Below are 282,005 nucleotides of genomic sequence, written 5' to 3'. Positions count from 1 at the left end.
TCAGCTCATGCTTCATCTTGACTTGGTCAGAGCAGCCAGCGGTTCTTGCATACATTTCTGGATGTAGGAACCGCTTGCTTGCTGATTTCACTGTGCGGAGTCACTGAAGCCACCATTACATGTGAGCCGGCAGGTACATCTGTCATTCAGGTTTGGAGCGCGATGTTGTTGTTAGTTTTGTTTCTGTTTTCAGTAGAGCAGTTTTTAGTGTATTGAGTTCCTAAACTGTGCTGCATAGGAAATGAAAAAAAGTATTGCTTCATTCTAAAGACCCCTAATTAGTAGATGTTTACCCAGTAATTATATGTTAAGGATGAATAAGACCAGGTAATAACCACCGGTAAGAGGTAAGTATACAATTAGGGGACCATAACAAGAAGACTTACCAGAAAAACCAGGAAAAGAAACAACATGCCTCCGAAATAAATTAGAAAATAAAATGCACAAACATTTGGAAAGAAGTTGGAAACTAACTGTAAAAAAAGAGAAGCACTCAGAAAGACTACAGCTCTTGTAAATCAGTGGAGTTTTCCCAATTTTGGGGTTTTACTGTGTTACCCGTGAAAAACAGCATTTTATGACTCACTGAGTCAGAAAAACAAAAAGGCCTTTGGAAAGAGATTCATATCATAATAATAGGAGAGTTATTAAGGAAAAACAATATTTCCCTGTTTTCACTTTTCTCCCCCAGTGAGCTGAGTGACTTGGACTTCACATCAAATCTCAATCAGTCGGCCTTTTGCTACAGTCTGCTAGACAGAGATAGATATGGCTTCATTTCACCGTCCTGGGGGGAAATTAGGAACACAATCAGCTGCATCACTTGCTTCCATCTATCTATCTATCTATCTATCTATCTATCTATCTATCTATCTATGCCAGTTGGATCTGTAACATGAACATGTAAGCAGGGGAGAGAGAGAAAAAATGTTGTGGTGTGAGATGGGATCAGTATCTGCAGTCTGAGCAGACAGATCCAATATTGCCTGGTGCTGCAAGTCATTGAAAGTGCAAAGATGGCACATTATGATGATATAATTACATGTACTAATCAATACATCCAAGGCTCTGGTGAGCTAAGGGACTTTCTGTTCTTTCCCCCATTTTATATTCTGCACAGCTTTTTGTCAGATTTTGTCATCTGTGTCCACTGCAAAGTGTTTGCTTCTGTTCCATGTCAGCTTATTATCTCTTCTCGGTTGGTAGTCAAATTATCCGGTCTGCAGGTTCTTCCGTGTGTAAACTTGTAAGTTTAAGCAGCTGTAAAAACTGACATGGGTCAAAATTAGATGCTAGCAGAACAATCGAATGAATCTGAGCTAGGCAACAAACTGTGACTGCGTCTCAAAGCCCTGCAGCCAAACTCTTGGAATCATCAGACCGTAATCAATCTAACCACGAAGAATGCTGCTCGGTTCTGTTTGAGTTGAATCTCACTCTCGCATTCTTTCAGAATTTCTTCCCACTAACGTTCGTCCCAAGATGATGCTAGAGACCAAAAACGCAGCGGAGCTCGAGTAATTAAAATAACATCCAACGAATGGAACATATAACACATGAAATCTAAACCTCCAACGATCCTTCAGAAGGTTTCCTCGTCGTTTTTTTCTCCCTCTCTCTCCTTCTGTCTCTCTCCCTGTGCTAGCATAACGAGCGAGTCGAGGTGTCAAAGTCAACACACCAGATTGGGTCCGGATCGTTTCCCACTTGTGCTGCGGCTGCAGTCTTTGCGAGGCAGACGCAACAGCTTATTACCACCTCTGAATCGGACATGGAAATGTGATTACGGCCCTGGCATCTTCTCCGGCTGCGGCGGAGCCTTGCTCAGCAGGAAGTGTGTAGCAACTCTCTCCCCCCCGCCCCACCGTGACAGTATCTATTTCAACATCCCCTGCGTGGATTCCATCTGAACCCGACCCCGTGACCCGTCCTCTTGTCCCAGAGCCGGACTCCTGCCCTCGCGCCGCTGTCCGTCCTCCCGGGTACACGCTGACCTGTGAACTCTCGCCTCGCCTCCGAGGCCTGGGCTACCGACTTCAGAGGGAGAAAGAACACAAGGCAGAAAGTTGCCCCTTCAACACCAGTCAGGGCCCCCGGGGCTGAATGGTTTGCGGAATAAAGCTGACACCATCCCCATTCAAAAAGTGTCATCTGCTGTGTTCAAAGTTATTACCTCTGGATCGTGGCAGGAGGTGCACATTTTTCTTTCCACGGCTTTTAAAGAAAAAGACAAGAAAGATGCTTACATACCAAACCTCTTAATTAATTAGGAGCCGGTCACCTGGGTCAACATGTGTTTATTCTCAGGAAGGAGCATTAAGGGGATTAAGCCTAATCAGAGGGGATTATATGCAGCCATTACCCAGCTGGATGGTCCTTTCCTGCCGTGGGGTGGGGGGTTTCTCACTTTGTGCGCCTCCAGAGGAGGAAGTTTGGGGATCTGGCTAACGACTCCTCATGCTGGCATTTTCTTTGTAAACACAAACACACTGGACCCCTCGCTTACCTTTGACCCAAACTCCAACCAAGAGCGGACAGTCTTTCAAACAAAGGGTGTTTCGGATCAACAGATGGGGCCATCAAAGGGAAAATGATCTACGGATCAAGAGGGTGGAAGTTTGTGTGGGGTTGAATGTCTTGGCTCTCGTTAGACACGATAACAGCCAATTTGTTTTGTTTTGTTTTGTTTTGTTTTCAAAAAATAAGAAATAGACGGTTTTGCAAGAACGCTTGTCAAATGGGGGCTGTTTAGTTCTTAGAAGGAAATTAACAGGCTGCACCCGTCGTCACACCTGGGACAGTCTTAGGAAAGTGCAACACCTTTGTGATTTAATTAGATGCTGTTTTAATTACGAAATGCAATTCCACACTGACGACTTTTGATTGCTATTACTTTGCAAGTTCCAACTTGTCGGAATTCAGTTTGGACCAACAAACCCGAGTGTAATTTTCATTACCAGCATCATAAACTGTGTCATAATTAAATTAGAAAAGAGATCAGATCAAATCTCTGATAGTAATTACTGTGATATGAATGATTTGCCAGAGAAACCTCAGACCTCATCAATCATGAGTTGATGATAATTTCCAGTGAGTCGCTTGGTCCTGGCTAAACTGTTGAATTTCCGACACTTTCCATCAGGACATTTGGATCTCCCAACAATGATTCTACCGAGAGGTGAGTTAATACTTTGCCCCCTGCTCTGAAAATCCAATATATCCACACACAAGTTGCTGCAAAATGACCCTGGGGAGAGACGGCGGCTCTCAGAGACGTAGCCGTCGTAATGAAGAGGATGAGACGGGAGTTATTGGAGGACCGTACCCAGCTGACTGTGCAGGTGTGACTCGCCGGCGGCCAGATTTGTTGGAAATGAAATGATTCTGTGCAAAAGCCCAGGACGGTTGCATCTTCCATTCCGCTCGCAGCGCACGTGGACCCGAGCAGACGCCGACAGAGAGTCCGGAAAATCCAGCCTCCCCGCGGAGCAGACGGCAATAGCTGCCGAAATGAAAGGCACGGCAAACAAACAACATTTATCCGTCCTTGGATGTTTTCGCTCCATTGTCCGGGCCCTGCTGCTGCTGCTGCTGCTGCTGCTTTTTAATCATAGCGCTGGCACTCGCGCGCACACGCACGCACGCAGCTTATCAAGGCTTTCACTTTGTCAACCTTAAAGGAGCAGGAGAGGAATACCAAAGCCTGACGACGGCGGCGGCGTGGCTCCGCTGCTTGTGTAATGTGTCGGCCGCGCACGCTCTCAGGTCCGCCTCATGCGTTCTGGTCTTCATTAGGCGTCGAGCGAACATCTTTGCGGCCTGACAGAGGGATCCTTTCATGTGTCCCCTGCCCGGTCCCCCCGCCAACCCCACGCTCCCCCCCCCACACACACACTCAGCCGGAGCCTAAGCAGAAACATGCCACTGCCCAGGGCAAGGTCACATTTCTCACCGACCGTACCACCGCACTGAGAGGTTGCACTGCCGCTCCAAGTGGGGCCGAGAGTCGAGGAGGAGGAGGAGAAAACACTCGTTATTTTTCATCAATCTCCTCGACAATGTATTCCATCTCATCATATCGGAGAAACAAACGCACGGGGCCCATGTGGTAGTAATCTGGAGCGAATGCCGGGCTCGGCCCCATGATCTCACTGACCCGAAGCTCACATGAGAGGGAAATTTCAAGTCGTTCCCGGCTACACTCGGTGTCATCTGAACACGGAAAGTCCATCCATTTCATTCCTTCTTCTCTCAATTTCGCCTCATCCTTCAAAAGGATCCCGGGCCATCGCCCATGCGTCAGCCACGCCCATCGCTCGGCGGAGGAAAGTTCTTCTTCTTCTTCTTCTTCTTCTTCTTCTTCTTCTTCTTCTTCTTCTTCTTCTTCTTCAGCGGCGGCGGTGACCCATTAAAGTGGCTTAAATTTGATAATGGCGACGCACGGCTCGTCGCAGCGTTAATCTGCAGAACGGGTACCAAAGGGTCAGAGGAAATGTGCGGAAGAAACAGCTCATCTTTTGTCCCGCCGCTCTCAATGGACTCACTGTGCCATTCTCTGCCCTAATGGAAGCGGGGCTAATGTCAACCAGGAGACGGGTAAATATTTAACCGATGGAGGCGTGGGGAGGGGGTGTTAATTCCGGGGGAGCAAATGAATAATATCGTTGGCAGAAATATGGGTTTAAAATTGAAAGCGACATCCCCTCCGCCCGGCCTCGCACAATGGGAGATGGCAAAGCCATGCAAAGTGAATTAGCCCCCTCTGGCCCTGTACCATCGAAGACAAAGCTTTTGCATTGACGACCCGCCCATTATTTAGTTGTTGCATTTTTTTCCTCTTCCTCCTTTATGCCCTCGGAGACTTGGACGTCTTGCAACATGCCTCAAAAGGAGGCTGGAGGCCTTTTTTTGTCTTGAGGTTTTCACACTTGAGGGCCATGGTATTTGGTGTGTGCGTGGCGAGTGACTGTGACAGGCTGAAAGGGAGAGGGGTTGGGCCTGGGTTGCACAGAGTTGGGGGGAGAAGGTGGGGGGACGGCGAAATAAAAAGGGAACCTTGGCTAAACACTGGCCCGGCTCCTAGAAAAGAGAGGGAGGGATTAGCGAGCGCAGACCCGAGAGGAACTAATCTCCCGTGACATAATAGAACTGTACATAAACAACGTCCCTGAGAAGTGAGTGGCGGAGCACTGAGTGACTCAAGGGGCTGAGTGTGAGAAAACAAGGGCTCCCAATTATTTGTTTGCCCGCATGCGGAAAAACGGCGATGACAAAACGGAGGGCTGCGAATTGTGCAGAACATCTGGACTCCGACGACGTCTTGTTAGAAACACCACTCACAGAGATACACAAACACAGCGGCCCCCGCTTTTCTTTTTTTTTTTACACAATACATTGATGACACTCTGCTTTTTTTCACAATAGTTTTTCCTCTGGTGTTTTGGTGCAATGGCTGAAAACTGCTTGGATTTGTTGCAGCGTAAAGACATGTTTGGTCGTCTTCTCTGTTTCCTTTCAGCCCTTCCCCTCAGAGGTCGCCGCAGCCAATCACCTGCCTCCGCCTCACTCTCTCCTCTCACACCAATTAACTTTACATCCCATTTTACTACATCCTTAAATCTTGTCTCTGGTCTTCCTCTAATGTAAACAGACTTAATGTGTTTTTATAATTTATCTGAGCTCTAAAGGCCCAGCTCAGGGCCATGCAAACCAGTCCGCTGGTGTTGCGCTGGTGTATAACAGATGTGAGATGAAGAAGGACAACACTGATCAACACCAACGTGGCCCGTTAAGTATTTTCTTACCATTCAACGCCGCTGAATCTTCGACAGAGTGTAACTGAAGCAATGTTCAATCCCTGCAGGGTCACCGGGTTTCAGGATTTCTTTCTTTTTTTTTTCTTCCAAAGTGGGAGGTGACGATGAAACTGTTTGAATACTCTGATGAGGTGCTAAGGGGATGTGAATGAGCGAACTCTGAGCCGAAGAGGTTACTAATGTGCATTACCACAGAGTAGGTCATCGCGCTTTAGCTGGATAACATAAGGCTCTTGGTTTTAAACACTTCTTCAAAGGTCCAGTGTCACTCTCACTTTCAGGACTGTATTTTTCACTTCAGAAAAGTGGTGGATCAGCCCTCCACCAGCTCACTGTCAGAAAAACAGCCCTGATAGCCCTCTGTTTACGTCAAAATAGAATTTTTTTTTTTACTTCCTGTTGTCCTTTATGGACCTTACGCATGTTTGGAATGGGAGGAAAACATGTCATAAGACGTCTAGAACGGACGTTTTACAATCTTGACGGACCAGAAAAACAATTTCTTGTTTGAAAACATTGGCACAGTGAATCTCGCAGAATATCCGTAGACTGCAAAGGCTGGATATCTACCGTCCAACATTCATCTGGAGTAAATCGATATTCCACGACAGTAAAGTTAGCGCTCTTTAACACTTGTCCTAATTAGCTCAAAGTGTTTTTGTGCCGAAGTATTTTATGCTCTTTTTCGGGAGCTGAATTACTTTAACGAGTCGAAATGAACAACAAAAGCCGGCGCTATAAAAATCCAGTATTGTTTAAAAACAGGCGTGACAACTCAAGAGTCACTTTTTCCAATGTGTGTTTCCACTTTTCATTTTTACGGGTGTGAAACCTTGCTCAGCAAAGCGGGGATAAAGCTTTTTTTAGCCCACGGTGGCTGAGAAGAGCGCAGTGTTGTGTTGAAGGGCTGCAGCGGCGGCGGTGAATTCGCTTCGGCTGCACAGCTCGATGAACTGTTTATTTGCATTTGCAAGAGCACATGTCTCAGGCTCCTGGGCCGATTAGTGATTACGGCGTACACAGTCTACCATGATGGGTTTCTGCAGCCAAAATAAGCATCAGCAGCTGCCAAGTCGCTGAGCGCTGGGAGGAGAGGCTTGTCTATTTACTGCACACGGCAGCTCCAATCGGAACAAACAGCAAAGTCAACTGGGTAAGGATTATTTTATTACTTCGCATTTTGTACAGTTTCTACCATGGAAAAATAACATGTAACATAAGGCTGTATTTACAATTCCATTTTTACAAAACGTCTTTACAAGGTTTGTTTTTTTAATATGCTGGGTCAAAAAAAAAAATCAAACAAACAAACAAAAAAAACAACAACTCAAGACTAGAACACGCACAAATAATAAACATACAACATTCACGCACATCCAAACCAAAACTCTATAACACACACATAAATAAATATAGACATTCACTGACTGCGCCACGACAAATATTTCTACAGCCAAGAACATGTACAATTCGTCATTTTCCACACGAGTTATAATTTCATTAATAGACATTACATATTACTCCCAATATAATTCTTGTTAATCTGTTAATGGGATATTGCTAACATAGCGAGAGGAGGTAACACAGACGTTATTTCATGCCGACTGAATGGTAGCGGGTTGCCATGCAAAGAAACGCTAACAATGCTCAATGAGTCCGAAAGCCGTTTTGATTCATTTACAGGCCGAAAAAAAAAAAGAAAAAAAAGAATCAAATGCACTACATGCAACATACTATGTGAGATACTCTGGGGTTAGACAACAACGACTTGAGTTACATTATCCGTCAGTACTGACCGTGTGCCTAAGCGCTCTTTTAATGGGTAACACAAAATAAATAAATGGATTTTCTACTTTTCGCTCTTCAGTGGATAAAACATTGTCTCTGTACAGATTTGATCAGCGTCCGACCGTCTTCCAGGTGACCAATGTTCTTCTGCTTGGCGCCGCCCGCTTTGCCGTTCGAATTTTGTTGACTGTTGCCGTGTACGACGTGGTGCCCTCTGTTTATTTCGTCTTCTTTTTGTCCCCCCCTCCCCCGATGGCGGGGACGTGCGAGGAAAGCTGCGTACTGACTGACTGATGCTGCGATGTGATGCTTCACTGTACAGAACCGACCCGTCCGGCGACGCCTGTCAGTCCGGGTGGGTTTGGGGGGTTTCCGGGGAGAGGGGGAGGGGGAGGAGCGGCTGATATGTTGCTGCGGAGTCCGGAGAGGATGGAGACCCCCCTTTAATCTCCCCCCCCGCTGTGCTGGGGGGAGGAGGTGGTGGGGAGGGGTGGTCGGTTCGTGCGGTCTGGCGGTGATGTGTTATTGTTTGGTTCCACACATTCCTTCCTTGACAGACAGGAGCGAAGGAGCCACTGGTACCTCTCTGCCTGGGGGGGCCGGTGGGGTGGTGGTGGTGGGGAGGGGGCTGGCCTCCGCTCGCGACTCAGTGCCTCTCTACCGACGCTTTCTGGTGGTGGGAGTGGTGCTGCCGGAGTCTGGGTCCTGGGAAAGAGACACACGGGGTCAGCGGGAACAGCCTGCCGGGAGCCGCGCCGTTCTGACGACGCAAGGAAAAATTTGCAGATGCAGGCCAGGAAGTGAAAAAAAAGAAAGAGGGAGAAGGAGCTCAGGCGGGATTACAAGAGGAAAGTTCTGACAGAAAGTCACTGCATGTTCTGGAGGTTTAACTGTCAGACTAACTGACTCACACTGCGTCAGGCGCCGCTTGTTTTTCGCGGAGCCAGTTCACCTGAAATGACTGTGATTTTAATACTGCGGCTTGAGAAAATCAAATGGTCGTTATTGAATGTGTTTGTGTCCTGATAGCCGTTGTGCCTTAATCTCAGTATAATTGTTAATCAACATACCAATAACTGACCCAATAAAATATTTGAACCGGAGATGTCTGATTGCTGTCTCTTGACTGCTGTCAGGGTTTTGAAAACTCTCCAAAGAATCATTCATTAGTCGTGTCAGGTTATTACTGCAGGTTACTGAGTAATGCAAACAATTCTATACCTCCTTTGCCCTTTAACAACCCCAACAAGTAAAAAACAATGAGAAATAAAGTCCAACAAAGTACAAAAACCAACCAAATTCAGCATCGGGGACTGAAGAAGCAGTTATTCTAATATGCTGACATCACATAAACAAAGTCACAGAAGGCAAATTTGATAACTTGCTTGGACGACATATCTGCTCCTCCCGGCTGCAACAAAAAAAAAAGTACGGAGAGCAATTTTTTCCCCTCTTTTTTTCCTTAGTCAGCAACAATCTTTGTCACTTGGTAAAGACTCTTGTAGAAACCATAAGCAACGCAGAAACATCGCCATGAAGAGCGCTTGTGCGGCTGCAGATGAAAAACAAAAAATGCCGCCGTCCATCTGCATTTTGCAACACAAGAAAATATCCAAGTGCAAAGCCATTAGTGAGAACCTCATTCTCCTTGAGTCACGTTGCTTTTATTCAGTTTCCTGTGCGCGCGCCTTTGTTTAAAGGTGGGAAAAATATTGGCCCTCTAATCCAACTGAAGTGTTGGTGTGCTGTGGATTCTGTGCATTTCACCAGCGCCTCCAGCTAAAGAGCTCCTGCCTGTGAGAGCAAACGGAAACCTAAAACTGCGAGCCGTGGGGACGCGCAGCTCACGGAAAATGCAGTAATTCTCTCCACACAATATAAAGAGGGAGTATTGTTAACTGATGGCGAGGATGATATAGAGGCATCAGCCTCCGCGCCGGACCCAACTGACAGCTGAAGTGAGTAACGCTTTCCCTCGCTGCCAAGACGTAAAAACTGCGCTTGGAAATCCTGGCATCGGCGCCGATGCCCCTTGACACAAACCATCTGCCGTAAACGCCCCTGCAGATCGAGCGCATACCCCCCCGGTGACACCACCTGGCCCCTCCAGTGTCCCAGATCTGGAGCGGGACTCCGAAAATGTGGCATGTGCCTGAAAAAATTAGGTTCGGCGGAGCGCTGGAGGCCCGGAGCGGTTCCACTCTGTCTTGAACAATGTTTTTGGGTGGGTTTCTACGGGTAAAATAACATCCACATGAAGGCCACGAGCCAGAGCCGCTCCGCTAGAACATTGACTCGCCGCCACGCTCGGCGTCATGCACTTCATTTGCAAGTGATGGAAACGCTTGGGCCAGTTTGTTTCAGGCGACGTACCACCCAGTTCCTCGGCCAGCATATTTAAGAAGCACCATGATGAATCATTGATTTAATAAAAACAAAAAAGTCCAAAGCTTAACTTTTATCAGCTCTGAACAATATTTATCTCCGAGACTTAAAGACATTAATAGGCCGATCTCATCCAAAATGAAATGTCGAGCAATTGCTATGTAACCGGTTTGTCAACAGAGACTCCGTCTGTCAACTGGCAGCATTCTTGAAGTGTTCTGGGAGCTTCGGAGACAGACAGAACTCCACCCAATGGTGCGTTCGCAGAAGAAGGAAAAAAAAAAACAAAGAAGAAAAACAAGATGTCTCCATATCCCTCAACTGGTGTCTGGAAGAAGCGCCAGTCCAATTTGTCACAGAAGGGCAAACTTAAACTCTTTTTTTTCTCTCTCTCTAAGCCAAAATATTCACCGTAGCCTCGCAGACAGAATCTCTGCGATTGTGCGAGTCGCTGCGGCTCCGCTGAATGAAATTCTCCCTCATATTAAAACTCCAAAACGCTCCGTGAGTTAAAAAACATTCCTTTTATCTGTTCCTTTAAGGGAACAGCAGGCCACTGATCCCCCCCCCCCCCAGGTTATCCAACATGCCGGCATGCTGACGGCGGCCCGCTACTCACGGTGTTGAGTGACTGGTAATATGTTTGGGGTCTGGAAGGTCTTGACGGTGGCGGGACCTTCTCCTCCCGTCGTTATGACCTGCACCTCCAGCCTGTAGTAGGTGGACGGCCTCAGGTTCGACACCACCAGCGTGTTGTGATCCTGCCAAGAAGAAGGAGGAGGGAGGAGGAGGGGAGGGGTGAGGGGAGGAGGAGGGAGACACGCAATCAGTTGAAATACAACAGAGGCGGCCCCTTTGATATTGACGGCAGCCTGGATTGGAACGGGCGGCCGACCGACGGCGGTATCTGTGTCTGTGAGCACGAGACGCAGACAAAAACAAAGAGGCTGTTTTCGTGAAAATGTTCGCAGTCTGCCGTCTCGCTCTCTCTCCTCCTTCTTCTTCTCTTTTCTTTTTTGGCGTGCGCGCCCCCGGCTCGATAAAGGGTGCGACGGGCGGCTTTATTTATAGAGGAGCCGCGGCGGCGCAGTGCTGAACGTGTTGTTGATGGAGCAGATTATGTCAAAATGCAGGCTCTTCTTTTCTTCTCTCCGCTTTTCTTTTTTTCCTCCTCCAGAGCTCTCGCCCAGGATGAAAGGGAGAGACGGCAAAGGCAGATGAAAAAGGTAGAGAGAGGTGGGGGGGGGGGGACTTCCTCAGATCAACCACTCCCCCACCACCCCCCGACTCCGCCGCTTATCACAGGCCTGGTGCATCAGGGCCAGTCCACAGTCGTCCTTAAAAGTCACCCGTCGCCTCTGACGGGCGCTGTGGGAAGCAGCCGATAGAGCACACTTCCCTAATGCATGTTTGCGCACTATATATAGCACATCAGGAGGCAGGGAGCCTTGGATGGAGAGATGAAGGTGGCAGCAGAAGCAGAAGAAGGAGAAGCGGGCGTACCGGTGGCAGAATCTGCGACTGGGAGATGATGCTGTTGGGGAGGCTGTTCTGCCGGCTCTCGGTGGTCATCTCCGCCCAGGTGACCTGGAAACCCGTGATCCGCTGGTGGGCGGCCACCCGGGACACCCGCCACAGGAAGCTGCCGGTGATGTTCCCCTCGCTGATGGAGAAGGAGGCTGTCAGGTTCTCCGGCTTGGCCAAAACCTTGGGGTGAGCCGGAGCTGCGCGGAGGGGGAGAAGAGTCGAGGGGGGTTGAGACTCGGACGCACGAGCGGAAAGTGCACGTGAGTTCACAGCGTGTGCGCGAGCTTCCCGACGCAACAGCGGAGCGGCCTAATTACGAGCCGAGCGGCGCTCGGTCGCTCCAATAGAAACAAAATCTGTTGTGCCAGAAGCTTTGAGGCCGGCTAAACAGAAAACCATGCATGTAAAAAAAAAAGAAAGAGGAAAATCACTAAAAAAAAATAAAAGGCCGCAAGCGGCTGCCAAAGCAGGCAGAGTTTTGGCTGAGCTGACAATTAGGATCTGGATCCACACCAGAGCAAATGGATTAACTCATGACACAGCAAACATTGCAAACATTTTTTGACAATCCTTGTTTCCGAATAACAAATGAAGGTAAAAAATAAAAGAAATAAGGTATAAGAGAAGAGAGTGTTATTGGAACTTTCCTGAAAAACACAGAAAGCAAAACGAACCCTGAAGACAGTTAATTATTCCTCCATTATCTGCTGAACTCTATTTGACGGCTCATTAGCCACCTGCTTTTTGGGTTTGGGGAGTTTTATATGCTGTAGAAGCTCTACTACTCTGACAATCACTTGGAGTGCCACCAGCAGCTGGGACTGACTAACAAGATGGCTCCGTCTAGAGATCCAGAACATGAACAACTTGAATGTGACGCCATTCCAACTAGATGGATTGCACAGTTTACCCTTTAATTGCTTCTAATGTCGGGAGGCTTGAATGAAACTCAGTGTATTGTTGGAGAGTGTGACACCCTGACGCTCTCTAAGCTCACCTGCCTCCCCGGGACAGGGGATGTGTTTGTGCGTCTTGCTGCGGATGGTGGCGCAGGACGGGGTGAGGAAGGTGGTGCTCTCGTCCTTGGAGCGCCTCTTGGACTTGAGCATGTGGACGGTGACTTTGTACTTGCAGGAGAACAGCAGGCCCGGGAGGTTGATGTAGTTCTCCTGAGGTGAGGGAACACATTATTCAGCCGTCGACGACTTTGACGTGTCACCCAGGTCAGCGCCTGCCGAGGCCCAGCGGATAATGAAACACACAGCGCCGGGGCGGATCGCATTCCCGCTCCGGCCTCGGAAACATGCCCCACATTAGAAGAGGACTTTGAACGCCGGCTTGGTCGCTCTCAGAACACGACGCTTTTATCCTGCTAACAATATAAATGATTTTCTTTTCTTTCTTTTGTCATCATCGCTTCCACATGTGGCGGAAAAACAAAAGAAAAACCTAATTAGGAGGCAGCCACCAGAGAGAATTCCTGCGTAATTTGAAAAGACAATGGCCTGTAAATCCCGGAATTCCACGCAGCCGCCTCAGACGTGGCGCTAATTCCAAAGCTAAATCATGAATAGATCCAAACAAGAAAAGAACTTCCCAGGTTATTACAGGCGGGAAAAAAATGCCGCGCTGACTGGTGGATTTAGGGCTCGCAATTTGCAATAAAGGCTCCCTATATTAACAGGAGGCCCCCTGAAAGAGGGCGTGTGCATATTCCCTCTGATATGGAACAGCCTTGATTAAACGTGAGTGAAGCGCTCCGCTGGCATAAAAGCGGCAGGCTGGAGTCTTTCCCTGTGATCTATGGAAAGCCATATTTCCTAGCAACCAAAATGCCAGTTCCTAAAGAATGCACTGAACTACTGGGACTCTGCCATCCTGCATCAGAGGCGGTTACAGAAAGCCTCCATGCAGGCCGGCAGGACGGTGACTGGAGGAGGCGAATGAATCCTCAGTTCCGGGAAACTTTTCTAGAGCAAATGCCTTTTTATTGTTCCGACGCACCACATGCCCGACCGCACGGCTGAATCATAACACTCGGAACAACAGCCAGCGATTAGAAGCTCGGCTCCAGGGGCTGTTTTCTTTAGCAGGGCTCTACTTTTCCCAGCGTCGGGACAAAAACAGGTACCCAAGCCCCGGCGGGCAGATTTGAAAGCGACGGTGGCCGGAGACGAACCTGCGTGACGGATTTCTCCGGTCCTCGAGTCTCGTTGTGGCTGCAGTACTCGGGCATCCACTGCACGTGGTAGCGACTCACGGAGGGATCTGAGAAAACAGGAGGGAGAAAAGGGGGGTTTGGTAACGATGGAGATATCAAGCAGTGACAATCTGTGTGATTGTGAGGAATTCGAAGAACATGAGACGAGATGAGACGAGATGAGACGAGGCAACCCGAGGCGCTAATGAAGCTGCTGATTTTGCTCAACAACAGGCCGTTGACAGGTGCCAGTCACGATGCAACTTCCACAGTGCAGGCTGCACCTTCCAGGCAGATTGTCCCCATGGTGCATGTTTCCCAAAATGAAAACGCTGCCGCCACAACTCCCCTAATGGAAATAAAGAGGCAGCCAGAGGGGGGAGGTTTGCCTGCAATGTCACAATAAAATTTGAGTGTCTCCATTTAAACTGAGATAAATGTATTTTCAACTTGCTCCAGACTACAAACTCCTCATCAATACACGTTAATGCGCGACGCCTCTGCTTAATTATTGCGCTGCTTCTCAATTTGCTAATTGCAGGCAGTTGGCGAGACCCGTTCAATTCCTGCGGTAAAGGTGACAGTTTATCGCACATAAAACCAAACACGGCTGATTACATAAGGCGCTCGGCAATCAGAAAAGGCAATTTCCAAAGCCGGATTAACCGATGGTATCTCGCAGATTGTCTACGTCGCCGTTTCCATGATTGATGACCACAATATCTCTGGAAATGAAGCGCCACCGTCCGAGCGCCGCTGCCTCGTTTTGGTTTTCCTTTCTTAGCAGCAGGCACTACTACTCCTTCTACCAGGCCCCGATCAAACCTCTCCCAGTTTCGCCCCTGGAGACGAGCGCGAGCAAAGTGGGATCAAATCAAACCGGATCTGACAGGAGAGCGGCGGCGCGGGCCGTGCCGAGACACGGGCGCCGATGTTTTGCTTCATTACCGTACAGTAGCTCCGCCGGAGCTCATCAGCGATGTTTATCCGCACATCACCCTCATCTTATGTTCCTGGATTTATTATTCATTCAACTGTGTCGCTCAGATATGCAAGATACTTCTCAGATTAATAATTGAGTTATGCTGTGTTCGCCCCTCAGCACGGGCCGCGGTTGTAGTGGGGGGGGGGGAGATAAAAGGGGTCCTTTGAAGGCTCAGACGCAGATCTGGCACCAGCAGCCCCCGAGGTCTTTGGAAGCAGAAGAGAGGAATTACAGGGAAGCGGGAAATCAGGGAGGGAAATATATATTTATATACGTATGTATATGTATATGTATATACATGTATATATATATATATATATATATATATACATATATATATTTTTTTTTTGATATGTATGAACAAGATATGCTCAGTCGGGGTCTGACAAAGACGGGAAGTGGTATGTAAAACAAGAAATGGGACGTGGAGATCAGGTAGTGAACAGAACACGTCTGATAAATCAGCAGAGAATCGAGGCCTCAGGAGCGGCGGGCTGCAGGCTACTTCAAGGGATTCGACGGGGGGGAATAAAGTGATATATTATCTCGGCCGGTGTACAATGAGGTTCCTGCTCAGCCTGCTGGAGGCTGGCCAGAGGACCAAGCTGCTCCGAATCACACGGACAATGAGTGAGAGTTCAATCACAGATGGGTTAACCTGCGTCTTTATTATTGTCACACGAACCAGATGTCCCAGGACTCCCACTCAGCTCTCGGGGCCATCTGCACATTGGAGCCCAGGTTGTGCAGAGTCTGGGACTCAAGACTCGGGGGTGCATGGCTGGCTAGTGCTGCACGTTTGGTTCAAGTTCTGGGATGCCGCGATTTGGGACGTCGACTGTCTCGTATTTATTAAGTGTCACGGCGCAGTTGGCAAAAAAAATGCAGCATTAGAGCGTTTTGAAAAAGTTCACAATCAAAAGAATTATATAGTGAAAAATATTAAAAGATAGCTTGTATATTTTAAGAGCTTTGAATCATGTAGTAAAACTTTCCTCAATAACATTAAGGTTGTTCCAATCAAATTGGTGTGTTTCTGTATCGCATTTGTATTTGCAGCCGATATAAAATAAAAAACTCCATTGTTCCTGTTTGAACCTCGTGACAGGGACGCTTGACGTGACAGGACGTAAAAAAGTCATTTACAAAGTTGTGTGATGTCACCACGCTGAACTTTGACAGTTTTTCACAGCACTTTGTGATTCTGGATTCAGGTGCAGCGACTGTAAACCGTCGCTATGCACAGACATAACAGGTGTTTTGTGTGTTCAGCGTGTGTGTGTGTGTGTGTGTGTGTGTGTGTGTGTGTTCCAGGTGGATGAGCTCATCAGGCTCCCCGCTCACCTAAATCCCTCGGCCACATACGCTCACTACCTGCACTCACACACACACACAGCAGCAGGTGTGTGTGTGCACCGAGGCATACATTCATTCAAAACACTCATTTATTTCTTTATTTATTTTCAGTTTTACGCGGCGGCACAAGGTCAGCTCGCATACAAAGTTGCTGCGATCGGACCCAACGGCGCAGCGCCGGTTCTGGCGGCCGTGAATAACGGGGCGCACTCGGGACGCGGAGCTCCGTCACGGGCCGCGAGGAACCCGGAGCTCGCGCCAGCATCACTCAGCTCTATAAGCGGAGTCCAACCTCACTAACAGCTCTGGGCTGGCGCCATCTCTCCGTTCTCCCTCTCTCCCTCTCTCTCTCTCTCTCTCTCTCTCTCATGTGCTCGCTCGCTCGCTCCCTCGCTCTGATTCAGCAGTTGGTGTCTCACCAGGTCCACTCGCTCTGCCAGGCCATGCATTCTTGACTCCCAGATCTGGAGTTCTGGCTGAGGCGATGACATATATTAGTAGCGTAACATAGAGCAGTGAATGGGACTTGACAGCTTTTTACCCCGAGAGCGCCGCTTTCAAGGTTTCCATATTTCCACGCCGGCGAGGCCGAGAGGGACGGACGCCGCCGGGCGGGACACACAGGCATTTCTGCTGCTGCTGCTGCTGCTGCTGCGGCACGGAGGCCTTAAACCATCTGCGCCGCGTGACACCGCCTCTTTTTGAACAAAACGAACGGAGGATCTATGGGACGCAGCTGTCACCAGACGCCGTGGCTAAACCCTCCGTGTTTATTGTTCTTCTCCTCGCAGTGGCTTTGGTCTGCCGCCGCCGCCGCCCACGTTATCCAGCTCCCACAACGACACGCTGCTCCGTTTATTGTGTTTGCACCTTCTAATCCCTATTCCCATTTTCCGACTGAGTGAGAATCTGTCATAGCACTTTTTTTTTTTTTTTTGCTGATGGATGGACGTGACAAGGTGCTAAGTGGATTCTGACGCCTCGCGTACCTCCCCGGTTCTTCCAGTAGACCCGGACCTGCAGCTGGCCGTCCTGGTAGAAGGGCGTTCCCACCTCCAGGGGTCCAGAGGGACGTTTAGCCATGGAGGAACCAAGAGGGGATATCTCCTCCTTCTTTGACTTCAGCACTGATTTTGCTGGAAAAAGAGGAAGGAAAAATATTTGCAGAGCTCTGTTGTGGCAATAAAAAAGACAATCTCATCATGGTAACAGAAACACACAATTATTTCTTTTGTAAGATCACAGCAGCCGCAGCTTGTCCTTCGTAAGTACAAGTGTGGTGGAATTTGACGAGTAAACACTTCTCCAATACTGCCAAGTTTGGAGATTCAGGTCTATTTACAGCCACACACAGGCTCAGAGTGCTCAGTGTGTGTTTTTGCCGCAATGCAACGCAAGTTTCAAACGGATGCAGATGTGCTCTCAGCCCACCTTGGCCCTTCCTGCTGTTTTGTAATTCTCAGAATGATTGTTTGCCCGAAGACTCGCAATAATTGAGGAAAACTAAGCTCTCACGGAAGGCAAACAAACAAACAGAAAATTGGATTTTGCTGAGTTGGCTGCTCCGTCCGGATCTGCAATCACAAAAGTGTAACTCTGTTTTTTCTTTTTTTTTTAACTGCTTGTACATTGCTAATTTAGCTGGAACAAAACCCCCACATCAGTTTCCGATTGACTCCTTTGGCTACTTTTTGGATCTCTTGGCTTGAAATAGTTGCAACATAGCATGCGTAGCAAATATGTAATAAAAATAAATTCATAAAACACTGGAACATTGCGGAGCGATACATACCAAGTTTTATTTTATAAAGTTATGACACTCAGCCCAAAAGGCTGTCAAGACATTTCCCTTGAAATCACACAGCAGTTTGTTTGCCGCAACAACTTAGCTGACGGGTCCCAAAAGCATTTGGCGATTTGTTTAAACTGTGCACTGTGCAATGCGGTTGTTTAAAAACACAGTGCTTATTCAACAACAAATGTCTAAATTCATTTCAATGCAGCAAGTAAATACTGAAACGGTCCACAAAAACACTGCCTTCTTGATGGTAGTAGATATAAAGCCATGTTTGGGACCAAATTGAATGGCCCACTCAGGTCTTAAAACTCTTGATGCAGTTTGTGTAATATTTTGCACAAAATCGTATTTTTCCGCTAAGCTCGTTACCGCTAAGCTCGTTATCTGTGTCTCTCAACACCAAGTGGTGTCTACGAAATGAGGCACAAACTAGAAAGATGATGCTGTTGATCGCACACAGCAAAGCATGATGATGGGCTCGAAGCTGATCGGTCCTCTCAGGTGGGACTTTATGTATGAAAAGATCCTCCAACTGCACCCTCGACATCCTGAAATGCATCTGGAAGCAGCAGTGGTGCAGTTTTTATGCCTTTATGAAAAGCTGTCCTTCAATGCCTACTGACTTTGCTATCAAAACTCTTTCATCAATTTGTTGGTACCTGCCAGAATCTTGCTCGGCATCCAAATACCACACGGAGCTGAAAGACTTCCGCGAAAGATGACTAGCTGTTTGTTTACCTGACTCGTTGTTGGAGGAGGTGCTGAAGTGGAGGTGGGCCTTGGCGCTCTTCAGGCGCACCTGCCCCCAGTACGTGACGGCCTGCAGCTCCACGGTGTAGCTGCAGTTTTGCTGCAGCCCCTCCAGATCCAGGAAGGTTTGCGCCTACGACGACACAAAACACCCTCGCGTTAGCATCTTTTAGCATCCACGCCCGCCGTCACTCCGGGCCTCTTCCCTTGCATCGCGGGTAGAGCCTCGCTCAGACTGGGTCAAAGCAGGCCCGCGGGGGGGAAAACCCCCCTACCCCCGCCCTTATTGGGAACACATGTGGAGCGGAGAGAAGGTGGCGCGGCGAGGAAGATAGCCTTCAGGGCCCTGGGAGGGAGCCGTGTTATCAGAGCCTCCCAGGGCTTCCTCGCAGTGTTTGGCTTGCAGCATTCCAGCGCCAGCGTGAGCTTGATGAGTTCTTGTTTTTTTGACTTGCGCCTGTTTTGACATTCCTCGAGCAGCGGGCTGCCTTCAAAGGCGCCCGAGGTGCCAAAGTGGAAACCAGTAGTACATGTTGTCAATAGGGTGTCCCGCGTCTTCCCACCTGGCGTCTCATCTGCTCTGCATTTCATCAGCTAATTCAGCAGAAGACTGCGGAGGTGTGCGCAGACCGTCTAGACAGCCTGCCAGTCCAGTGAAATACTTCTTTTAATAGGCGGCCGAAAGAACAATGGGAGCACTCACAGGTGACCGCGATGCTAGATGTTGGGTCGACTTTGACACGCGGCCGGCGATCTCAGCGGGGTCCGAGGATAAAAAGAAATAACTTCATAGGTGCTACATTTCTTTCCAGCCGTCTGTGTTTCTTAAGAGATGACAGAGACCTTGGAACTTTCAGAGCTTTTTATGGAGTAGAACCATTAATTTTTATATCTGCCGTGAATCAATACCTTTTAGTCTGTTCAATCTAAAGTGAGATGTAAGCCAGGACACTGAACATTTTCCAGGCCTGTAGAGTTCAAGGCTGTAAAGCTTTCAAAAGGTCCCACATTGCACAAAACTCACTTTATTGATGTTTCTATAATGTATGTTTTTTTTTCCCAAGTTCACAGTATTTTTTTTCACAGTACTGTGAACTCTTTTAGTGAATTCTAGTGAACTTGCAAGAACCAAGGAAGACTAGACCTGTTTTCCTTTTCCTTGTTTGACTTTTCAGAAGAAAAAAAAACGTCACAGAGGGCACAAATTGAAGACGTGAAAAAAAAAAAAAGCACACTGGCTATTATTTCTATTTTTCCTCAGATCTCAGTAAGTAAATGAAATACGTTGCCGCTGTTTGCCTCTGAGTGGGTTTTTATCATTTCAAAGGTTTCAAGCCCAAATAGCCCAAAAATCTGTCTGTCTGTCCTTATGATATTGGGGATTGCAATTCTAAAGAGTCAGGCCTCTTAACTATTTTTTTTTTTTTTTTTCAAAAGACGGTCTTTTGTCTACGGACACTCTTTGTATGTCAGTAGTATCTGACTGAGCTAAGGTTGCTTAGAAGACCCATTAGTCCCACTATCCACAGTAAAGAACTCAGGGTCACATCTGCATCTATAGAAGGTAGACGGGCGACACCTGTAATTGATCAAAAAAGGCTGCTCCACTGTCTCAGGTGAAAAATAAAGGCCTGTAATCGGATGCCAAATGGGGCCTTTTAAAACGAGTTTCATTTCATTTTCTCTGCACATTTTTGTGTGAGTCTCATCTCCCAATTAAAGATGATTAATAGTTTGCAGCCAGGCTGAATAGCAGCGTGTCCCACATCACACCAGCTGGCTTCAAAGAGAACAATAAAAAAAAAATAAAGCTGAACATCCACTTGAAGTCATTATAAAACAACAATAAAATCTTAATTTGGTGTCTTTAACTATTTTTTTTCCTCATTCATTCTCAGCGACAAAAAAAGCAACAACCCCCTTGCAACGAACACACAACTGACGCAAATTGAGATATTTCAGAAACACCTGGGATTCATGAGTTATCCCCGGTAAATGGGGCCATTCATCAGACTTAATGTGGCGTCTTTTCGAGGGTGCTTGTCGGAGATCCGTCATCATTTCAGGGAATTAAACAATGAAGAACACATTGCATCAGCCTGCGTCTGATTGATAGCCCTGCGAGCGCGCATAAATAATGGATGTTTACACTCGCGCGTTGAGGTCAGGCAGAGCTGCGCTGAGATAATCCTGGACAAAACAACTCAGCCTGGGGAGAAAGAGGGGAAAAACTAACGCTGAGAAGATTTACCCCGTGGGTGGTCTTCCTCCTCTTCTTCTTGGATGGCACCATGGACTTGGTGGGCACCGTCCAGCTCCAGAACACTTTGTAGTGATGGACGGGGATGTCCGGCTCCTCCGGCAGCGTCCAGTTCAGCCGGACGTTCAGCAGGCCCTCGTCAGTCAGCGTGGTGTTGCCGACCCGCAGGCCAGCGGGCCTGGGAGGGGCGGACGGATCTGCCAGCGACACCGAGACAGTCTCAGTTAGCTGCGTTTCCATTAGTCATAGGGTTGCGCAAAACCTAAATATGGCAATAAAAAACTGGTCATGGAAACGTCAGCGGACGTGACATACGGGGTCTCATGTCCAGTTCACTTGGAGTGAAAATGTCGCGTTATGTTTGGACGGAGGAGAAGACGGAAAAATTGAACAACCATTCTTGACAGCAAACAAACGTCAAACAAAAGCAAACGAGAAATACGGCTTATGCGCTTCACACCACTTAATGGAAACACCCTCAAATCGCATTTGTACTTTGTCGAAATGTTCGAAATATCGCTTTTATTTTGCGAAAAACTGTCATGGAAACGCAGCTAGTGACATGACAGGTTGGAGCGTCAGATATTTTCGACATCTGTTTGGATAAAGAGCGTCTGGGTCGTGTTCTTTGGGGGGGGGGGGGGCAGTCCCAGCACAGCGCTGGTTTGTGTGTTCCCAGGTTGAGGCCGCGACTCTGTTTCGGTTTGCCCGTTGCGTTTTTCAAGGACGGCCCGCGGGACGCCGCTCGGGCTAATTAGCCTCAACACCGACGATTTGTCGGGAGATGTTATGACAGGTGTCGTGTCCCCGTCTTTGGCAGCGTTTAGTGGCGTTCGAACGAACGCACAGGTCAGGGGTGAGCAAACACATGCTGCTCAACTTTGGGTCCACACTCAACATTCCTGTAGCTTTAACTTTGCGCACGGGCGTAAAAGTGTGTGTGTGTGTGAGTGTGTGTGTGTGTGTGTGTGTGTGTGTGTGTGTGTGTGTGTGTGTGTGTGTGTGTTCGGAGCGCAATGCCGGTTTGGAAACGATCCGTGCCTGCCGTGACCCTGACCGCCGGTGTCAGCCGAGCCGAGGCGGCGGCAGACGCAGGGCCACATGCCTGCAGACCGGGGGTCGGGTTGGGGGGGAAGAGGGAGGGGTCGAACGGCCCTTTAATGAGAAAATGATTCGTGGCCACGGCCGAGCCACCTGAAACGCATTCAGGGGTCCGATCCGAGAGCGTGGAGCGGCCCAGGCCGGGGGTCGCCGCGCTGAGTCGATAGCGGCCCGCGCTGGATAAATAAGCAATCAGCTGGAAACAAATTGCCCCTTTAAGAAAAAGAAAAAGTTGCGGAATCGCAATCAGACGAAATGGCCGCACTTATATAAATATATAAACGGCGGAAAAAGACAGGAACGGGCTGAAGCTCGTCGGGATTCCGTGACAGCTCCCATCAATCTGTCAGCGTTCTGGCACTGATTGGCCTGATTGGAGGATCGCAGCTGAATCCCTTCTCCCACCTGGTGCCTGACTCCGTCCGACAGGCGTCCCGGGGAGCCAGTGTGGGTTTGACAGGACACGTCAGTACACACACACACACACACACACACACACACACACACACACACACACACACACACACACACATATGCGCGCGAGCACGTACAATAACACTTTGAGTGCTTGGCAGGGCTTCCTGGCAGCGCGGGGAACATCCTCAGAATGTCAGCCAGCGTTTGCGCTACTAAGCAATGTCCTGCGCTGAAGGAGGAATAAAAAACAAAAACGCTCGCTTGGCGAGGAGCGCCGGTGGGTGTTGTCATGAGCAGAGTTGGGAAGATTACTTTCGCAATTACAAATTACGCTATTGGAAATGTTACTGTTGTTTCACTGTTTCAATTACTTTATGAAAGTAACAAATTCCATTTGATTACATTGCGATTGCCTTTCAAAAGTTTGAATAAATGTTCTCAACCATTTAGACCTTGACAGTATTGAGCTTCCAGCAACACTCAGAACAACAACATAAAATCCTTGTCGTAGCCATAACAAGGTCTTTTAAATATGAGATTATTCTGATATATATATACATACATGTATATATATACAAAAAAAATCAAGCCCTTTCCCGATATCTGTGCGAAATATTTTTTGCACTTCCAGCACCGGAGTGCAGTTTTAATCAACGTTGTTGCTGCTACTTTGAAATTGCACAGTCTAGACTCCAGAGAAAGACAATTCAACTGGCTGGCTGGTGGCAGGGGGCACTGCCGTACTTGACAGGAAAATCAATCGGAAGCATTGGAATACTGTCAAACTTTTGTCTGTGGAGAAAAGCACGCCGCTCGTGCTGAGCCAGTGCACGAGAAAACCAAAAGCAAAGCAACAAAAATGAAATTATCAAACATAAAGCCCAGCTTTTTGGGGTAAGAATTGGTCAGATTTGATTAAAATTGTAATCATGATAAATTCCACAAGTAGCTGTAATTGAATTACACAGTTTTTCCCAGTTTTGGAACTGATCACCAAGTGATTTATTTTGTAATTAAATCACGTAACAACGTAACATGGTTGCTCCCCAACACTGGTCATGGGGACGAGGAAAATTAAAATGCGGATTACGCTCGTAATGGGATGATTTACTGAGCCACTTTGGCAGGTGGAAAAAAATAACTCACCTCTGTCGGATCAGATTCTAAATCAACTCGATTCTTGACCCGTCACAAACTTGGAATCTGTGAGCTTTGACAAATACGGCCGTCAGTGGCCGGGACTTCACGTCACTTGGTCTCTCCGGAGAGTCGGAGTGCCGCTGGATGCCGTCACAGCTCCTCCGCTAATCTGCGGCAGCGATCTGCAGCACGCCTGGGTTACGTCACTCGACTCTCGGGGCAAGACGGCGCTTGCGCTCATTTAAAACCTGCAATATCCCAACTAATTTAGACGTATTACATTTTATATGACCGTTAACTGCGGGGGGAAAGCCCTCCTCGCTGAGATCTGGTTGCAACGTGGGTTGCGAGACGTCCCGCATGCAGCCGGCCGATCCTCATTAATCCCGCTCCACTCCACGTTGGCACCAGTTGGCCTTTCCACTTAGCTCGGCAGGGCGAAAAAAAGTGTGGAAATGGTCGTAAATCAAGTTAACAAGGCTCAGAAATCAAAGGTCTTCGGTGTCTGACGATTGTTTTTTGGGAGGACTCCTTTAAGAGGCGCCCGTCAGAGGAGCAGAATTTATGTCCGAGCCGAGCCGGCGGCGTTAGTTACGGGCCGAAACAAACAGCCGTAGGCGCTGCTGCTGCTGCTGCTGCTGTTGCTGCTGTTGCTGTTGAAAAAAAAAGAGAAAAAAAGAAAACTGGCCTGATCGAGGGGGCGGAAAGCGATGAAAGGCGTGACGTTCAGGTAAATGAAAGCCACTCGCCGTAACACAACCTAACATCATTGTTTGATTGGTAAAGAAAACCCTGGGCTTGTCAGTTCAGGAGTCAAATTAGGTTTGAAAGCTTCGGCCCCCAAAATGCTCCACCTGTTCTGAGGTCTCAACCATAACAAATGGGGAGGGCAGCCGGTGTCAAACAGGAACTAAGTCAAAGAGCGAGAGGCCACACACACACACACACACACACACACACACACACACACACACACACACACACACACACACACACACACACACACACACACACACACACACACACACACACTCTGGAGGAGCGGAAGTGTTTGCTGGGAGCGGTGAAGCCACGGGTGCCGTGGACGTTGACCGCCGCCACTCTGAACTGGTACCATCTGCTGGCCCTGATGTCGACCAGTTGGACGCGCTCCTCGGCAGTCTGAGGGACAGATGGGGGGGAGGGCCGGGCGAGAGGGGAGAGAGAGAGGGAGAGAGAGAGAGAGAGAGAGAGAGCACACCGCAGGGGTCAGGGTTCGCACGGGGTCAAAGCACCGCGTGAGCTTGCAGCCACATCAGTCATCCGTGTGTTTCTCTTTGCGCCAAACTTTTCAAAGACGCCGTGACAGTGAGGAATGCGTGACAGCGTGCAACTGTCTGTCAGCGCGGCGCAACACTGGGGCAGCTGCGGGGCCCTGACGGGTGGCGGCCGCGTACGTACGAGGCGCAAGGTTGTCGCCCCCAGACGGGTCCCGATCAAAAAGAATCGCTCGCGTCAGAGAGAAAGTTGAGTTTTTGAAGTGAAGCTGGGAGCCGTGTTTGTTAGATCTTACCATTTTTTTTTTTATCCTGGACTGGCCTCACTCAAAGAACTAAGGTTTAATACTCAGACCCTCTGTGTTTGACGGTGTCAACGATATCCATCTGAGATGTGTCAGTGCACTTTGTGACATCACAAATGGCTGTTTCTTAATGGCTGTTCCTTAACACTGTTTCTTAAAGGGACGTATTAGAAGAAATGGATACCAGATTGGCAATATGTTAGCGCAAAAAATATTTTCCAGTGGCCACTCGAGGTACTGCAGCCAAAATCCTATAGATCGCAATACAAAGGGGAAGTGCACCTGTGCAATGGTCTGCCAGTCGGTGGCGTCGTCCTCGCTGGGGTGGATGCCGTAGTTCCAGCGCCGCTGCACCACGTAGAGGACGGGCTCCACCGAGATGTTAAACTTGGACGACCAGCGGATCTCCAGCTGGCCCGACGGCTGCTCCAAAAACACCAGCTCCTTCCTGGGCTTCAGAGGGACGCCTAAGAGTGCACGCAGGGAAGACGATAGCACGAGACAGAGTTAATATCACCCGCCGTGTGGAACCTTGTAGGGGAGCTTCCAAACGCGGAATTCGTACTTTTTCCTTCCTCCGGGTGGAAAATTAAATGACACCATCTGAGTTGGACAGATGCAGCGTTTCAAAAATGAGACATGACTTCACCACAATACATTTAATACATGCTGTGGGTCAACAGCATCATCTTTCTACTGTGACAGGTTGTGATATTTCCTGGCCGGGGCCATGTGTTTGAGTCGCTGCGCTTCTTAGTAACGATACACACAGCTTCGGGCTCGGCATGCGAGACGGTGCGCTGAATGCTTCTCCCAGCGGGTCGCTCTTTTTGTTTTTGGTTTGTTATTGTTTTTTGGGGTTTTTTTTCAACACGAAACAGCAGCAAGTAAGTTCACTGACATCACTGCGCCTCACGCTCGGCCTCATTCAAATGAAGCTGGCAGGACGGCCACCAGAGGTGGGAAGTAACAAAGTAATAATACTTTGTTATATATGTTGCTGTACTGTAGTTTGTTTTTTTGCTATCTATTACTTGAGTATTTCTTTATCAATGACAGTTTACTTTTACTCTCTACATTTGTACACAAACATGTCATTTCTGGTTCTGACATTGGAAAAACATGTTTTTCACTTTTGTGTTTGAAAGTGATTTTCTATTTGGACAAAGTTGTTGTATAGTTCAATGTAAAGCTGGATCATGTTTTAGAGGGAGATTATTTTAGAGTGTCTCAGCATATAAATAATGATTGTTGCATTAACTGCAAAGAAGTCATAAATCTTACCCTTTAACTTTATACTGAAGTACATTTTACTTTCACCAGAGTATCCGTACTTTTACTTAAGTACAGAATATGAATTCTCTTGCCACCTCAGAGGGCCACGTGGCGTAAACGGTAAACTCTTGAAAAAAAAAACAAAAAAAAACGCACGCACTCTTCTCACCAAGATCGACTGTCGAGTCTCTGGAGCGGATTTATGGCGGAGTTGCGGCGAGTTGTTGATAGAGCGCCGGACGCAGTGATAATGAGATGGAGATTGGAAAAGCAAGTTTGAGGGGTACAGGGGAAGGCTGAATACATCCACCACCACTAACACCCCCTCCGAACGCTCAATAAATCAGCCGCCACCTGGGGACCGTTAGGAGGGGGACCTGTGAACGAGCGGCGGCCCGCCGCTCCACATTCATCAGCCCGGCCCGCCGTGTCCGTAAACAACGTTATCAAAACGGCGTTTTGTATGCGCGGCGCCCGGCTCCTCGACTCTCAGCCGTCCCCGTGAAGGAGCGCGTTAAAAACACGACGGATCAAGGCTTTAAAAAACAGAGCGGGGACAGACGGAGAGCGGCACTGCGAGCCGAGCGCGAGCGCACAGAGTCCCCGCTTTGGCTTCTATGTTGTTGTTTTTTTTCATCCTCTGATAACGGCCTCCTGCGCGCTAACGGCTGAGGCCGCTGTGTTGTGGTTTTGGCGGCCACGCAGTTGAAAGTGTGCGCGAGTGGGCGCGTCTGCAAAAGTGCCGGCACAGCGACGAAACACCAAGGTAACCACAACATTCCTCGTATCCCTCCGCCTGAGCTCATCCTCCACACACACACACACACACACACACACACACACACACACACACACACAACTTCTCCCTTCTATGTTAATGTGGATCAACAACACAGTTGCTGCCTTTTACCAAAAGAGAACCTCTAGCTCGCGCCTGCTCCAGGATTCCCGCCACTGCGCTCGGAATTCTTTCTGATTTTTTTTTCTCCCGCCGAGACACGAGCGAGCTACGGCATCCGCTCACAACGTGCCAGCAATTACAGTCGCGGCAAAAAAAAATAATTCTCGACACTCACGCACACGCCGTCTTAATGACTGCAGTAATTACAGAGGATTGAGGTAAACAGCGCAAATATCGCTCGTAGCACAAGCGCTAACCGTAACCCACCCCCCCCCCCGACGGGTCGACGCGCCGGCTGACTTGTTTCGACAGCCTGCTGGATTTAGTGTCATTGATCCTGCATTCATTCACAAGCTATTTGTTTTAACCGCCAGACGGCTGGTGTTTGTGTGTGTGTGTGTGTGTGTGTGTGTGTGCGTGTGTGTTTTCCTTCAACTTCCCCTGCGCACCACCTTTGATCGTTTTGCGTCACACTGGACCACCAATTCCACGAAACGACAGAAGAAGAGGAGAAAAATAGAAGTTCGGTCTCCATCTCAGCTGCGAAGAGAATCTTCTGGATCTTCTGAAACGTTCAGCAGACGGAAACGCGCACCAAGTGCACTTGGGACATCAGCTGACTCGTGTCTGTTGTGGTTGTTTTTTGTTGTTGTTGTTGCTACCGGCCGTGTTGCTATGTGCTACAGGGGGAACTGGAAAGACGGCCTCAGCGTCCAAACACTCGTCGCCCAAGTTTGTTGAATATGTCACAATTTATTCAGTGAAAGCGTTTCCATCTCCCCTAATCTGCATTTTTTTGTTGTTTTCTGCAAATGTCAACAAAGACCCAGAGCAGGCGGAGGAGCTCATCTGCGAGTGAGATGATTTCATTTCAAATTTTTGGCATTTCCGTCCCCCTCTCCTTTTTCCCTCAGTCAGGAGTTGTAAAGGCTCACAAAAACAGTGAGATGGAGAGAACTGGGTTTGAAAAAAGGAAAGCAGGGCCCAGTGAAGAGCCTTCGCTTGGAGGTATTGATTAATGTGTCGGTTGTAATTGCAGGGGTCCGGTGTCAAAGGCTGCTATTGGAAGCCTAAAAGTTTCCTCCTTGTTACAAGCCAAAGTGGCTTTCTTGACACTTTAGTCCAAGCGTCCAAAGTCCAACTGGTGGAAACTCAGCACTCATTATCATAATGGCAAAATCAAACCGTGACACACGAGGAGCTGGAGCGAGAAAATGTTGATATTAATATAAAGAATTTTGCGGAGGACTTGGCAGCGTGTTTACATCCGACTGGCAAATATTATGCTCCAATAAAGACCGCAGCGCTGATTTTCATAAGTACACAAGTGAGGAGCGTTTGTGTGAGCACACAGTGTGAGAGAGTTGCGCTCCGCTGATGTAAAACACACACGTACGCACACAGAGAAAAAGAATCTTTGTGGCACTTGAAAAGCACTGCGGGGGTCCAGTTCCTGAGAGAAGTTTTTCCCTGTCACACACACGGAGCGCGGGGGAGGGGGGGGGGGGGACTCTAACCTGAGGACACGCACACACACACACACGCACACACATGCACACACAGGCTCACACATTCACACAAAGTACACACGCACATCTGAGAGCGATCTCCGTTGGGGGGAAACGCTTCATTTCTCCTCGCTTGTGTTTGCTAATGGCTTCCAGCAACACGGCTCATCACGGCAGCAGAGCCTGCACGCACACACACGCACACACACACACACAAACTATTACACTCTTTAAACCATGAGCGGCTAATTAGACCTTTAACACCACAGACCAGGATGGGAATTCCTCCCGTCCTTTCACCAGGAGCCCACGGCGTGATTCACTGCGGCGACGCGGCGCAGACGCTGACCCCGGATCAGCGGGGAGTCCGCTGTGCTCGACACTCTCTTCTTGTTCAAACCGACGGGGATCCGCTGGATTGAAACTTTCAAGGCTTTGCCTGCTCTCATCTCTCCGCCCGCCTCCTCTTCACCTTCGGAGCATGACATCCGCCGTGAAGTATCTGGCGGGGGGGGGGGGTTCTCGCCCAGAATCCAAGCATGAACCCATGACTTCTGTCTCTTAACCCGGGGCGGAGCTATAGGTGGGCGTGGTGGTGGTGGGCGGATGATTTGACAAGAGGCCCTCTACTTTACTTCTACACTCCAACATCTCAAGTCAGATGTTTGTTGATTGATGTACAGTACAGTATTCTTACTTGATGTTGGGCCTGGATTTGGTTCTTGGTGGAAACAAGACACTCAAAGAGGAAAATTAATGTAACCCTGACACTAAAACAGTTGGAACAAGCTCTTTATTGATATGTACCAATGTGGTAGAGTGTCTGCCGTGAGACTGGTAGGTTGTGGGTTCGATACCCAGTCAGGTCACACCAAAGACTGTAAAAATGGTCCCCATTGCCTCCCTGCTTGGCCCTTAGTTTTCATGGTCAAAATTGGGGGGTTAGATCACCCAATTTCACATCCTTCGGGATGTGACAATCAGTGGGACTTTAAAGTTAAATTTCATATATTTAATAAACACCTGTAGTAACACTTAGGATAACACAAACAAAGACAGCCGCTGCCGGATTGAAAGTGAAACCCAAGTGTGAGCGGTGCTTCAATTGGACTCCCCTTCCACCGCTCGCGCCTCAAAATCCCATCCCCTCAACGGCCCAGCGTTGTTATGGCCCCAGGCTGCCGGCAACTGTGCGTTGATAGCAGCTACAACGTAGTTTCATCTCCCATCTTCGAGTTCGCAGGCTTACGGGTCGGTCGGCGAATCGACTCCGCGGCCCTCAGATCATCGCACCGCCTCGGGCGGCACCATTAAACTGTTTCTCTGGAGCCCAAAAAAAATGTCTTGGGTTCATCTGCGTCTATGCGAACCCTGCTCTCATCCAGAACTCTTAAAAAAAAAAAAAATCTGATCCGTTCCAGTTTCACAATGACGTGAGTGATGTGTGGGCGACTCGCAATGCACACGGAGATGAAATTAAGATTTGCGATTCCCAGCGAGCTGTCAGAAAATCGCGGGAGATAATGTGTGATCTGCGTCACCGGGAATTAAAATGAATGTTTTGACAGAGGGGGATTAATTGGCTCCACACGCCTTGAGAAAATTAAGCAAACGAGGATTTTTTTTCTCCCTCTCTCTCTCGTTGGACGATTACCAGTCGGCAAACACCATCAACGTCTGCGATTCGGCCGACTGTCGTTCGTTTTTGTTGCTCTTGGAAAAATGACAGCGCTATAATTAAACATGAACGACGGCTGAGGGCACGCAGCAGATTTAGGGTATTAAAAGACGTTAAGGACACGCGCGTGGGAGCCATCTGGCTCAGCGCCGTCTCGACGAGGCGGTAGCTACCTTTGTAGAGGTTCTTCGGCACCTGGCAGGTGTGGCCGCAGCCGTTGGAGCAGCACTTTTTCACCGCCGAGCACTCGCCATCCTCCTCGCAGCTCTCCACGCAGGCGGCCGCGAAGCCGCTCGCCCTCTCCGGCGCCGGGCAGTCGCCCTGCTTCACCCCTTCCACCGACTTGAGGAACTCGCAGCTGGTGAGGCACTCGTAGTGCTTCTTGGGAAACAGCGGCTGAGGAGACGGGAGGGAGGGAGGGAAGGGGGAAAAAAACACACAAGTCAGATGACTTTTTTTTTTCGTTTTGCTTTAATTTTTTCCTAAAGAGCAACCTGGCCAACGTCAAACGGACACCTCGGCGAGCTAACAGGGATTTACTCTGTTTACATTTCAGCTCATGAATCACCCGAGCGGCAAGTGCATTAAGCGAGCCCTGATTCCGCCTGACGTGAGGGGCATCATGGGAAGGAGTTGCTTTCGCGCCTCTCTCAGACTTTCCCCCGACGCGCCCCGACTCCCACACAAGGCACAAGAGAAGCTCGCACACTCACACACACACTCCCACTCGCTCGCTCTCACGCTGGCGGCGGCGGCGGGGGGGACGTACCTCGCACAAATCCTGGCACTGGTTTTCCTTCAGGTCCCAGGATTCCTTGCAGGGCTCCAGGCACTGTGAAAAAGGAGAGACGCGGTGTCACTTCTTCAAAGAGCGGAGCGCCCACATCAAAAGAGCCGGGCCAGCCGGGCCACTGTTTGCTCGACGGGCCTCTCGCTAAAGTCACACCTCATTTTCTCGTATTACGCTTTTCAAAGGGCACAAACAAGAAGGGGAAAAAAAAATGCCGGCGGACACTTTCTGCCCACTCGTCGAGCGCCTCGTGGCGGATTCCCTCTCAGCCTTCACAGAGCCGGGCTTAGGGAGAGCCGTGGTTGCCCTCGTGGTACCCTCACCCCACCGGGCTGGACAGAGAGCACTTGTTAAATGATACACTCGGTTCATTGGTCTTGAGAATACTTTTTAAAAAATTCCTGCTACAAATTCACAGATGTCTGGCTCCGGCACTGGCCAGTGACTCTGCCAAGCCTCATGTGATGATCAAATTTAACAGGAGAGTATACCAATCCTTTTACCCTTTCGAAGGAAAAAGACCCTTACACACACACACACACACACACACACACACACACACACACACACACACACACACACACACACACCAGAGTAAATCGAATTTAATAAAAAGCCAATGGAATAAAACACAAAAGCCCACGCACGTCCAACACAATCAGGAAGGAGCGCCGCTGCCGCAACAGGAAAAAGGAGGTGTGGAGATGAGGCGGCGAAGAGCTTGCGCCGCTTTTCCACACGAGCTGGTGTGAAAGTGACGAGCGCCGAGTTGAGCAGCTTCAAACCGCTGCCAGCCCGCCTGCCTCTGCTGCAAAGCTGCCGGGGGGAGCGGCCCCGAAACCGCACTGACCGGGGACCTGCCAAAGCCACTCATTCAACTCTGTTTAATTTAGGCTCCTGCACAAGGCTGCAGCCGCTGAGACAGTAAATCTCCAGGACGGCAGTGGCGGCGGCGGCATTCTCCGTCCAGGAGCGTCTGATGCGCCGGCGGGGGAGGACGATTGGAATGGAAATGGGATGAGCGGCCACGAGCGAGAGAGACAGAGAGAGAGAGAGAGAGAGAGAGGTCCACTCCTGGCCGCGATAGGAGCGGTGTGTTATCTGCAGTTATGTAAGCGCCGGCTAAATGAGAGAACCCCACTGTGAAGTGTATTTAACGCAACGCCGATGTAATAAATATCACATCTCTGCCGAGGAGGGAGGTGGTAGGGAGAAGGGAGGGGGGAGGGGCGAGGACCCGAGACGCAGGCGCTCGTATTTATGACTTTTATTCCCTCATTAACTCAGCCAGTCATTACGACGCTATTGCCGGCACAAAGTTTATTTGCTTTTAATGGAGCGCAGTGGACAGGAGCGTGATGAGTGCATAAACCGCACTCCTGGACGGAGCGGGGCGCCAATCAGGGCCCCGCGTCTCGCACGCGCGTCTCAATTACGCTCGGCTGCCGCCGCTGCTGTGCCCAACTCCAACTTTTTTTTTTTGGAGCCCGAAGACGACTTTTTTGTTGAGTGTCAAACTGCCTCCCCTGGAGGCGGAGGAGGCCAGGCAGGCAGGCAGGCAGGCAGGCAGGCAAGGTGTTTCCATAATTACTCCACAGCAATAAAGCCATCTCTCTCTCTCTCTTGCGCTAATACAAAACGATGACGTGCCCGGGGCAGGGGAATTTTTTTGTTTTACTCCTTGGAGGGAAAAACTCGTGACAGCTGAGGAGCTGCAAAAGAACCTCTGGTAGGGTTTTTCATAGGTTCAACTTGACACGCCGGCTTAATTGCGCTTTCCAAGGTAGTACATCCAGAAAAGGCGCGCACAGCTTTGATCGTCATCGGTTATTAATGGTACTGAGGTTACCTTTTTCGATGATTAATTCTCCTCCTAATTGCATCCTGTGAGAGGAAAGCCCGCTGGCAGAGGCGGGGGCCAGCGGCCCGCTGGAACAATGAAGCAACCGAGGCAACGGCTACGGGGCTGCGCGAGTGTCGAAAGGACCTTCTGCCAGTAGACGCACATGTTAAAGTCCCCCAAATCCCTCCTACAAATCACTATATACACACATATAAGCCGCAGGGATCAAGCTCATTTTACTCATTGAAAGATCCCGCGAGCTCGGCCTGAATGCATTCCACCGGATTCTCCTTGAGGATGAATCTTTTTCTTCTTCTTCCTCCTCCTCCTCCTCCTGCTACTTCTTCTTCTTTTGGTTTGTTGCAACTGTGCAAGTGAAAACACAATCAAGGCCACCTCAAGATGCTCGGGCTTGCATGCCAAGCGGCAAGAATTCACGCAACACATTGTGTACCGAGGATTTGGCAGGAGCGGGAGCAGAATGTTGGCTGTGTGCTCAGTGTCATCACACCTCCTCAGCCCTGCTTATTTATTTTTTTATTAACTCCCCAGGGGCAAGGCTTCCACTCTAATAGCTCTTCCCAGACATGCTCCCAAAGAAAGAAAGAAAGAAAGGAAGGAAGAAAGAAAGACAGAGAGAAAGAAAAGAAGGGGGAAAAAAGATAAGCATTTGTTGCCGAGGCAGCAGGGGCTCCTGCAGGTGTGCTGAAAACTGACAATCTTTCAGCGCTGCGCCGCAGCCACACCCACCAGCTGACATTCAAGTAGGCTAGAGGAGGCCCGATGACAGATGTCTCGCCAAAGCAAATGGGAAGGCTGTATATAATTACAAAGGTGCACTCATCAATCAAGTGCCAGATTTCAATTTACACTCTTTGGCCGCTCTTTGGTGCAGAACCAAAAGCGCTGATACCAGATGAAGCGCGCCTCGCAGGAGTCCCGTGACTGGTTTTAGTATGCGACTCCCCGCTCTGTGGCTGTAAGAACATACATCATGCGCAGATAAGCGCGCTTCATCATCGCGAAACAAGGACTCCGGCGTTTATTGCATGGGATTCTGCAACCGACGCTTCATACAGCTACAACAAACACTGAGTTTCTGATTCAACTGACGGTCGACCAACATTGTTTTTCAATAATCAGCGTCGTAACTTACAGAGCTGTTCTACTAGTCAGCGGCTAGTAGTTAATAAATTTTAAAAAAAAAAAGCTAAATTACTAAAAATGACTGAATGCCAATTGTAAAACACTTCAAAGGGAATTATGGGCTTGAATTTCTTCCTGCATGAAGTCTGATTAGGTCAGACTAAAATATGGTAAATAACGTGTTTTCACCCACTTAAAAAAAAGTATTTATATAAAGAGCAGGACCACTTATAAGTAGCGACCACATTTCCTACACCACAGTTCTGGTGTAGGACAGATGTGAGACCAGGGGTCACATCAGCCAACAATTGTTACGCAATTCTTACCATTACAATTAATTAATCAGTCCGTCTTTAATCTAAACATTAAGTCAAACTTTCCACATGGGACCGATCATCATCATCAGTGGATGCCAGTTCAAGACGTCTGCGGTCTAACGGTTACTACTAATACGTCCCCGGAGAGACTTGGATGTTTCAAACATGTGCTCATCCCGGCTCGTCGGGCGGCTTTGCAGGGGGGGGGGGGTTCGGCAGCTGAGACGCCGCTGATCTGACTGAAAAAAGCCTTAAAAGGGAGAACATAATTGAGCTGGACGTCGCATAACCGCTGGTTTTGGGTGCCAACGTCTCCCCCGTCTCTTCCCCCCGGAGCGAACCTTTCCAGCTGGCAAGGCGTCTACCATCTGTTTGAATGGCGCAAGGAATGCATTTAATTACCCTATGTGATGTTGACATTTTTTTCCCGACAAATTTCACCACCCCTCCCACCCTTCGCTTCTGGTTTCGCACCAAGAGGTAAACAAGTGCACCGGGGTTCGTTGCTGCTGCTGCTGCTGCTGCTGCTGCTGCTGCTGCTGCTGCTGCTGCTCCTGCTCCTGCTCCTTCTACACAAAGTGTCCGAGCGCCTGATTCCCTCTTTGTCCTCGAGTCGTCTCCGCCGGTCGGCGACACTTCCTTCCTGTGCGGCTAAGTAGGAACATCCATGGCATTCTTTCACTCGCCATTTCACGCTGTAATGAAACGCACCAGTTGTTACTCTGAGGGGACCCTGAAAGGCATTTTGTGTATGTGTGTGTGTGTGTGTGTGTGTGTGTCGGGGGGGAAGAGTCCGGCTGAATGGCAGCCTGCGAAACCGACCGTCCTCACTTTGTCACGGCCGCAACAAGGGGGGAGGAAGGAGGGCGAGGGTGAGGGGGAAGAGAAAGAGACAGAGGCGGACAGACAGATAAATCCCCGTCCCACCATTAAAAAACATTCTTACTGCAAGCGACTGGGGTGGCATAACCAACGAAGAGGCTCGTTATAATTATGTCACGGAAATGGTTTTGTTTTGTTGTTGTTTTTTTCAGTCAGTCACGCATTACGTCCTACCAGTCGAGGTTGCCTCTGGGCCAGACAATAAACGGTGTGTACAAAATAACAGATGGGCTATAATTGGTGCTGGTGCTGATTATATATTTATTTTTATATTATAATTTTTTTTTTGCCAGCGCATTTTGAGGGGAGATGAGTGAGAAGGCAACGACTGACCCAGTTACTCAAGAAACAACAACGTAAATTGTTGCTTCTTGAGTTACTAATGAATTTACAATGACGACAACCTCATATCACCTCAAGTACAGAAACAGTGTGGAAACTGTTCGCCTCAGCGTTTGTCACCACTTTTGTTTTTTTGGTGTGTTTCTTTCAGTTTCTCTGCCAGCTCCTTTGGCGACTGCTTGGACACGTGTGGAAGGGTGGCCTCGCAAACACTCCGAGGTGACGAATGGGTGGTCCCGCACATTACTTCTCCCTGGATGAAACTTCTTCTTTCTTTTCCAATAGCGGCCAATTCTGCGTTTAAGAATAGATTTTGTCCTCTGCTACCCTGAGAGCTGGGAGATGGGAACGTATCGACCGGGACGCCGGCGGTCGGCGTGAAGCTCCGATGGGTGCCAGCAGTTATTTACAAGGCGCCTTCCGTTTCAGTCCCCCGAGGAATGAGGAGCAGCTCTCCGCTGGCCTGGGGGAACTCAGATATGGAGAAATCTCTGTCGCTGATCATACTGCACCATAAATCTCACTCACCCACCCCAGTCTTGCTGACTTGTGTCCACTTTCTGCTGCACAATGACCAGACTCAATTCCAGCCCGCAGCACTCCGCTTGTATCTATCGACCCATTTAGGAGCGAGTGGGCTCTGCCTCCTCTGCTATTGGAAAAGGCACTCGCTCCCCTCCTTCTCACCCTCTGTCACTTTCATCTGCCCGCTGCAGTTTCTTTTCACTTCTCGCCTGCCCTTCGTTCCCCCCTCGAGCCACGTCCACTCTAATCCAGACAGATCTTCTAACTCATCTCCCCTGTCTGCTCCTCCGCAAAAGCCTCAATCCCCGGGAAAAAATTGATGGTTGCCAAAAGCCTCTCTTAACGTCCGCAGATTTGAAAACATTGAGCTCATGTTGCAGCTGAGACAAAGAATGATTCTTTTTTTTTTCTTCCCTAATCATGAAATACATCTTTTGCAAACATGGCCAATGCACTTTATTCCTGCCAGCAGTGTTATGAGGTTACGCTCCATAGCCTCAGAACTACAAAAAAAAACGGCAAAGAAAAAAAATCTGCAATCATTTGAACCGCACAATACAGGTGATGTCACTCACATATGTTTTCCGTCTTTTGCAAGACAATTGCACAACTGCAGAAAAAAGACGAGATGAATTTAATGAAATATGCCAGTCATAAATTGAACTGAAAAAATATAATAACAAGATCTCAAGAGACGTTCTCTCGTCTGGATCCGTTGCAATCCTGGCAGATTTGGGGATCTGGGGTGGGGGGGTGGAGCAAAGCGGGTGCCAAGTGAAGGAGGGCAGGGTTGAGCTGAGGTGGGACGTGGATACAGCGGCACGAGCGCCTCTGACTCCGAGCCAGCCGGTTGCAGCCTACGTACCTTTGACATTTCATCAAAGAATGGGAGTGTTTCCTATAAGGCATTCGTCTTCTGCGCTAATGATGGCCAGGAGAGTTGCGTACCCTTTTGAAGTGCTCCAGCGAGCCGGTTACCTCACAGAGACGGCACCGCATTGCCCCAAATAAGACGCCTCGGAAAAACAAGATGATGCTGCTCGCTGTGCGGCAGTTGCTTCATTTGTTTAAGAACTAAAAGGACAAACTCGGCCAGTGGCTGATGCTGCATACCAATGCTATCCAGTCAGGTGCTATGTGGCATCCGTCAAGGTTGTCTGCTTTCTGCACTTTTATTATTTGCTTTTATAATTTGTAATTGAGCCCAGATAATGAGGTCAAATATCAAATTTATATTGTCACTTTATGTTGATGATCTACTCTTATATGTTTCCAACCTAAGGAAGCCGGTTTCTGCTCTTCTAGCTTAAATTAAAAAAAAAAAAGAAAAAAAAAAGGTTTGGGTCATTTATAAGCTGCCAAGTGAACGCCAGTGAATACTATCCAGTTGACAAGCCAGCACGACAACCTAATTAATCTGAAAATCAGCACCTCTAGTTTTAAATATTTGGTGATCACGGTATCAATGTCTGCTCACTTTTTTGTCAACTTTTCCACTTTGCTGTCCAATCTCAAAGAGGAGCTTCGGAGATGGGAAAGTACACCCTTATCGCTAATTAGAAAAATTAATATGATTAATGGGATTTTTCTCAAACCAGCATCGTATACTCAGGCCACTGCTACCTTTGCACAGCGAATCCAAAGTCTTCCTCCTTTCCGTTCATAAAGTCTATTTATGTCCATAAAAAGCGGGGGCCGCGGCCAAAAATCTCCAGATAATGCCCACAGAGACTACGACGGCAGGTTAAGCATCCACCGACTTGTATTTCATGTAGCGCTGGAGCCGCGATCTGAGTGAGTATAAAATCGAACGCAATCGAGGCCTTCCAGTGCGCGTCTCTGAAGGGCTGTTAAGATTCAAAGGAGTGTAACAAATCTAGCGAGTAAATCAGGAAGGAGACACCCATCTTCCCCCCTGTCTTGAGGGGCTATAAAAGTTTGAGCACGCCGTTTCCCTAAACTCGGCACAACCTTGCAGTGCGTCCAAGCCGCGACATGACTGTAAGTTTAACGTCTGTGCCGGGGTTAAAACCGGTGCAGGTGACGTGCGTATGCCGTGCGAGGTGGATCAGGTTGATCAACATGAAAAACAGCCTCCTGACTTGCGATGTGAGCGTGCAGCTCCATGCGCAGCAAAGCTCAGAGGAGGGGGCTTCATAAATATGAAATGAGCAGGAGAACCCCGATCTAAACACTATATTCATCTTTTGCAGACAAAACAGATGAATCTGGGTCTCGTGTTTCTGGAACCTTTCCCAGACGCTCCTCGAGGTTTTATTCACAACTCAAACCAACAGGCAAGCTGTGCGAGTGCAACATAAGTGCATCTTAGGCATTTATGTAAAAGTGCTGGTATATAATAATAATAAATCAAGCGAGGGATGGGGCGACGCAGATAAAATTATACCGCAGTGCTTTTGCTGTGGGGGTTTTTCTCTTCTGCAATTGCATAAGCCAAAAAAGCAAACTATCAGGAAACCCACATGTGTTTCTGACCCGCAGTGTCAGCGGAGGATTGGTGCACGCATAGCCAGAAGAAAAGGAAAAAATAAATAAATAACAACAACAATGGCGCACGTTGCTGTAGTGTGTGGGAGTATGGTTCACTCAGTGTGTGCATGTGTGCTCCGAACGTATTAGTTGCCGCCTGTCTCCCTGATGTTGCAGGTATCCAAATAGTATTCAAAATCACTTCTGTCAGAGGCCGCGTACAAGAGGACAAGCTGTCTGTTCTAATACCCTGCTGCACCTGAGAAATATGAAGGAAAAAAAGTAGCCAGTGTAGTTTTAGGCCATATCTGCAAGCAATTAGGGTGTAAAAATAGACCCAATCTTTCCAGGAACCGCTGCTCTTCTACGCTAACGTGGCATCATATCAACAATATTTATTCATTTCAAGTGGTTTGCGATAGAGCTAGAAGCGCCGTGCTAATTCATTCAGGCTCACGTCAACACAGCCTTCCTTGAGTTACTCTTTTAAGTGATGACACATTTTCCAAATCTGGGAATGTTTTACAGCCCTGAGAGGAGCGTACGCTGCAAGCGTTGCCAGTGTCATAACTCCTTCATCTTTACAACCAACGAAAACACCGTAGTATTCCAGCAGCGGCTGGGGGCGAAGTGAAATGTATACAAGTTGGAGGTTTTTCTTTTTCTTCCTTTTCTTTCCTGTTTTGTTTGTCTCACCGGAGCTTGCAGACAGTGAGTAACTTAGCAGGTGGTGTCGCAGACGTTTACTTTAGTATCACTTTAATTATTGATTTAAATGCAGTAGCGGCCACAGACAACAAAGGGCTGAAAAGGGATAGCTTGGCAGAAAGTGGGGTGAAAAAAAGAGGAGAGGAGCAGGAGGGGCAGTGCATGAATTATACATCCAGCCCACAATCAGAGGTGCCTGCCTTATTTATGAGCATAAAGCCCACACAGCTTAGCCAGAATGGCGCTTTGTCTGCTGTGGAATGCAATAGCAGTTCACTTAATACTTAATGACTCTGAAGTTTCATCCAGACACCCCCCGCCGCCAAACACCTCCAAACCTCCACGAGGGCTCCTTCTCCTCCACTTCCTCCAGCGCATCACAGAGGCCAGGTTTCCGTCACTGATTTCAGAGGAACTTCAGCGATATTTCTGAAACGCTGATAAAACGTTTCCGCGTAGAGAGAGTGAGAAAAAAAAAATCACGTCTTCTTCGTTTTTCTTCCTCCGGCGTCAGGTCATTGCAAGTAGCGTGACGGCGGAAATTCTGAACTTGGGGTTTTATTTCCACTGCGCCGACCACACTTGCAGTCACTGTTGCCAATCGAAGGCCAAGAAGCCGCTAGCTAGCTAGCAGGCGGTTCGTACGTGGGAGAGCAGCAACAGCTGTTATAAGCTGGCTAGCAGTGCCGAGCGCAGGTCACTGTGCAATCTGTGAGTTTGCCGATTTTACAAACATTCCCTTTTCGCAATGGCCAGAGTACCATCTCGTGCGTGCGGAAAAACTTTAGTTTTTTTCCCCAACGCCAAATGGTATTTTCAACATTGCCCTGTCTTCCCTGGGCACATTTCCAGTTGGTGCGAGCTTAAGGTTAATGGGAATGCGCTGATTGTTTTCCTCTGCGGCAACAGCAGCCAAGAAATACAGTGGCTGCAACGCGAGCGTCCGTTAATCACCTATCTCTGCTCTCAGTTTTCATTTCCTGACAGTTAGACTCAACAGCGTGCATCCATCACGGCGGAGCGAGGGGTGGTCCGCGTCTGTGATAAAGAGTCGAGCCGGGACGCGGCGTGGGGAACGAACCGAAGCCGCTCTCTCCCGCAAGCCATTTGAAAGCAGCGTCGCAATTTTTTTTTTCCCCCTGCCCCTCTGCCGTTCGCATCCACCCTCCCCGAAAAAATGTGATTTACTGTATTTACTCCCACACCATCGCCCTGAGTAATGTTATGATGACAGGCGCATGGGAGCAGAGCACAGGGCGGGGACTGCGAGATAAAATATGAAGCCATTTACTCAAAGTGTCCCGCACGGTTGATTTACTGCAACAATAATAAAGTCAAATTTCTCAGCCCGCAAGGTGAGAAATGCGTATGTGTCATGGAAACGCCTGACGCCTGCAGACCGTGTTAAATGGCGGGGATAAAGGATGTGGAGCCTGGTCTCGTCAGGCCGTCCTGAGCCCGGCTCCTCGGGGGAAATTAGACCCGAGGATGGAAGCCAAACGACATGTAAACCATGACGCGGCGCTGTCGGGAGGGAAGCCGTCCTAATCCAGCGCCGCGTTCACATTCCACCGCTATCTCCGCTTCTTTCGCAAACACTTGAATCTCAATAATCCTACTTGGCCTCTTGGGTCTCTCGACTAACGGCTCCCAACACTTCGACCGAGTTTCTCTGACCTGCGGCTCATGCAGAGGGAAACTTCATGTGCGGGCCGGTCAGCTCAGTGGGAGTGGATGCCATTTTTTTTCTTTGCATCCAACACCAACACAAAGGCCAGAAATGTACAAAATTGCTTCTTCTTTATTTCTAGCTCTGATTTACGTAAAGTCTGGGAATCTTGACGTTGAAGCGACTGCCCGCTGAAATTGTCGCCTCCAAATCGAAGATTGAGAGAGCTGTTGATTTTTCCGAGGTCTCTGACACACATTCATTCAGCCTCTCCATCATCCTGAAAACTGTCACACATAATCGGCGGGATTTATCTGCAAGATGCAGCGGCTTTGGAGTGGCGCTGGAACAAATTGATAAGCCTGCGTCTACTAAGTACATCGGCGCTAAGATTCTTACATCCTAATCTTCTAATCTTTGATTTGACTGCTGGCACGGGTCACTTTGGCGGAGTCACGTCGACTCAGCATGGTGGGTATGGGTGGGGGGGGTGCAGGAGGGAGTCTGTCTGCGCAGGAGGTGGGCTGTGATCTGGAATGTTCATCAAAACTGTCCTCCGAATGAGACAAAACACTTGGGGTGGGGGGGGGGGGGGGGGCAGCGGAACCGCCTAAGTGTGACTGGTCACAGCTGCTCAAGAGGATTTTCACGGCAGCTTTGATTACAAGGGAATCAAATCCCCTCCTGACATGGACAACATGTGAAATGAAGCCATCTGTGGCCAGTTGGTTCAAATAAATAGCTGCTATTTAAGAAAAAAGGGGGTGGGGAGCGTTGGCACTCCGCAGGATGGGTATCATTGGGCGGGTACGGCCGATGGCGGCGCACGTCTCCGCAGGGCGTCCGTCATCATTCATTCATCAAGCGGCCGGCGTTGCGGTCGAAAGCCGGCGCAGCAATGGAACTTCCGCCGCTCGGCAGGTCTGAGCTGCAGCTCCTCGCAGCCTCCTCTCGCTTCCCTCTCCCGCATGTGGCCACGTCTTTGGTTCTTTCTTTTGCTGTGGGGGGTTTCCATTCCCCGCCACCCACCATGTGAATAATGAGCTCCACACACACACACACACACACAGATAGCAGCCAATGAAGCAACCCACCCCCCCTCCAGCCAATGAAACTTAACAACCATGTCCAGATCAGGTCCTTCCTGCTGGGACTGACCAGCCTTGCTTCACACTCCTCCTCCGCCACCCACACACACACACACACACACACACACACACACACACACACACACACACACACACACACACACACACACACACACACACACACACACACACACACACACACAGCTCAAACAAGGGAGAATACATGAGGGGAACCAATCAGACAAATGTCACAAGCTTCACCTAGTCTCAGGCATCTTCCTCGCATGTATGTTTAATTAGAAAACGGATTAAGGCAGCTCGCCGAGGTATGTCTCCAATTTTACCCTCTGCTAAGCAGCTACTCCGGCAGGGCAGGCAGCAAGCAGGAAAAAAATAAAACAGTGCCTGGTTGACAGATTGATTTCTTGTCCGGCGCTTGCCGCGGAGGTGTTGGTGCTGGTAATGTAGCTAACACAGCGAGGTGAGACCAGCGTCTGGCCTCAGCGGGACCAAAAGGCACTTTGAAGTTTCCGCCTATAAGCGGCCAACAATCCAAACCATGCGAAGCTGTAAACCTGCACGAGCGGCACCCACTTCATCACGTCTCTTCAGAGTGCGCCTTAAAAAACACACACACACATACACACCACCTGACTGCCGAGGAAGAGACGGCTACACAAAAGACCCGCAAAACACGTCTCGCCGAGTGATGGTGTTTGTGCTTCTGTCACAGTTTTGACTCCCGGATGAACAAACGCCGAAAGAAAAGAACAAGCAAGAAGGAAGTCGGACAACTTCATTTTGCCGTGAGAAAATGTGGGGGTTGGTGACGGATGGAGGCGGGGGTGGTGGGGGGGTGGAGCTTTTGAAAGACACTTTTGAATGCGACATAGTAGCATTCCAGCGATTGTTATTCAGGCAAAGCGAGAGGGAGCTTCAAACACGTGAAGACGAGGGCGCATGTAATCCGAAAAGGGTAAACACTTCTTATTCCCGCATTGGTATGCGACCCTTGCGGGAGCGATCAGTAAGGGAAGGGCCACCTGGGAGGGACGCGGCGGACATGAAAGGCGCGTGCAACCCGCTGCCGATGGGGCAGCGTCGCTCTCTGAAGCCGGGACGACTAAAGGGCAGGGACGTGGCCGGGTTGGCAAGGAATCTCCCCCCGCTGGGACATGTTATATTAAAGCCTGGTGTCCTTATTCTCTTCCAGCTCAGTAATCACCCCCCTCTCTCCCCCCTCCACTCCCCAAACCTAATTCACCCGGAGAGCCGTCTGAGGGGAGTGAAAAGTAGACTGGTATTAAAGCAATTTCTCGGGGTGTTCGGGGTGTTTACACGAGGAATATTACATTTTCTCCCTCAGGAAGTGTAAGTGATGGACACGTTCCAACGACTCGCCGCAGGCCAACTTATCCCGCCGTAATGCACATGTCCTTTTATTCTCTTCCCATCCTGAGAGCGGCTCGAGTAATGAAGCGTTGTTGCCGGCCGGCGTTTAGCTTCCTTAAGTCTGTCCTAGCGTTTGATTCGGCGCCTGGATCACACCCACGGGGCGGGCGGGTGTGAGACTTTTGGTGGTGGTGGGGGTGAAAAGAAAACTCTCAGCTGTGCTGCGAACGTGGAAAGCTTCTTGGCTGCCTCCTCCCGCACATATGCGCGCGTCTATTTTCTCCACTGTGGCAGGAATAAGAGAACACCGTGAATTTTTTCTTTTTTTTTTTTTTCGGCAAACTTTTGCCAGGGAAAGCGTCCAACTTCTCACGTCGGTAAGCTCCGGCAGCAGAGGATCCAACATAACAATGCCTCGCTGAGAATGCCAGCGCCGTCTAACCGCTCCTGGCTTGAATGGAAGTTTGTGTGCAGGTCCGACGGTGGCGCATTGATAATGACTCCTCGGCCCTCGCGAATGCCACCTCGCTGTGCTCTGAAGAGAGGGGCCAAGCGGGTTAATTACCATGACAATGATGACAGTGGAGGCGGGGGCGGAGGGGCCGTGTGTGGGGGGGTGACTCTGGACAAGGAGAGCAAAATGACCGCAAGCCTTCCTCGCCACCAATGGTCCTCGCCACCAATGGTCCTCGTCACCAATGGAAAAAATGGGCGGGTGCAGGGGGGAGCTTTGATGTCCCCGGAACGTAGACAGATGGACGGGGTCGCGGCAGCTTTGTCTGAATTATTAGGAGGCCTTTGGATGTGTTTTGTTCACAGGCGGGGAGCCCTCTGCTGCTTTTTGACGAGGTGGAGGGGGCTGGGGGGGTTCAGCGCGGACAGCCCGTCCACCCAGGGGGGGGGGGGGCCGCCGCCTTTGTCTCCGAGTTTGAGTGTGTTCATGAAGTGAAGGGGGCTAATCAGCGGCCGCGGAGCTATTCACTGGGAGTCACTGTACAGCATGGGCCCGCTAGGCCGCGATTGTTCGAGCGACTCCACAATAGCCGTGTGTTTCCACACTGAGCCCTGAGTGGCCACTCCAGCCGCCGCTGTGAATGCAAAGCGTGGCCGTGTTTGCTACCAAAATATTGACTTATGGCCACAAAATAAACTTCAGCCCCGGCGTGCCAAGCAAAGGGCCGAACAAAAGGGGCCACCAGGACACAATTAAACGACTCCGGCCCAGAGAGCCCTCCAAAGTCAAAAAAAAGGCAGAGCGGTGGAGCAACATAAAAAAAACTCGCAAGCAGCGAACTGTTATTTTTAATGGGCTGGCGTCAAACCCAGCCCCACTTATTAAGCCGCCTACGTGCTAACTGACGTGCTTGTTATAGAAAAGAGAGCTCAAGTCCATTAACAGAGTTTACGCAGTTTCAGCAACTCTTAAGCTGGTTCATTATGAGAACAGCATGCCGTTCCTGGACTCGTAGCCTGCAGTAGAAGAAAAAAAAGCCCTTTTTCAAACATAAGGCTCCGGTGAACCTCTTGGGAACGGCTGGTGGCGGGAGCCAACGTTGGCCATCGCAGTGGAAAGGAGAGAAATAAGTATTTGCAGGATTACGGTGAAAACAACAGTGGTTTGCTTTCTTAAACGCCTTGACGTTAACGTGGAACACATGTCAGGGACGGTTGTAAGTAATGTGAAAGGACATGGGGCTTCTTCTTCGGGGATAAACTAAAGACGCTCCTGCTCTGCCTGGTGACACTTGTGTAATAGAACTTGACAGGCAGAAGAAACAAAGTGGAGCAGAAGTTTGAAAACTATGCGCAGATAAAGACACCTTGTGGTGCGATAAAACAGTATGTTGTGTACATTAGCTAGTTTTGGCAGAAGCTAAAGGGAGTTGCTGAACTCAGTGTCTCAGCTCTCTTGCAAAATGAAAAGAAAACAATTTCAATGCAACGCAGAGGAGCTGAGAATATGTAAGGCGGCTGACACCGGATACTGATTGTGATTAATACGTACATTTAATACATGGCTGTGTTAAGTAAGTACGCGAGGAGGCCGTACAAACATTTTCCACAGTTGCTAATTAATCAGTGTCCCTGCAGCGGTGAGCTTTGAGCAAAACTCCCGCGCGAGCACAGAAATACCTACACCGGCTAATTTGTCATCAGCGAGTCGATGACGAACTCCATGCGTTTAATTTTAGACAATGACCGCGCCGGGTCCCATTTTGAGTTCTCATGGGCGAACGGCATTAAATCCTGGTTTCACGGTCTGTGTGCGAGGAGACGAGAGCCTTGGACGCCTTCGGAGAGCATTGTTGGGATTTCTACTTGGACGAGCCTCCGTGAGCGTGTCCCCCGCCTTATTTCAGCTGCGCGGTATTCTCCGTCTGCAGACTATACGAGCACAACTCCAAGGGCTTTTGTCATCAGCTCCAGGAGAGTCTGATAGACTATGTCAGCGGCGCGTTTTCTTTTTTTTTTTTCCAAGAGGAGAGTCTGTCAACACCAGCTTTGTATCAACCTTCTTTGAAAAGAGGGCGCACGAAACAGAAACAAGCCCTGCGGGAGGCGTTCGGTAATGCATCCCCTCCAAAATTCAAGCGCTGGAAAAACAATCACGCTGTCACAAACCGACGGGGCGTTTAAGTCCTTCAAAACCTTGCTTGATTGCGCGGAATGGCGTCTCGTCCGCAACAACAAATTAGAACGCAGGAAAGCAGCAGCGCCGACTGAACGGGCTTCTTCTGATGATGCTGTGTCAACATCACTGAAAGGGCTCCCATTCCTGCTGCGCCGCAGAGTCCGTCCTGTCTCGACTTGTGAGTCGTCCTCTGATAATGAGGCGCGCATCTCATTCACAAGGAAAGAGAGGGGCGACGGCCACATTACCTTGGAGCACTGCTTGTGATTCTGGCACCACATCAAGGATCCATTATTCTGCAGAGGGAGAAAAAAAACAAGGACATCAGAGGTACATTCTTGATCCTTCGTCTCACTAATAGGCAGTTTAAACGCTCCCCCGCCCTCCGCTCAATACATCATCAAGGCTGCCCCCCCCCCCCCGCCCACCCTCCAGTCTGGATCGGAACGCCACCAGGGCGGGGGGCAGGGTGGGGTGGGTGGGCGTTTAGGTTTTTGTGCGTTGAGTGCGTTGCGTTGGAAGCAGGAAAGGAAGGGTCACCAGCACCAGGGCCTGGAGCAAACCTCTGGTCAGCTTCAGCGGAGCACGGTGACCTCAGGGGCCTGTTTGATCTCTCAACAGACGTCCCCGAAGCCGCTGGGGTGGGAACTGATGTCAGCAAGCCCTCGCTAGAGTGCAGATGCTGCCAATTTGCTCTAATTGCCGTGGAAGTGCCACCTTCTGCGCTCTGACAAGGCAAACATTTGGTCCTAATAGTGCTGTCTCTGCACGTAAATACGAGAGTTGGCAAGCTAAGGACCACTGGGGGTAAAATGGCCCGCGCAAGTGGTCATTTCCTGAATTCCATTAAGTGGGGGCGGGGTGGGGGTTGGTGGGGTTGTACTGTCATCTTCTGCGGGCGTAACTGTGCTCGGATGGCAAGAGCAGGGGGCCCATGTTTCAGAATAAATGAGCAGGTGACCAACCCGGGGATAACAAATGTGGCATTAGTTGGGAAGAGGTCAATGTTTCCTTTGAGGGTAATTTATTCACCTCAACACGACATCACTCTGTGGTTGAGGGAAAAAAAAGTTTAGGACGGCTCATGCATTTGTGATACACGTATTGCTAAGAATCAGTCTAAAGTCTCCATGTGCAGTTTATTTTAGTGCCGTCACCATTATTTATGCTGCATGTGCACTGTTTCAGCAAGATGTCATCTAATGCAACACATCCAGAGTACAAGAGTGCAAGGACGACAAGAATTTTGTTTTTCTTAGTAGTAAACAAGAAAATAAATTAATTTTGTGAGTGTGCCTCTGATGCAGTCAAACCTCTTGAAACACTTTCACACAATTCTACACTTTGCATTTTTTTTTTTGCCATCTTGACGTTTTTTATTGTAAAGCGTTGCAAAGTTTGCTTTTCCAAAGTGGTCAACGGTTTTATAGTGTTAAGGACAGCTACTGAGGGTGTCGTTTAACATCTAAAGGTGAACTAATACAGTTCAACTGCGTTTGGAAATCTGACAAATTGATAAATTATTATTTTTAAATTCTATGAAGCTGCAGTCAACAACTGATGATAATCATTTGGCATTCTCTCAGTTTCTGTTGCATCCAACTGAAACGTGACTCCTTATTTTTATGAAAAATACATTATAGCTCTGCAAAGTCATTTGGCCTCTTGTTTTCCTCTCCTTTTATACATGATTTTAAGAGTCATATTTTATTAACCACCACCGGGAGTATTCCCAGTAGAGCGTCATTAGATTGGGATTCAAGTCACTGACCCGAATTGAAGTTTTACTTTCAGAAATTCCCCTCACGTCTTCATGAAAGCGATGAAGTGGGGAAAACAGTCAAACTTTAGGGGTCTAGAGGAAAAAAAGTCTGCTTAAGTTCAATGTCAAGTTCAAAGCATTTTCCCACAATGTAATCCACAAGAAATTTCCCATGAGACCTTTGGAGAGAACTTATCATTAAAGGGTTTAATTTGACATCCAGTACCAGTAAGTGCAGTGCTTTTAGTGTCAAGGATAATGGTCAAGTGGCTTCAAAGGAATCCTTGATTGTGCGGACGTGTCTTAAGAGAATCACTTCAACAAAAAAAACACTGCAGATAAGAATGAAATATATATGGTGATGAAGTGGAAGTGGGTGTTAACTTGGCTGAGGAATCTGCATCAGCAACATTTCCCCAGTCTTGTTAAAAAAAAAAAAAAAAAAAAGCACCTTCATCCTCTGGTCAAATACTAAAAATCTTATCTTAAAATATTAATAAACGTGCAGTGCATTTCATTCGATCATTTGCATGTGAAATATGAAATCCTGTCTTGGAAAAGATCTGGAACGGGGCACGGCGCGCACACACTCACGCATTCATGAAGCAGATTCTAAAAACTGACAGCGGCAGCAGATTTCTTTTTTTAGTTAACTTGCACGGTTTGTCACAACTTTTTGACCGCAGCCCGAGGCATTTCTTCACCCGTCCGTCAACAGAAACAGGGCTCCGCTCACAGAGGAGCTAATTTTGCTGTGTGACAGCATCTCTGTAGCGGAGACACTCAGCAGGATGTTGCCCCAGCTGTCCAGGCCTGACCCCACCATGTCAGGGACCAACCGGGGAATAATTATAGGTCAGGACTTCATCCTTCTGCCTCACCATAACATTCCTCTGCAGTCTGAACATTACGCAGTGCTGAGGGCCGTCAAGGACTCCTTTGATTAAACGTTTTCCAGATATCCTCCTGTGCTACCGGGGTCAAGGAGAGGAGACCAGACAGTGGTCTGCGCGTTTGTTCGTTCATTGTTGGTGCCACCGGTGGAGTCGTGTAAACAGGGAGTATATCACACAGGAACATTGTGGCTGTTGTCAGCTGAGAAGCCGGAGCAGGTGGCCAAGGGGCATGTTGTATTGTCTAGCCCACAGTGAGGGAACACGGAGGGGAACTCCTTTTATCTTTGAGGTTGGCGTTCCACCTTTTGAAAGTGGGATACCTTTGTTTCCTGCCGAGCCCGCTCGTTTGGGCGCGACGGCTGATCCCCTGATGAATTGCCCTTCTTGAATATGATTTATTTGCGCGCGTTTGCGCAGCGGAAACTCCTAAAAGAGAAAAAAGTGCTTTGTCTGCGAGGCCTCGTGCTCTGCCGCGGCAGGACAACAGAAGAGCAGACTTCAAAGGGCAGACTGGTGTCTCGACGCGTCCTTCGACAGCCTAGGGGTCCTCAGGCAACACCAAAATAACTGATCCTTGAGGGCGCGCACGCAGCACTTCAATAAAAGGGCTCTAGGTTTTGACTGTAGAGGGGCGTGAGGGCTGTGGTCATCCTACGTCATCAATTATTCAACTTTGTATGAATTATTTGAGAGGCCCTGCGTAAGTGAGCTAATGTAGTCAAGCGCACAAATCCGGTGTTAGACTAAAAGGGTGATCTCGAAAACGCCGCTGCGATGAAGTTGTATCCGCTCCTGCGAAATGACGGCCATTTGTCAAACTGGCTACCTACCTCGGGGGCCGTAGCGGCGCTGCGGGCCGAGATTTACGGACGGACTGTCATGGTTTAAAAGTACTTACAGTGAGGTGAGGCCAGGCTACATAGACCCCTATTCATCCCCTGTCTTCACTAATGAAACACTCCACTCATGAGACGAGCGCTGGCCGAGGACTGATTCCACCGTGGCGTATTTAATATCAGTGGCAAAAACAAGAGGGACACGGGCTAAAAAAAAAAAAAAAAAAGTCACTTTCCAACGTTTTTCCTTTACTCCGCACAAAAGCACGAATCTTCCAAGCGAGATGCTTTACTGCGCAGAGCATTAGAAATGAATGACTGACTTTAGAGACTTTTTATTGCGTCGAATGAAATAACAAGACCTCGCGGACACACCTTGTTTTTGGCTGCCCGAGTCCCCGCACATAAATTACCCGCCACAGGGCTGATGCATTCAGAATACATTATTGCACGGGGATCCCAGCTCACTCTTAATATTGTAAAGTGTCAGAGGTTAATATTTATGGTTGGGTGTTCCCTTCTGACCATTGTACTGGTGTAACAAGTTTCCCACATGTAGAGTAAAATGTCAATAAATCTGTATTTGGGAAGACTGTACACATTTGTAAATCTACGGCTGCCACCAATCCGACAAGCGAGGGACCGTTGCAACCCTGTGCTTCTTTCCATTTCGCACTGATTCACAATTGCAACAATTAAAGCGGAGCCTCTCACTTGCCCTCCAATTCAACCACATAAAGAGAGGAGAGCCGCGTGGGAGTTCATCACATCTGCAAGTGCTAAATTCCCAAGTATCCTTCCAAAGTCTCTTGCCAGAATGGCCTTTTTTAAAAAATCGATGATGAGAAACAATGTTGAGATGTTTTTCTTTTCTTTTTCACTCCAGCTGCAGAATGTGTTAAGGGGAACAAATTGTCCCCTGCACCGGCACCAAAATAAGTAGTTGTCTGTATAGATTACGAGATAACCGAGTAGATGCAGTAAAACATGAAGAAACAGTAGGCGCGAGTTGCCGCTTTGACGTATGGCCCAGACATTTCAATTCCATTAAAGTCTTGCACGTCTTGGTTTTCCTATCGAGTATTAAATGACCCCTGAAGGATAGAGGTGAATTAAGAGGCCGGCCCGTCACGATCGCTTGGAGTGGAGCTCTGAGTTTGCGTGTTGGCCCCTGTCGCTGTAATAAGATCCACCGGAGGAAGCGGATCAACCTGTACGGTGCGCGGACCCAAGCACGCTCTGGTGTTGTGGCGACGCCACGGGACAGGACGGCTTATCGCGTCGGGCACAAACCAGGCGCTGGCGTTTAGCAGGAAGGTGACCTCGGCGGAGAGGCGTCGGCACGCATACCTCCGCCTGGCTCCGAGGTGTGACGCTGGCATTTATTGGCAGGGCCCTGGCGGGGGAGGACGGTGGGGCATGTTTTTGCAGCTGACCAGACGCCCCCATCCCTCAACCCCCACCAACCCTTTTTCACATGAAGGGGGCTGCTCAGAGTGCAGTGCATCAGACGGTCCTCGCACATTATCAACAATTACCTTCTATTCTTGGACCAACACGCCCGCTCAAGCAAACCTCGCTTATCGCAGACCACAAAAATGTACCCTCTCCCCAGTCAAACGCCTCCCCCTCTTATCAACCGGCCACCGAACCCTCGCGCCTCAACCTCCAGCCGCCTCAGACTGCCAGGCTCTGCGGTGCCAATTGCTTCTCAGTGTTTGTCAAAGGTCAGATTCAAAGCACACATTTGACATCCCTGTCAGCTGATGACTCATCTGATTGCCAAACTTTGTAACCACCCCCCCAACCGTCCCCAGTGCGCACTCCTGGAATCCTCTCAGGGCAAATCCCCAACTGCTTGACGTGCCAAGTTGTGCGAATTAAGGAGCACTGCTTTCAATCAGCGTCCCTTGGAAGCGAGGCGCCGCAAACTTTCTGCCAGAGCGTGACTTGGAGTGAAGCAAGTTCATCCTCAACCCCAGGTGGAGGAGCTCCATAAATAAAGCTGGTAGTGTGACCCTCACCACCGAGGTCTCCCCCCCGGGCCGCGGGCATGCATCAGCACTGCAACGGCGGATCAATAGGTGCTTAAAAAAGTAAAAGATGATTGGGGACAGGAAACAAGCGGTGCTCTGTCGGAGAGCTGCGGCTAATTGCAGATTTACCTTGTCGCACAATATCTCCCGACAGTCGGGTTCGGGGAGCAGGAGGAGGGGGATTCATTAAGGCACCTTGAGAAAGACAAGCCTTGCAAATGCAAATGAGGCGAGTATAAAAGGCGGTCCAGCAGATAGATAGCTGGTGAAAAGGAGCAGAGGGGAGCAGGATCAGTGACCAGTCCTTTTCTCTGGGGGTCCTGGGAGAGAACAGTGTGTCCAGTGAAGGGTGAAAAACAACTTCTAACGCCACATACCACAATCAGCCATGGTATAGCTTCATCACACAGCAGCAGGCTGCCCGAGTCGCCGTTTTGAAAGAAGTATAAATGGGAGAAAGATATAGAAGGGGCAGAAATCAAATATTTATTTTTCCAGGCAGCGGTAAATGAATGGAAACAGTGAAATGGATCGTTTCTCAATGTGCAGGGGGGCAGGCTGATTAAGGAGAGGGGGGGGGGGGGGGGTCCCACACTGTGCACACTTCTGCTGATAAGTCACGTTTGGCAGACAGGTTTGGCAACTGCGCGGGGCAACTTTGCAGCAAACACGAGCTCTGGCATCATCATTTCAAATGACACACGTCTGTGGTCTTTCCATTAAGAGCGACTCGCCACAGTTTGCCAGACGCGGGTTTGACTGACTCATAATGGGGGATAAAGGGTCGTCTGCCACATGTCCATTCATTTCAATTAAACACATCACGATCAGAAAACAAACAACAACGACACCCTCGGCGGTGCGTTTCCAGAAGTTGAGGAGCCCGTGGCCGCACGGCTCGTACCTGAGAGTGCTTGAAGAAGGCGGAGATGCGAGTGATGTGCAGACTGAGGCATCTCGACGCGCATCTCGCTCGGTAAATACTGGCGGTGAAGAAAGAGTCGTCCTGCTTCCTGGCGCACACGCTCCCGGGGCTCAGCAGCAGCGCCGTAATCCACAAGCACACGGTCGCGCACACGCTCACGCTCCTGGTAAACATGGTTCCCCCGCCTGTCTGCCTGTCTGCCTGCCTGCCTGCGTGCTCCTGCCTAGCTGCCCGCTTTATCCCCGACACCGATCCGGACAAATACTGCGTGCAGGCTCCGCCGGAGAAACTAAAGAAACTTCAATTATACACTGGGGAGGAGCCACGCGGGCCAGACGTGCGCGCTGATTGGACGAGGCGGCGGTGAGCGACGGGCGCGAGGAGTGTCTGAGCAGGTAGGCTGCTGCTGCTGCTGCTGCTGCTGCCCACGCACGGCAGACTGTGCAGCACGGCAGCCAGCAGGTTGTTGATCAACATCGTCGTGACAATCGGCGTAACTGCGCCGCGTGTGTGTGTGTGTGTGTGTGTGTGTGTGTGTGTGTGTGTGTGTGTGTGTGTGTGTTATTAATACGTTAAATAAATAGTTATGAACGTCTACCCACGTGCATGGATGTCTTGTAACTGTAGAATGTCCATATTGCTGGAAGTGAATCACTTCATCATTGTCCCTTTGATCATTACATTATCCATATGTTATTGATATTGACCGTGACTCGACAATTGCGCAGCAGGCAGGTGACAACAAATGTCCCACTGACTCATTTTAGCATCTTTATTTTTCATTCTGGATATAAGTGGAGCAGCTCCACACGACACGAAGCAACTGTCCACAAATCGGTTTGTAGATCTTTACCAAACAGCATACTTAGCCCTCTGTTTACAGCCTCCCAGAAAACGCTGAATTTTAACTTCCAGCTGAAACTGTCACGCGTGTCTTGGGGAGGTTTCGGTGCTTCACTGTGATTACTGGACATTCAAAGCAAAACTGCAGCAACTGAACCTCCTCTATCGTTGTGTATTGAGATACTCATAAAAGGCAGAATAATGACAAGCACAAAATATCCCAACCCTGTAAAAACACTGTTTGCAGAATTCTAAGTATCCCACAATGCAACTTGCTGACGCTTTGATGTCAGCCGCATGCTTCTTCTTTTTCTGGCTCTTCTTCCTTTTTTATCTGGTCTTCGCAGCTGTTTTGTGTTGTGAAATGGAAGCCTGGATTCTTTTTGATCATCATCAACATCCTTTACAAAGGGGTCTAAAGACGCAATATTTCTTTGCAGCACCGTCTGACTCATTCAGATGAAAGCAAAGGTGGAAAAAAGCAATACTGGTGCTGCTTTCACAAACTTTAGCCCAAGGTGAAAGTGCATGTTTCACGACTTTGTTTTTTTTTTTTTTTTTTTTTTTGAATAATAGAGGAAGATTGAAAGGAATGTTTTCTTTCTTCACTTTCTTATCTATTTTCTTTCTGTCATTATGCCGCTTTTTATCTGGCAGCGCATCATTTTGTCCTTCACTTAAATTCCTAAAAATCTCAAGTGCTCAGGTGTCGGCTCTGGTGCAGGAACAGCAGACAATGACACAACTGCGTCCAGGCCACGTTTTCTGTATCAAATCCTGACATTTGGCCTTGGTGAGGCACTCCAGCATCTGAGGAAATTCTTCTCCCCTGGCCTCACTCACCGCCCCCGCCCCACCTCCCACCCCTCAGCCATCACCTCCCCGTTTAACAGTAGCTTGGAAAAACAATTGTACACGGAAAACTATTAAAACAATCCTTGAAGAAATTCCTCAGGATGGACTCCCAAACTTACTGGCATCCTCTCATGGCCTCAGGTGTGGAGGAATATGACACGTAGGAAAAATCTCGAGGTCCTTGCCATTTATTGGCGCTGAAAAAGTGAGTGTTTAATTATTTGGTTCCCCCGGGGTGGGGGGTTTACGAGACTCTCCTGCTTTTGTCAGCTCGGGGAGTGCTTCCCTGAACTCCATTCCGGCGGCGGCGTAATGAACCTTTATAGGCGTTGCTCTTAAACTGTTTGCATAGTGGAATCCAACGCACGCTTACGCACCATCCGTAGATTCGGCCATCCTGTTTTGGGCCACTTGCGAATTATATGTTGTCGGACTCATGCGTGGCTGCTGAGCTTGTAACTTGGAAGTACGTGAGAGAACCCAGGACAACTTCCACCGTGGCCACTATGTAAAAAAATAGAAGACTTCTAGAGACCACACTGCCTCCCTCACGATTCATAAATACTCACCCACCTCTTTATTGAGATTAAGCAGAACGGCGTACTGAGGGCAACTTCCTGCTAATTGCCGCGCAACAGCGTGGCTGCTGATGGCACGAAAAAAAAAAAAAAAACTCTCACAGGTTCCCTCCATTGATAAGATGGATGTGTGTTTATTTCCCAGGTGGTCTCAGCGTAATTTAGGCCGAGCGATCCCCCTGCCACTCTTAAAATATTTAACCGCGGATGTCTGTGTACCTTAAAAACCGGCCTAATGGCTTAATTTGTTGCCTTATTACAGCCATGTGTGGTGGGTGGTGTTCTTATTTTTATTGTGTGCCGTGAAGGAAACTGCAGTGTCTGTGTGCGGTCCTGATGTCTCCTACAGCCCGTGGGACACGCAGCCCTCTGACGCCATGCCTCCACCGGGGTTTGGGAAAACGCCCCGGCCACTAGTTAAAAAAAAGTGAAAAAGTGAACTCAGACGATCAGAGGTTCCAAAGAGGGCGTGCTCGCCGGGCCAGATTTTCATTTCTGACTCACACCGCCGTGTCAATTCATGCCTTTATTTAGAGCACGTGACAATTAGCAGTGAGCAACAGGATACAGGTTAGTGATTGTTTTTCAACCCTTGTTATTTAATGTGACACTCACATTTACTCACATTTAAACACCAACAACCCAGTTTGTCCTAAACAGTTTGTGTGTGTGTGTGTGTGTGTGTGTGTGTGTGTGTGTGTGTGTGTGTGTGTGTGTGTGTGTGTCCACATAACAACAGGAAAATCTGTTTAGAATAGCAAATCAATATGTGCTGCAAATGATGAGATTATCACACACACACAAGCAGGAAAACATTTCTGCGAGGGCGGCGGCTTTGTTCAGTGCCGCTCTAACTGAAACGCAGTGAAAGAACTGGCAACAGCCCTCGAGCTGGAAGGACAAGAAAAAATAAAGAAAAGACAAAAAAGAAATTCACGGCCATTCTCTCCGGCACGATCTAACAAAAAAAGGCTTCCGCCAAAGACAACAGACCAGTGTTGGTTTTCAGCCTGTATGTGTCTGAGAGGGGAAGGTGTGTGGCCCATCAAACACTCGGGTATCTTTGATGCTTCAAGGTGCAGGTAGACTCGTAGGTTCACCACTGGGATGGGAGGCCACCTGATCAAAGCAGACGCGCTCTTGTTGTGAGCAGCAGCAAACAGCAGCAAAGATTAGTGCAGGAAATGGCAACGTTCCAATGTTGTGTCAATGTTTTGTTTTTTTTGTTCTTTTGTTTTTTTGCCATGCTGCAGCGAACTCGGTGCATTTTGTGTCGCCTGCTGCTTAATAGGAGACATTATAATGCAGGACACGCTGATACCTGTTTAGGGATTTTTAAAAAAAAGAAGAAGTTAATGTCAGAAAAGTCCCATTTGACTAACAATAATTTCGACACACCCGTTGTTATCGTGGCCTGATCTATTTCTGGCAATAAATCTAAAATGGATGACAACTTCACAAGTAATACTGAAGCTGAGTAAATAACTCGAGGGAAATCAGCTGCCAGCTTCTTTATTTGTTCAGCTAAAAATAATGTCTGGCCTCGGAGAACGAGCTCCAACAGTTGCAACACCTTTCTCTGACAATGTCATCCAACAGGTCCAGTCAAAAAGTAGCAATAAGTCATCTCATTACTCAAGGCAGTAGCATTTACATTCACACTTTCAGACGCCAAGCTAAGTGGGGGAAGAAACAGCTATTTTTCATCTTTTATTTCTCTTACAAAGTCAGACGTGCGCTGACAAGACATTCACCCTCGAGGAATTTGTTAAATCAGTGTCTGAAAAACCCCTGTTACTCAAGAGTGATCTGATATGACTCGCAAAACCAAATATAATGCCATATATGCAAGAACAACTGTATGTCCGTACAGATGTTAAACTTTAACGTGAGTTTATGTGTTATATGTGGAGTAGGTCTCTTATCATCTACCAACCTAACTTGACCTACCAGCTTCTTATGAACTGGAAGATCAAGTTTTTCAACCTCAATGATGAACAATGACCGCAGAAAAAACATCTCACAGGGATACCAAACATCAATTAGGAGTCCTCAGGTTTGAAGATTTGTGAAATGTAATATTACATGTGTGGATTGTATTTTCAAAAAAACAATTTTGCTATATGCTTACGTATATATTTAAAGATTTGTTTGTGGTTTCTGTGTCCCCCCCCCCCCCCCCCTCCTCTTCCTCCTATTACCCCCAAGATAGTACAAGGACTAATGCACTTTTATTTGAGCTGGCCCCTTTACTATTAAATAACTTAAAGTGGCTCCTCTACTTGAACCCGTGTCTTGGGGCTATACACAGTTATCCTTTAAGGTGACCCTATCTTGGGTGGTCATGTCTGACACTGGTAAAATATGTGCGGCGAAAGTCTCAAAATAGACTGAGTTGCAGCTGAAAAACCCTTCAGAGTTACAGTCTCCCTTTTGTATGTTTATATACTCACATCTATTCACTTGTGGGGTGTTCATGAGTATATCAATAGCCTATCCCCTGTGTAAATATTTATCTTGTGTTTGAGGTCGGAAAAACTTGGTATGGCGGACATCTGAATAGATGAACTGCATGAGATATTTTTTTCTTCATCCACCGTGACCCAGTACAATGCAGCTTTGTGCAAATGTGGGGGTGATAGTTGAATTCAAGTTGGTTTTGCTTTAAAAAGAGAAAAATAAATAATCGATCAACCACCCACTTATGGGCAGAGTTACATTTTGGTTTCAGTCCAGGAAGTGATGCTTGATGGACAGTTGCGTTTTCCTTCAGTGGTTCTTCTGGGCGAGGCGACAATAACTTCACATCTTCAAATGATTAAGAGGTGGCAAACACTATTTCACCTTGTCTGTTAAAACTATAAAACCAGCAAGAAACACGATCCTCCTACTCAGGGGCTCGGTGCTCATCTTAAGATGCGGGGCCATTTTCTACCACTAGATGGCAATGTGTCCCTTCCTTCAGACAGGCTCTCCTGCCTTCCTCCGTTTCTCTTATCCCCCCCCCCTCCCCCCCCCCCTTTCCCACAGTATTTTCCGGGAGATGATCCAGCATTAATACCCACCAAGTGGGAATTTATCAGGAGGATTCTGTTCTCTGGTCTGAGGCAAACAATTATCAGATATAATGGAAAACCGAACAGTTTTGTAACTCGGCGTAATCTCCCTCTGTGTGTGTTTGAGCCATACGAGTGCCTGCGCATGCATTAACACATTAACACGTTCCCTACTTACTCCTGAGTCTTGCACAATGACACAAGCTTTGATGCTTGTGTTTTAAGCATCCTTTTGTAGGTAGACGCTAACATTACATTAACGTTAACATCACAGTATTGTCATGTTGGTGTATCGGTTCAAATGCAAGATTACAAGTCCATGTGAAAGATGATTATTGGGCTTCTGGCCTAGTGTCCAGCGCCTTATACAACACACTCGACCACATGCAGCTCTCTATTTTCCAAAAGGAGAACAAGCTCTGCTTCTATTTTTTTTGCAGACGCTATCTTCTGCCTGTTACGTAGGTGGCGCAGGAGCAGCCGTGATCATGTGGGTTTGTCGTTTCATTGACTTGTATTAGGTGTCTCGCTGAGAGCAGGCACATTACACCCCCTTATGTTGCTCTGACAAAGCAGGAGACTGACACCAGTGACCCACACAGCACAGCACAGCAGACAGGCCCATCCCCCCAGTCACTTATCTCACATTGCAAAGTCAAAGGGAGATCATAGCTCCCAAGAGATTTCTGACTGACAAATCACACCGTGAAAACAGTAATAATGGAAAAAAAAAAAAAAAAGTTGCAAAAAGCACGTTGTGTAAGCGATGCTGAGTTTGAGGTCAGAAAGAAATAGGGAACTCTGACGTCAGCGTAAACAAATATGGATAAATGGGCCCACGCGTGGCCAAGGGAGGGAGTGTGTGCAATCCAAAGATGCACACATGATGGCGTAACACATTACGTGTCTAATTATGAGGAGAACAGGGTGACATGATGATTAAGGATTGTTAGAATGGAAGAGATCTCACCATCACGCCAGCCAATTAATTACAAATTAGATACATTGTGATCCCTGGCCAAGCGTATTTATCATAATGCATGAAATCCCGAGAGCACGAATGAATGGTTTCCAAGGAAACCCACCGGAGATGTTTGTTCTCCAGCAAGAGTTTTGACGTCAACAACAGCAACAACCATTTTCAGCACACAGTGCAAACGACCTGATTATTTGATATTTTTTGGTGTGAGCGTCCCATGCTACAAAGATGTTTTGATTTGTTTTTTAACAGATAACTTAATAGCAAAGAGCCCAGAGGCACCCTAATTAGTACCAAAACCAGACTGAAACAGAGCACTTCCTTTTTTTTCTTTTGTTTTTACCTTTGGCCTTGGTGGCCACCCTGACCTTTCAAAGTGCAAACACTGAGATAGCAGTTGTGTGTGTCACGTCCTGAGGTGGTGCATGCAAACAGGGGAGATAAAAGAAAAACTCAAGCTGTTAAAAACACTTCACAATCTTGGCAGGAATGATAATGCAAGGCAACGTGTCAGCTCTCAGTGTGGGGTCGCTACATTTTCAAAAACTATGAGGAATTAACTCTATTAAATCCTTCATAATTCATTCATTTATTATTTCTGACATTTTTTGCACATCATGCCAAGTTCACACAAGATCATAAGAATGGGAAATGTGCCGTTGAAAGGTCATGATATTTATGACTGTCGAGGATACTTTATTAGTTTTCCAAATATATGCTTTGGATCAAAATAAAACTCATGCAGAATATGTTGAAACATCCCTCCAAGCGTCTGACCATTGTCCAGGAGAGGCCGGGCACACATGCTAGTTATGGTGCGCTCCATCTTACATGTAATGTGCAAGTTGAAATTAGTGCTAGTGATAATGAGGTGGCAGTGTCAAAGTCAGAACAGCAATGGGCGACAGAAGATACTCATGCATTGTTCCAAATCCAAATCATCAGAATGTGGAAAACGTTTAACAGCACAATATGTAATCATTCTAAGCTCGATTAGCTTTCCAAAGCGACTGACTACTTGCTTTTAATTCCATACTGCCCTCCATCAAAGTTACCAGACATGCACTGATGGATGCTTGACTTCACACGTTTCATGACCCAAGTTGTAATTAGCCTTCTCTTGTTGGGTATTTACTTGGACTTTTAGATTAATGTAAGGAAGATCCTAATAAACTGAAAAAAAAAAAAAAAAATGTCAGAAGTTTAGCGTTATGTCAGAGAATCCCAGACCTGCGTGTCTGCTGTGAACCCCCGAAATGTCACTGTAAGAAAAGAAAAAAGCATTGTCAAGTCAATCCATTATGCCGGAGGGGGGAAGGGAGGGCAAGTCTGTTGGATGCCCAGGTCACCAACCCTTGACCTCTGTCCTCAACCCCCGATTCTCTGACATCTGTGTGCTTTTCCCGCCTTCTCCTCCGCCCCGTGGTCTGTAAAAGGAATTTGATTTAGACAGGGGACAGAATGTGTGGGGAAAGTACTGGTTCTTTTACATTATGTTATTCCCAAAAAAGAGATAAATCAGCAGACTGCAACAAAAACGCACAGTACTAACTGGCAGTGGTCCATGCAGTACATTGTAGTCCATCCACTTCTTGCCAAAGCCTACATCCACTTTGCACTTTTTGTGTCAAAACAAATCGTTCACACCTTGAGGACAGACGTTTTATTTTCTTTCCTCTCCCTTTTTTTTTTTTTTTTTGCATTGCATTATTCTGTCTAGGAAAATAGACCGGTACACTATGACATAACAGTGTACTGTAGAAAGTCCTCTGCTTCTCCAGCCAATGTAGACTGTTGCAGAGGGGGAGGGGAGGAAGCGGTGCTAAACTGTGAGTACACTCGGCTTGCTTTTTCTCTCCACTACGGGCACAGTGTAGTCTTTTGCTCCAGACCGCTTGTGCCAGCCGAGCTCCAATGTTTCTATCTTTGTAAATAAGTAGCTGGGCTTAGGGAACTAAATCCAATATGTCAATGGACACAGGCAGCCTATGAGAAATAGATACACGACTAGATATTCCCCCTGACTGTGACTGAGCGCTCCACGCCTTCCCCGAGTCTAATAACGACACAACAAGAATTGTGTGACTGGCGGCGCCCTTCCCCCACCCGTACATATTACCAGTGCCCCTCAGAGCTGTCTAGAAAGGTCATGTGACCCTCATCAGCTTCCCCAGTTGGGGGAGGGGAGGCAGATTGAACCTGTTCTTTGTTAGGAGGTCAGGCCCAGCTCTAAGGCAGGAAGCATTACTACCGTAAAGCACGTAAAAAAAGAGCAGAGGACACCATTTTTAGAGGCCATGGATCAGCGTGTAAATGAGAATCTGCAGAGCAGATGAGTAGACCAGCAGGAAGAGGAGCTGCAGCAAATTGTAAAAGTTGCTTCTGTTGGAATACTCCAATATTTTATTATTTGGCCAGGGTCATCTTTATTGTGTATCATATCTTCTTGCAGTGTACTGAACCAAATCACCAATCAATGGATGTTTTCTTCCTCTTTTTTTTTTTTAAATAAATAAAAATCTAAATTATTTTCCCAAATAGTTATTGTCCTTTGTGAGTCACATATGTTGTGTCATGAAACCATCAAATTTGTCATTATCGACAAATTAGATTTCTCTCCTCCTCCCTGAATGTCATGAAGCTATTTATTGCCAAAAGGAACATTGAAACCAGTTCTGAGATCTGAGAATTTTCATACTCACTCTCATCCAATACAGGGTTCTATCGATGCTAGCTCTGACAGGTCTCACTTTTTTGTCCTAAAGCCTGACCGATACCTTGACGGCCTCTGTGAACCCTGTACTATTTTCTCTCATTCAGGATCATTTCAGACGTGAGTTTCTCTGTGTCACAGATTGTTTGAATGAGAAACACATCCTCTATTAGCTGATTAGATTTAATTTCCCCCAAATATACTAAATATTCCTTTTGGCCAAATAGAACATACTGCAAAATCAGCACATTGTGATTTCCCCAAATAATACCATTTATTGTAAATGGTTTCCATTAAAACGTGGCATCTAGTCTGTCCTTTTGGATGCGTGTTAATAATAATAGAAATACACTAGTCCGAGAATGCATTTGACTGTAATTTGATGTGTGTGAGGATTGCAGAACTGAATTCTATTTCTATGGCAACATGTGCTTTAGATTAAACAAAATGTTTAAATGACGCCCTTGGTTTGAGGGCATTTTCTCTAATATTGCAACCACTAACCAGCACCACATGCTGAGGAATGCATTTCGTGAGCCATGGGGTCTAACCGCATTCACAGTCTGAGGAAGATTTTAATAGTGACTGTGGCCTTAGACAAATGTATCAGGTGTTACATCCGCAATAGAAAATCACTGTCATATTCAAATACGGCCATGGTGTGAGGGAGAGATAAGGTGATTTTACTGCCGCACCTACTGCTTGGAAGTTTCGCAAACTGTGAGTCATACTTCTAATGTCTGCAAATAAGGGGGATGTTCCTTTAAGGGTCCAGTGGGAAGGATTTCCTGGCATATTGACATAGTTCCAAATACAGCTCACTCACTTGGCTCTGTGGTGGCTGCTGAAAAATGCAAGCGTCTTAAAGAGAAGGTGCAAGGTTTGTTCATTGAGGCTCAATAGAATAAAGGGATCATGCAACAGCAAACACGTTCATTTAAAAAAAAAAAAAAAGCTGCAGGCATTTTTTTAGATTTTTGGAAGCCAAAAATAATGTCATGCAAATAATGCCAACCACTAAATAAAATGAATGCAGTGGCTTGTTTATGCTACAGCGTGACTTACAGGTTTCACATTTAAAAAAATAGTGACAATAACCATAACATTCTTTCAATATTTATTGTGCCATCCTCTTTTTAAACATGTAAAAAGAAATAATAAATAGGTTGTCCATTCTTAAAAAAAAGAAAAAAAAAAGAAAGAAAGATAAACAAAACAAGGACAAACTTTGTGTTTATCACTTTCAAGGCAAACCACTCATTTCTACTGCTAGTGGAGCCTGGTGGCTATACAAGTTCAAGACCACATTTTCTTTCAAGGTCCACAGAAAACACAGCCAGCCAGTCGGGAGCATTGTGAGAAAATATTTTTTGATCTAATGTTTTACAGAGTGCCACCCAGTTTTAATGAAACTATTGCTATAGCAGCATTGAAGCTCATATTCGTCGCAGCAGCTTTGCTAGCAGTATCTTCCCGCATTCTTTCCCGGTGACTTGTACGGGCATTTCAACATTCGTCTTCTGCGTCCATCAAGAGAGAGTTGACAGACTTTTGTGACAGAATCCTAAACTCGGACGAGGGCTCGATTTTAGTTTGGAATTTTTTTCCCCCGAGCAATACGTGCGAAAGCTCAGAGCTCAGCGATCGAGTCGTCTCCGTCGCAGATGAATTGTGTAATGAACTGGAACACTTTCTAGCTGTATAGCAGTAGAATATGTCCTGCGGGCATATATCCGTATGTACGGTAACCAAAGGAATGTGTCACACCAGTGTAGAGCCGTAATGATGTCAACTTGTTATTTACTTTCCAAATCTGAATGACTGAGCAAGGCGAAAGGAGAATTAATCAACCGCTGTGTGACCAGGCAGGCGAAAAAGAGCGGCGAGTGTGGGGGAGGGGAGAACAGCTCAAGAGAGAGGCCACATAGGAACACATGCTCGACTGTAGCCCGTGCTACTTGGCCTGTACAGTGCAAAAAAAATGTCTACGGAATATCCACATTTTCAGTATGCTCGACAGAATGTGATCATATTTTATCATATATTATCGCGTGAATAACACTCAACCTCACAAAAGCTATAGCGTGTGTACAGTAGCTTACAGTAGAACACAGAGGCACGTTAGCGTGGTGTTAACAGCTTCAAGGCGTCAAATTAAAATACATACGCTGTACATCTCGCTACGGCCATTACGGACAGCAGTATAAAAACACAGATGCTCATTCTAAACGTTGAAGTGATGTGTGATCCGTTGTGTTTTATTATTCTTGTATGAACTAAGCGTATAACCCCCTCCCCCCACTCTCTCTCTCTCGCTCTCACTCTCTCTCTCTCTCTCTCACACACACACACACACACACACACACACACACACACACACACCCCTCTTGAACCGCACTCGGTCCCACTTCCTGTATACGTTTACACTATAGAGGCTTTGTGAAACAAGTCGTACGTCACCCGTACGTCGTATAGCTTAGTACAGGTTACGTATCGGTTCACAAAAAGACGAAGCGTGAGATGTGTACTCGTTTAGATGGTGCCCACGGTCGTGTTTTAAATTCATTCGGCTATAAGGTCAACTACTAGCCTCGTGTTACCCTCCACCCCTCTACAAACGCCGCCGCCGCCGCCACCTCCTCTCCCTCTCCTGCTCGCCGCCGCTGCCGATCAGCGCCTGCTGCTGTCTCTTTCTGTTACTGTTCCGAGCGCGCGGAGAAACTCCACCGCCGCACAAGAGTAGCCCCAGCAGCCACGGCCACACAAACTCGTCTCTCCTCCTCCTCTCCTCCCCCACCACCACTCCTGCTCAACTTTACCGCCAGTTGCGAGCGCGTCCGGGGTGGCGAACACCGTTGTAAAGCCAAGAAGCCGAATAAGCCGACGGTGAGTCACCCGAGTCAGCGGTCGGAACTTGAAATATGACGATAAGCGAAATGGGAGGAAAGTCGTCGCTAGCTTGCTGAAGTTGGAGCTTCTCCCTTGTGGAAGAGGAAGAGGTGGCGGCGGACACCACGAGTTCACTCTCAACAATAAGAAAGGTAAGGCGGTTTAAAAAAATAAATAAATAATGCTATTATTAGTAAAGTGTGTGGGGGGGCTATTTAAAAAAAAAAAAGTGCAAACGCTTTGTGTCCCGCGTCTTGTGTCCACGTTTTTGCGGAGAGGCTCATGACTTTCAGTAATGAGCGATTGTGGCGTTGAGGGTGATGAGGTTACCGGCACACAGCTTAGTCACCTCCTGGACTCCACACGTGTGTTCCTTCCCGTGTCATTGATTTCTCCCCCCCTTTGTGTAAAGTCGCCTCGTTTTCGGTTTGCGATAGTGAGCTGTTCTATGAACTTAAGTGGGTGGGGGGGCGTCTGCAAACTGTTCCGAAATAGCTATCGTTTCAGAGACTGGAAGTTAATTGTTGCTTATTTCCTTAATGGTTATTAGGATGATTATGCTAAATATGATGATAGTAAGGTAACCCTGCTACGTTCAGGCGATATTACCAATGCTTTCATGTACATTTACTATGCACAGTTAAGCGTGTGCATGTGCGTGCGCGTGGGGTCATTCATACTAGACATTGGCAGCAGTTTTCAGGGACAGTTCATGTTACTGCACAGCCATAATGTGAAGCTCTCATCTTCCTGTGCTTCAACGAGTTGTGGAAATGCAACCAATATAGCCAACAACACATTTAAACCCATCCCCTGGATAAATATGAGTGCTTGGACGAGCCAACAAGTTCACAGGACGAGTGATGAAATCAATTTGAGGGAATAAATGTACAGTGAGTCTGACCTATATTCCCTTCTCATGTTCCACCCTTTATTCCCAGCTGTTGCCTGTAGTTCATGGAATAATGGGGACAGAGCGTGCACAGGCATGGCTCAGATGTCTCACCAAACTTCTGGCCATCAAAGTGATCATTATTTCCATTCATTCAGGCCAAAAAAAGAAGCGTCTTGAGTTAAAAATCAACACTCTTGTAGAGCGGAAAGAGCATTTTGAGCACGACTCGTCAACAATTCAAATTGTTGCTGGTGATTTCTCGTTTGAAGTGCTTACTGTATGTGAGTTTAAGATTACGTTTAATGTGTGATGCAGAAGAGCCTCTTCCAGTTATTGTTTGTCGGAACTTCACACTGCTTTCAACCATTAGCATTATCACATTTTATGGAAGCACTTGCGTAAACTGAAAGTAACTCTGGTTACTGTAGAGCGGAAGCAGTGTAAGTCCTGCTGGTTCTTATAAAGGACACAGTAATGAATTGCTGTCTATATAGACGTTTGGCAAGGCACTATCAAAAGGATATTGGCATGATACTGTGCAAGTACCAACCAAGAAATCCCAAAGCTAATAGCTCTTAGTTTCCATATAGTCATTGCCATATTGAAAGTATGTTGTATTACACATAGTGCTTGGATTTACTCACTGTGACCATACACTTAACTTTTCCAAAACAACACTGCAAGCGAGTTAACTGCTTACTCCACTCCACCTTGCTGCTTTTTAAACCTCCAGATTGTCTCGCACACACAACATGCTGACAAAGCCATGTTTTCTATTTCGACTTTGCCGTCTCGCTCTCTTTATAGGGGCACCAGTTTCATGTGGAAGAAAAGTAGCAACTGCACTTCAGCGTTAGCGGCAGAACAACATTAGCCCCCCCATTAAGTGTCTTTACTGATGCAGTCCAGCAAGGAGGAGGAGAAACAGGCCTGTGCGACTTTGCTGTTACCCAAAGTGCAGTGGTTCCAAAAACAATTTTTGTGTCACCTCGATACCATTTTTTTTTTAAATTGTCTGAATTACATGCCTCAAGGGTTTTGTTTTCCATTTATTCATCTCTGAACATGTTTGTTGCAGTTTACTAGCACCCCATAAAGGCTTCACGCCAATCACTCGGTGATGTACTCATTTTGCTTGGTGTCCGTTTTCGCACTGCATCATAAACGTCGACTCCTCTAGGTTATTTATTTATCTTTTTATTGATTTAACTGTTTTGAGCCTCAGAGATTATGTACAGGAAATGAATACTGCCGCTGCCCTTTTGTTTATTGTCCTCATGGTGCTGTGTTTCTAATGTTCCTTAAGACAGAAGAAAATGTTTGCAATATGTTAACAATTACGCTTATATGATTGTACGCAGTCATTTTACTTGCTAAGCCATTAAAATGTTGCGTCTTGGAGAGGCAGCTTTAACAGAAATGTATTCTCTGCTCATAAGTAGGGCAAGGAAGTCCCTGTGAAAGCCTGTGTTGGCCTTGTGGGGCTGTAAAGCTCTCTATCGGGCTGTCCAAATATTTCTGCAGCACTATTTATTTATGATAGGCCATGGGTGGTGGTGGTGGTGGTGGTGGTAGTGGTGAGCCTTTCTCTCCCTCCAAAAGAGACAGTGCGTATGGGCTACCAGCCAACACACAAGCCAGTGGATACTTTGAAATAACGCCCATTCATTTGTGAGAGCTTCATTGCCGTAAATACTTGCCGTTCACCCTATTTTGTTCTTCTCTCTTCCTTCTCCCATTGCAGTTTTTTTTGAGCATCGAAACACTTTTGTCTTGAAAACACTGTCGGGAAGGTAGATTCCAAATCCCACTGGCACTCATGCAGTTATAATTACACGCATCAACTCAAAATTTGGGTTTTGATAGTTTTCCTTTTGCAGTTATCTTGACTTGTATGGAAGTAAACGTGTTGCATCTGAAGCTGATATCTGAAAAAAAAATCCTTTTGTTTTCAATTGTCACAAATTCAGAATTACAAGACGTCAAAGGAGAATCCTTTGTTTGAATTCCAAAGGCCAAACTTCAACGCTAAAATATAAGGTACGGAAACTGAACCCAGCGCAGATGAAACGATTCTAGATTGAGCGAAACATTGGTCAGTTCATGCCTGCAGCTCTTTTTGCATCTTTGTCAACAAGCAAGCTACAGCCCTGCTGAGATTGTTTCAGCTATGTGCTCATGTTTGCTCAAATGAGATTGAGGAAACCTACACCTTTCTGCAAAATCTACAAAGAACTTGTAACCCGGTGGTGCTCCATGACGTTGCTAGTTCTGCTAATAGATTGTTTTTAGTTGACCATAGATTGACAGTAATAACAGTTTCGTAATTGAGTTCTTTCGTGTTTACCCCCAAACTAGTCAATATACTAATGAGTGTTTTCAAAAAATTAGATGAAAGAAATTTACATGCACAAACTTGCTTCTCTTAGAAACCCCATTCTTCTTTCATGCTTTACGATTCATCATTCCTATGTCACTAGACAAAGTGTTCCTTAAAGACATGATTTTTCTTCTGGACTTGTCCTGTTGTTCCAAGATCCCAGGATTGACGACACCTTTCACTGTGAGTGGTGGGATTGTGTCGCTGTCCAAACTATTTCTCATCCACTTTCCCCATTTCTTATCCCGAAATATATCCCGTCTTGCTGTTTCTTGGCCGCCCCATCTGCCTGCTAAGCTCGGTTGATCAGAGGCGAAGGCGATGTTGCCATAAAGTGAACCTGGGTGCGGTTGTATTAAAGAGGTTTTTCGAATATTAGAGCGAGATCACTTTATCGTATCAAAAGCCAGAATTGGCCAAGAGTCCTTCCGTGTCACAGACTGCTGATGTCAGGGAATTTTGAGTCGTTTCAACATGTTGTTCCCTTTTGCGTAGTCTAAAAACCATTGAGAAATGTTAGGCATGCGTTCAAGAATTTCCAGTTGGCAGAACATGAGACGCAGAAAGTGGATAAATAATTAAAGTCTGTTAGTTAGCGCCGGGTTCATCATTATGAATTCAAATGACAGAACTGAGGGTTTCAGCTCAGGTTCCAAAGGTTCTGAAAGCTTACAATAGCGCAACAGTCAGTGGCAATTGCTCAGTGGTTAAAGTTTTCCCTTTGTTATGCTGACCTACAGAGAAATGAACGGGGCTGTAACTTTATGTCATAAATTATGTTGACCTACGTGGTATTGACTCCTGCATTGTGTCGGGCTTGTTCTATAAATTCTGTTTAATAATTTGTGAGGGTGCTGACCTGTGCACACAAGTCTGTTGTATAATTCACACAGTGCTCGAGTCATTTCAAATTGGCTACTACAACCTCGTGGAAAACGTGGAGCCACAAGCAGTTCAATAATCAAGTCAGTGTTTCTGTAATCTTCCGTGTCAACCTCTGTTCACGCATCCTTCCTAAAACTATAACACACTCGCGCTTTTGAATGTTGCTTTGATATATATTTTTTGAACAAAAATAAAAAGCTAAATCTGGTTGATCAGCTGCCATTCATTATTAGCCAGCATTCAGCAATCGCTGTAGTCTGATGATAGGCGGATCAGAAGGTGTAATGAGACGCTGCAAGCGAGACAACTTCATTTATTGTTTAACAGGCTCTCTCACTTTCTCTCATTTTACATTTCTCTCTCACTGCATTTTTTTTATTGTCTTAAAGCCATAAGTTGTACTTTCCTTCTGGCCTCTTGGGACACCTGAGTTTTTGCAAAAGCTTTTTTCAGTTTTTAACTCGCGGTGAAACGGAGCTGGAACAGAAACCAGTGAAGGCTGTGCAGCAAACGTGGCCCGTTGTCTGTCTTCCAGTTGTTTTTTTTGGTTCGTCGTGCTCGTGTCAGTGTAGTTTGCATGCAAACTACACAGAACACCGTCAGAAGAAGTCTGCAACGACTGTCACCGCTGACTGCCGCATAAACCTGCCGTATAAAACCAGGCCATTGATATAAAGTTGACATTTAAAACGCAAGCTTGTTTTTTCAGTCTGACTTTCTCATCTGTATCATCTGACAGGCCGGCCCTGCGTTTCACGATTATGATCAGTAAGTGATCCCAAATATCCTTATCACAGCATTCCTACTAATTAACTTTCAATCTCTTACGAAAACAATTCAGAAAACTGCAGAGCTATTATTCAAAAAAGCTCACTGCACTCCTTATTTAGTTCAATGTGAAAAAGAAACAAAACACTTGGCTGTTGTGTAATGATGCGCAGTGTGTGTGTGTGTGTGTGTGTGTGTGTGTGTGTGTGTGTGTGTGTGTGTGTGTGTGTGTGTGTGTGTGTGTGTGTGTGTGTGTGTGTGTGTGTGTGTGTGTGTGTGTGTGTGAGAGAGAGACCGGAGCCGCGGTATTTCACTCATCTGCTTTGTTTGTTTGACCCTGATGTCAGATGTAAGGAAAGTGCAAGGAGAGCGGGGGGTATTTAGGGTGGCATGAGCAGCTGTTGACTGAGAAGCGAGATCCTCTCGTCGCCATGGCAACACTTGTATTGCCCACACTGGAGTGTATCTCTGTTTACAGCTTATTTTGTGCAATCTCAATCTCGCTGAACAAAGACTGGCAGTGTTGGGTGTGAAAACGTCGCTGTCGAATAAATGTTGAAATATCAAATAGAATGGGTCCAATCCTACGTTTGTTTTGAGGACCAGGAGGTGAATGCCTTGTTATATGCACATATTTTTTTTCTCTCCTTCCTCCTACAGGTTTTAATATTTGAGAGGAAAGGCTGCAAACCAGTGTTTCTGCTACTATTTGGTTGTTTTTGAATTAAATGCAAAGATCACGCACACATTTGTAGGGGTGGGACGGAGGTATTACACTAAACCTTTCGTTTCTGTCCCTTACTGTGCGTTTTGAATGCACAAATTACAGTTTGGCCTATTTCAAGGCCACATCATTTTGCTCCCAAGTCGTCCTAAGCATGCAAGATGATGGTTTGCTTTTCATCCAGTTTGCTGGTAAAAAATCAGAAGTGGACATTTTGTCGTCGTGTATGCCTGCTGCTCTCAGAGTCAAAGCGTTCTGCGTCCCTCTATCTCCCCCACACATGACAAATTTGCTTGCCGCCCACGCCCTCACTACTGTATACATACGCATGCCTGGCAGCCATGCATCGTGCGCTCGAATGTACACATCATTGACAAACCAAGGCAGGAAATTGAGGCGTTGACTTGTGCTGCTCATCTGCAAGTTGTCTTTATTTGTGTTTATAGAAAGATTGTAATTAAGTTTTCCATTTGAAAAAAAAAAACAAAAAAACTAAGAATTAATCCTCCACACACTTAATGAGGTTCTAATGGGTACTGCAGCATCAACTGGTGTAAAATGCCTTGAGTGTTGTCACTTGAGCCGTCGCCTCAGAATACCAAAGGTTTGGAAAACATGGGGGCGTGAGCTAAGGGGAAAATACCGAGGATACCAGATCTCTGCTCGGGGCTTACATCTCGCTGCACTCTAGCAATCCAACTACTTTTCTGCTTTCACCTGCTCCGCTGCGCGATACTGAGGCGCCACAGCAGAAGTAACAGAGCAAATTGAGCGGAGGAACCTCCCTTTGCGTTCTGCACAAGTGAACGCCTCGATCGCCTCCAAGTCCTTTACTCTTTAATATGGCCTTAATCAAACACATGCCCTCGGTTCGGCTGCCCTGTTGTAATGGATATACAAATCCCTCTCCCTCTGGGCCTCTGCCTCTAGTCAAACCAATCTGAATGAAAGCCCTACCGGCATAATTAACCTTTAGCTGTGAGATTTAGGGGATGATATGACGCTCCCAGTTGTGATTCTGCTGTGAAGGAGATTCTGCCCTAATTTGCACAGAGAAAATATTACTAAGCATTTGTATTCAGTCCGGATTCTTTATACACCAGAATATGGAATTCTGTTGAATAACAGAGTGTCCTTCTCTCTTTAATCAAAAAGTTTCAACCTTTTTCTTTCGACTACCTTCATATGCCCGCAACGTGTTCTTGTCCAGCCCGGTGGGACTGCAACCCTTTTAAATTATTGCCTCAATGCTGCTGGGTTTACCACAGAGAATGTCACCAGAGGCTAAGTGGGATTGTCAATTTGTTTTTTTGATGCTGATGGCTTCAACACGAGGGTGGGTCCCAGGTCTCGGCGCTCCTGATTACAAGGCGCACTGATGAATCCCTCTCACTGATCCTCACCGTCTCGCCACCATCCCCCACCCGCTCCCCCGGGGAGATCACACACGCGGCGTTCGCGCCTGTCAAACTGCTGGTTTTTGCATAAAGGAGGAAAACGCACCTCCATCACTCGCAGCAGAGGCTCCAACTCTCATATTTTGCGTAATGAATCGGCCGCGTTTACGGGTTACCTTGATGACCATTTTAATTACGCCCCCTCCCTGCTCCTCGTGGCTCAGTCTGTGGTGCTAAATAACCTATGTTGAATATGTTGGAAAAACATTCTGCGATTATTTTTGTATGCCAGAAAAGACAACAAAATGTTTAGCGATTGTGGCGACAGTGCCGGGTGTGAGGATGAGATAATTCACCGCCAAACTAATTTGTTATTGCCCCCATGATTGTTTCCTTTTTTTAAAAAAAAATAAATAATAACCGAAAACAAAAGTGCAGCCGTTTGCAGTAGACCACAGTGGTTTTAATTGTCGCCGTTGTAATTGCAGAGTGCCTGCTTGCTTTATAAAATAACACCGTTGGGCGCCGTCACAATGGTGTGGCTTTGTTCGTTGTAAACAAATTGAGGTCGAGTGGAGAGGAGGCTCTCTTGAAATGGTGGCTGTGGACCACGGAACGTACCTGGAGGCCGTCCTTGGTGTTTTGCTGATCCTAGACTAGGTTTGCGCTCGTCGGTTTGCTTTCTGTTGAGACAGTGTCATAGTGAAACTTCACCTTCCTGACCAATCTTTTGGGTTTTCCGGTTCTCTTCATCAAGTGTTAGGCAGACGTAATGGATGGGAATCCTGTCAACACGGCTCAGCAAACACAGTGTGAACAATATTTGGGGTTTTTATGATCAGTCCAGCATACTGGCGTCACTGTTGTGTGATGTTGGATACAAGGTTTGGGACTAAATGTTCAAACTGAGGGCCGCCTGTGCCTTTTTTTTTTTTTTTTGTCTGGCTGGTTGCCTCCCTCTTGATTTATTGGGTCTCTCAGCAGCAGACGCGCATGTAAAATGAGATTTTTGGTTTACATCTTGCTATTGACGTCTGAGACGGATGACATGAAAATATTCAAACGGTAGAAGTAAAGAAATTAAGGGGGCGGGTGCCGGGTGGGGGAGGGTCGTGGCTTTGTTGCTGCGCTGAATCAAAACCAGACTGTTGCCTGTCATGGCTCACGGTCAGCCAGCCAGCCAGCCAGCCAGCCAGCCAGCCAGCGTAACAATAAAAGAGTTGCCACCCAAAGGAAGCGTGAGAGTGTTTCCCTCAAGACTTCCTCCCCAGCAGCCTGTCGACCTACATGGGCCGTCGCTAAGTAACTCATTGGGAGCGCAGAGCGATAATGCCTAAATGGTTGTTGTGATTACCTGTGAGGAGATCATTATTTGTCGCCCGCTTTCATAACACCCTCCCTCGCCCCCGCCCCCACCGGCACCCTCCGACTCCCATCCCCCACCCGCTCGCTCTCCATTCCTCTCTCGCTGTCTCCCCTCCCCCTCAAAGACTGCAGCCCAACCAGAATCTTCAAAGGCGGGTTTTACTCAGCAGAGCAGTTCAAGAGAAAATGGCTGCTGTTTCCAGGTCTTGTGTGCACATCTGTCATGAGGTGACCGTGCAGGAGAAAATGGGGTCCTGGGTGTTCTCGCTTTCGACATTCTGAAAACCCGCATGTGTGGGAGACGGCCACTTGTGTAGTGTGTTATTTCCCCTTTTTTCTTTTTTTTGCGCCCTGCACTTGAATGCACTTCTGTTTATTGAGGTGTTTCTTTTAATCTCATTGATGACTCTTTTACCAAAAAAAAGCGTGTGATTTTGCATTCGTCTTCCTTATTGTTTTTCTCAATCTCGTCATTTTTAGCTTCTTCTCTTCTTCATCTTTCACCAAGAAAAATCCTGCGCTCCTCTCTTATCGCTGTTACTCCAGTGTGAATGTACTGCAGGTCTCATCCAGTTTGACGCGACCGGTCGGTTGCAAACTAGAGGGGGAATAAAGCATTGAAAAATTGACGAGTAAAAGAGATCCGCTGCAATACAGTTCCAGTCTCAGACTGACGTGGCCGGAGGGGACGGTCGGGACAGAGCGGAGCGGTCCGCGCTGCTGTCCGCGGCCTCGCTGCGGGAATGCATTTCACTCGTGTGCCTCTCTGGATGACACATTTGGAATACAACCTGTTTTATGTGACGGACCTATAAAGTGGTCATCAAATTTAAAAACAACACAATCGTATGATGGTAGTGATCATTGCTTCTTATTTGTGTTAACTGGCGTCCTGGCGTCCAGCCCTCCACGTCTAGCGTCTTAACAGGTTGGTTTATGATGGAGTTTGAGCTCGGCCAGATCTTTATTTGATGTTGTAACTGGGACAGTTAGCGCTGAGTGAATTTCCGGTGGAAAAAAAAAAGAACCTTAACCCTGCAGCAAATTGTTAAGATTGGACTCAATTGATGGAGAAAAGCATTTGGGTCGTGGGGGTGGGTGAATCATGGGGTGTGGGGGAGGTCAGGCCACCCGACCAGTCACGTAACCCACTTACCACACAGCCAAAACGTCTGGTTGCCTGCGGGCTTTCTGCCTGCTTCGATCGCTCCTAAACGGCATCACGCCGTCTGCGGACTCGCGACATGTGACGAGAGGCACTCTGGGAACTCGGCTACGGCTGTGAAAGAGTTGCTTGCTCTTCGGCCACAGCCCGGGTTGCTCTCCCCACAGTGCCAGCGTGGAGCCAACAATATTTTCCCAGCTGCTTCCTGCCTGGCACCGCGGCTGCTCGACGCTGCCGCCGCTGCTGCTTGAATCGAGGCGCCGATTCATAAAGCAAAGCGGCGGTCGGCTCCTTACGTTGGCAAAATGTCCCCGGCGGTTAGTTGACTTTGAATATTCCTCCACCGACATTTAATGACAATTGAGAGAGTCAATATGGTTTGCAACGTCTGCGTGATGTTTGTTGTGAGCAAACAATACAGGCTTTGTCAGGTTGGTTTTTCCCTGATGATTGTGACGTCACCCCACCCCTCCCCCCACCACACACACACACAGACACACACACACACACACCCCAGACTTTGACTAGCCTTATCACTTGAGCGGATAAACAGTAGACCCAGGTTGGCGCTCTGTCCGGGGTTAGTGCAGGGCTCATTGTTTGCTGCGCGCTGCTCTCTGCTGCCCAGAGAGTTGTGTAATAAATGGTGCCATCATTGGCCCATCTGATAGAGGGATTATTGTGCTGCTCTGGAGGGACCTGCGAGGCTCCCCGTCTCACACTGCCTCTTAATTACGTTTCGTGTGTGTGTGTGTGTGTGTGTGTGTGTGTGTGTGTGTGTGTGTGTGTGTGTGTGTGTGTGTGTGTGTGTGTGTGTGTGTGTGTGTGTGTGTGTGTGTGTGTGTGTGTGTGTGTGTGTTTTGTTTTTCTGTTTCCATTCCCGGTTGTTAATGTACGCTACTGGGAAATAAATGACAAAAGCGGTCAAATGAGGTTCGACAAATGGAAGCGTAGCGTGGAGGCATGCCAGAGCGTTGCGGCCGCCTTGCCAGCAGGAAGCCTTTTCAGTTACGTAAAGTGACGAGGCCAGTGAAAAAAAACAGTGTCAACCTGCCTGTGTCATTTTTTTTTTGCATCTCAATTTCCTGTAAATGACGCGAACAAACGCACCCTCCCCGATCGTACAGACCACAAAAATGTGTTTCCCCTGTCGAGCCACGTTTTCACCTTAGAAGCTCTTAATATGCATCACAAGGCAGAAATCTATTTAATTCAATGCAGACAAACATAAGCAGTCATGCATTGTTGCGGTTGGACTACCTTTGTTCAATTAAATTCTCTCTTTGGAATACAAAACCGGTCGTTTCCAATCCTTAAAAAGAAAAAACGAAAAAAAAAGAACAACAATTCTTGCAACGCACGTGTTTCATTAGCATATTTCTCTGGCAGCCGCCTGCCCTCAGAGGCCCTCGCGTGGAGCTAAAACCTCATTTTATGACAAGGTCAAGGTGGTTGTAATTCTTATCCTCACAAAGAGAGACTCCACCTGAAAGAACATACCAAGGTGCAGCCTGGAATACTTGTTGTTGAGTAACACGTCCAGGCCCTCTGGCGGTCCGCCCGCTGGTAATTGGGACAACACCGGTCTCTGTCTATTTTGCTCAATCCCTCTTGTTGCTACGCTACCGCGGGGGAATTCGAGTGGGCCTGGACAGTGTTTTGAAACGAAACGTCGGAGCGTCCAAACAGCCTTCATACCTGACACCAGCCACCTCTGCCCCCCCCCCCCCTTTTTTCACTCCGACTTCACCGACGTGTTCTTTTCCTCGCAGCCGAGAGCTGAGATTGTTACGTTTTGTGCAGTTAATGGAAGAGAGTCATGACTCATTCCCACGCTGCCGCCGTCTTCTGTTCAGCGTGGTTTCTCTTTTTTTCGACAGCTCCGGGGTTGGTTTTTTTTTAGCGCTTGTGTGTGTGTGTCTGCGTGCGTGCATTGAGACATTTCAGGTGCCCACTGGAGAGTCTTTACCAGAGACAATGTGGACAAAAGAGAGTTGGAAATGTTGTGCAGACGGATGGTGCAGTATCGACGGCGAAACAAATGTCGGGCCGACGTGTTAACAATGGCCCAAACGTGTTGAGAAACAGAAAAATGAGACCTTTCATCGTGGTCGTTTTTCACCCGCTGCCGTCTTTAGTTGCCCCCAAAAGGCCCATCCCAAGCCAGGAAAACTGCTGTAACTCCAGCCGGCGGATAGGCCCTGCTTTCCCTTCACAACTCCCGCACAATTGTGTGTGTGTGTGTGTGTGTGTGTGTGTGTGTGTGTGTGTGTGTGTGTGTGTGTGTGTGTGTGTGTGTGTGTGTGTGTGTGTGTGTGTGTGTGTGTGTGTGTGTGTGTGTGTGTGTGTGTGTGTGTGTGTGTGTGTGTGGCTCCGGTCGCCCTACTCACTCCGCGTAGCACTGGTGTGAAGCTATTTGTGGATAATTGACTCTGCGGCGTTCATCAGCCTGAGGACAGAAATGTGATGAAGTAAGGGCCCCGCTTGTCCTTTTGTGTCCCAGCGCCCTCTAGTTTCAGGGGCGACGTGTAAACACCAACTGTATTTGTTGAGGTAACTCGGCAGGGAAGGTCAGGCTGGCTGCAAGGAACAATCTCCCACCAGCCGTTCTTTCCTCCTTTCTGCGAACCACTCTGCATATAGTGGGTGGTTTTTAAATATGCGTTCAGTCGGGGACACTTTTCCTCAAGACCGTTGGCCGAGACGGTTGTGGGAAGCACTGCCGGGGTTCTGGCTAAAAGCCTAATGGATGTAGATGCTCCCATTAGACCGAGAGTAAGTGTGCTGTTGGTGCTGGCCGTGGATTCACGAGTGGAGAAAAGGAGTCATGGACACTGTCGTTGGAAGGACTCGTGTCATTGGCACGATTAGAGGGAGCAGTTCCCGCAGCAGGCCTCGGGTGTCATCCTGCTCTGTGTGTGTTATATCAGCCCGTGACTGTGGCGTCGTCATCTGTCTTACACAGAGTGTACTGCTTTCATTGGCATTAGATTTATGTATTGGCAGATGTTCGATATATGGTTGACTGTTAAAAGCTAAAGCTGAAGGTTTTTTTTCTCTTCTGTCATCACAGGAGTGGACGCAGCCTTCTGACGGACCGCCTCCCTTCATCGGGCTAAGATGAGTATTACCAGCGATGAAGTGAATTTCTTGGTCTACAGATACCTTCAGGAATCAGGTTTGTCTCACTTATGCTTTATTGACTCAAACAGACCACAGTTCACTCCCTGCAGGCATGATGCACATATAAAAAAAGAACTATGCCAATACACTAGTAAGGAGTTGTGAAAGAGAGCATCAAAGACTCATAGTTAAATCAATTTTTAGACCTTTTTTCTTCCGTCCCTGACCCCACTGGAGCGCATCATACTATTATTATTATTATTATTTCAGTCGGAAAACTGTCTATTGCCAGGAAACGAAACATTTAGCTCCGTGTTCGCAGCCTCCTGCAAAAGCGCTCATGTCAAATATTCTTTCACGTGTTTGCGAGGTGATGAAACCCAGGAGGTCTCTGGGGGCACGGCAACACCTTGCTGGTGGCATCGTGACAAACCCAGGAGAGGTATCGGTGATGTTTGCTGCCCTTTAGGAAACCACAAAGGACTGATTTGCAGAAGTGTTTCAGCAAACACTCACTCTGAGAAGCGGCGCAATCGAAAGAAGTACAGAAGGTTTTTTCCCCTCACGAGTTCACGGACACGCGCGTCACTGCTGGAGAACTTTGGAGAGTACAGCCTCTGTAGTGTCGACATGTTTTTTTTTTTTAGAATGACGCCGTGCTTCTTGGAGTGAATCAGTACTTACGATGAGCAAGCGAGATACTTGTGCCTCATTGAAAGAATAAGAGCTCAGTGAAGAGATCTGTAATACCAGTTAAACTGCCCCACACCGACTAGAAAATACTTCACCAACTAAACTGGCTCCAGTTGCCTCTGCAGCACCAACGGAATAAATGATTTAAGAAGCTATTTTTTTAGCCTTGAGAAATAAATCTTGACGTGTTCAACTCTAAACTAGTTGTCACTTGTTGGTCGCAGCTGTCCAAGCGTTGTATTTGATCATCGTCGGGAACTCTTCAGAGACGCAACACGTGACAGTTTGTAAACGTGAGTGTCGTCTCTGTGTTTCAGGTTTCTCCCACTCAGCGTTCACCTTTGGCATCGAGAGCCACATCAGCCAGTCCAACATCAACGGAACACTAGTGCCCCCTGCAGCACTCATCTCCATACTGCAGAAAGGACTCCAGTATGTGGAGGCGGAAATCAGCATCAATGAGGTGAGATCGCAGACGCTACAAGTTCCTCTGCTGGACAAAAAACAGCTGAATCATGTTGAATTTTGGGAATACACACTTGCAATGTCTGCATTGACCCGTTGTGTAACCGGCTGTGTAACCCCCCCCCCCGGCAGGACGGCACGGTCTTCGACGGCCGGCCCATCGAGTCGCTGTCACTCATCGACGCCGTCATGCCGGACGTGGTGCAGACGCGGCAGCAGGCGTTCCGCGACAAACTAGCCATGCAGCAGGCGTCGGGCGCCGCCGCCGCCTCCTCGTCCTCCGGCAACCAGCACAACGCACCAAAGAATGGAGAGGCCACTGTGAACGGAGAGGAGAACGGCACCCACAACATGAGTGAGCGCTCAAAACACACGCGACAGGAGCCGTTAAAAACACACAATGCAACAATAATACACACCACCAGTCAAAAGTATGGACACACCTTCTTATGTAGTGTTTTTTATCTATACAACTTTCTCCACTGCAGATAGACTCTGAAGCCATCTAATGTATGAGCAAGATATATGTAATTATGCAGCTGAGAATTGTTATGAAAGGTGGCTATTTGGAAGAATTTACATATAAAACATGTTTGAGTTATTTTACACTTTTATTGTTTCCTACATAATTCCATGTGTGTTCATAAGTAGTTTTGATGCCTTCAGTGAGAAACTGCAATGTCATGAGAATGAAAGTAAAGACATTAAATTCATAGGCAGTGTCCAAACAACAAGAGGAATTAGCATTCAGTCAGTTAAACAAAGATCAATACAGATGGCCTGGATTTGCAGAGCATCATCGCAGCATCATCCCCCCCCCTCTCCTGACAAACATGATTTGCCGGGTTTGCTCAGAATCGGTTGTCATTAGCAACTGAGCAACTGTCTCACCCAAGACATCAAAGGAAAGGAACTCTTGAGATCAGGTGGCGCTACACAAGCAGCAGAGAGGAGCCGGCGTTTGTGCCACATTCATTACCATCATTTTAAAGGTGTTGATGGTAGCAGGTAGCAGGAAGCGGGAGTGGGGGGAGGAGGTGCGGGCGCTCGACTTTGAGTCTTGTTATAGTGCGACGTTGCACTGCTCCAACTGGGTCACTGCACTTTAGATTAATAAACACAGAGATGCTGCTTTCCAGCAGAAGTGATTTATTGACGCTCACGACGTCGTGCTGCCTTTTTCTTTTTCTTGTTTTAAATTTGTTCTTCATTATCTCACTACCGAGATTGAGCGACGACGCTCTGCGTACCGCCAGTATGCACCGAAGACAAGTGTTGGCAACAAATGTGCTCATACGTGCGCGTGCATGCGTGCGTCTGTCCATCTGTGCGCTGGCAGACAACCACGGCGATCCGATGGAGGTGGACATGGAAGTGGAGATCCCAGCCAGCAAAGCCACGGTGCTCCGCGGCCACGAGTCCGAAGTGTTCATCTGCGCCTGGAACCCCGTCAGCGATCTGCTGGCCTCGGGGTGAGTCGCAGCGCACGCCGGCCGGCCGCCTCACGAACCCTCACGTTCGCCATCTTTTGGCTTTCGGTTCCCTGACGTCGGGCGCCTGTTGGAAATAACCCTCTCTGCTGCGCGCAGCTCGGGGGACTCCACCGCCAGGATCTGGAACCTGAACGAGAACAACAGCTCCAGCTCCACCCAGCTGGTGCTGCGCCACTGCATACGAGAGGGCGGACAGGACGTCCCGAGCAACAAAGACGTCACCTCGCTGGACTGGAACGTAGGTGTTTCTCCAGCGTTGAGCTAAATGGGCCGTTGCAGCAGCTGATAAACACTCTAGCTGCATTTCCAATTCCTCTAGAGCTGCGCAAAACCTCAATAAAAGACTGGTCATGGAAACGCGAAACTTGAAAAAAACTCTCAAACGTGGCTAAAAGGTTGTGACGCTCTCATGAGGTGGTTTTTCAGACGTCTCCATATGGAGGTATAGCGCAAAAGTGTCATGGAAACACTTTTTTTGCATTTACACGTGACGTACGAGGTCACATGACCAGTTCACTTCAAGTGAAAATGGGGCTTTATGATTGGACGGAGGAAGAGACGGAATATTTTTTACAAGTAGTCAAAGAGAAAAATAGAACAACCATTCTTGACAGCAAACAAACATAAACAAAAGCAAACGTAATTAGTAAAAAAAAATCTTGTCCCACGAGATTTTACTGAATTACAGCTTGTGCGCTTCGTTCAATGGAAACGCCTGCAAATCGCAATTGTACTTTGTCGAAATTTTAGAAATATCGCTTTTATTTTGTGAAAACCTGTAATGGAAACGCAGCTACTGACAGGTTCTGTTGCCTCCCTCCCTCTCCTCCCCCTCCTCCAGAGCGACGGGACCCTCCTGGCGACGGGCTCCTACGATGGCTTTGCCAGGATATGGACCAAGGATGGTATGTCCTCCAGGCCTCCTGCATGGTGGTGGTGGTGGTGGTGTTGTTGTTGGTGCTTCTCCGGTCCAATGGGCTGGTTGTGAAATATGGCACGATGTCGGCCATCATTTCGAGAAGCCGTTTTTTTTCCTGTTTTTTTTCCTGTTTTTTTTCCTCACTCTCTTTGAAACAAATGGTCGTGGCTCTCATCCATCAGGAAATCTGGCGAGCACCTTAGGGCAGCACAAAGGGCCCATATTTGCACTCAAGTGGAACAAGAAGGGGAATTCGATTCTCAGCGCTGGTGTAGATAAGGTACACAGGACCTTTCTGTGTTTAAATAATGGCCTTTTGGGTATTCTGTTACAGCTTGGCGGGTTTTTTTTATTTTTGGCAAGTTCTGTTTTGATATTCTTTTGTGGTTTCTACAAGCTTCAGCACTTTCAAATTGCAGAACCTATAGCAGTGTGAATTGATGTGCGTATCGTCTGTGGTGAAATGAGAGGAAAATCCCAGGACAGCAGTGGGATGTACTCTTCGTCCCATGTTAAACCCATACTCAAAACTTGTGCATGTGCATAATTTATCTTGTACGGGTGTGAAATGTTAGAAAAAGAACTATAGATTCCCAGGAAACAGCATTTTCAGGCCTGACTGAAACAGACACGCTTTCTGAAAAATAAGCCAAGCAGAAGATGTGAATAATGTGTTTTTCTTGGCAGTTCACGGGGACAAATATCACTTTAAGAAAGCATCAGTAATGTCTATGAGTGACACAAAGACAGGTGGTGAGACTGTTTCTCCGGCTGTTAAGATCGATCAAGTGAAACTGCAGACGTAAATTTGACTTTTGTCCAATTATGAGGTCAGATTTAAAAAAAAAAAATGAAAATGGCTCTTTATAATGATTCATTCAAATGCTTTTTTTCCCCCCTTAGACAACAATCATTTGGGACGCGCACACGGGAGAAGCCAAGCAGCAGTTTCCCTTCCACTCGGGTACGCACCAAACCTGCTGTTTAATGCAGAACACGGTTGTTTTTTGGACGTCTCCCTGTCCAGCTGCGCTCAGAAACCTCCTCATTAATGTGACCGTGTGCTCTGCTTTTAAAAATAAATAAATAAATGAATTCACACAGCGCCGGCACTGGACGTCGACTGGCAGAACAACACCACCTTCGCCTCTTGCAGCACGGACATGTGCATCCACGTGTGTCGCCTTGGCAGTGACCGGCCTCTGAAGACCTTCCAGGGCCACACGGTAATATACATATTTAGTCATATCATTTTTTTTAGGTCTTAGGTGTAGGTTTTTATCATGTATTTCTGATCATATTTTTCACTTTTATTGCATCTATGCACCTAAACAGTGCATCTGAGTGACAATTAAAATGAATCTGCCGCAGAATGAAGTCAACGCCATTAAGTGGGATCCATCAGGCATGCTGCTCGCCTCCTGCTCCGATGACATGACCTTAAAGGTAGGACTGGTCCTGTAAAGGTCAGTCAATAGACCTGAACTGCCATCTGTATTCAGTCGCCGTTGTTTTGTGTTTTGTTTTTTCCCCCACGCATGCAGATTTGGAGCATGAAGCAGGACTCCTGCGTGCACGACCTGCAAGCTCACAGCAAAGAGATCTACACCATCAAGTGGAGCCCCACAGGGCCGGGCACCAACAACCCCAACTCAAACATCATGCTGGCCAGGTGGGGGAATCTCTCTCGCGCACACGGGTCACATTCAGTCAGCCCTGCCAGGCCAAAAGCTACTGGTTCTGCTGGATCTTAAAGAAAATAGGCCTCAGTTTATGTGGTCTGTGTGTGTGTGTGTGTGTGTGTGTGTGTGTGTGTGTGTGTGTGTGTGTGTGTGTGTGTGTGTGTGTGTGTGTGTGTGTGTGTGTGTGTGTGTGTGTGTGTGTGTGTGTGTGTGGGGAATTGGGACATTTAGAGAGAAAACCAAGTTCCAGGCAAGATCCCAGTGCTAATAGCAGTGCGTGGCTCAGGGCCCTCCAAGCTGACCCACATGCATGCGTGAATGTTCTAGTTAAAACACAGCGGGAATTTACAGCCTCCACTGGCAGATCTGCCTACCTGCTCAAACATTTACATTGGGTTGTTAAAGAAAACGAGTCTTTACTCCTGTTCTGAGTCGACGTTCCCAGTGGGAAGCCCAATGGCACATTTATGCGGTTCTCGCGCCTTTTGACTCGTACAGTAACTTCAGTTTAGTCCCCCACTGAATATGGCTCAGTAGGGCGACTGCAGCTCAGGAGGCGGAGCTGCTCTTCCAGGTACTGAGGGGTTGGCGGCTGGTTCGGTGGCGGTCGGATGGACCGCTTGGTGCAGATCAGCAGCTGCTCTTCTGTCAACCAGCTGTGGCTGCACCAGTGTGAATGTAGTGTGAATGAGTAATGGTTTCAGCGTGAAGGAAGTTCTGCACTGATGGATGTAAACCTCTGAAATAATTTCCAGGGCATTTTGATGTTGACTGGAGATGTGTAGAAAAAAAAAAAAAAGATTTTAATGCAGAGCAGCAGTGCTCCTGCAACAAATTTAAAGGTATGACCTGACTGACTAAGTGTGTTGTTGAAGCGTACTTTACAGCGTCGCTCCATTACATCTGGTCTGAGCTCTCGCCCCTCTTGTCCTCCCTCAGCGCCTCCTTCGACTCCACCGTGCGACTGTGGGACGTGGAGCGCGGCGTCTGCATCCACACGCTGACCAAACACCAGGAGCCCGTCTACAGCGTGGCCTTCAGCCCCGACGGCAGGCACCTGGCCAGCGGCTCCTTCGACAAATGCGTGCACATCTGGAACACGACGGTGAGCCACGCGCTTGCAAAACTCACAGCCGCTGTTTTTTTTTTTTTTTTTGAGAACCTCCGAACGAAGCCGCTTCATTCGTCCGCTCCTTCCGTTCTTGTCCTTCCAGACGGGATGCTTGGTGCACAGCTACCGGGGCACCGGTGGCATTTTCGAGGTGTGCTGGAACAGCACCGGGGACAAAGTCGGTGCCAGTGCTTCTGATGGTTCGGTAAGCGGCGGACGGGTTTAAAGGCTCAGTGTGCCAAGTCTTTGTTGTATCTGGAGCAGTGCTCCTCCGCTGGTGGAGTCTCAGGAGCCACATTGTTGTCCTTGTCGTGAAGTCGCGGCCCAAATTCATTCCGCAGCACTCAAATTCTGTCCACAAAAACAGGAACATCACAGTGCAACAACACAGAATGCCTTTATCCAGTCATGCTCTGTCGCTGTTTTCTGATGTCCCACTTGATGTCACTCCTGACTCACACCAGCTGTGATGACAGAACAAACATCATCAAGCAGCATTAAGCTTGAGCAGAAATATGCTCCAGGTTTCTGTACACACATTGTGTTGAGTTGCAGACATAAATGCTCATCATTACCAAAAAGAAGCACAAGCGACTATTTCTGAAATCATGTTTGCTGATTACAGAAATGTTCAGTATATTGTGACAGTCATCTGCTTCTCTTGTATAATTTGATGCAAATCAGATTGGGTAAAAAACAGAAAGTGAATTTACCTCTGACACACTAGAACACGTCACTCATGCTGATCAAACTCTTTCCCTTCCAGGTTTGTGTTCTTGATCTGAGAAAATAGCGGACTTGAGACTCTGATGATGATGATGGTGGTGATGACGATTCCTGGAATGTGCATCAGATTGCCTTCTCCTCTCCTGACATCAGCAAAGAGACTGTCGATGCTCCAAGAGCCCTTCCCAGGAGGCCGACCGAGAGGAATAAAACAAACAGAAAGTGTCTGGCAGGGATGAGAAGCAGCTGACTGCAGTTGGGGTGGGGAGGGCGGGGGGTAGGGGGGGATGGAGCCGACGCCAGCCGACTACAGTGCACCTTAAGAGTTTGTTGATGTGTTTTGTATGATGCACCTGTTTGAGAGCACCGGGCGAGGAGGGTCCCTCACACTGGAGCGACCCCGACGTCCGGGCAAAGGTTTTCTAATAAGGAAGTGCTGTGATCTCCTCCAGGCCTCCGGTCCTGCTGTTGTAAGGGTTTTTTTTGTTTTGTTTTGTTTTTTTTTAAAGGTGTGAACGCAAAGATGAGAAGAAAACTGTTCATAAGGCTCACGTGTAAAGTATAAAAAGAAAATGCTGAATGTTACCGGGGTAACATTGTGGGTTTTTTTTTTTTTAAGAGTTCCTTCATAACAAATGTTACTTCACGGCCGAACGGCGAGTAAATGGTGGCGGCAGTGAAAGTGAAGGCGGACACTGACAGGTGTCTGGTGACTGGACAGGGACAGAGGCTTTGTTTCCAGAGTCTCCTCGCTTTGTTTCGGCCGCATTCCACGCGTGGACGTCCGGCTTGAATGTGGCTGGCGAGCCGTTTTGACATCGGGAAACGAGACAACGGGCCGAGGAAGAGCTCCAACCCGCTGAAAAACGAGCTGCTCCGCCGCTTCGGAGAACAGAAAGTGTCTTTTTGTGGGCGAGATGTGAAAAGTGTTGTTTACAAAGAGAATCTACTCCCTTTTTTTGGATGTAAATTTAAGAATGTAAAGTTATGTAAATTAGATTAATACACAGACTTATATACTGTGTATATATGTTTATATACAGTACACTTTATTGCCATCCTGTAGGGGGGGCTGGCTAACAGCTAGAGCTGTCACGTTCTCTCCACCATACATAGCAGGAGCTCTGTTCCAGCTTCTGCTCCAGCATTCTCTTCTTTTCTTTTCTTATGATGATGAAACCAGCCGATTCGTCGCCCTGCTCCGCTGCCACTCGATCAGAGTCGGACGCAGGCGTTTTTGACGGGCGTCACCGTCGATTCCCGGAAAGCCTTGGAAAACCTGTTTACCTGTTTAGCATCGCCCCCGTTTCCCTTTGGCACTTTCTCCTCTGAACCGGAGGTCAAAGCAAAAGTCCCGGCGCCGCTTGAAACGCTTTTGTTTAAATCCCAGACTGCTGCCAGCTGATCGGATTTGCTCAGATTTAAAATGCCTCAGTTGTGGAGCAGACTGCAGCAGCGAGCTTGCCCTACATTTGTTTCAAAGGATGTTTGACGTGAGAAAAACTCCCAAGATTCCCCTTGTTTATAATTTTTTTTTTTCTGGGTCCTTCTCCCTGATAGGCAGTGTCGGCTTGATCAATGTGAAGTGCACTTTTTCTGAAGGGGTGGCTCAGCAAATGTTCAGACCTTGCTGAAAGTCAAGGGCCAATTCTGTTTTTCTTTCTTCCTTTACTAATAAAGGTCCAGTGTCTAGGGGTTTTTTTTCTCTTATGGAATGTTTTCCATCAGAATACGTGTTTGTTTTTGCGAAATCAGCCAAATTATTCATGCTCGGTTACTTTCAAATAAGCTTTTTCTTCTTTTTTTTTTTTTTCTCCATATATGGAGCAGGAGGGCCCTCAGCAGGGACTGCCATGTTTTATTTTCCACCGCCGCCCAGAGTGGAACACCGGCTACAGACGCGACCTTAATACTTTATCATTCTCCTACAGGCTTGAAGGTTGAAATGCTAAACACTGGACCTTTTGTGATGGTTCGTTCATTGTTTCCTGACTTCTTTTTTTTTTTTCTTCCTCTTTACCTTTGAGAGCCATTATTGTCTGTGTCAGACTGAGAATCGGTGGCCTCTCTCGGAACGCTGAAGAGCACGGTGCGGAATAAATACTGTGACCGCTACCATCTGTCACGCACCCTGGACCAGGTTGCTGTCACCTTCTACCAAGACGAAACGTTGATGTCGTTCAGTGTGTCTCAAATAAATCACTCTATTTTGATATCAGAAACCAGATGTGTTTGTGTGAGTGTCGGCGTCGTCAGTGAGCACCTCTGGAATTCCATGTAGAAATGTTGGGAAAAAAAAAAGCTGCAACAAAACGTACAAGACATTCTTTGAATATTTAATAAAGTGTAAAAAAAAAAAAAAAAAAAAAGTAGTGTGCAAAAATACAAGATGGATAGTTGGAAATCTCTAACAATACATTCATTCACATTTTTCTTTTTAGTTGAGTACAAAATACTACAAAACCAGCATCAGATTGAATTCTTTGTGCCAGCAAAATGTCTTATTTACTGCACTAAAGGTACGTTTTAAGCCTGAGGTGTGATTTATTCATTCTTAAGCAGACTCATTGTCCAATCTTCGACAACTGTGTGTCTTAACAGTGGCACAATTGTTGTAAACCCGTGCTGCCAAAATGGATTTGTATGTTAGCAATCATACAGACACGGAAAGTAGGCTTAAAGTTTTAACACTAAGAGTTTAATCTTTTAGAAAATGCGGCGGCTTTGGGCCACTTCAGCTGCTCTTCACTCCATTAACGCTACACTGTACCGCAAATGTAAATTCCTAGAAACACACAACAGAAGCTCGGAGCCAAGACCGTTAGACCTAATAAATCATCACGGCTGACTAACTGAGAGCGACTGGGAGCAGCCTCAGGAGGGAGGCGGACGGTGGAAAACAAAGAGTCGCTCCAAATATCACGTCCCACAGGTAGAAAGGCAGGTGGAGGCGGGTTGTTGGTGCGCCCGGTGTCTAGTGTCTCACAGAGGTCCCCAAGGACTCGCCATCAGCGTCTACATCCTCATAGTCTCGTAGCTCGCTGGAAATGTGGATTTCAACTGTACTAGTCTCTGAACCTGAGCAAGACAGAATGACATGAGATCACCAGATGACTCGGTGCGGCTTCACAGCGCGTGAGCTCGTCAAACCCACAGAGACAAGAGTTTGCATCTCTCGCTTGCAAATGTATTTTGGGAGTTTTAAGTTGACTGCACGTCCTGTAAATTTGACTTTCTTCAGCTTACGGAAAACACTGTGCCCTCTTCCATTATTTGGCTTAAACAAAAAGGCAAAGACACTCTCGTTTTTCTTTCTTTGAAAAGAAATCGTGGTAAAACTTTATTTCTAAAGACTTGTCATTTCAAAGACACAGCAGCATTAGATTGTCCTTCACACAGTACATGTGGTTTACAAAGGAAGTTGGTGTATAAAAAAAAAAGGCTTACAAAATTATTCCCAAAATACATTTCAGGATGTCTTAAAGGCCCAGTGTGAAAGATGCAGCGCCACCCAGTGTCAAGAAAGCAAACAGTGTTGCACTTGACCTTGCATCTTTCTCATACCGGCTGGGATGTCAGGGTGAAAGCAAAACCTCAAGCAGAGCCACAATCTGGCCCACATGATGGTGCAACATATCCACGCCCTGTTGAGTGGACCTGCTCGTTTTATAAAAATCACAACTGATTTTAAAAACAAAACAAAACCAAAACATACTTTAACGGCTTTATCTAACTAAACTATGCATATGAATTTGTTTATGGTCCCCTTAAATGTTTTACACTGGGCCTTTAACATGCCCACCCCCCCCCCCCCCCCCCCCCAGCAGACATTTGACTCGTCATCACAGGAAAGCTACTTATTAACAATGTGTGTGTTTTATGTAGACCCACATGACTGGTAGTCAGCACAATATCATGAGTCAAACCCCAACGCAACAAAATGGAATGTAGCCATCGGCTGTTCAGATGGGTTCGTGGAAATCCGAGGCCTTATTTTAGTTCATCAAACTCCAAGTTATACTATTGCATTCCCAAGTCCTTCCTGACGATGCGGCAACCCTAATCTGTAGTGGTACCTCAGTACACTAGATTTTTTTTTTTCTCAGCACATTATGTTGTGTGCAACCAAACTTTCATATAAAACAATAAAATAACAATCCCAGCCTGAGGATTTATACAGTACATGCACGGGGGACATCACAGCCATTGCACCAGCAGCTGAAGGCAACTGGCAATACTGTGTAAGCCCCCCCAACCTCCACCCCACCTCCATTTTATACTAACGGTTCTTGCTGTGTAATATCTGAAAAACTTCCTAATTCACTCCAACTCAACAACTTTCTTCTGTCTTCAACAAAAACTGAGTTGGATAAATTGCAGTGGTTTGAGTTAACGGGCTGACAAATTGCTAAATCATTTCTCCTTCATCTGCTCTTTGTGTGTTGCGGCTCCTCCACTGTCCCTGACAGCTCAAGGCTCTCTGGTGACTCGGAGCAGCCAATTGAAATTTTCCCAGTTTTCAGTATTTCTCAGGAGACGCAGCTTCTGGCGCTACTGGACTTTGTTCGGCAGGGCAACTCATTGGTGTGAAGGTCAGGTTTGGGCCGCAAGTCACTGCTGTCACAGTGTTTTCCTGGAGCTGCGACTCTCCTCTGTCAGCTGTTCATCAGGATGTAACGCTGTTTTTAATCTCTTTAAAGTCTTCAGTGAGGCCATCACCTTTTTTATACAATGATAATAGTAGTTTAAAGTCCAGAATATCAAAGAGACCTCCAGAAAACTGAAGTCAGTCTGCTGCTAATGTCACTGACATCATAAAAACTTTCTGAAAAGTGGCGCGGGGGGGTAAAAGATGGACTTTTTTAATTTCTGTAGAATCCATTATCAGGCAGGAAACACTTTGCTATTGGAAAAAAGTGGATGCTGCATAAGACGGGGCCTTAATCACAAGCAGCAGCTACCGAGTTACAGTGGCAGGAGGTGCCTGATGTTTCCCTGACTGAATGGGGGGGTGGTGGGGGAGGGGGCGGAGGTCGACCTCATCCTCAATGAGCCTCACCAGCCCTGATAAACAGGCGAGCCGTCGCTGCCGCCCACAGCCCAGTTACCTTCTGAGAGGACGCTGATGGCGTCCGAGTGGTGGTGCCCGTTGCCCACCCCGTTCTTCTTGGCCTCCTGGATGTGACTCTGGTAGAGCAGCGTGGATCCCACCAGGGGGTTGGGCCCGGCCGTGTTGGCCGCTGCCGAGGTGGAGACCGAGTCCCAGGCCAGCTCCCTCCTCCCTCGCGGGCTGAGGTCCACGTCCAGGCCCGTCCAGCCGTGGAAGGCCAGCGTGTTGAGGAACGCCTGCATGGGGTTCAGGATGCCCTGAGGGACAGATGGTGGAGGTTAAGAAGCCATGAAATCAGAAGAAAGTGTCCAAAATTTTGACTGGTAGTACATATATATATATATATATACATATATATATATATACATGTATATACATATATATATATATATACATATATATATATATATGTATATATATATATATATATGTATATATATATACATATATACATATATATGTATCCCCTTTCTCCCACCATGATGAACCACATGATGAGCGCTGCGTTTTTGATGTCCCTGACGCTGCTGTCGTTGATGTCAGTCTGCATCTCCAGGTAGAAGAGGAGGCACTCATTGATGATGTTGGGGAGCCAGCTGAACAGAACGAGTGGGAAAAAAATATGTATAATACAACTTTGTTATAGATGAAATGAGATCATCGCGCAAATGACATGCGGCTCGTTTTCCAGCTGCAGTTTGGCTGACTGCTTTTCAATCTCTACTGAAGACGAACACACACACACACACACACACACACACATACACGTACACGTTTCCATTCATCTCACTTATTACAGCGACACAGCGTGAGTCCAATGTAATTTGTAATCCCTTGCATGCACACTTAGTTTTATGTGGAAACCGTAACTGTGTTTCCAGTATACTGTGGCTCATTATAAATCACATTAAAAGCTGTTTGCTTAACTGAAATTAAAGTTTACCAGCGGCCTTATTTGGTCTGATCCGTAGCCGGTAACGTTACTCGATTTTGGCCGAGTGGGAAACCCGCGGTCTTTACGAGACCTCGTGAGTTGTGTTACTTCCTGGCCGGGTGCAACAACTTCCTGTTGTCTTATTGTCTCTGCCAGGCAACCGGCAACACTGAGACCAGACTAGTTTGCCGGTGTTATGCGATGTGCTCGTGCACATCACACCCTATAAAAAGCAAATAAAACAACAAGAACTTGCAAGAACCACTCCCGCAGCGTGGCTTGAACAAACAAATGATGATGTGTTGATGAGTGAGCTCCGGAGGCGCCGGTGTGCGGAGGCAAAGGAAACTAACGTTTTTCTCCAAAAGAAAAAAAAAAAAAAGAAAAAAAAGAAAACTGGCTTCGTCCAACTGTCGGATGAAGGAACACGTACCATATGAAGAAGACCAGCATGATCTTGAAGAAGCGTATTTTGATCTCGCTGGCCAGACGTCTCTCGTTCTCGGTGTAGATTCCTTGCCGTCCCTTCAGCAGAGATGTCACTGCAGGGTGGGGGGGATGAGTGGCCGAGGAGTGCATAGGAGAGAAAGGGAAGTGTTTTCATTCGGGCGTTGCAAGAACAGTGGATAGATCCACTACCAGTCAAAAGTTTGGACACATACGTCTGATTGAAGGCTTCTACTACGACTATTTAAATTGTAGATTGTCACTCAAGGCATCAAAACTATGAATGAACATATATGGAATATGTATTAAACAAAATATTTGATCTCTTCAGTGTGTATCTACAGTGTCGAAAGTAGTAAAGATCAAGAAGAAACAGGTGTGTCCAAACTTTTGGCTGGTCGTGTGGCTTCAGCTCAGCTGGCTGACCTGCAGATGTGGTCCGGTGGAAGAAGACGGGATTGGCCACGAGGACCAGCAGCATGGGGGCGTAGGTGGTGACGTAGTGAGGGATGGCGTGCTGAAGGCCTTGCTCGCAGCTACACACACACACACAGGAGAGATCAGGGATCGGATCTACCGCACAGCCGCAAGTGTTTGGACTGAGGGAAGGAAGCCTGAGTTCAAACACAACCACATCTGATCGTGATGATTATCAACATTCTACTATGTTTCACCCGGCTGAGGCAGTTTCCTTTGAGTTATTAATAGGCCTCAAAAAAGAGCGCTGAGCAATGTCAGAAATAACTTTTTAGGACGCCGCCATCTATTGGCGATATTAAGACTCCGTGTCCAAGTGCAACTTCCTGTAGTGTGGTACACCCACAACCCACACACTCTCTTGTGCACGTGCATTGATTCGTGGAGGTCACTCGATATTTCAGCAATATAATCAATCACACATCCAGGACAAGTAGAAGAAATTTGTTTTCTTGAAAGAAATATTTTTTTGGTTTTTGCATCTGTCTCACGCAGCCTCATCTTTTGAAAACCCCAAAAGATTTTTACGCAAATATTTCTCGGTTGTTTTTACGAGATTGTGGAAAAAACTTGTACACGACCTTTTAGGGCCGCAGGAAAATTCTCTGTGCCTCGCGTGCTTATTTGCTAATAAACATTTTATGATGCACATTTTTGGGATTTTTTTTATATAAAAAAAAAAAACACAGCAGCACGCGAAACTGCATAGAAATAGCAGAAAACGCTATCGTTTGACTTTTCCCGTTTTTAAAATTCATCTTTACACTCTCGGGTGGAGTTCTGGAATTCCCAACTTTTTTGTGCTTGCCTCCTCGCAGCTGAAAATGTCAAGAGTACACAGAGCTTATGCTGCTTTTGCCTGAGGGCGTTGGTGCGTGCGCGTGCGAAGGAAACAAAGAGTCTTACTTGGAGATGGATGGGTAGTAGAGCATGGCCACTCCTTCCACGCACAGCAGCACGGCCAGACCCCACGTAATCATGTGGTAGAGGATAATGGTGCTGGTGGGGGGGGGGGGAGCAGAGAGACGAGTCATGAGACCGAGAGCACAACACATGCTGATGGGGTGCACGCCAGAACACAGCACTCCTGACGTGCACGGCAAGCCTGAGTCCAGTTTCTCCACCAGTGCAAAACGCAGTCTTGAAACAAATGGCACACAGGGGGCAGAACAGAGCAAGGTGCACTGAGGATTTCAAATTAAAAGACAGACTGAGGGTTGAGGTTCACCTGATTCCTGCAGACGTCTTCACCACCAGGAAGACGTCGACGGCGTAGAAAAAGGTCCACCAGAAGGAGGCGCTGAAAAACAGCTGGATCCACATCTGCGAAACATGCAGACCAGAGGGAGTCAGTGACCGGAGACTGAGGAGGTCCAGGGTTCGACGCCCCCTACAGACGGGAGCTGCTGCCTCCCTGCTTGGCACTCGGCATTGGAGGTTGGGGTTGGGGAGTCGGGTCACCAAATGGCGCCGCTGCTGATCAACGTTGCCTTCAGGCTCCGGGTGAAACGAGGAGAACCAATTTCACATGTGACAATTAGTGGTGATTTAGCCTTTGACCCGTTAAATTAGATTTAAAGCGCCCATATTATCCACAATTCACTTGGCCGATGTTTTCTAGCGGTGAATTGCGTGACCCGGCTGGCAGTGAACCCCCCGCAAAGAGAACTCGGTCAAGTATGCCACTGTCTCATTGCTCCGCTTTGTTTTAGAACTGATTTTTCTTTTCTTTTCACACAGTTCCGGGAAGTAGACATTTGTGACATCACAAATGGCCAAATGTGGTGTTTTCTGTGCAAATAGGACGTTGACGTTTTGAGTCTGTGATGATAAAAGAAATTCTGGAGAACCAAAGGGGCATCAACTGAAGCACAATGAGAGGAATTCTGAAAACCATCCGTCCCTCTTCAAACAGATCTAGTAAAATGTTTCATGCATGACTTTGCAGTGTGGACGTGCACGTGCCCACATCAAAAATGTGCTTTTTGGCCCTGACTTGGGTAGGTTTCGGTTCACGTACCGCGCTGCTCACACAGTAGACCTCTGGCCACACGTCAGTGCTGTTGGCCTCCGAGATGCGGCCCATGATGTCCGGCAGGCCGAGCCACACGGACGACCTGACGATGATACCTGAGGGAAGGCAAGGCGGCAGAACGACCCAATCGTATCGTGTGTGGAAAAAATAACTGATGCTGGTTTTAGCAGCAGAGAGGAAGAGCAAGAGGAGGGAACAGGGAGCAGCTGATGTGAGGAAGAAGCAGCAGCAGCAGCAGCAGCAGCAGCATCTCGGATGCAATTCATTTCATCAGACCCGCTTAATGAACTGGTTGCAGGCGTGGAATCCCTTTAAATAACCGACTCTTTATGGTGGAAATCCGACTCACAGCTCCTGCCGCTGCGTTTCACATGGGGTCTTTTTCCATTTCCTGTAACTTCCAGTGGAATGGAAACGGAAACGCCGGCAAAGTGCTGCAGGCTGCCTGCTGATTTTAATGGGTTCGAGGTCTTTTTTTTTTTTTTTTTTTAAACTTCTGCAGAGGATCCCACCTGAGGCGCCACGACCCAGGGAGAAGACATCTGTGCACGAGAGGTTCAAGCGAAGTGCGTGCACGCGTCAGAGCCATTCATTGCTTTAAGAACAACCCTGCATTCCATCCGCCAACACGCGGTCTGCGCTCCGTGCTTCTCTTCTTCCTTCCTTTTCCCCGACTTAAAAATACCTCCTCTGCAAATACAATATTTCTTTTTGCCTTTAAGTTAGACCGCCTTTGCAAGACTGCTTGAAAAGTTGCGCTTGCCTGGCTGTTCAGTCAAGCAGAGAGAAGTTACGCTGCAACGCTGCGGCCAACATTCTTGTGCGTAACGCGCGTAATTGGATCCATCTTTTCTTTTTCTTTTCTTTTTTTTTACCCTTTCTCGCCCCGGTTCCATATAGTTTCGATCTTTACCTACGCATCCCAGGATGTCGCACACGCTGATGATGAGCAATATCCGGGAGGAGGACGCGGGCCTCGGCAGCGGGTACTGGCCCAGCCTGCGGTATCCTTTGCGCTTGGGCAGCAGTTGCAGGACGGCGAAGACGAGGCTGAGAGCCGCGCTGGCCAGAGTCAGCGACCCGAACAGAACCGGCTGGAAGGTCACCACGAACTCCGTCGCCGCGTCTCGGTTCGGGCAGCAGAACGTCTCCAGCCGGGGAGAAGCCATGGACGGAGGGAGAAGAGAGGGGGACAGGGAGAGGAAGAGGAAGAGAGGAGGAAAGAAGAAGTGTGCTACTGTGTCACAGGAGAGACGAGGCAACACACAGGAAGGGCTCTCTGGGTAACATGGCCCGGCGCGCGGAGAAATCACGGGGCTGAGTCATCATGTGCTTTCATTTAATCCCCGCGGTCCGGTTCGCAGCCTCGCGGCCGCGCGCGCGCACGTACACACACACACACACAAAGGAGCCGACAAAGGGCTGCTGTGCTGCGATAGGAAGTGACTCAAAACTCAACTTTAGTTGGACTTCGTACTGTCATGCGCCACTTTGCACGCACGGGCTGTAAATTGATTTTTCTTGATCCGTCCTCAGAGAGGAAAGATGAAGTTGTTTACTTCCACTTCAAGTGGCTGTTTGTCCTTACTCACATGAACCATGAGGCCTCCCACATGGTGGCCATGACGTCACAGGCCAGTGGCTCGCCAGTAGTGGTAAATCATAACTTAAAATAGGGTTATGGTTCACACAGTTTAAACTTCTTTGTTCCCAATAGATATTAGAAATAAGATGAATGTTTAAATTGTATTGAAATCTTTTAATTGAACATATTTTTGCACAACAATCAATAAAGAGCAGGATGGATGACTTTTACAAAGGAATTAAATAAATAAAGCTGAAAAGAAAAGAACAGGCGGTCCTGATTCATAGCCGACTCTACGCGAGCTACGCAGCCAGTGCACAGTTGTTGTGAATGGGTTGCGCAATGGTATTGCCTGCAGCTGCAGTACGTAGATTACGATTCTGTATTTTAAGGGACGGTTGGCAACTCTATCTAAAGGTCATACACTAAGTGTGTATTTCTTTATTATTTATGGGGGTTTTTTTGTTTTTTTGTTTTTTAATTTTGGCATGTTGCATAGCTTGCAATGAAAGCACTTTTTACTTCTCAAACTGTGTCAGGACAAATAGCTTTTAAAGACGGAAGCCTGGCTGTGGTGGATGAAGTTTGTGGTTTGAGTCTCCTGCTTTGACAACTTTTGGTTTAGCGACAAGTAAAGAGAGAAGCAAAAACGAAGATGTGAGTGGATCAGGGAGCTGGTGTTGGACTAAAAATCAATTAGTTGTGGGTTCTACTCTTTTGAGAGTCACTCTGTTTTTATGTCAAACTGCCAAAATATATGGAAACGCAATATGAGAGCCCCCCCCGCCCCCCGCGCCAAGGATTTGAACCAAAGACCTCATCTGACGACTCTGTGGAGTAATTCCACTTAACCACTGACAACTTCACACTCAGACAACCTCTCCTGGTGCATTGATTAGTTACATTGTGGCTCCTGGACTTTAAAACACAGTGACCCCATCAGAGTTGAACTTGCAACTGCTCGATTTGCAGTCTGCCCACCAACTCACTACACCAATATTATTCCTCCAAATGCACACAGATCTCCAGGCCTGAGTCTTCTCTCTTTCCTTCACTTGTTGAACCAACTGCTACACCGCAGCCAGATTTCCATTACACTGTGCTATTTAGACTTAATACGACTTTTGATATTGTAGAAGCTAAACATATTGCCACAGCCCTCCGCAGCGCACTGTGCAGAGTAGCATGCAAATCTGTCAGATCATTGCATTTGCAGAATAAAGCTCAAGCACAGCAGCTGATGATTTCAAAAACAAGGACAAAGCACTGACTTTGAGTTTTATACTTTCACGCTTGTAATCAATATTCTTCTCCCGTCACTGATGTTTGAGCTGATTATCTCATTAGTCTCACAGTGGGGGGCTCATAATCTGGGATTTCATATCCTGAACGTTAAAACCCCCTGAGCTGATGGAGGATCAACCCCATGCAGCATCAGCAGACCGGCATGATAACCTCAGAGCAACCTGCAGACTCAGACTTGGCCGACAGTTTCGTTCCGAGTCCATTTGGGCAATTCTGTAGATAACAAAGTCAGCAGATCTGTGGCATTCTTCACATGGAAAAAATAAATAAATAAAAATCTTGTGATCTAAATTAATGCCGGGCGCACAAACAGATTGCAGACTGACAGTCAGCAGGCATTCAAAAGGATTGTGCACGAAATCACATTTTCAGAGTTGACTCATGGCAACTAACCCGGCTCATCCATATGTTAACATCTATGAATGGAACAAATCATCACATCGCTGATTCCCAGAACTGTGTTGACACGGAGCAAGCAAACGTAAGGGATGGGGTTTTCACAGGCCAGACACACACGATGCCGTCAGGCAACATTGTTGAAGTGAATTCTGCATAACGTGAGCCCTTTAAAGCAGCATTTTGATCGACTCTTCTTGCAGGCTTGCTGCACAGTCTTGCATCAGGATGCCGTGCCAACATGTGAAACAACACACTCCCTTGCAGACGTTCAAATCCAGATTTCGGGTGGGGGGGTAGGAGGGAGGGCGGGTCTCATATCTTGGAAGCAGATCTGAGAGAAGTAGTGGAGAGAAACATTTGAAACAGATTTATTTGGGAAAACAAAGCATCAAGGGCGCCTCATTACCCAGCTCGACAGAGGCAGCATTCATTAAGCTCTGCACAATGGCATCCTAATCCATACGCACCTTCTCTGACATGGCACCGAGTCAATGGTATGGCGAGACCCTCGGCCTGCTGCCGAGGATTAGCGACTCCCGGAGGAACCCGGTCAATATTGACTTTCCTCTCAGGCGACGCCTCCTCTCTACTGCTGCCCTCTGCTGGTGCCCACGACAACCTGACTGTAGCCCTAATGTGGGTTTAAGAAAGGCCACGCAACTGATTATCCCCTCGAGTGCCCCTTGGCGGTGGATGTTAGGGGGCACTGGAGGGGCCACAGAAAATTGCAGAAAAGATAAGATTTAAAAAAATGTTTTAAACATTTATTTATTTATTTTTTCTAACAAATAGTAGAATCAAATTGTATATATATGTATATATACACCTATCTTTAATTCTTATTATAACATATTCTTCTTGAATCATTAAATATAATTTTAAATCTTAATGTAAATATAATCTATGAGAATTCATTATATGATGAAAACCTTACTGTGGGTTCAAACGTTGAGATTCTGTGCTTTTTAAGTAAAAAAAACAAACAAACAAACAAAAAAAAAACAGGCATTGGTGGAGAATTGAACCAACAACCTCATGAACCATAGTGAGACCTTTTCCAGCCTGAGCTATCTGTCTTGATGAGCTGAGGTTTTAATTTCTTGCTCATCTCTTTCACTTCAACATTTAAAAATCAGATAAAGTTCACATGGCGGAGAGCTGGATTTGAACCCTGGTTTGCCGCTCCAGAGGCAGCGATCCAACCCACTGAGCTAACCTGCACTGGTTCCTGATCCCTATGGAGGGATATCAGTTCATAAATAAACAACCACTGGACTCTTGAAAACACTGCAGCTGCTAGGTAGATTTTGTGCTTTTTTAAAAGCAATTAAAAAAAAAAAACAGGTGTTGGTGGGGAATTGAACCAACAACCTCTTGAACCATAGTTAGGCTTTCTTCAGCCTGAGCTATCTGTCCTGATGAGCCAATGCTTTATTTTCTTGCTCTTCTCTTTTACTTCAACTTTTAAAAATCAGATAAAGCTCACACAGTAGAGAGCTGGATTCGAACCCTGGTTTGCTGCTCCAGAGTCAGCGATCCAACCCACTGAGCTAAGCTGCACTGGTTCCTGATCACTGTGGAGGGATATCAGTTCATAAATAAACAACCACTGGACTCCAGCTGCTAGGTAGAAAGAAATGGTCACTTTACATAAAATACAAGTGTAACGCAACAAGTGGAGCTGAAGTATTCCAGGTCCAGTTTTGACCCGGCCCTAAAATATGTACACTCTCTTTGCTCTTTTGAGTTTAATTCAAATACACTTTAAAAGAAGGAAGGGGGAGCTAGCTAGGTAGCTAGCTCCACTTACCTGTTTGCTGCTTCCAGTTGATCTCAGATGAAGGAAATTCCAAACGCTCGGAAGATTGAAATGCTCGGAAATACGACGGACGGAATGCAACGCAAGTTTTGGTTGTTTTATTGGTTTTTAGGTATGTTTTGAGTTTTGTTTGGTTTGGTTTGATTTGGTTTAGACACACACACACGACACACAGACACGCAAGTGTTGTACCTCTGGTCCACGCTGGGTTTCGATCCTGTCACCTTCGCGTTGGGAGACATTGTTGCTCCCCACAAGACCGTCTTCAGCGCTGACGACCAAAGAACTATAAAGGCCTCAGTGCTTCACCCTGCACAGACAAACAGACAGCAGCTACAGGCACATACACACAGATACACACACACAAAAACACAAATAAATTGAAAATAAAGGACAATAAATGACAAAAACAAAAAATATTCTTCAACTCATTCCTACATAAGTTATGAATAACAGAAGATCATGTCACAGTCAACTTTAGACCATCAAATTATATATGCATATACAACATATAGATCACTGCATGATGTAGTGAAGCAGTTTATAGGAGTGTGTTTCTCATAAGCAGAGCTGACGTCAAGGGTGGCTGTAGACATTGGGTTACTATTTACCTGCATCAGGCTAACAAGGTGGTTAGCTCAGTAGGCTAAACCTCTGACTGCGGTGCAGGAGATGTGGGTTCAAATCCAAGTTAGTTGGAGGTCAAATCTGATTTAATTTAAGTTACCTTCATGTTTGTGTTGTGACATCGTGTCTGGGGGGATTTTAAAAAAAAGAAAGAAACAACACAAGGTCTTGGTGGAGAATTGAACCAACAACCTCATGAACCTTTGTGAGACCTTTTCCAGCATGAGCTATTTGTCCTGCTGAGCTGGGATTTTAATTTCTTGCTCATCTCTTTCACTTCAACTTTTAAAAATCAGATAAAGTTCACACGGTAGAGAGCTGGATTCAAACCCTGGTTTGCCGCTCCAGAGGCAGTGATACAACCCAGTGAGCTAACCTGCCCTGGTTCCTGATCCCTGTGGAGGGATATCAGTTCATAAATAAACAGCAACTGGACTCTTGAAAAAACTCCAGCTGCTCGGTAGATGCTGTGCTTTTTTAAAAAGTAATAATAAAAAAAAAAAAAAACAGGTGTTGGTGGGGAATTGAACCAACAACCTCATGCATCATAGTCAGGATTCCTCCAGCCTGAGATATCTGCTGTGATGAGATGAGGTTTTATTTTCTGGACTTTCTCTCTCACCTTGACCTTTTTTTTCCTCACCAAAGAAATTTCAGACAACGTTGAGATTTTGAGCTCTTTCACCTTCTTTTATTTAATTATTTGTCAATCAGTATGTCAACTGGTGACAACATCGTTCAATGTAAAAAAAAATAATAATAAATTCTCCCCCAAAAAACAACACACTTAATGCACAACACAGCTGTTGGATCTACCGAAAGCCGAGTTTATTTCATCACCCATCACAGTGCAGGTGGTTTCTGGAAAATACATTAAGCTCTGTGGAAAGGGGGTGGGCGGGGGGGAATAACCCTTTCAGTGGGGTCAGAGGTCAGTCAGGAGTCTCACTGCAGTTGATTCACCTGCAGAAAATCCGTTTATTATCCTGTTAAATTGGTTACGAATCTGAAAAAAAAACAAGAAGGCTGCGTCAAAAAAGAAAAGAAAAATACTTTCTTAGAAAAGGAAATGTGCAGATGTTTCGAAACACTGGTTTTAATGGACCACCACGCTAAGGCACAACAGTCTCTGTACAGTGGAGGATGAGATGACACGCTAGGAAAAGGTTTTAGAGCTGCTCCTGTCTGACGATTTTTAAAGGAAACAAAGAAAAAACAGTGCCATCATGTGGGGGCCTCATGTCCTGGTTTGACTGGGAAAAGGTTCAACTTCAGTTTCCTTGAATGGCGTGTTAGAAAAATATGCGTAAAATGAAAACATGTCTTGATTTTGAACAGCGCCTGTCAAAACCAGACATACTGTAGGTGTGTACAATTCCATTTGCATCAGTGACCAGCTGGCCAGGCAGAAAACGCGCTCAGGTTGACGGACCTGTTGTTGCACATTTACATGGTGTACCGTAACACAATGCACTTTACAAAACAAGGTTTGGACACAGAACATGTTTGCAGCTCCTCTCCTCAGTGAGTTGCGACAAATACACAAGTCTCTCGTGTCTCCAGTCACCAATAATCCGCGTTTATATCTGCGTATTGCAGACTCTCAAATTTGCCTCTGCAGCAGCAATTTCCTCCCTGGCAGCAGCAGCTGATGACAGTGGGTGGCGATCAGATAGCAGATTCCAGCTATTTTCCAAAGTGGCTCTTCCAGATGCCATCAGCTGAGGAGTGATTCTTAAGTCACCTGACAAGACACGGACAAGCCGATCTGTGGCCGGCGTGACACCAGAGTGCCTGTTGTTACAAACATGGTATAAGTATGTACATAGCAAACCTGAGGTGCTCTGTCTTTCTGGACACACACAAACGCAAACACCAAGTAGGCACTTCAAGCAGCCCTTTTTTAAGCTTTCAAACCACGAAAAGCAGTTAAAAGCAGTTGGTTGGTGGCGGCACACACTGTCCCATGGGATGGGTGTGCATTCACAGTGTCAAGTTACAGAGGCTGAGTAGTTCAGACCTGTCGGACCAGCCCTCCTCCCTGCACCCCACCCATGTCCCCCATTGGCTGAGACTCTCTGCCCACAGTTAACCAGCCTGTTTCCTGCCGTGCAAGCAGCTCTGCTTGTGTGCTTGCGTGTGTGTGTGTGTGTGTGTGTGTGTGTGTGTGTATTGTTGCTGTTTCTGCAAGAGGAAATGACATCACAGCCTGCAGCTCCAGTGAAACCAGATGGGCTCCAAACTTCAGTCAGATCTGCTCTGTCTCGCTCGAGCTGCAGGTCAGGAGACGCAAAACAAGAACCAATAACGGTTCAACTTTTTCTGGGGACCTTTTCTTCTCCCGGTTGTGTGAAAATGTCTGCTGGAAGCGAAGACACTGCGAGAGGCTCTGGGTGTCCAGGTGGGGCTCCGGTGTTCTTCTCCAACCCTTTGATGAGCGGTGAGTGCGTTTCACTGCCTCCAGGCAGAAACCTTTAGACCAATAGCTCACTTTTAAAAAGCTCAGTGTTGTTTTCTTCTCTAATGTCTGCAACCCAGACGTTGAGTCTGACTGGTCCCCCATTCACGATGCTGCCTTCAGCGGACGAGTCTTGGCCCTGCAGAGACTCATCGCACAAGTAGGGCTTTTATACTGCCCTTTCTTTTAACAGCCAGATGTTTGAGTTCGTCTCTGTCTTTTTATTTGGACCTGGAGCACTGATGTGACCCTTGTGTCTGCAGGGCAGTTGTGTGAACCTGAACACTCTGGACAGGGTCTCTCCCCTCCACGGTGCCTGTGTGCAGGGACACACCGGCTGTGCGAAGCTGCTGGTGGAAAACGGTGCAAATGTAAGCAAAAACCAACATCAAAAACCCTGATCAAGCATTCATTGGTTGGTGAGTAAGTGTCAGGTGGTGCCAGGACAAGAAAGACGCTCTTGTCTCAGGCTCATTATATTACGCTCTATTTCATCTCAACGTTTATTTAATCCCTCCCTGAGGCTAAATGCCAGAGTTCTTCCACTGCCGGTTATTCTGTAGCACGATTTTGTGTCTCCATGTGGAAGAGTAACCAGATGGGCGGGGCCAGACGGTCCACGCCCGCTGGGTGACACGTTAACGGACTTCAGTTTGCAGACACAAAGTTTGACTTCAAAACAAAGTCACAGAGCGCTGGAATTGCGGCATTGCTGTGGCACTTCCTGCAACAGTGACGGCGAACAAAATGTTCCTTTATCTCTGAGGAGACCATATTTACATTCACTTCCTGAAAATCTGACCAAATCTCTGTTGTTAGTGACTAAAGAACGGTCCAGTGTGTTTAAACCTTCAGGCTTTTATTTTGTAGACTGTTCCAAACCACATCAGTGTGACTCCAGAGATTCTTTTTTAATATGGCTTCACTCACGTGGTACTGGTGGTGCAAACGCGTGACCAAAAATGACCAAAAAAAAACCCCACACATTTTGTGATGACACACACAAATCCTGTTTAAATAAAGAGCTGCACTAATTTACAGACATACATAGAAGCCCAAAGACTGACTGCAAACGCCATCTACAGGTGGCTGTTGTGAAATCTGAGCGAGAGTTGACATTAACAGTCTGGTATTGCATTATATTAATAATATCTGGAGGTTTTTTTTGCTGTATTAGGCAATTTGGTTTGTGAAGATGAACCTCATCCATTCACTGTTGAAGTGAGTGAGTGAACAGTCCCACCCAACAACAACCAGCAACAATACACTCTTCTTCAAACACAGCATCAGGAGCAGGAGACTCTACACCTGCACGCCGGCCCGAACAAATCATTCCATTTTGAAATCATGTGCCACACCAGTGACGTGGCAGCCTTTTGTGTGTTATTAGCCAGGAAATTGAATTTAAGGAGGGTCAACCTGTTCTGACATCAGTTTATTAGTTTACTATATTTATCACTTGGTGATCTGGATATTTCAGGTTAAAGGCAACAGTTTTTTTCATATTTATTTTTTTCAACCTTGTCATTTTCAAAGGCTAAGTGTGTAACACACTGGGCTTCCTTAGAAATATGGCGATGTGTGATATGCTGATAGATGGCAGTGAACTGGGAGCGAGACCCTTGCTCTCGATATATTCTTAAATCTAAATAAGAAATGTTCTAAGAGTAGGAAAACCAAATTACTTTTTTTGTACTGCGAGTATTCACTTTTATTAATGTATTCATGGGCAGTATATTAAGCTTTTACCGATATAAAAAATTGCAAATGAGGCCAAATTTGACACACTTGATAAACCCTCTCCACTCTCTGCCTGTCTTCAGGTGAACAGCTCCACGGTGGACGGACAGACTCCCCTGTCGGAAGCGTGCGCCCGAGGCCATGTGACCTGCGTCTCGCTGCTCCTCCAGCATGGAGCCGACCCCCTGGGGAGCAGCCAGTCCAGCTCTCCCATCCACAGGGCGGCGGCTGCAGGTCAGAGGTCACATTCCACACGGCGCCCTCGCAGATAATCTATGCCCAAACCCCAGGCAGGACGCAGCATGCAAAATGAATTGAGAGCGTGCGGGAGCAGCGGGAAGAAGCACACCTGAGAAATGTATAATGCAGTGAGAGTCTCTGTTGATGCCTACGCAAAAAAAAAAAAAAAAAAAAGCGAGGGCATCCTCTTCCCGGGGGACTCGGAGCGGCGGAGGGGAAAAAAAATTTCAAAGCACATCACTTCAAGCGCGCAGCTGCTCATTGTGGCGAACGCTTCGACTTCGTGTTGCAGGTCACTCAGAGTGCATCGAGCCGCTGGTGCAGCGCGGCGCGGACGTGGATCAGCACATCGACCGGACGGGCTCCCCTCTGCACGCCGCCTGCTCCAATCAGCACCCGGCCGCAGCCAGGAAGCTCCTTCAGCTGGGTGAGGAGGACTCGGACGCCGGCTAATTACCAACGTTGCAGTTTTAGCTCCAGTCTCATTAAGACGTGAGCTTTTAGTTCCGAGACGAGTGGCGCGGCCGGAGCGATGATGGCGGTTTAGATTCTGCATCTGTAATATGGACTCAGACTTTCCCTGAGGAAAATGACAACTCTTTAATTATAACACAATACAAACTGTTTCCTTTCCCCCATCACTGAACATATTACGTTTGAATTAGCTGCAACAGGCATTTCCTCTTCATTTCTGATGAATGTTTTTGAAAAGTACCCCTGGATTCTCCATTTTTCATTTTTTTTTTTTTTTTACCCTTGACCAGAGTGGAGCGACCTTACACATTAATTATCCCAAAACATTTGTACAGGACGCCAAAAAATTGCAGATTTAGCCCACCGACTGCAAAATTGAAGCCAAAATCCTGTTTTGAGGGCCCCACTACATGCCTGTGAGGAGACAGAAGCAAGCAGACAAACTGCAGCTTCTGCTATAGTAACCATCATTGCATGATTATTTTTCCCTTTAATGGCCGCAGTGTGAAAACATATATTTATTTGTCCTTTTTTTTCCATCTGGTTGCTTCTCCATTATTCATTCAAGTTCAATCGGTCATTTCAAACTCTGGGGAAATTGCTTTGTGTTCAGACTTCACGCTGCTATATTTTGTACCAACACATAGACACAGTTCAAAAATAGAACTGGTTGTTTTCCCTTCAGCTAAGAAATGGAGAGAGCATAGGATGTGCTTTGGTCTCTGTTGTGACGGAGACAGGAAATACCTGGATAAACCTGTCTCAACATTAGCATTTCCACTCAACAGCCATTCGAGCAAGTGTAAAACTCTATTAGAAGAAATAGCAGCGACTTTGTGGTGTCACACAGGGCTGATACCCCAACCTTTGAGCCCACCATGCAGCAGTCTTGTTCATCAGCGTCTAAAAGCATGCAGCTGATCCAACTATCAGCATTACTATGCAACAATTTTTTGACAATAGGTTATGATTATACTCAACCCTGTTACTCTGCGTTCCCCTTTTTTCCAGGCGCTTGTGTGAACAGCAGCATCTCCGGCGAGTCGCCGCTGCACATCGCGTCCCGCCTGTCCAGCCCGGCGCTGGCCTCCGTCCTGCTGGAGCATGGGGCCGACCGCTCCCTCAGGAACTGGGAGGGCAAACGGCCCCTGGAGCTGGCGGCCCCCAACAGCCCGGTGGAGAGGCTGTTGAGACAAGACGGAGGTAGTCAAGCCAAACTAACCCAGTAGCCTCAGTCGTAGGGGAGTGGGGGGGGGGGGGGGGGGGGGGGGGGGTGCGTTTCCATTACAGTTTCTTCGCAAAATAAAAGCAATATTTCCAAAATTTCGACAAAGCACAATTGCGATTTGCAGGTTTTTCCACTGAATGGTGTGAAGCGCATACACTGTAATGCTCGTACAATCTCGCAGGACGAGATTTTACAAGAATTTTGTTTGCTTATGTTTGTTTACATTTGTACTGCTGTCAAGAATGGTTGTTATATGTTTCTCTTTGATTACTTGTAAAAAAAAAAAAAAAATATTCAGAAGTTGTTTTTTTTTTGTTTGTTTGTTTTTTTTTTTTTACAAGTAATCAAACGTAAAGCGCCATTTTCACTTGAAGTGAACCGGTCACGTGACCCCGTACGACACGTCCGGTGTCAATGCGAAAAAAGTGCTGCCATGTGATATACCTCTCTATCAATATACGTCTGAGAAACCACGTCACGAGAGCGCCAAAACCTTTTATCCATAATTGAGAGGTTTTTCCGAGTTTACGTGTTTCCATGACCAGTTTCTTTTATTGAGATATTTCGGTTTTGCGCAATTGTGTTAGTCTTGGGCCCTCGCCAATAATCCAAAACACGTCTCTCTATCACGGCTCCCCCGTCACCTGGCCGGCAGGAGCGCCCCCTCTCGTGCACCTCTGTCGGCTGGGCATCAGGAGGACTGTGGGCAAGAAGAGGCTGGCCGCCATCCAGGAGCTCCACCTTCCTGCCCACATCCAGCGCTATCTTCTCTTCCAGTCGAACACGGAGGAGATCACGAACTGAAGCAAACCTCTGACGTCAGAGGGGGGGGGGGTCTTTGTATTGCACGAGTCGGCCAGCGGGGGGAGCACTTGTAACAGTCCTGAGATGAGGAGCAGCGTCTCAGGGATGTGCGCGCTGCTGTGAGAGCATCAGGATGAGGCGGCAGGTTCGCCCTAGTTTCTACATCTTTTTTTGGATAAAATGCATCAGAAGACTTGACACGCTGCTGCGGATGCTTCTAATATATTTTTATGATCATAAAAGAACAATAACATTGAGCTTTTCTCCCACTCTTCTGGGACAAGTCAATAACACAGCTGACATTAGCCCTGCACAAGCAGACCTCTGGCTGTGATAGTTGTGGGCCTTCACTACCGCAGAACATTGCGACGTTAAGAATGTATGATTTCAGATTATTAGATTCCGTGGTACAGACAGTTTTATTTGCTTCACTCTGCCTGTGCAACGACGTGACATTTCGCAGTAAATTTAACACCGAGCCTGCACTTCAGTGCTTCGGTGCAACAATAAATCTGTGTGCAATACACACAGAGTCTGAGCCCTGGCAATGCTCTTGTTTTTCTTTGTTTTTGGTTTCAAATGTGATTCTTATTATTGTAAAGGAGCAATAAAGACGAGATCTTATTATTAAAAATCTAAAAGCAACCAGCTGTGTGCATATGACTTTTAATGCCTTCTAATTTGCCATTTGGTTGTAGTGACAGTGAGAAATGTAATGAAAAAAAAAACCTGATGAGACCTGTCCAGGATGTAACCCTGCCTTGGCCTGAAGGCAGCTGGGATTGGCTCTAGCAGCCCCTGTGACACTGGGCTGCAGTGGGAACGGGTACAGACGATGCATGAACAAATGAAGACAAACTGCTCCTTGTTGATTGTTTTTTGTTTTTTTTTAAATCCAAAGGCTAAATGTGGGAAAAGACGATCTTGAGACCGCTGATGATGCTGAAGCTGAATTAAATGGATTAATGAAGCCCAAATTCAAAAGATGTGATGAAAGGGGTAGAACGGTGCAAATAAACGATAGAACACACATGGTTCTTGGCTCAGCGGCGAAACTCGACTTCTTGCGTCAGAGAAGTGGAACTCCATGTTTTCAGACAACAATCGGCCCTTTATTGGCCCCTGACTCAGGTTGAACTGCTGAGTCAGGAGCCACACTGATTATCTTTTCATTCGCAATCTGACCTCCACGTTCACCTTTTATGTTATCAATGTTCTTATTATTTATAGGATTACCATCACAGATCATGACTCAATCATTTTCCAATCAGCTGTCGCAATACTGGCCCTTTAAATGGCCAGGATTGGGTTTGGTTGAGGCAGTCGAGCGCTGCAACGCCTCCGTGGTCACTAAAGCATCACTTGTTACACTCATACATTTAAAAGCAACGCTCATTAACTTCGCCAGTCTCAATTTGCTGGCACAACTAAATCATCGTCCCCTCAAGCACAAGCTCTGGTGCCTCAGGGCCGCACACAGACACACTCACACACACACACACACACACGGGCAGCCCTCTCTACCTCAAGCGGGCCTTCAATTTAACTGCTGTTTAATGTTTAATCAATATTGTGAAGGAGCCTCTCGCACGTCCCATAAAACCTCTTGCACTGAAAGGACGATGAACAGGTGTGTCGAATGCAGAGCAAAGCCTAAGAGTCTCACTCTACTCCTCCATCCCCTCCACCCCTCACCCTCCCCTCCTCGACCCACCAAGCTCGCCAGGGTTCAGTCGGGCACCGTGCGGCGTTTAGCTGCACTTAAACTCGTCCCTGCCACGTGTGACACCAAAGCTTTCCCGCCGCGTCCTCTGGGGGAGAGAAAAGCCTCCATTAGGCCGCGTGTTGTTTCCGCCCCTCTCAGACGTGGACCTCGCAAGTGCATGTGCACTTTAGCCACAACAGCCCAAAGTGGAAGTGGAAACATACTGCAAGTTTTACACCATGCCATCCCATCCTTTTCCTCCTACAACCAACCATTAAACCATGAGTTTGCTCAAAATTGAAATTTCAGCAGAAGGGAATTTACCACAGAAAAATGAATGGAGGACGTCTTGTTGTTTTCAAGATGTTGTGTTTATTCATCCTCTAATTTAATTGAAAAAATTTTGAGGTAGTGAGGTAGTTGACACAAGGTAGTTCACACGGCTGCCGCCTCACAGCAAGAAGGTTGTGGGTTGGATTCCAGGCCTGGGGACCTCCCTGTGTCCCCAGCTTCCTCCCACAGTCCAAAAACATGCATGCGAGGTGAATTGGAAACTCTGAATTGTCTGCAGGTGTGTATGTGACTGTTTATAGTTGTTTGTCTCTATGTGTCCCTGTGATGAACTGGCGACTTGTCCAGGGTGCCACTCTGCCTTTGCCCTCTAACAGCAGGGAGAGGCTCCAGCAGACCCCCTGCAACCCTGAGCTCGGAAAAAATTGGGTATGGATGTTGGAGGACATCCTCCATCGTATTAGCGTTCAGTGCTCCTGCCTCTTGAACTCCACACACGTCCTGTGGATCAGTCTCCATCGACGTGGATCCAATTTCAAATTTGGGTGAGCTGTTCCTTTAAAGATGCTGAAATAGAGGAAAATCAAGAGGAAAACAGAGGAGGGCGAAAAAGGGGACGCAAACAACTTGTACGATAGAATCTCGGAAGGATTTAGCCAGAAGGTCCTTATGTTTATCATCTGTGCGTGATTACTCGTTATTTGCAGGACTAATTCTTATCGCTTTTGATTGGCGCCACCTACTGCAACATCCGGACGACGGGGTGCCGAACACGCGAGGCGACTGACATCCAACAAAGCAGTCATGCGACGGTTCGCCGGGCTGGTTTTGCTCCGAGCTCGATCTTGTTATAGATATCGGCACTAAGCTACAAGTGGGTTGCGCCACGTCCTTGTGTTGGCGGTAATTGCTCTGGTATTTTTAGCCGGCCCGAGTTGAGGTAATTAAAACAAATAGGAGATAGCGGAGACGGATCTCTGGTGGCTCCTCGGGTTGAGTGTGTGGAGGTTTTCAGAGGGGTCAGACGCTGCCATGTTTTCAATTAGACACCTCCGCACTAATGAGGGGTTTATTAAAGCCGGTTGCAGATTATGCAAAGCAGCCGCGGCCGAGTGACCAAAACACCAGCGGACAAACAAAGTTAACAACGTTTCGCATCTGGGTGACTTGAATATCAATTTTTCTTTTTCAAAAAGAACCAAACAAGATGATAATAATTAACAAAGAGTTTATTTTACATTCAGTTCATGTATACAAAAAAATGTACAGTATAATCAAAAAAATAACTAACATCTTCAATAAATACATGTTAACGTATTTATGATTAAGCTTTAAAAAATAGCAATATTGATTTGATATTCCGTTTAAAAGTGTCTCGTTTACTCTCAAGCACTTGAAAGTACAATCTCCTTCCCTAGCAACTTCACAACTCACACTATGTCTCTAAAAGTTACTTTTTTACCCCCGCCTCCTCGGCAGTGGCCGGTGAGGGTTGGAGGTCAGAGGTCGTGGCGACAGTCCCGCGGCGGCCTCCGCTGGGAGCTGCCTGTGAGTCGATGGTCCGTGGGGGGGCAGGCAGGGGGCGCTGCGGCAGGTCAGGAGGGCTGCTGAGACGTCCTCAGCAGAGAGAGCGACAGCAGGTTGAGCACAGTGAGGAGCAGCACCAGGCCGACCAGGACCTTCTGCACCCACACGCACGTATTGATCTTCTGCTCCAGCCGCGCGTTGGAGGTCATCAACCGCATGAGCTGCGAGAGATAAAAGAATAAACTGGCCGCTGACCTGCTTTATCGGCTTAAACAGCCTTTTAATGGCCGCTAATGGAAAACTGCCGGCGACGGCCGAGATTCTGAAAAGGACCTTGTGAGATCAGCAGAGGTCTCGCAGTAGGGAAATTGTGGAAGCGATGCATCGGGACTCACCACAGTGTTTAATTCCTGCTGGCCGCTGTTGCTGGCCCCCACTTCTAACGGACTCTCCTTCAGGGGACTCACTGTGGGCTTAGCACCCTCCAGAACGTGGCAGCGCAGTCTGAGGCAGAGCAGAGCAGAGCAACCTCATTAGCTCAACAGTCCACAAGCAGTGGCTTTTCTTCCCAGGGAAGTGTGACCGAAATGGTAACGCTATTAGTTCAAATGTTATGCATAAGTCCCTGTGCGGAGGAGCTCTTCTAACAATCACTTGTGTATCCGGGATGTTAATGGACTTCCCAGAAATAAGAAGCGTCCACCTTTTACTTCTTCCGCCAGCTAAGGAGCAGCCGTACCTCAATGTTACCTCCTGACAATAAAGATTAAAAAATGGTGATGATGTGGGACCTTCAGATGGTTTTTTGAATACCTGTGCTCCATGATCTTGGCTTTGGGAACGTCTTTCCAGAACTGCACGAGTTCCTGCGAGCCGGCGTTGTCCATCTCAGCAGCCATGACCAGAAACCTGTCCTGCGGAGACGCCTGAGAGCCTGCGCGTAAACAAATCAATGGAATCGATGAAAAGGCCGAGCCGGCGCCAGAGCGTCTTCACAGAGCGTCGGATCCGAGGTGGACATATCGTTGATTTTCACACAAACCTTTGTCTCTTTCAAAGTGCACTAGCGGTCTAAAGTCTAGGAATTCAATGTCGTTTCTTTCATTGTCGTGACTGTTGACATTGCAGTTTCTCACTGAAGGCATCGAAACTAAAACTACGTATGAACACACGTGGAATTATGTAGGAAACAATAAAAGTGAAAAATAACTCAAACACGTTTTATATTTAAATTCTTCAAAATAGCCACTTTTCATAAAAAACATATTTAGTCAAAAAATGCATGAGAAGGTGGGACCAAACTATCGCCTGTTAGTGTTGATGTAATTGCGAAGCACCTTTGTCTATGAGCTATCAGGGCCTCGTTAGTATTTTTGAAAAAGGAGGGGCTATTATGATGCGACACTGAACCTTTTGGATACAAAATCCATCCTCATTAGCTTGTGTTTTCCTTACTGCGTGTCCTTCGAACCCTTGGCAATCACAATCTCACCCGTACATCGTTGTGTTAAATATCATTTCTTACTGAATGAAAAGATAAACAAGCATCTCTATGGGTGAAGGAGACGGCGGTGGGCTTGAGAGCATCGCTGCCGCCGCCGCTCTCAGCGCAGGTGTATTAAAAGAAGCGCTGACATTCCTCTGAGGTTCACACAACATCACCTCCGGCCTGACATTTAAAAGCTCTGCGAGCAAACAAAATGTTCGACCACCTCGAGCCGTCTTCTGACTCACTCTCTCTCTCGCTCTCTCTTTTTAGCTCTTCTCCTCCTGAAATATACATACGTGCTTCAGGTAAAGAACAAAAAAAAAAAAGCTGAACGCCAGGAGCAGGGGAAAGGGAAACGGCTGAGGGAGCGTCGGGTGCGTTGAGAAGCGAGAGTGGAGCAGAGTGCAGGGCGAGAGTGCGGCAGTACCTCCGTGGAGAGACACCACGATGTCCACCGAGGCTCCGGGTTCGCAGCTGCTGCTGCTGGGCTTCACTCTGTACTTCTCAGGGGCCGTGGTTCGCACCTGTGGAGACCCCACACACACACACACACACACACACACACACTTGATGATGCTATTTTATGCAGACTTGCACACACACACACACACACATTCGCACAGACTCGCACAAGCAATTCCCATATGCCAGGAAGCGTCGTCCCGCTCACCTTGAAGGCCACTTGGTTTTTGGTCACGTTGCTCAGCATGATGAGGCTCTTTTTCTCCACGTCTCCGGAACCGAAGCTGAGCTCCTCCGCAGGGCTGCAGGGGAAGAAAAGAAATAATAATCATGATGATGGAAAAAAAAACTAGCTGTCAAACTGGAGCTGCTTCTCAGACGCGAGTCTGGGTGGTGAGAAAAATACCTGGATTTTAAAAATAACTGTCAAATATGATTCGTCTACAGCGGCAGCTATTGATTATTTTTGCAATCGATTTTTTTTCTCCCCTCAATAAGATTTGACTAAATGATTATTTGGATGTGCAGAAATAGATTGCAAAAATTTGAAAAATGCTTGAAAATTACAAACACCCTGTTCTTCATTTCAGAAGAAGCTTAGACAACAAAAACCGCAGGATGATGCAAATCGTGGAAATTATTTTTCCATTCAGGAAAATTTTAATTGAGTCATTATTTGAATCAATTTGAGTTGATTAATTGATTGTTTCAGCTCTAAAATGAAGTACTCAATTTTTTTTAAAACACTGACACTACACACTGGTGCTGCTGGAAGACTGTTGGAAAAGTTTTTTTTTTTTTTTTTATCATTTAAATATAATCACACTTGCAGGCTGCCGAACAGGTGGAAGATAAACCAGTTTAGACGACGAGACGACTTAACATGCAGATAAGATGTGCAGGATGTGAACCTGCTCACACGTGCACAGCTCCACTTTTATCTCACATGACACATCAGCCTGAGCTGGATGGACTGGATGGTCGTGCAGCTCGCGAGGCAAACGCACAAATTCCACCACCGTCACGGGTTTGTTCTCTCTTCCTTCGTGTTTTCCTCCAAATCAGACTCGACTCCTACACCTGACGCTCTGAGCAGCGATCTCGGGACTTTTGCAGCCGCCGCCAATTACGCGGACGGTGAGCAACTCGTGCGGCCCGCTAACAAATAAAACTCCGCAGTTGAGAACTGACACCGAGTCTCAAGATTCTTCCCGCGCCTTCTCGCCTGCGTAAAACCTCCAGCGCGCCGATTACTCCGACCCCTATGGATCTCCGGTTTGAATGTGAGGAGACGTTGGTTGCGATCCAAGTTCATTCGTGTGCAAGCGAGTGGAATTTAACCGACTTAACAGTTTTGGCAGCGACCAACTTTGCTTGTGAGAAAAAAAAGATTAACATCTTGCAGATTACACCAGAAAAACCGGTTTATTTTCAGCGTCAGCAGAATTGTTTTTCTCTCCCCAGTAGCTGCGTTACCGCAACAACTGCACAAAACCTAAATGTGACAATAAAACACTGGTCATGGAAACAGCTAAACTTTGAAAAACCTCTATGGCTAAAAGGTTTTTTGTCAAGGAAAAACACTTTTTTTTTTGCATTTACACGTCAGCGGACGTGACGTACGGGGTCACGTGACCAGTTCACTTGAAGTGAAAACAGCGCGTTATGTTTGGATGGAGGACTTTTGCAAGTCATCAAAAGAGAAATTTTGTAAATATCACTTTCATTTTGCTAAAAAGCGGTAATGGAAACGCAGCTACGGCGTTCACACGTCACCTTTAGCAGTACGCCGACAGTGACTGTTTACTGTGCTGCAGGCCAGGCTGGAGACCAGGCCGGAGTGTAAACAGATGTCAACGGTGAGTTCAGGACGTGTTCATGTTTAAGGTAGTCGTTGCAATGAGTGTGTTGTTGTTGTTACTGCCACAGACAAATGGCTTCGGATGAGGTCGTGTATTTGATATGAGTATAAACAATCTGACCTTTCCAAAGAGATGAAAAAAACAAACAAAAAAAACCAGCAAGAGAATGGAAACAAAAACAAGAACTATGAAAAGCAAAAAAATTCCAGACTCTTTGAATTGTGTTTGGAGCGGAACATTGGTGCCGATCATGCGGCAAATCCGTGAAACCTGAAGTTAATCGTTGACCTAAAAAAAGAGTCAAGGTTGAAACCTTTTTTTGCTGCGCCACAGTGGAAAAATGAAACGTAAAAAAATCGGGCTATGACGCGATGATCACGGCTCTCCGGGGAACAGTGAGCGCTTGTTGCTGCGAGACGATGACACCCAGTTTGCATGGCAGCGCATAAAGAGACGCTGTCAGCTCAATGCGGCCGCCGCAGCGACACATAAATGTTTTCTCCGTGCCCTCGAGCGCCCTTTCCTCCGGATAAACAGCTGTAGTGTCTCACTGCTCAAGGTCAGACTTCACCATCGGGTGGGTGGAGGGGGGGGGACACCCCGAGGTGAACCTCCCCTCAGTGAGACCTGCTCACCTCCAACAGGTGTCCAATCATTGAGCGTGAAGGCGGTTCCTCGCGGCTCCGGATCGTTTTTGTTTGTTTTTTTATTGGCCGGCATCCATAACGTCAACGACATTGGCGTCAGCGCGGCCTTTGCAAACGACGGCAGCAACAACAAGAGCGACCGGAAGCTCAACGATTCCATGTTTGACGCCGCGTCACCCTGATGAGGGCTCCCGAAGATCCGGCTGATTACTCGCCGATAGGTCTCACTTGAAAATTGATTGGCGGCGTCGCAAATCGCTGCCCGTGCGATTGGATCGATTGAACAGTGAAGGTGCACAACACATCAATAATGACTCGGGGCGTCCGGTCGATGCAGGAAGGGAAAATACGTGTCAATATCATGTAGAAGTCCTTCTCCTCCTCCCCCTCACAAGCTGTTCCTTTGTGTGCAGCTCCTTAAAAAAAAAACACTTGCATGTTTCCACCGGTGCTACTCGGCTCGACTCGGTACGGCTCAGCACGGCTGTGTTTCCACTGCGACCTGGTCCCAGTTTAGCGAGGGCGGAGTTACGGCTGCAAGGCGGAGAAGGACGTTTGTTGTGCCTTCCGGATCCCCGGATTCATAGGATTTACTTTTTGCATTGACCGTGTTTTGTTTGGTTTTTTGCAAGACATTTTAGTAGGGCTAAGAATGATTTTGCTTAATACTGTTGACATGTATCAAAACACTGTCAGAGCAGATAAAATGTAGACGCTGAAACGATCACTTGAGTCTCAGAGTCGTTTATTATAAGACAAGAATAGCTCGTTGTGCATGTAAATACGGCCTCATGCCGCCGCCCTGCGTCTCCTATTTGACCAGAGCTACGAATCAGAGGAAGCTCGAGCTCGAGCAGCCGGGGCTCCTGGCTTCTGATTGGAGCGCCTCCCTTTTGGACGCCTTTTAAACAGGTCCAACCGGACGTCGGGAGAGTCCAACACAAGGCAGAGTGCTGCTGGATGGATTATACAGGCCATCTGGCTTGGGAAGACCTCCTTTGAGGGGGGTGGTGGAGAGGAGTGTTGGGGTTTCACCAAGGAGAGCGTGGAGAGCATGGTGGAGGTGTGGGATGTTCAGCAGGCTGCATCTGCAACCTGATACAGCCAAGGCACCAAGGTCTGCTGCTGCTGCTGCTCATAATGTGCATAATGCAGGAGTCTGTTTGATTAGAAATACAATTGCGCAAAACCTAAATATCGCATTAAAAAAAAACTGCTCATGGAAACACTTGAACTTGGAAAAACCTCTCAAATATGGATAAAAGGTTTTGACGCTTCATGGAAACGTAGTTAATGTCACTGGGAAACATATGGAAGGGGGGGGGGGGGGGGCTCACACACACCCACTTCCTCCCCACTCGTATTGACACTCGGCAGTGGTCGCCAACCTGCAGCGTGTGCTACACTAAAGCCAGTCACGAGTTCCTCTGGAGTGCTTTTTGATTCTGGTTCTTCTTCCTTTTTTTTTTGAAAAAAAAAGAAAAGGGAAACGCCGTCTCTGCTCGGTCGGAACTGCAAACATTGCAGCATCCACACCGAGGTCGCTACGGTTAACAAGCTTGTGGCAGCTTCCTGTTTTGCTCGCGGCTGAACACCACCGAATACTCTCAGACGAAGCTTCTGGAGACGAAGCTTCGGGAGAATAAAGCTTCTGGAGACGAAGTGGCTTCAGCAAAGTTGATCCAGGTGACCTCAAATCATAAAGCACGTCGGCCTTTATGAACTCTTGGCCTCCCAAACCCGGCCAAACACATCCTACATGGACAGCAGCTAAACCAGCCCACTGATTAACATTACATTTTAGAATAATTTGATGTATACGATACATCAACATCAACATCTATATATATGTATATATATATATATATATATATATGTTCATATTGATACACCTCATATACGTATGTGTGTCTTTCTGTGTTTCTCTATTTGAATGATTTCTTTTTATATTTCTCCATATAAAGGCCCAGTTGGTTTTTCCTCTGATTGTACAAGGCGCTTTGAGACGCAGTCGGATGTGATTTCGCTCTGTACAAATGAAAGTTGCTTGATTTCTTTTAACGATACAGCCATGGTTGCTGGTAAGTCAGCCAGCTGAGGCGATTGTGCAGGGAGAAGCAGCTTCCTGTGAACTCACACACCTGAGTTCTAAACATCTCATCCAGCTGTGGAGGTTCAAACCATGGAGCAACATTGCAGAGACGTGAGAATCTCCATCTAACCTCACGACCGCTGGGCGACTGACCGGCCGCTGATTGCATCACTGCGGCCGGCGAGATCGGGGAGATGGAAGACTGCGAGGCGCGCCGTGTATTCTTTACGATGTTTTAAAGAAATAAAATAATAAAGAACAGCGTGATACAACATGAAGTAAACATCCTCGTGAATTATACAGGCTCAGCGTTCTGGCGCTCCACCTACCTGACGTGCAGCAGGGGGCCTTTGAAGGTGGTCTGAGGCTTCCGGACCCCTCGGTGCCTGGCGCTCATGTCGCCCTTATCGCCGTCCTCGGACCGCAAGCTGTCCTCCAGGAAATTCACCTGCGGCGTCGGGAGGGGCACATTGGTTAGGTTGATTAAACAAACAGAGCAGCCATAAAGAGCGGTCACGTGACCCCGTTTGAAAATGATAATGCAATCCTCAAATTGCCAGAATGACACACACACAAGAAAAAACACGTCTCATGTCTGTGGAAAAACAAACCAGGACCCCCAAGGCAGCGCAAGCGGTCAAATTGCTCGCATTAGTTTCACTTGCAGGAAAAACTAGAACAAACTCTGACCCAGATCAGCTGATGCGTCAGAAACTGTGAATTTCCCTTATTGACTGTTTGACATTATCAAAGTGGTTGTGTGGGGGGGTGTGGTAGTGAGTGGGAGGGGTGAGCGGGGGGGGAGTGCTTTGACAGTGTTGGCCAACAGATGCTTGGAACAGCGAGGGAAGCCAAAGCGGTGCTCGGCGAAGGGGAAGTGTGTGGTGGGAGTGTCATGCGGACGACACAATGAAGACACCACGAGACGAATCAGCCGCTGATGAAAACGTTTTGTGTTTATTCATCATTTGAGAAACAGTGAGCTCGACACAATGAGGCGGCGGCGGCGAGCGTGAAATGGCGAGGACAAGGTCAAGACTCGGCAGGTTTGTCTCGGCATACACAACATGTGATCAGAAGTGCAGTGATTGGGAGTGCTTTTGCAAGAAAGCAACCGTTTCACACAATGGAAATCAACAAAGCAGGACATGGATTGAAATGATTTTTTTAAATGATAAAAACAGAATAAAATCACATATATATATATTAAAATATAACACGTCTAACAGTAAACTCCAGCATGATTTTCTACACAATGTGCACAACACTAAACGATCATGGTAGTTATACAATGTCCTTCAATGACAATAAGTGAAATGATCTCTTGATTACAGTTAACGTGTTAAGGCACAATAATAAAACCTTCCAGAGTCACAGATCTGGTAAAAGGTGAATGTTAGAGGCGCCGGTGGCTTTTTCAAGGCACCGTGGTAAAAACATAGTGCTGAGCGTTAACAACTAGTGTATACAAGCGTTATTAAGTTAGTTCATCTGGAGTCTGGAGTGAGCAGATTAAACATGAGCCGACAGCAGCGGGATCGCACGACACTCGGTGGCTGCACGGTGAAATAAGAGCGTTCCAATAAATTCAGTCTTCATGGGAATTTGTGCAAACTTAGGCAACTTTTCATGCCTACATTCCATTAAAAAAAAAAAAACAAAGTCAGAAATGTTGCGGCCGCAGTTTTCCAAAAAGGGTGAGTGTGAAATGTGAAACGGAAGGTCCGAGTTCAGGGCCAAAAAAAGTGCTGGTGATGACCTCAGTCGCCCGGCAGGAAGGGAGTGATGGAGGGAGGGAGTGAGGGAGGTGCGTTCGCAAAGGCCCTGAGTTGTGCAAGGCCGCACCCTGCGTGCAGGACTCTTCCGGGGACTCTGGGCTCCGTGTGTGGGTGCGATCCTACACTGACTTACAACCTCCAGCCCTTGTTTCAAGACAGAGAGAGAGGCAATTAGCTTCCCGGCGGCCCGGAGCGCCGAGGAGCTCAGGTGGCGAGGGAAGGGAGGTGTAGGCGGGTTGGGAGTGGGAGGGCGGGGGAGAGGGAGGGGAGCTGAGGTGAGGTGAGGTGAGGTCTTTTTTTAATTGGAAAAAGCAGCAGAGAGCTTAACACAAACAAAACGAGGACGTCCTCCAGGGACCCAGAGGCAGGTAGGAGATGGAAACAGCGGTTTGACAGTGCAAACTGATACCCACACTCAAACTGATATCCACACTCACTTTCCTCTGCAGGTTCTGGTTGAAATGTCCAACACTCACTTTCACATCTTTGTTTTTCTCCCCAGGGACGACTCATTTTTATTTTTATTCAGAATTTTTCTAGGAATGGGATTCATTTAGAATTTTTTTGTGACCAGCAACAATCCGCACCGCTCACAGGATCCAACTCAACGGCTCACAGAGGAGGAGGAGGACCACTTTGGCTCCCACAGCAGTCCAACCTCTGAACACCGTCCCCTCCCAGTCTGAACATCATTCACTGTGCAGACCTTCGACAGACTGAACGCACAGTGCACTTTGTCACTGGCAGCGGCTAGAATATTTCAACTGCAGCACTTTGCGAATGTTTTATGTTGTCTGATGTTTGTCTCTAATGCTGCTCATTATGCCTTTTAAATTGCCCCTCGGGGACAAATAAAGTGTTTGATTTAATGAATGACTTCTCGCAATTCATTTTCTGATCCGACTCCTCAGCTCTTTACAAAACGTCCTCATTATTTTCTGCCTCGCTGCCTGTTTCGCTTTCACACGCTGTCGACGCAGCCGCGACTTTGCCTTCAACCGCGAAACTGTCGCGCGAGTCATTTTGGTCCGAATCAACCGCCCTCTTCGCCGTCCTTCAACACGTTCCGACACTTGTGAAAACGTGCTCCCCGTGCGTCTCCAAAGAGCGGCTGCTCGACGGGTTGTTCTCGCCAACCGTTCCCTGGAGGCCTGCCCCAAATATTTGGATGTGTAACGAGTCAAGAGGACGGTGTTTCTTTTTTAACCAGTTATTTGGAGGAAGTGTGTGTGTGCGTGTGTGTGCGTGTGTGTGTGTGTGTGTGTGTGTGTGTGTGGGGGGGGGGTTGGTAGCCGGTCGGGAAGAGAACGCCTTCGTGAAATTCTCCCAAGGTTTTTGCTTGTCTCACGATAAGCTCTCGTCGCTCGCGCAAATTCCGGGGAGAGCGTCAGAGCGGCTTTCATGTTTCTATGCAACCGCTAAGAACGTTAAATAACTCCTAAATTGCGCCTGTAGCTTATTACCCGGGCTAACAATTAAGCGATTTGCATATCTTTGTCTCCTAAATCTAAATCTGTTGGGCATGACCGACGGTGGCTCCCGCGAACAATGGGAGTGCTGTGCATTCGTGGGTATTGAGGACTTGCAGGAGCAGATCTGAGCGACACGAGCGAAGCCCTGTTTCCTCACTGGAGGCTCATTTATGTCCGTAGGTTTGGAAGAAAAAAAAAAAAAAAAAGCCAAAGCATTAGGAGTGCTCTTTAGCGCGCCGGCGGCGCTCGCTGCTGTAGCGTTTTTTTAAAAGTAGGTTAAGTCCGACTGCTGCTCGCCAAACAATACGATTTCTGCAAATACATTGTAATAATAAACAGCCAATCCGTAAATAAACAGCTGTGTCCTAAATAAGAGAGGGGCGAGAATTAAAAAACAACACACAACCAAGACTTCAAAAGGCATTTTTCCCTGCGATTACTGCTTTAATGCCCTTCATCCAGTCCCAGGGAGGCTCCTCCACGCGCTGCCATCCAGAACACAAAAAAAAGAGGCAAAATAAGATTATGAGGCAAGAGCGCAGGGCTGCAGTGTGGAGCGGCGCAAAAGGGGAGGTTTTGTGGTGGAAACTGGGTGGCGGGGAGGCGGATGAGGGCTGTGCACACACACCCTGGAGCGTGCGCGTTACTAGAAGCTATTTGGTGGGATTGGATGGGGGAGGAGCTTTAAATCGCCCGACTCTGACAACCTCTGCCGACCACATGGGGAGCCGAGAGGACGAGGGCCGCGCCGAGTCGCTCCGTCGTGCCAGGATTTAGCCGCGTCCGGAGACGGCGGCCGAGTGTCACCTTCACGGAGGAACAATAGCTGCGTTTCCATGACAGTTTTTTGCAAAATAAAAGCAGTATTTCTAAAATCTCGACAAAGTTCAATTGCGATTTGCAGGTTTTTCCACTGAATAGTGTAAAACGCATAAGCCGCAAATCTCATCAAACCTCGTGCCGTGAAACCCCACTTTGAGGAGGAGGGAGCGGCCATTTCAGTTTTCCATGTTGTTTGCTGTGAAGAAAGGTTGTGATATATATTTCCCTTTGATTACTTGTAAAAAATAATCCGGCTCCTCCTCCATCCAAACATAACGCGCCACTTGAAGCGAACTGGTCACGTGACCCCGTACGTAAGGTACGCTGCATAGAAATGCAAAAAAAAGTGTTTCCATGACAACATGCCTCCACATGGATACGTCTGAAAAACCACCTCATGAGAGTGTCAACACCTTTTAGCCATGTTGGAGAGGTTTTTCCAAGCTAGTTTGTTTTTTTTTTGTTGTTTTTTTTTGTTTTTTTTTTGCCCCTTGGATCTGCAAAAGCCATCTGATTGCGCTCTGTAATCTCGGTGTTCTGCTGAGAGGCGGCGAGCGAATGAGGAAGCGGGAGGAATTTCCCATCACAGGGCCTCTAGTCAGGTGAGTCCATCATGGTCACGTGCACGTGCAACAGTAGAAATCAGTCAGCCCGCCACGTGCTCATTAGGATTTAGATCAGCAAATCTGGGCCTCGTGCAGCACTAAAAAAAGGAGGAAAAAAAGAAAAAAGAAATCTTGCTATTTAAAGTAGGGTAAAAACCAACTTCCTCTTCGCTCAGGAATATCTGTGAAACCATCCGTCTGTGGACCAAACACATGGTGTCAGGACAATGGACAGGAAGGGCTCTGCTCTTTGCTCCAGATTATCCATAAAGAGTCGACTTCCTGCTGGGTTGAGCCACGCATGGAGCAAAAGCATTTTTCTCTCTCCTGCCGTGTTTTTCGAACCCACCCCGTTATGATTCAGTCTCGGAATAAAGGTTTCATGGCTTTCTTTCATCCTCTCCACAACCAACCAGCTCGACCCGCTGCTGGCAAGGAGGGGCCCGGTGAGGCGACGTGTTTATCTGGTTTGACTGTGAGATTTTTTTTTTTTATTTTTTTAAAAGAACCTGTGATAATCCTGAAAGAGAGCGTACCTTTTTGGGCTTGACTGCCACCTCGGAGTTGAAGCTGGACTCCAGCGCATCTTTCACTTCCGATTCGCCGTCCTTGCTCTCCACCTCGTCCTCGCTGACGATGGGCCCGTTGTCGCAGATGGGCGTCTGGAAGTCGTCGTCCGGAAGCGGAGGGTAGCTGTATTTGAACGGGTCCTGCGACAGGGGCCAGATAAAGGGTGATGGTTGTAAAAGCGTCGGTTCGGATGAAGGAAGTCGTTCTGCGAGCGTGTGATAATGAGAGCAAACAAGGGCAACGCGGTTCATCGTTTCTGCCGCGATGCAAATTTCCTGCCTGCAATAATCCAGCAGCGGCAGTGACATCGTGGCAAGGAGCCCAAACGTGTTGCTAGGCTGTAACATTTTAGTCTGGATCACACACACACACACACACACACACACACACACACACACACACACACACACACACACACACACACACACACACACACACACACACACACACACACACACACACACACACACACACACACACACAAAAAGGCACATCAACCCACCGTTCCTCCCAAATGTGGCGGCAGGTACTCCGGGTTGATAAAATTCTGGACCTCAGATTTGGAGGCAAACCTGAGCTTGCTGATAGCTTCAGGGCCCAGCCACGACTTTATGATCTTCCACGCGGCTGTGGCACAGGAATCAAACAACAAAGGTGTCACATCTGTATTTTTTGCAGACATAAAAGGTGAAACGCAGAGTGAAGACGGTCTCATTCTCACCAGTCATCATCCAAGGCATATCCACGATAATCATTTTGGCTGAAACGACACAGAAAAGGCAAACCTTCCGTCACGGCGAGTCAGCGGATGAGGTTTCACGTTTTGAAAGGGCTGCTTTGACTTACATAAAAACTTTGGATAGTACACTTTGAAGCAGTTGATGACATACTTGACAAACTCCATGTCCTAAAAACACACAGTGGGAGGAGGAATCAAGAAAACGTACAGTGACAAACAATCAAAGAAGTGTGGGAGATGCCTCAGATGATGAGATCTGCGACGAGGAGGATGTTTGTTCACATTTCACCAAAACTTACATCTACAGTGACCTACTTAGAGGAAAATGAAAACTCATTACTGGCTCTCTGGAGTGAGTCAACTCCAAATCCCTCTCATATGATGTGTCAGAGGAAAAAACCAGAGGAGCTTGTTCACACGTGATTTATATTTATTATTTATTTATATTTAAAAAGACTTCAATCATCTTGTTCTCACTTGAAATGCAAAAGGCAGGCCAGCACGATCGATTATAAAAATGGATAAATAAAAACCTCTTAATATTACGGGGAAACAGTACATGGCTATTTGTGACCTCATGAAGGGCACCTCCTGATGACTGGCGCCAGCAAAATAAGTCTGGACTTTTCTAATTTTGTGTAAAACGGAATTGTAGCACTCTAATAAACCAACAGCAAGAGGGGTGCCGCCTCCAAACTGCTCTGACATCTTATTTATTTACCTAAAAGAACAAAAAAACAAAACAAAACAACTGCTTAGTGTATTTTGCGCTACAAACCATCGCCATGGCTCGCCCATTACAACTGCGGTGGACCATTTCAATTGTATAAATAATGAATGCTAATCAAGTGGATGCTATTTAAATGTGTGTAACGGTAAACACGGCGGCGAGACAAACAGTCGATGCGTCAGTAAATAGAGCCCTGCTCCCCTGCCAGGGCCACGTAATTGGCTGGAGGCCTCATTGCTATGCAGCAGACTCCCACCCGCGGCCTTAATGAGATCAAACCGGCTCCCTTTGCTCCGGCCTCTGCTGTGATTCGACAATGATGCTGCCTCTCGAGATGCAATTCTACACTGCCGCTCCTTGAGATGTGGCTCTAAACGAGCAGCGGTGTTTTTCTGTGGCTCCTTCACGTCCTTTTTTTTTGTTGTTGTCCTGCTGTATTTGTATTTGAGTGTTTTTCTCCGGCAGAGCTACCGGGCCGAGAAATACAACCACTGATGGTTCCATCACCGAGCCAACGCCTGCAGCACAGTGGCTCTTCAGGATTAGACGGTCCACTCAAACTGACCGACGGGATTTAAAGGCTGCTCTAATCTACAGAATGTAAAGCCGGCGGAGAGAATCAGTCACTGTCAGAGCGCAATTTGAATGCACAGACGTGTGAAGGGTCAAAAACTTAAATGACTATGAGAGCAAAAAGAAAAAGAAAATGTCTCAACCGAATGAGTTCAAAGCAAACTGTGGAACAGGAACATAGAAAAAAAATAACACTTCAGTAAAGTACGGCAAACAGTGACAACAACAAAAGTATTATTTTGTGAAGACTATCACGGTGGACTTACGATGTTGCCGAGGCCAGAGTCTGTCATGTCAAATATCACAGTGAGGGGCATCCCAGGTTCCTTCTTAGCATAGCGCTCCAGCCAGAAGGCCACGTACTTCTTCTTGTCCAGTATTGTTTTTGCATCTTTAACGTGAAGTTTGACCTTAAACCAGACTGTTGATGACAAACAGGGATATCAAATGAGCGGCTAAGGTGCCGCTTGTTTTGACTATTGACGTGAAATAAACTTGTTTCCGGAGGAGATTCTGAGAGAGCGCTTGGTTACATACAGAGCTTGTTGCCCTCCTTGTCGTAGCCATGGAGGTAGACAGCGCCAGTCTCAAACATCCATTTGGGTATTACGCTCTCGGTGAGATCTGAAAGTTTCAGGCAGACGCGAGTTACACGTTTAGCAATGTTCCGCTCAGAAACACTTTCACTGTTCTTTAATCATGCCATGGCTACGTGGTTAGGACACCCAGTTCTGCTCCTGAGTCATCACAAGTGCAAACATGGTTACAAAAGGTCTTTGGGAACCAAATTACAAGAAGTGAATCCACTGTTGTATTTTCCAGTCATTTTAAAAGAAAATCTCTTTTTAATGCAACTGCGTGACGTCCTTGTGGGATTTTTTTTTTCCATGTTTCCAATTTCAATACACAATTTATCAGAAACCTCGGTCATCAAACAAGGTTGAAAAATAACATGGAAAGTCGGACACAAATGCATTTTAACAAATCAAATTTTGCAAAGGCAACTGTGTGACCAACAAAATTAGCTGGATACAAGACAAACACACGGCAATGTGTAATTCCTCAGAGAGCAGAGACAGTGGGGATTGTTCTCAGGGGACGCAGATGCACGGAGATGCGGTGCTGCGCACACAATCGAGACTCTGTCTGGGTTCAACCCAGAGCAGCTCCAAAGACAACCACTGATCTGTGTTGCAAGCACCTAAATATGGCAATGTCAACATTTGTGACACGGTAGATTGGATTTTGAACTTTAAACATGAAAGATTTGCCTGATAAATTATGTCACCAACTCTTGGATGCAAAAGTTCTATCTCATAAAAGTGCTGTTTCTGCTCTGCGTTTTTGGTTACCAGCCATGCGCATAACTAAAGTCCATGGAAAGAATGGGTAAAATTGATGAGTAATTAAACGGGAGTCAAATTAGACACAAACCAATGACAAATCATTCAGCACAATTTAGAGTCGTACCATTGAGCCCAAACTCTTTTCTCCACTGAAGACTTTCATCAATCATTTTCAGGGCTTCGTCCACAACATATATTCTCCACGTCAGGTAACCTTCCATCAGGGCATCGTCATTCTGAAGCCTTTCCACGTCCCTGGAGTCATATTTGTCTGGAGAGTCTGTAACCATTTAAAACAAGAACAACAAACACAAAACAAGATTTTTAAAAACAAAAAAACACAAAACAAGATAAAAAAATAAAAACACATAAAGAAGTTTTCAAAGATTTCCCTGTGCAATTCAACTTGCAGTCTGACTTGACTTCCCAGGTCAGTGTGGTGCTACCATTACGGTATCGATGACCACAGTGGCCTGAGAAGCTAAAGTCCACCTGCAGGCCAACACACCGTAACAACCATGGTGTCTTCACGGCGCTACCGTTAGCAAGTTAACTGCTGGAGCTTAACTGTTCAAAACATTTAAGCTTTGATGACGCTGTCACCAGCATGACAACGTGTGTATTTCAATGACAAACCGCAACTGAAGCAAAACTTAACAACACATTAGCGAAAAAAATATGCGAGTGGTTGGTTGGACGGTTAATCCATGAACAGTGTTACCTTGCAGGTACTCATTCTTAAATCTCTGTCTCGTCTCCTCAATTTTCTTCGCAAGTTCCTGGCAGGGGGGGGAGAAAAAAAAGAGTTCGTTACACACGTCATTAGTCTGCTGAACGTTAATTTTGAATAGGTGTTACAAGGCGTCCTAAAGAGCAGTCGCGATACCTGCTCCCCGGGTATCTCCACTTCTGCCATGTTCAACTGTCTCCGAGTTTTCCTTCCCGACAGTAGTTCGCCGACTGGCTAGCTCCGTGAGCTAAGCGTCTAGCAGAAGGAATCAGTGCCGACTGTGCAACTGACGCCCCGTCGTTGCCATTTTGGCTCCGGCTAGTAGCCACTCCTCTCTCGCTTGTTTTCGATTCCGGAAAGAAAGGGAGTAGGAGTGTTGCGACGCGTGTGCAAGGCTAAGGGCGTTTATCCAACAACACGCACACGGACCCCATCCAAAACAACAGCTGTGTGCTTAAATTAGGAACGTCGTCAACTCACCGCTGTGTTCACTAAGTCGCACCCACAATGCACTTGGGTTGTGTGACAGGAAGCGAGCGAGAGTTGCGGCGAGTTGGCGCGGCGCTTCGAAACGTTCAGTCCCGCTTAAGTGACCCGATAAAGTAGGTTTGGTCTTTTAGGTTTTATTTTAAACCTCCGACAACACACGCGACACTATTATCTTAAAAGTGAGCCGCCACGGCTGCTCTAATGTGGCTCGGTCTCTCGCACAAAAAAGGAACTCGGGACTTGAATGCGTTTAGGAACAGCTTGCGCGTGACGAGAAGGCATGTCTCAGAGTCAGAGCCCGCAACATCTGCTCTCCTTCGCCGGGAACGTGCTTGTACTCAACAGTCATCGAGCGACTGCCAGGAAAGACGCTCCACGAACTCCCTGGTCGCTCCTGTTCAGCACACACGCGTTTAACCGGGAGGAGAACGCGTTCCTGAAGGCGTCCGATGGGGCGGCTGTCATCGGCGGAGTTACCACGTCATCACACGTGACGTCATCAAATGTGAACGCGCCCTGAACGTGCGGGGGAGAGCCGCGGCGCCGTGCGTCCTGGTGTCCCAGCGGAGCGACAAAGGCAAGAGCGTCAAGTACAGCCTCCACGCGCTGAGCTGCTCCTCCAACTCGCTGGAGCCCTGCCTTGAGTTTAAACTCCCCAGCCAAATAACCGAGGATGTGTCCATCCTCCGGGGCCCCACAGTGCTGTGGAGCCACGCTGGCAGCGTCTTCTATAAATCTCTGCACACCACAGAGGTGAGACAGATGCCCATCCAGTTGTCCCAGGTCATTGTCGGGGAGCTTCCTCGCCACAAGGACCACGTGTTCGTCCTGGGCCTGCAAGAGGGTCCGAACAGCCAGGGTCAGACTGTGGGATGCTTCGTGGAGAGCGGGCAGGTGTTCGATGGGGACGCCGTCCTGCCTCATCCCTACATCAGCATCACTCGGTGCATCTCGGTGCTCTCAGCTGAGAGGGCAGAGGATGACGGCAGGCTGCTGGGATGCACCCTGGTCGCAGCCACGTCCCACCAGCAGCTGGTTCACTTGGAGGACGGCGTCGTGAGAGGCACCTGCCAGCTGCCCTTCGACGATCAGCCTGAGAGCATCCACACGGTCGACACAGGGAGACACGGCCGCCTGCTGGTCGTGTCCTCTCAGTGGGGCCACGTGTGCGCCATATGGACCGAGTCCTTAAAGGTATGCGAGAGTCTTCCGCAGCACTTTGCTGGCCCTGGGTGTCCTGTGTTTTGAAACCTGCTGTGTGGCTCTTCTTGCTCAGCTGGCCTCCCAGTGGTCGGACGTCGGCTCGGTCCACGTGGACGACTTCCTGGGCTGCGGGTCGGACCAGATGCTGCTGGTTTTTAAGGATGACGGTAAAGCGAGCAGGAGGCCTCTGGAGAGGTTCCTCCTCACTGACCTCTGCGGCATTTCATACGCTGTAAGGCCAGTTTTTTTTTTTTTATTTCATTTAGCTGTAATCCACATGATGGAGAGCGATGACCAATGTATGATGCATGTCTCAGCGTTGTCAGGCAGACGATGAAGCCCCACATCCTCCACTTCAAGAGAACTACCTCCTCACCCTTCAAGCATTAGAGTCCCGGCTGCAGGTCAGTGTTCGTCATATAAATTCACTGTCATTGTTTTTGTAAAAATATGATAGAATTTCCTACGTTATATTAATAATAATAATACCCTCACTAACAAGTCCGCAGCTTAATCCAACAGTGTCTGTATATTCTTCTCTGTCACCTTTTCTCATTTTTTCTTCTTGACAAAAAATGACAAAAATGCTCCCACACGTCAGATTTAGTATTTTGCTGGAGAATCTGCAGAGTTACCGACTCTGTCAATCGGATTTCCCCCGACACTTGTGGCGCCTGCCAAGTACTTACCAGATGCTGTCTAGATCTGAGAAGGGAGGATTGTAAATGTCACTTCCTTCTGTTCTTTGCTTAACGACTTAGAAGTTACACATTTGCCCAGAATGTCTCGCCTCTTAAAACGAGACATTCTTTATATTGCGATTCCAGGATAATTACGCTGCTGTTGCACACCGTGTACACATGTATACGACGGCACTGCGCCTGCTGTAATAAGCAGAAGTGGTGCCGTGGCCTGTTTTCTGATATGATAATTTAAGATAATCTCTCCCTCAGAGCGGACTGAGCGTCCTCCAGGATCTTCAGAGGGAATCCAGAGTGAAGCAAAGAGTCGTGCAGCAGTCGGTCCAGAGGCTCGTTGACGTGCTGTCGGGAAGAGAAGCAGCTCTGTCTCACCCTGAGCAGGTATGCTCATGAAAAACCCTCCTTCATATTACAAATACTTTCAGAACTTTGTAATGTCTATCGTTTTCACTGGACTTTTTTTTGGGGTCTGTTGCACCTCCGGCCGTTAGCAGACAAATTTTGGCTCCAGTGCTCGTCACTCAAAGTGATCGGTTGTCATGAAAAATGGCAGCTGACATGAGGAAGACGCTCTCAGAGCTCCAGATGCTGCTGGCGTTGAAGTATCAAGAGGAAATATAGGAACTTAGAATCTGTCTGTTTACTTTGTTCTGATCTGAGTTGTTTTTTGTTTGTTTTTTTGTCTTGAAAATGTTTTTGCTTGTTTTTGTTTCCATGTCCACCGAGAGCCTCCAACTAATGGCCCCTTGATGAGACAACCGGCAATTATTCAAGACAAGGAAAATTGTAGATTCTAGACATAATTACAGAAAAAAAATCCCGGCCTGAGCAGCTGTTTTTTTGTTCTCTTTTTCTTTTCTTTTTTTTTCTTTCTTCTTTTTGAGTTTCTGGCCATGTTCAGGTAATGGAGCTGTGCCTCAAATGGAAACGTCTGACGTGGGCTGCTGCTGCAGCTGTCACTGCTGTCACACACGCGTCACCTCTGATTACAGTCTTTACCACTTCCCCGTGCAGGAAGGCCTTGTCGCTCTCTGGGATGATGCGGATGAATCGACGCAGGGCTCGTCTGACGGCAGGACGCCAGACGAGCCAGCGGCGTCTTCAAAACCCCTCATCGACAAGCTGTGGCGTCGCGTCGCCGACAACCAACTGGTCATCGGAGTGATGCTAACCACCGACAAGTCCGTGTAATCACCCTCTCCGTCCCTCTGACTGAGGCAAATTTGTGTGTGTGTGTGCGCACACACTTTCAAAATATGTCCCACTAATTAGCTTCTCTGTGGAGTGGAGCCCTTCTCTGAAACTGTCAAATATCATCTCAAAGTTTTAACAAGTCCGTCGTCACTCTCAAGCAGTATAAACAGTTAGAATTTCTATTGTCACTGTAAAATTTTCCCCACTCTGTGACTGCCACTGATGCTTTGAAGTATTTTGATATTGATATCACTTTTCTTTGTGTGTGATGTCACAAAGGGTGATGATGCCTCTCCCAGGTGTGGGGCAACACCTTGTAATACGCCTAAACATGTGGAAGATCCAACAGCATCTCAATTTTAGCAGGAAACCAGAGGCCAAAAATGCAGCTTTCCAGAGATTTTTATGATAATAGCAAATTTTGGGGATGCTACGCCACTTGAATAAATGCAACTTCCGAATTTGTGGACAGACAAAACGGTAAATAATTAAGAATAAAGGGCTCGTTAGTGTCTTTGAGCACCAGCTGATTAAATGTGCAGGTGCTGGTAATTCCCTCTGCTGTTCCTTCTAGCTGACGACATTGTTTGAGTGAAGCTGCTTGGGCCTGGAAAAGGCCAAATGTTGCCGGTTTTGGTCGCTGCACTTTGTCCGGCTGATTTAATTTCACCACCTCTGAGATATTGGTGTTATAAATGCCTTCTCCAGCCTTCACACACAAACACTTCATATATATATATTTTTTATATCCGATTCCCTTACTGCTCGCGTGATATCTGATTGTTGGTGATGTGTTATTTTCTCGTTCCAGACCAGTGGCCAGCGCGAGCTTATCCGTCCTGACAGAGACGGGCCAGAGCTCAACGCCGGCAGTCATCCAGACCCAGAGCCAAGTGTTCTGGCTCCCTGCACCCTGCTCTTCCTCCTCCTCCTTGTCCTCCTCCTCCTCCTCCTCCTACACTCCTGCCGCCACATTGCCAGAGCCTGCAGCGAAGAGGAGCAGGCAGAGCGCTGATCTCAACGCGTGCCGACTGGCTGTGACTGCTGCAACCAGGCTGACACCTCTGTTGAACTCCGGCTGTGTCAAGTGCTCCGTCACGCTCCATTACGTCCAGAAACAAGATGCTCTCGCCCCCGCGAGCCGCTCAATAATGTCCGTCCTGCACTGCGGTGAAATAATTTTGGACATCCGTAATGACCTCCAGACACAGCTGTTAAAAAATCCCGAACTCACAACTGGTAAAAACCAACAAACAAACAAACCGATAATTTTCATGATTTGAAATTTTGCGTCATCACGCTTTCCATGCTCAGTATTTTGTTGTTTTTTTGTGTCCAGACGAGGCCACAGAGGACCTGCTGAGTCTGATGACGCTGCTGGACCACTGGGTGCTGGACATCAACTCCCCAGATTACAGCCTGGGTGACGTGGAGGGCTGGATTGGTAGAAGAGCAGGATGTAAGAAGACGGGAGCGAGTCGTCACTACGTGTCATCAGGACCTTCTGCGCCCGTGCTGCTGCACTGGCATCAGATCACCGCTTTCCAGGGACAACTGTCCATCCACGCCAGGTGCATTACTCTAACTTTGCAAACAAAACAAAAATTCAGTATATTTAGCCCTATGTTTATAGCTGCCTGTGATAACTTTTTGATTTTATCTTATTGCTGACACTGATCCTGTGGTTTAGCTTCCATATGTTTGGAAGTGGATGAAAACAAGGGCATTCTATGGTGGTTGTCACTAAGGTGTGATGCCTCTAATCTGGCGGTTGTATCGCTGCCCTTTCTGACATCACAAAGAGCTGATTTCCAGAGCTGTGTCTTTAGGGCGGACCTGCTCTCCAATGTGGAGAAAGCAAAAATAAATAACTGATGGACTTTTCTTCAATCTGTGTAGTTTACTGACAGGTGACAGACATGTTGTTATGAGACCCTGATGAAATGAATTTTTTGAACTTTTAGTCTGCAGAGTTTTCTAGAACTTGAAGCATACTTATGGATTTCTGTTCAGAGAGAGAGAGAAATGCATATGCACTGCTAATGGGATGCTGCTTGAAAGGAACATTTATCGCTGCTTTGATGGTAACGTCAGATAAGTACACACTCGGAATGGTCGGATGTAGAAAATGTAGAAATTCTGATACGTTGGGCGGTGATGTAACTGCCTTGCTCAGTCTGTTCCTTCAGGGACTCGCTTGAACTATTCAGTTATATTTAAAAGAACAAAGGGAGGTGGCTCCACAAGTCGAAGTGGGTGCAGCTGCTCAATTTATATTAATGTAGTCATTGTCAGCGAGGCTTTGAAGTTAACTGGGAAGCATGTTGGCATGATATTTCACTGAATATCAAAGTGATTTGGATTATATAACAAGTGGCGGACTTAAAAATGACAAATCCTGCAGCGGGGCGACTGTGGGCAGGTGGGTGTGAAAGCTGCCGAAGTGACGGGAGTGGTGAAAGAAGACGCTGGAAGAAACACAAGTCAATGACCCGACCTCAGATTTGAAGGCGTTGGCGCTCACTTTGCAGGTGTCTTACCAGCAGTGTGCGTCTCTTGCCCGTCGGTGAAATTACAAAAGTCCATCTAAAGCTTCTTTTGCCTGCTCCGTTTTTCAGAAAATGAGTGCTAAAACGTAAGATTCCGAAAAATCTGCCGTTTGTGATGTCACAAGAAACAATTATTTAGGCTGGTGGCCACGCCCACTCTGTCTGCTTTTCATTCACAGCTACTTACAGCTGCTCCAGTTCCTGGACTCCTTCCTGGCTTTCCTCCCCGTCTCCTGCTCAGTCCAGCCCGTCAAGTGTGAAAGGGGGCCGGGGGCGACGCAGAGTTTGTCCTCTGCGCTGGAGAAGGAGGCCCTGAGCCTCAGAGACGCCGCGTCATCGCTGCTGTCCGAGGAAGAGGAGAAGAAGAGGAAGAGCCCCGGGCACCAGGAGACCCCTGGGCAAACTGCTGCAGAGGGGCTCCAGAGGTGCAGAGAGGGGTGGCAGCTGGACGTTGACAGGAGCAAAATGAGGCTGAGCCCCCTGGTGGACGTGGATGGGTACCGTCGGCTGACCCGGCACCTGCTGGAGGTCCAGTTGGAAGTGGATTTGGCAGCTCTTTCACACGCGCAGAGAACTTTGCTCAGTTAAAATGCTGGCTCATCTGTTGCAGAAGGAGAGAAGTTTCCTGGTTACAAAAACTGTCAATGGGCCAAAAAAACTCAACTCAGCTGAAAAAACTTAAACTATATCTCAAGTATAATCACTAAAAACCTCAAAATTCCAAACGTGTATTAAAGCCTGGACTGAGCCCCCAGTGTTTGTGCCTTTCTTCAGTGTGTTGAAGTGTGTTTTGGTCTGCGTGCATGTGTGTGTGTGTGTGTTTCCTCCCTCCCAGAAAACCTCTTGAGTTGTTTTTGTTGTTTTCATCTGCCTGGCACCACAGCCTGTTTCCAGTGGATCACCTACTTGGTTTCACCTCCTCAGTCCCACGCTGATGACACTGGCCGCTTTCTGATTCTCCAGTTAGGGTACCTTCAGACGCTCAAGTGTAAATAAGGAAAGGAAGAAAAAAAAAAAAAAGCCCCTCAATATGTGCAGTTGCCTTTTTGCCGCTCGGCGGGAGACGGAAGACCACTTTGATCCCCTGTGAGTGCGAAGCGTTCTGTGTTCTAAGCGAAGACAACGGGTGAAGGCAGGGCGCCCGCGCTTATGGATCTGTGAAGTGGCTGAAAGTTGACGGAGAGCTTTTAGTAGCACTTTGCTCTCACGCTTCACTTACCTTCGTACGGAGTGATGTGAAACACCTTGAAATGTTCTCTCTTTTTTTTTTTTCTTTTGGACCCTGCACAGGGTTGTTGGCGAATGTGCAGCTCCTCCACCAGCAGCAACTTTTAAGTGATCTCAGCTTCTCCTGACCTGGCACAACTGTGGCAAACCCTCAGCTTCTGTTCGATTGTGTGCACATTCTGTTGCATCATTAGCTTTCCAATGTGTTGCCTTGTATGGCGACGAGACACAAGGCCAGTATGGAAAGTAGGAATAAAGCCCATGTTTTCAACACCCTGCCGACCTCAACTCACCCGGTCCCTGCGCGGCAAATAACACAGGAGAGTGAATAACACCTGGGGGAAAAAAAGACTCAATTTTATCGGCCTCCCCTTTAAGCTTTGACTGCCAGCCGTGGTAAAATATAGTGTTTGTCACTCCGTTATTGCCCGTCGGCTCCGAGCGCTATCAAAGGAAGACGGCGAAACCGCTAAAGTTATGTTGGGTGAAGTGGGAAGCTTATTCAAAGTGTTGTTTGTTTGAAAAAAAGAAACAGCCAACTTTAATTTGTTGGTCGATTAGCGCTTTAGTCTATCAAAAAGTAATAATTTCATCATAGCGAGAGTTTATTTTTAGACGGATCGCTCCTTTAAATGGTCTATTTAAGATTCTGAGCCACAGTTAACCCTCTTTTTCTTTCCACATGGCCCGCAGGTTTTCACCCCTTAATAGTGTCAGGCCGTGACGCCCGTCTCGTATCGAGTGAGCCGGTCTGGCCTCGCTGCCCTGCAGGTATTGATCCCAAGTCAGAGGCTTTCCTCGTCCCCTGGACCCTTCATGTCTGCGGGCGAACCCGGGCAGAGGGGCTTATCGATTACACCTCGGCGCGGCCAGATGCAGAGTGACTGCGTTTATACACCACGGTGGTTCTTCTGCACGCCAGCTGGCTCAACGTGAGGCGTTACGAGTTAAGAACAGGAACAGCCGGGACGATAATTTATCAATCATCAGTGAAAGAGTGTATAGATTTTTAATCAGCTGATGAGAGTCGGCTCACGCACGGTGGAAATTTATAGTCGATGAGACGAAAATCGGATTTGTGTTCCGGAGCCGCGGCGCTGCGTCGGCCAAGGTAGTTTTCAACATGTCGCCAGTTGACGCAAGTGTGGCGTCAGCCTGATGTCACCGCCGTTGCCACAGATGAAAACAAAGGTAAATCCCAGAGTTTCAACCACACATCCAAAAACTACAACTGGTGGTTTAAAGACAATAAATATCAAAAATCGTAGGACTTGGGCTTATTTATTTTTAGCGACGAAAGCCAAAAAGAAAAACCTCTCCCCCAATTGTTTTGACCAGACGATTAGCAAGATCTTAAAAAGCAGTAAGTTGCGTCCGGCCCTTATCACTCAGCTGCACACTTGTGTTAATCCCTCAGGGTTAATAACGCAGCGCAAATGGGTCTGGGTAATTTAAGATTTCGCTGCCCAGCGCTGATGTCAATTCAACGCGGGTTTCTTAACCAGGGTCGGCTTATTTCTCACCCAGCCCCCCACCACATCGTTTGGCAGAAGAAGGTTTTTTTTTTTTTTTATTCCAGCGCATTATTGTTTTCCTCATTTTTTTTTTAACCTTCTCATTTTTCAAATGTCTGAAGAAATGAGTGCAGCCAGTCCTCAGGTGAACTTAATTCCAACCAGCTCGCAGGTGCTCTTGCCAACCAACCCTGTGTCACTGGAAGTCAAATATACCACTCAGCTCTTTTTGTGACACACATACATAGACGTGTTCGCTTTGCTCTCTTAAAATACCTCCCACCATGAAAGCATAATCCCCTGTGAAAAGCAGAATTTCTTGCCTTCTATTATTACTTTAGAAAACAGTAATTGAGCATCGTACTATTTATATTCAGGCACACGAGACACTTCTGGCTGTCTCGCAAAGGCGTTCTTAATTTCCTGCCACCACCATCCCGCCTCCTCCATCGCTGTGCAGTTACCATGGCAACCCCGATTCCTCGCCTCTCTCCCCCTCAGACCTCATAAAACAGCCCCCTTCCCATCCAAAAAAAAACAACCCTTAATGAATGTTTCAAAGTTGTTTCCCTCATTCCTCCAATTACAAGCAGCAAATATCCCCCTCCCTCCCCACTTGCACGCCGCCGCGCTCATATTACCCAACAAACGCCTCCCTGCATCCGTGTATATTAAAAGTGCAATAAAAAGGGGGACCGTCGATGAAAGGCTGCGCCGCGGAAATGGCGGGCGTTTTCATATAGGGATTAATGTTATTGATTAGTTTATAATCCCTGTGTGCTGGGTATTAAAGACGGGGATCGCAATCATTCGAGCGGCTCCCTTGGTGAAACCGCCAGAGGCCACATACTCGTATTTAAGACAATTATGTGTATGTAAATGTGTGTACTTGAAGTGCGATATTGTCGCACAGATTTCACCCCCGGGCCACGCTGCGGTGCACGCTGCATCATCATCATCATCATCCAGACTTATGGGCTTGCGAATGAGAAACATTGAGAGTAATCACGTAAACAAATGCATGCGGCGGGAAAACACACACACGCACGCACATGCACGCGCGCACACACACGCACACACACGCAGCACAAGAAGTACAAATAAAGTACATGTTGTGCACAGTCAATTTTATTAATTTACAGACCAGTAAGTAAACTTTTCCTTTTTTTCTGGGAGAGCATTCAATAAAAGGGATTCTTCACCTCAGTACACCGGGGGTGCCAGAACCATTAGTCGCTCTGTTCCATCAATTATGCAGGTCCAGCGTTCATTCACCGCTGAATCCATCTTTAGTGGTGTACCACCGTCCGGTTAACACACGTCAGGTGAAGGGAAACAGCCCACATCGTATAGGTTTAAACAAGTATACAGAAAGCAATATATATATATATCTATATCTATATATAGAGAGAGATTTGATAAACATAACATTTCCTTCTTTACAATAAATATTTCTTCAGATGAAATCTACATAGTCTCAAACTCTAAAATCATACCTAAGATAATTGGAGTATTTAACCTGGCAGTGGATAAATGAGGGGGTGAAGACGCCTTGTATGTTTGAATCAGATTGAAGTCGGATCTATGCACTAACCCAGCATGTTTCTTTAATGTGCAACGTTTTGGCCGTGAGAATAAAAATGCACCTGCATTTCATTTTTAAAGAGAAACGCTAGCAGCGCTAGCAGCCTGGCTACTATCCTAAGCAAAAAAAAGAAAAAGAAAAATAAACAAAAACAAACAAAGAGTCAATAACTCAATTGGAACACTGATGCTTTTCCCACTTCCTTCACAATGTTTTTGCTACATGTCCTCTTTAGCACTCCGTTGTATTTTTTCTCTCTAGAGAAGAAGTCGAACAGAACTTTTTTTTTTGCTTTCAAACTTTCTACAGGGGAACAATTTCTTCTGACTGAAGTGTCTTCTGCTGACACTGGTGTTGCAGCCTGCTTCAGCTTTCTACTGCAGAAGTGGTCATTTTCTCTAGCCGTAATACTTGAATTTTTGCAATACAGAGTAAGCCAAGTCTTCGCAATTGACTTGAAATCTCACTAACCCATCGTGCAGAGGTCCAATCTAAAGTATTTTGGACTAGACATAGCGCTGCATAGCAAATCGGCCTACTGAGACAATAAAATGAAAGAAGAAGAAAAAGAAAAGGCTGCAGCTAAAGACGTTAGCCTGAATGCTGCAGTAGCATTTTTAAATCTGATTTGGGTGACAAAAACAAAGATGTTTATACTCTACTCCGAAATTGCTTGGGCAATGCAGTGCATTGTGAGCCGCCGTGGGAGTCACAAGTGTGTGTCAAGTGCCACTTTTTGCAGAAAGCCTCAAGCCTCAACTGGCAGTAGAATTGATTGGCCCACAGATACAGGGTTGATCCAGTCTCTTTCCTTTCAAGATACATTAAACAAATGCAAATGGTTTGTGAATCATTCCAACATGCGTGCCAGGTTAATAATACTCTGCAATAAATATATACTACACAAGACCAAAAAGGTTGTCTTTCTCTTGTAACCTCAGTTGTCCGTGAATCTTTGTTCTTCTATTTCTTTTCTTTTTTTATACGATAAACCAAACAACGAGAAGTTCCTTTGGATTTAGGCCCTCGGGAGGGGCGGGGCGGGGGGTGGGGGGGGGGGGGGAGAGAGAAAAGAAAAGATCAAAGGATGCGCTCGGCTCATCACAAACCGGTAAACTTGAGACGCCTGACAAAAATAGAAGAAGAGCAACATTTCATCTCTCCAAATCTCGGATATCTAAGGCCTCAGGTATGTCGTAAAAACGCAGTATCCAGTTGTAGATTTTTTCATCTGCTTTGTTGACGCTCAAGCTGAGACCTGTGTTCGCTGCCTGTGGTACGAATCATGTTTTATACACGTCCACCACTTCGTTTCGTATAAACAGAGAGAGACGGTGCCTGGCGAGAGCACGGTATAAAACAGTCCCAAATGTCTTCGATAAGAAAAGCCTCTTTGCGCGGTCCGTGAAAAAGCCCGTCCAGCTCTGGCTGTGCTACCGTGTTCTGACAAACGCCACTGGAATGTTTCGCTGTTCCTTGGCCGAAGTCAAGGCAGGAATGACTGGATTGAAAGTGTTTGGTCCATTGCCTCCTATGTGTTTGTCAACCTTGAGAGAAATATTATGCAGCAGTATAACAACCAAAAAAAAAAAAAAAGTGTCCATGTCCCGGGAGCGTTTCACATTATCAGAAGTTCTTCATGAGGCTAAACAATTACGCATGATCCCTGAAATAACACCACAATCATCTCCAGTCCACCTCGCGGCGCCTCTGCTCTTACTTTTACACGCATTTCTCAATCTGAGAAATGAAAAACTTGCGATTCTTTGTTCCTGTTTTTAGGGAGGGAACTTTACTTTGCGTGAATGTCCTCATGCCTGATGATCTTGTAGGTGATCCAGTAGAAGACATTGAAAATGAGGAAGGCCAGGGGGAAGGCCGCCCTGGAGATGGTGTCTATCCTCTTTGCCCTGTCCACGAACTTCTTCCTCATGGTGTCCACGTCTTTGGGGGCCGGCTGCTGAGGGTTTGCGGCCGGGGTGGCATTCTTCACGGGTGCGCCATCCTTGGTTGGCAGCGGCTGGTTCATGTTGTAGCCGGCGAAATTAAAGCGGCCTTCGCGCATGTCCTCGTCCTGGGGAGGAGAGGCAAGCACATGTGGACGGACTGACGGTGATGTTGGTTTTGCTTGCACATTTCTGTTGAAAAGTATTATTGTTGAAATGACTAAATGCTAATTTAATTTCACCGAACCTGGGCATTGTGATTGTGCCATGCATCTACACCACAACAACCAGCTCAGTGATGTAGTTAGACTGGGAGGTTGCGGGCTTACCAAAGACTATAAAAATGGTTCCCACTGCCTCCTTGCTTGGTACTCAGACATACAGCATTTGCGGTTGGACTTTGGGGGCTTAGATCACCTAATGATTCTGAATCGCGGCACCGCTGCTGCTCATTACTCCCTCAGGGGGCGGTTCAAATGCGGAGGACAAATTTCACTTCCTTCGGGAGTCAGGATGAATCAGAACTTTAACCATTTGTAACAACAAACCTGCAAAAACCATTGGGAAAGCAGAAATATAAACACTACCTTCAGTGTTTTGTGGATGATGTGGGTGCAAAGAACTGCCAGTGAGAGGACTGTATCTCTTTTCTACTGTGTTGTTTTGTTTTTTTCTGTAAATTACAGTTTAGGTGACAGGCTGTGCCATCGCTGGAATTGGTGGGGTGTCTGTTCATAGCCGGTTTGTTTTGCATTGACACGGTTTCAGCAGCGGCGGGTTGGCCAGCGAATGGACAGGCAGGAAGAGGAGATTCACCTGCTCCAGCATGAGCCGGCCCTGCCAGGAGCAAGAGAACAACAAGCCACATCGATTCCTGCCCTACATAGTCACTACGCTGCTAGTTATTCTCACGCGGAGAAGTTTGTCCTTCCTTCAGACGATTGAGACGATTTTTTTTGTGCCCTTCAGGATCAACGGCGGTTTACCAAAGATGAAGGTGAAACTTCCCATTTGGGGTAGCCACATGAAACTGGAACCCACATAAAAGCCGGACCCAAATCTTGTCCCCAAACAAAAAACCGCAAAAAAGTCCACAGAGTTACAAAAAGGGAAATTATGAAAGTGCGTCCCAATTTCTGCTCCAGTTTTCACTTAAGTCCCTGATTATGGTGGCACCAGAGAATCTGAGAGACGTCTAATCCAGTCGCCAAAATATTCCCTTCTGGGCCTGAAAGCGACGCAGCTGGCATCATTTGAACCACAACGCACTGGCGGAATAACAAAAAAAAAGAAAAAGTTTGACGACTAAACAGCGACCTTGCGAGGACTTTGAATCCTACCTTGTGGGTCCTCCTTTGTCTTCGCCTCAGGCGAAGGAACTCTTTCTGTTGCCTGGAGACGAAATTAACCCCGGCATATTCCAGCAATGCGGCGAATACAAAGAGCAGGCAGACAGCCATCCAGATATCAATGGCTTTCACGTAAGAGACCTTGGGAGGGGAGAAACAGAGTCTTTTGTCAGATGCTGCGATGGGACATCATCAGGTAACAGTCTGAATGGAGAATGAATTCATGGTTTTGAATTAACGACTAATGCATTCATTAGCTCTCGGTACAAGGTACCTGGAGCTCTGCCTCTTTCCCATCATCCTGCTAATTATGACGGCTAAATGCTGTTTCTAAACATCTCTGACTACAGGTAATGTTTGCTAACATCTATCAGCGCTGCCATGATGATGTCAGTGATTCCGTAGCCATATGGATGTGAGTAATCCCTGCCTGCAGGCTCAGTTTTGATCTATTTCCTTTGAAAAAAAAAAAAAAAACAGGAAAGATGAAGTTAAAAGCTCCCACCACTCACAAACAGAGTGTTTAAAGCAACGACGGGCGATTAGCATAGGAGGAAAACAAGTCTGCATTTTGAAGGCACTTGAAGCACGTTGAGTTATTGTTTGTCTTGGACTGTGGCTCCAGAAAAAAAACCTTCCTCTGAAATATTCATCAGCATGGACGTCTTTAATGCAAGAAGCCGTGAAGAGGCACCGGAGCTCCGGTGCAGACGTTCAGGATGTTCAGGAGAGTGATTGATCTTAAAGATCTGAGTGCCGGTGAGCGAGGCACCCACCATGTCATGCGCTCGGTGCTTGATTAGGAACGAGCTACCGCAGGCTCTCCCTTCTGTCGCTAATCAACACATGCTTTATTTTTTCCCCCTCCGAATAAAATGTGTTTCATTGATGTGCTATTTCATTCCAAATAAACAGTATATTACATTTTTAAATTTGAAGCTACATTTAAAGTAAAGCTTTGAATTAAGTGGCAAAAAAAAAAAAAATGGGCTCTTTAATTTGAATGTGTCACAGTCAGCGGGCAGGTTGAGTGACATTGAGCTATCTATCTGCTACCATATGCTCACATTTAAGTTGATAACCTCCGACAACCTTCAAATGGGGGAACATTATTTATTTATTTTTCTTTATATTCTTGAGGACGCCTTTTTCAGTCAAGCACATAGCATGTTTCCATGTTTAGCTCATTAATATTTAAACATGGAAATGTTGACCTTTTTATTCCTCTAATTTAAAACCAACGCATGAACCAACGTGAATGTCCAATCTACTTCATGCACAATCGATCAGTTAGACTTTGCTACTCCTCTGAAACATTAAACTGCACACTGCAAACTCTCAATTCTTAGTTAAAAGAGCAGAAATGCTGGCCTGACAATTTGCAAACAGCTCTTCGTTACTGCGGCAAACTATAACTTGCAGCAAAAAAACACCAGACCAAACTGCCAAAGAGAAATGAGCAACTAGAGCATGTGTGACTTCTTCCTGTTCTGCAGGAAATGGCAGGACAGGAAGAAGTCACCTTTTTTTTTTCACTTTAACCTGGCTGTCATTCCTCCATCGCTCAATGCTTTGAGCCGACATGCCAACAGGACGCAGCCACTGTTTGCACGGATGAGACGCAAAGAATGGAGACAGCTGTGACTGTTTAAACAAACGAGCTGCACCTTTGGAAGAGAGGCTCTGGATCCGGAGCTCTGGGTGGTCATGGTGAGCACTGTGGTGATACCCAGCGCCACTCTGGCCGGAGCCGCATCCATGTTGATCCAAAAAGACACCCAGGAGAGGATGACGATGAGCAGGGAGGGGATGTACATCTGGATCAGGTAGTAGCCCATCTGCCTCTCCAGGTGGAAATTAACTTCTATACAGGTGAATTTACCTGGCAGAGGAGGGAAAGCAAATAGGACTCATAAGTAAATAAGAGGAGGCGCTGTGCGTGCCATAGAAGCATCGTGGACGTGTGTGTTTGGCGTACCGGTGTTGTAGTGCTTGGTGCAGTAGCCCAGCTCCTTCTCCTCCCTCATGATGAACTGCGGCAGCGTGAGCCCGTCCGACACCTGCACCGCCCCGTTTTCCATCCACTCGAAGATCAAGTCGTTCATGGTGTAGCCGACTGGAAACACAGAAGCCCGGCAAGACGAGTAAGAAAAATTGTTGCAGGCAGCGAGTTGGGAAGAAGTTCAAGCTACAGTTCAATGCTTACAGCTCTCCAGCTGCATGGTGCAGGTCTGGACGTCCATGGGGAAGTTCTTCAGGTCCATGGGGCAGGAGAGGATGAGAGTCAACCTACAGGGGGCAATGTCAAACTGTTATAATGCGGTGAGTGGACTAAACTAACGTAAATAGCTAGATGTATGTAAAAAAAAATCATTTTCTGGACAAATCAAAGCCATGTTGGCCCTTTTTTTCTCCAATTTCTGTATTTTGTGTCTCCGCCGTCTGTCTGATCGCCTCTGACAGTCGCCATCGTGTCGGATTCCCTTCAGCAGATTCCCATCACACTTTCATTACTGCAAGTCATTGTCTCAGAGACTCGGTGTGGCTTCCCCCCCCCTTCCCCTCATGAATGGAGAGAGAAGTCTGGCCACCTTTCATCTGTCACGTTGACCCGTGGTGCCTCCACACCTGAGCACCACACGGCTCGGGTTCAAAATCAATCCACCTCACGTGGCCACTGATGCAGAGAAAAACGGGAGCGCAGATTGAAACTATGTTAAAATAACATTAAACATGACTTTTTTCAATGCGTTTAGAATTGCTGAAGATTATTTTTGGGCAGTAGGGGGGTAAAATAGAGCCTAGAATTGTTTTAAATCTCGAATCAGATGCACATTTCAAAGGCATTTATTTTCAGAAAGCAGCACACCGCAGACAGATCCAAGTCTTTGCGTGCGTTCTCGCTGCAGATTCTCGACAATGGCCCCCAGAGATCTGCTTGGCCTCACGCAATCAAGTGCTGCTTTATTGAAAGCCTACACCTCGCACGGAAATGCGCGGCGGCTCGGCGAACGATGGCCATTTCAAAAGAGTAGATCATAATGAGATAAAAATCCATTTTCAAGCCGCATGCATTCTGTTGGCTCTTTGATGTCGGTGGGGGAGCGTAAGAAAAGAAATAAGTGATTCAAACATATCCCGAGGTATAACTGCCTCCTCGCTGCCTCTTGACTTGGTACCGATTCACGTCTCAGCAGCCGAACTGCAATTCCTCACTGAAAAGGGGAAAAAATTATCGGGTGAACCCGGTGGACCTCTGCTGGCTAGAAGCCGAACCTGATGCTGTAGAGCACGGTGCCGTCCTTGAAGATCCGCAGCAGCTTGTTGTCCGTGGTGACGTCATGGAAGTTGGCTCCCTTCTCGTTGGCGAAGAACAGGTCGGGCTTCCATATGGAGTCCAGCATGGACGGGTCCAGGTCGAGGGAGGAGTCCGGGTACTTGCTGTACGCCAGCCGGGGGTCGTTCCACTTCTGCCGCAGGAAGATGTTCACCCTGTAGTCCTGCGGAGTTGACAAGTTGCTTTGCATATTTTATGATTTAGCGACAGCGCTCACGAGAGCGCAGTGATTTGGATTTTTTTCCAAATCAGATTTTCAGCTTAGAATCTTATCAGTGCATTATCAGATAGATGGTTATGCATGATTACATAATAAGTTGAATTGATGATAACTGAAGTGATTGTCAGAAGACAGTTCTGGACATCACCCCTTGGCGATGTCACAAAGGGCACTGATGATTCTTGCAGGTGTTCCAATCTGATACCTGTGGCCACGTTGTTTTTGTCCACTTCTGGGTATGCCTGACACATGTTTAAGTATAACATAATAAGTCGAATCCATGTATAATTGAAGTGATTGTCAGAACACAATTCTGGAAACCATCCCTTGGTGATGTCACAAAGGGCACTGATGAGTCTGGCAGCTAGCCGTTCCATTTTAACCCTTGTGGCCACCTTGTTTTTGTCAACTACAAGACATGTGGAGGATCCAACAAAGAGTGTTTTTGTTGCAGGCTGAAACCAGCGGGCTAAATATGTTGTTTTCTGGATGCAAATGGGGTTGGGTATTACACAACCTTGAAGTAAACATGTTCACATTAGCGTTTATGTGCACAGTAGATTAGAACATCAACCTGGTTGATTTTGCCGGGTCTTCTTGACAAGCCATGGTGTCATGGTTACCCGTACAAGGCCAAATTTAAAAATGATAGTCATTATGAGCCGTCTGACGGTGATTCATAATTGCAAGTTGCGTTTACATAACGCTGACCCTGTAATGGCTTCTTGTTTGTCATCACTGTCTGAGAGTCGTTTCGGAGGCTAAAGATAGATTTATGAGATGAGAAGGGCTGTGACAGTGCAGTTAGTGGCGAACCGGCGCCTCACAAAGCTCCGCTCCCCACCGTAATTGATATGTCATGTTGATGGGACATCCTCACGCTGTTTGACATTTCATCAGCATATTGGCGGTTCCAAAATATTTGCACGCCTCTCTAGAGTCGCGTAATGCGACCGCAATCTTCTCGCGCTCCGGCTCCTGCACAAATTAACATCCTTCATTCCTGATTTAAGCAGTTATTATCACTCATTATGAATCCTTAAAAAAAAAATGGGGGTGATCCAGTTACGCCTTGCAGGTTTTATGTTTTTCTTTTTGCTCTTTGGCACATAGATGACACATTGTGGTTGAGTAAAAGCCCTACAATCCCCTTTCACAGTTACTTGGCAGCACTTTACGTGACTGTTGGAGATTTATTGTATGAATTATTAAATCTGAACAAACATGCGCATGAAAGCAGAAACAAACACTTACTAGGATGTATAAACGGCAAATGTGCGATATTTGCATCCTAACGAAACCGCCAATAGACTCACTGATGGCAAAATGAGACGTTTTTCTTTTTGAGATGACAAAAAAAAAAAATGCAGTTTTCTTTATGCAAAGGATGGCAGAAACACACAGCATGACTCATTCCTAGTTTCCCCAAACTGAGGTCAGCGCTTGACTCACCATCGTGGTTTCTGCTATAGAACCAAAGCTGTTGATAAATATGTTGCAGGTAACATTAACGGGCGGACCTGCAGGTTGAGGGACAGATAACACGTTGACACATTGCAGAGATCAGCCAACAAATAGCAGAGGAACTCACCATAGTTGTCTCTGTGACAGAGCCGAAACTGTTGATAAAAATATTGCATGTAACGTTTACGGGCGGACCTGTGAAGTGGAATGACAATGACACAATGAGAAGGAACCAAAGGGAAAAAAGCCGCAGAAGAATCTTGTTAAAGAATGAGTTTGGAGTGGGTCTGTTGTCTCATGCCAACATGCAACAATAGCGACGAACAAAGACTCTTTGTCCTTTGTGTTCGCTCACAGGAGCTCCAGACAAAGGTGGTGGCACATTACATGCTTTGTTAAGTTGGATACAAAACGTCAGAGGGGGAAAAAAAGAAAGGAAAAAACAACAACAAAACACGATGGAGCCCATGTTTGGCTGTGACTGACACTGCTGTTACATCCAAGATAATAACCATCGACATCACCAGACGCATCGGGGAGATTGTGACGTTCCGAAAACAACACGATGAGTCACTGAAGTCATAATGATCTATTGTGATGATCACAGTGGAAGCACTTTCTCTTTTTTTTGTTGTGTTTTTTTTTTTTTTTTGTCCCTGAAATGCTGTCTCAATAGTTTCAGCAGATGGTGTGTTTGCCGCGTGACGACACAACATGCGCACACACAAAAAACACATTAAATAATCAAACGGTTGCTCGACATGAAAATGAAGCAGCTTTTGTCCACAAATAAATGATGTAGAGCCACAAGAGACCTTTTAACAATAAGAGAATGACAGTTTTGCTGTTCACAATTAAAAAAAAGGTGACCTATAGATCAACTGGCGATTGGAGCACTTTGCTCTTCCATCAAGTCATAGTGGTGATTTTTTTTGGGGGGGGTTTTCCCCCCACCCAACTCTGAGTAAAATGCAGGCTACCCGCTCTAATGAGTTGTGTCATCTTTACTCGGCGGAGCGACTCCAACTGAAATCTCTTTGCGGGGCTTGGCAGGTTTCGCCACTCCGAGTCACAGCAGATCTATTTTTCCCCTCATCTGATGAGCGAAAGTGGCAGACCCTCACCGGTCGCCCTGACCCGCCTGCTTTCCTCATCTATAGTGCATGGCGCTCGGTATTAATATTTGCACGGGGCTTGTCGTCAGGTAGCTGCATTTAACAGCAGCAGGCAGGCAGTTGCGGGGAGCGAGGAGGGAAAAAAGACGGTGGCAGGAGGGAGTGGGGGGGAAAGAAAAAAAAACACAAGACGGCACCCCCGTGATGATACAAACTCAGCAAAGGGAATCTAGGTCAGCCTTCACAAACACAGTTCAACGCTGCCTTCAAAGTGTGACAAGCAGGTGCGCAGCTCCAGATCATCTGCTCACATCGAGCTGTCTTGGCGCAAAGTCTACGTCCTCTTCCAGCCACCAGCCAGGGGATTATTCGCACGACTGGTAGCTGGAACTACTCTGAAGCTGCGGCTTTACCAGTGCATACGCGCACAGACATATACGCTGGTACCCTCGTTGTTGGCTTGAAACAGTTGCCGTCACCCTCCCCCCACCCTCAAAGTGCCAGTCGGTGTTAAACAGGCTGCCTGCCTGCCTGCCTCCCGCTCCATCTCAGCACTCTTGTCAACACTTTCTCCCTCCCCGCCCCCCAAGCCTCCCTACCATCCTCCCTCCCTCCACGCTGAACGAGCGAGGATCCCCGGCCGTGCCGTTTCCCGAATCCTGCTGATCAAACCCTCTGTAGCTGCCTCGCAAAAAAGAGAAACAAAAAAAAAAAACAGCTGGAACCAAGAGCCGACCCCCGGCCCTCCTGCCTGACCGAGCCTGAAGTGGGTCCGAGCGCTTCCTCTCTCCTCACTCATCACTTTGCTTCCTGTGACAGCAGCTGTGCGAGTCTCCAGCATCACAGCAGCAGCAACAACAACAGTGGGAGTCAGCAGCCTGCAGCCTTTGCCCTGAGGGTGGCTGTCTGTTGTCTGCATGCAGGGCGTCTATACTGTGATCTGATCTTCCACAGTGGCATCCCTGTCACTTTTTAAAATTGTATTCCAAATGACAATGACGATGTATGATTCTTTTTCTATTTTGTGCGCGTGTCTGTGACATAATTTCCGATAAGCAGGCGTGCAGTGTTGCAGTGGTGGTGAGTTTGGAGGCAGGACAGCCGTGTCATTGTCAGGTGATGTGATTGACTGCTCTTATCAAAGAGCCGGAAGCACCAAGGCTCCGCATCAGATGGAGCTCAGCGGATGTCCAGATAAGAGACGGTGCCGGGTTGGTGTGTGCGAGCGTTTCAGGAGAGTTGGGATGTGTTGTGATTCTGTAAGGCGACTGTGGGGTACATAGTGAGGCGTGTGGAGGTTTTTCCCCTTCAACTAACAAAAAAAAAAAAAAAAAGGAGAGTGAAAAACAAACCTTTGAAATTGGGTCTTATTCGAGCATCGTACCCAGATGTTCGACCCATGAGCGAGTCCAGAAAGTCTGATGGAGACATGTTGGAAGAAGATCTGGAATCATACTCCTTGGCATCAGCGAGTCTGAAACAGACGGACAGACAGACAAGCACGCGCACACACGCACACGCACGCCATCAGACGGAAGGTCGCGGCTGAAGAGCATAACTTAACCTTATCTGCTGCCCAGCAGCGGGCTGCTTGCGCTGAGCAAATACACACGAATGCGTTTGGAGAGCGCGGGCGCGTGCGTCTGATCAATCTGGCACGCATTCGACGTCGAGGACACTTTGTCACGTTGCGTCACAAATACATATTTTTATTTTTTTTTTTTTTAATTTACGTAATTGTAAGAGAATAACTTCAAAAGACCTGTTTGATTAGGAGGGGTGACGCGCGAGAAAAAGGCGACGTCTTTACGCGCGCGCTTTCCCGGGGTCATTTGACGTTACAACATCCACTCGGTGGACAGTTTTAACACGGGGCATGATGACAACAACATGGAGTTGACAACTTTTCGCAGAGAACAGCGAATCTTATTCCGAACAGCTTTGAAAACTTAATTTGCGCACGTTAAATAATAATAAAAAAAAAAAGGAACAATTTGTCTCATTCAGTGAGCGAACACAACACGTTCGGCGATCGAGCTTGCCCACCTCAAGTTGTTGGTCTCCATGAAGTACGTAAGTAAAGCTACCAAAATGTTCACGAGGGCGCGATTCATTCCCGGTGGCTTTCCCATGTGCTCACTTCTCTATTTCTTCCATATGTTCACATCAGTCCAGCGCATGATCCGGATCGCGGTGTCGCTCTTCTCCACACCGAGTCTCGGGGGTTTGTGCGTCCTTGTGCCACGCGGAGATACCGGAGACATTCCCCGACGCGGCCGCAGATCATACTTTGCCTTCATCAAACTCTCCGACTCGCCGAGAAGAGACGCGTCGGCGCTCAGGTGCGACGAGACATCAGGTTTTCCCTCCTGTGAAAAACTCCACCGGTGATTGTTTCTGCTATTTCTTTCCCATATATTTGCCCAGATGCGCCCGCTGCCCCCAGAGGAGCAGGAGGAGGAGAAGGAGGAGGAGTGGAGGAGAGGAGGAGGAAGCCGCCGGATCGCGTCGCTACTTGTGAAGTGGAGGAGCGCCTCTCTGTTGAGGAATGGGGAGCGGAACGCCTTTCCCACCCCCCCCTCGCCTCTCATTTCAGCACTTGGACAGCTCCCGGCGTCGTCACGCGCAAGCGCGAGGCTTTGAAAGTGGCGGACGTGAGTTGGCTTGTAATGAGCGAGATACATGGCGAGCGTAATCGCCAAACACAACCAATCATCGCGCGCGCGGCTGGGATTACGACAAAACGTGCTAGATTTAAATGTCACGGCTCCTCTTGCTTGATGGGGGGACTGCGCGCAGCGGCACGCCAGGATCAAGCGGTTTACCTTGACGTCTGGACACCAGACGAGCAATTAAGTGCAATTAATCAATCAAATGTCGTCAGCGAGTCAAATGAATTTACGCTGAGATGATTTCAAACGGGTCTGCTAACAGAGGGATCGGCTGATTTACTGCGTGATGGCATACAACGAGGCCGTCTGGCAGACTCTGACATCATCAAGATGTATTTTTTCCCCAACGACGCGCTCACACTCCCCACCTCTGCTTGTTTGGATCAGCCGACACCCTTGCAGAGATACGGGAAAGTGTAAATAAAAGACGCGACGGGCGAAGGAGCCTCTGAGAGTATTTGGTACCCCGGTTGCCCTGGAAACCGATTTCTGAGGCACATCATTGGAAATGCTGAAAGGTTGGCCTCCCAGAGCGAGACGGAGCAGGGCTGAGTGACAGAGACAGCGGAGGGAATATTCCACAGACTGGGCCTCCAGCCCCAAAGGTTGGTGGAACACAGGTTGAGGCCGCTACGCACATTTTCCGTCTTTATTATTGGATGTATATGCGCGCGGGGCTCCCAGGCGCCGATAACAGAGGCTTCCAGGGAAGCTGGCAGCCTCCTGCGTGTGAGTGGGCTGCGAAGCGTTGCGGACCACAGGCATGAATGACTCATTCCACACGAGCGCACCAGCCGTGCACCGGGCGTTCCATTCACATCGTGGGGGCTCCTGGACACCTGGTCGGGCACCAGTTCCCAGGATCATCTCGGGTCAACCTGGCCGCAGGGACGAGTCGTCCCTCATGTCGATGAGGGTGAACGCATGGATTCGCAGGTCTTTTCTGTTTGTGACAACCCAGGGCCTAATAAATATTGAATGCGCCGCATGAATTATTAATGAGCGCACATGTGCTGAAAAAAACACCCACAAACAACCAACAAACCCATAATTGGTCCTAATTAAGAAGGAGAAACTAATGTTGCTTTGACTGCTGTTCACACCCCAACACTATTTTGTTTATCAAATCAGTTTTGGAATTTTTGCCATTTGCACTGCGTTTAAAAAACACTGGATTCCATTGTGAACCGGTCACAGCCTCGATTTGAACCTGCGTGCGGGGATAAACAACGTGGCGTCACACAACATGCAGGCACACAGCGTATGGAAGTCAATGGGGAGATGGAGTCTTGTATTTGGAGCATGTACAATACATTTTTAAGCAAACACAGAGGATGCAGCCATGTGTTGAAGAAGAAGAAGAAGAAGAATGAGATAAAGAAAACTGTATATTGCAATCATGGTTCTGTGTTGCGCAATGACGGTTGCAATGTCAGAGCAGATCAAATGATTTCATTTAACATTTTAGCTTTCGGAGGGTTTCTTTTAAACATAATCTGTGTTTTTGTTTGCAATGTCGCTCACAATTATGACAAACACTGACACAGAGTTCCTCACGCTGTGTTTCCAATCACAATGCCTGCCCAGACTGAGGTCACAATCGAGTTAACATTTAGAAGCACAAATTAAAGTGGCCTGAAAGTGGTTTGTGCTGTTCACACTGGCATTAAACAATAAGATCTGGGTGACATTGCTGAAAAAGCATTAAAAAATAAAAAAAATTGTAGCTCTTGTGTGTGATTGATCATTCTAACGTCAGAGTGTGTGGTTTTGAAGGTGGGAAATAGTGATAATAACCTGCTCACAGTATGATATTTTTGGAAGCCGCTCTAACGAATGCGTCTCTTGCCGGCTGAGGCTGAAATTGTCTGTCTTGTATTTGCCATTTATTTCCTTTCTCCGAGGCAGCTGCGGTCAGCTCGTCTGCGTAATGACAGGCAACCGCAGCCTCAATTGGCCATTAAGTTTCCATAAGGAAAAGTCTCCGGGCCAGGTGGGTCACATAATTAAAGGGAGCCGAGTCCAACCTGCGTGTCATTAAGGGGAAAGGGATGTGTAGTTTGCCTTCGACCGCCCTGTCTCTGCCAAAAGATGGGGAGAGGAAAGAAGAGAGAAGAGAGAGAAGACCTCTTTGGAGCTGCAGAGCTGTGCTGATTTATCCGGCTCCCCTCGCACGGCTGTTAAGAATCACAGGCGCTCCAGACGGGTGGGAGAAATTTAAAAAAAAAAAGCTGCCCACACGGATTGGCGGCTCGGTTTCCGACTTTAAAATGAAATCCCAGCTCGTAAAACACGCTTTAGTATTATGACCTCCAGCGACGCGTGTGTTTGTGCACAGGTGCTTTTTTAATGAAGAGCAAGACTGATGGACACCCCAGCTGAGTGTGTGGGTCCGTGTGTGTGCGTGTGTGTGTGCTGTCGCTATTGATCCTCTCCTCCTTCAATAACCGAGGGGCTGTGGACCGTTGACTGGCCGGACTCGAGGAGCTCACCTGGAAACGGCGAGCGGAACGGCTTTACCAGGCCGCCGCTCGCGCTCGCCGGACTGGAGACAATTGAGAGGCTGCGCACAGTATCTATTGCTCCATCGATTCCCTGTATCTTTATCCCACTTAATGACTTTCTCGCTCCATAATTCAACTCCAGGAGCCGACCTGGGGGTGAGGAGGGAGCTTTGCCGGAGAGACCGGGGGGGGAGGCATCCAACACAAGGCGCTCGGAGGAGGAGCGCAAACGATTTAATGAGCGGATTCCTGGAGAGAGAGAGGGAGAGAGGGAAGGATTTGAGAACACTCGGGCTGCCGTGACACCCGACACACTTATCATAATCCCGCTGTCATAACAAAACGGAGCTATTTTGAGGGGGGGCCCCTGCGAGAGAGCACACCAGAGCGACAAACACGGCGAGATGATCACACGTTCCTGGTTCCTCCTCTTTATGCGCCGCGTGTAAAACCTGCGATTAACAAACAGGAGCCGAAATGCCCACGAGGGTGTTGCTGCGGCGGTCATGTTGTATCGCCCTCCTCACGCCCATCCCCACCCTTCAAACTCCCCCAGCGCTGCCACTATTCCCTAAGACCCGTCTGTCGATCACAGCTCGGCCTCATCAGCGGCGGCAGCCCTGACAGACGCAGAGCCTTTCCCCCTCGCTGAGCACTGACCCCCCACTCCACCCCACCACACACCCCGCTGATCCCCAGTCTAGACCCTAGTGCAGGGGTGTCAAACTCATTTTGGTTCACGGGCCACATGGAGGAAAATCTATTCCCAAGTAATTCCCGGTAAAATCATGGTATGGCGATAATAATGTAAAAATAACAACAACTTCCAGTCGTTTTCTTTGTTTTACTTTGTTTGTGTTCTTTGAGCACTCTGCACTCTGCATCAGTGTTGCCAACTCCTCAGTAAGGAAAGCCGCTATTGGCTGTCCTGAAAGTCGCTAGAAGTCGCCAAATGACCTCATTGTCTAATTTGCATAATTGACGATTTGCACTTGATCGCAACGTAATGACAAGTAAGGAAAAGTCGCTAGATTTGTCGCTAGTCGCTTTTGACAAAAAAAAAAAAAGTTGCCATGGGGAGAGTAGCGACTTTTTGAGGGGAGAAAGTCGCCAAGTTGGCAACACTGCTCTGCATCAGCTTTGTCTGTTTCGACAGAGACATTCTGGGGCAATGAGGGGAGCCAATAGGAGACGTTCTGGGGCAATGAGGGGAGCCAATAGGAGGCATGAGTGGATGGACTTGTGCCGATTGGCTCAGCCCCAGTATTGAGTTAGTTTTTGCGAAGCAGAAACGATATTGCGACACCAAGTGGACACATTTAGAACGGCACTTTCTTTCACTGATAAATTGCAGTTTTTATATTTTGCAAAATCATCTCGCGGGCCGGAAAAAAAAACGTTTGCGGGCCTGATCTGGCCCGCGGGCCGTATGTTTGACACCCCTGCCCGAGTGCATGCACTGCGGTGATCCCACCCCCTCAACTCCCCCGCTCCCAAACCCCCTTTGCCCCCGAACGTCCAAACACACGAATAGTAAATAAAAGAACAAAGCCGAATCCTCCTCCAGGAGGCACCTGTCGTTTCAAAGGCTCGAGACCTCCTGTGGTTTCGTGTTAAGTTGCAGCAACTCTTAAAGCCAACAGCGGTTCCATTGCTCTCCTATACAGTCTCCCCTGACTTCCCCAGTCTGTGTGGGGCCGTCCAAGCAGACCAGGCAGGCCCCCAGGATCCAAGATGGCAGCTGTTTGGCAATGGAGTTGCTCAGCGAGCGCATACACTGAAAAAAAAACACAATTTTGACACAGATTCTGGGTTACTTCTGCATTATGTACCCTACTGAGGAATCAAGCTTTCACAGTACAGTGTCACTTCCCATCATGTGATTCACACAATGAATTAGAACGCACCAGCCAATCAGAGTGAGCCGAGACACATTGTGACGTGACGTGTCGTCACGCTGGGAAAATATTTCTGGAGATTTTCTGGCCTTTGATAAAGATTTCTTTTTTTTTTAGAAAGATTGAAAGTCCATGACTTAAAAAAAACTTGACTCCCATATTACCAGTGCAGCATCAAGTTCTATCCCTCCATGGCACAGACAGACACTGGCCAGTATCGGCACCGTGTTGACGGTGGCTCACAATCTATTTGTTTCAGGCTCGCAGGCTCGTATCACAGAGCGACATCACTGGGTTGGTTGTCAAAGTGATGCAATTGATAATTGAATGCAATTTAAATTGCCAAACTGGTTTACATCACTGTCTTCCCCCACACACAGTTTGCTTACAGCGGAGTTAACATGTATGTTGAGGGACCAATTACTCACATGAGGGACACTGGCAGAGCACTGGTTGTTGTTGTTTTTTTCTTTTTCCTGAAGATATTCGTGGAGGAAACTAATCTCTTATTATGCAGGCACTTGGTTTGAATATTAATGTGTGTTGATATTCCACCCCAATATTTCAGAACTGCGCTTGGGAAAAAACGCCCGCGGATCGGGGGGCTGCAGTCGGATGTGGCTGGTTGCAACATCTCTGTCAGAAGAGACAGGAAGTGTTATTTATAACTGTTGTCATGAAGCAGAGTATGTGCCGGGACGCCGTTAAAGGCTCACTGCTGGGGGAAAAAATAAGACATGATGTGCTTGCACAAATCATGGCTGGGTAAAAAGTGACGAGCATGCAGACTGTCAAATGGGGGAACATATTAAAGTTGACTGGCTGTCACACTTGAAACAGACGCACTTCTATAGAAGTGAGCAGCGTACTGCGCTAATGGAACGTTCTCCGTCCCAGTGGAGCGTTCACAGAGACAACAGGCAACGTGTTAGATGTTCATTCCGTACACTCCTGATGTGTATATATACATATATATGTATACATATATATATATATATATATATATACACATATATATATATATATATATATATATATATATATATATATATATATATATATATATATATATACATATATATATATATATACACATATATATATATACATATATATATATATATATATATACATATATATATATATAGAGAGAGAGAGAGAGAGAGGATGTTTGCTGCTTCTCAGTTGAGATCTAAACCGTGAAAAAGTGTCACAACAAGTTTTAGATTTGACTTTGATTTAGAACGGATCTTTTAAATAAAGTCAAAACAATGAATCATGCAAGATTCACTTAAAAATACTTTTCTAAAAAAGTGTCTTCAGCTACATCGACGAAAAAAAACCCATCCTTTGCCTTGCTGGTATCTGGAAATCAACCCTTTGTGATGTCATAAAGGCTGCTGTTATCTCACCTAGGTGAGTTACAACATCCCCAGACGGGTGTTTGTTCTGTTAGTCATAAAACTACAAACACGTGAAAGGCCCAGCAAAGAGACAGTTTTAACAAAGAGGCAACACAGAGTTTTATTGTGGCAGGCTATAAACAGAGGGCTGGACGTGAAAGTGTTTTCTGAAGATTTAGTGTTTGTTTTTGTTTTTTTGAATAAATTATGACGCAAGGCTTCTGTCCAGAGTAAAAAAAAAATAAAGATCCAAAAAGAATCTTTCTTCCTAATTGTAAGTTGCCATCTAAAGAATGTGAGAAACGGACTGATTACTATATTCTTTATACCATAAGGGGCTGTTTTAATTTGATAAGAAACACACATAAATGTAATATATATGTAGTAGATATTATTTTTACTTCACTTTGATTGTCAACCTTTCAGTCCGCAGAGTCCTGGGTAAACCCATCTCAACCATTTATGAAGCCATTAATTACGAATGATCACTAAAGATGCTTGAAAGTGGTTCTAATGAGAAGATTTTTAATACATTTCAAAGATGAATAAATTACCACCAAAATTTTTTTGCTATTTCAAATCTAGCGAGACAAATTCGTCTTCAGTGTGTGGTCCACATTTTTCGTTTCCGTCCAACACGTCTTTGGTTCCAGTTGCGAGTTCATCCTCTGAGAACAACACCCAGCCTGCGTCACAGGCTCCAGACAGTAAACGTCTTTGATTATGAGTTTGTTTATCTTGAGCAACTTCTATATGTGCCTTTCGGCTTTTCCTTTGCATTCACCGCCAACTTTTACGATTACTTGATGACGATCGATGATGATGATGATGTATCGTCGAAGGTGAGGTGAGGCGGGAAAGCCATCCTTTAAATTCAGCTCTGTTGATTATCTCGCACGGGAGAGAAAACAACTGACTGACCCCCCTGTTAGCAGGTGCCGTGTCAAAGTTTCTTTTCACCGATCTTGCTGGAAAGATCGAGCCCGAACTCGACATCGGAGCCCTGCTGAGGCCCAATTTTCCCCCCCCCTCCGGCAGCAGTCAAGCCCTACTTTAAACTTGATGAATGCAAAGTTATTTCCTCCGAGCGGATTGCCATGGGAACAGAGCAGCAACTGTCTCCTCCGTCTGAGCGAGGTTCATAATTGTCTTCTTCAAAAGACATCTGATAGCGTAAAAAAAAAAAAAGGGGAGAAACACACTTCGATAATATAGCGCAGGAGAACCATGACCGTCAGACAATGGCCTCATTTTGGATTAAGGTGGCTTGTTTGCGCACGCCTCCTTTCATCTTCCCAAACGTGTCTCGAGAAATTCCAATCATGTCCTTCACTGCCGAGCGAAAAGCGGCGATTGAGAATAATCAGGAGGTTGTAATGAGGCGGGCACTGGCACAGCTGCAGAAGCGGACTGACGATCAGACGGCACATGAAAGGGAAAGAGGCGGCAAAGTTCAGTAAAATGTGCCAACAAACACCCCCCCCGTCGTAATATTATTAGAAATTATTATTAGTGGGAGAATAATAGTGTGAACTAATGACATTAGTTAGCCGCTTTAATTCCACTATTTGGGCTGAGCACTGTGCGCACATTGCCACAAGGTCAACCTCAATTTCTAATTTGCCCCTATCTAAATTGTGCTCATCGGCAGCCCACAAGACTTGGAGGAAAAGAAATGAGAAGATGAGGGGACGACGAAGAAGAGGAGAAGGAGAGGTATTTATAATTCACCAATTTTTTCCGGCTTAAAATAACCAGAAGGACAAAAAAAGGGATCCTTTAAAGTTGAAAAGGGAGGCAGGAAGGAAAAAAGTCAAGGGCCTGTGCAACGGTTTAAAGATTCAAATTTCACTCGTGTCACTCACTGTCATTGTCCATCATATCTTCGCGGCGCTGCCGCTCGTCTGGCAGCGTTATCACTTTGGAACCATTTTTAGAACACCATGGGGCAGTAAACACTGTTTCCATGGAAACATCGGCGAGACACACATTGATAAGCGGATTGGAGCAGCTGTATTTTCTCCGATGACGAATGAAACCTCAAAAGCTGAGGGGGTTTTCAGCCGGTGAACACAATTAAACGCTTCCAATATGCGGAGGAGATGGATCCGCGTGGACCGACGGGGGTGGGGCCGGGATCTGTTGGATTTCTCACCCTGGAAGATTACAAACTCCCGTTCGCAATATGCTTTTCTTAATTTCTTTGTTGCAAACGGTGCCTCCTTCAGCGACGCCCCTCCCTCCCTCCCTCCAGCCAGCCAGCCAGCCAGCCAGCCCGCCTGCCTGCCTGCCTGCCTGCCTGCCTGCCTGCCTGCCTGCCTGCCTGCCTGCCTGCCTGCCTCCACGCTGCATCCGAGTGCGGCTGCAAATGGGCAACAATTTCCAATTAGATTTTACTTTACAAATGGACATATTGATCTGGTGCAGCTGTTCTAATCAAGCTGGGGAGAAACAATCAGACACAGTTTAATTTGGCATCCATCAATGTTTAGATGAGGGTGGAGATAGAGAAAGGTCAGCCTGGGTGTGGAAACAACACTCACCCCTCCACCCCCACCTCATTAAAAAAAAAAGCGCTTCACCAAATGTCCTGGAAATATCCCAAGGATAAGTACTTTTGTTCATTAGAATCAATGTGCTACTGGGTAAATACTTCAACATTAATATGAATAAAATTAAATATTCTACTAAATATGTAAAACTGTTGTCTCTTTCATTGTGAGAGTATGTGGGTTTTTCTGTAAATGCTGGTTCAGTGGTGAGGAGAAAAACAAATCAGTTGATCATTTTTTTTTTTAGTTTCAAATGAAACATTAATAAATATATGGGATGATGCAGCAGAATGTAGCTTAAACAGGCCCTTCAGCAGGACACTGTTATGGTTAGAGGCATGCAGCATCCAAGCGTTTCTTCATTACAAAGTCGTCACTTCCATCAACTCAATACATTTTAATTATACATTAATGACTAGTATTAATTATGCACGGACCCTCACTCACCAAAGACAAGAGCTTCCAGATGCCGCCAGCGAACCCGTCGCACCACGGCAGACGTCACACTGGGCGGCTTCTCCCAAAGGATTCGTCCCTAAAACACAGGGAATCCCATATATGAGTCAAACAAACAACCTTTTGATTTTCCAGCTCGTCCAAAAACGGCACAAACTTTTCATCCTTGCACACTGGCCTTTTGGTTTCTGCCGTCGCTTTCTTTAACTTTTAAAGTCAAAGGTTCACGAAGGAGAATTGAAGGATCGATTTCCTGAACCACAGCCGGGCGGCGATCACGCTGCGCTATTTGTCCTGGAGGGGGGGAAAAAAGTTTTTGAAGGATCAAATTGAGTACACAAGCCAGTTGCAGTATAGACTGCTGCAGGGCCACTGCGATGAATAATTGAATAAATGAATACATTTAAAAAAAACAAAAAACAATTGTGTCATTAATTAATCAATAGTGGAAGAAATGCATACATTTTTAAGTACATAGTTACATAATTGATGTTGTTTTCAATTAAAATATTGTTTTATTGCATTTTTGCAATCAGTTTGTTCAAAAACGTGTGTAATTGTTTCACGGTTCTTATATATTGACTGCATGATTCATGTGACTGAAGCAAACCCCCTGCCCGGCCCTGCAGGTACTCTGATACTGGGCTGATTGAGGGACGCTGATTGTGAGACTGATTTTTTTTGCCTGAGAGCTGCACATCCTCCCAGCTTTGCTTAATACGCCGAACACAAAGATCCGGGGCGCTGACCTAAAAATCACAAGACTGCAAACCTCATCTAATGCATGTTGATTAGCAGAGTGTCTGCAAAGTCAAGGAGGTGGTTGCAAAAACAAAGGGACGCTAACACACATCACCTGATTAGGTTCAAGGTTTTTTTACACTGTGCGTTTTGAAGAATGGCTCACGGATGAAGTCACAGGTGGCCACATCGTTGTTGCGTTTGATCCGACGCACACGTCTCACTGCATTGTTCGATCAATGCGGACGAGGCTCGGTGATGAACTCTGTCCCCCATGGCAGTCTGATGGGTCCATTCTCTAATGAAACCGAGCCTCGGGGGGGACGATAATGAGACCGGCCTCTGTCACAAAAAAGAGCCTCGTCAAGTCCTTGAGCAGAGCAGGGGCCCAAGTATTAAATGATACGCAGGTGCAAAACATCCTCAAAAAGCCATTTAATGGTGCTTGAGAAAATAAAAAAGAGAGAAAACACGAGAAGCAAAATTAGATAGGTGTCATTTTCTCCTTTGAAACTCTCCCCCCCTCCTCTGCCAAATTGCCATATCTGAAGCAAAGCTATTCGGGTCAAAATGGTTCGATCAGTCTCAGTGAGCCGCTGGTAGAATAATTGAAAACTGAATTGGATGCCTGCTATTACCAGGTCAGCAAAAAAAGACAATCTAGCATTATTTTCCCCACATCGAAAGCTCAATTTACCTTGATAGAGCGAGGCTGCGAGCAGGAATCCATCAGGCGGCGTTAACATCAACAGCTTGTCGTGTTTTTTCTAAGCACACTTTTATTTTTAACGCCATCGAGGCGACGAGCAAAGCCAGGGGTTCGTCTGCTGCCACTCCAGAGCCCCGGCGCGGCGCAGGGGCACGGAGTGTGACAGCACCAGGGAAAGAGCGCAGATAACATCTGTTTGGCAAGTAAGTAATTACTTGAACTAATGCGAGGGGGAGACGGTGGGGGTGGGAGGGGGTGGGTGGGGAGGGTGGGGTTACTATCGACGCTGCATTATTGTGAGGAAACTAATGGCTTTGCTGGGAGCCAGAGCACCAAAACCAACCAACAGCAGCATCACCAGTTTGGAGGTCACCAAACCTCCGAGTGACTGAGCCACGAGGTGATGCGTTCATCTCTAATTAGCACCGACTTGGAGTTTGCCAAAGACACAGCAGGGAAATCACGTTGAACGCTGGTGGCGAGTAATCAACCCGCAAATGGACGCCGTGATGCATCGCTTCAATATAAAAGTTGAACGATGCTGTCGTTGCGGCTGAGATAATTGCCTTCTGGAAGAAATAAAAAAGAAAATCACTCGCAATCACTCAACAGAATCATATTTTTTTAAAACGCATGCAGCGAAGGATAAATGCCATATTTGTCAGCTTGAATGTGGATAATGGACAAAGACCACATTCAACTTTTCTGAAAATAACTCAGTGATGTGCAGGGTGCAGTGATGCTCTCATAGACCTTTATAGTTTGGTTTATGTAGTATTAATTAAGTATTTTCCCATGGATATATTTTCTCTATGAAAAAGTTAAAGATCTATCTATCTATAGAATGAAACATACTGTTTGTGACATTTCTTTGGTAAGTTTTGGCTGAGGGACCCAAGGAGCAGACTCCCAGACTAATGAATATAGTCCTGAAGCCAGATGAGTGCAAAAGGATCTTAAATGGAAATGCCAACAGAGGCAGAAATGGAGAAGGTTGCATTAGTCCATGCAAAGCGCTGGAGACGGCTCGGGGAACAGATGGCCGATAGGATGATAGGCTGACAGGGGTAAGTGGTGACAGACTTGTGGATCGGTAGACTGGTCCAACTGCCCAGAACGAAATATGGTTGATAAGATCAGAGGCAGAGCTGGAGACGCTCCAGCAGGAACTGAAGTCCAGAGTGGGGTCGTTAGAAGGCGCGGTGACGAGCTGATGGAGACCAGGTGTGCTTGATTGCAGAGGCTGAGGCAGGTGTGGATCGTTAAAGACGGACCAGAGCGCTGGCGCAGACGGAGAACAGAAACAGCGTGACTTTTTTTTCCCCCAGAATTATAGAAATCATGTAAAAATTGTAAAATGCGATACTAACACATTTTAGATTCACTCACAAAATTGCAATGACATCACAGTGGAAATCTTAAATAATCTTGTAGCCATTAAAAAAAAATTTAATTTTGAGAATTAAAAAAAAAAAAAGGGGACATAAAACAGCAGAGCTGGCGTGCATACGAATAAAGCTGCTGGCTTTCATGCCAGACTCAGGAGAGTCGACCCTCCCGAGTCGGACATGCAGCTGCTCCGAGGCGATACCATTCAAGCGCCGCGAGCCGCCTGTCATCCAGTCACCTGATAATTCCCCCCCACACCCCACCGGCAACGGCAAAATTCATGTGCACCACTTTCTTAATCTGTCCAGGAACATAACGGTGGTCCTCTGGAGAAATACCAATTCTGACCATTTCTTGATGTGAGCGGAAAACTCGCGCTGACGCCACGGCAGTTAATTGAAAATGTCAACTAATCTGCTGGAGGAACCTGAGGCAGCTGTCAGGCCCCCACGCTCGTTTGACTGGCGTTCACTCTCAGGTGAGGAAACGTTAGATTCTGACTGAGCTGAAAACGAAGAATAACACTTTAATCCAGATGTTTTGAGCTGACGACAACATCGTTCCCGGCTTCTTCAATGGCCTGTCACGGGGAGCGCAGCATTTCTGAATGAATGGCTCATTTCAAACAGCCACGGCACGCTGGAGCAACACAATGGCCTCGATAAACAAAAACATAATCAGACGCTGGCGCAATCAAGTCAGAGGACGCGGCCATGTTTTCTTTTTACCGTAAAATGGAGTGCGTAATTAAATCTGATGGCAAATGTGCGGCGGCAAAATCGCACATCGAGAGAGGAGCGACTCGCACAAAGTGGTTGTTATTGAAATGTGATTTCAGCTAAATTGAACATTAAATCATTAAATCATAAAGTTGCACCCCATTAAACCGGAAAGCAGCGCCGTACAGTGAACATGTGATTACCAGAGTAACGTGGAACCGCGATGCGTGTTGCCTGATTATTGGAAATGGGGGTCAGTGACCTCTCCATTAATGAGAAATCCGTCCTTCACTTCTTTTGCCTGCTCTACTTTTCAGAAACTCATTTATAGCGAACAGCCCTTTGAGATGTCTCTTAACGACCCACAATTAGCTGCAATTACCCCAGACCGGGTGTGTGTTCCTCATTTGTTGTTGGCTGGCTGCAAACAGAGGGCTAAACGTGGTGTTCCCCGTGTTTTTAACATCATCATTTGCACGAGGCTGCACCAACACATTGTGGGATTTAAGATAATAACAATATGTAAAAAGGCATCTCCACTAGTGCCTTCACATGACAGGACCGTTGCGTGGGAAATTGCGGACGCTGCAGATGATCCCAGACATAAACTGCTGATACTCTTGGACGGAGCTCAGAAATGCTGAGAGCTTCATCCATGTCTGCCAACACCAAGCAACGGTCGGCCTCGCAGAGCTTCGCGTCTGTCTGCAGAAGTGAAGCGGCACCGTCTCTGCAAGTGGGTTAATCCGCGCCTCGGTGACAGCACTGTAAAATCTCTCTGTGTGCTCGCCAGCCTGCAGCACTGTTGGCAAAACTCTATAGAGGGGTGGAGAAAAATAAGCCACGTTCAAGTTTTGTTCCTTTCCGTAGGGCCTCGCTTTGGTGGTAACCCACTAGATGGCAGCAGAGCACAGCGGAATGACGTCCAGTACAGTGCCAGGAAACGGACGTCACGTTGATCAGTAAAACAGTTTCAAACTGCCTGTGAAATAAAAGCCTGTAACATAAACAGTGATCTGCCAGCTGTGGTGTGTCCTGGCTGCTGCTGCTGCAGTTCAGCAGCAACTTCTTCCAACTATTAGACCAGCGTTTGCCTCACAGACCGTCCGGGCAAAGTCAAATAGCTGAAGATTAAAACCGTTTCAATTTCTGCTTCCGTTCAAATGTTTGATTTCCCGAACAGACGAGGCGGAGCAGACGGGTTTGCCATCACGCCTTCTGCAGAAAACCAATTATTTCTTGCGGGAGAGTCACAAGGGAGCGAACAAGGGCCCCCGAGTTAAATCCCCTCCCTGTTCAGACTCTTAAATTTGGCCATCCTCGACCGATTCCACTCCCACCAACAGGAGTCAGAGAAACAATTTGTAGCTTTTTGTTCTTGGGTTCACTCTCAGGTCTCTGCTCCTCACCAATCGCTACTTTTTGTTTTTCCTCTTGGAAAGATCTAGTCCAGGTTTGTTACCACTCCCTGGCTGAGGGCTGTGGAGGCTGTAAATTATCACAGCTCAGGGCTGCATACACGGTCATCACTCCCTTTGACCTTCTGCCCACGTTCAGAACAGCCTGTTTGTTCTGCCGAAACTCACGCAGAAGCTGAAAAATTCACAACAAGTCTGCGACACAACCTCGTTTTTGTTATCAAACGTACCTCGGCAAGAATGTGTTTTGTCACATGTGATGGACGTGGACGCAGCCAGTCTCCCTGCTGCAGGGAAACGCTGGATAAAAGGCTCAATCTTAAAGACACGGCGTCCCAAAGTGACACGTGTTCTTTACTTGTAGGCAGGAATCCGCTTTTACAAGAAAGTGGAATTGATGCAACTCTTTTGCTAGTCCTCTGTGGCCTGTGGTAAACAGCGTTTCCTCTCTATTTTTCCCTGCTATTGCAATAAAAGCGTATTTTCCACTTCCTCTGAAATGCTAAACCAGATGTTCCGCACTAAGACTTGCATGCTGGTCTTTTCACTTTGGGGTTGGAGTGAAAAGGAATGAAGAAGTTAAAAAATAAGTTGCATTATTTTCATTTTCACTTCATATTCTGCACAACACATCTTTTCCCATATTTTCAGACAGTTTTGATAGATATTACAATATCTCATGTGTCTGCTATTGAAATGATTTAATGCTACTCTTTACTGCCTTGGTAACTCTGCAGACATTGTGTGTGAACACCCAAAGTTCTTTGTGATGTCACAAATGGGATTGATATCTGACTGATAGCTCTGCCACATGAGAAGCGTTTGTCCCACCTTCGTACCACAGAATCGTATGATTTTTGATCGCATTTGTCAGATGACCTGATCCCACTGTAAAGAAGTTATTGTGAAAGAACAAGTGAAATTCACAAAGTTTTCCTTTTGTCACTCTGTAAAGTGGTGTTTTCCAGCACATTGAGTTCTGAGTCACGCTGACTTGGTCTTGACGCCAACTTAACTTTGAGAGCGCCCTGAACCGCCCCTCCTTCTGTGCCTATTCACGCTGTCTGCCATTTTCTCACTGGGTCCGTCTCCATGGCGACCACTGTGTTTTGTGCAGGGCTTCTCTTCGGTCGCAATTAAACTCTGCAAGATTGCATCAAACTTGCCCCGACGCCCTGCCATCACTGCGCTCATCCTTAATGAGAAACGTAACATAGTTAAGAAATGCACGTTGATAAAACTTGCATTATTGACCCCACCTCAATCAAGGGTCCACTGGACATTCCAAATGTTAAATGTCTATGTTTGTAATTCCAGAAGACAACTTAAATGGACATTTTCAATATGGCACTACAGCCTTTGGAAATGCTAAATCCATAAATGTTCTGCTAAAAAGGCATCTCATCCATATTATCCTGTTATTCAAGCGTCTAATGTCAGATGAAATGACTTGGAGCGCCGTGTTTTGTTTTGCCAGTGGTCCGTCCCTGCAGCAGTTCCTGCGTGCCTGCTGTCTGCCAGCTGCTTTGCCTGCTGCAACAGCCAGCACAGTGCTGGAATGTTCCCATCCAGACCGTCTATTCACACTCAGTGACATGCAGCTCATGTTCACTGGGAGAGAGGAGCAGCCAGGGATGGCCAGTTAGTGTGAGATGACCAACAACGAGGAGAGGAGCAACATCCTGGTTTTGGTTTCTGATATATTTATGTATAGCTTTATGTTTGATATTAATAGGAAAAAGCAGATGTCACACTTCCCTTTTTTGAGAAGTGAAAAAGTATTGAAATAAACTCATTAAGTATGAGACAAATCTGAGGTGCTCACCAATGAAATGGAGAAACTAGACAAACGGGAACAAGCCGGTGTTTTGGTCAAGTTAACAGAAATGCATTTGAGGAAACCGGGTTTATTTTCTCCAAAGAAGGCCGCAAAGAGTTGACCAGTTAAATATTTGCCTTTCTGCGGCTTTTGTATTTGCCATGTTGGACAGACACCCTATTTGGCCATGAAACAATCCATTGAGAGATGCCACTTGGACAGCAGTGAATAGACTGGATTGTATTAAGGGGGGCTTGGGGCTCCTAGGATACGGGGCAGCAGCTCACTGGATTGATGATGATGATTGGCATTGTTTCTGTGAAGCCCTGTCATTGTCCGAGCAGATCCACATGGTTTTAAAATCAGATATGGCCATGTCTTAATCACAGGAGGTAAATCTCTTGAACATTTTCGTTTAATTCAATCTTTACTAATGACACGCCTTGATGAAGCCTTAAAGTTCAGTACCTGACAAGACTGGAGAAGTATGAAATGGATCATATTTATGTATCGATTATATCTTTGGCCATGCCGTGATTTCGGCTTTAGCTCTTATTTTCAACGTCAGAATGGACACAAAGAAGCCTCTGATTCTTCAGAACTTTTGTAAGTAAAAGTAAATACTTAATTACAGTCAGTGGTTTTTAGTTTACTGGTGGGTGGGGGCTTCTGATATGTTTTTTTTTTTTTTTCCTAAATTGCAACAATCTGTTCTGGAGACTGAGCTGGGCACATAATTCACTTTACAAATGCATTCACATATGGTGGATCCATTCATGATGCAGTTTGTAGGGTGGGGGGGTGACTGTGTATGTGTGAGGAGGGAGGGGGGGGGGTGTCTATGCTGGAAGCCTCACAGATTGTGTCCCTCTAATTGATTGCATGTCTCTCCAAATGCAAGCAGAGGCAGTTCTAAAGAATCCAACACTGAATGTCAGTGTAAAGAACACACTCTCGTTTTGTTGCCTCTAGAAATCTTTCGAGAACCACTTGAGACCGTAAAAAAAAAAAAAACTGTCTTTTCAACAGCATCAAAACTTTTCATTCTTCACTAATCAGCAGCAGTCGTGTTTCTGTTTGGAATGAAGGCGACCTCTGATCAGTGATACCACACCAAGTCTGCCTGTTAACTCGATAAAGCTCAACTCTCATCAATTACTCTCCCTGCCTGAACCCCCGATTCGATCAGCGGCCCAGATTAATTCTCGATAATCCAAGATAATTATCTGTGCCGGCACGTACCGCGGCTCTTTCCAGACTGAGTGGCCTGTTGATCAGAAGAACTCCGTCTGAGAAGAGGAGCGCCTCCTCGTCAGTAATCCCCCCCCCCCCTGGTGACGTCACGAGGGCTGTCACCAAAGAGACGCGGCGTCGGGTGCAGGCGAGGCGCAGCCAGGCGGTCAGTGCGCATCCCAGGACGCAGCATCAGGGTAGCCGGGCTCTCGACGCTCCAGCCGCTCGCTTCTCTTCGGATCGCTTCGGGAAAAGTCTGACAAGAAACGAAACAAACAATGGGTGAGTTTGTCCGAATAGCAACCTGATGTACGACAAAGACAAAACCCCAGTGACGACGAATCGCGCGTTTTTAAAAGATGTTACTCCGTCGCGGAGACGCGCGCGCGCTCGCGCCGTGTTTTGATCCCGCGACGCTCCAACTTTCGGCTGCGCGTCGATTGTTTTAGGGGTTGGCGGGGGGGGGGAGAGACGCGACGAAGCGGAGTCGGTTTGCCAAGCGCACTGACGCAGCGGCAGTCTGTTCACCTTCACCGTGCCAGTCGGCATTAAGAGGAGAGCGAGGAAAGCGATTAGCGAGATTAAGTCCTGCAGGATTCCTCCAGTCCAACTCCGCCGAGGTGTTAAGTCCGGATCTGTGTCCTCGCTGCTATGAGTTCCGCTGTCAGCGGAGTTACAGTCGTTATCGCAATCTCCTCGTCAAGCCTCGCATTGTATGCCATAATTGCCAATTATGGCTCGTTGCTGGTTCATGGTCAGTGATTGTTTAATTTCCCCTGCACAGCTGCACATAAAACAGACAAATCAGCCCCAACCCCCCAACCCCCCAGTCAGATACTCCGATGCTGATGCCTATTTTCTTTGTGAGTTATGTCAGTGCTTTAGTTTTCTAGCTGGGAAAAAAAAGAGAGAGAAAAAAAAAAGGCTGAGCTGACACAGTCCCATCTCTAAATCAGACCCAAGTGTCGGCCATCTGCTCCCCTCTGGCCTGGAGAGGAAGGAGGGGGGTTACGCAAGGGAGCAGACGTCCTCGCTGATGCTTATTAACTTTTTACGAACTCTTCCACTCTTCCACAGTCTTAAAAATCATGGACCAGAGGGCGGAAAACAAAGTAAACCACTCTCCTCGAGATATTTAAACGATTAAAAAAAATTGCTTTAGTGGCAATAGATCCACTATTTTTCTGTTTTTTATTTTTTTGTTCTTTTGGGTTGTTCCTTTTGGTTGCATGAGTTTGGTTCCAGGGCATCGCACTGTGTTGTTGTTTGCTGCGGCGCAGCTGAGTCCAGGGGGGCGAGGGACAGTGTGTGCGAATGTGTATCGGCGCTCATTAATTCACTGTGAAGCTCCGCACACAGAAGCGCCTTTGTGCTCCCTAATTTGGAGCAGCTCTTTTGTGCGACTTCGCTGGCTCCTCGCGTACAAAACGGAGAGGGGCAAGTTCACAGACTTGTCCGCTCTCAGCGGCCCGCGAACCGCTTTTCCCCCACAGACCCTCTTTCACCGCCTCACAGAGTTTTCTATCGCTCGGCATTGGCACGAGAAGGCCTCTGGGCAAAAAAAAAAAAAAAAAGCTGCTGTTTGTCAGTTTCCATGTTCTTTTTTTCAATAGGAGAAGCTGTGTAGTCTTTATTGTTGTCGCCTTGTCATGTGAAGAGATTCACTTTTATGCCCGCTCAACTTTTACCCGGCAGAGAAGCGGATGTGATACTGCTGCGCTGTGGGTTTCATGCAACAAAAAAAAAACCAACACTTTGGGAGGACAGCGATCAGCAGCGTTCTGAAAGTGATCGGCCCAAAACAAACAGGATGTCGTGAAGCCGATGCTGCGCAGGGCCGTGAAAATGAAGATGTCATCCCGAGGTTGTGTAATGACCCCCCCCCCCCCCAACCATCTCCCTTGGGGGGCTGATTTCATTGGACGGTGACCCCTCGCCACGCAGGGGGGGCGCTGTGGGTTTCTGGGCCCAAACTGTTCGACAGCGCGATGGCCTGCGTGGGAGGATGAGTTGGAGTTGGTCGGCCCGGGCGGTGCACCGTTTCCACGATAAACAGCAACGAGGCTTATTTTCCCCCGTTGGCCTGCGGACGAAGGATTTTTACACGTGACGGTGGCGCTCGTGTTTGTGAAAAAAAAGCAAAAAAAAAAAAGCATGGCATTGCATTAGGAGCCTGATGAATCTTCCCCGCTGCAGTTCAACAGCGTCGGGTCAAACGCATTCACAGTTGAAAGCAGCAGCCCCGGGAGCTCCAAGCTTCATTTCGTGCAAAGTAACAATGTGTCAGGGCTTATATAAATACAAGACGTGACAAATCAAAGGCAAACATTTACAGCCGTCCCGCGTTGCAGCAAAGCAGGTGTAACGAATGTTGACTCTATGATCCAATCTCAAAGCCAGATCCTGATCTGAGGAGGGAGAGGGGGAAAAAAAAAAGTTGTTTTCTTTCCTGTATGGTGAGTCTTGCAGTTGTGGTGGTCCTGTGGAAAAGGCCACCGGGGCTGGATGCACTCCAGATCCAGATGTTACATCACTGCCTCAAACGCAAGTCAAATGTGTCTCTGATTAAACAGCTCTCTCCGCTGTCCAACTGTTCAGTCGTTCAGAGTTTGACAGGGAAAAAAAAAAAATTTCATTATTGTTTCACAGTGGAAAATTAATTTGTCACATTATGTCAAATTCACAATTTTTTCTTGCAAATGCACGTGCCTCTAGTTTGTCAGCGAAGTCTTCAGAGATGAGATGTGCACACATGTGTGTTCAAACACACAGTTCTGCAAAGTGTCACCTTTTTGTGATGTCACAGAGGGCATTGGTGTGCTCCTTGTGGGCTCCTCAATTTTTGTGCGAACATCAGTTTTACCAGAAATGCATTGCTGCTAACAGAGGGCTAAATTTTGCTTTCTGGAGATCTGGATAGTATTTTTGGACAAGTGCTGATGATGTGCGAGACTGTGGCGAATCCAAATAAAGAGGTTCAAATACGGACTGTACCTCCTCATGCACTTAGCTCGTGTGTGTGTCTGCACATCATCGCCTGTCTCGGCGTCTCCAGTGTTCTCTGTTTGAACTGGGATGTCTGGAAAGTGTCTGATTATTTAGCCAACACCTCGGCCGCAACCGCCGTCCGACCCTGACACATGCGGTGGAGTGTGTGCGCCGTGACCCTGTATCCTGACTCTGAAGAGAGGAAAGACCTGTGACTGCTCGCGCTGTGCCAGCAGAAAGAAGTATGTTATTTTTTTACTGTGTGCTCCCCAAATCAACAAGTTGTCAAGCCATGTGGAGAGCGATTACAGAGAGTGACCCCGGACATCCATCCCCGTCTTTATCTGACTTGTGGCAATATTATCCCTAGAGCAGAGGCCTTTATCCTTATCCTAAGAGTTGGTGGTGAACGCGGGCCGGTTACCAAGAGGAAAACAGCGGAATGCAGGCATGAGTCACTAACGGGTGTTATGGAGGCAAAAGCTGTTTGTGTTTGTGTGTTTATTTCCCCCTAAAGTCGTTTTCTCGATGCCTCTGCGACGGCTCCTTCCTGAGCTTTAAATGTGGTCTAACATAAAGTACCTCTTTAGGGCTGATCCCGCAATATCACATCCACATGAAAAAAATCCCTCAATTGCTCTCTGTCGCCAGTTCTCAAGTTTTAATTACGCTGGATATGCCTCGTAATGAGGTTGCCGCCGCTGTAGCTGCACGATTTCTGGGCTGCGCTCCATTTGGCATCGGATGTGGCCGAGCATCTTCCATAATTGTATGGCTTGATGGGGGACCCGCGACACCCTGTCTTGCAACCTAGCGGCACTCAAAGAGCTAACTGCTCTCTGAATTGATTCGTCTCCAGTCTCCCCTCCCGTTGCCGTCTGTTTCTCCGGAAATCACCGCTCCTCACCGTCCAGGTCTCCTCTCCCACCTTGTTGTTGCTGCTTTCTCATTTCTCTCCAGAGAGCTCTTGTTAATTCGTTGAGCGCAATAACTTCTCCAGAAAAACAAAGAAGGCCATTGAGTATTGTGGCAGGAAGGATGGTCGGAATAAAGGTTCCTGAGTGGGGAAACGCTTGCCCGGGCTTGTGCCTCGGGTCGCCGTGGCTCCGACTAAAAAGCGTATTCACAGTCGAACGGAAGGGATGCGAGCGAGCGTGCGTGTGCAAGTTCAACCCCTTGTTAAGCGGGAATGACACGGGGGCATTGCAGCATGGCTGGATCCGGATGGCATTTGAATATCTGAATGCCATCCATATGGGGAAGACTGCGGGCTTTCATGTATGCGCATACAGCTCGACTGCGGCGATGCACGAAATATGCAAAAGATACAATCTGGGCCTTTATCCCTTGGCGGCGACACTTCAGACGAGCTCCCCTCTGTATTTCGAGGTTAAACTGCCAAATTCATGCATAACAACAAGGTCTATTTTTTTCTCTCCGGCTTTACGCTGTGTTGGCATCAGCGCATGCAACCGGGAGTTGCAAGGGGTGATGTTTGCCAGTGGAGCAGCAATCTGTATCGCTGTTTTGTTCTCAGTCGGATGATGGTTCCAGAAGGCCTCTGGGAAATAATAGCCACAGCTGATGACCGTGCACTCATTCAGCAGGCATTCTACAGTCGCCCACGTTAGGACCACACTTACCACGACTCAAAAAAAGCAATCAAAACACCCCTCCCCCACACCCAGTTCATTATCCATCACGTGAGCCGGGATAATCATCGATTACAAAAAAAGATCAATGTTTTCCTTGAATGACCTATTTTTTCCCGCCAGTTTTGGGAAGGCAAAGTAAGTAGAACAGAGTGCCAGCGCTGAGCGGGGTGTCGGCTCTGTAAGGCCACTGAGTGCATCTGTAACCTGACGCAATTTCAACCGCCAGCGCAGGTTCCGCAACCTGATGACAATGCAGCTGATGATGATAGGATTTAGGGTCCCTTCCAACCCAATCAATGTGACCAAATGTTTACATTTGCACGACCCTTGAACTGGACTTCTGGGTGCGAAATCACCCCGAGAGACATTTCTGGAATCCAACCTTATAATAGTTGTCAATGATCTGATCACTCCGTTGCTGCATTGGGTCAGCATCTCCCTCCGAGATAAGAACTGTTTAACACTGAGACGTGTTTGTATTTGGTAGATATCTGTTGGGACGAGGAGTCTTGGTGGTCATCAATCTGGAACGCATTTCTGGCCTCACTTTCAATTCCTGTGTAAAGCACATTTGCAAGTTACTCCGAAAGGTTGTTGGGGACAAGCATCAAGTCTAGAAATAAATCAGCTTGATATGGCACGCTACAGTGTGTGAGTTTAGCAAAGTAAGTCCAGACCTTGAAGTGTTAAAGTGTTTTCTCTTTGGTTCTCCGAGGCGAGAAGGTCAAGCACTGTTTTGCACTCTTCAGCTGGAATTTCTGGCAAGCAGTTAATTCCAGGCGTCAGCGCGTCCCTCTGGAAAGCTGTCGGAGTTGTCGAAGATGCCACGTCGTTGTGTTTCCACTCTCCACACAATCAGAGGCAAGGGGGGCGGGGTGGAGGACGAGACGTGTCTGCTTTTGTCCCCCGTCTGTTTTCATTCTTCTCGACGTAGCAAAATTGCATCAAGTGCAGGAATTTACGTCCCCTCCTCAGACGCGCTTTTTAATTTCATCATTTAGGGCGCTCATTACGGTCGCGGGTTCAGATGTGAAAGGAGTTAGGTTCGAAGTGAGAGGAAATAATTGGGTCCCTCCGTAAGATCATCCGTGAGGAGGAGAGTTGGGGAGCAGAATGTGTTGGGGTCTGCTTTTCAGCGGTGGGAAGCCTGAAGGATTGAGCTGTTGGCCGTGTGCCCACCGAGCGTATTCAACTCCTCCACAGATAAGTCTTTGTCCCTGACACTTTTTACGCAGCTGCTAAACAACCGTAAGACAAAGGCATGTGGGGCGCCCCCAGCACCCCGATGAGAAACGCTCACCATATGAAGAGAGGAGAAGGCAGGCGAGACAGCCTGGGAGCATTTGGACGCGGCCAAACGCGAAGGGCTTGCAGCGAATTAAGCAGGAATTTCAAATGAACACGTCCCTCGTGACTTCTCTCCCTCTTTGTCCCTATATTTAGGATAATGTGTGTGTGTGAAGTCCTATCTTGCGAATCTAAAAGATGTCTTTCCACAGCGGGGAACTTCACGGCTTGTTGCGTCCCTCTGTCTGAACTCTCGCACGAAGAGCACATGACTCTCCCTTTTGCTCATCCTGTCGCGGTCCGCCGTGGTCACATGTGACGCCGCGACGCCGAGGAGCCTCGCTCTCGCCGCCTGTCGCCAGGAATTGCCTTTCCTGCTCCGGGGGAAAAAAAAAAAAAAAAAAAAGGGTTTCCAGGGGAGATTTTTCATTGTCCAGCTATTATCCTTCTGAGAAAGGATTGATGGACAGGAAGAGGCACTTTTCTGCCATAGCAGATGAAAATCTGCCATAGCAGGGTTTTAGCGCGGGGACAGCTGCAGGCAACCCGATTGCTCATGAGAGACGACCTGGGGGCAGTTTGCTTCACAGATACTATGTTTGAAAAGATGCATTTTCACGATGGCCGAAGCCCTTAATGGAAAACAAATGTGCTGCCCTCCGCTACCCTCACTGGAATATTCATCAACATTGCAGAGTCATTCATCATGTGCTGGTTTTATCATTTGGATGCTTTTGCTTCACTTTTTGCAGGAAGGAGGGTGGTGGGGGGCGGGGGAGGGAGTCAAGCCCACAGCAGCTTGAGCGTAAAAGACACCCCAGATGTTTCTGTGCGAGAGAAAAAAAAAGAAAAAGCAAAACAGCCTGACCCCGTAACCGCATACAGACCAGGGGAGAGAGATCGGTTAGCAGCGTTAATCGCAGCTCCACGACTGAGAGGCCTCACAAGTCACCTCAGCTTCTGACCTCCCCCTCGATGGGAAAACAATACTGTGACAATGGAGCGGTTGCAGCTGGCAGCCTTGCGGAACTCAGCATCTGGAGCAGTGGGAACAGGAGCATTAGATTGCAGATGTGCGCTCAGTTTTTCTCCCGTGACAAATGCACAGTGTTGGCTCGCGACCGTGGATATTTTACAGTAATATAAATGCATGGGAACAATCAGTTTCCGATTGTATTTCCTTAGCCAGGGAACTTTTGACTTGTCTAATTGTCTATCCCTCTCTGTATTCCATCCACATAAGGTCTGGATGGTTACAGGACACAAGTAACAGCCAATCAAAGCGCATCTTCAGAGTTTTGCAAAGCAATCAAAGGAAAGTTGTGCATGCTTAATTCTTAATGACGCACTAACTTACGCAACAACTCTGCGTTTTTCTCCATTAAATTTCAAAATTATTTTCACATTGACTTGTAATGCCACTCCTGCCACTGACACAGCGCCCCCAGCTGACCTGGTATAGAACTTTATAATTATGGTTGCCTGCCTGGCACTCTTCCGTGAACACAGTCATGCACTTTAAACTGGACCTACTTGCTTCACCTGATATCAAGCCCGTAAGAAAGTGAAAGTCAGTGAAACAAAATAAATGACGCTGAACTTATCATCATGGGGGCAGAGAAACTACATTGTGTTGCTTTAAGGAGGCCGAACTAAGCCCTTAGCACAGTTTTAACAGGGGCTGCCAACTTTCACGCATCAAGTGTGTGAGACTCAAACTCAAAGCTGAGTCAGATCTCACGCCCTCCGCGCCACACAGACCTTTTCTCATGCTAAGTCTTGGTCTCGGCTCCATTCGATGTAAAGCGGCAGTGCCAGAGACAAAAAGAAATGCATGTTGATGTGTGAAGTGTGGTGGTATTGTGCCCATTAAGTACCAGCTGGTGCCTTGTCTTCCGCAAACTACCAGAAGAAGGAGTTGAAAAAATAGAAAAGAGCCAGTGTGAAAAACATAGCGCAGCTGCTCTTCTAGATAGTCACAAACACTGTACAGCAACAATAAGAGTGACCTTTGCTTATAAAACTCTACATCATGATGACACACAACCATATGCTGCGTGTCTGCGTGAGTGCAGTGTTGTGTGCGTTTCCTTCTAGGGAGACGTCCCAGGGGGTTTTGACTGATGGGGTTGTCCTCAGGATACATTCCTCAAAGTGTAAATGTTTAGACACTGGCGGCTGCGCCGCACCAGGTTGCGCCGTAAAAGGGTTTCCACTCCAGCTTCAGGCCGCTGCTTTATAATTTCCAAATGCGACGGACGAAATGTCACCGGCCGGTGCTCATCGGCGGCCGAGAGAAACGAAACGTAATGGATCGACCTGCTCCTATGTTGAGGGTCAGCCGAGGGGACGGGGCGAAGCGACCGCTGGAGAGATTAGCTTCCATCTTTCTCTCACGGTGAACTTTTTTTTTTCCCCTCACAAGCACTTAGTCTGCACCTCAAGTACCTCCGTCGTGGAAAAAAAAAAGTTTGACCACAAACCCGTCCCAGCGGGGGTTGGAAGTGTCAGGTTCAGGTTACGGCCACCTCCTCTCCACGTCCGTCCAGGACGCAGGGCCTTTGAGACATTAGAGGAGGGCGTGGGCACAATGGCATTAAAGTGGCCTCCTCCCGTGTCATCTGACAGGAACGGTGGGATCCGAGTGGCTGGTAGCCTCCTTCTAATGAGGGCGGGGTAGGGGGTGCTGAAGTCTTGGGTCAGAGGTGAGAGGTTGGTTGGCGAGGGGGAGACAATAGGGACTGGCGGGAGTGACGGAGGGGGAGAAATCCCAGCAGCTGGGACAGACAGAGGACGGGAGCGGTGGGGAGGGGAGGGAGGGGAGTTCATGGGAAAAAAAGCCGAGATTAGCCGAGAGTCTCGTCTGATGTCTCTGCGCTTTATTATGTCTCTATTGTGTGTGTCTGTCTGTGTGTCGCTGATGTGCTGAGCAACAAGTAGGAAAGGCCCTCCGAGCCGCCGTGTGAGAACTGACAACCGCAGTGGTTTGGAGATCTTCATCGAGCTGGAATGGCTGCGATGAAATTAAAAAAATCTCTTTCGAGGGAGAAGAGTCTCATAAATGGATTGCGAATGTTGTGGTTTCGTCACTTACATAATTTATTAAGTCCAGGGGATGATATGATCATGCCTACTGGAGGGTCTTTGTATTGCTCGGGTAACAAAAAGTGACGACGACATGCAAGTGTGTGTTGTTTCATTGAATAGTGGGTTCATTATAATTAAGCCAATATATTATGATGATTTTGAACAGTGCAGCACCAGCTGATACATCATAAGAGCAGTTAAATAATGAATACAAAGTAGCTGCAGGCATTTTTCTTCCGATGCAAGTACTGCTTTTATTTAATTGTATTATATTTATGGAAGTTTTGATTGCATGTAGACTTACAAGACTAAGGCAATGCACATTCTAAATGTTTCTTTATTTTTCTAAATTTATTTAAAAGTCCTCATTGCAATTTTATTTCTCTATTTTATTTTTGTTGTTATGATTCCATTGCTGACTTGCTATAAATAAAAATTGCTAAAAAAAAAAAAATACTGCTGTCGGCCATGAAAGACTTCTCCATCTCCGATATTCCATGTGAGTGGCACTGGATAAGCAAGCTGCTGATGTCCTCCTCTAAAAAAAACGCCCGCTAAAGTGACCTGAAAGGCTGAAAGGCTGTGCTCTTTGAGCTAAATGTCAAAATGCGAACGGAAAAAGCATTGTATTTAATAGGATTAACACCGAGGGACGCCCCCATGGGATTGTACTCTTAGTGAAGTTTAATGGACCATCATGCATTCGAAATGGCTGTTGGGAGGCGCTCTGTGTCAATGTGACTGCAGGGCGGCTTCACTTTGGTGATTGCAGGGGAAGATGGATGCGATGAGAGCAGACAAACGGAGTGACCGTCAACCGTGAAGGAGCTCCGGCGGGGCCAAAATCGATGTTTTTTTTAGCCAACTATGGATCAAACCAGACAGCACGTGAAACCATCGCTGAGCAGCTTTGCTCTGTAGCATCTCACCGCGAAGCAGCTTGTTGCTGTCTTCTGCGTTTTCCCTAATGACAAAAACTACAAAAAAACAAACATTCAAATCATAATATGCAATGTTATATGTTATGCAGATGTTAATTTGCTTCAAAATGTGATCTTCCCGCTCTTGAAAATTGGTACAAAACCGAAACATTTTCTTGTAAAAATGTTAAAGGTTTTATGTTTGGCCCACATTCACAACAAACTGCACTTGGAGAAGACGAGGTTGTTATATAGCGTGATTCTTACAGGATAATGGATGCGTGTTTGCCTTCTCTGCCAGTTCATTGCTTCCATAATTTTAGCCTGGCAGACCACAAAGAAACATCCTGGGCGAGCGGTCGTGGGGTAAAACAACTATAAATTCCTCCTCCTTTCGGTTGTTATGTACTCTCCTTTACACTTTTTTCTTCCTCTTTTGGTTCCTGGCTCCGATTTGATCCCACGACTCCAAGCAGAAATTATGAAATGTCTCTCTTTTTTCCCCCCTTTTAACAATACATGGGTTTTCTAAGCGGCCAGGCTGTTGCGGTACATGTCAAGGTAACATAAGCCGCGGCATCTGTGTCTCTCGCTCTTGCTAACCACAGTGGCTGCAGAGGTGCCAGGGAGGGCGGCCTGCGAAGTCATTTAAGAGGAAAAACATCGCTGCCAGGCATCCCACAGTCGCTGTTTTCCTCCTCTTTGTCAGAGCCGATCGTAACACAAACATGTAATTAGGAAAGTGCCGAGTCAGATTCTGTGGGCATTGTTTGGTTGAAAAAAAAATCTCTTAATTACAGCGTAGGGAGAAAACATGCTGTGCAAACTGTGGAGGGAAGGACACGCTGAGAAAAAAAAATTGCATTTCTATTAGAGATGTTCCAATTTGAACGGCATTCCTTCTGGTTCAGAACCACAAGAGTAGTATGTAAAGGGATAGTTCACCCACAATTTAAGATTGGCTCTTGGCAAACGCAGGCACTGGTGTCATTCGCTGGACTCACATGTAGGAAAGGAATTCCACCCAGTGACAATCACTGTGTGGGTTAATGAGTCACTACTAGCATTGATGAATTTTCTTAAAGGGGTAGGTTGCCCAAATCTGAAGACTGATTCATTATCTACCACCCCAAGAGTTGAAAAGATCAACTTTTATGCATACCCCCACTCCCACTTGCAACAGTCACATGAACACATTTTCTTTTTTAAGGTAGACCTGAGGTTTCTTTCAAATAGTTGGGTGAGAATACATCACACTTTTTTGAGCACCATGGTCAGCTTGAGCTTGCGTTGTATTGGAATTAGGTGGACATCTGTGAAACTCCAAAACTGTTATGTGGGTTTAAAAATGAGCCATTGTTTACACATGGGCAAGTCATAACAGAGTGGAATTTTAATAATTACGGGTGAACCACTCGTTTGATTCTTCAAAAGAAAAATATTATTTGAATGTACATGTTATCAGTCTTGGCTATCGTCACTCGCTGCTGGCAGTGAGTGTGACAAATGAAGGAGCATGAGGACAGACAGAACATGAAAAAGGTTTTCAATGTGACCGAACAGTCGACAGTCCATTTGCGTCGATGCCAAGTGCCAGTTCTACTGCTTTGATGTTGGTGCTATTTTCCCCAATAAGCCAATGCAGCCTGACAGTGTAGAAGAGGAATGCTAATGGGGGAGAGCTTATTCAAGGGTTTCAGCTACCAGACATAAACATCCAAGACATTTTTAAGATTTTTTGTACAAGAAAAATCCTGCGACTTCTTTCTGAAAATAGAATTCTTCCATAAAACAGCAACAGATTGGCAACATTTCTCCTGGCTGGATCTTTGTACAATAATGAAGAGCAGAAATGTGTTTTTAGTCTCTGTTTTAGCCTTCAACCCTGAGCCAAAAAAAGAATTATCATTAGTAAGCCCATTGTGGTCCCGCCCAATCGCCGCTCTCATGCTGCGCTGTAATCAATAATGACATCAGATTTTCCACATTGCAAAAAATCAAGGCCCCTTAAAGACGAACATTAGTCAAATTTTATCCTCACATTTGTGCCCGAACCGAATCAGCTTTGGGAGGACTAACGAGTGTTCCATCCACATTTTCTATCCTCAATACAGACACAGAGTTCACAATGCTGCTTTCATTACGTCTGCTCTCAGAGGAAAATGGGTCAGCAACCAAGTGCATGGATTTGTGTAATGGGGTTGTAGTGCAGCGCTTTTGCGAAAACAATCAATGACTTGGATTTATTGCATTGCCAAACATGAGAGCGGGAATGACCTCCGAAGATGTCCGCCATTCAAATCTGGGTCAGAACTGCAACTACCCAGTGCGCTGGGGTAATTGTCTCATGAATCTCCAGAGCAGAATGTTTACGGGAAGCTCGGTCTTGTAATCAGGGTTAAACGCAATGAAGAATTTTTTTCCGTGAGAGCAGCGCATAATACTCGGGGCTTGATTTGGACGACTCTGGCTTCCTGAAGCCTTGGTAAGTGGTGCTTGGAGTGCAGAGGGATGGCTGAGAACTCCTCCACTCTCCACGGTGTGAACCGAGGGGCAGGGTGCGGGTCTTCACGGGTGACTGAACACTGAGGAGCGTTCAGGGCCCTCCCCCCTCCTCACTTGGGTCTCACAGCGTGAAAGCTTGACCCACAATGCGGGCTTCCTCCATTCGCACCAGCTCCGTCATCGCCCCGATTGTGTCCTCAAGTGTGGGAGTGTTGAGTGTCAAGTTTAGCATGCGGCGCTCGCCCTCCGCATCCCAACTCCACCCTTGGTTCCTATCGGGCCCGCTGCCGATCGAGCTCGACGCAACTTGGTGAAATCTTTTATCCGAGTTATTCCCGACAGTCGGGACACATCAAATACATTCTACCACCGCATACCAGTGAGCCTGCAGCGCTAGGAAAAAAATCTTCCTTCTCCCATGAAGCTGTGGGTTCAATCAAGGCGCTCACGTGCAAACTACAATAAAGAAAAAGATGCCTTTAAAAAACAGCGTTCCAAATAAAAGTAACTAGAAAGATCAAAACCAAACAGGGATCCACGCGGCGGACTTTAAAGTTTTAACGCCGTGAGTAAGACACAGGGCGTTAAATTGTGTTAAGTGATAGCAGCTGTGGACCAAACAAGAGCTCTGACTGCATGTTTCTACTCAGAAAACCTCATTAGATCATCAGGGCATTTTACACTTTGCAGCCAAGAAAAGGTTAGACAGTATTTAGCAGGTGCTTTATATATTTCTTCTGCCGACACGTTTGCACACGGGCCGGTGTGGACGAGGCCCCCCCGACTGCGTCGGTTCTCCTGTCGTTTTTACAGGCCCGATGGAGAGAGAGCCCGAAGATTAGCCCGGCGTTTGTTGTTGTGGGATCCCTGCTAAGTTCACTTCCCTGACCCCTGAGGCTCCCCCTGCCGCTGCCCCCCGCCCCCAACTCCTCCTCTATGAGGTCTGGTATCCGTGAGAAGACCCTACTCCAACTCCAACCCCTCCCACTCGGCAGCCCGCTGAAAGGCCTTTCTCTCATTAGCATGCCCCTGGGGCCTCGGCGGCCTGCTGTTGCCAAACAAACAGTGCCAAGATCTTCTTCCCCGTCTCCCTCGGAGTCCCGTCCCCCTCTCGCCCGTCTCTTGTCTTTCCACCTCCTTTTAGGTGCTTCAGACTGTTCTTTATTTCTCATGTGCCTCCAACATCACTCTCGGGATGCATTTTTTTTTTTTACAATAGAAAATAGATATTTTTCAGCAATACAAATAGATAACAAGAATTCTCAGACTGTGCAAATGCCGATGGGCTCATCTCCTGCATTCCTCACCAAACCTTTTTGCACAAGCTTGGGGCAAATTATACCAAATAAACATTTCCATAGGAGAAAGAACATACGTCAAAGTATAGTTGCTGCTCTTTTGTCTCAGCTGTTCCTCAAACTCAGTCTCCAACATCCTCAATCAAGGGCTGAATAGATTGTGGTCCTGTTTCAATGAGGAGGTGAAACCCTCCCTCTTTGTGTTTGTACTTTGTAGGTCTAATCCGAGAGTTTCCCATCAAAACTTTTCCTCCAAGTACTTTTTCTTGTGTGTTCGTGTCAACTGAAGCTGCTTTACATGTCCTGTTTATCCGTTGCACATCTGCTGTATAAAACCCTATTTTAAGGGTCCTCTGGTTTTCCAGCTACAACATGCCGTTTCCTTTGTTGGTTTGCATGAGCCCAGAGGAGATTCTGCCTCCTTGTTTTAGGAAATGTTCGGCCGCCTCTCCTTCCTGTGTCCTTTTTTTTTTTTCATGTGAGTTAGACGCCACCAGATGGAAGGGAGACAGCGGTCAGAGGTTGCTGATGTATGCGGCAGGAGCGCCTGGCATATGGTCCAAATCAGTGGATGGAGGGCAAAAACTGAGAGGAACCAGACCGTGGCGAACAGCGCCGGCTTCCTCGACTCTCTGTTCAAAGAGGGTGCGACACATGTTGATGCGAAAGAACCAGTAAACAAACTTGATGTCGCCAAACATCACGTGTGCAAACAGAGCTGCGACATGTTTGGGCTTCTTGTAAGCAACCCGGCGTCAGACCTGTGCAAGCAAAGCAGGCGTGTAGTGGGCAGGGGAAGGAGACGACGGTGAGGAGCCGGGTAGGAGACCTGAGAGGAAGGCGTAAAGACTGGGGCCGGAGACGTGCGGGAGGCAGCGTGAGCGAAAGAGGGGAGCCGGAGAAGAGGGGCAGGAAGAGAGAATCTGCTGAAAGGGAGCATTTTTGTCGGAGGGGAGAAAAACAACTATGGAAACTCCATCAGAGGAAAACCGAGAGCAGAGGCAGGACAAAAGAGGTACCAACGAGCGCTCACAAAGAGCCGGTTCACTTCTTTCACCGCTGTGTTTATTGGTCGGGGGGGAGAGAAGGGGAGGCCTCCGCTTTAACCTACTTCAGCCTGCTCGCTTTGAATCTGCATAACAGGACGATAGCGGCTCAGCGGGGATGTTTAAGTAAAGCCCTGAGTCCTTCTTTAAATGTTTGCATGCCCGTAAAAAAAGAAATAAATGCAATTTCCTGCAGGTTGTGAACATCTCCGTGAGAGGCTTTTTTTTCTTTTTTTTTTGCCTGATCTAATTAGTCAAAGTGTTGTGCATGGGCTTGTTTTAGCAGAACTCACTCCTGCAGCGGGAGGGTTGCTGCCCCGCCGCCGGGCATCGTCGTACCCGTGCCACTTTTAGGGACAGCGAGCCTGTTGCTGAATCAAACAGCCGATCGATCCATCAAAACCCCCAGGGCTGCATCTGAGTCGCACTTTGCGGGACGGTGATTAATGAGGTGGACGGAGGTTCCGCCGAGGACAAAGACGAACGATGCACACGTGAGAAGCAGGCGTCTGTGAGAGGAGAAAATTCATTAACTTCTCAACTCACCCGTTCTTGCTGGATCAATGATTTTTCTTGTTGTTCTGAACATATCTGGTCCTTCTTGGTCTTCCCAGGTTATTTGGTTGTAAAGTGAGGTATTCTGAAACAGACGGAGGCATGTGAGGCAACAGCAATTGAAATGTGCATAAAGGTCCAAACGGGTCTGTTCATGTCTCGATGGCCCTTGAAAGCATGACACATAGACTTATGCTTTAAATGTCATATATTACAAATAATGTGATTTTCAACATTTTGTAATATTTTTTTGCAAAGGTCATCCTTTATTTAGTTCCTTGCTCCACTTTTATCAGTGCACTTTGTGAGATCGCAAAGTGCACTGATACACTGTTAAAGGACCGCCTCGCGGCTCCCTTTGCGTTTGTCCTCTCACAAGAGAGGAAGGTGAACGTGCACAATGTCAGCTTTAGCAGGAGGCTGAAGCCCAGCTGTGGTTGTGAAGACACTGATTGCTTTCCCCACTTGACCTTTACAACTGCCTGCATTTTCTTCAGTTACTCATTGTAGTCATTTATTTCTGCTTACAATGTACATTCACGCATGCTGTCACTCATATTCAAACTTGTTCCCTCGGTTGCAGCGTATTTACCTTAGATTTATCAACCATGTGGACTGAGCAACACATTTGCTACAAGGCACGATGTGTTGTACAGGGAGTTTGCATCTGTGTAAACTGACCAGTAAAACATTCAACAGATAAAACAACATAACAAGGCTCGGTTCAAACATATGTTTATTGATTCAACAGAGGAAGTTCAAATACATTTGTGCTATCTATCTGCAAACACACACACACACTCACCATAACGAGTCACCTGGTCTCACAGGCAAAAGAGAGACACAGGTGTGCTGACAGCCAATTATAGGGCTGGTGATGTCATTACCAGTGGCCAAGGGAGTTCATGCAAAATGTTATTTTCACCATATAAATAGATGAATGCTTATTAAGAGAAAGTATACTTACCTTTTCTTGCGGATTATTTTTTGTGTATGATTTGCAAAGTGTTTCCGTTGTTTTTTTTTTTTAACTTGAAATGTAGGTGAAGTTTTTTACATTTACCCTGTGCTTCAGATAGATGGTTTGGTCCACTGACGGGAAGCCAGGTTCAGGTAACATAAGGGCAGTCTGCTGTGAGTGCAGAGGGAGTGAAAATGGTGTGGGGCACAATGCTTTCGTGGGCTCTGCCCAAATTTATCGTCAGAAATATGATTTTTGTGCTAACTTTTTTGAGGCATTGTTTTGGGCAGACCTTTTTTTTTTATCTTGCAAGAAGAAAAGTTATATATATATATATATACATATATATATTTTTTTTTTAATTTATGTATTTTTTTTTTTTCGTAATTGAAATTATTGTCTTTCTGTTGTCTTGTCTGTACACCTACCCCTCATCCAGAATAAAATACTAGTACACCAGCATTTTTACAGGAGGCTGCAAACAGAGGGCTAAATATGCTCTCACTGGGGAAATATGTGCAAGGCTGTAATCCGAGATACAGTTAAGATTATTGAATTATAAGGACTGAAGATGGGTCTAACATGGAAACCCTCACACACAGAGACGTCAGCGCTCTTGCACTGGCCGTTATTAGATCAGCGTTGGATGAGAGGCTACGAAATGCAATTTAATGGCTGAAGCTGAGACGGAAACTGAAATCCCACTGAAACAATAATTGCAGCAATTTAGCATAAATTTCCTCACGTAACTCATTTTGACACCACTGCTCCTGTACTGCACACACGCACTTTATGGCCAATTATGACTGCCATTGTCTTTGTTTGCTGTTCAGGACGGCAAAGTGCAACTTTCCAATGTCGACTAAGTAAACAACGAGGCTCAGTTACAGCGTCCCCCCTGGGAAAAGCCATTAGGGCCTTTTTTAAGTGTTGCCCTCTTAGAGTTGAAGGGTGTAGAAGATGGAACTGGTTCTCATTAATGATGCAAAGCAACAAACAGCAACACTTTGAGCTGAATGTAAACAGACACATGTGTTGCCAATCAGGGGGCTGTAGCAGTATTTCTTCTTTGGCACTGAGCGATTGAAACTGAGGATTTATCGCTAATTGGAACAGTGTGTTTATTTAAACAAGGATTGCTCCAGACATTTGGGACATTAACTATCCAAGTGTGATTAGGTCTTCTCTTTGCGTTTGTCCTTAATCGCTTATTTTTTTGCGCTCAATTTATCGCATTCGTTTGGCAACCCGCCCGTGAAATCATCCGTCACATTCGACATTTTTGCCCTTCGCGTTTGTTTTTTTCTCTTTGCCGCCCCAGCTGTTCGGAAGATGTCAGCTGCGCGGCGTTGACGTGCGGTGTTTACAGTTGAGAAGGGCGGAGATGAAGCGGCGCCAGCTGCACAGGGGTCAGATGGAGGAGCCAAGCTGATGCCTGGCTGGATCAACCTGGTCGGGTGTTCCTCCTGCTGCCCCATCAGTTTCAGCGCACACGGGGGGGGGGGGTTCACATTTTGCAGGCAAGGCTAATGACTCACACTGATGGAAGTCTCGCCATGCTGGATGGGGCGTCGCCGTGCACAAGCTGTCTCCAGTTTATTCTGGTTTGGGTCCAGGACAGCGGCTATAAATGAATTTGGCAAACCTCTGGATATTGAGTTTAACAAGACTGAACTAAGAAAAGCAGATGCTGCTGAGCGTTTTAAGCTGAAAGCCTGCGGTGTTAAAGTCAGCGTGAGCTATTGAAAGTGTTGGATGGTTTTCACCAGACTTCACCAGTCATCTCACAGACAGGACTGTGAGAATGTGCCGGACACAGTTCACATTTTCACTTGGAATAAAACTTTGCTGTCAGGAATTCTACTTGGATTGTTCCTCTTATTGGCAAAAGTAACTGAAAGAAAATCAGATTCTTATTTTGAAAATGTGTTTTGTTTTTGTTTACCTATCATGAACAAAAAGTTTGACAGTTGTCTACAAGATGGTGTAAACACCTCGTGTGTAACTGAGGTGTGTCTCACAATCTCACTTCTTCTTAAAACTAAAACTTTTTTTTTTAAGTCAACACTCTGTTGGCAGCTCTTCTTGCCATGACGTTACTCTGACTCACAAGGGAGCTTCAAGCAGTTCCAGAGTGGGACCTTTTTTGTATCTTGTCTCTGCTGCTATTTCCTGTTTTTTGCCTCACCGTTGGCAAGTGAAGAGACTTTAAAAGGCGCTGGACCAGACTCGTGGAAGTGTGGTTCAGGCTCGTGGACATTGGCTGCAATCTACAAGCCGTCTGACTTTCATGCTGGCCGAGTCGAGCTGTCTGGACAAACAGGATCCTCCTGGGGTGAAAAGTGGCCACCGAGGGCCCGTTAAGACCGGGCAACACGCACTGCTGAGGGTGGAGGGGTCGGGGTGGGCTGAACACAGGATGGAGCTCAGCGGTGGGCTTGTCCCGGGGCCCTCGAGCCTCGTGGGCCGGAAGAGCGGGACCGTGGTTCACTGGCGCTCTGAATGGCCCCTGGGAGTCCGGAGTGATGGACAGCCTGTGGCTTCGCACACTGGCTCTTTGTATCAGGGCCTTTCTTGGACTGTGTCTCTATTTTTTTTCTCCCCCCCTCCTTTTCTCACACAATGTCCTACACGCAAAAACACAAACTTTTTCCCCTCGCACAAGTGGCTTTTTCTCTCTGCGAGTCCTCGTGACAGCGATGCGGCCACGCTGGCCTCCTTCTCCGTCTCCCCTTCCTCCTCCTCCTCTTCAGGCCCGGCCTTGTTGGTACGAGCGCTCTGAAACCCGTCCGTTCCTCTTCTTTGTGTCGCGGTTGCCGTCGAGCTCTAAACTTTTGAAGCGGTCTGAGGTCCGACCGGGGGAGTCGGGGAGCATGTGAGAGTCATCAGAGGGAACAAGAGGTGCAACGTGATTCTCATTTATGGCTTTCCCCTCGAAATAAATCAGAAGCGAGCCATCTGTTGTTGGAAACAGTGAGCTGCTCCTGCTGTTCTTCTGCGCTGAAGGGGCCAGAGTGTGCTGAGCAGTCGTCTGCACTCACTTACTGGATGTCTGCTGCACCTATAACTCATACGAGTTGTTTCTTCGCATTTTGCCACCGCTTGCACGTCCGTCACGAAAAGGTCCCAACTCATGAAGTCAACTAGGAAGAGTAGCAACTGCAGTAAGCTGCACTTTCTTACAAAGCGTGAAGATAAAAGCAGATTTCAGGTGCCCCTTAAATTGGATTTCACGTTGCGTTTACTCGGCTGCTTTGAAATTTCACCTCTGCCTTCAAACCGTCCGTCGAGTGCGATGGCACTCCGACGTCCCCGGGGCGCCGGGGATGCTGAACCTCCTTCAAAAGCGGTGTTGGGCTTTGATGTCAATTTGCGTTTCCCAGATGTCTGACACCAAGACCAGGGCTTTTCACAGAGGCCCCTTGTGAACACAGTAGCGCTCTGGCTGCTAGTAGTTCCTCCGAGTTAGTGGTTTGCATCCAGGGGCCAGGAGTTTCCTATTGTTTGCCAGACCGCAGTTATACAACCAAAGTTGCCAGCACATCAAGTCCACTTGTAAAAATACCAGCCAGGACTTGGTTGGTTGTGTTATTTGGCTTAACACTGCGTAAGTCATATAGCATTTCTCCAGTGAGAGAAATCTGTTCTACCAAGCTTGAACAGACACGAAGTGAAATTGTTATCTTGTTGATCAGATGGTGGATTTCGGGATTTTGAATATATTTATATTCTTTTGAAGTTTGACAAACCTCAGAGGCACAGCAGAAGTCCTTTGAGATCCTGCCTGGGTACACAGTGTGCTCCTGCAGTCCCTGGTTGGGAAACCAGTGGTTATTTGTCTTCTTGTTGCGTTTCTATGCTCTCCAGCCAGTGTGCCCATTTTGACCCCTGACCTCTGACATCAACAAGGCACCTTCCTCCACGTAACTGCCATTACAAGGGACCAACCTCTGTAAACCCTTGTTGTGATGTTGGGGAAATCCCAGTAGATCAGCAGCAGTTTGTGAAACACTCACACCAGCCCAGCTTCAATCCCCTGCCTTCCCCATTCTGATGTTCTCACACGAACTTCAGCAAGTCGCCTTCGCCCCGTCCATATTCCTAAATGCATCGACTCACTGCCATGTGATTGGCCCATCAGCCACTTGCACACAAATTCGGCCTCTTCAGAGTGAAATTGAGACAGCCGAGACAGATGGCCGTCGTGATATCACGGCACCGAGCGCAGCGGCATCAAATGTCTAAACAGCTGATCTGACGGGACGGGTGAGCAGCGGAGACGCTTGACGAGCGGGAGAAGCTACGCCGACTTCGATGTCACATTTCATTTCGACCGCTGAGCTCCATTGCTGCATCTGTCACTCGAGCACATCAACCACAAGAGATTTGGTAACGGAGACAAACGTTCTCAAGAGAGAACCAGGATGGCGACCACCTGAGAGCGACGTCCACCACCAGCACGGCGGCTCTTCCATTTAGATGGAATGTATTTACTTTACAGCTGGGCTCAATATCCTGTGGAGCTGCGGGCTCCCACTCCCAGCTGCACGCTGGTCCTCCCCAAACATGCTCAGCGGAGGGAGAGAAAGAAAGAGAGAGAGAAGTGGCCTGTGATGGAAGTTTAGCCACTCCGCCGCGGCCGCACTCACTGAGAGGTGGTTAACTTGCTGCCATAGCAACTCCCTTTCAGACGCCGAGGGGACAGAAATGTTTTTTATCTCCCTGCGCTACACAAACAGGACAGGAAGAAGCGTCCGGCTGCTGGAGTGTTGTCCCGCAGGCGATCTTTTATATCTGGCTTGATTTACTTGGTCGCGGCAGAGAGCACAAACACAGATGAACTTTTAGGAAGATGATTAAGTGAAAAAGAATGTTTGGTCTTGTTTGTTTCTTTTTTTTTTGTAAACAACAACTCTCATTTGAGTTGAACCAAGATAAGCGCCTGAACAAAAATCCCCCCTTTTCCTGCTGAGTACATGTGAGATGAAATAAAAGTTGTTTTACTTGATAAGAGTAACATGAGACTCAGTTTTTATACAATTTATAACAGAGATAAAGCAGCACTCGCTGAGAACAAATCAACACACATTATCCATAAAATATATCTCTTGACAATCAATGAAATGTTGTTGCAGTGAATCTTTGTCTTATCTTTGTAATGTCACTGTAAATTATCTGGAGTTTGGTGGTTACAACACCGTTGACCAGTTCTGTTTTTCTGAAAACCTGGTGTGGCTCTGGAATAACCTTGATTTACTGTCAAACCTCTTTATTGATCCTTAGTGGGCGCACAAGTCATTAAAACATCCTGGAAGGAAGGTCCGCAAATTACACAACGCAATACGAATAAAGTCTTGTTGTTGTATGTGAACTTTAGTTCCATCGACTTAACGCCGATTTAGACTCCAGCAGCATTCACAGTTGCGTAATGAAATCAACTCCCATGATTCTGTGACACAGTGGCAAACATTCTATCAGATGAATAAAAAAACAGATGCTTGTGGCTTCATCGATCGAGTCTTTGGACCGAAAAAAAGGCAGAGTGCAAAGAGGGCCTCTGACAAAGTGGAATGTTCAGTATGGTGACCCTGTGTCGCCAGGCTGACAGACATTAGCATCGGACCCACTGGTAATGCAGATACATTGATTGTCGCAGCTTTAAAAAAAAACAAAAAAAACGCGACGCAGGATGTCGGCGGGGCCCCCGCTGTCAGCTGGAGCTTTAAAGCATTAACAGCCTCTGACCTGGATGTCCTATGACTCAACAGCATCCTGTCAGCCACATGTGGATCTGATTGGAAGCACACTGTGGTTTGTCTGTTTGCATGTCGTCCACAGGCAGCGCATTGTGTTTGTTGACTGGCTCCATTTCGCGTCGCAAAACGACACGTTGCGCAAGGCGGATCCATCTGGGTCGCTCAGTTCCAGTTTTTTTTTGTTGTTGTTGTTGTTGTTGTTATTGGCACCCTGACACCCAGTGACTTGCTGGATGGTCATTAGTGGCCCTCAGTTTCCTGATGGAGCAGTCAGATAAACAGAGGGCGGTGCGAACCTCCGCCTCTCCCAGAAAGGTGACCCTGAGCAGGTCACATCAGATGTGCCCTCAGGGGCTTTTTATGAAATCTATTCTGAATACATTTGTCCAATTGGTCCGTTTGAATTTGCCTGCAGCACTGAGAAATAAGAATAGTCACAACACTGTTTTTTAAATGGTCCCATAATGGAAAAAAAAAAGAAAGAAAACAATTTGTTCTGACAAAAAATATCTGTCCTTGATGAAAAAAGTCTTTTATGTTGCTTGCTCCACTTATACGCTCTTACGATACAGTGGATTAAAGTAGAATTCAGCCCTTGATGATGTCACAAAATGCTCGCTCCCTGGTATTCATTTCGCTCTTTGAAACTGCCTCACAACCAGTTTGATCTTGTCTCTTTCTTGATGGCTCAAGAAAAGCATCAGTTTTCGCAGAGTGATTTTGCAGCAGGTTGTAAACAGAGGGCTAAACAGGCCCCTTTCTGGACATCTTGGCAAAAATTGAAAATCGATGCTCGTCGATGCAGGCAATCTTGCACTTTCAGACTCCTTCCCTTGTGTCACTCGGTTCCTTGAATTAAAAGCCTGACGGTTGTTTTTCCCTCGTGTCTCCTGCACAGGTTGCTTCGAATGCTGCATCAAGTGTTTAGGCGGCGTGCCGTACGCCTCGCTGGTGGCCACCATCCTCTGCTTCTCCGGGGTGGCCCTGTTTTGCGGATGCGGCCACGTGGCTCTCACCGGCACCGTCACCATCCTGGAGTCCCACTTCTCCCAGGTGACCAGCGACCACGCCATGCTGACCGAAATGTAAGTGCCCCTCCTCTGGTCTCACCACTGTTTGTTATATGAAATGGTTAAAAAAATCTGTGATTTTTTTTTTTTTTTTTTTTTTTAAGTGTTTTTCAAAACTTTTGTAACCATTACAGTAAAGACGGTCATAAATACAGAACGAGGGAAGATAAGGCTTGACTTTACGCAAGCTATTTTTAAGTTGATAAGCCCTTTATGTGTTGGCTTCAAGCTGGAGAACAGGCCTAATATGGAGTTGGTTTCAATCGGGGATCCATTAGCCCAGACAATAAAACAGTTCTATGTTGCCATAGATTCTGAGTGCGCTGTTTAATTCGAGACGTCTCCAGAGGCAGAGCTCCTCTTGGCAGATGATTCCCAGAGACGTGGATCAGCTGTGATCTCCACATTTAAGACTTCACTCAAATGTAGCAGGTTCAACAAAAATATAAATAAATACCCGTCGGCTATAATTAAAAAAAAGAAAGTAGGGCACTCAGGTTATTTGTTTTCCCCGCCATCACCGCGTCTTTCTAGGGTCTCCACAGGCGATTTCAGGGTCTTCAGGTTATGGGAGCCTGTAAATACCTTTTATTATCTGCGGACGCTCGACTCTCTCCTGACCGTGCTCAACGTCGCCCTCTGACAGAATCCAGCTGATGCAGTACGTCATCTACGGCATCGCCTCCTTCTTCTTCCTGTATGGGATCATCCTGCTGGCTGAGGGCTTCTACACGACCAGCGCCGTCAAGGAGCTTCACAGCGAGTTCAAGACCACCATCTGTGGACGCTGCATCAGCGGAATGGTATGTTCAAACATGATGACTCCCCCAACGCGGGATCGGAGAGGGTTGCGCGTGAATCTCTTGACGATGTGCCGATGTGTGTGTGCGTCTCCAGTTTGTGTTCCTGACGTACATTCTGGGCGTGGCCTGGCTGGGCGTGTTTGGCTTCTCCGCCGTGCCAGTCTTCCTCTTCTACAACATGTGGTCCACCTGCGCCACCATGAAGTCCTCCAACCTCACCAACATCGACTCCATCTGCGTAGACGTCCGCCAGTACGGTAAGGCGCCGAGTCCGCGTCCAGGAAAGCGACTTGTTTTGCCGTGATTCACCCTGAGATCATCAGTGAGGTGTTTCAAGAGGCACCTGCTTCTTCACGTCTTTATAAACCAGGATGTCCGACCTCTTCGCCGAAAACTCTTCAGTGTAAACAGTTTACACGAGCCTGGACTCATGTCACTGTGTGTGTTTTCCAATTGAAGTCCTACCTATGACGGTTATTTTGTTGTGCAACGTAACCAACTTAAAGATTGCACAAATTTGCTTTACCAATATTCACCAATGCTCAGTCTAAAGCCTGTAAAAGTGTGCTACACAGCTGAAAGCTGATCAGCCCACGGTCAGGTGTTCATTCACCTTCTGTGTACCTCCTGAGAGAGATTTTTTTTTTTTGTCAGAGGTTGCAAACAGAGGGCTAAGTCTGCCGTTTTCTGCAGGTTTATAGAGGCCAGGAAAATATGGAATAAATATCCAACCAGAAATATTATTATTATGATTTTTGCATATATGCACAACTTCACAGATAGATTCTCATACATGTCAAAATCACAAATCCGTTACTTTGTTTGCTCCAACAACTCTAACTTCCCTGTGATCAATAGAATGGCCGCCTCCAGTGAACGAGCATTTTTTCAGACAGGAATCCAAATCTTCTCACTGCGTCAGTCTCTCCGTTAAACTAAGAGTTTTAACCCTCACGGTTGCAGGAATCATCCCCTGGACCGCCACGCCAGGCAAGGCCTGTGGATCTACGCTAGGGGACATCTGCAACACCAGCGAGGTGAGAGTTCAACTCCGGGCCACACGCCCAAACGCCACATCGTCAACTGAAGCCGCTTCAACCTCAGAAAAGTCCGATTTTCAGTTCGAAGAGTCGGAGCAACCTTGACTCTGTAATGCCACATGGCAGTCAACCAGTGCCGCTGTTCTTTTTTCCAGTTCTACCTGTCCTACCACCTGTACATCGTGGCATGCGCCGGGGCCGGAGCCACCGTCATCGCTCTGGTAAGTGTCCCCTGCGACCTCTCTCTCTGTCCCCCTCCTCTCCCTCCAGTTCTCCCCTTGCATGGTTTGTACCGACAGATCATGCGCCGAGCGCTCCCCCTCCCCCCATCCTCATGTTGTTCTACGTGACCGCGCCGAGGGTCACGACACGCCGGCTTTTGCCGCCGTTCCATTTGCTGTGACATCATCATCTGCATAGACGCAACACGCCGCTGTTTCACACTTAATGACGTGTGCCGGAGGCTGTGTAGTTTGGGGGCTTGCTTTTTCGCGGTTCATCACTGAGAAGTTGTTAATTATGTGTTCAAAGCACGTTTTTTTCATTGAAAAATGAGAAATCACTATATTGACTCATTTAGTGCATTTCCATAAAAAATGTGAGCAAATTCGAAGCAAACTTTTTCAAATTTGCTTTAAAAATTAAGATCTAAAATGTATTTCTATGAAGTGATTCAATTTATTATTCATTTAAAGAGTAGTTATGTCATTGGACAATGCTACAAACAATAAACAGCAAAGGTCACTTGTCACTATATCAGAGATAAGTTGCTTTGATTTGAAGTCTGATTTGTAAAAAGGGCAAAATCTATCCCAGGCGAGCGCGCAAAACTTTATTGCAAATTGTGAGAAACTTGTTTCCAATTGGTACGTTGCCATAAAATTTTGAATGCGCATTTCTAAAAAGGCCTTATGGAGGCGCACTAACTGCAGCAGTGGGGTGAAGGTCGCCGGCATGTTTCTCTTACCGCCTTCTCTTGTTCTCTTCCACCAGCTGATCTACATGATGGCTACCACTTATAACTTTGCCGTTCTGAAGTTTAAGAGTCGAGAAGACTGCTGCACTAAGTTCTGAGCTGTTTTCATGTTTAAGAGCACGGCACGGCACCCCGAGGCCGCGCCGAGTAGACAGTTACCACTGACAAGCAATGAACTAAAAAGCAAAAAAAAAAAAATTCTGAACATAGAAACATCAACATCTCTCCATTAGTGTATATAGCTGATTGTATGCATTCTGTAGCGGAACTTGGAATCCAGGGATATTGCTTGTGTGAGGAGGCCCGACGGTGGCCGTCCTCAGATTAGGGTGGTGTTCACTTTTACTGGGTTTGTTATGCCTTTCTCAGCTTCTCCTTTTTTTTATTCTAGAAATTTGTCACCCTTTAAGATGATTTTTTTTTTATTTACAGATATGCGCACAGCTCTGTATCCGAGGACAGTGTTATTTATATTTGTAACGTCTGAAGCTGTTCCTAAAAGCATCAACTGTATCAGTATTTCAGACTAAACAAAAGAAGAGTATGTAGCATGCAGTACTTCACCTTGTATAACAGGACGAGCATAGTTTGACTCCAGTCAGAGCTAAAAAAAAAAGAAAAAAAAAAGGTGCAATTATGCACATGACACCATGCTCTGCATGTAGCCGTGCAGCCTGCAGCTGCGTTTAGAAAAAAAAAAAAGAAATTGGATACTAAAACCATGCAGATTTGTTTGAAGTAGTGACGGCCAAGTGTATTATCTAGTACATATTCCTTAAAGGGATAATTCACCAAAACTGAAATTTCACCCATTTACGAGTCACTGCTTTGTACTCTGTAATCGACGCGACTGTCACTTTTTCTCAACGTCACGGACTGGAATCCATTTATGGAACTCCAGGATGGTTATGTAGATTATTCAAATGTCTCCGTCGACGCAGTGATGATGAGGATTATTTCAGGATATTTTTGGTGAACTGTCCCTTTATGTGTCTTTATCTCAGTCCTGACAGTACTGGTAGTGGCTCGTGGAGGCAGCCTGTGAGCGTCGCACAGGAAATACTCAGTATTATCAAGTCAAGCTTGTATCATAACTCAGCGAAAGACATTTCCTCAGCTGTCCAGTGCTAAACTGCATCATTGAGCTGCTGCGCGCCAGGAAAGGGTTTCGGCCAGTAGCAGGAGTCTGCATGAGGCCCTAAGTCTCGTTTTAATCTCATGTGTTTTATATCGAAAAGAAATCGTCCTCTTTTGAAGCAGAGCAAAGGTTCTTTTTTTTCCTCAGTAGGACTTTGACTTCGACGTTGATGTTCTTGTTTCACACATTTTGACTTCGGTCCCTCTCAAAGTGCCATTATTACAGAGCCACCGTGTTGTGACCTTAACACTGAGCCTGCATGCTTACATTCTCCAGATCCTTTGATCTGTTTATATAGTTACTTATATTCCATATTTCTTATATTTAATTTCCTCCCTAAGTTTTGTTTTTTCCAAGACTGTAGCTTTTACTTTCTATAAATGAAATAAACAATCTTTGTTTACAAAAGTATCCCTACCTGGTCTATTTCTTACTGCGGCAGGATGATTCGAAATGTACTGCACGTTTTACCTTAACGGGTGGGGTCAAAGGTCACAAAACATCACGCTTTGCACTAACGTTCCGCTCTAACGGCCGCTCGTAACCTGCACGCTCAGACTCTGTTTTCTTCTTTCCCTTTGTCTGACACCCTGAGTGTTTTTTTCTCTGAACTTACATAGTGAAACTACAACAATTATATCAAGCAAGCCTTCTCTTCTCCCCTCCCCCCCTTTGTCACTCTTGTGCGTGTGGTCTTTTTTGTCTGTTGTACTTCTGTGATGTAGCTTTGACTTCCTGTAGCCTGCTTTTGCCGTCTCCTGACATGCTCACCGGCCATCCACCTCACCCTTCTCTTCCAGATCCACTTCCTCATGATTCTCTCAGCAAACTGGGCCTACCTTAAGGACGCCAGTCAAATGCATGCCTACCAAGACATCAAAATGAAGGAGGAGCGGGAGCTGCAGGACATCACGTCTCGCTCAAAGGAATGCCTCAATTCCTACACATAAGGACGCCGTTGGCTCTCTCACACACACACACACACACATACACACACACACAAACGTGCGCGTGCGCACAGTGTGGTCAAGCACTGTGAGCCCTCTGGACCAAGACACCGATCAGCTACAATAACCTGCCAACTGCTGAGATGCTGTGCAGTACTAACAAGGCTCCCTAACAAACTAATGCATCAGGGCTGCTTCATGCACCAACTCGCCACAAAGTGTTTTTTTGGGGAACTTCCATTTATGCTGTTTGTTCTTTTCTTTTCTTTTTAAATTGTCTATTTTTAAAGATTTTTTTCAGAAAAAAAAAAAAAGACGTATTGTTTGATTTCCTTCAGCCCTTGTTCTTTAATGAGCCAGTCTGTGCTGGTAAATCTTGAGACGTTGCACTACTCATATACAATGCAAAGGATTGTTTCACATTTTTGCTCTCTTTCTCTTTTAAATGTGATGGCCAGTGGTTGGTAAAGAAAGTTATTCCTTTATTTTCCCTTTTCCATTCGTAAAAATGTAAAAAAAAAACAAAAAAAAACAAAACAAACAAACTGCAGATTAATTAGAGACACAGTGTGAAAGCCTTACATGGAATCTGGGTTGGTTTGCCACCTCTCATGGTTGCATTAAACGTGGGAACTGTTTTTCTTGCAACCATGGTGTTATAATTGCTACCTAATTCTAGTGATAAATGCAACTATTTGTGTCTAATCATCATTAGACTCTCAGAACATCCATGGCCTACATTAACACTACCTCAGACGTGCACTAGAGCCGAAGGAGCGATTCATTTAGGGGAAGAGACCATTTCTCTGGAAAAATTGTGGTTTCCTGTTCATCATTCGTCCCACCCAGAAAGCACACAGCATCATAGTGTTTAATTTGTACCCCTAATGCCATAGGAGTATTTTTGCTTGCTAAATGTGGACCACTGCCAAGAATTACACATGAATGAATAGGATGACTCATGTAGTATTATCTGTAAAGCTTGCTTCATCTATGTTTTCATCCAAAATAGCAAAAGAGTCTTTTTTTTTTTAGCGACTCCCTTCTCCAAGATACAACCATACATTGCGCTGTGAGATCGTCACTGTAACCATGTGTGCAGAGGTGTGACGCTGAGACCTTTTAGATGCCGACAACCTGAAGTGTTATAGTGATATTTCTTCATCTGAACCTTTTAATATTGTTTTTCCTGTATCTATTTTTCCTCTTTTTTTTAAAAAAAGATAATTGCACCCGTTTTTGATGTGCAGTTGTTGTAATGGTGACATAATTACTCATGTAATCCTTTATTTCTTGTAGTCAAGTTTTGGGGACAATTTATCTTCATTTTTGTTGCGTTGAGAGACCCGTTTTGAGATGTGATGTGCAGTCGCTGTGACCGACTTCTTTAGTAGGCAGCGTTTGCCTCTTTCCTTGTTTTATTTTCTAACTGCATTTGAATTAATCCTTTTTCAGTAGCGGACTAGATAGACAAGATTCAAGTTAAAAGTATTTTGTATTTTGTCGCTTGATAGTGTAGAACTGTTTTGTATGAATGTCAAGGGCTTCCTCGTTTACTGTTGATGCGCGAGTTTGAATTCGACATTATAAAAGGAGTCATTTTATTAAGTGCATGGCAATGGTACATTTAGCCAAAGTATTAAAGCAAATGGGACTCCGCGGAGTGAAGCTCATGTATCTGAATGAACCAAAAACTAAAGAATAAAAGGGTAACTATCAATCACCAGGAGGACGACAATTCAGCATCCTGTCTGACTGGAGCCCCGCCCCCTCTATGGCATCACTCATCTGGCCTGTTGACTGTTTTCAGCCGAATAAAAAACAAAAAAACAAAAAACAAAAACAAACTTTTCTCTGTTTTGTTTTTTGCCATGATGGGAAATCTGTTCAGTGAACACAGAAGGATAAATTATTCTAAAAAAAGATTTATTTATCTACAAAGTGTACATTGCAAATATACACATCAAAACACACCATCTTAAATATTACAAAAAATGCATTCCACATTCAGTAAAAGCAAACCAAAGCCATGAGACTGCAGGTGGAGTTCTTCGGTTAAAGGAGGGAGAAGCAGCTCACCAGAAATCATCGTCCTCATCCTTGTGTGAATACGCTGCAATGCTGGGAAAACAAAAATCAGCTCAATGAGTTGAAGACCTGAGGGAAATGAGAAACTAAACAAAACAAGACAAGACCCAAAATAGCAAAGTGTCCTCATGAATACACAGGCCCTTCATAAAAGCATAATTCCAAAACAAATAACATTTTAAAAGAGCAGGAGATGAGAGAAGCAGGGGAGAGATTAAATGTTCTGGCAGTGGATTAAGACGGCTTACGTGTTTCATTTGACCCTCATATAAACGGCCGCATACCTCCTGCATTAGAAAACTTGCCCCGCTGCGTTCACAATTAAAGTCAGATCTCCTCCAGCGAGTCGCCAGACTTCCGTTACCTGTTGTCTTTCTCCTCGGACAGAGTCCTGGCCTCCGGGCTCGAGTGTCTCTCTTCTCTGTTGGGATGCTGAAAACACAACAAGAGGAAGGTGAAGGTGAAGGTGAAGTTGAGGCGCGTCGCTCAACCCCAGCAGAAACCTTTAGGGACGGCCGAGCGTGCGGGGCACCTTCTCCTGCTGCTTCCCTCTGGTCTCCAGGACCATCTTCATGTACTTCTCCAAGGGGTTTTCCCCCTCCGAGTCCTTCCCATCATCCTCATCTTCCTGCTTCCGCTCTTCACCTTGACCTTTACTCGTTCCACTATCTTCCTCCTCCTCCTCCTCCTTTTCTAATTGCGCCACATCTTCCAGACTCTGGCAGGACATAAAACACTGTCAACATTTACCTCACCCAGGATGATATTTTTTTTAAGGGACACTGGTGCAATAAGAAGCCCACTGTTTCTTTCTCCAGCCTCTCCAGCTCCTGCAGCTCCTGCATCTCCCTCTCTCTCGCCTCCTGCTGCTCCCTCTGCCTCTGCTCATGTCTCTGTTTCCGCTCCCGCTCCCACTTCTGCTCCTCGTCCTCCTCTCCTCCTCTGGCCGCCTCACCCGAGCTTGGTGGGACGACTGTGAATGAAAAAAATTGAAGTTTCACAATGAATGATTGGGGCAGATCTGATGGTGTACAGTAACAGGGTGGCTGCTCTTCCTCATTAAGGGTCACAGTAAATAATGCGGGGTAAAAAAAGGGGGAGCGGCTCAGGGGGCAACTCACCCGGCTGGGTGGACATGTCTATCGGGTCTTCTGGGAGGTCCGGTGGGCGGGGGGCAGCGGGGCCGATGGGGGCCTCCTCAGAGAGAGGGACAGCAGTGTCCAGGAGAAGCTCTGGAATGTGGCCGGGCTCTGGAGGGAGACGCGCACAAAGGGATCTTTTATGTCTCGCCATAATGCGGCCGGGCCGGGAGAACCGGCGCAGAATACATAATCAGCTGCCCTTCATCTTCACCATTGTGCGGGGGCCACTGAAAGGACACTTGTGAGGCCGGTCACACACTCATTAAAACAACGGGCCTTTTCCAAAATCCAAAAACCTCCACACCGGATACGAGCGGTTTTTGTTTGGGAAGCGGCAGAGAGGAGCTGAACACCGAGCGACTCCGCTGTATTTCTTCTTGAAATACCGGCGAGCGTAAATAGAACGGCAATTCAAACCGTCGGGAAGACACTGCTGCCTGAAAATCACATCATGACAAGTTCATGATCTGATCAATTAAAAGAATTACACTGAATGTCTGTGAAGGTTCTCAGTCATCCAGGTCATCTTAAGGTAGAAGGGTTGAGTTAGGGCAGCTGGACTTGCGATCTTGATCTTTTCAAGATCACAAGAACAAGTCCAGCTACCCGAACTCAGCCCAATTATACTGAAACTGAATGAGATTTTACAGTTGGAAATTTGTGCAACAATGCAACACTTTCTGCCAGGGAAGAAATCCAATCAAATTGAAATTAAAAAAACAAACAAAAAAATAAATAAATAAACAGAGGTGCAATTTTAGTGCACCTGATGAATTCCCCGTGAGGTCCTCAAGGTTCAACTTCTCAGGCTGCGGTGGGGATGACTCCACACTGGAGAGGACCGGCTGCAGCTCTGGCGGACTGGGAGGAAAAAACAACGGCCGCTCATGAAGACGTCGACCTTCTGTATCTCTCCGGAAGTTTCTTTTTCTTCCTCGAGTTAAGCGACGTGGCGACCTCGCCGGAGCGACGCCAGATGGTTGTTACCTGTGCTGGTCTCGTGCTGTGCTCCTGAGCTGAGGACTCAGAGGCAGGCTGAGCTCAGGGGAGCTGTCACCTGAGGTCGCCGCCTCATCGCGAGGGGCAAGCAGGGGGCGGCGTCTGTCAGGTGACAGTGACGGCGGTTCCACCTGAGACACAGCCACTTCTGGAGGGGGGGCAATTAAGGTAAAATCAGAGGTTAGGAAGTCGGGAATGTAAAACCCTTTAAAGGCTCAATTACACCTGGGTTTGGTTATTTGTTAGCAGCCTTGCACAATTACCCATTTAAATATACATATCCAGGAAGCAGTACATTTAGCCCTCTGTTTACAGCATCCTGCTTGCTTCAGGCTTGCATTCCCCCCCCCCCCCCCAAAACAGCGCAGAACTGTAAACTTTGTTTTAGGACACATTTTTTGAGAAGTGAAGTGAGCAAAACAGGTCAACAAGGTCACCTCGGATAGTCATGAGAATGAAAGAAAAGACATTGAATTCATAGGGTGTGTCCAAACTTTTGACTGGTAGTGTGTAACTATGATGTGTTCAAATGGTGGAACCTGAACCAAGCTGTACTGGAAACAAATTCCACCAGCTTGTCTGTGTGGTCCTTAACAGAATGAGATCAGATCAATGGGTTTTTTCTGGAGTCTCATTTCAAGGTCATTGGCAGGCTGGAGACACAAGCGATTGCAACTTGGATTGTTACCTTCTGCAGTTTTTCTCAGGAGCACCGTCTTTGGGGAGGAGTACCAGGAGGAGGACGGGTGTCTGGGTGGAGAGCTGCTTTCATCCTGCAAACCTCCTTCTTTTAAGAATAAAGGTTGGATGGCGGCTTGGTTGGGTCCCTCTGGGAAAAACACTCTGGGTTGTGTGGCCGCAACGCCTTTCCTGACGTCACAGACCGCTGCAGAAGCCGCACTTGCGTTTTGTGGAGACAGCGGCGTGTGCGAGACCTTTGACCTCTGGGGCGAGCGACTGTGTGACGGGCCCGGGACGTGTTTCCTGAGAGAAGAGCCGGAGAACTGCGGGAGGTGAGCAGCTTGCGGGGATCGAGCTCTCTGGGGCAGCATGTAGCCGAGGGTGGAGCGTACTGCCCTCTGCTGGTAGTTCCTATAAGCCTCCTCCAGGGTTTCCGCCTCCACCTGCAGCTCCTGGATACGGGCCTTGGCTTTAGCCACGGGGTCCGTGTCGAGGTCGATGGAGTCGTCCCAGGGCAGGCGGTGTCCTCGCACGGCGCCACCTGCTTCACAGAGATCGTCACTGGCCAGCCGGCCCCTCAGCAGAGCCCTGTCCACGTAGATGTCAGGGGGAACGAGCTTGTCGACACTCAGCCCCAGGATTGAGCGATCGACTAGCGAGGGCTTGGGGTTGAGCATCACTTCGTTTTCGAGGGCTGGAAGCAATTTACGGACAACACAGAGGGAACAGACAGGAGGAGGAAAGAGAGAGGCAAACAAGAGGAGAGCTCAGCACTAATAGGGAAAACCAACCACCATGAGAGAGTTGTTCATAAAACTAAGATTTATTTTCATGCATTTCCACTTCGCTATATTAGTGCATACTGAGATGTGGCTTCCTTTCTTGTTTCTATACTACATTTCTTTGGAAACGTTTGCTGTCTTCTTAGTCAATCACTATCTGAAAATCTCCATCTTTCATAATACGCAGCGATGGTGACACGATAGCCTCCAAAAAAGGAAGCGTGTTTACGCAAAGAGAAATGAGTTGACTCTACTGGTTAGGAAGTTCTACGGAAGGCATGCGTTGCAAAAAAGTAACAGGGCGGACATGTGCACCCGGAGACCCAGTACCCTGGGTACCTTGTTGAGTTTGTTGGAGCTGCGTCCTGATGTCCTCCAGGTGCTTGGTCTGCCACTGCAACCTCTCCTTACACTCCGTCAGCTCCGTGCTGAGCAGAGAGCACCGCTGCACCTGCAGTGGCGTTTAACAAAAACAGTCAGACAGCACAGAAACATAGAGGTCACCGGAAAATGAAAATTACAAACCGAACTTATAGTCCAGAGTAAGGGGCGGGGGGGGATAAAAATCACAGGTGTGATGTAAATGACCGCATACTTTCTCATGCTCTGCAGCCGTGATGTGACTGACCTCGCTCTGGAGCTGAGCCTGCAGCACCTGTTTCTGATTGTCAAACTCTTCCACATCCAGCCTGCGAGCGTTTTGCAGCCTCTGCAGCTCCATCTGCAGGGCCAGCTGCTCCTTGGACGGCTTGGCCAAATCTGAAAGAGTAAGTTATCAGAGTGAGACACATGATTCAACCCCCCCACCCGACGTCGACCATGTCAGGATGTGGTTGAGTGGATAAAGGAGCACCTAGAAATGCACTTTGGAAGACGGTGCTGTGATTTAGCATGTTAATGTGTGATAAATGATTTGGGCTGGAAGGACCTGATTAGTGTTAAAATGAGGACTGTTTTGCTGCCCGGTCCATGGTCACGACTTAAAGAGAGAAAACTAAATCCCTTCAAAGGAGAAAAATTGCAGTTGCTTATCGCTGCTCTCTGTGCACCCTTATCTCCATCCACATTCAACCACCATTCCCTTCAGGGAGAGAAGTAAGTAAACCAACAAACAGACGGTAAAGGCCACAACAGCAGGAAAAATGCATTCAGACTTCAGACTCAGTGACGACAGACAAATAGCAGCGATTTGCATTCAAAATCAAGTATTCCGAATGCATCACATTACAATGTGTAACACCAATCACAGCTCATTTGCAACATCAAAACTTTCTTGCTAACAGACAGAAATTCCTGCGTCCACTATTTTCTCATGAGAAACTCGCTAGTAAAGTGCAGTTTTCTCAGACTCCTGGGAGAAGCTCTGGAACTGCGTCAAGGCCTCACCTGCTTGGAGAATCGTGTTCTCCTCCCGGGATTCCTCCAGCTGCGTCTTGAGCAGCCGCAGCTGCCCCTGCAGCTCCGTTTTCTCCTTCCTCAGGCTGGGATAGTCACTCACCGCCTCCAGTCTCTCCCTCAGGAGCTCATTCTGCTGACTCAGCAGAGAAATCTGCTGCCGCGCCGTCTCCAGCTCGACCTGGAGGACGGCAGACGGCACACGAAACAAGACGACTCCTTGAGATCAGCTTCGAATCAGTATTATCCGATTATAAATTTGACACCATCAGTAGGACTTGAAAACTGTGTCAGTGGCTCAGTAAAGCGTGAGGACAGTTTGTTTTACCTGCAATCGCTGCAGTTCTGAACAAGTTCTGTTGTGCTCCTCTAGTTTACTGTCAATTGCAGCAGACTCCTTGTGGATACGAGCAGTTTCAACTGAAAAGCAATGAACACATTCACACGATGAAAACATTGAATGTAGCAGGAAGGACGATGGACTTCATCTCGACACTCACCTTTGATTCTGCTCTCATTCTCAGTCAGCTTCTCTGTTCTCTTTACAAACTCCTGCTTCAGGTCCAGCTCATACCTGTTTGTTTTTTTTTGGCAGACATTAATACAACAATTAAAACAGAGCTCTAATGGTAAGAACAGAATCTGGTGAAACTGTGAAAAAAAAGAATTAAATGATGGGACAAAAAATTACTTTGAAAGTTCATTCTTCAGCCTTTGGTCGTAGGTGTCCTCCAGAGTCTTCACGGTCAGCTCTCGCCTCCTCAGCAGCTCTTCCACGTTCTTGACCTTCTCCTCGTGTATCTGGCAAGTCCTGCGAGTGAAAGCACAAGCGACTTCTTCAGAAAGATCCTTTTATTAAGTGATTGGTCCAAGCTATTGTGTCTTGCATCTCTACACTTTCATTGATTCATTAAGAGACAAAAATAAAACGCTCACCTTTCGAAAGACTCAGTCCTCATGCGAAGCTCATTCTCTCTGTTCCGCAGCGTGTCAATTTCTTTTAGGATTGACTGCCTCTGCATGTACACATTTTTCTCTTCAATCTGATACAAATGAACAAATAAAACATTTTCAAATTTTCCTTTTGCTGAGGTTGATGGTCCATTAAAAAAAAAAAAAAAAAAAGATAATTAGAAAGTCGAGAGTTGGACAAAAGTCTACCTCTTGCTGTTTCTGTAAACGATCAATGGCATTTTTCTCCCTCTCTATCAATGCTTTGGCCTTCATTTCGTAATTCCTCTCCAGCTCTTGTTTCAGCTTATCAAACTCTTTATGAAATGTTCTTTTTTCTTCCATCCTGACCTTTGCAATTTCAACATCTTGAAAATGCTGCATCTTGAAAAAAAAAAACAAAAAACAGAAGACAACGAAAGATTATTAGTTTTGCACACAGACATTAGCTAGTGATAAATAATGATGTGCTTGTCGTGCTGTACTCGATACTTTCCTGAACATTGTATCCACGAACATTGTAGCAAACATACCTTTATATTAATTTCTGCTTGTGCCTGTGCCTCAATTTCTCTCCTGTAAGAATCCAACCTCGATTGTGAAGAAAATAAATAATTCTCGTTGATGCCTGGACTCACATATTCCTTATCAATCATTTTCATCTTCTCAACTGAAACAAAAATTAAACAAAACGAAAAAATGTTTCAAACGGGAAGTTTAGAACATATAAAATATAGCAATATATTAGGATGTAATAGGAATGTAATAGAGGACATAATTTCATCATACCCAGAGAATCTCCATAACTTGCAAAGCTGGTTGTTTGGGTGTCTGCATCGTGGCGCGAGCTGGGACCGAAATGGTGTGTTAGCTGCATTAGAAGGCTGATCAATAATCCTGCTAAAGACAAAGAGAAAGTCACTCAGGAATTACGGCAGAATATGTTTCAAGTGAACAAATGAATATATGATTCCAATATTAAATAAGTGAACCAGTTGACAAGTAAGAAAAACAACAACAACAACAAGTAAGTAAACTAGACACACCTTTATTTTCCTTGATGGAGTTTGACTGCAAAATCACAATATTAAGGTCATTAAACTGTATTTTTCGTTCCTCTTAATTGATACCAAAAGCAATATCATGAGCCTAAATACTATATTTTATTACCAGGGATTTGTAAAAGGCTGTTGCAGGGCTGATATGCAGCAGGTGAAGCAGCTCTTCTGTTTGAGAAACCTGTCAAAAACAGACGAGGTCAACATTTCCCCGATGCATTTGTGTTCCGCATCTGCATGTAAAACAGCAGTAGGTTCACTGAAAGGAGCCAGACGCTCACCTTGCCTTTGCACAGGCCACTTTCGGGGCAGAACACGGAGAGGCTGTACTCATATCCAGAAACTCTGAGATGATCTGCCACTAGGCTGTTACACGCTGACAGGAGGGGTTCGGATTTGACAACCACTGCTCTGGTCACGGGGTCTCCTCCAGCCAAGGACTGCGGTTTCAACTCGTGGATGAGCTGATTCCGCAGCTGAGTCTGGATCAGGGGACACGTCGAGAAACATGACAAACAAAGCCACTAGGGAGACAACAAACAACGGCGTTGTTATTATTATTATGACTTACTTTGAGAGTGTCGAGCACTCCCCTGTTTTTAAAAGTCTGATAAAGTCTTTTCCTGAGTTCATCGGGGGATAATGTTTCCTCCTTGGGTGACGACATGACCGTCCTGGTTCAAACAGCAGAGCGACAGGAGTCGGCAACAGGGCAGTCAGGGCAACACGATGATAGAAAAGACAATATCGAGCTGTTGTAGAAGTATCCTTACCTTGTTTCGGGATGTTATGACTGCCTCTTTTCAAAATCTTGTATAATGTGCATTTTAAAATCACAGTTAACTTTGTTTACAAGCGCACAAAGCACCAGAGGGTCCCCTCTCGAGAAGGCGTTACTGGTTCATTTAAATTCTTTAACGGAAATCCACAAGTGGAGTCCCATTGTTATGACGTAACCATCAAAACGTCTGTATGTGTTTTTTTCTTCTCTCTTTTTAGGTTCAACTTTATTTTATTTTGAAATGATGTATACATATATATTTCAAAACACAGTCTGAATTGAATTAATCCACCCCCCCAAAAAAAAATAATAAAAAAAAATCACATATTGTCGAATTGTTTCTGTCGTCATCTTTATGCGACCGTCTTCACCGCTCACCAGGAAGCAAATACACAGGTAAACATACAGCCGAATTACCATTATTACACTTGACTTTATTGTACTTTATGCTTGCGCCCGTGATCCGTTTTATTCGATATCGAAGTTGCAACTGGTTGATCTAGTTTGACAAGAATGTTTTAAATTGATCGTGGAGGGTTTGCGATGCACACCAGCTAACGGTAGCTCGCTATCTGACGACTTATTATATATTCGGTAGGACTGACATTCGTTTTAACACGTAGCTAACCATCTCCTGGTTTGAATTGTTTCAGAATTCTTCGACAGTAAATAAAAGAAGAAGAAAAACATGTCGGGAAGTTTTTATTTTGTCATGGTTGGTCATAAGGACAACCCAGTGTTCGAGATGGAGTTCTTACCCACAGGAAAGCCAGAATCAAAGGTAATACGACCACACATGAGATCAGTGTTTATGTTTTGAACGAGCAGTTTCACTCACCATTGAAAAATCAAGACATCAGTGTTCGTACTTCACTATTTATTTCTATTTCTGTTTAATAAAGTATTAAAAAAAAGTATATATCTTTCATTGATTGATCGCAGGATGATCATCGCCACTTGAACCAGTTCATCGCCCATGCATCCCTGGATCTAGTCGATGAAAACATGTGGCTGTCCAGCAACATGTACCTGAAAGCTGTGGACAAGTTTAATGAGTGGTTCGTGTCAGCATTTGTTACTGCAGGACATATCCTTTTTCACCGCCTTCATTTATTTTTTCTGATTGACATGTCACGTTATGGTTTGGCAACAAAATATGAACAACACAGTATTGGGGTTAAAGCTCAGAAGAAAAATCTTAAGATACCAAGCCTACATCAAGCCTGTTGTACAAACCTTAAGGGCAGTTGACAGGGGAGGTCTTTTGTTAGTGCCATCCTTCACACTTCCTTAACTTGTAGTTGTTCTTCTATTTGTTCCCTAACTTCCCCTTTTCCTTTCCCTTGAGCGTGAGCAGATGGGCAAGACAAAAAAAAAAAATGCTGTTTCTTTACTATCAAACATCTTGGTTTCTCTTGCATTACTTCTGCTCCCCCCCACTTCTCTCCTTTCCTCCCCAATCAGAAACAAGGTCAGGGCTTTCTTGCACTGTTTATGACATGTTCTATCCAAGAGAATTTCTTTAACCATTTTGTCTACATATAAGATTCATCATGCTGCATGATGTTCGACAGGAAGATGGAATCAAAAGCTTTTTCAATGACGTATATGATTTGTACATCAAGGTAAGGTCTGCCTGACATGACAAGATTCACGATCTGGTCAGGTTTTCATTCAGTCTGTAATACATTTCTCTTGTCTTGTAGTTTGCAATGAATCCATTCTATGAGATCAACGCACCTATCCGTTCAACGGCTTTCGAGAGGAAAGTCCAGTTTCTGGGGAAGAAGCATCTGCTGAGTTGATGGTGCCATCTGTGCTTTGACTGTAATCCATCGCATTTTTGTTGTATATACCTGACTTTTTTTTTTTTTTTGTCTGAATGTTTAATTTGTCTTCTTTAAAATGCAAAATATAATTAACACAGATTTCTATAAAGCATTTCCTCATCCCTACAGTTATCTTGGTTTCATTCATGGCGTTTACTGTTTTGTCTTTCTGTGGGCTGAAGAACACATAACGCCTATGAATAATGCAGATTTTTGTTTTATACTCGTTTATGTATTATTAGTAATTAGTAGTAAGAGAGTAGCTGCATCCAACGTAGTTCAAAGTTTGAGGCGGTGCTCAAGCACAACACATGTTGAGAGTCAAGCATCTGGGGTCATTTTATTATTCAGCATACCAGTAGTATAACTTTGAATATAAATCAACTCTGAAAGAGAAACAGTTAATGTTACACAAAGTTTTCGTGATTTTAAATATAAAGCTGCAGGGGAAAAAATATTGCAAATCAAAGTAGAAAAGATATTGGTGGCATTTCTTTAAATATCAAAATGAGTCATTCAAACAACCAGTTCCGAGGAATAAGTAATACTCCTTACTGGCAACTATCCTGTTACATGGCTCTCCAGGAAATAAAACAGTCCAGTCTAAAAAAAAAAAAATACAAAGGAGTGCCCGAAAATGAATGCACCATAATGCCATGCATGTTATCGTTGCTTTAATATGCATATTTTGTTAGGGACTCTTCTCCCACAGTGCTTTCAGCAAAAAAAGTCATTTAGACACTAGGCAGAATATGCACGGACAAGAATTAAAGGGTGACCATCACAAAAAGCCTTGATTGGTTAGTTACACAAAGTGCTGCAGCTACTTCATAATTCATGAGGAAGGTAATCAGACCAGTTCGGTTATTTAATTATTCACCCCCATTGTACCCTATTATAATTGCACTCCCAAAACACATTTATGTATATTTTAGGTCACAGAATGTAGGATTAAGTCACACTTTTTTCTTTTTTTTTTTCACATCATCTCCCATTTATCAGGACATTTTTTGAGGCTCACACCTTGAGTGAAGATTAAATATACTCAAAGGTCTATGTTATCTCCCCAAAGCCTCCCCAAATGTGGCTTCATTTTACTTGTGTTGCGACTGTGGTAAATTTAGTGTGTCCCCTCTTCAGGAGTCCAACTTGCAACTTCAAAAAAACAAGAACAAAAAAAAATAAATCATCAACTGAGTAGCGCCATTGGTTTAGAATAGATTTCACTAAGACATTGTGCACCTAAACAGCCTCATCACATAATAGGCATGACAGTATGTTGGCGTTAGTGAGAAGTCCTGGCTATTAGGAACAGCAACTAGTGGCAGAGCGAGGCTTTCTGTGGAGCTTGACTGTGTCCGTGGGGATGAGGTGGTCCGTTCTCTCATCTGATGCCAACATTCTCCGCACTGCCTCCTCGAAGGCCACCGCTACGTTGGTGGCATCCTTGGCACTGGTCTCATAATACGGGAAGCCGCCGTTCTCCTGGCACCACTGCTGCGCCTCCTCAGCGGTCACCTGCCGCTCCGTGACGTCAACTTTGTTACCCAAGACCACGAACGGGAACTTCTCGGGCTCCTTCACATCGGCGTAGTAGATGAACTCCTTCTTCCAGTTGCCCAAGTTGAGGAAACTTTGGTTGTCGTCCACGCTGAAGGTGAGCAGGCAGCAGTCGGAGCCGCGATAAAAAGGAGTCCTGAGGCTGCGGAAGCGCTCCTGGCCTGCCGTGTCCCAGATCTGCAGAGTGACTTGGTGGCTGTCGACCTCCAGCTCCTTGTTCAGGAACTCCACGCCGATGGTGTGAAAAAGGTGTGCGTCGAATTTGTTAGTGACGTAACGGTTCATCAGGGAGCTTTTTCCGACGCCACCGTCGCCCAGCAAGATGACTTTCAGCAGTGATGTCTTTGTGGTCATGGCTGTTTACTCCACGAGGACCAGTTTGACTGAAGATTACTTACCTAGAAGAAGACATGCAAGAATAGTCGGATAGTATTTTTTACCAGATAAACATTACATCAGCATTATTTATGTTGACCACTAAAGATTTAGGATGTAAAGCTAGCAAATGTCATGGTACTCTTTGTCATTGTGGACATATGACAGCTTCGATTAGCCTGACTTCCTGGTATAAAGTGTGTGACATCAAAATATCCCTGTGACTTTTATTCTAATATCCTGCTATCGTATATGTAAACAAACCTCAATGAATATGGAACTTTGGATCAATTCAAGAGTGCTGTATTGATATCATTACATCCAAACTTTATTTTAAAAAATAAAATAAAAATGTGGTTGGCTTAAACTCACCTCAGACTGATTTAGAACTGTTCCACTTTTCCAAATCATGTACTGTAGACTTGGACCCTTGATCACATGCTCATGTGTTTTATGTTTATGGATGCAGCTATGGAGACAATAATCAGGCAGCTGGAAGAGACAGACACAGACACAGACACACACACAAACGGTGGTTGGAAGAAACAGTTTTTGTGGTTTGCATCTGGCCAATTATTGTACTTGTAGATGGGGATTGCCATCACTGTAACGCACAGAATTAGCCCTCCCTCCTCAAAGGCTGACCATCTCTACCATTCATGACAGTGACGATTTAGCTTGAGAAAAATGGCTTGCACGATTTAGAACAAGCTGTAAACTTTGCGACAGTGGCAATTGCAGGGTTTGCTCACTAAATGCCAGCCAGCTGGGCTAACACCAACGAAGGAACACAAACAAACACAATCTAAGTTGATGAAACACAGCGTTCTAATTTCGCTGGCTCATGTCCGCAGATGAACAGCAGTGTCAGTCAACGTACCTCACAGATAAACCAAGGCTACTGCAGAGTTAACAAGAGATGACGTAAGGATCCTCAATCATTGCTTTTTAAAATATACGCATATGTATGTGACAGATCGTCTTATTGATGAGGCTCCAGAAAACGTCCAGCTGGCAGAACCGTTTCCTGGGTTAGCCAGAAGTGTTCGCTGCTATCGAAGCTAGCTGCTAACAAGCTAACGATGCAAGCGACGGGGTAGCCGGATCATGTGATCTGGAGTCGAAGTAAATGTTTCGTCCCTTTACTGAAAGCATTCTTAGCGATATTTTAAAAATAGCTTTTCGTCGCACCAGGACTGTAGGCGGAACAAAACAATCTTTACCTTTGAACCGTGGGTGATGAGAAGAACCGGCTGGTCTTTGCTAACCAGTAACACACTTCTATAAAATACACACCAATTTAAATATGTAGGCATATCTTTTGGCCACCAGAGGGAGACATTTTCCAAGTATCCGTTGTACAACGTCACACTCGAACGAGTGGGCGCCGCATTACGTCACTTTTCTAAGTGACGCAGTTTTACTAAGAAGCACAGGGTCATGGTACGTGAGGAAATGGATTCGCAGCATGAAAGGTGAAAGGTCAAGAGCAGCGAAATAATTAGGAGGGATAGCTGTTGTTCTGCATTCTGTCTGTGAAGTTTCTCAGTCGTTGAGGTCCTCCTAGTCTTAAAGTTTAAGGCGACTGGTTTTGGCATCTTGAAGACGTTTTTATTTCGGCATTTTGAGAAAACAAATGCGAGTCATTTCCTCACCAGCTATTATTTAAGACTGACCAGTTAGCCTTTTCCTATTCGACACCATTATAAGAGAATAAGTCTTAGTCAAGCTTTATTAAGTATGGAGTATAAAGTAGATGACTTTTTTCATATTGTATTCCATTTTTTGAGGCTCATGCCAGGATTCATGTCGTTTTTTTTTTGTTTATGTTTTTACTGCTGTGGCGTTTTCTTCTTGTTGATCAGTTGACAGAATTAGTTTTGATTGTGCACCCATATATGCACACAAAAGGATGAAAAGAAAGATGTGTTTTAAACATAGAAAAAAAGTTTATTACATTATTATGAAAGCGTAATTTACAGCAGACATAGTATGCAATGGTATGATTTACCCTATAAACTAACCGGCCTTCAAAAAAAAAAGTTATTCATCCAAGAGTTGATCAATATATATTGAACCTAATAATTCACATTGTATATCAAGATTGCATTTAGATAGCTTCAACAATGCACTTCCGCATACACAAAGAAATAAGCATACAACAAAATGAGTGACAAAGCAAGTATTTCCACATATTCCTGAGATCTGGGTTATGTGTATTTTGTAAAGCAGATTTCACAGGAAATATTGATGGTGCAACACAGAGAGGTGCACAATGTTGGTCACTGTCTGTCCATGAAGTAATTTGCCAGGAACCAGGAATCTTTGACACGTGCCACATTAGACCTTCTTGCAGTCCAGGTTAAAGCTTCTCAATAGTTGGGGTCGGCGTGCTCTAAGCAGGGGCCAGAAGTCAACACAACATTGTCCAGCCCAATCTCGCCCCCGACGTCATTGCCACGCTGAGCCTCAAAGACAATCTGAAAATCGGGAAATGATTTCTATTTTAGTTACAGTTTTATATAAATAGCTGTCCGTCTTTTAAAACACTACTCACTGATTCTGGGGCTTCTGCTTTCCAGGCCACGGTGAGAAGCTCTGTCTGCCAGCTCTGCTGTCTGCTGTGGCTCTGCTCCCACACTGGGTAAGCGTTGTTATCCAGCAGGACCCTCAGAGTTCCCACGTTACGTCCGACCACGCGGTAGTCAAAGGTAAGGCAGAAGCTGCCCTGCTGGACCCGATCGCTGAGGAGAAGCCTCAGCTTTGCTGTATCCTCTGGTTCCCCAATGAGCCCATTCAAAGCCATGTAGTACTCAGAACCTTAATGACAGCGTAGAATGTAAGAGTTAACTTGCGCGCTAAGATCTCAGTTCCCACCAGTCCATCTCGTCAGCCTCCGTTTGATAGTGTTTTTAGTTACTCGTAGTAGCACATTGATTATCGTGATGTTACCGTCATTGTGGTATGCTACACTCCAGTCGATGTTATCAGCCTTGTCTTGAACCCACTCGCATGCGCCCTGATCAAAGTTGCAGTCCATGATGAACTCTGTCAAGTAAAATGAAAAGAGCACCTCAGCACTTTAGTCACATATATGTTCGTTATATAACAGTCGCGTCTAACAAACAGTGGCGTTCCATTACCTTCTTGAACTGGTCTTATCTGTATTTCTTTGATGTCTGTATCCGGGCCAAACACTGATTCAAAGTCCTCCGAAACTGTTTGAAGAGAACAAAAAAATGACTTAATTCACGGTTTGTTTTTGCCCATTTTCACCCACTTGCAAGTCTATGCAATGAACCAGGACACACCTAAAGTGTTGGCAGTAGTGCTGATCAACCAGCAATTTGTCTTTTGCCCTGAAGATGTAGAAACATTTAAAGGGAGTGTGGATGCCATAGACACAATTTTCCCTGATCAAACAAAAGACAAAAAGGGCCTCTACACCGACAGGTGCGGGCTTGCCCTGCTTTCACTCAAGTCGTCAGATGGATCGAGAGGACACTGCCCCACTCCCCTCCGAGCGTTTTTAAAAAGCTCCTGGTGCAACCCACTGACAGCTGGAGTTATTGAACCTACCCACCCTGAGTGGGCTAGTGTTAGATGGGTCTGGAGGGCTTGATGACAGACTCTCCTGCCTGGAGTTAGGTCTGTTGGCACAACAGCTGTTTCGGGGAAAACATAATAAATGGCTTTGCAGCATCCTCTGCTAACCCTCCTTCCTGGAGTAGTGGGGGATGGGTCAGGCCCATGAGGTTGTGTGTGTGTGTGTGTGTGTGTGTGTGTGTGTGTGTGTGTGTGTGTGTGTGTGTGCCTGGGCTCTGACATGCTGGCACAGTGAAATTCCTTCCCCGGAGGTGAAAGATGTCTCGGGGCTTGTCTCCTCTTGTCATCAGGCTTTTAGCAAACACTCGGGTGTTTTCATAAAGATCTAAGTTAGTGGCGAGACGGGGTGCAACTGCCCCACAATGACATGCACCCAATGACCACACTCTGCCCCCTCCACTCACCCCCTTTCTCGAAAGGATTGGACGGCTGGAGAACATATCTTGTGGATTAAGCTTATGGGTAGCAAAACCATGGCCCAGGGTTCCATTCAAAAGGCCTGGGACGTCTCCGTCCTGGCTAGTTTACACGTCTCAGCTCGTTGACATCAAAAGGGTCATATTTAAGGCCAAGGAACAACTTCCAAGAACAGCTGAAATGGCCTGAGAGCAGACAGAGGTCACCGGCGGACATAAAGCTAAAAGCGCCATCTCTTTGTGGATGCGACCTGACCTTTTTGCAGCTTCTGTTTGGTTGGTACAAATCAAACAGACAACCGCTTCTAACTGTTCTCGGAAGACACAGAAGGAGGTGAAGAAGATGAAATGTTAGTGGGGAAAAAAAAAAACTCAACCCACGGCTCAACTGGCAGTAAAACCGATAAGGATCCTCACAAGTTTTTCCTTCCATTTGAAACAGTATTTAATGGTCTTTTACCAGATGGATGCATGAGATAAATCCCCAAAATTTGGTGCATCCTAGTTACAAAGACACAAAAGCCATATATGTGTAGGTCCACAGAGAGTTTGTGAAGGTCATTAGCCTGTGGGCCACCCATGCAGACGGGGCACAGAGAGGACACATCGCACTCACTGAAAACGTCTCCTCTTGGATTGAGCTGGTTGTCAACGGCCTCTTCCTCCTCCTCCTCTTCCTCAGGGAATTTAGCCTGCGGTTGCTCCTCAGTCTCCTCCCCGGTGTAGACCTCGCCGTCGTAGTCAAAAGGCTGCTGGCGGGGGGCGGGAGGCGGGGTGGCCGCTGGTTCGGGGATAACGTTCTTGATGTCCTCGTCGTCCGGGTTTCCTCCCAGAACCTCCGGCCTCACCTGGGAGTCTGGGATGGCTGCAGGAAGGAAGGAAGGAAGGAAGGGGGATCAGAGTCTGACATGTGGAACCACAATCATGAACCGGAGACATCGTTTTTCTTTTCTTTTTTGCAGTTTCGCAGCTGCCATCCTTGCTTTTTTTCTTTTTTTTTTTTTTAACTCCATGCAGATGAAGCATCACAGCTATATTTATTGTGTGGATTTATCGCACACATTCGCTGTACAAAATAAAAAGCAGCAGAAGGGCCATGCTGGGGTTTCCTAGAACTAATGTCAAGCAACGACATTTCCAGCCACGAGCAAAAAAGGTGAGAGGGACGAGCGCAAAGCAGCCAGTGGGTTCAGTGGAAGCAGCGTCTCGGACTCCTGCGCCATCTCACCGTTGAGGAAATCGTCCGCACTGCCCTTGTCTCCGTCCCAGGACCGCTGTGAAAATGGCTTGACTACAGAAACATAAAAGCATCTTCATTCGCGCTCGTGACGCATCTGCTTGTGACATTTGGCAAATCTGACGCAGCACCTGCTGCTGTGCTCTGCTGCCGGCAGGGTGCACAGTCTAACTCAAGACAGGTGGGTTTCGGATCAGTGACTCTGTAAGGATGAGGATGAGACTAAAACCTGGCCGGGCTGCGGAAAGCGTCAGAGCAAAATATATTTTAGAATCTCTGCTCGGCTTCTGTCACCTGGGAATTAGTCTATACAGGAGTTGTTGTTTTTTTGTTTTGTTTTTTTAAAATCTGTGTATGATCCACCTGTGACACCTTATTTCTTTCCCTGGTGTGATGCAGTTCTTGGTCTCACCAGAGCACTCAAAGCCGTTCCCTCTGAATCCAGACTTGCACCTGCACTTGTAGGACCCCCGTGTGTTCAGGCAGTCCGCGTGGTGGCTGCACTTGTGCGTGCCGGTCGTGCACTCGTCGTGGTCTGCAAGAAGCGCAAGAAGCAGTGTTCGTACGTCTGCTGAGTGGCGGTGATCCTGTGAGTCGGGGCTCGGCGTGGAGCTGGATCAGCTTACCTACGCAGTCGTACTTGCCCTCGACGTATTTCAGATCGTAGCCCTCCTGGCACTTGCAGAAGTAGCTGCCGAAGGTGTTCACACACTGCCTGTTGTACGGGCAGAGGTTCTCCCCAGTGACGCATTCGTCAATATCTAAAGAGACAAAGAAAAGAAAAGAAATGATATGGAAAGTTATTTTTTTTGGACAAAACAAATAAATGAATATGGCTCAAATGCCTTTGAGTGCCTCTAAGGAAACATAATGTGCAGCCTTGGTGGTCATGTTGATTAATACAGTAGCATATGTGGATATGGAGTACAAATAGCTCTATGCGCATATTCCTCAAGCCAGTGTATGCACTGCTTTTTTTGTTTCTGTAATGGCTTTTCCATTTTTGTCCCTGCAGCCTTTCCAATGCGAAGGCTTTCACGGCTAAGTACTTAATGTCTCCCCTTTATTATTGTCTCAGAGCAATGTAGAACTCTGCCTGTGGTATTTTGCGGCTGCGCTGGGCCAGCTGCCGCTGCTGTGCTCATTTAGTTTTCCGCAAGCATTTTACCTGCAAGAGCAGGTCACGCTGCGCTCAAATGGACTCGCTTCAAAGCTGGCACGAAATGAGTATTGCTTGTTGTCGGCCCATTACCCATGGCCTTTTTCTTCTTAAAATTGTCCTCGGTGGATTTCTGTGTCTGTCAAAGTCCATGCATTCTGCTCTGGCACATCTTTAGTTTCTTTGTTTTAAAATCAGGCTGTAGTTGAAAGCCAGATGTCGAAAAAAAAACATTTTAATTTGTAGAACAGAAGGAAGGAAACAGAAAAGAATGAACAAATTGTGCTTGTTGAATAGTGACAAGGAGCAATAATTGAATGTCCTTAATGTGCGTTATCACTTTGGACATGGTAAAGGCCTGTTGTAATCCAAGCGCTGAACTCAGTCTGACTGGCACGTGTGGAAGGAAAAACTTCCACCGTCAATAACGAGTGTCTAATGTTCCCTGCTCTGCACCCGTTTGTCTCTGCAGCTGCTTATTTTTGTGGGCAAATGTGAAGCGTAATTGCACCCATCTGATTCCCCAGCCAAGCATGCCATTAAAGCCTATAATCTAATAATCGCAGCATCATTCCACTCTTTCAAAAGATCCCAATCATCAGACGGATTGGAGCCAAAGCCAATATTTTTCACCCCTGTGGTCCTGATGTGGAAAAGAGCTATTGCCCCATCTGGCTGCTCCATCTCATGGTTCTTGCTCAGGCCTGCCACTCATTGAGACATTTTCTCACTTTTTCTTGCTTTAAATCACGTCAAATGATCGTGCCAGTTTGACAGTTTACCAACACAAGTCCTTTCGTCATGGCCGAGCTGCAGGCCTGCAGAAGGGCAGAGGCAGCGGATCTCCCCGTGGACCTCCTCACAGCCGTACTGACAGTGAGCCAGAGCGCACGTCCTGGAATCTGGGTGTGCAAACAAGTGTGTTAAAGCCCAGAAGTCCGGCTCGTCAGACTGACCTGTTCTGCATAGGGCAGCTCACGGCAGCTACTCACTGACACAAGATCCATCTGCCGTCACTGTGTAGCCGTTGAGGCAGTAACACTTGTAGCTCCCATAGCTGTTCATGCAGCGGTGTTCACAGGGACGAGGTTTCAGGCCGCATTCGTTCAGGTCTGCGGACAAGATTTGGTTCAGTTTTGTTGCAGCACGTTAAACAGGAGGGGTAGATGCTGTCACGGCGGAGGCATCCAGATCCCATATACATTACCCTGATTGCACGTCTTGCCAGTGTATCCCGGGAAACACTTGCATTTGTTGGGGCCGACGCACTCTCCGTGCTTGCAGCCGTGCTCGCACAGAGCTGGTGAAACATTTAGCACAGAGGGAAATACCGCCATAAATATCAGTGGTCAGATAATGACTGGGTAGAGTCAAAACACATATTTTTACGATGAAGGCAATGTTCTTCAACTCCAGGATGGCCAGACTGATTTTATCTGTATTTACAAAAAAATTATCTTTCTTAATATAGCAGTTTGTATTATTGAGAAGTTAGGGTCCCATCTGATAATATGCAATATGCAGTATTTGCTTCACAGCTGTGTAATGTGTCTACAGTGAGGTCCCCAGAAACAAAAAAAGGGTCCACCCTTTACTTTCACCAAGTGTGTGCTTCAAGGGACACATCTGCACGTCAGCCCTTTGTGACATCAGAAAGGACACTCATACCCCACCCCCAACTGTGTGTTTGCCTCATCCTCTGAGAACGCAGCATACTGTATGTCACTTTATTTCCCCATTGTGGGATAAATAAAGGGACACCTCCTCTTGTCTTATCTGAGCCATAGATGGATGAAGATGTTCTTCTCACCCTCACACTGGCCTTTGCTGTTCCTCTTCCAGCCATAGCAGCACTCCAGTCTCCTGCCGTAGCGGCACACACCTGCCTGGCTTCCAGTAAGGACTTGTCGATAGTGCCTTGGCGGAACAGGAGAGGGTGGGAAGGGAAGAAGTATGATTAGAGTGTGTAGGCAGGATTTGCACTGTGCCCTGATTTAATGCCTGGTACAAAGCAGTGCCCTTAACCACGGCCCTGTCTTCCGTGCTTTCCTTTCCCTCCTGACTTTGTGTCCTAAGGAGTGGAAAAACAAGCAACCTGAGCGAGGCGTCTTCCCAGTGAGACCCTCTCAGTGATAAAAGCGGAGTTCCCTGTGGATTCACAGCCGGCCAGCAGGATGTCGGCCGCAGACAGAGAAAAACAAACTAATCAAATGCTTCAGATCAACACGTGTCCTCATCTTCATTTTTTTTTTTTTTCCTTTTAAACTCCACCCTCAAATTCCAGCTGCATCACTTTTGCGAAGGTCGGGTGACAGGGTTATTTCAGCTGCTGCCAATCGAATCCATGCAACATCGAAAATAACCGGCAGAACGTATAGGTCACCTTGCGCGCGTGTATTTAGAACGTGTGGATTTCACTCAGGGGCATAATGGCTTTGCGAATGAGCGTGCACACCAGAATCTCCATCCTCTCACAGCCCTCAGGTTGAGGTGTCACATTAGCAGCGTCTTCTAAGCAGCGCTCCGGCTCCATCAGGACTGAAGGAATCTGAGACTTGATTGAAAAGCACCAGAATAGCCCACAGTTCGAGGGCCCCCGATGCTTCCTATAAGCGTAACAGGTGCTCTCCCTGCAACTAGCAGTTGCTGAGCCACATATAGATGACACACTTGCTCCGGTGCCGGCTATATGGGAAGCGGCGTTGGCATCAACACAATCCAGTTTACTTCAAATACGCCCAATAACGAGTGTATGATGCTTATCTAAGAAATGCTGTTAAAATAGGAAAATATAATCATTTCGTGTCATTCTAGACTGTATAACAGTCAGTACTTGTTGCACATCCACCTCCATTGAGACTTTAATGCATTAATACCTATCTGACATGATGCAGCTGAGTCTCAGGAAAAACCTGAGTCTAGTTTACACCTGCTACAGGAATACAGGCAGGATTAGAACAAACAGACTTACCTGTTGGCTTCTGCTCTGCCGGTGGAGATGTAGACGAGAAGAGAGAGAGCGCAGGCAAAGGTCAGCGGCTGCATGTCTGCGACCCTGAGAAGCTGTCTTTTCCCACGGGGTGGGTGTGGGGGGGGAGATGTTTTTTTTGGCTGCTGTGGTTTGTAACTATTTCTCCCGAGGTCCCTTTCTCATTAAACAACAAAAAAAAAAGATTTGTAAATATATATTAATAAAAAAAAATAAAAAAAGCAGGCTGCACCGAGAGATTGTAGATATTTCCAGACCACAACTTTATTTTTTCCGTGGGAAAAAAAAAAATCTCTTCCTTGGGCTCCTCTGTGCTGCAGCTACAGTCTCATGCCGCTGCTCCTGCTCTTCCTCCTGTTCTGGGACGGCGGAGGTGGGCTGCCGCTGAAATGAAGCCGCATGTTTTGGGATAGGTTGTGACTCCTGGAGGTAGGAGTTGGTTTGGACAAGGGGGTGGGGATTAGGTTGAGGGGTGCTCCTATACTCAACTGAAACCCAAGCCAAGATCACCCCCGCCTCCCCCGACTCCCCCTTTCCTTTCTGACCCCTCCTGCTCCTCAGCCGAGCACCAATTAGCTGTTGCACATGAATCACACTGCAGCTCAACCTTCACATTTTGTCGTCATTAGTCGTAATCTTCCCGCCTCCACCCTCACAACCCGTAGAGTAACATGCATTTGTTTTGCGACTCTACTCGCGCTGTTTTCTTCCCTGGCCTGATCAACGCGGCTAATTGTGGAAGTCAGGCGTGCGCAGGCCTGTCATTAAGAGCCTTGGTGCTCTTTGATGTCTTTCTCCCAGCTGAGACATAAAACTCTGCTCTCTCCCACGTGTTCAGTCCGAGGCCTACGGCCATAAAAAAAGAAGCGTTTCATGAGATTTCTCCACTTTCAAAGTCGGCTCCAACATCTGGTCCTGATCCCAAGTGTCCTTCAAACGGACAGGTGATGTTACTGTGGCAAATAACACGTTTGGCATGGACAGGGAGTGGACAGGGAGGGGACAGGGAGTGGAGTGACTCGATTTTATTTCTGTTGCTGCGAGTCTGTCCCCACCTGAGGCGGCTGAAGACATTTCTGAGCAGAATGGGATAGAAAATGGATTGCAGATGAGGAGGAAGTGGTGCAGCGGCACAAGTCTGATCGTTTTGCCAGACGTGTTGCACTCGCCTTGGTAGCAGGAATGTTTCAGCTTGCTAAAGGTTCAGTCTCTGCATCTAATTATTTCATTTCAATTAATTGAGTTTACTGAAATGCATTGCATTGTGAGGAAGTAATGGGCCGCCAATTAGTCCTTGCATCCAGTTGTCAAGCAGCGGATGCAGCAGTGTTGAGGATAATGCGGGAAATCGTTTTCTTTCCCCCCAAAAAAATTGGAATGCTGCTGCTGTTACTGAGCCTATTTCTTGACCGCAGAGTGTCTGGTGGCTCGTCCATGTGGCCCACCGTGTCGAGAGGGTTGTGTTTATGCGCTGTGTAATTGTGAGGTGTTTGGAACAAATTGTTAGGTGTCTTGAACATCTGCAAGCTGACACCAACAAAACGAGTGCTTCATACATCTCTGGACGTTATGGACAACATGGCAAATATTCTGTAGTTGTAGCCACTCTTTGAAATTCAGGACTCTTTCATTTATTCATTTGTTTGGAGCACGAGTGCCTCTGTGAATATGAAGAGAATTAATTCCATCACAAACACCTGGATTTCATTATTTTTACAAGAACAAGAGTACATGGCCCATTGGGTTACCATTTCTCTTGTCAGCATGCATTGACAGACCACTTTTACTGCCACTGGCTGAATTGTAAATGTTTGTGAGCAGCACATTTTTCACACTATTATGGAGAACTACAAAGTGCAAAAGTGTAACCTGACTCTGAAGGGGCTACATCACAAACATTCGGGTCATGCACGCATTGTGGACTGTCTCTTGAAGAGCTCGTCTGTGCTGGTCTCAGGAAGCCCAAGAGGGAATCGTTTTCACAACAGCAGCATCATCTTCAGTCCAGACACAGACTCAGTCGATGGTGTGCAAATGTATTGATTTGTTGATTAGTCTTATGTGGCTGCTATTGCTGTTGTTGATTCTGCTGTCATGAGTTAGCCATAGCTGTCTCCTCTTGCACTTTAATCTCTCGCACATTAACTGTTCTTTAACGACCATTGAGCCTCTTTTTTTGTATGTTCATGTAATTTCACTATTATTATATTCATAGTAATTTATTATAGTTATTATTATACTAGTTTTTCAGGCGCTTGTAAACTGTTTTCCGTTTCTTTGCACGTAAATTCCATTTTACGCCAGCAGGGGGAGACGTAGATCAGTATATAGCAGCGCTAGTGAGGAACCGAGAGTACAAACGGCCTTGTGTTGTGAAGGGGAAATCTCTCTGTCATCTACAGCGAGTGAAATGTAAAAATAAATAAATACATAAAATAAATAAATAAAACAACAAAATAAAATAATAGTAACTGCTATCTAATGGCTGCATTGCTGACACTTTTTTTTTTTTCCAAAAACAAGCTTATCTGTAAATCAGTCAACCGTTGAGGACTACAACAGTAGAGCTGAAAAGGCAGTTCCACATTCTGTAGTTCCCCTCAGCAGAGGTTCCTTTCTGTCATCACAGTTATAGGCTGAAACATTTCCTGATTGTTATTCTTATCATTGGCTTGCTGCTAAAAGCTGGTGGTTTCTGAAGGCTCCAGTTTGCTTTTAATAATAATAGAAGAAATAGACTCCGATCATACTCCCTCTCTGCATGCAGCAGCAGCACTTTGTGCACGGCCCCCAGCAGGAAGTGCTTCTGCCCACTTGGAAGCATCGACTGCCTCACTGAAATGGACTTAAAGCCTGCAGACACAGATCGATAATGGTATAATTTAATGATGCGACTGATGCCGGGATTCGCAGACTCCACTAACCCCATTTTACCCACATGGTGCGAGATGCATGCTCTCTTGAATAAATACATAAATAAATGAAAGAATCAATGGCCCCAGCGTTGACACACAAGACTCGTCTGAAGGGAGGCCCTGGAACTGAGAGCGGGGCTTTGACTATAAAAGGAGAGAGACTCGCGCGACGTTAGTTATTTTGACTCTGATGTGTGTATAAAAACCACATCCTGCCCTGAGTGGGAGATGAAGCACACTGCCAGCATGCTGTGGAACACACAGGCAGCTGCTATAAAATGGGCCACTTTAGTGTGTTCTCTGCTCGGAGTTATCACTGCAGTCTATCGAAGTGAATATGTCGAACGGGTCAGTCTTGTTTCCAGACTTAAACATTTAACAACAACAACAAAAAGTGACACCCTCTGTTGCATTGCTGCCTATAAACACAGAACCTCACCAGTTATGTAACACTGTCAGGTACGAGAGACATTTTCGGCAAATTCCACTTGAGGAAAGTAACTTTTATTAAAGCTTGAAACACGCTGGCAGATCAAACTGGTTCTGAGCTGTAAACTCTGTGACTGGACAGGAATGCTGCACTTCGACTGATACACGGAGATGTTCTTCCTGCCACATCTGCTGCCTGCTGATTACGCAATGACAAGTCTGCTGCTGCTGCTGCTGCTGCTGCTGCTGCTGCTGCTGCTGCAACTAAATAAGGTTGAAGGGTCGCTCTTTGACAAGCTCGACATGACACTGTGACGGGCTGAACCACTGAGCCGCTCGTCTTCTGGGAGCAGTGCCGCAGCGGATGGTACAGTTGTGCCGAGTGCCCGCAAGAGGGTGGCCTGATGGTGGAGCACCGAGCGAGGTCCCTCAGGAGGGTCGATGCGTGACCCGTCATTATTTATTGACGGTGAACTCTGCCCAGTCGGACACGGGCGCGGCAGTCGATTAAATCTGTGTCAACCTCGCAAAAACACACACAACTGCAGCTGCAAAGCTGCAACATCGTTTCAGTCCAGTTCAGCTGCCCAGTTGTTGAGTGTGGTAGTTTTTGCCCCTTTTGCGCAACGGCCACTTTTTGAATGATGTTTGTGGCGGTGAACCGACACGAAAAAAATTCTCAGAATTCCTCTCTGCCGGGTCGTGTTTTTAGGCCTTGCAGTGTTTGCCAAGCGCCCGATGTGTTGCAAACAAACAGTGGCTGCACAGCGCTTGCTGTTCTCTCTTGGTGGTGAATCAATGGGCTACTTCCCTGTTGCACATCCTGTCACATGAGCACATGACTCCAGGTTCAGTGGAACGACACCTCTGACAGGAGAGAGGCTTTCTGTCTCACTGCTTCTACTACGCCCAAAGGCGTTTTCATTTTTTTTTTTAAGTCTTCTGTCTTCCTGTTAGTGAAGTAAAACCTGCAGCTGCATTAATCTACACACAGCCTTTATTAGTTCCGTATGCCATGATGACATCCTCATACTCTCTGAAGGACCAGTTCCTGTTGTTTTTTCTTAGTGTGAGAATAAAAGCTACCACACAGTAGAAAGATATTTCCCACAGCTCTGTTTCAGGTCAGTATTTGATGCCTGCAGAGGCCGATTTTGACATTTAACCTTTTTCAAAGTGGAGCTCACCAAGGTCAGAGTTCAAACTTCCCCTTTTCTTGTTCAATAATGGCAGGGCGTTCTGGGCACTGTTACATAACTACGCCTGCCTTAGGAACAGAGCCGACTTTACCTCGGTGGTTGGGGTCGTGTTCACTGCATGCCTAACAGGATCGGACATGCCGCGGTATCACTTTTAACTCTCGGCTTTGCATCCATGAGCCGCGCAAACGTGCCTGCCTCTCTGCCTTCTGGAGAAAGATGGTTGGTTATACACTGAAATGAAAACAACTGCATTTTGACAAAATAAGTGTGCAGAGAACTATGAGGTATTAATAATTCAAACAGTGTTTTTTCTTTCTAACACACTGCAGAAGAAAGCTGCATACTCACTTTCAAAAGCATACCTGCTGTGTGAGGTGCAAACAGATTTGGATGTAACATACGCTCTCTGCATATTCCACTTTGCACCCACATACAGGCCAACACAGACGAGGTTTCAACAGCAGAACCTACAGTACATGTGACTGTGGCAGAGCGCAGTATGAAGTGGAAACGGGAAGAGAGAAAATGTCACAAATAGTAACAGTCGGAGGTTTCAGTTCAGCAACCCAGAGGGCTTTGTCTCAGTGTCCTTCCACTTTCAGCTGTTTGGACAAGCTGCACATTTGTGGTGAGGTCGGACCGCTGGAGGGGGGCAGGGGGTGATTAATAACGAGCACCTCTACTGCGATCGGCCCGTTTCACAACAAACTCCCCGGACCGCCTGTATAAGTAGCCTGAGCATGTTCAAGAGTTTTGTGTGCGTTCCGGCTCGAAGACAAGTGCAAACACTGCTGCAAGTCTGCGCAGAGGGCCAGCGGAGTCACTGCAGAGACATGCTGCAGATTCCTCTGAGCGCAATCAACCAAATGAACCCAACAACGTCTGCGTCTCGGCAGAAGCAAATGTGAGTAATGATCAACTGTGCATGGGCGGCAAATATCAGCTCGATCTCAGAACCACATTTTACTGTAAATAAACACAGCCACACAAAACAGTGACAAGTTTTGTCCCATAATGGAGTCATTCAGACAAAAGGAGTCTGCTTGCTCGTGCGCTGCGGCAGCGAGTGCAGATTCTGTCACCACATCCTGTTGCGTACATAATTGAAACATCTTCGAGCGTTCAGCAGCAAGAGAACCTCTTGCAACGTCCACCTAATGTGATTTGCACGAGGCGAGACCCAATACAGAAGTAGACGGGGGCCGTCGCTAATCGAAGCGCAGCACCCAGATGCCGAAGATGACAATAACGTAAACATGAGGGCCAACCCCCAAATGTCATGTGCACACTGTAATAAGGCATCAGAGGGTGGCGGGGGAGGGGAGGCTGTCCCAGGATTTCTCAAGGAGTATTTTTTTTTTACTATTTTTGCTCTGATGTCGAAATTGAAACCTCAGTGAACAAGATTTTATTGGGGCCGTGGAGCTTTTCACAAGAGGTGAACCAGGTCTGACTAAGCTTGAAACTAGGTTGACGTCCTTGACTGAAGCAGCTCATGGCATTTTAAGGCCTAACTAGTTTAAAAATTCGAGTTAGAGTGTGTAATAAGGATTTGTTGTTGCTGAACATGCAATTTATTGTTTAGTTTTTGCCTGGTGTGATACACAAGACATTTAGAGGTCTAGTCTAAAGGTCAAGTCTTAAACAGAGACTGCTTTAGACTTGACTTGTTCCTTTTTTTTTTCTTTCTTTTTTCTTTTTTAAAAGCAATTGAACCAGTATGTCAAATATCTGATATGGCTGTATTCTACTACCACAAATCACCCACATGCAAAAAAAAACTTCCTATTATTCTGTCTGTATACCCCCTCTAAACATTTATTCTTTTTTTTTCTTTAACTAGTTGCCCAACCAGTGCAGTGAGAGTAATACTGGGGAGTAATAACGTATTTTTGTGTTATCTTCATCGTGGTTCCTCTTGCTGCCTGCTCTTTTGCAGTGAAGCCGGATGACTCACGTCTTACCAACTTCTGCTCAAGCTTGAGTGCCCTTGCTTTTGCAGGAAAAGCTACAAGTCCTGCTGCCCCACACAAGTGAGACGCAAATACGTAAATGCAAGGTGCATTGTCTGCCGTCTAAGCCGACACCTGAACTACAGGTTAACATCCCTGAGAGAATTGCAAGCGGGTCAGGCAGCTCCTTCTTCTTTGTGTTTCTCAATCAGGTCTCACATAGCTGGGTTGGCTCTCAGGTTCCTTCAGAGTCGTTGTTGTTTTCAAGAACATTTACATTCTAATCCTCAGGCAAATAAATATTAGGATGTCTTTGCTCAGTAATCTGCACAGATCTGGTCCACGTTGTGCCTTCTTTCTGTTTTCCTTGTAACACAATGCAACTGCGATGCTGTTATTGCCCGATTGGCTGCCTCACACCCGCAGCATTTGTGTCCACCTGTCGCACAATAGCTGTGCTGCTTTTTCCCACCATCGCCACTATAAAGGAAACAAAGATTAGTTGTCCCTCCCTAAGCGCCGTCTGACTGGAGAGCACAAAGACGCAGATCCCAGGCCACACTGAGGGATGTTTGATGTCACTGCTCTCAAATATAAGCAGATTTTTTTACCTTAAATATACCAGCCAACCCTAAGGGTCCTGCCCCAAGTAGCATAACTCGTTGTGAATATTTTTCTTTATTCTTCCTCAAATCTAGTTCATTCAAGGGGTTTATCTACTTATAAAAATGCAATTTCTTTATATTCTCAGACTCTTGTCTTCACCCCCTCTGGGCTGTTCCCTCACTAGTTGATCCAGCCAATCACCTGCCTCCATCTAACTCTGTCCTCTTCACCGTGTTCTCCCACACCGACAAGCTTTTTGTTCTCTTTCAAATCTTCTCTATCATGGAGTTTTAAAAAAGAGGATATGAATGGTCATGACATTTAGGTCACAGAAGATGTGAAACATTTTGGTCGGAGGCCTAAGCAACCTGCACAGCTTTTAAAGAACCAAAAACAAACATACAAAAAAAACAACAACACAGCTTTCTTTCCCAATTCACCGAGCAGACCAACCCAAAACAGGTTTGTGTGGACAGAATAGTTAAAATGACGGTAGCTAAAACTGTAAAACCTGCTGGAGGGCTGTAATTTGTATTCTTGATGTGTAATTTAGCCGCAGCAATACTGTAAGTGCTTCCGTTCAACTTACTAGTTACACCTCGTCACAGCATTTGTGCTCTGCAGCATTGCGGTCTGGCTAAACCCTTCAAACCTCTGTCTCAGCATGCGCAGACACGCAGACATTTCTCCACTGGGTGTCAACAGTGCAAGGCAAAACCAACCAAGACTATGGATGGATCCTAATTTCTTGCTTGACTGAGCAGCTTTGGCTTTTCATAAGATGTCTCCGTTTGCACCCCCCCCGCCCCCCGCCCCCCGCCCCCCAATCCCCGCCACTCCCGATCCACAACTACTGCAAATTTCAGCTACAACACCTTTCCAGCTGCTCATGATACTGATTTAGCTTTAAATAACACTGCAGTAACTTTGATTACGTGGCTAAGATCTCCAGTCTGCTTCCATAGAAACAGAATGTAAGCTGACGCCGGCCTTTGTGTTTGTGGAGAGAAATAGACATTAAAAAAAAAAAGATTGTTTAATCACTCTGCTGTTCTCTTTCTCCTGTGTCCAAATAAATAAAGAAATTCCACTCAGTAAATCAACAAAACAAATCAAAAATACAATAACTGGGTGTTATGTTGCAGGGATTTTGTCATCATGCTATCATAATGTTATTTTATTCTTTCATGTTTTTGTTGGCAGTCATTTTGCCTATGCATCAACACAACGCAATCAATTCAATCAGGTTCGCTGCTTGCTGTGCATGCCGGGCAATGAATCGATTTGAGCCAGGCAGACATTTTTGTTGTCAAACAGTGTGCGGCTCACTTGAGAGGAGCTACATTCATGGTTTCTTTGTCAAAGCACGTCCGCACACATTTCTGCGGGCCGTCCCTGAGGCATGTGCGTACGCCACAGAGGGCCGGCCCCGAGAGAAGCCGTCGCTACACTGGCAGATGGTTTAACCGGGGCCTCCAGCCAAGTTCCCCACAATTAGCCCTCAGTGTAATTATGGTCTCATTTGCATTCCTTTTTATAGGCACTTGTTGGGTTTTGACAGGGCCGACCTACAAACACAGCAAACAGTAAAATAAGAATAATTACATTGTTTTTTTTAATTGTCGTCATAATATGTAAAATTGGCGACACGGTGGCACAGTGGTTTGCAGCGCTGCCGCCTCACAGCAAGAAGGTCGCGGGTTCAGCTTGCATGTTCTCCCTGTGTCTGCGTAGGTTCTCTCCGGGTTCTCCAGCTTCCTCCCACAGTCCAAAAACATGCATGTGAAGTTGTCTGTAGGTGTGTGTGTGTGAATAGTTGTTTGTTCCTATGTGGTGCTTTTTGCAGGAGGCCATTCAACAGGGGGTTTAATTTTGAGCTTTTTAAAGTTAAAGAATCGTTTGAAGCTGCTCCGCTGAAGTCCTGGATGATAATCTGATATTAGGTTAAATATGGGATTTTTGTTTTGTTAGCAGCGCATTAGCGCGTGAAGAATGCAGTAGTACGCCGATGCCTTGAGCTCCTGTAGCCTCTGAAGCACACACTTGTGTGACCACGGTGAGCACTGAGGAAGGCAGAGCATTGTGGGTGGGGTGGGGTCATCACATTTGTCAGCATATTGCAGCCCTTCTGTGGTTTGATACAAAGACAGATAAGGAAAACAGGAAGTTGCATATTATAGTTGGCCCTGGATTAAATGTTGCCTCGTGGGAAATAAGATGTAAAATAAATAAAAGGAACAGCCAATCCCCCAGCGGAGCCTGATGTTTTTACAGCACAGCTGCTGAAGTCTGCAGCCATGTTGCAGTTATGCAATCTGTGTCCCTGCCTCTCCCCCATGACGTACAGCTGTTTGAATGTGTAATTAAGTCAGACGTTTTAAATGTTTTCTTCCCATTAGAGGTACAATTTGTAAGTACAAAGTTGGTTTAAATTGGTCACCTTTGTATAGGCACAAATCTTTTCGAACAGATCAACGATATGGCCTTTTTGTGTAAAAGCAGACCTACACACAGTCAGCTGCAGACTTTCTACAAATCTAGTTGGCTTTTGACGTATGTCAATGCATTTTCCTTGTAAACGTACCACACACACTGGCTGTACTTTGAGACCTGCAGGCAGGTTTACTTTTGCAAAGAAAAAAAAAAAAGTCACACCTTGGGTTGTTTGGACCTGTCACAACAAACTGGGACGATCCTCCCATTAGCTCACGGCATTCTCAATGCCGTTCAGCTGGGAGGCATGGAAAAGAAAAAAAAAAAGGGCCAGATCAAGAACAGGAATTTTTTTAAGAGATTTAAAAATTAATAAACAAGCTTCAATATGCTTGCTGGTAAGAAAGTCAAGCACTGGTGCCAAGTACAGTGGAAACACACTACTCATGCTGGAAGTGGCAGCAGCTGAACACATTTTTGAACCACTTCACCTTTTGTAGTACTATGCCTCCCTTTGTCAAACTGTCAGCTTTTCAGAATACAAACTGCCAAGGCTTCAGCAAGAAGCCGACAAGAATCGAAACCAACGTTGCGCAAATACACTGCCAAGACACATTCTGGGTTGATTACTTTTTTTTTATTTTGCACAGTTAACAAGCGTGTGCATTACAGATTTTACAAAACTGTTCAGACATCCACAAGTGGCCAGAGTTGGGCTTCTGCTGACGAAAAGTGTTTGTCCCCCCCCTCCATGACACGCCTGCTCAGCGACGCCACCCAGGTGATATGGGAAGAGGGGACCGGAGACCAATGGCAGCCCATATTCTCATTGAACAGACAGCGCAATGTCTTATGGCAGGGGAGGGGGGGGTCGTAAAGCCATTGTTTGTTTTTGTCAATTAGTGCGTCAACTTTGAATACATGTTGGGAAAATTCAAAGGCTTGTGGAATATACAGAGGGGTGGGCTGTCAAGATTATGCAGTCTTCTCCTGTTCGATAGCTGGAAATGACAAGATTTTGTTAAAATGTTGATCATAAACAAAAGTTTAACATTCTGATTATAATATTTAAGACGTACTTTCGACTGTCGGAAGTGTGTTTTTCTCTTGAGTTTCTGTCTTCTTCAGTTTGGTCTTGTCGAAGGTCTCAACTTCCTTGACGTCAGGTTTGTCACCCATTTCTGCAGAAGCGCTATAAGCCGGAGAGAAAAATCATGCGTCAATCAATGCAATTCAGCCCCCCCCCCCCCCTCCCTCCACTTGTTCAGTTTTGTTTTGAACACCGACACCTGTCCATGTCCAAGAGCAGCCTAAAGCCACATCAGGATTACGTTTTTTTTTTTTTTTTTTTTTTTTACAGCGTTTTAATACTTTCCTAATTATCCGCAAGTAATCCTAAAAGAGAAAAGATATTGGTAAATGCGCCTGCGCCTGACTGAACAGATTATGAGCATGGGCAGCCGAGAGACCACCGCCCTCTTGAGCAATCTTGAGGGGACAACTCGAACTGCACTTCCGCTTAACAATGAGGAAGAAGTAGAGTGGGGGAAGGGAAAAAAAAGTGCAGTGGCGCATGAGATTTTTTTTTTTACAAGATGCTGTAAAGTTTAAAAACATGTGGGCACAACACGTTCAGCCGTTTGCGCATACTGCGCAGCTACGCATCGCGCACAGTTCGAGGTTAGACAAAGAATGCACTTCTGCAACACTTTTCCGTTTACTCATCCCGAAAATCAGACGAGAACAACGTGGAGGAGAAAAAAAACAAAAAAACAAAACCCATCCGCAACGACAAAGTGAAAACAAACGGTATTATCTGAGCATCTCTGCGCAGAAAGCGGGGTTTTTAAACACTTACCAAGCGTTTGCTGTGGCTGGAGATCTGAATGAAGCTCTGAGTCTGACGCAGCAGGAGCACACTGACGAACCTGGCGGCAATCGCGCCGTAAATACAGCACGCTATGCAAATAAGGCGGAAGGCGACGCCCACTGCATCTTCTTCCTGCTTCCGTATCCAAGGAAAAAATACGGAGAGCGAGAGACTGAAAACACGCCGTTATTTTATTCAGGACTGCGAGTGATGAGTGCAATAGAGGTATACTCTATTGCACTCATGGAGCTCAGCTCATTAGATACAAATTGGTGTCGTACTTTCTTCTACACATGCTCGTTTGAACGAACTGGGTGAGATGGAAACACCTGCAGCTCATTAGGTATTAGCTCGACTGCCTCCTCCACCAGAAGTCCTGTGTGTGTGTGTGTGTGTGTGTGTGTGTGTGTGTGTGTGTGTGTGTGTGTGTGTGTGTGTGTGTGTGTTGTTTAAAGGTAATACATGATCAATTTTGGCATATCTGCAATTTAGTCACTCGTGTTTTAATCAGCATAAGCAGGCTAGAGGAATTGTTTGAAGCTGACCCAGTGGCGACACCATGAGGGCAAACACATTAACGACTCTGTCAGAGTACATTCTAACAACAATAATAATAATAATAATAATGATAATAATAATAATAATAATAATAATAATAATATAGGATTATAATGCATTTTAACAATGCACCATTTTGAGTGTTTGAAAGAGTTTGAAATGAGGCAAAATGAGTGAAAACAATTCATTTTTAATTAGCTTTCTATTTTTTTTTCCAGTTGTTCATCATTATACAAAATCAGAAAATTACGCGCCATTATAAAATACAGACAGTCGCTAAAGAAAGTCAAATGCACAGAAGGTTCAAACCAGCAACAGCAGAGGGACATGATGTTTCAAAGCCAAACAATATCCAGATGAAGGAATAGAATTTAATAGAATGGTGGCATATATTATATAGATATATTTATGTTATTGTGTTAAAAAGACAGATACCAGGCAACAGACAGAAATATTTGAGTGACCAAAAATGATTAATATATTAGTAAAATCTTCAAAAATGGACAGAAATAAAGATTTTTATCAAAATGATCTCTTATTCAGACAGAAATATTAATTATATTAATACATTATTTTTTGACGGTTTCATAAAACAATTGGTTTTCCTGTAAAAACAGCCTCCACAGTCTTGACAGCTCTGTATTTCACAACAAACTTTACTTCAGTTGTTGGGAAAGTACTTTAAGTAGGTCTTGTTGTACAACACCTGATTGTCTACCCTCACCACATTCTTCAGGTTCTGCCAAAACCAGGGCTGCGCGGCGGCTGTTCGCGGCCATTCCAGGACACTTCTCCCACACAGCCTCCTGCGAAGGCGCAGGAAGTGAGAGTGCTGCAGCACAGGCTCCAACAGCAGCACAACTATCACATCCACATTCTCGTCAAGGAGCCTCTGGTGGGCCAAGTACATGGCCAGCTTGAAAACGCCCGTCTTGACGTAGCCCTCTGTCAGGACAAAGAGGGTCTTGCGACTGTAGCGGATGCTCTGCGTGAGGTTGTCCACCAGCGGGGCACCTGGCATCCAGTCCCTCTCTTCCAGACACAGAGGGAGGTACAGCTCCCCTTCCTCCTCGTCTTCCAGTTTTGCTCGCAGGTTAGTCATCACCCACTCGGAAACCTGCGGGTCTTTGGTGTCATAGGTCACAAACACATCATATGCACTGTCTGTGGAGTTCACGGAGCGGTACCCATTCAATTTTGCTCTCATATAGTGAAGGATGTAAGAGGCATCCCAGTAAAACAAGTGGGAAACTATTGTCAGAAACGTGAAAAGTATAATGAATGAACTTGTGAGGATGTAGGCAAGGAAGGCCTGACTGTTGTTAACACATTCGTTAATGTCGAAGTTGACCACAGCTTTGCCCTTCTGGTTTGCCGGTTCACCACATTTCACATCCGTGGCCAGCCGAGGGATTTTCATGCCGCTGGCTTCAATCCAGACAATGAAATCTAAAAAGTCACAGGTGCACTGGAAGGGATTGTTTTGCAAGTATAAGGTTTTGATGGTATTCTGTGGTGTGGATTGAAAGGTGGATTGATTGATGGTGGTCAGTTTGTTGAAGCTCAGGCTAAGAACCTTGAGGCTTTTTGCAGCCTTGAGAAAACCTCCGTCCAGCTGAGAAATCTGATTGTGACTTAGATCAAGAAAAGTCAAACTGTAGCTGCTGTTAATGAGTTCCATGCCTGTGACATTAGTCAAAAAATTGAAACTGAGGTCTAAAATGTTAAGCTGAGCAAAGTTTTCCAGCTTGCGCCATTCAAAATCAGTCAGCAGGTTGTTACTAAGGTATAGTGTGGTTAGGTTCTTGGGCAAATACTTGTAAACATTCAGTGGAATCTTGGAAATGTTGTTGCAGGAAATATCCAGTGTTGTCAAGTTAGAGAGATTAGAAAAAAGCTTTTCAAAAATATGTTTCCTATTCCAAAGAGTTCCAAGAAAATTGTTTTTAAACCAAAGTTCTGCTAGTGAACTGCTGTTCATCTCTGTGGTAGTTAACTGGGAAATTGAGTTAAAACTCATATTCAGCACTCTGAGAACTGGCAAGTTTTTAAGAAAATTTAAATTGTGCGTTACGCCGTATGCCAGGAAGTAGTGAGAATTGCGACTCAGGTCTAACACTTCCAGATTCTGCAATTCTTGGAAGGCAAAGTCGTAGGCTAGATCAATTTTATTGTATGAAAGATCCAGGTACTTCAGTGAGTGCAGGGACGAAAACTCAGTTCCGTTGAGTGCAGATGAAAAGCCATTGCCTGAGAGGTTGAGGCATGCAATATTTCCATAACCTTCAAACAGATTTGGAGTTATGAAGAAAATATTGTTTGAGCTCAGGCTTAACGTTTTTCCAGAATCAAAGCACTCCTGGTTGATCTGGTTGAACATTACCTCATAAGAATAGTCAGGTGGAGAGGAAAGCCTGGGTGGTGAAAAAGACAAACGCTCTGGAAACTGATTGTATCCGTTGTTTGTATGGGGCAAATTGTTCGGTGGAATGGGAGACAGTCTGTTTTCTGCCAGGTATATCATATTCAGTTGGGGCATATTTTTGAAAATGCTGGAATCTGAGAGAAGGATGAAATTAGTACCCAGGTTCAGTGTAGACAGATTTCGTAGTGGGTACAGTGGTCTGAGTGTGTCCGGCCCAATAGTCTGAAATACCAAACCCTCCATATGCAAAGTTCTAAGTGACACAAGATGTGAGAAATCGTCTGAAAGGTTTATCATTTTAGGGTAGTACTGGAGAGCAAAGTTAAACGAGAGATCAATTCTCTCCAACTTTCTCAGGTTCTTTAGACCAAGACCGTCATTAGTAATTGGTGTCAGCAAAAAGTTAAACGCCATAAACAGGTCCGTTAGGTTGCCCAGGTTCTCAAACCAGGAGGGTTCAATATTGCTCAGTGAGTTTCCTCCCAAGTTCAGCAGTTGAAGCTGCTTCAGATTTCTAAAAGCTTGAGGATGGATTTCAAGGTTAGTGTTTTTACAAGGGACGCAAGGATAAGGGGCATTTCGACATCTTGGACAGTTCCCTTGTATTTTTAGTGACTTTAAATTTGGTAGCCCATGGAAGTCATCTTCGTGTATGTACTCTATTTTGTTAGGACCAAGCTTCAGTGAGTGCAGCGATCGGGGTAATCCCTTGGGAACGTGCGATAAATTGTTAAAGGACAAGTCCAGGGACTGTAGTTTGGTCATATGTGCAAAAATGCCTTCCGTTATGTTCACAGACTTTCCACAAGGATGCCAAGAGTAGCAATTTTTGTGTAGCCACAAGCTTGTCACGTTGGTTAACTTAGCATAGTTACCATTTGTCAAAATGGTAACTTTGTTGTTACTTAGTCCAAGGATTTCTATACTCCGAGGAAGATTGCCGGGAACTACACTGAGACGATTGCCTGTCAGTCTCAAATCAATCAGTTTTGTCAAATTCTTGAAAGTGCAGGAACCAATGGTCAGTCCTTTGTTTTTGTGTGCCCAGCTGAGATTGAGTTTAGTCAAATTCAGCAGTTTGGAAAACGAATTCTCTGTTATATTCCTAATTTCATTTTCAGAGAGGTCAAGTTCAGTTGCATTTTCCGCTATTCCGGGAGGCACGTTCAGTAGGTTGCGACCTGCACAGTCAAACAGTGCACGTGAGGAATTGGGAAAGGAGAAGTCACAGGGGAATTGTGGTAGCATCCATTCAGGCTTGGCCACTGCTGACTGGATCCCCTGGCTCCAACACAGACAGAAAAACAGCATCCAACATGTGACGGCCTGTAGACGAAGAATAAAGGGTTGCATATATGTATATAAACCTATAGATTGATTTTGAAACATGCTAAATTAAAAAATAAGTCAGTCAATCAAACTTCAGCTGAAATAAATTGCCTGCATATCACTATAGACATACAGGTAGTAGCACTGCTGTCCACCAGATGGCAGTACTCTGCAAATTAAGACTATATCATCTAGCTATCTATCTATCTATCTATCTATCTATCTATCTATCTATCTATCATTGTATGCCTTGTCTCTCAGCACCTCCTGCCTGTGTTTAAAGGAATAATCTTTTAACTGTGATTTTCTTTTTAATTCTATTTTTAATTTTACACAAAGCAGAATGTAAGACAAGATTTAAATCCCCCTTCACAGGCGGAATGCTGCTCAGCAACTACTGTATAACAAAAAAATTACATGCCATTTCTTTTCTATTTTTTTGCACAGCCGCTTTAATGATCTGAACGATGAAAAAAAATCACAGTTTTGCACAGATAAAAGTAGTACATAATTGTCAATGCATTCAATCATTCATTGTAAGGGTGAACTGTGTGTTCATAGTTTACACCTAAGCATTTTTATTGTGTTATAAAATACATGGTTATGGCAAACCTGGTAAGCAGGAACTGATATTTCCACAAATACTCTTGCTTTATTTCAACTAGATTAGAGACAGTAAGCGAGTCATTTATATAATAAAGGCAAACCGGTTTAAATATAGAAAAACTCACCATTGTACATATGTTGCAATTCGTAAAAGGAGTCCCAGCCAGTCGGCAGCGCTCTGGCACTTATATGTTGTTGCAGTTGGTAGAATACACCAAATAAAGGCTCAACTGTGCCGGAACTGTGACAGATGAAGTCAAGACGAATGACAATGTTCTTGACCTGCAGCGCTCCCCATCTTTTGACAAAACAAAATGAAACCCACCTTGCAAGCAAAGTACATTATAACAGCCATGAAGTTATAGTTCCCACAAAATGTTTTGCACTGCTCATGAAATGAAGAAGTGTGTTGGTTTCACTTCCCCATTTTTACACACGACTGCCATTTTATTGGAAACCTCCACAAAAAAGAAAATGATACTTGTCAGTCCACATGGTACTTTGTGTGTGCCAGCTTCTTTTTTTATTTGCAGAAATACATTCAGAGCCGCCTGGTAGAAAGGGGGCTAATAGGCATGACGGATTTTTTTTTAAACTTTTTTTACAGCATTTCTTTGAAGAGGTTGTTGTATTGCTTATGGCTCTCTGTGGCCAGCACGCTCCGCAGGCTGAACCAGAAGTACGGCTGCGCCTGAGGGTTGGTCGGCCACTCTAACACAGAGCGTTTGTAGAGCTTTTTCCTCAGACTCAGGTACTTTGAGTTGCAAGACACTTTCTCGAGGAAAATGAGCACAATGACGTCGTTTTTCTCATCCATAAGCCTTTGGTGGGCCATGTAGAAAGCCGTTTTGAAGTTGCCGCTCTTGATGTACCTGTTGGTGAGGATGAACACTGTCCTCTTGCTTTTGTGGATGCTCTGGGAGAGGTTGTCGATCAACGGACACCCCGGTATCCAGTCGCGCTCCTCCAGACAAAGCGTCAGGCAACGGTCTTCTCGCTCCTCCAGGTGAGCGCACATCTCCTTCAGCACCCACTCTGACACCGCAGAGTCGTCCTTGTCGTACATGACGAAGGCATCGTAGATGGAGCCCTGGGAGCGCAGGCGGCCGTAGCCTTTGAGCTTGGCCCTGCAGAAGTGGTAAATGTACCAGACATCCCACAGGAAGAGGTGGCTGGAGATGGACAGGGTAATGAAGGTGATGATTAGGGAAGTCATGAGGGTGTAGAGTATGATTGACAGGTAGCTGTGCTGGCAGGCCAAAAGGTCCACTGAAATGACAGGACGACCCCTCTGTGCCCCCGGCGAGGCGCATGTGACATCAGTGGCCAACCGGGGAATGGTCACTGTGGTCTGGTTGAGCCACATGATGAACCAAACGGCGCTGCAACTGCACAGGAACCTGTTTTTGTCCAGCAGCAGCATATCCATCTTGCGTACCACATCATCTGGAAAGCTGGATTTCTCGATGTGCTGAATGCGATTATAGCTGAGATCCAGGTATTTCAAGTTGAAGGCGTCCGTGAGGAAATCTGGCGTCAGTTTCAGGATCTGGTTCTTGTGTAAAATGAGCTTGCTGAGAGACCGGGAACAGTTGGACAGCTCGCGTGGAACAGTTGTGATGCTGTTCCCGCTGAGATCCAGGATGCGGATAGAAAGCAGCAGTTGCAGTTTACCCCAGGCAAAGGATTTCAGTTTGTTGTTTTTGATGTACAGCTCTGACAGTTTGTCCGGCAGGCCGCTGAACACTTGCTGCGGGATGAAGTTTAGGTTGTTGTGAGAGATGTCCAGGTGGGTCAGATTGTGCAATTTCCTGAAGTAATTGACGTATCTGGTGTCGCCGTCCCTCCACAGCAGATCCAAGCGGTTGTCCCTGAACTCTAGCCTCTGCAGGGATTCACTCTCCAGCTCTGTGTTGGTGGAGGTGGAGATCTTGTTGTGGTTCATCATCAGCACGCTCAGCTTTTTCAAGTTCTTTGTGAAATTCAGCATGTGTGTTAGGCCCTCGGATTCAAAGTAATGATTGTTGTTGCTGATGTCCAGGATGACCAGGTTTGTCAGCTCTTGAAACGCTGTGGAATAGAGGAGATCCAGTCGGTTGGAGGAAAAGTCCAGGTACTGCAAATTGGTCAGATAGGTGAACTCTGAGCCATTTAGACTTTGGCTCATTGCATTTCCAGACAGATTGAGACACTTAAGCTCTTTGAGATTTAAAAATCTGGAATGCAGGAAGAAAATGTTGTTTCTGCTCACGTCTATGGTTTTTCCAAACTGACTGCATTCCCTGGTTACAAAGGACCTAATGACTCCCAATTCTTTATCTTTGTACTTACAGCTACGTGCATACTCGTCATATCTGAAATAATGAATTTCTCTCACTTCCTCCTTTTGGTACTCATCAGCAGCTGTCATAGGAGACCCAGCAAAGGGCTCCTCTGCAGAGAAACCGACAGAGTCCTGGCTATCAGAGGGTGACGATATCTTGTTATTTGACAGGTTGATTATTTTAAAGCTCTTTAACTCCATGAGGATGCTGAGATTCATCATTTTTATGAAGTTCGTTCCCAGATCTAGAACCTCCAGGTTGCTGAGAGGCTTTAAGGGATCGATGCTCTCGAGTTTTAGCTGCTGAAAGACAAAGCCCTGTAGTCTGAGAATTCTGAGGGACTTGAGACAGGAGAAACTGGGGCTCAGCCTCAGAATTTGAGGGTATCTCTGCAGCTCATAGTTAAAGGAGAGGTCCAGCTCTTCCAGTCTCCCCAGGAAATGTGGGAAGGCCGTGACTCCAATCTCCTGTGCCAAGAAGTTGGATGAGAGGTCGAGCACTCTGAGCTCTGTTGTGTTGAAAAACCAGTCAGGTGGCACTGTCGTCAGCGAGTTACTGCGCATGCGGAGTGTCGTCAGCTTCGACAGCATTTTGAAAGCTGTCTTGCTGATTCTGAGCGGCGCATTGTTAGGGCACGGCCTGCAAGGGAAGGGGGCATTGTAGCAGCGTGGACAGTTTCCACTAATATCCAGAATCTCCAGGTTTGTTAGGTTCTTGAAATCCTCGTCAGTCACCTCTTGGAAGTTATTGTTGTAGAGGTACAGCTCCTTCAGGCTTGTGGGTAAGTGATGTGGAATAAAGGACAAGTTGTTGGACTTCAGACTCAGAAGCGTTAAATTGTGGAGCTCCAAAAATGCGGCATCCTCTATGTCATAGGAATAGTTACATGGGTTGCGATAGTAGCAGTTCTGGCCCAGGTAAAGTGTCTGAATGTTTCTGATCTCAGACATGTTTGCTTTGGAAATTCTATAGATATGATTTACCTCCAAACTTAGCAGCATCAGATTTGGCGGCAGGCCTTTGGGAATGCTGTCGAGCTGGTTGCCATCCAAATAGAGCGCCTGCAGGTTTCTGAGTGCAGCGAAGGTCCCTTCCTCCACGGTCACACTGTGCGTGCACATGCGGTCCTTGGGGCCGATTTTAATGGGCACGCAGTTGCACCTCATGTCAATCTCAGTCAGGTTGTCCAGATCTTGGAAAGAGGTGGAGTTTAATCGAGGAATGTGGTTTATGGTGAGGGTCAAGTTGGTGGCATCCCGGGGTATTCCACGGGGGACTTCCGAGAGGCTTCTCTCGGTGCAGTCCACCTTCACCACGCTCCCGTTATCGATGACATCACACGGCAGAGTCTTGGGGTACGAAGTGCTCGCTGTCAGCATGGAGAGACAACACCAGAGACCCAGCAATGTCACGCACGCCTGCACAGAAATACATGGCAAAGTGGGTGTTTTGACTCTTTCCTGTCACCAAATATAAAGGAGCACATGTTAATAATTCCACATTAGAATATTAGGCATTTAATGCACTCCCAAGACATTATACTTACTTTCAAACCACTTGCCGTAGACCAAGTGTTCTGTTTTCAACTCATCTCTTTTCCCTCTTTTTTTAGTCACCCTGCTCTTTCCCTGATAATAGAATGCAGCGAAAATGTAACAAACACTCACCAGGTGGATGATCATTGTTTTCGTCAAACAGCAAAGGAGAGCTCTTGTGTTGTTCAGTTGTCAAGCTGAATCAAGCACTGAGAGAAATCTGGAGCTACATAGATGTCAAGATGAAACTAGCAGGTGTCCGGGTTTGTCCGTTGGGAATATAATTAGCCAGCATCACTTCTGCATTGTCGCAAAACACACACAGAAATGCGCGCGCGCGCGCGCGCACACACACACATACACCCCTACCGTAAGTCTTGATCCTTTCATTAGGTGAGTGCATGAAAGCATTCACATGTGTGTGAAAGAACGCAGACTCCACATGAACAGGTTTGCCACCAAGTGGAAAGATCTCTTTCATTTCTGATTGGCTTGCAGAGAAAAATGAAATGTCCTTCAGGCAACAGAACTTGGACTGACTTTAAAGTTTAAAAGGTGAATCCCGGGTTTCCTTGTCTGCTCCCATGATGTGTGTGAATTTTGTCCTTACATTTGATATATTAGTATCAGTTTGTCAGTTATTAACTGTCTTCTGTGCTGATTATTTTACAATTATTATTTCTAGTCATTTTAAACAGGGCCTGTCTAAAACCCTTCTCTTTATTGATTGATCTAAACGGCTCAGAGAAACGATTGTATAAAAAGTAAACTAGTAGCTGCAAGGAGTAGATTCAGTAAATAAACAAAGGTGACTGACCTCCAAGTTCATGTAACGTGTCGCACATTGTGCCACATCAATATACAGGTTTGAATTTGCTCTCCTGAATTATTGGAGAATTTCCCATGTCATCAGAGAGATGGGATTCAATGAGTTGGTAGCAGTGCCCATCATAGCCCAGGGGTAAAATGGGTTCAGATTTTAGTTGCTAAATTGCTAAATGTAAATTTGAAACGTTTACATTTTGTTCTATAATTTTTCAGAGCTTTTGTACCTGTGACCTTGCCACTCTTAAAATGTTGGGGGATGGGGGTCATAATATTTCTTATTGCGAGTTTATGCTGTGTGAAAATTGGCCATCATCATCATCATCATCATCATCATCATCATCATCATCATCATCATCATTAGCGCAACAGAATTGCCAAAAAGCAGACACAAGAAAACGGTGAAATCATAAGTTATTTAATGTAGTTTTAAAACTTCAAATCAGTCATCAGACAACTTCTCCTTTTTGCAAGTTTAGCAGCAGACCTGAAGAAAGAAAACAACAAACAAACAACCAGCAAAAAAACTCATCAGTTTGTCTTAGACTTTTTAATCCTGAAGATATAAAGTGGAGAGCTGATGATTGAGAATGTTCATGTAACACTATTAAATTAAATTGCTCCAGTGAAGAATAAATAGATGTAACCTCACATTTTTTTTCTCTAAACACACAAACAGACAAAAGTAAATTGAGAAAGGACCTCTTAAGAGCTTGGATATATTTTTTTAAATGATGCTGGCAAAAAAAACAAATAAAGAGCAAGTAGTAGCAGTGTGTTTAGTTAGGTTTTAAAATAAATCCTATACATTACGTTTCATCTTTTTCTGTGCAATGATTTGTCTAGAGCTGTATATAGTGTATGCTTTTTTCAACATAATATATATATATGTATTAATTTATAAACAAGATACTTAGGTAAGGTTTTAATAATCTATGTCTTATGCCTCCATAGCTACTAATAATTAAAATAATCCTTATAAGGTTTTACAAGATAATATAAATGACACAAAGGTCATATTTCTTATAGAGGCCTTAATATAATCTATTTAAATTTTGTATTAATCATATATTTTACTTTACATAATAAAATACTGTATACACAAGGCATTTTTTTCACAGCAGTTCACATTGGTTTCTAATACCCATGTCTCTCATGTATGGCTTTCGAAATCAATAATCTGGAAAGAAAGGAAAAAAAAATATACATAGCAGCTCATTTGTCGAGCAGTGTTTCCAGTGAGTGAACTAGTGCATTTAGAATAGCAGACATGGTGGCAGAGTGATGCATCAACGCATTCACACTTTGGTCGCTGGAGGAGCTTCCCGAAGCCGCCTCAGCAGCTTTCAGCAGACACACATAGTTCATGATGACCTCATCCACCTTGGCCACCAGCGCGCGGCGCTCGCTCTCGCCGCCCAGGCCCTCCGCCAGCGACATGCAGGCCTGTGCTAGGCAGCACAACGTGTGGAAGCTGTGCGTCAGCGTGAGCAGCAGCTCCTCTGGGGCGCTGTACTCTGCGGCCATCCGGCTGCAGGTGCTGTCCAGCACCTTGGCTTGCATGGAGAGCAGCTGGGAGTAAGTGTCCATTGCGGCCTCCTCGACCTGCTGCTGCTCGCGCCTCTCACATTGGCATAGCCGGCAGCCGACGCTGAACCGCAGCACAGCGGACATCTCTAAGGCATCCTTCCTGGCGACTGCAAACCCCGTGTGGAGGCTGTAGGTTTTCCCCTTCATGGAATTTACATGTGCTAGCCTCCCCTTAAGGCTGGTGTCAGTCACAGCCGTGACCACGCCCCCTCGCTCTGATTCATAGTCAGCCTTCTTCCCGAGTCTGACAGAGGACAGAGGACCAGAGGGCGTCTCCCTGTCTTCATCATCACCATCAGTGTTTGCCTTTCCCCGCAGGAAGCAGTGACTCAGAGGCCCGTGGCACCTCCATATACTTGAGTCCAGCCGTGGTGACGATGATCCCGGCAGAAGAAATGAGGCCCCTCTTAGGACCCTTCTCTCAGACGAGTGAGATGCAACTGAACCCTGGAAGAAGCCGCCGGTCAAGCCTTTGGCCGAGAATACCCTCTGCACTCCCGGGGACTCTTGAGACTGAATGTTCTGACTGTGACTCTTCCCTGCGAGTGTGGCTTTGGTCTTATCTAACAATGCCTCCAAGCTCCTGGAACTCAGCATCATGGTGCTCCAGCTCCTCCTGGGCAAGCGGACCTTGTGCTGCCTCCTCAAGCTGCCTGATGTAGGGTGGCGTGAAGATCCATCTGAGTGGGAAGCCAGGTCCTGTGGCTCGGGCCCCACTGTGGCCTGTGATGGCCCATTGGGCTCTGTGCTACTTCTGGATGAAGATGGTGACGTGATCGTGGTGGTGGTTCTGGTGTCTGTACAGACAGCTAAAGATGCCTCTTCTCCAAACTTCTTCAGCTGTGTGCAAGCTACACTAGGGGTAGTAGGAAAGCAAAGTCAGCTGTTAAGCATCTCCTTGACAACCGCCTATTCATTTGCAACAAACTGTGAAGTCTTTTTTTTTTAAGAGCAGTGTATTTTTCTTGCTAAGGTACACAGTTCTGTCATTTAATCAAGCAAAAAACTCCCTCCCAACAAGCTTAGACTTATGCTTTGGATGTCAGAACTGGCCTTTGCAGTGCACTGTGAGTGCTCTAAATAAATGATTGCACTTGAATAATGTTTTTACTTCCCCCACAAATAGCAGAACAGCACCTTTTCTTGCTCATATTCCCAAAACATGTATAGTATACTTCGATTTAGCTAAACTTGTATTCTATCCTACACCTGAAAGGTAAGATTTTATTTGTTTATTTGCTTTTTTTTTTTTTTTTAAGTTATTCATTGCAAAAAGGCCCAGAGAGAGACAGGGTGCATGTTTTTGGAACAATGGGTCCAGGGTGCAGTGACATTTTGTTCGGGATAACCGACCTTTTGACGAACGGGCTTCCGCCCCAGTGGAACATTTTGGGTCTGGGTTTTTAAAATGTTACTCATGTGAATTTTGGAAAGTCTCTTTGCCTACCAAAGCTGCTAGCATTAACCACTGCACAAATGTAAGGCAATAGATTAAGTTAGCAATTTAGTAAGATGACATAAAATAATAATGTACAAAATAAAATAAAATATAAAATGGTTCAGCGAAAGAATACTCATAAGAAATCCTAGCGTAACTGTCATAATTCATGCTTAAAATCGTTAAATTTGTCATTTACGTCATCAACTGAGGATGTGTTTAATGCAGCTTCCCTTTGTTGTTGGTCAATGGTTTTTGACATGAAAGTTCATGCCGTTGTGTGATTGTAAACCAGTAAACTTGCTGTTCTTGGTGTAAATAAAATGTTCCTGAACCTGAATCTGGTTCCGTACTTTTATAAACTACCTAAAAACGCTAAAAACCTTGGACAGGAAGGTGAGGGAGAACTCTCCTGTTTAGTTTTACCTGTGGTTTCTTTGATCTTGGCCATCCTGTGGCTGCCCTCCCGTGTGATCCCGAGCCCGGGTTCGGTACTGGTGGCTGCGTGGATCTTCCTCAGCAGGTTTGGATCCATGGGATGGCCAACCTTGCCCGGACCTGAGGGGCCATAAGCTCTCTCCTCTGCCGTTGCATAGCCCAGGCCCTTGAGTGAGGACTCTGTCAGCACATGCATATTGTCTGTGACACAAAGGGGAGAATCCATTGGGGTGACGCAGCTGCTGCTGCCGGTGCTGCAGCCGGCGTCTATGGAGGAGCACTGGGAGCTCTGCAGGGAATGGGCACCTTCGCTCTGTATGGATGACATGCGCTTGCCCATGTGGCACTCGTACGGGCGTGAGCTCTCGTGCTCAGACGAGGGGATCTTGGTCTGCTGTGGTGCGCCGTCCTGCAGGGCAACGTCGCCGTCTGTGGAAGCCGGTCCTTTGCACGGGGAGCGAAGTTGAGCATTCGAGTGTTGGCTCCTCTCGCCTGAGTCCTGTTTGTCTCCCTTGGTTGCGTGGGAGCCTTGCGACTCGTTCACACATTCCGCCGAGAGGCCGTCTGCCATCTTGTTCGCGGGAAGCCTCTGCTGCCATTTTTGCTGCCGGTCTTTCATGTGAGTTCGCCCCAGATCCAGTTGATTCATGTAGTAAGAATCTTGGACGGTGAAGGCGTTGTACCTGCCCACCAGATGGGGAGGCTCTTCTTTCCCCTCGCACGTATCCGCCTGTAGTCGGCTCTCTGGCCTCCCTCTCTGCCTGCTCATCAGCGAGCCCATGTGCATCTTGGTGAAGTACTCGCTGACTGATTTTATTTCCATGGTCTCCGGTTCCATCTCGCCGCCGTCCGAGTGAAACATCTGGGAGGAGGTGACTGCAGCCGGTTTGGCCTCCTCCTCCTGATGGTCCTGGTGCCTGAACTGCATTCCCACCAGCACGGTGCTGTTGGCCACGGGGGCCTCCGTCTTCTCCTCATTCACAGCGTGGTACCCCTCTGTCATGGCCAAATGCATCCTCAGGTGAGTGTCCGAGTGCCTCTGAGCGATCGTCAGCTCGGAGCTCTCCGTCATCTCTGAGGAATTTGTCTCGTTGCCAGAATCTGAGGATTCAGGGCTAAATGCACGTGATATTTCTACACCTGTGTACCACACAGAAACATATATTTCATTAACAACATGGAAAATATTGCACTTCAGGATTAAATGTAGTTTATGTTTATGGGGTAGCGGGGGCGACATGATTACTTTGGCTTAACGTCAAATAATTATCAACAACAAATTAAAAATGTGTCCACTAAAAAACTAAAATAAAGCAGCATCTCTTTAAAGGCCCAGTGTGTCAGATTTGGTTGCATACATTGTTCACAATGTGTATTTAGTACTTGAAGCAGATCCTGAGCGCCACTATTATTGAAAGATCTAAAAGGCTGGTTGGCCATTTTGTCAGATAATGAAAGTGTCACGTCTAAATATTTGCAACTAAATATTTGCTGCCCATTTTGGGGTTTTAATGCAAATGTAATTTAGATATAATTACATGAATTTTGTAGTTTAAACTGAAAAAGCAAAGTGTTCCATGTTCCATGAGTAAGTAGCTGTCTGCTATCAAGCAAATTGTTCATTTCAAGCAACAATAACATAACAACAACAGTGGGAGAGTGACAATACTCTGTGATAAACATAACTACCTATTTGATATTTCATTTCTCACACACTGGGCCTTTAAATTAGCAGAATACATAAAAACCTTTGGATTTTTTCCTTGGAGTGAAAACAAGACTGTATGCAGCGTGACATTGAGATAGCAAACATAAAATGACCCACAAATGAATGACCAAATGAATGAAAACGGTTGAGGTTTATGTGCAAAACGAATGAAGACATGCTCACACGAATGGAAAGATAGAACAAAATGGGCTTTATTGAAAAAAATGAAACAATCGGAGAATGGATGGCTGCAGCATGCACGGTGTTAGTGGATGAATGTTACAATAGTGAAAGGAGAACCTGTGCTACTCTCCGACTGTCCTGGACTCTGCTCCTCGGATGCAGCAAGCGCCTCTAGTGCCTGCAGGGTGGAAACCACCGCCTCGTTCAGAGGCTCCCCGTGGCCCTCGGCTCTGTGCGTGGGCACCGAATCAATGAGCGACACCGGAATGTCGTTGCAGGCCCCTTGGACCCGGGTGGCGGCCCCTTGCTGGTGCTCCTCCTCGTCAGAACTGTCCCTGAATCCGGGAGGTGGGGCGGCGATGGCCAGGTTCAGCGAGTGCAGCAGCACGTCGTTGTCCTCCTCGTCGTTGCCCTCCGGCGGTGGCGGGAGGGAGGTCAAGTCGATGATGTCATCGCTGGACCCCGACAGGGAGAGCAAAGTGGGCTTGTCGATGTCCGTCATCACCATGTCCTCTTCGCAGCTGATCTCGTCCTCGTCCTCGGCGTCGTCCGTTGTTTCTGCGTAGCAGATGTCGTGCAGCAGCGGCTCCTCGATGCATTCTCCGGGGCCGAAGATCTTGGTGGTGTACTGGTAGCCATCGCCGTCCTCCATGCTATCCATCATCTTAAAGTCCTCTTCAAGACGCCTGTACATGGGGCTGTGATTGTCTAGAATCTCGGGGCCCTCGTCCATCAGCCTCTGGTAGCCCAGGTTCTGGGGGTTTACACTGTCTAAAGGTGGATCTCCGAATATGAAGGAGACCTTTGCACCCCTAGCAGAGTCCTGGGGTTTGGGTCTGGGGATGTTGATGTAGGTTTGAGGGTAAGGTATCCTGCAGCACTCTACTCTCTCTGCCATGTATGTTGTGTGCGGCGGCTGGTGGATGTCCGTCACGTAGACCGGCTGGCTCTCGGGGTACACACACTCCTGGTCGGAGTAGTCTTGGCTCGACCTCTGGTTGTTCCTATCCTCGCACCCCTTATTTGGCGTGCTGTATGTGCACTCAATGGCCTGGTAGTTCTGCTTTGGTCTCTCCACGTGGCCTGCAAAGGGGAAGCAAAAATTTCTCAGGTCTGTTTAAAATAAACATCGTCTGTTCAAAAGAAAAAACGTTGTGTCACCCGCCTCGTGAACAGAGTGTTGACATACTCGCTTCCACATTGTCTGCATTTTTGGCCATGTTGAAGATGGAGCGCCGGGAGTCCACCAGCAGTCTGTAGTAGCCGGCTGTCAAGCAGGCCAGATTCATGGCGTCAACAGACTCCATTAAGAGAGTGATTGGCTGCAAAAAGAGACAGATAAGGAGACAACAATGAGCACACACTTAATATGACTGAATGCTGGTAGTGGAAAATCTAAAGAAAGTATGAGACACCACATGATTATTTTTGATGTTTCACTTCATGAAAGCAGAAGATCTATATTTAACCTTAACGTCCAGGACGTGCAGTTCCACTCTGACCCTGTTGTCGTCTTCTGTGTACATCTCAATGCGGTTGACATGACTGAAATCGGCCAGAAGGGCCACGAGGTTTGTCTTGGTGTTGATTACATGGCTTATACCGTATTTGGGCCCCACCAACAGCGTCACCTCCGTGTGCTTCTCGCCTTGCTGCAAAAGGGAAGACAGAGTCAGCACATGCACATCCCACGTCACTTTCTGTATTGCTGTATGTAACCGGGTAAAGAAAAAAAAAAAAAAACAGTGTCACTCACAACCAGTGTGGATTTAAACACGCGTCCTCCATACAGCCTCAAGTCGCTGAGATACTTCAGATAATGGACCTTCGCCTGCAAGGCAGTCAACTGGAATGGAGACGAAACAAGAGATGGAAGATAAGATATGGCTGGAAATAATTCCAGAGAGCTAATTACAGTTGAGTGCAATATTCTACTTTAAAAGGGTGCAACATTATCCATTAAAGAACCCAGCCAGCTCAATTATTTTGACACCCAACACCCTACTAGGTGGTAGTCAAGAGGTGATGAGTCACTGCAGAGAGAAAAATAGAGGAAGTGTCCAAAGAAGAGCTCTACCTTTTTGCCAGGCGGCACCAGGTTTTGGTTGGTTTTGAGGATGTGCGTGAGCGCCTTTTTGATGTTCTTCTCTTTCATGCTTGACAGCACAGCAGGAGGCAGGAACAACGCTAGGCCCCACTCCTTCCTGCAGGCGCACAATTCACAGTGATTAAAGGCTGCATATTATACTCAATTTTAGACCATTGGACTCCTGTCGAGCAGCCTCAGACAATTAATTGAGCAAAAAGAACACAGCACATTTAGCCTGTTTGGAGCCCTCTGCAAAACACAACAGGGTATCTATTAGCTTCCGGCTAACACGGATGTTTTGTTTATTTGGAAGGAGGTAAAAAAAAAAAAAAAAGGTGGAGGGTGGAGCCTACACCTGGCTGGGGGTGTTGTCACTAACATGTTAGTATGTGATACGGCTGCTTTTCAATATCCTATGTGACGTCACAAGGGGGCTGATTTCAGAAGCGTCACACCTTATTAGGTGTGTGTACACCTAAGGGCTCAGTAGGTTTATCGTGTTAGGTTATCGGTTTAGGGTCAGGACTGGAGTTTGGATTAGAGTTGCTCTGCTTTATAAAAAAGGAAGAGAAGTAGAGAATGGATGGATTTTTCTCCAGCTACGGTGATACATTATTGTTAGAAAGCACTGTTAAAGTGAACGTTGCAGGCTGTCAGACTTTCAAAGAGGTTCACTCAATCACAAGGGTATTGGCGTCTCACTCGGTGCATCAAAAATCACCGACCAACTAGCATGCGTCACATTAGAATAAAACATGACAAAAATTATTACCTTTTCCACATAAAAGCATCTTTTGCAAGTGGAATTATTCATAAGACACTTACAAAATGACTTCCAGCGCACAATGTGAAGCGCAATCCACTTACTCAATATACTTGAGTGAAACTTTCTGGGACTGCTTGGTATTGATGGTTAGAATGTACATTTGGAGAGCCGCCAGATGAAGCGCAGTGTCGTATTTCAGCTCTGACCCGAATCTCTCCAGTACCACATCGTTACAGCTCTAGAGGAGGCAGAGAGGGAGAGGACAGAATGCTGTTAGTCTTTTTATCTTAACCATGAAATGCAAGACAAAAAGATGCCCACAGCAAAACTCTTAATTATGCTATTTTGGTCGAGCAGCAACAGTCACCTGAACGTAGAGGTATTCAAAGGCTACTGCGTCTCTCCGGAGCAGCTCCACGGGATCCCTCGGTACAAAGGTGATGCGGAAAAAGCACTTCATCTTGTGCGACCCTGGCCTCTGTGTCACCTGCGGCACAAGATGCGGCATAATAAGTCCATTAGTCAAGTGTTGTCACCAGTGTTCACACATTCAAGGCTTGTTTCTTTAATGTGAACATTTCAGATCCTATTACCTGAAGTCAGGCTATCTGTCATTACTGGTTTAAAAAAGGACAACAGAAAAACTGAGACTAAAAGATCAACTCCACCCTTCCAGCCAACGAATGAGTAGTTGCAGGTGGGGCGCAGAAAATGTTGGAGGTAGAATGAAAATTTACTTTCTTTAACTATCCCAACAAGTAGATCTGTACCTGCTGTGCAAAGCCAATACTTTTATTAGTCAAATTCAATTGTACTTTATTGCCATATCTTTGACTCGACTGCTAATAATCATCATCAATGCAACAACGATGGCTCCTCTTAGCGTTCTGCCCAGCAGCTTCTGCCAAATCGGAATCGCGTTAAAACCGTTCCACATTAATGCAAATTTAAAATGTTCATAAGTCTAGGCCATTAATATTCACAAGGCCGCAAGATTGGTCTTAAAGCTCGACCTTGAATTAAAAATCTGTGCAAAGACCAAAAAAATGTGTCATAATCTTTGTTTTATGCTTTGAAATACGATGACTCCTTTAACGGCGACTGCGATCTTTGCCCTCCAGTGATTGAAATCTAATCGGCTAAATGCCTGCGACGAATGCAGATCTTTCATCAAGGGTTTCCGGGGGGACGAGATTCTTGAGGAAGATCAATTGCTTGATAAAACACTGCAGATTTTCTCACAGCTGCTCCTTTGACATTTGTGTTTTTCCGCGTTCGCTTGTCACACTGAGCTCAAACCGCAGCAGGAAGTCCATCATGAACTTTGCCTTCAAGTTGAAGTTGGCGCTCATTATTCAGTCGGCTCTCGCTCGCTCCGTCTCCTCACCGGCACTCAAGAGATGTGTCTCACCTGAGTTAACATCTCCTGTTCGTGCAGGAGCATGAGCTTGCTCGCGGATCCCTCAGATCTCTGCTCCAGCATGAGGGAGAAGTGTTCGATGCTCTTAATGGACAGCTTCTCTTGCAGGGTCAAGATCACATCCTTAAACACAGACCGTTGGGTGAGGGGGGAGGGGACACTGTTAATGTCCTGTGGAGATTGCGAAGGCACGGCAGCTGTGCCAGTAAATAATTTCCACAATTAAAAATGCAAAGGAACTGTGATGTGCTGCGATGAGCACCAGCTCAAAAGAAAAAAGGAAAGAAAAAAAAGAAAAAACAAACATATATATATATATATATATATATATACATATAGGATATGAGCAAAAATTGTGACCGCACTTCATAACGTACATCCCTGAGTAACATCCAATATTTAAAGCAGTCAAGATTATGCAAGCGCATCTGAGAGCAAGGCAATGTTCTTTCCTGCACCCACCTTAATGGATGTGTTGCTGTCGAATTTAAATGATTTAGTCTGCCCGTTCTCCAGGTACACTTTCAGAACATTTGGCATGAACAGCAGCGAGTTATCCTTCACCGTTTCCTGGGGAGGGAGTCAAAATCATTCGGTCATCAAATTCTGTAGTTGTTTTTTCTTTCAGCAGCTCACTTCGATGAATAAAAGTTGGGTTCAATATTCAGAATGTAGACTAAAAGGTGATCTGAAGACCTTTTTTTTTTTTTAAATGGCTTTAGAAACCATACTGAAGGTGTACGTACATACTGTGTATCATTTTCTTCCTAGGGTCAAAATATACACTTCAGTTGTCATTATAAAGGTGCAGTGAGTAAAATTCCAAGTAATCTGCTCATACGAAATGCACTCAAAATAGTCAATAAGTGCTGTGAATTTGGCTAATTTGGCTTGGAAACTTATATAAAGAGCAGCTCCAACAGTGAGGAGGCGGCCGTATTGTAACACAAAGTGACACAAGATGTGCAATCAAGTGGGGCCAAACAGACTCAAATGAAAAATTATTTTGCAATATACTGATTCTTGCGTAATTTGGCAGTGAGCCCAAGCGCACTTGGCCTTTAAGGCTGCTATTGGTAAAATACTAGCTGAAGCTGTTAGTTGAACTCTATACTCATGCTTTCCTCATATGAAAAATGTGATTTCTAAAACTGTGAGCTATCTCATTTATTTTAACCTTGATGCCATTTTATTTTTTTTTTAGCTCGCCGTGTTAGCTTTAATAGAAAAGAAAAGTGAAGTGCGGCAATGCATCCTTCCTCATTATCGCACTCTGCACCCGTTTTCGCTCAGTGGATGCGGCTCCCTCCTCACTTTGTTGTTGCTCAGTAAAAACGGCTCCCTCACTGAGTCACGGCAACAAATCAGGGAAGCTCTGCGTGTGAGCGTTCCCCTTTTCGCTGTCAATCAGCTGCACAAGGCTCTGATGTTCTCCTTTTCATCCGCGCGACGCTGCCGCCATGAAAAGAACTAAAAAGTGCAGGTGGAATTCTCACGCGCATCCCCATTTTACACCGGGTGGTTTCTAATATTTTTCCAGGCTCCTTGCTGCAGTGGTCCCCTGCTCAGAGTCCTCGTGTGTGAAGAGTGAATCACGGTGTGCAATATGACTTACGGGGACCTGGCCGTTGATGATGACCTCCTCAGCAAAGCGGACTTTAACAGGATTAGTCTTTAATTTGGCCTTTTTGGCTGCGCTGATGAATGCGGATTTGGGTGACTTTGGGAAGGAAAGGAAAAAAAAACACAAAGCAGAAAATTAAAGGACAATCACTTAGTCTTCGGATGAGTCATGCTTTTTTTTTTTTTTTTTTTTTTTTTTAAACTGCTCACAGTTCAAGGACGTGACCACTCTGGAAAACATGACACCCATTACTTCTCTACTCAGCGCTGATGCAATTAAAGGGGGCTCAATGTGAGGGCGCTAGTGGGAGGACACCCCTAATGGTGGCACGGCTTCAAGGCTGTAGTGAAGCCACTGGCTACAGGGAGCAATTACAGGGTGGGTTAAGGGTTGACTGCTCCTCTGAAAATTGTCAAATATTACAGTTTGGTCTGTGCTTTCGACCTTTCCCCCCCTTCCAATTAGACTAATGTAGTGTTTTGTGAAGCTGGCGTGCCGAGCCAGAAAGAGAAAAATAAATGAAAATATGAATCAGAAGCAGAAGTGGCTTTAGAATCTGAGTTTCATGTCTGTGTTTAAATGAACTTTAATATCCCAGATGTGAATGGCTTCCGTTTGTTTGTGCATGAAAACACAAAGTCTCCCGACTTTTAGAGTCACAATGTTGCTGGCTTGAGAACTCTGAGGAAAAAAAAAAATCGGAACGCTCTATCACGTAAATGCCTTTTATACCCAGGGTATTGACAACTGCTGACAACCTGCACAGAGACGTAACAGCAAAATAAACATCTCAGCCACAACAGGAGACGTCCGTCTTTAACAGCTGCGGCAAACTTAATTATGTCTTGTTGTGGTTGTGGAAGATGTCAACATTAAAATTTGAGACAAGAGAAAACATTCAAGTGCTGATTCAATTAAATCTCTGCCAAGTAAATGACAGGTTGCTGCTTTCCCAACACGTGCTGTTGAAGCAGGTCAACAACATCACAACCTGGAAAAATCACAAGGACCAAACAGTGATGTAAAAAAAAACGAAAATAAGATGGAGCCATCCAAAACCGATATGCTAACTCTGTTCGTCACGTACGATCAAAAGTCAACGAGTTAATAAGTGGGAAAACTGATGTCCATCCACGTAAACACAATCACTCCAGATAACGTGGAAGAAACTGGTAGACTAAACCTACATGTTTTCGTAACGCAGCCTGTTAACACAGCCATTTGCCAAGTCTCTACTGACTCATTATGCGAGTACGTATATTCTCACGGAACACCGTGTGCTCATGGCCATCTGGTGCCTTGTTCCTGGCTGCGTATTCTGGAATGGCCATCTGAGGTCATGTGATGAAGAAGAAGTAGGAGAAGAAGGAGAAGAAGAAGACGCGGAAAGATGGCAGCCATCGCTTTGAGTCAGCGGGTTTTTCTAATACTTGGCCAGGGCGACGGTGGCGGAGCCAGCGCAAGCATATGGTGTGATTAAGAACTCGCCTACCAAATAATCAGCATCTTGTAACACACAGGCAGACCTACAGAGAAGGTCGTTGCTCGAAGGTTGGAGGGACTCACCGGGTACGGCTGCACCACCGTTAGCAGGATGGACTCCTTGCAGCTCCTGTAAGACAAGGAAATGAATTAGGTCCCATGCCGTGCCCGCGTTCACAACTGTTATATCAAGCATGTGGTTAGCTATGTAAGCGGTGGCAGAGACTCCCTGCAAACAATATCTTTTAGCCCTCCGTTTACAGCCTCCTGCAAAAAGAAATGCTCAGTTTCGGCTTCCCGCTAAAAAATATGGAGCTCTTTTGAACCTATGGTGTTTTTGAGATGAAAATAGAGCACAAGCCACCAGCCAGTTGGGTGGGTAACCCCTTTGTGACATCATGAGGGGACAATCCCCTGAACTTACTGAAAAGTACAAGAAGTGAAGGATGGAGGTCATTGACAGCTAAATGTTGCCTTACAAGTCTGGGAGAGGAGATTTTGAGCCATACGAGACATTCAGCTCATTTCAATGAATTTTTTATCATCATTCTACATTTTAAGTTGTTGTTAACAGTTTTGCTGAAGGATGCTGGTCTGTCCGGCAGTTCCGGCTCACTTCCTGGTGCCAAGCTTCACTGCAGAGCCCTCAGAGTTTACTCAAGGCCAAGCGGGAACTGCGAGGAGAGCTGCACTTTTCGCCTCGCGAAAGTGCTGTGTTTACCAGAGCGCCGCGCAGGTCGCACGAGGACTGGAACACCCACCGCCAGCCATGCGGCAGTGTCATGGATATTAATTTAATGAGACGCGTGAAGAAACAGCAGCTGACTGAGCAGGCCGAAAGTCAAATAGACTGGTTGACAATCGGAGAAGTATACCTTTCATCATAAGAAAGAGCAACCACAATTTTAACGGAGGACCTCTATGAGTCGTGATGGTTCAAATGAATTCTTGTGGTACAGCTTTGTGGCCTGAGCATTTTAAAGCAGCAGACGAGGCTTTTTTACAGAGGAAGAAAAGCTTTTAGGTCGCGCTAAACCGGTTTAAACGTCCCCAAATGAATGGAGCAGTGTGGGCTATTATTTATCTATTGCGTCATAAGTGATCATCATTTGTGTAATTACTCTCAGTGGCTGAGTCACCATAAGCTGAGCCCTGGACACAGTTATTCATCGAAATGCGACTAATTGCATTCTGGTGATCACAAACCTGCTGCCTGTGTGAGTTGGAGCTGAGGCGTGAAAAGGTTCCAGACTGCTCGTGTTTGAACAGTTGTCTTTGTCTCCTGATTGTTCAGCATGTTCGGAATTCTCCGCGCACGTATTTCAAGCTATTAGATTCGATCCAGTAACTTCTGTGTGAATTCAGTAAAAAAGTTGGTCCGCTACATTTGACAGTAAAACGTTCTTCATACTCGGGCTAGCTTTTACCGATGATCCGATCCCATTTTAATTTTTTTTTTTAATTTTTTTAAATTTACTTTGCACAACGCAGTGAGACGGTGAAACCATCAATCACCGCAAAGCAATCATCGCTGTTCACGCTAGGTAAATGCAGCATTAGCGTGTAGCCGTACCTGACGAGGTCAATCACCCTCTCCCTCTGCGCCGAGCTCACTGGCTCCTCGTTAATCATGATGATCTCGTCCCCTGGGATCAGCTTGCCTTCGGACGGACCCCCTGCCAGCACACAGAACAAATGAAGGGAAGTGGCAAAACGCTAGCGCTCGGCTGGTGCCAATTTTCTTAACAATTTCTGCCTCCCGTGTTGGCGTGTGAGAACTCTCGTTTGCTGAATGCGATTGGAGTCAGAAGACGTAATAGCAGGTTTTCCGACGTCCCTCCTGGATTTTTAAGCAACGCTATGTTCTTCCATTTTAAAAAGACAAATTCTTAAATCTTTTTTTGTGATTTGTTGATTTTCAACAGGAGGAATGGTACGTCTGCCGCTGACACAGCGCCTCCTACTGGCCTGGTGAATGACTGCAAAACACTGACATCCAGGAACCCTCATCCAGGAATTCTGGAACATTACCTGTCCCCTTTTGACAAACACATCTATCTGCTCCTGCAGCAGGCTGCTGCTCAGTTTCAAGGTAACAAAAAACGGTTTTAAAAAAGTAGCAAATCTGCACCGTGCCGCTTGGGTTCGTTGTTGGTGCTGGCGCCGGGGTCCGCTTACCTGGTGTGACTGAGCGGACCACCACGGGTTTTTCACTGCCTGCCACGAATCCGAAGCCAAGCACAGGGTCCCGTCTCATCTCCACCTTCCTGGGCGCTGGTGGCACAAACTTGTCCCCTTCCAGGCGGACCTCCTCCAGGGAGCTGCTCTGGGACACGTGACTGCAAGAAAGAGGAGAAAAATAAAACAGAGAAAACATGTTATTATTTTTCCCACTTTTCACATCAAGTTGGGAAGGAAAAGGGACAACAAAACTTCTGAGCACTTTCTGATTCTCAGTATCAGTTTGATATGCAAAGTCAGGGCACAAGATGAAAAATTCAGGACTAGTTGGGCAAAGGAGGACTCACAAAAGTTTATATTTAAAAACAAAAATTGTCCAGTTTTATGTGATTATTACTTGATTATTTTGCATTGATTTAACCCTGACTTATTAAGGCTCTTTGACTTTTAGAAACGAACAAAAACATCTTATTAAAAACTAGCTGCCAGCTCCACTGCAAACGCAGGTGAAGCAAGAGCAGAGCCCGAATCCCCCCCACCCCCATTGAATCAAAGGTCCACGAATGTCAGGGGAAGCAGAAAGCTGCAAATTGCGGAGGAATAAACGAGCTCCATCCAAATCCTCAAAATGGTTTTCTAGAACGGAGCCGATTTCCAGATGCAGTTTGGAGAGAGAAGGGCTGCGAAAATAGAACGTGTGGGCGATGGGAACCAGGCTCCAGTGTTTGTGCTCCGGCAGCAGCACAGCGATGGTCCGCGTTCGCGCCGTCAGGCTTCGTCCTCGCTGGCAAAAGAAGCAGGAACGATGAGGAGTGTTGCGCTGTCAGAAAGAACTGACAGACTGACAGACTGACTGACTGAGTCAGTCTGAGGCTGACTGATGGCCTCCTCGACCTGAGCAAACCTAAGACGCTGCAGTTTGAACCTCGTTTCTCTGATGGATGCATTCCCCCCCCCCCCATCAGGTGTGCAGAAACTGTACGTGGGTTTTCCACTATCTGATCACTGCGAGCATTCACACTCTTCCTCCCCTCTTCCTCCTCTCTGGCTGCAAAGACAGCAGCAGAAGCAGCTGAAGCTGAAGCACCGTATGGTGCCAACAATGTTGGTTCATTAAAGCTGTGGGCAGACAGTGTGTAATTCGCAGTTATCCTTGACACGTGTAGTATTCACGACTAAGTACTTACAGTTAGTCTTTCACAGCGAAAAAAAATACACAAAGAACAATCCCTGTCCAAATATTATGAAAACAAAAAAACAAAAAGCAAAAACAAGAGCAACAGAATGTTCAAAGCGAAGCAACTGTCAGCTGATTTATATATTTTTTTTTCAGTGCTGTCAGAATTCGACAAATCTTACCGCAGGCTGCGAACCAATTTCTATTTTTTGTATTTTTCAAAACAAAAATGTCAGGGAATGTGATCTTTGGATCCACCGTCAGGTTGAAAATGTGTGCAACAGATGATTGAAAACAACTGTAGGTGGAAAGGCTGTGTGTGCCAGTTTATTTTTCATAGTATTATCATTTCACGTTTGTGCTCTTAACCGAAGTGGGAGGCAGAAAGCAGCGTCTCATCGCCACACTCGCTCTCAGTCTTCAGAGGAATTTATCGAATGCACAAGTCGCCGGGAACAGTTTCAGGAGGAGAGCACGGGACGAATCCTCAACAGCTTGTAAATCTGAGCCTTTATCAGCTGGTGATGTCAGCACACAGCCAGCAAAAACAGATTCCCCCGACTTTAAAAATTAACACCCTAATCTGTGTACTGCGCAGACTTTACACCGAATGAAACACGGAAGCTCGGAATGAAGCGTGTTATCGTCGTGGCCGTTTGGCGGCAGACAGGAACACTTTGAAGCTAAAACGAGACAAAAAAAAAAACGAACTGCTTTATGTTCCCGTTTCCATCTGCAGCTCAGCGTACAAATGTTTTGTGTAGAGAAGAAACTTCTGCTGCATTCTGGTTCAATTTACATAAATTTGACTGTTACCACACCAACAAGAACCTCGTGCCTCCTCTCTCATTTTGTCTCCATGCTTAGCGTGTAAAAATAGAAGGAGGTGTGTCACGTGATCAGCCTTTTCTAAAAGGAATAATTGGGAGTTTGTGATTCAGAGAAAAAATTGCGCATCCTTGCGTGGAGCCAAACCTCCTGCAGCAGATGCAGTGCAAAGTTTGACCTGCAGGGGTTTCCATGCTCGTTCTTTTTGTGGTAATTAAGAAAACGCCCCAACGTTTATGCTCCACTGCTTTAATATAAACATTAGCACACACACTGATAAAAATGTGAACTAGGTGCTGAGCGGAGTTTGTCATACATGTGTAGTTAAACTCGTGTCTTCCGTTGAGCTGGTTAGCTTCAAGATGGCGTAAAAAAGATAATTGGTGCTTCCTCCCTGTGTTCTGTGTGCAACTTCAAGGCCCAGTGGGAAACATCGAAGACCTCAGGCTAAGGTAGCATATTGCAAATGGTGTTGCTTAGAATTCCTCCTTCTGATGCTGCACTGCATCACACATCTTTAATACACCATGTCAGGGTAAAACAACAAACCGTCTGCAGATTTACAACCTGGGCTTTATCTAACTGAAAACATAGAGTGGATATTTTCTACTCCTTTTTATGCAAACACATCCCTTAAAATGTTACACGCTGGCCCTTTAAGTTGACACCATCGGGCTTTTTTCTCAAACATTATGACTTTGCACGGATAATTCTGATTTCATAGAAATGATATCCGGTGCTTTACCGGCCATCTAAGAAGGCAAACGTTTTGCAAACATCATTTTAAACTTAATGATCGAAAAGGAAAAAAATCTGCGTTGGGATTTGGGATCCTCTGCAGTGCGAACCAGCATGACGGAAACGCAATGAAAACTGGTGTGCAGCCTCAAGCTATGAAATCAAATACAAAGCCTGAGTGGCGCTGGGAGTATCTGTTTACACAGGGGCCTCATTGTAATGCAACAAGTGAATGTTTTCGAAATAATTAGCCAATTAATTCCATCCAAGTGCTACGCTGCACAATCAAAGCGCACCCCACAATATTAATTTTAATGGCTTGAACGGTTGAGTTTCAGTGTCAGTTTAAGTAACCGCGAGTGACACTGATGACAATTGATAATATTGACAGCAGGAGTCGCAGCTCAGCGTGCTCATTTGAGATTTATGATTCGTTTTACCTTTCCTCGCCTCCAAAATCAAAACCATATGGACCTGGGCACCGAGGAGGAGTGCCGACTCCCCTTCCTGCAAGGCCACCTGCTAAATATGGCCGTATTCCCATTGTGCAGACAGCCATGCGTCTAATGGGGCCCTAATCACACTCATTAGCTGCTAGTGCGGCTCCTCCGCCCAGCGGACAGCCGCCTCAGCGTTGCACGCTGAGCTGCGGCAGGGCAAACAATAAGCCAGCAGAGAAGAGAAACGCTGGCGTGACGACTTGTGCTCTGCTCCGAGGCTGTTGTCACTGCTCATAACACCGGCAGTGGACAACGTGGCGGAAGCTCGTTACCAAAAGCAACGTCCTGTAACTCTCGTTCCCAACGGCTGCGCTGACATGTTTTGCGGTTTGTAGGCCCTGATTCTTCATATTTGCAGCCCATGGAAGACAAATGATATGAAAAAATATATTTTTCATCCCTGGTGTCATTCTTTTCTTGTTTACTCATATTTAAAGGGGCACGCCACTCAAAATTTCACATGAATATTTTAGTTAATAATTCATTCGATGTCTAACATATTGTACAGTTCAAATCCTCATTGACATTTTACCGCATCCTCTACACACTTGGATGTCATTGCATAATGACATCACATTCTTGATGTTTGTTTCTTTTTGGGGGGGCAGGGGGTGTTTTTACTCGTTAGGGTCCTTTGCCACAATACAAAAAAATACAAAATATCACCAGAGCCTCCATTGGTGTGTTGCAGATTGGTAACATTTCCATGAAATGAGTGAACTATCCCTTTAACAGAGTCACTCCAAGTCCTGCGGGGACCTGCGTTAACTCTGTCTTCTGCCGTCCGGCCACTTAACAAGAGGTCCCTGGCGAACCCGCTCACCCCTTCCCACGGAGCCCCAGTCGATGAGCTCCGTCCCCGCGCGACGCACTCCCCCGGGTAAACACGCGGCGTCCGCGCTCCAAAAAAATCCGGTGAGTCACGTGGTAAATATTAAATTGCCCTCTGCTTTATTCATGCGCCGCTGTCACGCAGGCGAAACATGTGTCCCCTTGTGAGAGACAGCGACAATTCGGCAGCGTCTGCGCCCCGCGGTCCTGACAAGCTTTGAAGGCCGCGCGCGGACAATCGCCGACAAAAGGCACTTTTGATTATTCATGAGTCGTCCCTCAAATTCAGCCCGAGTCGGACCTGAGGCAGATCGCGGGGACGCTTTTCCGCGCTCCGTCGGCCAAGGCGCGCTCCGCAGCCAGGCACTTTCGCCGCTCCTCACTCCTTATATAACTCCTCTGACATCACGCTGCTCATGCCGTAACCCGTGTGTGACAAGCGCTCTCTGTCTGAGAGAAAACAACAACAGCAACACAAAAACAAACAGCCCCGCGGATCTATTTTCGATTTCCTCTCGAAAAGACTGCCGAGGTCGTGCGCTCAGCGCCGCCTCCTGCGACGTTGCGCGCCAAACAAGTGGCGCAGGATGTGTCGTGCGAAAGCTGTCCGAACAGACCCTGCATGCAGCGAAACAAACCCCGAGCACTTGTGTGCAAAACGTGCATGCGGGCGGAAAGACGTGGAGCGGAGCCGAGAGAGAGTTTCTTTTTTATTTAATTTTTTTTTTACCTGCCTGCTGTAGATCGCCCCGAGTGCCAGTTACGCAGGATCGATTACAAGTGCACCACCGAACCCCGGCATCCTCTGCTGAGGGGACGCGTGTCCACTCAGATCGGGGCAAAGTCTCCCGCGCAGGTGGAGGTCTTCTTCTTCTTCTTCTCCTCCGTCGTCATCGTCACCGTCGTCATCTGCGGCGTGCATACGCTCTTCCAAAGCCCTCGACTCGCCTCTTTTTTTGTTGCGTTCGGGGAGAGACGGCACGCGGAGTGTTGTGGGTGTGCAAGTGAGCGAGGGAGAGTGTGAGCGAGAAGAGGAGGGAGAGGAGGAGGAGGAGGAGGAGGAGGCAGAGTGAGCAGCGGCAGTAGCGAGCCGACGGAGGAGAGGGAGAGCATCAGCAGTCTGAACACACAGATGGAGTCAGTGTGTGGAGGCAAGTGACGTCGGCGGGAATAATCAACGCCTGGTTTTGAAAAAAGAATCTGAAACATCTGGGAAGGCGAGGAGACCCCACACACACACACACATACACACACACACACCCTTCAACACCCGGACGGCACTTACTCGATGTAGCAGTCCCGCCCCTCTCTATTGGCCATGTCCCATCCATTGGGGGGTCCCTGCGATGCTCCCCAGGTCCCCGAAGGGGGCGGCCAGCCTGAGGATTTGGTCCTGTGGCTGCAGAGGAAGAAGGAGACGGAGAGCCTTGTGAACTTCCTCTCCTGGTAAATACATTTTTGAGAGAAGCGCTCTTAGGGCGATAACACCTGCGGTATCAGACTCAGGCGAAACACAATTCATCTTATCTCTCGAGCGTAATAGAAAGTCATAATGGGAATAAATGAGTCACGGGGAGATAGGAGGCGACTCGAGCCCAGAACGGTTCCGGCGCGATAAACACTGTTCCGTAGTCGCAGTTCAGCCAGAGAATACAAATCAAATTAATTACGTAAGCTTGACAAACACGGCCAGAGTTGTCATGCCTCACTCTTGTGCCTTGAGAGCCATGAAATTGGTTTTATTTCTAGATGTCAGCATGTTCTTTTAGCGGAGGAGCCCGGAGGAATATTCCTCGCACGACAGCGGCGACTCCATTTGCATAATGCCGAGATTTGATCGAGTTTATCAGCAGATGCAACCGGCTATGACCATCTTTTCATGAGACAATTAACTGGAGGGTTATTGTGTGAGAAGACGGTGGCTGTCTAAATTCCTCTTTTTAACTGATTTCATGATTTAGAGTTGAAGTAATAAAAAGTTACAAAAGAAAGCCAAGCAACCAGAGCGAAAGAGTTCTCATTCTAATGGTCTAAATGTTTTTATCTGCCCTTTTTTTTTTTTGTCTCCACCCTCTCCACCTTCATCTCAGCCTCCGCGTCGCTGCACGATGGTGATCCTGTGAAGGCGGTGGCACTAAGTTATGTCACTTCAAAGGCTTCTCTGCTGTGGAACAGGGCTCTGTACATTCATTATTTAAAGCTCCTCTTTCTTCCCCCTCTCTAAATGTTTTGCCTGCTACTGTACGGAGGGTAACAAAGTGTGCGCGGTGCGTTTGCATCACTGTGTCTTTCGGCGTGGGCGTTGCCTGTTAACATGCCAGTCTCCCCGGTGCCCAAAACTCATCGGGCCATGAATAAAATATCACCTATACTTAAGATGTGAGCTACGATGCCAGTGCCAGCACTTGGCAACAGATGAATAGCCTTCTGACGGCAGCTACTACTACAGATTCATTACATGGTAATTAATACAAAGTTTTGGTGTAGTAGAATAGGCCTATATCTGACATCCTTCTGGTGAAGAGCCCATTGAAAGCGGTCGGATATTTCGATTGGATGAACTGTCACGTTCAAGCGGACCAATCTTTTTTTTTTACTGCCATTTCAGCCGGGTGGCCACAGATTGAAGCTTGATATTACTGTGGGCAGCTGCGTTAGTCACGCGTCACCGCACTGTGTCTATCCTCAGAGCACAGAGGAGTTCGATAAACCGTTGCCACACTCAGTCATGTGTAAAAAGCTAAAACTTGAAGTGTGCTGAAATGAAGCCTTCCATTCTTTCATTGGAGACTCTTTAGCAGCAGCTAAGCAAAAGTCATCCCCAGTTCTCCTCTACTCATTCTTGACAGCTTCTGCCTCTCAGCCACTTTCAGTTGCTTCTCAGGAAGCTTATTGGTTATGTAATACATGAAATATTAAAACTAATTGACACGCGCTTCATGCCTGAGGTCGGCACGATGGACACGTGCGATTTTAGACAATGTGTAACAGCAGATAGTGTGACTTATTTCCCAATACAGCGGTTGTGTTTGGGGAATAGCGGCGCTTCCACACTGATATGGATTTATCTGACCAGTGGTACATTAGCTGGAGGCAGGCTTCCATGGTGTATATTTAGAACACATTTCCTGGCGCTCCTGTGATATGTGTAGACATATCTGGATACTGTCTGGAGCCATGTGCACCTCAATGACAAATCCTAGCTGTGCCTTTTGTAAATGAAGACACCAATAATACCAAACGTTGTTCCAAAGGCACCGAACACAACTTCAAAGGAGTCACAGCGGCAATGATCTTTTTTTAACAAGGCAATAGTTTTGCAGGGTTGCCGCTTCTGTTGGCATTTTTCCCGAAGGTCTGCGCTACGATGACACATATTGTACTCACAGTTTCCGGGGCTCTGCCTTCAAAGTGCGGTCCATAATTGGCAGACCGCTCAAGAAAATCCATTTTCTGTCTCTCGCTCACAAAATTCCCCACAAGTCATAGGTGCCGCGATCTTTGATTCCTTTGTTTGTTTTCGCGCCAGAGTTGCGCTATTTTATTGAGTCGAAGCCCTCGCTGTTCACACAGAGGCCAGGACGCTTCAGCGGCCGGTGGACGGTGTAACCGATCCTCCTCCGTCAGCATTAATAAATGATGCCTCGCGCAGTCACATCGCGCTAAGTAATCGAGCGCCAAGTGGGCAAGAAGTTCTGCACAATTCATGAATAGGCTACCCAAGAGTCAGAGGGAAGGACGTTTGCAGCAAGTGCTTGGAAAGGAACACATGTTGTAAGAGCATCACACGTCCTGTTATTACAAAAGGTGCATTATGGGTTGGTACAGTTAGAGTGCGGGAAATTTCCATACTCCAAAATGCTCAACAATGGGGCTTTCAATCCAAAACAAAACTCACAATTTATCAGTAAAGTTTGCTTTATCGTGCATCTTCTCTTTGTGTCTTTGCAAGATAAATATGACAGCATAAAAAAAACACGTTTATTCTCAGCAAGTTTGTCGGTGTGATTGTGCCATCTAGGTGATGGGCAAAGATCACTTTTCACTCCCTCATAAAACATGTATGAATGATGTGACCCTTACTTTATCACAGCTGCTCACTTTCACCGTCCCGCATCTATCTGTGAGCGCAGAATCATTGTGCGCTGTGCAGAAGGCTAAGATCCCACGAATGTAAGAAGGAAACGATGCATTATGGACAAGACACAGTCCAAGAGCGCCTTCCAACACAAACACTCAAGTTAGTCTAAATAATTTACGCCAATCTCACAGAAGGGTTATATAAAAATCACTCTCTGGTGCCAAATGTCTGCCATTATGCATAAAACAGTTCACTAAAAAAAAATTGCAGTCATTTAATCACCCCAAATTAGATTAACAGTTCGCCCACCTTGGACTTCACATTCTATATACGCTTGTTGGCGAGGGACCAACCTGCACTGCCCTATAACTCTTTGCCCTAAATGAATGGGGTAATGCCGCCTATCCACCTCGATTTGTCTTATCAAATGGCATCATTAACTAAACTGTCTTTGGAAAGGAATCGCTTGATCCTTTCATTTAAATTCCTATTGATCTAAACCCCACTGGTCACTTCAAAGCACAATTGTGGCCTCGTCTGTCCACAAAAGCTGGCTTTCGAGTACAGTTGAACTCGGAAGATTATTCATCTGGTGACTATCCATTATCTGCACAGTATGGGGCCGAACCTCATCCGTGTGGTTGCAGAGAGACTAGAGTGGCCTTCCAACAGACCAGATCTCAAACCCACTGGGCACTTGTGGGATCAGCTCAGACGCGCTGTACGTGCAACAGTATTGGCCAACGTGCTCCAAATCCGCAGTTGATTAATGGGACGCCATCCCACCGTTGCGGGGGAAGTGCCAGGATGTTGTGAACGTCATTGACGCCTTGTGCTAAGGCGTCAATGACCCTTATAACTGACGTCAACTCTGTTAGTGGACAGATCCTGCAAATAGTAGCGCCCGTACATGCTGGAGAATTTCCTGAATGGTTTGCCAGTGGCACGCTTTTTTTGGGACCTCGCCCACTTCTCACTTGTGATGTTGATCCAACGAATACATTATCCTTAAAAATGGTTGCAAAAGGAAATAAACAAGATTTGCCTCTGTGGATAAGTATGCAACAGCAATTAACCAATCATGGCAACACGTGATACATTTTTGAGCCAATTCACGCTAACATGCAGGTTGGAATCGTTATCTTCGGGTGCGATTCCTCATCTTTTAGCAACTCCTTGTGAAACTCCTGGCAAAACTATCAAACAGGAACTAATGAACATGTGTTTGTGTGTGTGTGTGTGTGTGTGTGTGTGTGTGTGTGTGTGTGTGTGTGTGTGTGTGTGTGCACCGTGAATGTGTTAGCATTTCTTGCATTGCTCATTCAGAGCAAAACACATATAATGATATTATTTATACACATGCTTCTTGCACAAGGCATTAACAGAGAAATACGACAAACCAACCAGCATATAAATCTATCTGTCGTTACATTTAATATCCCCCGGGGACGCAGAGTAAATGACAAAGAGCACGCAGCGAGGAGGCAGCAGGGTTGTTTGCTCAACGCTCCAGAATTAAACAGAGTCACTTACGCAGAGAGAAAACGCTAATGTGATTCTGTTTGGATATGAAATCTACAGAGACAGATGAGATGACCATCTCGTTGGAGCAGTCCCAGGGACTGGAGCAGGGAGGCCGATCAGACAGAGAGGAACCTTCCTGATTGAAGGCCCTTTCTTCTTCTGTCTTGCCAACCCTGTCTTGAAAGAGACAACAGTCACTCTGCTCCCAAGTCCCACACTCCTGCCTCTCTGTACAAATAAATGCGGTGCACTTGTTAGCTGCAGTGATTTTTAACGCTTTTGCTGTTTACCTGCAGTGCCGGGTTGCACTTCCAGGAAGTGATGGCGGCTTTTAAACCATCCCTGCGTATTTGTTTTCTTCCACTGCTTTTTAACAGTGGATTGCACATAGTCGTCAAACTATGGACGACAGATAATTGCAAGTTCAGGGTGAAACTGTGACAGTACACTAGCTAGCAAGTGGATGATAACATTAGCTTGCACGTTAATGCCATTGCACCTTTTTTCTCCTTGTGCCCAGTATTTTCTTTGTTGATTCCAAGATGTATCAAGTAGTGCTTCACAGAATTTAAAATATGCAAGTATGAGATGTGACCATGAAGACATAATTGCAGGAATCCAAGCTGACTCTCTTAAGTATGTCTTTGTATATATAGTCAATTAAAGTTGACTAGGTTTGAGCGCTATGTAGTCATGTTGACCATTTTCTTCATCATTATTTACATTTATTTTGGCCAGTGACTCTCATGTGAGAGCAAGTGCGGCTGATCCACCCGGCGATTCTGGCTGAATATTGTATTTCTGTGTTTGTCTTTGGAAGCTCTGATATTGTTGCCATGGGAGACCACTCTCCTCAGCAGCTCTCTGGTGCCTCTGTGTATGCAAGGTTTTTTTTCTTTTTTTATTCTCCGTTTTCCTGAGTGAGTTAATCTCTCAGTGCAAATAAAATAGCATTTGGGAAACAGGCAACCCACCACTATCCTGCTGCTATTTGACACAAAATTTTAACTTTGTGTTAACCCGAGGCCCGCTACAGTTCCCTGTGTAAACGATGAACTTCCCCCATAGCCAACTACTTGGACTGCTCTGCCCCTCACTGAGCCACTTACTGCTTTTGTGCTCTCCAAAGGACACAGCAAACAAATGAGACGTCCATCAGCCAGCTGGCTCCCATTTCGGAGCCTGGAGCAATTTTTAAACGGCTACGAATGTCAGATCTTTTGTGTTACACCAATGAATATTTAGGCTAATCAATTTGTGTCCAGACCAGTGATTTCCTGTTTAAAAAGTAGATGAAAAAAACCCCAAAGGAGAACCATGATGAGATTAAAATGCACACACACTCACACACACATACACACACACGCGCAGAGGAGTCAAGTCACGCAGTCTTGCTAAATTAGCTTCAAATGCACATCCCCATATTCTTCATGTGTAGGAAGAATCTCACCAACGCCATCACGACAGGCAAAGCCACTCACCCATTTTAATGAATTTATGTCTGTTATATAAGACGGGATAAAAATAGTTGCAATATACAATAACAAATCTGCATGTCTTTTAAAATGTGCGCACGACTCTTTCTCAGCCGCAACCCCGCAGAGTCAAAAACCGCCTGGGTGATTGAGCGACAACCGACGACAGCTTCCCGCATTTAGTTCATGCTCATTATCCCCGCAGTGCCCTTTGCTGACGGACCACTTATAACAGGCAGGGAGTGTATCAAAAGTGCAAAAAGGCGCTGCCGGCCGAGTCAAGTCAAACTTCTCCATTCGAGAGTGTAAACAAAGCCGCTTAAAGTACTTCAGTCGAGCAGGCGGCGAAACCCCGACAGCAGCAAAGGCGGCACTCGGATCAAACGCACGGCAGCATCTGAGGGAAGTAGGTAGGGTGGGGGGGGCAAACTCTTGGCTTTCATCACAGGGGGGGAGAAGTCAAACGTGCGAGGGCGTTCCGAGGGGGGAGGTTTCGGTTCCGTTAGATCTGCCTCTGTAATAACTGCTTTGTGGCTGCGGATCAAGAGGAACAACAGCGACAGAAGAAAAAGAACAGATGAAACAAAAAGGGGGGTAAGTCGTTATCAGTGATAAGCGCTGCTGCGCGGCAGTGATTCACAGTGTCAGGATGCGTCAACAGCGACGGCCCGTGGGGGAGCTGCATCATCTGCGCCGCAAAGCCGAGCCACACGAACCGGCACGTGAAGGGTGGCTGATGTAAAATCCTTGTAACTGCCCTTCGGTAGCAACTTTAAAGAGTGAAGCTGCGACCTGCATGAAAAGAATCAAAGCAGAATGCCGAGCTGGGCTGAGCCCCTTTGCCCCAGTCCTCCCCGACGCCTCGCCTCAAAACATTAGTTTTCCAAACTGTCATTTTTTCATTAGAAGAAGAAAAACAAAATGCCATTGCAGTCTGTTGATGACTCATAAGCGGCGAGAGGAGCCGGCGTTCGACCGACACACACGGGTCCCTGATTTAGTGTTTCGCCTTTTTATGAGCGGCCGTCTTTTGCCGCCAGTGGTCTGGAGGGTTTCTAATGGAGCCAAATCCCCGAGGAGGATTAACGTCTGCTGGGGCAGATCAACTCAATCCGGCAGCCGAGCCGCGGCTGCACAAGGTGAGGCGTCAGCCCGGCTGGCCGGCGGACTGACGGAATCATGGCAACTGTCGCCTCGTTTTTATATTTCAATCTGACATATAAATCATATTAGTCACTCCTGCCATAAAGAGGCTACCCCAGACAATTTGTGCCCATGGCTGTCACCTCCACTGGGATTTATTGCATTTTATCAAGGGGGAAAAAAAACAAACAACCTTTCTTTCAGAACTATTGAGTTACTTTGATTTAAAAAGAAAGATTTTGCCTGCTCTGCAAAATGTTGATGATTTTACTTCCAACGCTCGTGTCACAGGTTTTGTTCGCTTGACCAATGACACATGGCAACAAAGAAAATCAATCAATAAACAACATTTCATAGCAACAATTAAACACATGGGTCCAACTGTTAACAGACGGGCCGTTGGCCAAAGTTCCCGTCTGAGTCACCTCTGTCATCTCCCAAATCACAGGAAGCATAAAGAAGCAGGATTAATGCAACATTTATGAACTCAGACCCCGACGGACGAGGCTGACGAGCCGCATCTGCTCCTCGCGTCCGCCGCTGCCGTCCACCTCGCTCGCCTCATTCATCTTGCATCACACATGACTGCACAAGTTGCCGTCATGGGCGGCCAATAACTCGGCATATTTAATTGCTCCGGGCTGCACATGTGACTCCAGCCGCTCCCCGCTGCCAGGGAGCCGTTAGCGGACGCGCAATATGCTTCCCTCATGGCGAACCGACCCTGGCCACGTAGGCACGTAGGGAACGAGGCGAACATGCAGCAGCGGCGGCGGCAGCAGCAGCGCTGGCAACAGCAGCAGCTCCCGAAGCCCTGGACTCACCCCGGCAGCTTAGGCATCTTCACAAAGCTGAACACATCCATGTGTGCTGCAGACTGCAGTCAAGGGCTGCGAAAATTAACATCCACTTCACTCCGGCTCCATCGCCGCCCCCTCTCACCCCCACCACCACCACGCTGTCTTCTTTGGGCTTCACTGGAAATAAATAATTTAGGACTCCCCCACCCCTCCAAAAAAAAGGGAAAAAAAGTGGAGCTTCCACAAGTCAGGTGGCGAGATTAGTCCTGTTGTCTGGGCTTCTGCATGGATGAGTGATTGCTGTGTGCTCGCCTCGGCAGCGCAAATCCAAAGCCCACGGAAAAGGATCTGGCAGGGCGAGCCTCCCCCCGCCACCACCACCACCTCCACCACCACCCCGGTTACATCCTTCAAAGCATGCCTCTGTTGGCGGCGCTAAGCCACCTTCATTTAATTTCCATCGCGGTGGAATGATGTGCGAGAGCCGCGCAGTAACAACAGCTTTGGCAGGGAGGCAGGGAAAGAGAGAGAGAGAGAGAGGCGGAGGGAGGGAGGGGGTGAAGGAGGGAGGGAGTAAGGCAGGGACACACAGAGGTGGCGGCAGCGGGAGATGGCAGAGGAAGAGGGATGTTGTGCACGCGAGGAATCACGGCTGTGGAGGAGCGCCGTCGGATTCCAAGAATTCCCCAAAGGAGCGTCTGAGCACCGTCTCCTGCAGGGAGGGGGAGGAGGAGGAGGAGGAGGAGGTGGGAGAGGATGAGGAGGAACAGGTTGGAGGAGACGGGGAGTCCGCACGTGCACGCCTTCGATGGCAGCAGCTGGAGACGGGTGGGAGGAAGGAGGGAAGGAGTGAGGGAGGGGAGAGAAATCCAGAGTGTCCCCCTCCCCAGCTGAGGTCTCCGCCCCGGAGCCGCACACGAGGACGCCCTCCACCGTGGCACCGCCTTGGTTTTGACCTTTTCACACCGTTTGGCTGCCAAAAAAAACCCACCTGCACCTCTAACTGAGGACAAGGGGAGCTCCTCCACACGGAGGGGGATCTCTTTTGTCTCTTTCCTCTTTTCTAAACACTTTCACTGTATTTATTTTTCACATTTTCAACAACTGCCTTCAGAGTTCCGTGGTTCGGCCAATTGAATTTGAGCAACTTTGCAAACATCCCTCCATCCACCCCTCATCCGTCAATGCATCCATCAGTCATACCAGCCCTCCATCTATCCATCTATCCATCCATCCATCCATCCATCCATCCATCCTCCTGCTTAATCTGAACCCAGACTTCCAGGTTTGCTTTTCCGGCTGTCTTGCGACAGAGGCGGGGTCACAACCCGGACAAAGCGGCACTTTGTCATGGAGCCACACAGAGAGACACACACAACCGTCCATAATGACATTCACACCTACGGATGATTTAGAGTTGCCAGCCAGCTGAATGCACATGTTTTTGGACTGTGGTTGGAAGCTCCTGGAGAGCTCCTGGAGAGACAGGAACAGGGAGTGCGTTCACAATTCCACACAGAGAAGTCTGAGCGGGAATCAAGCTCACAGCCTTCTTGCTGCGAGGCCACAGTGCTGCAAAACGGCTGCACCACTATGTTGCATACGATTCACATTTTGAATTCGGCCTTCAAAATTGGAGCAACTTTAAAATTTGAACAGCTTTGACCCCATTCAGTCCAGTTCTTGAAGCAGCTCTGTTAGTTTTGACTTCATTTAACTGGAGGTGTCTTTTATACTTTAAAGCAGGATTTTTTTTTTTATTATCATTATTTTGTCTTTTTAAATTCTAAATCAGAAGAAACAGGTTTCCTTCTTTCTGTCATGTTTAATCACAACACCAAACAGTGGTCTCAAAACAGGTTCAGCATATTTCCGACTTCATCTCAAACTCAAGAATAACAATTAGCTTCGGGTGATTAATGGATGCCAAGAGAGGAGAAAATTGGCCTTTTTTGTCATTCCAGGTGCTTCAAGTAATTGACTTCTGATAAAAGTGATAAACGGTCAGGGGAGGGCTGAAATTATAAAAATTAAGATTAATTCAGCTCAGAGGACATTTCAGACCCATCTGTGAATGAAAAATCACTGCGTGTGGTTTCCGACCCAAAGCCAGTCTGCATAAACCGACGCCACAAGCGAGGCGCCTTTGTACTTGTGTCAAAGCAACCAAAAAGACCAATTAGCTTTGTCTTGGCCGCAGCACAGGCTGAATCCTCTGCCTCCGACTGCTTTGATACAAAGAAACTGCAAATGAAGACAACAGACTTCTTTGTTTGCTTCTCTGACTCCAAGAATATCCGACACTAAACATCGGCCTCCAAACGATGGCTTCATTGGCATTTAAAGAGTGAAATACTTCAATGCAATGTAAAAAGAAACAAACCTAACAGGAATGAATCATTGTGCAAAAGCTTGGTAGACTATTAAACACTCACAAAGACCATTGTTCATCTTCGATAACTGCATGAAACATTACTGAAAAATAGAAACTTTGTATGTGTGGGTGGGAAGGAGGAAAATGCTTTGATGAGACAACTCATTTCATGTCTCGCAGAAGATTTGTCCATGCCACTTTTTTCATTTAATCGAATAAGATTAGTTGGTCCCTGCCCCTTTTTGGCTGAAGTGTCTGCTGCAAGTTTGAAAAGACATTCAGAGACTTCAGCTCGAAAGCTCAAAAAAAGAACTGACATTTCTTCATTGTCCTTTCTGTGTAAACAACTTAAGGAGCCTTTGTTTGTTTGTTTGTTCTAATTTCTCTCTGTGGTAGGGCTGTTGTGTTGACTGATGGGCTGTGATGTGTTTTGTTGTCTGCTGTGCATAAGCTGTCAACTTGGAACGCTGTCACTGCGGCTGAAAATAGTCACTTACATGGGCACAAAGCTGTGTTCCTTTAAAATCTCAGCCCTTCCGCGAGTTACGGTTTAGTAATTTATTAATTGAGGCTGCAGGCTGCCATTTATTAGACTGAGCAGGCTTTTTACCATGTGTTTTTTTCTGGCCTACCGCCGCTGACATTGAGCGCCATCGCTGACAAATGCACAAAACATTAAAGAAAACCGGAGCTGCTTGACAAAAGACTAAATACCAATAAAAACGCAAATGTAAGTGATTTGAAGCGACGATTGTCATGGCTGCTCCCCCGTCCAGGAAGCAGCTGATCCTATACCGACATGTCTCGTGAGGCTCCGCCGGGTGAGTCAGCGTGCCTTTGCTGAGAGTGAAACATGCAATAACCATTGTTGTCACTTCCACTCACGCTCAGATGTTTTGTTTGCTGTCGCAGAAAAAAACAACAACAACAGGGATCTCTAGCGGCATGAAAGGTAAAAGCTAAGTTTTTGGGTGGGACGTCCCCAATAGAGATGTGAGGTTTTTGGATTTTTGGTGACATGAGAAAGCAAATCCTTTCTGGAAAAAAGACAGGAGTTAAACTGAGGACACGGCTCTTCCCTCCCCATCCCTGTATGTACAGAGGACATAAAGGGGCTCCGCTGATGACTTCCAAACGCAACCTCGAGTGTCCGGCGGCGAGAGGATTAAGATACTCAGCGTATTCTGGACACACACATGTTTTGTCCATGGGCCAGTGGCCTGGGGGCCATCGCGAGTGGCAGAGGATATTAGGGTCAGGCGGGAGCGTGATTGGAGGAGACTATAGCCGAAGCTTTGACCGATAAAACCCCACTGCCCTGCTGATCCTTGACTCCGTCTCCCTCCGCCTCCGTTTGAAAACAGCTGCGTTTAGTCATCCTGGCACACTCACCCACTTCCAAATTCCAAAACAGTCCCGCCTTTTGGAAACCGTGTTTATTTTGTGCTGCACTGAACAGTTCAAGCAGGAGGAGGAGGGCAGATATGCGAGACAGCAGGCAATAAAAACAGGCCGTAGCCATTACATTTTTTGCATTTTTGTCAGAAAGTGAGCGCGGAGTGGGCCTGCGAGGTCACGTTTTGCAATTAGACACTATGATAAGGAGCGTTACAGACTCTTAACTTTGTAGCTGAAGCATGAGTTACTCTTACAGCTCAATGCTGTGTCAGTGGCTACAAGCCCCCATGCAAAATTCCTCTTTCGTGTCTCTCTCTACATACGCAGCCACCCAAGCCAGCCTGCTACACCAACTTTTCCCAATCTTGCTGTGATGGTGCTGGGGCAAATTACTCGGCTGATTTATTCAGTGTGTTAAACAGCTTTTAGGAAGGGTTTTGAAAGTTCGGAGCACTGTAGGTTTTTTTTTCTCCCCCTGCCTAAAAGTAATGTTGAGCGGCGTGACTAATTGAAGTAAGAAGAGTTGAAGTGTTACCTGGATAAGCGACGTTACGCTTTGAAAAAGATTATGGATTTTTTTTTCCTTTTTTTTTTCCATTTCGTAACAGCCGCTGATAAAGTTCAAAGCGATACCGGGAGGCTCCGGCTGCTCTGTCGGCGTGAATGAGCAAACTTCACGGTGGATCGCTGCCAAGATGCTCAACGGGTGAGCCTAATGCACGCACGTTATAATACAGTATTTGCTACATCCGCCCATACATCCAACCTTTCGCGTGCAAAGCCGAAGCCTCTCCCAGCATGCCCTTCACCTGTAATGGGGATTCTACGCTTCCCAGCTCTGCTAGACTGCTAACCTTTGAAAGAAATTCTCCAAACACCGCTGTCTCCCTGCTTGCGTCCAATCTATTGATTCTATACGTCCCCGAGTGCTAAATCTGGCCCATGCACAATAGACAGACTCCTCTAAATGGAATGCGGCCATCAAGGGATTAAAGTCATTAATTACAGCCGCGCTTATCCTGCTATGAAAACGCGCAAGTGGAAAAGTTCTCCCACGTGGAAAGCACAGTGCCACACATGGCTCATGCTGTTTGCTGCTTGCAGCGCAGCCTGAAAACATTCAAAAAGTTGTGAACTGGGTGGGTTCCATCACTGCAATGGAAATATTCATTTATCTTCTGTACCCGCTTCCTCCTGCACTCAGGGTCTGCTGGAGCCTCTTCCAGCTGTGATGGGGCGAAGGCAGGGTTACACCCTGGACGAGTCATCAGTTTATCACAGGTCCAAACACACAGTCAGCCATAATAATGGATAGAAATGTTCAAATATTCAATTTGTATAAGTACTTCTATACATACAGATACCTCTATTGAAGTTTGATCAAATTACGATAATACTGTGTACTGTTGTACGATGTAGGAGGTAACCAACAATACCGAAGCAGTAGTTTGCTGTACACATAAATGTCTGGGAGCCAATGGCCACCACTTTGAGCCCCTCTTGTAATTGTAGAGGCCAAGGGTGACTTGTATCAATCTCGTGATGTCTGAATAAATTTGGTTTAGCCTGAGAATCAAACCCGCAACCTCCTTGCTGTGAGGCGACAGCGCCAACCACTGCAACGCTGTGACAATGGAAATATTGAAAAAACAAAAGCGGTAACCTCTGACCGCCAGCCACCGAGCTTCGTCACAAGAGCAAACGTGATAATAATCAAAAACAAAACACACAACCCTCTCTGTTATGTAAATGGCATCTTCGCCATCTAAACTCCTCCTCCGGATTGCGGATAATCCCATCTGACTGGAGTGAGCGCCGAGGAGCGACCCACAGCACACCGTGACTCACTGAATGACAGTGAAGACGCCGACTTCGTTGTCGTCCGGCTCCATCGCGGGCTGACGGCTCTTCGGCGCGGCGCTCGCTCCGTCTCTCTCCCGCCCCCCTCGCCACACTCTGATGCGTGTTCCCGTCCGAGGCCCTAGACGCCCGACTTCCTCCCTGCTCGCTCTGGACTTTCCATAGGGTGAGTGAGCCTGCCTCTCCTGCCTACCGCCCGTCCCTTGGTTGGTTATGACTGCGTACAGCAGCGCCGCTTGGAACCGAGTGAGTGGCCGGTGCCCCGAGGCGGGAGAGCGAGCTTGTCGCTTCTGCCTCAGTAATGAAATAACATCACATTCCGGGCCAGTGCGTCAGAAAACACAGAGGGATCAATGCGGAACAGCTGGACTCCGATGGGATGCGGTGACCGGCCCGGGCAGCCAGGGCTCTCACGGAAAACATGCTGCTCTGTTATGGTGAAAAATCACCTGGTTGGCCTTTTTTTTTTTTTTTTTATGTTTCGACTCTCACTGCTGGCCCGAACGTCTGCGGTTTCACGTCGGCGCCGTTCCCGCGAGCGACCCAACGGCGACGTCTAAAATATTAATCGGATCCCTATACAAGGCATTTGGACGTGGCATGTGTTTTATCATCCATTAGAGCTTAAAAATTAAGCTTCGACCATAATCCACACTACGCACGTTACTATGGGCCCCCACCACCTGCCACCGCTAACGGAGCCAAACCTAAATCCTATATAACCCGCAGAATTAGATCTTAACCTACATAACCCGGCGACATCAGGTACGTTTTTATTATTATTCATATTGGCAAGAATATTGTCAAATATTACAGCTCGTCACAGCCATTTATAATCAGAATCAGTGAATCATTTTTTTCCTGTGCAATCTTTGTGCACATTTAGGATATTTTTCTTTCTTTATTTTTTAAAGAGCACTCTGTTATGAAAGCCTCTGCATTTTAAAATAATGCAAGTTCACGCCGGATTACAGCATGCAGGCTCTCTCAGCCGTGAACGGCAAACACACACGCGCGCGGCGCGCGCTCTTTCATTACTTATGAACCGAGGCACGTGTCGTCGCCTCTGCTGGCGAATGGAAGCGCTTGCGTAAGACGTCCCCGGCCGCCGCCGCAGTCTGCGTTAGATGAAAAGAGGTACGTGGAGGAAACCTGACTGTGGTTTCGCTTAAAAAAAAAAAAATCACTTCTCGCTGTGCGGTGGCTGCGCCCTCAACCGAGCCGCTCGGGTCATGTGCACGGTGCATGTGCGGTGCTCAGCTGCTATTCGCACGGCTGCGGTGGAAGAGGAAAACGCTCTGTGATTTCTTTTATTTATTTATTTATTTTTTACCGTGGCAAACGAAGGCAGAAATTCCTGCGAGTTGATACGAGCCGTGCATGACTCCGGCCTCTCATGTGGCCCGACACCTGGGCCCGGGGCCACGGAGCCACGGAGCCACGGCGTGCCGCATCACTGGCCCGTTTTCCCGCCTGCGACACACGGGCCTGCTGTCTTTCCGGCAGACAGACACGCAATAAAGTGCTAAAAAATGCAGAGGCTCTGCACAGAGCGCACGGCTAATGATCCCATTTTTTTAATAGGTCTCATTGAGGTCAGGGACGTAATGACTCAAAACGGCGGCGGATCGGGGGTCGGGTGTGTGCTGAGACGTATCTGATGCAACGCGCCGTCTCGCGCACGCTCGGGTGGCTCATCTGTTTTGCCGAGAACAATACGAGGCTGCACGCCTCTCTGCAAATTGTTCTGACAGTGTACGCGGCGGCGAGAGGCAGCTCCGAATTTCTGATTAATTAGTTAAATACACTTAAGGGCACGCGAGATGAAAAAGCAAACTGAAATGGCTGGTGAGGGCGGCCGAGGAGGCCGTCGCTCCCACATGCAGGCCGCGCAAGTTCACTCGAAGGCACCTCGCCCAACAACAGGAAGTGACTTTTTGCACTACTGTCAGGAACAACGCAAACAAGGATGCATCCATTTTCACAAACAAAGAACCGCAAAAGTTACGAAACCGATATATTTTTCTGTGGACTGCAGTTAATCCAATACCTTTTTTTTTTTTAAATGCAGTTTGCCCACAAACATAAATAGAGATAATTTACTTTTTTGCCATTCCAGAAGAATGCCAAAATAGGTCATTAATCATAATTAATTAAACATCCTGAAAACCAATTAACAGACAAAGCAGCCGCTCTCATTAAGGCCCGCAGCACTGCTTAAATCAAACGCAGACAATAAAGTGTCCTATTTATTGACACTGTTAACTATCGGCACAATGGAAGCCCGACAGGCACAAAAAGTAACTCGCCTGATAAGCCTTTAAATATACTCATTGCGTCGGCAGGAAGTACACAGGAGTCGATGCCAGTCAATGAGATGCCAGGATATCACTTTCCTCAAAATCAGATAGGCGCTGTCGTGTCAACACACTCCAGCGGCTCCTCCCCGCTAGCCAGGGAGGATAGGATTCACAGCATCCAGCAATTATCTGTAATGTGGGAGAAAAATCAATGTGTCCGTGAAAAGCTGCTAAGGTCACCAAGCCGACGCTGTCACTTGAATCAGAGGCGCTGCGGCGCTGCGGGCCGAGCCCCGAGCCCAGTTATCTCCGGGAACATTCGCATCTCTGCCGATGGCGTTTATTGTGCCGATTACGACAACACGAGAGAGAGTCGGTTCCGGCGCGTGATTGTGGTAGAATACAAAAATATATATATATCCATCTTTGTTTTTTTAAAAATCGCTGAAAATTGTCCATGAATCTGTTTCATGAAAAAGAAAATAATAAATGTATTTACTCAATATATTTTTATGATTGAGATTTAGCAAATCTTTCTCTTTAAAGGCCTAATGTCATTGAATGATTGAATGAATGCATGAATATGAAATGGAATAAAAAATATATGTATGGATGTTTCCAGTTACATAAACAAAAAACAAACAAACAAACAAAAAATGACTGCTGTGTTTTAATTTGATCGTAAGCGTTTGTATATAAATATATGTATATAAAGGCTGGGTCCACTTGTAAGGAGGCAACTATATTTATATCATATACAGCAGCCCAGAACACAGTTCTGCTCTGGGTTTGCTGGCTTTTCCTTGCAGTTGCAAAAAAGGATCTGAATGCATTAAGTTTTTTTTGCACTATTCTTTTTTACCGCTAGATGCTACTAAATCTTACGCACTGGCCCTTTAAATCATAACAAACTGTCTTTTCAATTGCATTAGCCGTCCATCCATCCATCTTCTATACCCGCTTATTCCAATTCAGGGTCCCAGGGATCTGCTGGAGCCTATCCCAGCTGTCTTAGGGCGAAGGCAGGGTGACACCCTGGACAAGTCGCCAGTTCATCGCAGGGCCACATAGAAACAAACAACCATTAACATGCACACCTACGGACAATTTAGATAATTCTACTGACCTCACATGCATGTTTTTGGACTGTGGGAGGAAGCCGGAGTGCCCGGAGAGAACCCACGCAGACACAGGAAGAACATGCACACACACACACACTCCACACAGAAAGGTAATTGCATTAGCACAACATGCAAAGTTAAATCCATGCTGCCACTGGTATATTGCTATAAAACGGACGACAGAACAGGAACATATTTTTTACGGCATCAATAAATATATATTTTTGAAGAAGACAAAACTTCAGAGGGAAAAGTTCAATCAGTCTCACAGTCACCTTTGCTGCTGTTGGTTTTTGTCCATATCGCTCCATGCACAAATTATATTTTCTTCTATGTCATCAAATTCCATGTCTTCTGTCCGCCGCAGCAGGTCACAACCGGAGCTAATGGAAGCTAAATTCCAAATGCGTCTGTCTTAGAGGCGGGTGAACATCCCGGCAGTGATGTGGAGGGAGGGCAGGCCTCCTTCAAACATTGATAGCCTGGTGTAAATTCTATTAACGGCAAGGAGATATTCAGAAGGATGAAAAATCAATACCTGGTGGCCGGTGACGTTTAGAGGATGAGTCTGAGTGGAAATGTGAGATGGCACAGCCTCGCACTGGTGCAGAGGATGCGCCTGTAAGTGGTTAATCATGTGCTTGTCTGACATTTCGATTGCATTTCTGCCGCCACCGTCACTCCCACTTTTATCCCTCGCGAAGGAAAAGATGTGCTATCAAATGTGAGAGATGGTTATAATAACAGGAGTCAGCAATCCCGAGTCGGCAGCGCTCTTACGAGAGGTTCGGTCTTAGCCGCTCGGCTTTCAGAGAGCAAATGAATTGTTTTTCACTCATGCATCGAATGCCTCTGCTCCACAGTGGCATCAGCCACGTGCCCCATGTGATTCCCGGGCCGTGCAATCTCCTGGAAAGACCGTCAGTGATGACTCACTGAGTTAAACCGTTGCACCCCTGCAGTGTTAAAGGGATCCCTACTGTTTCATTAAAACCCCAAACAGGGGGAAATTATGCAATCAAGAGTGTGTCTCCGGGGTACATAACACACAGCGGACCTATGAACAATAAATTCTCTAGGTTTAGTTGTGATTTGAAGCCCCGGAAAGACGTCTATTTTTGTTTTATCGCAGATGTTGCCATAAACAGAAGGCGCACCCAGACGTCCCACGTGTCTCCCTCCTCCTCCTTTCTCTAATGTGTCTAATTAAAGGTTCAGAACAGTGTGATGCGGCTGTCAGCCTCCACTCTCTGATGAACAACTCACTAGCACACACTAGTGACAGAAAGTCAACCCTGCAGTGGGTCAGGCCTAAACGTCCTCTCGCTTACATGTTGTCACCCATGTAAAACTAAAAAAGTGGAAGTTCTGTGTGTTTGTAGACTCAGCATGCTAGCGTGCTAAATTATGCTTTTGAGAAATGTTCAGTGTTAAAGCTGTTTTTAGCAGCAGGTTCCTTTTTTTTTTTTTTTATCAAGTTCTTTGGCACACTGTTGCAAATGGCCACTAATAGATATTAAATAGACACCAACGCAAACCAGAGCCTCCAAAACGAATTGGGGAAAATGCATCTTTTTTTTTTTTTTCATCATAAACCAAGCAGAATTTCCTGTCATTTGGTTTCCTCTCTCTCCGCCTACATCCAATTAAAGGAAAATCAAAGAAGGTCCGGAAGTGAGATGCACTTCTCTTTAACTAATTTTTGGCAAAGACTTTTTGTAATTTAGTTTGGGCACGTGGGACTTTATCCTGCACCATTTGAAATCAATATCCACTTCCAACAGAACACAGACTATTCTCAGTGCTTCGCCTCAGTGGTTCTTTGCGTTGTGTGTGTTGCCATACAGCACCTCAGTGGTTCTTCAGTGGTTCTTTATGGTGGTTGTGGTGCTCTACAGACCCCTAGCGGTTCTTCACCTGTCATTCGGGATGGTTAAGGGGCTATGCAGCAGCACCTCAGTGGTGCTAATGTTAACTGATTGCTGTTACCTCAGGAACCTTAAAGCTAAATCTAGGGCAACATTTATTTTTCAAATTTTGGAAAATGAGTTCAACAGTTTAAGAGTCCAGACCTCCAAACATCTTAAACGGCCAATATCAACAAGGTGGTTTCAAAATGCAGCGTCAAAACAAACGTATTAAATCCTGCCTGACTCAACTGTTGTGGGCTTCAGCGGGCTTCAGGAGGAAAATGGGGAGACTACTGCCATCTAGTGGCACCTTGCTGCAGGAACAATGCCTGGCAGAGGCCCGCTACTTAAATCATGCCATGCTGACTCATGCTATCAACAGCCACTCAACTACTTATGAACCACTCCTTAATGCCTCCATAAAAACAATAAGTCAGCTCTTGGACAGCTGTTTGCATGTTCCGCTTGGTTAATGTGGCTAATAAAAAGTTACAAATGATGGTCAAATGAGCAACGCAGGCAGTGCGGCAGAAGAAAATGCAGGCAATGCCACTGAAACACACTAGAGTCTTTGTATTCCGATCACAGATGCATGTGTGACATGAAGAAGGAAATAAGAGGCAATCTATATGCAACCGCCGGGCCTGCGCCGCTTTCGTCCCATAATGTGATGACACTGGAGAAGTGATCTAATAAATCACTATGAAAAATGATACCCCCAGACATCTCCCCCATGACCCGATGGTCCTTATGAGCCTCCCCAGCATCCCTTGCAGCAGACTGCAGAGCACATTACACCCATCATTTTGCTAACGTGACCAAGAGAACAATCATGCGCGGGAACTATTTTACAAATGCATTGCACGCACGAAGCGGCCAAATACTTTTTTGTGACATCAAGATATCGAAGATGGTCACCCCCTCGCAAGGCTACACTTAACAAATGACATAACGGGAAGTGTGATGAGAATCTGCTGCAGTCTTTCTCCGAACGTAAGCACCGCCACTACCAAATAAGTGGATCAAACGCAGAGGCTGGTCCCTTATCACCACTTCCCCTGTCTGTTTGGCTGACTGCAGTATCTGATGAATCCTTATCGTGGCCATACAGTGCTGGTTCACATGTCACGTTATCTCACAGGTCCCTTCCTCAGGGCTCCCACAGGAAGAGTGTGTTCCCGGGACACCTCTTGTAAAATACCTCAACTGCCATGCAGTTGAAAAAAAAGGAAGGGTGGTCAAGAGTCGGACTTTGAATTTAGGCACAGCAGGTTTTTTTTTTTTTTTGTTTGGGGGGGGGGGTTTGGTCACTGTCGAAAGACCATGAGCCCAACAGTACTGGGACCTAATTTAGTATCAATCAATCAATCTGTGTTCATCTTCATAGTGTTGCAGCAATTATTCTCTTTGTGAAAACTGTATATCCAGTACTAGCATTTGGACCGTTGCCTATCCTCCCCCTGTTATGTGTGACTACTGCGCACCAAACCTCACCACTGTTAAGACTAAAGATGTCCACTCTGTTGTGTTTCTGGGTATTACTTTGGTGCAAGTCTCATCAGTTGTAATGACTTGAATTGGTGAAAGGATCATTGTGTTAACACTTACATAGATCTACCGGCATGAAATTGAATTTAAGGTGTATGCTGTGGATGTCTTCGTTTTTGACTTGATAAACGTAGGGGGGGGGGGGGGTAAAAATATAACGATTTTGTGTTTTCATTCACAGATAGTAATTAGTGACATGTTCACAGAGGGTCAACTTTTATGGCGGCATGTAGTTGCAGTGCAGCACAAAAACAGATTTTTTAATAACAAAGCTTGATTGTTTCCAAAAAGCTGTTGTCACATGACCACTACAATGCAATGCATCAATGCATGGGGATGGAGTCATAATTTATAGGATGACGTTTGTCTTTTACTTACATTCATGTATTCGTGTCGCTGTTGACAGGGATTTGTTTGAATTGTTTGTAGAATGTTTGCATTACAGTTGTTGTTGTTTTTTTATTATTCGAAACATTCCTCCAACATTGCGACATTGAACTGTCTCACACTTTTCACAGCCCAGCTCCAGGCTTATCCCTCACGCCGTAGAAATCGTCATCGGGACAATGAGGGTGATAAGTGCACTGACTCAGTAGTGGGAGGTGGAGCGGGCTGGCATCGCGCAACGGGGAACCGCCGCTCCGTCTGGGACAGAGTCGAACTGCTGCTGCTGCTGCTGCTGCCGCTGCCGCTGCTGCTGCTGCTGCTGCCGCTCGGAGAAGAGACATGATCCTCCCAGGACTCCCCTTCAGTCACACGTCCACCTTCTGAGCGGAGTTATGTCAGCTCAAGGACTGTTAAGCAGCGTGTTCTCCTGTTCGTCGAACCCCAGAAGCAGCTCCAACAAGCGCAGGCTGAGGCACACCAGGAGCTCGGACCCGGTGCTGATGCGACATTACGGCACCGAAGACGCGGACACACTGTCAGAGGTCAGTGACCTGAGAGCTGCGGTTGACTGGGGACTGTTACTGGGTGACCCATTGGAATATTAGCCGGTGACGATAGAAAATAAGTGAATAAATACATGAATGAATAATAATAATAATAATAATAATAATAATAATAAGTCAAATCGAACCTGCGAAACATTGACACGCTGACAGCACTTGCAGAGGTTTCAGGCGATGTCACCGAATGGAAGGAAGTATATTGCAAAGTAATGATACGTATTCTATGGTAATGTATGACGGGAAAATACCTACTTTATCCTAGGAAGTAACATTGTTGGTATCGATTAGTGGCAGAATTTCACGACGTTGTTAACCAAACTATCGCAACTTTCGACGTTTAACTCCCCGCCACGTGCACGTTATAGTCATTAACGACATGCTATGCTCGTTTGCGTAAATATGTATTTGAAATCAGTCCAACACGATTGAGGCGACACGCGCAACTCTGCTTTCTATCCCCAAATCCTCAACCCGGAAGTAGCCTGGTTTCCCAAAAGATCCTTGTCGGTGCAACTGTGTGTTCCCACAGGAGTCGATGTTTTTCCACTATTGCAACATCGCAGTGACAAATAGGTCTGGTGGGGGTTACGTCTTGGCACTGCGTCACTGCATTCCACGAGTGATGTCCCTGCACTCTTTGATGTGAAATTGTGCCAGTAGAGAGGCTTGCTTGACTCAGCCTATGTTTTATTTTATTTTATTCTATTTTTAACAAGCTTGAAAACGGTGGAAAATATGCATATTATATATGGATTTTTTTTTATTTTTTTTTTAATACTCATATTGTCCAGGTAAATGTGAAAACTGGGTTCCAAAATTAAAAGGAAATTTGTGGACTGAGCATGTGTGTGTTGTAACAGGATGCTGAAATAGGAGGCAGAACATTATGTTTTCTCTTTCAGCCTGACTCTGCCCATGCTTTAAATTTGTTACCAGTCAAATGTTCATAATTGAATCGGACGTGTGCTGCCGTGTTTGAGGTGGTCCTCATGGCAACTCTGTTTGTTTTGGTCTAATGGAAATGTATTACACACATGACACCATAATAGGCTGGTAATGAATACCAGGTATTGGGTCCCTCTCGCGGCCATCAACAACGGGCCAGCCGGCACTCTTCAAAATGTAATCAAAATCTGTAAATCTGGATGGAGCTGATTAATCTTGGAGACGGCTCAGTGGCAAAGGGGATCTTTAATGTGATTTATGGCGCACATTTTGGTGTGTGTGTGTGTGTGTGTGTGTGTGTGTGTGTGTGTGTGTGTGTGTGTGTGAGGCAGCCATAATGCCTAGATTTACAAAAGGGCCTGCTCTCTGCTCGTTGTCCTTGGAAGAATTTGACTTTCGCTGCGGTCACCCCCAACACCCTGTTAAACACTGTTAAATTAGATTGATATTCTTGGTGTAACACTGTTAACACATTATTTTTAATACAATACCTTCCAGGTTTGTTTTTTTGATAGTTAGCTTAGCTCTCATTTAGCTCCAGAATGCCAGCGAGAAGAACTGGAGTCAGATGATCACAGGTTTGAGGTGCCATGCATGTCAGTAAATGATGTCATATTTACCGTGGGTGCTAGCATAAGCAGCTGTCCGTCCACTGACAACAGTATCTAAGATGTTGTTGCCATAATAGGGGGTCATGCGGGTTTCCTTTCAAAATAAAGTTAGTCACTTTTTTATTGATATCCGACATCAAAGTGTGCTTTTCATCCAGAGAACATCACAGACACCGCAGTGGGCTGGTTTTCCCACAAATTTAAGTCTATTTTAGCCATGGTTGTGCCATATTATCCATCAAATTTCTATCACTGCTTCTCCTGCGCCCAGGGGGCAGGGGTAGGTTCTGGACAAGTCGCCAGTTAATTGGAGGGCCACATAGAGACAAAAAGTCCACTGGTACTCACAGGCATTATTTCTTATTTTCTTCCAATATATTTGAGTTACAAAATTTTCTCTAGACAATTAAATAAAGTTACTGCAGCAGGACCCCGCCACTGAACTACATCATTGCTTTTGTTTAATAAGCAGTGTCATAGTGGTATGCTTGATCTATGCAATAAGTGGCCTTGTATTTTGTATTGGTTTAGCATTGCCGTGCTCTATTGGTGCTGTATTGTCAGAAGGATAAGCCTAGATGGAAAACAGAGACATCTGGTTTACATGAAGGGTGCCTCCACTTCTATTTCTCACAGAGCAGCGGCATGACCTGATCTTTGGCTGTTGTCCCTCAGGCACATATTTCTTTCCACAGGAGACTCTTTGCATGGCATTGCACTTGGCTTGAATGGTGCAGGATATTGTTCATTTTGTGTTTAATACTGAAACTAAAGAGGGGTTGAAATATAACACTGGTTGCTGTCTTATGAACATTCATTCTGCATGTCCATATCTTGCAGCAGAGTTATATGTTCCAAGGACGTAATGACTCCAAACAATGCAAAAGAATAGTTGTGATACATTTAATTTAGTTGTTCTAATTATTAGTATTTTTTAAGTCTACAGGTTACAAACTGTCATGCTGTCCCATCCATATCCTCTTCTTAGACACAAGCAGCATTTTGTTGCCTTGTTCTTGTGATGTGTACAACACCAATAATGTTGATTCTAAATCCAATCTAAATCTAATCAATAGTACCAATGTCAAAAGACCAAGTGGCAGTAAACCAATGGCGTATCACTGGATATTGCTGCACCACATCATTTAAATCTTCTGATATTGATTTTCCCCGTGTTTACTCGTGTTTAAAATTGAGCACTTCATTGGCCAATCTGGCAGTTTATTTTCAGCAAATAAGCAAACTGCGCTCCTGTCAGACTGACAGAGGCCAACTTTCCCTAATTCCTTGGCTACTTTCACAAGCTGGCATTCTGCAGTGAGGGGGTTTGTAAGGGCAGTGCTGTCACATCGCATAGAAATAGCATCATTCCAGTCAGCAATTTCAAGAGAAAACAAAGTTTGGTTTCTACTGACATGTGTAACATGTCAGTAGAACATTATTTTTTTCTTTCTTTTTTGAGCAGTTAACACTTCAAAAGAAAGAATTTCCGATGAAGGAAGACATGCAATTACTTGCACTTACACCTGCGTCAGCGTGGACGGCATATGACGTCATAAACGAGCGCACCGGAATGGGATTTCGTTCCTTTGTACTATTTCAGCAACTTGTGGACTGACCACTCCCAAATCCTTTCGGCGGTGGAGTCACACTCAGTGCCTCTGAGTGTGCTATTGTGCAATTGTGCAGTAACTCAAGGACTGGCTGAGGTTGTTTTGTTTTGTTTTGTTTTGTTTTGTTTTGTTTTGTTTTGTTTTTTTTTTTTTTTTACAGTTTTTCCGTGCCGAGGTTCGAGCTTAGGAAATTCGAACATGTGCTTTTTGGTCGTTTTGTGACGGCGCTGCGTGCGTGTTTGGCGCGCGAGTCGGCGATGCTGATGTTGGACATGGCATGAGACTTCGTGATGAGACATCCCGGCGTTGCGCG

At 46.5% G+C, this 282,005-nt stretch overlaps 16 protein-coding genes and 2 long non-coding RNA genes across 26 annotated transcripts in view; 7 read left to right on the top strand and 11 right to left on the bottom strand.

Annotated features, from left to right (window-relative positions):
- Window positions 1–7,103: 7,103 nt before the first annotated feature.
- Window positions 7,104–53,015, bottom strand: anos1 (anosmin 1). Its single transcript, XM_076040017.1, has 14 exons — window positions 52,705–53,015; window positions 46,519–46,566; window positions 31,216–31,278; window positions 30,620–30,842; window positions 25,367–25,551; window positions 24,557–24,684; window positions 20,857–21,064; window positions 18,594–18,738; window positions 17,047–17,193; window positions 13,696–13,784; window positions 12,514–12,685; window positions 11,493–11,713; window positions 10,609–10,750; window positions 7,104–8,309 (listed from the first exon to the last, which is right to left on the bottom strand). Exons 1-14 carry the CDS (start codon window positions 52,897–52,899, stop codon window positions 8,251–8,253), a joined length of 2,025 nt encoding a protein of 674 aa, XP_075896132.1. The 5' UTR covers window positions 52,900–53,015; the 3' UTR covers window positions 7,104–8,250.
- An 11,171-nt stretch (window positions 53,016–64,186) lies between these two features.
- On the top strand, window positions 64,187–84,704 carry tbl1x (transducin beta like 1 X-linked). The gene is made up of 15 exons (XM_076039748.1): window positions 64,187–64,790; window positions 77,291–77,395; window positions 78,351–78,496; window positions 78,631–78,853; window positions 79,838–79,970; window positions 80,088–80,229; window positions 80,833–80,896; window positions 81,093–81,190; window positions 81,814–81,874; window positions 82,015–82,136; window positions 82,282–82,356; window positions 82,455–82,582; window positions 83,532–83,697; window positions 83,807–83,908; window positions 84,470–84,704. The coding sequence occupies exons 2-15, from the start codon at window positions 77,338–77,340 to the stop codon at window positions 84,494–84,496; spliced, it is 1,545 nt and encodes a 514-aa protein (XP_075895863.1). The 5' UTR covers window positions 64,187–64,790; window positions 77,291–77,337; the 3' UTR covers window positions 84,497–84,704.
- Window positions 84,705–86,806: 2,102 nt separating this feature from the next.
- Window positions 86,807–94,822, bottom strand: gpr143 (G protein-coupled receptor 143). Its single transcript, XM_076040068.1, has 9 exons — window positions 94,346–94,822; window positions 93,418–93,527; window positions 92,626–92,720; window positions 92,304–92,396; window positions 91,347–91,456; window positions 90,907–91,015; window positions 90,018–90,135; window positions 89,538–89,796; window positions 86,807–87,507 (listed from the first exon to the last, which is right to left on the bottom strand). The coding sequence occupies exons 1-9, from the start codon at window positions 94,599–94,601 to the stop codon at window positions 87,404–87,406; spliced, it is 1,254 nt and encodes a 417-aa protein (XP_075896183.1). The 5' UTR covers window positions 94,602–94,822; the 3' UTR covers window positions 86,807–87,403.
- Window positions 94,823–101,279: 6,457 nt separating this feature from the next.
- On the top strand, window positions 101,280–106,827 carry LOC142897754 (ankyrin repeat and SOCS box protein 9-like). The gene is made up of 7 exons (XM_076040289.1): window positions 101,280–101,607; window positions 101,706–101,785; window positions 101,889–101,996; window positions 103,449–103,599; window positions 103,898–104,032; window positions 105,091–105,282; window positions 105,963–106,827. Exons 1-7 carry the CDS (start codon window positions 101,364–101,366, stop codon window positions 106,109–106,111), a joined length of 1,059 nt encoding a protein of 352 aa, XP_075896404.1. The 5' UTR covers window positions 101,280–101,363; the 3' UTR covers window positions 106,112–106,827.
- Window positions 106,828–109,318: 2,491 nt separating this feature from the next.
- Window positions 109,319–125,848, bottom strand: mospd2 (motile sperm domain containing 2). Its single transcript, XM_076040286.1, has 15 exons — window positions 125,708–125,848; window positions 125,543–125,600; window positions 124,946–125,101; window positions 124,013–124,099; window positions 123,742–123,896; window positions 122,280–122,340; window positions 122,155–122,193; window positions 121,936–122,060; window positions 121,400–121,573; window positions 116,516–116,634; window positions 111,794–111,887; window positions 111,551–111,647; window positions 110,448–110,568; window positions 110,030–110,138; window positions 109,319–109,855 (listed from the first exon to the last, which is right to left on the bottom strand). The coding sequence occupies exons 1-15, from the start codon at window positions 125,735–125,737 to the stop codon at window positions 109,703–109,705; spliced, it is 1,578 nt and encodes a 525-aa protein (XP_075896401.1). The 5' UTR covers window positions 125,738–125,848; the 3' UTR covers window positions 109,319–109,702.
- Window positions 115,598–116,458, top strand: LOC142897755 (uncharacterized). The gene is made up of 2 exons (XR_012928489.1): window positions 115,598–115,780; window positions 116,164–116,458. It is a non-coding gene; the product is annotated as an uncharacterized LOC142897755 (long non-coding RNA).
- A 457-nt stretch (window positions 125,849–126,305) lies between the features above and the next one.
- Window positions 126,306–132,441, top strand: fancb (FA complementation group B). Its single transcript, XM_076040285.1, is given in 9 exon segments — window positions 126,306–126,533; window positions 126,536–127,234; window positions 127,317–127,475; window positions 127,561–127,647; window positions 128,197–128,325; window positions 128,959–129,131; window positions 129,950–130,377; window positions 130,478–130,709; window positions 131,867–132,441. Coding segments are annotated over 9 exon segments (2,529 nt in total). The 5' UTR covers window positions 126,306–126,320; the 3' UTR covers window positions 132,276–132,441.
- Window positions 132,442–137,061: 4,620 nt separating this feature from the next.
- On the bottom strand, window positions 137,062–148,678 carry glra2 (glycine receptor, alpha 2). Its single transcript, XM_076040063.1, has 9 exons — window positions 147,491–148,678; window positions 146,797–146,918; window positions 144,318–144,385; window positions 142,585–142,808; window positions 141,515–141,597; window positions 141,287–141,424; window positions 140,976–141,190; window positions 139,300–139,449; window positions 137,062–138,087 (listed from the first exon to the last, which is right to left on the bottom strand). Exons 1-9 carry the CDS (start codon window positions 147,574–147,576, stop codon window positions 137,806–137,808), a joined length of 1,368 nt encoding a protein of 455 aa, XP_075896178.1. The 5' UTR covers window positions 147,577–148,678; the 3' UTR covers window positions 137,062–137,805.
- A 70-nt stretch (window positions 148,679–148,748) lies between these two features.
- On the bottom strand, window positions 148,749–157,217 carry LOC142897650 (uncharacterized). Its single transcript, XR_012928474.1, has 2 exons — window positions 156,921–157,217; window positions 148,749–150,869 (listed from the first exon to the last, which is right to left on the bottom strand). It is a non-coding gene; the product is annotated as an uncharacterized LOC142897650 (long non-coding RNA).
- A 7,870-nt stretch (window positions 157,218–165,087) lies between these two features.
- On the top strand, window positions 165,088–193,498 carry gpm6bb (glycoprotein M6Bb). 2 transcript variants are annotated; one of them, XM_076040119.1, is made up of 7 exons: window positions 165,088–165,239; window positions 187,914–188,100; window positions 188,732–188,888; window positions 188,983–189,145; window positions 189,852–189,925; window positions 190,084–190,149; window positions 192,843–193,498. In XM_076040119.1, exons 1-7 carry the CDS (start codon window positions 165,236–165,238, stop codon window positions 192,990–192,992), a joined length of 801 nt encoding a protein of 266 aa, XP_075896234.1. In that variant the 5' UTR covers window positions 165,088–165,235; the 3' UTR covers window positions 192,993–193,498. The 2 variants fall into 2 exon arrangements, with proteins under 2 accessions (XP_075896234.1, XP_075896235.1); XM_076040120.1 differs by lacking the exon at window positions 192,843–193,498 and adding an exon at window positions 190,922–192,453 and having other exon boundaries at window positions 165,090–165,239.
- Window positions 193,499–194,920: 1,422 nt separating this feature from the next.
- ofd1 (OFD1 centriole and centriolar satellite protein) lies at window positions 194,921–202,996 on the bottom strand. 3 transcript variants are annotated; one of them, XM_076040116.1, is made up of 23 exons: window positions 202,860–202,996; window positions 202,657–202,766; window positions 202,367–202,567; window positions 202,198–202,266; window positions 202,074–202,098; window positions 201,817–201,927; window positions 201,561–201,697; window positions 201,238–201,411; window positions 201,013–201,119; window positions 200,768–200,887; window positions 200,577–200,650; window positions 200,405–200,496; window positions 200,068–200,257; window positions 199,310–199,440; window positions 199,021–199,132; window positions 197,907–198,593; window positions 197,207–197,366; window positions 196,986–197,080; window positions 196,199–196,327; window positions 195,881–196,050; window positions 195,610–195,795; window positions 195,442–195,509; window positions 194,921–195,110 (listed from the first exon to the last, which is right to left on the bottom strand). In XM_076040116.1, the coding sequence occupies exons 2-23, from the start codon at window positions 202,750–202,752 to the stop codon at window positions 195,065–195,067; spliced, it is 3,180 nt and encodes a 1,059-aa protein (XP_075896231.1). In that variant the 5' UTR covers window positions 202,753–202,766; window positions 202,860–202,996; the 3' UTR covers window positions 194,921–195,064. The 3 variants fall into 3 exon arrangements, with proteins under 3 accessions (XP_075896231.1, XP_075896233.1, XP_075896232.1); XM_076040118.1 differs by having other exon boundaries at window positions 201,817–201,924; XM_076040117.1 differs by having other exon boundaries at window positions 202,657–202,756; window positions 202,850–202,988.
- Window positions 202,997–203,127: 131 nt separating this feature from the next.
- Window positions 203,128–204,823, top strand: trappc2 (trafficking protein particle complex subunit 2). Its single transcript, XM_076040124.1, has 5 exons — window positions 203,128–203,262; window positions 203,520–203,647; window positions 203,809–203,957; window positions 204,410–204,491; window positions 204,573–204,823. Exons 2-5 carry the CDS (start codon window positions 203,555–203,557, stop codon window positions 204,669–204,671), a joined length of 423 nt encoding a protein of 140 aa, XP_075896239.1. The 5' UTR covers window positions 203,128–203,262; window positions 203,520–203,554; the 3' UTR covers window positions 204,672–204,823.
- Window positions 204,824–205,009: 186 nt separating this feature from the next.
- Window positions 205,010–208,012, bottom strand: rab9a (RAB9A, member RAS oncogene family). Of its 2 annotated transcripts, none has more exons than XM_076040122.1 (3): window positions 207,854–208,012; window positions 207,003–207,122; window positions 205,010–206,653 (listed from the first exon to the last, which is right to left on the bottom strand). In XM_076040122.1, exon 3 carries the CDS (start codon window positions 206,607–206,609, stop codon window positions 206,001–206,003), a length of 609 nt encoding a protein of 202 aa, XP_075896237.1. In that variant the 5' UTR covers window positions 206,610–206,653; window positions 207,003–207,122; window positions 207,854–208,012; the 3' UTR covers window positions 205,010–206,000. The 2 variants fall into 2 exon arrangements, with proteins under 2 accessions (XP_075896237.1, XP_075896238.1); XM_076040123.1 differs by lacking the exon at window positions 207,854–208,012 and adding an exon at window positions 207,511–207,715.
- Window positions 208,013–208,571: 559 nt separating this feature from the next.
- On the bottom strand, window positions 208,572–216,486 carry egfl6 (EGF-like-domain, multiple 6). 2 transcript variants are annotated; one of them, XM_076040364.1, is made up of 13 exons: window positions 216,020–216,486; window positions 214,859–214,965; window positions 214,256–214,348; window positions 214,041–214,160; window positions 213,831–213,950; window positions 212,516–212,650; window positions 212,302–212,424; window positions 211,881–211,943; window positions 211,269–211,517; window positions 209,774–209,848; window positions 209,583–209,678; window positions 209,188–209,450; window positions 208,572–209,110 (listed from the first exon to the last, which is right to left on the bottom strand). In XM_076040364.1, exons 1-13 carry the CDS (start codon window positions 216,091–216,093, stop codon window positions 209,003–209,005), a joined length of 1,626 nt encoding a protein of 541 aa, XP_075896479.1. In that variant the 5' UTR covers window positions 216,094–216,486; the 3' UTR covers window positions 208,572–209,002. The 2 variants fall into 2 exon arrangements, with proteins under 2 accessions (XP_075896479.1, XP_075896480.1); XM_076040365.1 differs by lacking the exon at window positions 211,881–211,943 and having other exon boundaries at window positions 208,575–209,110; window positions 216,020–216,476.
- Window positions 216,487–226,196: 9,710 nt separating this feature from the next.
- tlr8a (toll-like receptor 8a) lies at window positions 226,197–232,705 on the bottom strand. The gene is made up of 5 exons (XM_076040315.1): window positions 232,488–232,705; window positions 228,667–231,753; window positions 227,433–227,533; window positions 226,654–226,766; window positions 226,197–226,575 (listed from the first exon to the last, which is right to left on the bottom strand). Exons 1-5 carry the CDS (start codon window positions 232,488–232,490, stop codon window positions 226,550–226,552), a joined length of 3,330 nt encoding a protein of 1,109 aa, XP_075896430.1. The 5' UTR covers window positions 232,491–232,705; the 3' UTR covers window positions 226,197–226,549.
- Window positions 232,706–232,840: 135 nt separating this feature from the next.
- LOC142897785 (toll-like receptor 7) lies at window positions 232,841–236,544 on the bottom strand. Its single transcript, XM_076040363.1, has 2 exons — window positions 236,354–236,544; window positions 232,841–236,104 (listed from the first exon to the last, which is right to left on the bottom strand). The coding sequence occupies exons 1-2, from the start codon at window positions 236,366–236,368 to the stop codon at window positions 232,964–232,966; spliced, it is 3,156 nt and encodes a 1,051-aa protein (XP_075896478.1). The 5' UTR covers window positions 236,369–236,544; the 3' UTR covers window positions 232,841–232,963.
- Window positions 236,545–237,689: 1,145 nt separating this feature from the next.
- On the bottom strand, window positions 237,690–265,507 carry LOC142897784 (FERM and PDZ domain-containing protein 4-like). 3 transcript variants are annotated; one of them, XM_076040360.1, is made up of 17 exons: window positions 265,087–265,507; window positions 257,325–257,438; window positions 251,963–252,123; window positions 251,358–251,460; window positions 249,869–249,914; window positions 248,294–248,398; window positions 247,141–247,248; window positions 246,670–246,801; window positions 245,626–245,745; window positions 245,360–245,496; window positions 244,481–244,607; window positions 244,160–244,249; window positions 243,873–244,055; window positions 243,593–243,725; window positions 242,521–243,486; window positions 240,501–241,652; window positions 237,690–239,487 (listed from the first exon to the last, which is right to left on the bottom strand). In XM_076040360.1, the coding sequence occupies exons 1-17, from the start codon at window positions 265,125–265,127 to the stop codon at window positions 238,262–238,264; spliced, it is 4,944 nt and encodes a 1,647-aa protein (XP_075896475.1). In that variant the 5' UTR covers window positions 265,128–265,507; the 3' UTR covers window positions 237,690–238,261. The 3 variants fall into 3 exon arrangements, with proteins under 3 accessions (XP_075896475.1, XP_075896476.1, XP_075896477.1); XM_076040362.1 differs by having other exon boundaries at window positions 239,354–239,492; window positions 265,087–265,504; XM_076040361.1 differs by lacking the exons at window positions 257,325–257,438; window positions 265,087–265,507 and adding an exon at window positions 256,770–257,054.
- A 12,719-nt stretch (window positions 265,508–278,226) lies between these two features.
- Window positions 278,227–282,005, top strand: part of LOC142897570 (rho GTPase-activating protein 6) — a 13,409-nt gene continuing 9,630 nt past the window's right edge. The window contains exons 1-2 of one of the 2 annotated variants that reach the window (XM_076040003.1): window positions 281,693–281,811; window positions 281,853–282,005. The exon at window positions 281,853–282,005 is cut by the window's right edge and continues 16 nt beyond it. In XM_076040003.1, coding sequence (XP_075896118.1) covers window positions 281,983–282,005 — 23 coding nt within the window. In that variant the 5' untranslated portion in view covers window positions 281,693–281,811; window positions 281,853–281,982. Of the gene's footprint in view, window positions 278,503–281,692; window positions 281,812–281,852 lie in introns of those variants that run through there. The other variant, XM_076040002.1, reaches the window with a different exon arrangement.

Source organism: Nelusetta ayraudi, unplaced genomic scaffold (genome assembly GCF_046127955.1).
Source record: "Nelusetta ayraudi isolate G7.1 ecotype Tasmania unplaced genomic scaffold, CSIRO-AGI_Nayr_v1 ptg000060l, whole genome shotgun sequence".
In the NCBI taxonomy this organism is placed as follows: Eukaryota; Metazoa; Chordata; class Actinopteri; order Tetraodontiformes; family Monacanthidae; genus Nelusetta; species Nelusetta ayraudi.
The sequence above is the reverse complement of the archived record's forward strand: the minus strand, read 5'-3'. Positions and strand labels throughout refer to the sequence as shown.

Bases quoted from the DNA above. Each gene is read 5' to 3' on its own strand.
- anos1 (XM_076040017.1), bottom strand. From the start codon at position 52,899: ATGTTTACCAGGAGCGTGAGCGTGTGCGCGACCGTGTGCTTGTGGATT. The intron at 24,685-25,366 runs GTGCACTTCCCC...TCTGTCCCTCAG, and splicing joins ACTGGCAGACCATTGCACAG to ACTGCCGAGGAGCGCGTCCA. The intron at 8,310-10,608 runs GTGAGTAGCGGG...TCTCTTTCCCAG, and splicing joins ATTACCAGTCACTCAACACC to GACCCAGACTCCGGCAGCAC.
- tbl1x (XM_076039748.1), top strand. From the start codon at position 77,338: ATGAGTATTACCAGCGATGAAGTGAATTTCTTGGTCTACAGATACCTT. The intron at 79,971-80,087 runs GTGAGTCGCAGC...TGCTGCGCGCAG, and splicing joins AGCGATCTGCTGGCCTCGGG to CTCGGGGGACTCCACCGCCA. The intron at 80,897-81,092 runs GTATGTCCTCCA...CTCATCCATCAG, and splicing joins CAGGATATGGACCAAGGATG to GAAATCTGGCGAGCACCTTA.
- gpr143 (XM_076040068.1), bottom strand. From the start codon at position 94,601: ATGGCTTCTCCCCGGCTGGAGACGTTCTGCTGCCCGAACCGAGACGCG. The intron at 92,721-93,417 runs GTACGTGAACCG...CATGTTTCGCAG, and splicing joins TCTACTGTGTGAGCAGCGCG to ATGTGGATCCAGCTGTTTTT. The intron at 91,016-91,346 runs GTCAGCCAGCTG...CCCACCCTGCAG, and splicing joins CCACCGGACCACATCTGCAG to TGACATCTCTGCTGAAGGGA.
- LOC142897754 (XM_076040289.1), top strand. From the start codon at position 101,364: ATGACATCACAGCCTGCAGCTCCAGTGAAACCAGATGGGCTCCAAACT. The intron at 101,608-101,705 runs GTGAGTGCGTTT...TCTGCAACCCAG, and splicing joins CTCCAACCCTTTGATGAGCG to ACGTTGAGTCTGACTGGTCC. The intron at 103,600-103,897 runs GTCAGAGGTCAC...TTCGTGTTGCAG, and splicing joins CCACAGGGCGGCGGCTGCAG to GTCACTCAGAGTGCATCGAG.
- mospd2 (XM_076040286.1), bottom strand. From the start codon at position 125,737: ATGGCAGAAGTGGAGATACCCGGGGAGCAG. The intron at 125,102-125,542 runs GTAACACTGTTC...AAATGGTTACAG, and splicing joins TAAGAATGAGTACCTGCAAG to ACTCTCCAGACAAATATGAC. The intron at 122,341-123,741 runs GTAAGTCCACCG...GTGTGTTTTTAG, and splicing joins ACTCTGGCCTCGGCAACATC to GACATGGAGTTTGTCAAGTA.
- glra2 (XM_076040063.1), bottom strand. From the start codon at position 147,576: ATGGGAAAGCCACCGGGAATGAATCGCGCCCTCGTGAACATTTTGGTA. The intron at 142,809-144,317 runs GTGAGTCAAGCG...TCAACTCCGCAG, and splicing joins CTATAGCAGAAACCACGATG to GACTACAGGGTGAACATCTT. The intron at 141,425-141,514 runs GTAAGCATTGAA...CTGTGTTTCCAG, and splicing joins CACCATGCAGCTGGAGAGCT to TCGGCTACACCATGAACGAC.
- gpm6bb (XM_076040119.1), top strand. The intron at 189,146-189,851 runs GTAAGGCGCCGA...TCACGGTTGCAG, and splicing joins CGTAGACGTCCGCCAGTACG to GAATCATCCCCTGGACCGCC. The intron at 189,926-190,083 runs GTGAGAGTTCAA...TCTTTTTTCCAG, and splicing joins ACATCTGCAACACCAGCGAG to TTCTACCTGTCCTACCACCT.
- ofd1 (XM_076040116.1), bottom strand. From the start codon at position 202,752: ATGTCGTCACCCAAGGAGGAAACATTATCCCCCGATGAACTCAGGAAA. The intron at 202,267-202,366 runs GTGAGCGTCTGG...TGTTTTTGACAG, and splicing joins GTGGCCTGTGCAAAGGCAAG to GTTTCTCAAACAGAAGAGCT. The intron at 198,594-199,020 runs GTACCCAGGGTA...AATTGCTTCCAG, and splicing joins GCTCCAACAAACTCAACAAG to CCCTCGAAAACGAAGTGATG.
- trappc2 (XM_076040124.1), top strand. From the start codon at position 203,555: ATGTCGGGAAGTTTTTATTTTGTCATGGTTGGTCATAAGGACAACCCA. The intron at 203,958-204,409 runs CCTTTTTCACCG...TTGTCTACATAT, and splicing joins TTTGTTACTGCAGGACATAT to AAGATTCATCATGCTGCATG. The intron at 204,492-204,572 runs GTAAGGTCTGCC...CTTGTCTTGTAG, and splicing joins TATATGATTTGTACATCAAG to TTTGCAATGAATCCATTCTA.
- rab9a (XM_076040122.1), bottom strand. From the start codon at position 206,609: ATGACCACAAAGACATCACTGCTGAAAGTCATCTTGCTGGGCGACGGT.
- egfl6 (XM_076040364.1), bottom strand. From the start codon at position 216,093: ATGCAGCCGCTGACCTTTGCCTGCGCTCTCTCTCTTCTCGTCTACATC. The intron at 213,951-214,040 runs GTGAGTAGCTGC...TTGCACACCCAG, and splicing joins GGCAGATGGATCTTGTGTCA to ATTCCAGGACGTGCGCTCTG. The intron at 211,944-212,301 runs GTGAGACCAAGA...ATGTTTCTGTAG, and splicing joins GAACGGCTTTGAGTGCTCTG to TCAAGCCATTTTCACAGCGG.
- tlr8a (XM_076040315.1), bottom strand. The intron at 227,534-228,666 runs TGAAGTAAAGTT...TTATTTGCATAG, and splicing joins TAAAGTACTTTCCCAACAAC to CGTGCTGTATTTACGGCGCG. The intron at 226,576-226,653 runs GTACGTCTTAAA...TGTCATTTCCAG, and splicing joins CACACTTCCGACAGTCGAAA to CTATCGAACAGGAGAAGACT.
- LOC142897784 (XM_076040360.1), bottom strand. From the start codon at position 265,127: ATGGATGTGTTCAGCTTTGTGAAGATGCCTAAGCTGCCGGG. The intron at 252,124-257,324 runs GTAAGTGCCGTC...TCTTTCTTGCAG, and splicing joins GGGCGGGACTGCTACATCGA to TCACGTGTCCCAGAGCAGCT. The intron at 249,915-251,357 runs GTACGGCTACAC...CTTGTCTTACAG, and splicing joins AGGGTGATTGACCTCGTCAG to GAGCTGCAAGGAGTCCATCC.